The sequence below is a fragment of the Bufo gargarizans genome, chromosome 2 (genome assembly GCF_014858855.1).
Source record: "Bufo gargarizans isolate SCDJY-AF-19 chromosome 2, ASM1485885v1, whole genome shotgun sequence".
In the NCBI taxonomy this organism is placed as follows: domain Eukaryota; kingdom Metazoa; phylum Chordata; class Amphibia; order Anura; family Bufonidae; genus Bufo; species Bufo gargarizans.
The window spans coordinates 119,807,508-120,095,865 of NC_058081.1; the positions used below are offsets into that span (position 1 = coordinate 119,807,508).

At 43.2% G+C, this 288,358-nt stretch overlaps 1 protein-coding gene across 4 annotated transcripts; it reads right to left on the reverse strand.

Annotated features, from left to right (window-relative positions):
* Nucleotides 1–31,282: 31,282 nt before the first annotated feature.
* Nucleotides 31,283–198,369, reverse strand: MCTP2 (multiple C2 and transmembrane domain containing 2). Of its 4 annotated transcripts, none has more exons than XM_044279440.1 (23): nucleotides 198,240–198,369; nucleotides 156,672–157,215; nucleotides 148,561–148,623; nucleotides 137,443–137,548; nucleotides 106,660–106,802; nucleotides 106,504–106,580; nucleotides 102,931–103,042; nucleotides 101,508–101,543; nucleotides 96,564–96,728; nucleotides 95,888–96,018; nucleotides 94,381–94,567; nucleotides 93,877–93,970; nucleotides 86,383–86,485; nucleotides 86,182–86,284; nucleotides 80,650–80,751; nucleotides 80,460–80,534; nucleotides 77,582–77,701; nucleotides 51,260–51,379; nucleotides 50,234–50,275; nucleotides 42,891–43,000; nucleotides 37,538–37,647; nucleotides 35,627–35,724; nucleotides 31,283–32,953 (listed from the first exon to the last, which is right to left on the reverse strand). In XM_044279440.1, exons 2-23 carry the CDS (start codon nucleotides 157,167–157,169, stop codon nucleotides 32,885–32,887), a joined length of 2,664 nt encoding a protein of 887 aa, XP_044135375.1. In that variant the 5' UTR covers nucleotides 157,170–157,215; nucleotides 198,240–198,369; the 3' UTR covers nucleotides 31,283–32,884. The 4 variants fall into 4 exon arrangements, with proteins under 4 accessions (XP_044135375.1, XP_044135378.1, XP_044135377.1 ...); XM_044279443.1 differs by having other exon boundaries at nucleotides 156,672–156,927; nucleotides 198,240–198,367; XM_044279442.1 differs by lacking the exon at nucleotides 198,240–198,369 and adding an exon at nucleotides 191,584–191,606.
* Nucleotides 198,370–288,358: the final 89,989 nt, after the last annotated feature.

Here is a 288,358-nt window from a genome sequence, read left to right on the forward strand (position 1 = left end):
ACTGGGCATGCTCTCAATCAACTTCTGGGCCAATTCCTGATAGCAAACCATTCTTTCATAATCACCTCTTGGAGTTTGTCAGAATTAGTGGGTTTTTGTTTGTCCACCCGCCTCTTGAGGATTGACCAGAAGTTCTCAATGGGATTAAGATCTGGGGAGTTTCCAGGCCATAGATCCAAAATGTCAACGTTTCCGCCTCTTGAGGATTGACCACAAGTTCTCAATGGGATTAAGATCTGGGGAGTTTCCAGGCCATAGATCCAAAATGTCAACATTTTGGTCTCTGAGCCACTTAGTTATCACTTTTGCCTTATGGCACGGTGCTCCATCGTGCTGGAAAATGCATTGTTCTTCACCAAACTGTTGTTGGGTTGTTGGAAGAAGTTTCTGCTGAAGGGTGTTTTGGTACCATTCTTTATTCATGGCTGTGTATTTGGGCAAAATTGTGAGTGAGCCCACTCCCTTGGATGAGAAGCAACCCCACACATGAATGGTCTCAGGATTCTTTTTTGTTGGCATGACACAGGACCTTTTCTTCTCCGGACAAGCCTTTTTCCTGATGCCCCAAATAATCGGAAAGAGGCTTCATCGGAGAATATGACTTTGCCCCAGTCCTCAGCAGTCCATTCACCATATTTTCTGCAGAAGATCAATCTGTCCCTGATGTTTTTTTTTTTAGAGAAGTGGCTTCTTTGCTGCCCTTCTTGACACCAGGCCATCTTCCAAAAGTCTTCGCCTCACTGTGCGTGCAGATGCGCTCACACCTGCCTGCTGCCATTCCTTAGCAAGCTCTGCACTGGTGGCACTCTGATCCCGCAGCTGAATCCTCTTTAGGAGACGATCCGGGCGCTTGCTGGACTTTCTTGGACGCCCTGAAGCCTTCTTAACAAGAATTGAACCTCTTTCCTTGAAGTTCTTGATGATCCTATAAATGATCAATGATGAACAATGATTTCAAGCATCACCCTCCTTTTAACAGGTCAAGTCTGCCATTTTAACCCAATCAGCCTGACATAATGATCTCCAGCCTTGTGCTCGTCAACATTCTCACCTGAGTTAACAAGACGATTACTGAGATGATCTCAGCAGGTCCTTTAATGACAGCAATGAAATGCAGTGGAAAGGTTTTTTTTGGGGATTAAGTTAATTTTCATGGCAAAGAAGGACTATGCAATTCATCTGATCACTCTTCATAACATTCTGGAGTATATGCAAATTGCTATTATAAAAACTTAAGCAGCAACTTTTCCAATTTCCAATATTTATGTAATTCTCAAAACTTTTGGCCACGACTGTACACTAGTTTTTTTTTTTTAGAACAATGCCTTGTTCTGAGTTATGTTCTGCCCTCCTGCTAAATAAACTTTCTCTCTGAAATTTGTATTGTGAGACAAAGACTGGCTGCCTGCTCACTGAAGGATCAGATTATGTCATCTCATAGAAGTCTATGTTGAGGGGGAGGAAGTATAGAGACAGACAAGTCATTTTATCTTATACATATCACTTCATTTGCATTTATACTCTCTATAATGTCCTAACTGGAGATTCTGAGTGAGTAAGACAGTTAAGGAGCAGGATCTGATGTCTCTAGTTGTATTCTATGGGGAACAGTTAGTGTCCACCAATGCATGCAAGCTCTGCTTTCTCTTTATTGCACTGTGCGTAGTTTTCATTGCAGCAGCAGTACAGTGTAATTACAAGTATGCGCTCTATTCAAGTGAGAGATTTCTGAGAGGACGGGCAGTGTGATGAAGAGGAAGCAGCACTCGCATGGAGTGCTGCCTTCTCTTCAAACAGCTAATTGGCAGATAGGTCAGCTGTTTGTAAAGGAGGTGGCACTCCATGCAAGCGCTCCTTCCTCTTCATTAGGCCTCTTTCACACGACCGTATGTATTTTGCGGTCCGCATAAAATACATAAATTACGGATTCCATATTTTGCGGTACGGAACAGCTGGCCCCTAATAGAACAGTACTATCCTTGTCTGTAATGCAGACAATAATAGGACATGTTCTATTTTTTTGCAGAATGGAAATACGGAAACGGAGTGCACACGGCTTACCTACAGTTTTTTTTGCAGACCCATTGAAATGAACGGTTCCGTATACGGTCCGCAAAAAAAAAGGAATGGAAACGAAATGAAAATACGTTTGTGTGCAAGAGGTCTTACACTGCACCTGTCAGTATGGGATCTGCGTCTCCACTGCAGGGTGGCAGATCGCTGTCTACACATTGCAGCACTATAGGTCCCAGTACTGGCTTACCTTGTAGGAGATGCAGGTGCCCGCCAGCATACCGCAGCATCTGTCCTTTTTGCCAGGTGTTATCTTATGCGCTACAGCACGCGCGCGCGCACCTCTCCCTTTCTTATAGGAGTAGGCAGCTGGTTCCTGATTACCATCCCCACCCGGAGGCGGGACTATTTTGTATTTAAGGCAGCTTCACTCATCATAAAGTGCCCAAGCGTGGTTGTTGTACCTCTTGACTCCCGCTGAAGCATTTCACTGTGTCTGTTTATTGGATTTCCTGGATTCTGAGCTCCGCTTCATTTGACTACGCATCTGCATGCTGTCTGTTTATTGGATCACCTGGATTATAGACATCTGCACTGCCTGACTACGCGTATGCCCATTTCCTCCTGTAAGTCTGCCTGGATCCAGACCCTGCACTGCCTGACAACAAGACCGCTTATATCTGCACTGCCTGACTACGCATCTTCCCATCTCCTCCTGTAAGTCTGCCTGGATCCAGACCCTGCGCTGCCTATGAGACTGCTTATATCTGCATGCTATATTGCTCTGAACTTTGTGTTGCCTGTATCTGTCAAGTGATTTTTGAATACTGTCTGCCAGTAAAGACCATCTGTTCCTTTATTCTGCCTTTGTTGGACTCTGTTCACACTACTGCAGGTAGCTGCATTCAAGGTAACAGGTGCAGACACCAGGGTCCTCTCTCTGAGAGTCAGCAGTCAGCAATATTGGACTAATTCCCAGTCCTCTATCAGCTGACACAGAGGATCCACATACTCTGGTCGTAACAGCACCTTTTCTCTGAACTCTTGGAAGTGCAGTGTAATTGAAAGTAGTTTCTCCATTTACTTGAATTGAGTAGCGAATAAGAGTACTTGTAATTACACTACACCACTGCTGCAAGGGAGACAATAAGGTCCTCAATATATGCTGCCTGCACAATTCCTTTAACCTCTTCCGGACACATGACGTACCGGTACGGCATGTTGTCCTGGTACTTAAGGACACATGAAGTACCGGTACGTCATGTATAGTTCCGATCACCGCCGCCCGGCGGGTGGTGATCGGAACCCGGTGCCTGCTAAATGCGCCGGGGGGTCCCGTGACCCCCCCCCATGTTGGCTATCGCAGCAAACCGCAGGTCAATTCAGACCTGTGGTTTGCTGCGTTTCCGGTTTATTCGGGTCTCTGGGAACCCTATAACCCGAAATCAGGATGGTGATCGGTGGTGTGATAATACACCACCAATCGCCATCCTGCGATCCTGAGAGGTGATGGTGACATCACCTCTCAGGATCGCTCTCATTAGTCAGCTGGGCGAGCAGGTCATTCAAATTATTTAAGCGCTCCTCTCCTCCTCTTTTTGTGTCCGGGAGCGCTGCACGTGGATCCAGAGCTGCACCAATCTCCAGCCAGAACCCCACCACCCCCATCTGTGCCCCAGCACCCCCCAGGTATTTAGGGAAAGGTTGGGTTAGGCAGGGATATTCAGGAAAAGTTAGTGAGAAAAAAAAAAAAAAACTAATTTAACCCTAAATCTGGTGTCTGGGGTCCACAGCAGAGCTATGTCACCCTAGACCCCACAGAGGTGCTGCAGCTTGACCCACTGTCCCCCCCCTTCTCCCCCTCAACCTTTTTTTGGGGCGCAAGCATTTTTTTGTTGTTGTGCATACGCTGACTGTGGCCGTCACTCTTAGTGTCCGGCCACTGTTAGCGCATCGCACACCCCACCGCTGATCAACTTCGGACGGTTGATCAGCGATTTAGAATTTTTTATTTTTTCCCCTTTTTTATTTAGTTTTTTTTGTCTGTTAGGTTTAGGGTGAGTTCGCGAACACCCGTGCCCCCCCAAACACGCACACTGAATAAAGATTTACACACACGCACTCCCCTATGTTCTCGGCAGAGGAGGCATACGCCCAGCTTGCCTCCGACTCCGAGAGTCCCAGTGAGGACGAGGATGACCCCACTTTCCTGTTGTCATCCGCGTTCTCCTCATCATCTAGCGTTGATGATGAGCCCCCAAGGCGGCGGAGCAAGGGGACCCCCATGCTAGGGACCCTAGTACAAGGAGGCTGGGGCTCGTACTGGTTTTCCAGCCCACCAGTTAAATACACCAGAACCCCTGCCGGTGAACTTGTCTGGTGTACCCCAGAGAAATTTGAGCCAGTGATTCCTGATTTTGTAGGCCAACCAGGAATCCAGATTTCCACAGTGGGCTTCACTGAATATGACTATTTGTCTTTTTTTCAGTGACCACTTTGTAAATCTGATGGTGGAGCAGACAAACCTGTACGCCCAACAGTTCGTTGCTCAACACTCAGGCTCCTTTTTGGCTAGGCCTGGTGGCTGGACCCCGGTCAGTGCAGCCGAGATGAAGACGTTTTGGGGCCTCGTGCTGCACATGGGCCTAGTCAAGAAACCTAGTGTCAGGCATTACTGGAGTGGGGACGTCCTCTACCAGACCCCACTTTACAGTACGGCCATGACACGCTCCCAGGTTGAGGCCATCCGGAAATGCCTGCATTATTCAGATAATGCAGTATGTTCCCCCCAAGGTGATCCAGCCTATGACCGCCTGTACAAAATCAGGCCGGCGATCGATCACTTTGGGGCCAAATTTGTACAGGCCTATGTACCTGGAAGGGAGGTCGCGGTTGATAATATAAGATAAGATGCCTTCATTGTCACTGTACAATACAATGTAATACAATGTACAATACAATGAAATGTTGTTTGGAGCAATCCTAGATGCCATGGACAGAGGAACAAGAACTGACATTTAACCACTTCAGCCCCGCTAGCTGAAACCCCCTTCATGACCAGAGCACTTTTTACACTTCTGCACTACACTACTTTTACCGTTTATCGCTCGGTCATGCAACTTACCACCCAAATGAATTTTACCTCCTTTTCTTCTCACTAATAGAGCTTTCATTTGGTGGTATTTTATTGCTGCTGACATTTTTACTTTTTTTGTTATTAATCAAAATGTAACGATTTTTTTGCCAAAAAATGACATTTTTCACTTTCAGCTGTAAAATTTTGCAAAAAAAACGACATCCATATATACATTTTTCGCTAAATTTATAGTTCTACATGTCTTTGATAAAAAAAAAATGTTTGGGCAAAAAAAAATGGTTTGGGTAAAAGTTATAGCGTTTACAAACTATGGTACAAAAATGTGAATTTCCGCTTTTTGAAGCAGCTCTGACTTTCTGAGCACCTGTCATGTTTCCTGAGGTTCTACAATGCCCAGACAGTACAAACACCCCACAAATGACCCCATTTCGGAAAGTAGACACCCTAAGGTATTCGCTGATGGGCATAGTGAGTTCATAGAACTTTTTATTTTTTGTCACAAGTTAGCGGAAAATGATGATGATTTTTTATTTTTATTTTTTTCTTACAAAGTCTCATATTCCACTAACTTGCGACAAAAAATAAAAAATTCTAGGAACTCGCCGTGCCCCTCACGGAATACCTTGGAGTGTCTTCTTTCCAAAATGGGGTCACTTGTGGCGTAGTTATACTGCCCTGGCAATTTAGGGGCCCAAATGTGTAAGAAGTACCTTGCAATCAAAATGTGTAAAAAATGGCCTGCGAAATCCGAAAGGTGCACTTTGGAATATGTGCCCCTTTGCCCACCTTGGCTGCAAAAAAGTGTCACACATCTGGTATCGCCGTACTCAGGAGAAGTTGGGGAATGTGTTTTGGGGTGTCATTTTACATATACCCATGCTGGGTGAGAGAAATATCTTGGCAAAAGACAACTTTTCCAATTTTTTTATACAAAGTTGGCATTTGACCAAGATATTTTTCTCACCCAGCATGGGTATATGTAAAATGACACCAGACTTCCCCAACTTCTCCTGAGTACGGCAATACCAGATGTGTGACACTTTTTTGCAGCCAAGGTGGGCAAAGGGGCACATATTCCAAAGTGCACCTTTCGGATTTCGCAGGCCATTTTTTACACATTTTGATTGCAAGGTACTTCTTACACATTTGGGCCCCTAAATTGCCAGGGCAGTATAACTACGCCACAAGTGACCCCATTTTGGAAAGAAGACACTCCAAGGTATTCCGTGAGGGGCACGGCGAGTTCCTAGAATTTTTTATTTTTTGTCGCAAGTTAGTGGAATATGAGACTTTGTAAGGAAAAAAGAAAAAAAATGAAAAATCATCATTTTCCGCTAACTTGTGACAAAAAATAAAAAATTCTAGGAACTCGCCTTGCCCCTCACGGAATACCTTGGGGTGTCTTCTTTCCAAAATGGGGTCACTTGTGGCGTAGTTATACTGCCCTGGCAATTTAGGGGCCCAAATGTGTAAGAAGTACCTTGCAATCAAAATCTGTAAAAAATGGCCTGTGAAATCCGAAAGGTGCTCTTTGGAATATGTGCCCCTTTGCCCACCTTGGCTGCAAAAAAGTGTCTGTCACACATCTGGTATCGCCGTACTCAGGAGAAGTTGGGGAATGTGTTTTGGGGTGTCATTTTACATATAACCATGCTGGGTGAGAAAAATATCTTGGCAAAAGATAACTTTTCCCATTTTTTTATACAAAGTTGGCATTTGACCAAGATATTTCTCTCACCCAGCATGGGTATATGTAAAATGACACCCCAAAACACATTGCCCAACTTCTCCTGAGTACGGCGATACCAGATGTGCGAAAAAAGCCAGGGCAGTATAAATACCCCACATGTGACCCCACTTTGGAAAGAAGACACCCGAGGTATTCAATGAGGGGCCTGGCGAGTTCATAGAAATTTTTTATTTATTTTGCATAAGTTAGCGGATATTGTTTTTTTTTTTCTCACAAAGTCTCACTTTCCGCTAACTTAGGACAAAAATTTCAATCTTTCATGGACTCAATATGCCCCTCATGGAATACCTTGGGGTGTCTTCTTTCCGAAATGGGGTCACATGTGGGGTATTTATACTGCCCTGGCTTTTTAGGGGCCCTAAAGCGTGAGAAGAAGTCTGGAATATAAATGTCTAAAAATGTTTACGCATTTGGATTCCGTGAGGGGTATGGCGAGTTCATGTGAGATTTTATTTTTTGACACAAGTTAGTGGAATATGAGCCTTTGTAAGAAAAAACAAAAACAAAAACAAACAAAAAATTTCCGCTAACTTGGGCCAAAAAAATGTCTGAATGGAGCCTTACAGGGGGTGATCAATGACAGGGGGGTGATCAATGACAGGGGGGTGATCACCCATATAGACTCCCGGATCACCCCCCTGTCATTGATAACCCCCCTGGTAAGGCTCCATTAAGACGTCCGTATGATTTTTACAGATACATGGATACATGGATCGGATCCGCAAAACACATGCGGACGTCTGAATGGAGCCTTACAGGGGGGTGATCAATGACAGGGGGGTGATCAATGACAGGGGGGTGATCACCCATATAGACTCCCTGATCACTCCCCTGTCATTGATCACCCCCCTGTAAGGCTCCATTCAGACGTCCGTATGATTTTTACGGATACATGGATACATGGATCGGATCTGCAAAACACATGCGGACGTCTGAATGGAGCCTTACAGGGGGGTTATCAATGACAGGGGGTGATCAGGGTTATCACCCCCCTGTCACTGATCACCCCCCCTGTAAGGCTCCATTCAGACGTCCGTATGATTTTTACGGATCCATGGATACATGGATCGGATCCGCAAAACACATGCGGACGTCTGAATGGAGCCTTACAGGGGGGTTATCAATGACAGGGGGTGATCAGGGTTATCACCCCCCTGTCACTGATCACCCCCCCCTGTAAGGCTCCATTCAGACGTCCGTATGATTTTTACGGATCCATGGATACATGGATCGGATCTGCAAAACACATGCGGACGTCTGAATGGAGCCTTACAGGGGGGTTATCAATGACAGCGGGTGATCAGGGTTATCACCCCCCTGTCACTGATCACCCCCCCTGTAAGGCTCCATTCAGACATCCGTATGATTTTTACGGATCCATGGATACATGGATCGGATCCGCAAAACACATGCGGACGTCTGAATGGAGCCTTACAGGGGGGTTATCAATGACAGGGGGTGATCAGGGTTATCACCCCCCTGTCACTGATCACCCCCCCTGTAAGGCTCCATTCAGACGTCCGTATGATTTTTACGGATCCATGGATACATGGATCGGATCCGCAAAACACATGCGGACGTCTGAATGGAGACTTACAGGGGGGTTATCAATGACAGGGGGTGATCAGGATGATCACCCCCCTGTCACTGATCACCCCCCCTGTAAGGCTCCATTCAGACGTCTGTATGATTTTTACGGATCCTTGGATACATGGATCGGATCCGCAAAACACATGCGGACGTCTGAATGGAGCCTTACAGGGGGGTGATCAATGACAGGGGGGTGATCAGGGAGTGTATATGGGTGATCACCCGCCTGTCATTGATCACCCCCTTGTAAGGCTCCATTCAGACGTCCGCATGTGTTTTGCGGATCCGATCCATGTATCCATGGATCCGTAAAAATCATGCGGACGTCTGAATGGAGCCTTACAGGGGGGTGATCAATGACAGGGGGTGATCAGGGAGTGTATATGGGTGATCACCCGTCTGTCATTGATCACCCCCCTGTAAGGCTCCATTCAGACGTCCGCATGTGTTTTGCGGATCCGATCAATGTATCCATGGATCCGTAAAAATCATACGGACGTCTGAATGGAGCCTTACAGGGGGGTGATCAATGACAGGGGGGTGATCAATGACAGGGGGGTGATCAGGGAGTTTATATGGGGTGATCATGGGTGATCAGGGGTTCATAAAGGGTTAATAAGTGACGGGGGGGTGTAGTGTGGTGTAGTGTTTGGTGCGACTTTACTGACCTACCTGTGTCCTCTGGTGGTCGATCCTAACAAAAGGGACCACCAGAGGACCAGGTAGCAGGTATATTAGACGCTGTTATCAAAACAGCGTCTAATATACCTGTTAGGGGTTAAAAAAATCAGATCTCCAGCCTGCCAGCGAGCGATCGCCGCTGGCAGGCTGGAGATCCACTCGCTTACCTTCCGTTCCTGTGAGTGCGCGCGCCTGTGTGCGCGCGTTCACAGGAAATCCCGGCCCTCGCGAGATGACGCGTATATGCGTCGTCGTGCGCAGGGCTGCCGCCTCCGGACCGCACATCTGCGTTAGGCGGTCCAGAGGCGGTTAAACTAAAGCACTACACTAGAAAAAAAAAAAACATTGCACTAGAAAGCATTACTATTCACAGTTCACAGCATATATACAGACGTGGACAAAATTGTTGGTACCCTTTGGTCAATGAAAGAAAAAGTCACAATGGTCACAGAAATAACTTTAATCTGACAAAAGTAATAATAAATTAAAATTCTATAAATGTTAACCAATGAAAGTCAGACATTGTTTTTCAACCATGCTTCAACAGAATTATGTAAAAAAATAAACTCATGAAACAGGCATGGACAAAAATGATGGTACCCCTAACTTAATATTTTGTTGCGCAACCTTTTGAGGCAATCACTGCAATCAAACGCTTCCTGTAACTGTCAATGAGACATCTGCACCTCTCAGCAGGTATTTTGGCCCACTCCTCATGAGCAAACTGCTCCAGTTGTGTCCGGTTTGAAGGGTGCCTTTTCCAGACTGCATGTTTCAGCTCCTTCCAAAGATGCTCAATAGGATTGAGGTCAGGGCTCATAGAAGGCCACTTTAGAATAGTCCAATTTTTTCCTCTTAGCCATTCTTGGGTGTTTTTAGCGGTGTGTTTTGGGTCATTGTCCTGTTGCAAGACCCATGACCTGCGACTGAGACCAAGCTTTCTGACACTGGCTAGTACATTTCTCTCTAGAATTCCTTGATAGTCTTGAGATTTCATTGTACCCTGCACAGATTCAAGACACCCTGTGCCAGACGCAGCAAAGCAGCCCCAGAACATAACAGAGCCTCCTCCATGTTTCACAGTAGGGACAGTGTTCTTTTCTTGATATGCTTCATTTTTTCGTCTGTGAACATACAGCTGATGTGCCTTGGCAAAAACTTCGATTTTTGTCTCATCTGTCCACAGGACATTCTCCCAGAAGCTTTGTGGCTTGTCAACATGTAGTTTGGCATATTCCAGTCTTGCTTTTTTATGATTCGTTTTCAACAATGGTGTCCTCCTTGGTCGTCTCCCATGTAGTCCACTTTGGCTCAAACAACGACGGATGGTGCGATCTGACACTGATGTTCCTTGAGCATGAAGTTCACCTTGAATCTCTTTAGAAGTCTTTCTAGGCTCTTTTGTTACCATTCGGATTATCCGTCTCTTAGATTTGTCATCAATTTTCCTCCTGCGGCCACGTCCAGGGAGGTTGGCTACAGTCCCATGGATCTTAAACTTATGAATAATATGTGCAACTGTACTCACAGGAACATCTAGTTGCTTGGAGATGGTCTTATAGCCTTTACCTTTAACATGCTTGTCTATAATTTTCTTTCTGATCTCTTGAGACAGCTCTTTCCTTTGCTTCCTCTGGTCCATGTCGAGTGTGGTACACACCATATCACCAAACAACACAGTGATTACCTGGAGCCATATATATAGGCCCAATGGCTGATTACAAGGTTGTAGACACCTGTGATGCTAATTAGTGGACACACCTTGAATTAACATGTCCCTTTGGTCACATTATGTTCTGTGTTTTCTAGGGGTACCATCATTTTTGTCCATGCCTGTTTCATGAGTTTATTTTTTTACATAATTCTGTTGAAGCATGGTTGAAAAACAATGTCTGACTTTCATTGGTTAACATTTATAGAATTTTAATTTATTATTACTTTTGTCAGATTAAAGTTATTTCTGTGACCATTGTGACTTTTTCTTTCATTGACCAAAGGGTACCAACAATTTTGTCCACGTCTGTATATAGCAAGAGTAAAGTAGGAAGTGCTTGTGAGTATATATACACACTGATTCAGACACCACTGCAGACAAGAGGTCATCATGGGTTCATGAATGCAGTCTCTCATTGCATTCAAGGGGAGACTTATTTTCCGCCAGTATGTTCCCTCTAAGCGGGCGAGGTATGGCGTGAAACTGTACAAACTTTGTGAGAGTACCTCAGGGTACACTTACAAGTTTCGTGTGTATGAGGAGCTAGATTCCCGTATTGAACCCCCAGAATATCCCCCCACTCTGGGTGTTAGCGGGAAACTTGTGTGGGACCTTATGCACACACTGCTAGATAAGGGTTACCACCTGTACGTGGATAACTTTTATACTAGTATCCACTTGTTCCAGTCCCTCGCCACCAGATCCGCGTCCGCTTGTGGGACCGTGCGGAAAAATCAAAGCGGCCTCCCTGCCCACCCCCCTCCAGGTACCTATCCCCACTGGAAACCTGTTGCTGGTCAGATATAAGGACAAGAGGGATGTCCTTGTACATGGTAACAGCATCACTCCTGTCCCTATGCAAGGTACCGCGGCAACGGTCTTCAAGCCCGATTGTATCGTTGACTACAATCGGTATATGGGAGGAGTTGATCTCTCTGATCAAGACCTCAAGCCATATAACGCCATGCGCAAAACCCGGGCATGGTACAAAAAATTTGCGGTCTACTTGGTGCAGGTTGCCTTGTACAACTCTTTTGTACAACACAGGGACATTCCTTCAGTTCTATGAGGCAGTCCTCAAGGACCTGATCTTTTCTGACCGGGAAAGAGCAGGGGAAAAAGGTGCAGAGTGTGTCACAGGAGGGTGATACGGAAGGACACCACTACTCAGTGTGACACGTGCCCCGATCATCCAGGCCTCTGCATTATTGGTTGCTTCAGGGAGTACCACACTTCCATGGAGTACTAAATTGATATCCCAATTTAGCCACTGACAATCAGATAAAAAACTGGTTCTCAGACGAGACACTAAAACTAAAAAAAAAAATTTTCCCAAAATATTTGTAAAACTAAAATAAATGAAAAAAGTTGACATATTAGGTAGCGCCGCGTCCGTAAGAATCTGCTCTATAAAAATACCCCACAACCCCTCAGATGAACAGTCAAAAAAATTAAATAAAAACTGCTAAAAAAAAGTTTGGTCACCTTACATCACAAAAATTGTAATAGCAAGCGATTAAAAAGTCATATGCCCCCCAAAATAGTGCCAATAAAACCGTCCTCTCATCCCACAAAAAATGAGCCGCTACCTAAGATAATCGGCTAAAAACTTTTAAAAAAACGACTCAGACTATGGAGATACTAAAATGATTTTTTTTTTGTTTCTAAAAAGATAATACAGGTCATTCTCAAAAAATTAGCATATTGTGATAAAGTTCATTATTTTCTGTAATGTACTGATAAACATTAGACTTTCATATATTTTAGATTCATTACACACCAACTGAAGTAGTTCAAGCCTTTTATTGTTTTAATATTGATGATTTTGGCATACAGCTCATGAAAACCCAAATTTCCTATCTCTAAAAATTAGCATATTTCATCCGACCAATAAAAAAAAAGTGTTTTTAATACAAAAAAAGTCAACCTTCAAATAATGATGTTCAGTTATGCACTCAATACTTGGTCTGGAATCCTTTTGCAGAAATGACTGCTTCAATGCGGCGTGGCATGGAGGCAATCAGCCTGTGGCACTGCTGAGGTGTTATGGAGGCCCAGGATGCTTCGATAGCGGCCTTAAGCTCATCCAGAGTGTTGGGTCTTGCATCTGTCAACTTTCTCTTCCCAATATCCCACAGATTCTCTATGGGGTTCAGGTCAGGAGAGTTGGCAGGCCAATTGAGCCCAGTAATACCATGGTCAGTAAAGCATTTACCAGTGGTTTTGGCACTGTGAGCAGGTGCCAGGTCGTGCTGAAAAATGAAATCTTCATCTCCATAAAGCTTTTCAGCAGATGGAAGCATGAAGTGCTCCAAAATCTCCTGATAGCTAGCTGCATTGACCCTGCCCTTGATAAAACACAGTGGACCAACACCAGCAGCTGACATGGCACCCCAGACCATCACTGACTGTGGGTACTTGACACTGGACTTCAGGCATTTTGGCATTTCCCTCTCCCCAGTCTTCCTCCAGACTCTGGCACCTTGATTTCCGAATGACATGCAACAGTCCAGTGCTGCTTCTCTGTAGCCCAGGTCAGGCGCTTCTGCCGCTGTTTCTGGTTCAAAAGTGGCTTGACCTGGGGAATGCAGCACCTGTAGCCCATTTCCTGCACACGCCTGTACACGGGGGCTCTGGATGTTTCTACTCCAGACTCAGTCCACTGCTTCCGCAGGTCCCCCAAGGTCTGGAATCGGTCCTTCTCCACAATCTTCCTCAGGGTCCGGTCACCTCTTCTCGTTGTGCAGCGTTTTCTGCCACACTTTTTCCTTCCCACAGACTTCCCACTGAGGTGCCTTGATACAGCACTCTGGGAACAGCCTATTCGTTCAGAAATTTCTTTCTGTGTCTTACCCTCTTGCTTGAGGTGTCAATGATGGCCTTCTGGACAGCAGTCAGGTCGGCAGTCTTACCCATGATTGCGGTTTTGAATAATGAACCAGGCTGGGAGTTTTTAAAAGCCTCAGGAATCTTTTGCAGGTGTTTAGAGTTAATTAGTTGATTCAGATGATTAGGTTAATAGCTCGTTTAGAGAACCTTTTCATGATATGCTAATTTTTTTAGATAGGAATTTTGGGTTTTCATGAGCTGTATGCCAAAATCATCAATATTAAAACAATAAAAGGCTTGAACTACTTCAGTTGGTGTGTAATGAATCTAAAATATATGAAAGTCTAATGTTTATCAGTACATTACAGAAAATAATGAACTTTATCACAATATGCTAATTTTTTTAGAAGGACCTGTATATACTCACCTAAAGAATTATTAGGAACACCATACTAATACGGTGTTGGACCCCCTTTTGCCTTCAGAACTGCCTTAATTCTACGTGGCATTGATTCAACAAGGTGCTGATAGCATTCTTTAGAAATGTTGGCCCATATTGATAAGATAGCATCTTGCAGTTGATGGAGATTTGAGGGATGCACATCCAGGGCACGAAGCTCCCGTTCCACCACATCCCAAAGATGCTCTATTGGGTTGAGATCTGGTGACTGTGGGGGCCCTTTTAGTACAGTGAACTCATTGTCATGTTCAAGAAACCAATTTGAAATGATTCGAGCTTTGTGACATGGTGCATTTTCCTGCTAGAAGTAGCCATGAGAGGATGGGTACATGGTGGTCATGAAGGGATGAACATGGTCAGAAACAATGCTCAGGTAGCCCGTGGCATTTATACGATGGCCAATTGGCATTAAGGGGCCTAAAGTGTGCCCAGAAAACATCCCCCACACCATTACACCACCACCACCAGCCTGCACAGTGGTAACAAGGCATGATGGATACATGTTCTATTTCTGTTTACGCCACATTCGGACTCTACCATTTGAATGTCTCAACAGAAATCGAGACTCATCAGACCAGGCACCATTTTTCCAGTCTTCAACAGTCCAATTTTGGTGAGCTTGTGCAAATTGTAGCCCCTTTTTCCTATTTGTAGTGGAGATGAGTGGTACCTGGTGGGTGTTGTAGCCTACGTTTCTTTCCCATTCTGACATTCAGTTTGGAGTTCAGGAGATTGTCTTGACCAGGACCACAACCCTACATGCATTGAAGCAACTGCCATGTGATTGTTGACTAGATAATCGCATTAATGAGAAATAGAACAGGTGTTCCTAATAATTCTTTAGGTGAGTGTAGTGTAAAACAACAAAAAAAAAAAAAAGTAGACATATTAGGTATTGTCGCGTCTGTAAGAATCTGCTCTATAAAAATAACCCCCCAACCCCTCAGATGAACACGGTAACAAAAAAAAAAAAAAAAAACGATGCCCGGAAATAATTTTGGAGGCAAATTTTCCATGTTAATCCGTTTTTTTCCAAAAACAAAGCAAGGGTTAACAGCCAAAAAAAACATATTTATTATCCTCATACTACAGTTTACAGAAACACCCCATATGTGGTTGTAAACTGCTGTATGATTAAACGGCAGGGTGCAGAAGGAAAGGAATGCCGTATGGTTTCTGGAAGGCAGATTTTGCCGTTTTTTTGGGGACACCATGTCCCATTTGAAGTCCCCCTGATGCACCCCTAGAGTAAAAACTCCATAAAAGCGACCCCATCTAAGAAACGACACCCTCAAGGTATTTAAAACAGATTTTACAAACGTCGTTAACCCTTTAGGTGTTCCACAAGAGTTATTGGCAAATGGAGATGAAATTTCAGATTTTCTATTTCTGGTAACCTTGCCTCACAAAAATGTAATATAGATAAGACAAAAACACAGAAATATAGTAGCAAATCTGGGGGAGCTGCTCAACCCCTAACACTGTAGCGTGTTTTTCATTGGGGGAGCAGCCCCACCGCATGTGGACCGCAGCAAACGACTATCCCCAGCAAAAAATATTTTGCATACGGTGGAGGATGTCGGCGCGGTCCACATGCACCACAAAGGCATTCTACACAAAACGGAGCATTGTGCGGATGAAAATATAATCATAAATCACATATCCGTGTGGTGCATTTTTTCTGTGATTTATGATTATATTTTCATCCGCACAATGCTCCGTTTTGTGTAGGATGCCTTTGTGGTGCATGTGGACCGCGCCCACATCCTCCACCGTATGCAAAATATTTTTTGAGCAGCTCCCCCAGATTTGCCACTATATTTCTGTGTTTTTGTCTTGTTTTATATGTAGTGTATGTGCCTTTACCTGGCATTCAAACACTCTCCTTTGCACCTGGTAGCCTCCATCACATGGTCTGATATGGGTGTGGCTTACAGTCTGGCTTTGTTCACATTGCACTAGTTGTCCTGCTAGGCGGTTGTGTGGAAGCTTGGCTGTGAGCTGGATTACATCACCTTCAGACCTTGTTCACACCATAGGTAGCGTAGTGGTAGGACCCCTTGCCATGCTGAGAACCGTGACGTGGTGCTTGTTGGGCTCCGATATCTTCCTGACAGGAATATATTGGCAAAAGTCTCAGCTTTTAATATCTGCATTTATGACTAGCCAGTATAGTCAGTGGCATATCCGTGTGGTGCATTTTTTTCTGTGATTTATGATTATATTTTCATCTGCACAATGCTCCGTTTTGTGTAGGATGCCTTTGTGGTGCATGTGGACCGCGCCGACATCCTCCACCGTATGCAAAATATTTTTTGCTGGGGATAGTCGTTTGCTGCGGTCCACATGCGGTGGGGCTGCTCCCCCAATGAAAAACACGCTACAGTGTTAGGGGTTGAGCAGCTCCCCCAGATTTGCCACTATATTTCTGTGTTTTTGTCTTGTTTTATATGTAGTGTATGTGCCTTCACCTGGCATTCAAACACTCTCCTTTGCACCTGGTAGCCTCCATCACATGGTCTGATATGGGTGTGGCTTACAGTCTGGCTTTGTTCACATTGCACTAGTTGTCCTGCTAGGCGGTTGTGTGGAAGCTTGGCTGTGAGCTGGATTACATCACCTTCAGACCTTGTTCACACCATAGGTAGCGTAGTGGTAGGACCCCTTGCCATGCTGAGAACCGTGACGTGGTGCTTGTTGGGCTCAGATATCTTCCTGACAGGAATATATTGGCAAAAGTCTCAGCTTTTAATATCTGCATTTATGACTAGCCAGTATAATCAGTGGCATATCCGTGTGGTGCATGTAATATAGATAAAACCAAAATCATATGTACCCTAAAAATAGTCCCAACAAAACTGCCACCTTATCCCATAGTTTCACCTTATCTGCCTTCCAAAAACCACACGGCGCACCTTTCCCTCTACGCCCTAATGTGTGCCCATACAGTAGTTTATGGCCACATATGGGGTGTTTATGCAAACTACAGAATCGGGGCAATAAATATAGCATTCTGTTTTGCTGTTAACCCTTGCTTTGTTACTGGAAAAAATGGATTAAAATGGAAAATTTGCCAAAATTCTTAGATTTCATCACCATTTGCCAATAACTCTTGTGCAACACCTAAAGGGTTAACAAAGTTTGTAAAATCAGTTTTCAATACCTTGAGGGGTGTAGTTTCTTAGATGGGGTCAATGTTATGGAGTTTTGACTCTAGGGGGTGCATCGGGGGGGGGGGGGGGCTTCAAATCGGACATGGTGTAAATAAACCAGTCCAGCAAAATCTGCCTTCTAAAAACCACACCGCACACCTTTCCCTCTATGCCCTACTGGGTACCCCTACAGTAGTTTACTGCCACATATGGGGTGTTTCTGCAAACTACAGAAACGGGGCAATAAATATAGCATTTTGTTTGGATGTTAACCCTTGCTTTGTTACTGGAAAAAATGGATTAAAATTGAAAATTTGCCCAAAAAATAAATACATTTGAAATTCTGAAATGTTATCTACATTTGCCATTAACTCTTGTGCAACACCTAAAGGGTTAATGACGTTTGTAACATCAGTTTGAATACCTTGAGGGGTGTAGTTTCTAGAATGGGGTAATTTTTGGGTGGTTTCTATTATGTAAGCCCAGGGCCGTCTTTACCAAGGGGCAAAAGGGGCAGCTGCCCCGGGCCCAGTTGCTCCTGGGGGGCCCAAGGCAGCTGCCTCTTGAGCCCTGCTAGCTACTGCCCCGGGTGTCAAGCTGTCTGTGTACTTTAACGTTGTGATCTAGGACCTTAGATGACATCATCACCATGTGACCAGTAACCTAGCAATTACTGGTCACATGGCTATGAGGTCATCACAGGTCCTAGCAGGAGTGTTGCAGAAGTTAACTGTGGAGCTTTTTTGTGTGAAGATTACATCAGAAAAAGGTGATAGGTGCTGTTATGTTAATATACTGTAAACTACTGTATAGTGGGGTGCTGTATATTGTGTGGGGGCCTGTATACTGTGGGGGCTGTATACTGTGTGGTGGGCTGTATACTATGTGGTGGGCCTTATACTGTGTGGTGGGCTGTATACTGTGTGGTGGGCTGTATACTGTGGGGGTGCTGTATACTGTGTGGTGGGCTGTATACTGTGGGGGGCCTGTATACTGTGTGGTGGGCTGTATACTGTGGGGGGCCTTATACTATGTGGTGGGCTGTATACTGTGTGGGGGGACCTTATACTGTGGGGGGGCTGTATAGTGTGGGAGGGTCTGTATAGTGTAGGGGGACTGTATAGTGTGGGGGGGACTGTACAGTGTAGGGGGGGACTGTACAATGTAGGGGGCTGTATAGTGTGGGGTGCTGTACTGTATACTGTGGGGGTCTGTATACTGTGGGTGCGGTATAGTGTGGAGTGCTGTACTGTAAAGTGTGGGGGGGCTGTATCGTGTATAGTTTGGGGTGCTGTATACTGTAAGGTGTTGTATACTGTGGGCTGCTATACTGCTCTACTATATACTGTGGGGTACTGTATAGTGTGGGGTGCTATACTGCATACTGTGGGGTGCTGTATACTATAGGGTGCTATACTGCATACTGTGGGGTGCTGGGGTGCACTGTAACACTAGGGTGAGCCGAGCCCTGGTCTCCTTCCTGCAGAGCGGTGCACACTTCCAGCCCAGAGCACTGATCCTGAGCCGCTGGAGTCTTCAGAACTGGAAGTATTTACAGTCATTCACTGTACTCTACAAGATGTGTGTATTTTTTTGTGTGTGTGTTGTGGTGGAGTGTGTGATTGCCTGCTAAGGTGTGGGAAGGCAGGATCCAGGGGGCCCAAGTAAATTTTTGCCCAGGGTCCAATCAATATTAACCACCTCAACCCCCCTAGCTGAAACACCCTTAATGACCAGGCCACTTTTTACACTTCTGCACTACACTACTTTCACCATTAATTGCTCGGTCATGCAACTTACCACCCAAATGAATTTTACCTCCTTTTCTTCTCACTAATAGAGCTTTCATTTGGTGGTATTTCATTCCTGCTGACATTTTTACTTTTTTTGTTATTAATCGAAATGTAATGATTTTTTTGCAAAAAAATGACATTTTTCACTTTCAGTTGTAAATTTTATTTTTTTTAAAACGACATCCATATATAAATTTTTCTCTAAATTTATTGTTCTACATGTTTTTGATAAAAAAAACTGTTTGGGTAAAAGTTATAGCGTTTACAAACTATGGTACAAAAATGTGAATTTCCGCTTTTTGAAGCAGCTCTGACTTTCTGAGCACCTGTCATGTTTCCTGAGGTTCTACAATTGCCAGACAAAGTTGGCATTTGACCAAGATATTTATCTCACCCAGCATGGGTATATGTAAAATGACACCCCAAAACACATTCCCCAACTTCTCCTGAGTACGGTGATACCAGATGTGTGGCACTTTTTTGCAGCCTAGGTGGGCAAAGGGGCCCACATTCCAAAGAGCACCTTTAGGATTTCACCGGACATTTTTTTTTTACAGATTTTGATTTCAAATTACTTCGCACACATTAGGGCCCCTAAATTGCCAGGGCAGTATAACTACCCCACAAGTGACCCCATTTTGGAAAGAAGACACCCTAAGGTATTCCGTGAGGGGCATGGCGAGTTCCTAGAATTTTTTATTTTTGTCCCAAGTTAGCGGAAAATTATGATTTTTTTTTTTCTTACAAAGTCTCATATTCCACTGAGACTTTGTAAGAAAAAAAAAAAATAATCATAATTTTCCGCTAACTTGTGACAAAAAATAAAAAATTCTAGGAACTCACCATGCCCCTCACGGAATACCTTGGGGTGTCTTCTTTCCAAAATGGGGTCACTTGTGGGGTAGTTATACTGCCCTGGCATTCTAGGGGCCCTAATGTGTGGTAAGTAGTTTGAAAAATAAATGTGTAAAAAATGACTTGTGAAATCCTAAAGGTTGCCCACCTAGGCTGCCAAAAAGTGTCGCACATCTGGTATCACCGTACTCAGGAGAAGTTGGGGAATGTGTTTTGGGGTGTCTTTTTACATATACCCATGCTGGGTGCGATAAATATCTCGGCAAAAGACAACTTTTCCCTTTTTTTTTAAACAAAGTTGGCATTTGACCAAGATATTTATCTCACCCAGCATGGGTATATGTAAAATGACACCCCAAAACACATTGCCCAACTTCTCCTGAGTACGGCGATACCACGTGTGACACCTTTTTGCAGCCTAGGTGGGCAAAGGGGCCCAAATTCCTTTTATGAGGGCATTTTTAGACATTTGGATCCCAGACATCTTCTCACGCTTTTGGGCCCCTAAAATGCCCCTATAAATACCCCACATGTGACCCCATTTTGGAAAGAAGACACCCCAAGGTATTCAATGAGGGGCATGGCGAGTTCATAGAAATATATTTTTTTCTAGCACAAGTTAGCGGAAATTGATTTTTTTTTTGTATTTTCTCACAAAGTCTCCCTTTCCGCTAACTTGGGACAAAAATTTTAATCTTTCATTTACTCAATATGCCCCTCACGGAATACCTTGGGGTGTCTTCTTTCCGAAATGGGGTCACATGTGGGGTATTTATACTGCCCTGGCATTTTAGGGGCCCTAAAGCGTGAGAAGAAGTCTGGAATATAAATGTCTAAAAAATTTTACGCATTTGGATTCTGTGAGGGGTATAGTGAGTTCATGTGAGATTTTATTTTTTGACACAAGTTAGTGGAATATGAGACTTTGTAAGAAGGAAAAAAAAAAAAATATATATATATATATATATATATATATATATATATATACAGGTCCTTCTCAAAAAATTAGCATATTGTGATAAAGTTCATTATTTTCTGTAATGTACTAATAAACATTAGACTTTCATATATTTTAGATTCATTACACACCAATTGAAGTAGTTCAAGCCTTTTATTGTTTTAATATTGATGATTTTGGATTACAGCTCATGAAAACCCAAATTTCCTATCTCAAAAAATTAGCATATTTCATCCGACCAATAAAAGAAAAGTGTTTTTAATACAAAAAAAGTCAACGTTCAAATAATTATGTTCAGTTATGCACTCAATACTTGGTCGGGAATCCTTTTGCAGAAATGACTGCTTCAATGCGGTGTGGCATGGAGGCAATCAGCCTGTGGCACTGCTGAGGTGTTATGGAGGCCCAGGATGCTTCGATAGCGGCCTTAAGCTCATCCAGAGTGTTGGGTCTTGCATCTGTCAACTTTCTCTTCCCAATATCCCACAGATTCTCTATGGGGTTCAGGTCAGGAGAGTTGGCAGGCCAATTGAGCACAGTAATACCATGGTCAGTAAACCATTTACCAGTGGTTTTGGCACTGTGAGCAGGTGCCAGGTCGTGCTGAAAAATGAAATCTTCATCTCCATAAAGCTTTTCATCAGATGGAAGCATGAAGTGCTCCAAAATCTCCTGATAGCTAGCTGCATTGACCCTGCTCTTGATAAAACACAGTGGACCAACACCAGCATCTGACATGGCACCCCAGACCATCACTGACTGTGGGTACTTGACACTGGACTTCAGGCATTTTGGCATTTCCCTTTCCCCAGTCTTCCTCCAGACTCTGGCACCTTGATTTCCGAATGACATGCAACAGTCCAGTGCTGCTTCTCTGTAGCCCAGGTTAGGCGCTTCTGCCGCTGTTTCTGGTTTAAAATTGGCTTGACCTGGGGAATGCGGCACCTGTAGCCCATTTCCTGCACACGCCTGTACACGGTGGCTCTGGATGTTTCTACTCCAGACTCAGTCCACTGCTTCCGCAGGTCCCCCAAGGTCTGGAATCGGTCCTTCTCCACAATCTTCCTCAGGGTCCGGTCACCTCTTCTCGTTGTGCAGCGTTTTCTGCCACACTTTTTCCTTCCCACAGACTTCCCACTGAGGTGCCTTGATACAGCACTCTGGGAACAGCCTATTCGTTCAGAAATTTCTTTCTGTGTCTTACCCTCTTGCTTGAGGGTGTCAATGATGGCCTTCTGGACAGCAGTCAGGTCGGCAGTCTTACCCATGATTGCGGTTTTGAGTAATGAACCAGGCTGGGAGTTTTTAAAAGCCTCAGGAATCTTTTGCAGGTGTTTAGAGTTAATTAGTTGATTCAGATGATTAGGTTAATAGCTCGTTTAGAGAACCTTTTCATGATATGTTAATTTTTTGAGATAGGAATTTTGGGTTTTCATGAGCTGTATGCCAAAATCATCAATATTAAAACAATAAAAGGCTTGAACTACTTCAGTTGGTGTGTAATGAATCTAAAATATATGAAAGTCTAATGTTTATCAGTACATTACAGAAAATAATGAACTTTATCACAATATGCTAATTTTTTTAGAAGGACCTGTATATATTTCTGCTAACTTGGGCCCAAAAATGTCTGAATGATCAATGACAGTGGGGTGATCAGGGAGTCTATATGGGGTGATCACCCCCCTGTAAGGCTCCATTCAGACGTCCATATGTTTTTTGCGGATCCGATCCATGTATCCGTGGATCCGTAAAAATCATACGGACATCTGAATGGAGCCTTACAGGGGGGTGATCAATGACAGGGGGGTGATCAGGGAGTCTATATGGGGTGATCACCCCCCTGTAAGGCTCCATTCAGACGCCCGTATGATTTTTATGGATCCACGGATCCGCAAAACACATACGGACGTCTGAATGGAGCCTTACAGGGGGGTGATCAATGACAGGGGGGTGATCAGGGAGTCTATATGGGGTGATCACCCCCCTGTAAGGCTCCATTCAGACGTCCGTATGTGTTTTGCGGATCCGATCCATGTAGCCGTAAAAATCATACGGACGTCTGAATGGAGCCTTACAGTGGGGTGATCAATGACAGGGGGGTGATCAGGGAGTCTATATGGGGTGATCAGGGGTTAATAAGGGGTTAATAAGTGACAGGGGGGGGGGGGGGGTTTAGTGTAGTGGTGTTTGGTGCTACTTATTACTGAGCTGCCTGTGTCCTCTGGTGGTCGATCCAAGCAAAAGGGACCACCAGAGGACCAGGTAGCAGGTATATTAGACGCTGTTATCAAAACAGCGTCTAATATACCTGTTAGGGGTTAAAAAAATCGCATCTCCAGCCTGCCAGCGAACGATCGCCGCTGGCAGGCTGGAGAGCCACTCGCTTACCTTCCGATCCTGTGAACGCGCACGCCTTCTGAAAAATTTCAAGATTTGCTTCTAAACTTCTAAGCCTGGTAACATCCCCAAAATATAAAATATAATTTCAAAAATGATCCAAACATGAGTTAGACATATGGGGAATGAAAAGTTATAACTATTTTTGGAGGTATTACTATGTATTATATTTATATTATTTGCAATTTTTTTAAACATGTTGGGTAATTTTGGTATTTTTTTATAAATAAAAATGCATTTTATTTTACTTCATTTTACCAGTGTTATGAAGTACAATATGTGATGAAAAAACTATCTCAGAATGGCCTGGCTAAGTCAAAGCGTTTTAAAGTTATCACCACTTAAAGTGATACTGGTCAGATTTGCAAAAAATGGCCTGGTCCTTAAGGTGAAATAAGGCTGTGTCCTAAAGGGGTTAAGTACTGTGGCCGAAGAGATATAACTTAATAAGCTCCTGTGCCAAATGCAAAATGGATAATAAAGCAGACCAAATATATACCCCCCAACCGTTCCAGTTCCGGCGAGACAGTTCTGGATTCTGGTGGCTCTCCCGTGGTCTCAGAATGGCTGAGGTATGTCCTGCTCTCAGCAGTCTCTGCATCCACAGGATGCAGAGACAGCTGATTGCAATGGTGAAGCAGGGAGTTGTCCGCTTCCCGCTTCACCGGTCAGCTCAACTAACGCTGTTCCACACTGCTCATCTGTGAAGGAGGAGCTGGGCAGGCTGGGAGTCAGCTGTGCTGTTCCTACACAGCCCAGCAGCGTGATGTGTATGCTGCCTGCTGCTGCTGGGGAGCAGCGATCATCAGAGGAACTTTTTCTGGGCATAACTACAGTGAAGGGGGCACATAGATGGGCATAACTACTGAGAAGGGGGCACCTCTGTGCATAACTACTGTGAAGGGGGCACCTCTGGGCATAACTACTGTGAAGGGGGCACATCTGGGCATAACTACTGTGAAGGGGGCACATCTGATCATAACTACTGTGAAGGTGGCACATGTCTGGGCATAACTACTGTGAAGGGGACATATCTGGACATAACTATTGAGAAGGGGGCACATTTGGGCATAACTACTGTGAAGAGGACACATCTAGGCATAACTAGTGTGAAAAGGACACATCTACTGTAGGAATAACTGTTGTTTAATTTGGGATTCTGGCAGCCATACTAGTTGCCACTCAGCTAACTTAGATACAATTAAACAACACCGTTAGTCATCCCTTTCAAGCAATTCAAACGTTTTAGTTTCATTTTGTTTATTGTGGGAGAGTAGCCCATCCACCTGCAAAACAGGCTCATATCTGCGTTGTCATATAATTACACCAACGGTGCTTGATGGACCCCACAGATTTATAATGGTGTCTGTAATTTTAGCACAAAAATAGCATGAATGGATAGACAGACATGTAAAATATTTTACTTATAGTTAATAGTTTATTGCTTGAGACATGGGCAGTTGATAAAACAAGTATGTCTAACAAGTTGTCATAATAACTAGATTGGCGCTACAAAAAAAGAAAATGTTACAGTGGTCTTCAAATGCTCTAACAAAAAAAATATGAGCAGTGCTCAGTGACAGCATTAAACTGCAGAAAACAGGGATGCAAACAAGCTCTGCCTCTAATGACACCAGATGTAAGGCAGCTATACTAGAAGTCAATGTTCGTCCCTTTAAATAGGCCTTGAGACTCGACTCAGATTTTAAATAAGCCAGCACCTCATCTGCAGACAGCTGTTTCAGAGTGATTGCCTCTCATCAGTGCAGAAGGGAGAGTACTGGCTTAACTGGGTTAAAGCCCTAAGTCAGGATTTGGGGGGTACAAAACTGTAGAAAGAAACCACCTGTTTTCCAATACAAGATATGGTAAATTAAATGGTGCCATTAAAAAATACTACTTATTCAGCAAAAACTAAGCCCTCAATATGGCTATATGAATGGAAAACTAAGAGGCTATTGGAATGTGGAGGGGAAAAAATGAAAATGCAAAAATGAAAATGGGCCCGGTCTTTAAGGTGTTAATATACAGTACATTTGAAATCGTAAATGTATAAACCTTCATATACAATGATGTACTGTTCAACACAACTGGGCTGTGTTGAATCCTAAAAACAAAACAAAAAAAACCCATTAATATTGATGGCTATTGATTAAGAAAACACTTTTATTTTTAGAAAAGTGATGAGCAGTGATTTAATTAGGTGGCAATCCCCATTAAGAAAGCATGGGAAATGTAAAGACTACAAAGAGCTAAACTGGCAGTGATAAATGCTGATGTCTTACATTGACTTGCAAGACATCAGTCCAGAACATGCATTTCATATATTATCTTATATGGTAAATAATGATTCTCTATGTCATGTGAGAAGTCATGGACCACGATATAACACACCTTCATAGCAATCGAAATAATGTGTAGAAACAGGTTGCAAATTGACAGTTTGTGAACAATTAACAAAACCACTGAGAACATTGTGCAAGTAATTTTAATTTTCTGTAAGTATATTTTGATTGAAGCTGAAGTTGTTCACTAAGCTCCTGAACGTTTTACATTATTTACATAGCAATTGATAATTTTTGGGCAGATTTTTTTTATTTTTTATTTCAGAGAAACAAAACAATAGTAAATATCATTTTGTAATAAGGCCAACTTGCATACTGAATAAACATAGGCTGAGGCCCATATTTACTCATTTTGGTGCCTACAATTCATCTAAAAAGTGGCACAATTCTTTGCTACTAGGGTTTGCTCACATTTTTCAGTCTTGCTCTACAAGGGACTGGGATTAGCAGTAAAGGGGTCATGGCCTAAGATTTGCCATTTTGCGCCAAAATTGTGCCACAATTCTGGTGTAAAATTTACAAAAGTATAAAGCTTGACAAACGTGTCTACCCCTGAACCACATATCATCCAGCCTGTGCTCCTGTGATAAATATGGTGCAGGTCTAGACAGACTGAGTTTACGTTGCTTATAGGTTTAGTAAATCTGGGCCTGAGTTTTTTTTTTGTTTTTTTTTTGCGGTACCTGGAATACTAAGCAAAAAGTTATATGTAACTTTATACATACAAAGCTGTTCATAACCTTTCCCCTCCCAACATCTCTGAGCCAATTTCCCGAAACATCCCCACACGCAATCTCCGATCCTCACAAGACCTCCATCTCTCCTCTTATCACCTCTCCCCAAAATCGCCTCCAAGATTTCTCCTGTGCATCCTCCAAACTCTGGAACTCGCTACCCCAACATATCAGACTCTCACCTACAGTGGAATCCTTTAAAAGAAACCTAAAAACCCACCTCTTCAGACAAGCCTACAACCAGTGACCCTGCTGCCTCTATACTGCCATGATCAACTTTACCCTTCTCCCATACCATGTAGATTGTAAGCCCTCACGGGCAAGGCCCTCTCTCCTTCTGTACCAGTTTGTAACTCGTCTTGTTCATGCTTAGTGCAATTGTCTGTATTATGTATGTATACCCCTTTTCATATGTACAGCGCTATGGAATGAATGGCGCTTTAAGAATACACATATTATATATATATACACACACATACACAGTACAGACCAAAAGTTTGGACACATCTTATTAAAAGAGTTTTCTTTATTTTCATGACTATGAAAATTGTAGATTCACACTGAAGGCATCAAAACTATGAATTAACACATGTAGAATTATATACATAACAGAAAAGTGTGAAACAACTGAAAAATGTCATAATGTCATAATCTAGGTTCTTCAAAGTAGCCACCTTTTGCTTTGATTACTACTTTGCACACTCTTGTCATTCTCTTGATGAGCTTCAAGAGGTAGTCACCTGAAATGGTCTTCCAACAGTCTTGAGGAGTTCCCAGAGATGCTTAGCACTTGTTGGCCCTTTTGCCTTCACTCTGCGATTCAGCTCACTCCAAACCATCTCGATTGGGTTCAGGGCCGGTGATTGTGGAGGCCAGGTCATCTGGCGCAGCACCCCATCACTCTCCTTCATGGTCAAATAGCCCTTACACAGCCTGGAGGTGTGTTTGGGGTCATTGTCCTGTTGAAAAATAAATGATGGTCCAACTAAACGCAAACCGGATTGAATAGCATGCCGCTGCAAGATGCTGTGGTAGCCATGCTGGTTCAGTATGCCTTCAATTTTCAATAAATGCCCAACACTGTCACCAGCAAAGCACCCCCACACCATCACACCTCCTCCTCCATGCTTCACGGTGGGAACCAGGCATGTAGAGTCCATCCGTTCACCTTTTCTGCGTCGCACAAAGACACGGTGATTGGAACCAAAGATCTCAAATTTGGACTCATCAGACCAAAGCACAAATTTCCACTGGTCTAATGTCCATTCCTTGTGTTCTTTAGCCCAAACAAGTCTCTCCTGCTTGTTGCCTGTCCTTAGCAGTGGTTTCCTAGCAGATATTCTACCATGAAGGTCTGATTCACACAGTCTCCTCTTAACAGTTGTTCTAGAGATGTGTCTGCTGCTAGAACTCTGTGTGGCATTGACCTGGTCTCTAATCTGAGCTGCTGTTAACCTGTGATTTCTGAGGCTGGTGACTCGGATTAACTTCTCCTCCGCAGCAGAGATGACTCTTGGTCTTCCTTTCCTGGGGCGGTCCGCATGTGAGCCAGTTTCTTTGTAGCGCTTGATGGTTTTTGTGACTGCACTTGGGGACACTTTCAAAGTTTTCCCAATTTTTCGGACTGACTGACCTTCATTGCTTAAAGTAAAGTAATGATGGCCACTCGTTTTTCTTTACTTAGCTGCTTTTTTCTTGCCATAATACAAATTCTAACAGTCTATTCAGTAGGACTATCAGCTGTGTATCCACCTGACTTCTCCACAACGCAACTGAAGGGCCCAACCCCATTTATAAGGCAAGAAATCCCATTTATTAAACCTGACAGGTCACACCTGTGAAGTGGAAACCATTTCAGGTGAATACCTCTTGAAGCTCATCAAGAGAATGCCAAGAGTGTGCAAAGCAGTAATCAAAGCAAAAGGTGGCTACTTTGAAGAACCTAGAATATGACATTTTCAGTTGTTTCACACTTTTTTGTTATGTATATAATTCCACATGTGTTAATTCATAGTTTTGATGCCTTCAGTGTGAATCTACAATTTTCATGGTCATGAAAATAAAGAAAACTCTTTGAATGAGAAGGTGTGTCCAAACTTTTGGTCTGTACTGTGTATATATATCACACACACACACACACACACACAGATACACACATGAATACCATTTGTATGGTGTACATCTTATGTATACATTTTTTAACAATAGTTTGGTTTTACTCTTATACCAAGGTAACCACCTCCTCACACTATAGAGTGTAGTTCGCCACTCACTTTCTTAAGGGGTTACATTCGCCAGCTGAACAATTTATATATATTTTTTTTATTATAAAAAATGTATTTAAGGAACAAAAAAAATTAAGACAAATACATGATTAATCAATACCATCATTAGCTCTTGTCCCCCTTTCTTATCCATTCCCTCCCTAGTCAACCAAACCATACCCTCCATCCCCATGCGATGAGTCTCTAATCCATCCATTTTAAAAACAAAACAAAACAAAAAACATTATATAAAATAACAGATCAATAGAAAAAAAAACTACCACTTCCACCCCCCCCCATACCCTGGACCACTTTTCCCCCGAATTTCTTTGGCTATATAAAACAATTCTCGGATCTCTTAACCTTATTAACCAGATGACGTGCTGTTGTGCCCTCCGTGATCGTGGTGCTGCTCAGATAATGATCCTCTGTTGGAACTCATCTGCTTGGATGCCGAAACTAGTTGCTGGGCCACCGATGTAAAGGGGGCCAGTTACATTCCCCGCTTGCCTCCTCTGCCTATACTCCACTCCGTACCACTAGTGTTTTGCTGTCCTCTCCCCTCCTGCTTCAGCCCACGTAGTGCTTCATGGCTCACGCTGGATACTGTCCTGTTGCCATATGCCCTGGGTCGACCCTGTGTGTTGCTCTCTCCCCTGGGTCGACCCTGTGTGCCAGAGTCAAGTCTTGTTGGGGGTCCCAGTGAAATGTCTGCTTTGTCTGCCCTGCTGCCTCTGGTAGTGCTGCAGTTCTGGCTTTGTGCTGCGGACCGATGGTGCGCTCTTTTTGGTGCCCTCTCCACATCTGTTCCTACAGTCTAGGAAAATTTGTGGACACTCCTGAGCTCTCCTTGTCCTTCTCAAGATTTCTGCAGCCGTGCTAAGAGTTATCCGCTCTGGTCCGAGTAGAGAGGTCTGCTTTTTGATAATGGCAAATCACGGGCTGAGGGGGTGAGGATGGGTTGCGATGTGTTTTCTATGAGGATTTTTTTTTCTCCTTTTGTTTATCTGACTACATGTCTAAGAATTTTAACCTGGAATGTACGGGGACTTGGGGACAAGTTAAAGACGGGCAGTGTTCGACTTAGTCCACACACGGTTGTCGGTTTATTAGAAACCCACTTTACTGATTAGGTTCTGGTGCGGATTAGTAGAGGATGGGTCTCGCAGGCATTTCATTCAACCATCACCAGCCATTCTAGAGGAGTGACAGTGTTTATTGTAAGAAGGTACAAGGAATCATCGTGGATGACAGGCAAGTGTCACTGAGGTTCCTGGCCTCAGTGGAGTAAGAGCCGTTTTTTATGTGTCAGCAGCAGTTGCTGGTTTGACACCTTGATACTTAGTATGGCTGTAATAGCTGATCCGGGACAGGTCTTACTGGGAGTAGTCAAAGTGCTGGGTGGGCGACTACTCCCCATGTTCCAGGCCAGGTTTGGCCAGGCATAAAAACCAGCCAGCGTTGCCAGGTGGGGAGGATTACCCCTGTCTGACAGTGGAGCACAGGAGGTCTGTGTGCTGTGATCTGAGGGCTGTGTTGTGATCCGCGGCTTGAACCGGCCGCCTAACACCTGCCTGTGGACTTGACAAAGCAGAACTTTCAACAGGGTGTGAAGTAACACCCAGGAGAAAAGGTGACTGTTTTGTATATGAACTTTTCATGTGTGTGAACGATTACCAAGCAACTTGCATTTTTGTTTTGCTTTCACATGTGAATAAACACTGATGTTTTTGAACCAAGAACTTGTACTTTGTCTCTGTGCTGCACCCGCTAATCCTAACTACCAGAGCAAATCCCCACATTAAAAATAAAAAGATCGATTTTGTCTGTGAGGCATCCTCTATTGATAAGCAGGGGAGATTTGTTTTCCTTTATGGGAAACTTCTTGGAAGACCATGTATTCTAGCTTTTATTTATATCCATCTTCCCTTTTATGTATTGAATTGTTTATTAATGTTTATGGAGCAACAGCCAGATTGTCTTACTCTAGTAAATGGGGATTTTAACTGTTATTAATCCCAAGACAGACCGGACTCCCATGGGTAGAGACACCCATGTTCCTGTACCTAAATCAGGGATCCCCTCTGGCTAGATTTTGTCAGGAGTTGGGCTTTATAGACGTCTGGGGTTTTTAGGACGGGGGAGAAGAACTTGTTCCTGTGTGTCTAAGTCTGGAAACTGCATGTCCAGGATCAACCTGGCTTTAATAAACTAAAAATATTTGAGATATTAGACAAATTAAATATGAAGCCAGGTCACTCTCGGAGCATGTGCCAGTATCCCTTGAACTCTGTCTGAACGATGATAGGGAAGGGATAGCATAGGAGATGGTGTACATCTGGGATGTTAACTATAAAAAGGTTAAAATCCAACTGGTGTGGGCTGCGCTTAAGGCCTTTATCAGGGGGTTATTAGTTAGCAACATCTCTAACTTGAAAAGGGGGTATCCAATGAAAGAGAGGACCTTGAAAGCAGCTGCACTTCATAGGATTAACCAGTTCTCCAGGAATAAAATAGAAGAGAATAGAAGCGTGATGACCAAGCAGAGGCTCTTTTTTAAGGGCCAGCAGAACAACTTTCATAACCATGCCAACATGTCCAGATAAAAAAGGATCCCATTATATAATAAACTGAGCTGGAATAGAAGTTTATTTTTCCTGTTATTTTATTCTAATTAATCCAAACATACATACAAAGAACGTTTACAACAAAAACATTTTTTTTTTATTTCTTAGAAAAATACAGTTCTAACCAGAAAAATGTATACATTTAAAAGAGCTTTTTTTCAACAAATTATTGAAAGGTTCCCATTTCATGACTGATTAACTGTCACTTAGACAAACTATACAAGCCAATGTCCAGTAAATCAATATGAATGTAATAAGTTTTTCTCAACTTTAATAGAAAATAAAATCTGAAATGTTGTAATTTGCTATATATAAATGTACATAGTAAAACTAGAATATATATATATATACCGGTATATACATTATTAGCACGCAAGATGATATCACAAACATTTGTAGAACATTAACTGATAGAACGTACCTGAATATACCAAAACTCCCCCATAGATGACAAACATAAAAATGATTCTGAAATATGTATGTTAATAGATCCCCAAATACTGGCCAAACTAATGAGACCAATATACCTTATAGACACTAAATACAAAGCGGATAGGAGATTTTTGGACATTTTGGACATACAAAAGAGTACAGAATCTTTTGGCACGCACACCACTACCCTCAATTAATGAATCTCTCTTTGAAAGTATTATAAACCCTTCAAATAAAATTTCATTAAAATATAAACGGCATGAAAGTAAAAATTAAATATATTTCTAAAACAGCGTTGATTGGCTCTGCCTCGGACTCTATGTTTGGGCATCCTTCTAAGAGAAAAGCCAGTAAAAGTTCAACCATGGCAGAACGACGGCCTAGTGATTGAAATCTCTTCATTCGATTTTTGTAGTGTTCAGCAAAGATGTAAAAATAGATTATATAAATTATATATTTCATATTACTATGTACAATTTGGCAGTAAGGTGCAAATTATTTTTGTTTAGGTATTCCACTCGGCAAATAAAGAGCATTTTTTTTGTATATTTTGACAAAAAGTCATACAGTAGATATAGGTGATATTGGCACTGTAACAAGCCATGCACCTGTATGCCCATCCCATGAAAAAAGGCAGATTTTTATCCATTGTAAGTAAACATTAATGATTCCTTATGAATAACTGCAAGCAAGATATTGGTAACTATGAAGAATTGATACATGAAGTATATTTGAAAATTGTACATTTTCATTTTATAAACCTTTATTAGCTAAAACTGTAATTGTGCAGCTAAAGGAGACGTTACATCCCATAAAAAAAAAACACTGGGCAGTTACTCAGGAAAGCATGGATATTTTGGGTAGACATGGAGAAACAAGCACACAGTGTTTTCGGGCCTTTTGTCATGAATTGTCTAACATTATAGTAAACCATTGTTTCCCTTTCTGAGCCAGAAGACGCATAGAAACAGACAAAAAATGTACTTATTTTTCCATCATGGATGAGGTTTAAATGAATCCAGTCAGTAAACCTGCATGTTTTAGGACCAAGTTTTGGAAAGATTATGGGGGAAAACCCGCCCCCCTAGGATCCCATCCTTTGGTATCATTCAAGTCCCAGACTTGTGACATAGACTAGTGCAGAATTTTACCCAGATAAACCAAGAGAAGCTTAAGAATGTATTCCTGGGTTACAAGCCGCTTCTCTTCTTCCTTAGGGCACCTTGGTTGCTGTTCGGTTTGAGCTCGGCATGCTGCACCTGAAAAAAGTAAACAGACATGACGTTTGCTATTAAGTAATTCTAGCTTTCTTCAGAGTGAGTTAATGGCTCCCCAAGGAAATACTCGGTGAATCCACAGAACATTTCGGGGTAATGAATCATTTTCAAAACATAAAAACACTGAGAATTAATTGGTAGCCGGAATGGAGTTACTTCTACATGTGCAAATATTAAGTGCAGATCTTGTTTTAATGAGACAGAGCGGTTTCTAACAGATTTTAGCAGTGGCAAATAGGTGTCTTTTTTACTGACTTATGGCTATTACAATGTGCTACACAAGTGAATTAAAAAGCCCCGAGGGAAACAACAAAAAAATGCACATTAGTGAAATGTAACAAGCGTACTACAAACCGATAAATAAGAATGACAAGCAGAAGAAAATAACACATTCATTGGACAAAGTGCTTGGTATGCTTGGTTTAACAGATTCACAGGTACATTCGGCTCAGAAAGACATAATGTAAGTGGTGGACTACCATCTGGGACTGGACAGGGTCTGCTTTCTAAATGGAAACAGACAGGTAAACTAACTTGTGAACATTTGCCTCTGGCAAAATAGAGCTAAAAAAAAAATGATACTCTTGCGGATCCAACAAGTGAAGCATCACAAAAGTACTGTAAATAGCAAATTACTGTATAATTGGTAGAATAATTAGGCTGAACAAAGCTCAATGTCCGATATCTGTAAGGAGCTCTTTGAGTCACCAATCCGGAAAACATTTTAACTAATCGCCAAGGCAATTAAAACTGCACTACATATACCAGCATGCAATTCAGTGCCGAGACCCTCATCAATGGCTGAGAAAATCGCAAAAAGAACATATTAGGAGCACAGTGGCAAGTGACATTTATTATGCCGAAAAAGTGAATACAAGTCACCTATTAATGTATTGTTATTATCCATATTGCTTCCTTTGTTGGCTAGACTCATTTTTTCATCACATTATACACTTCTTGTTACCACGGTTACGACCACCCTTCAATCCAGCATCAGTGGTGATGCTTGCACACTGTAGAAAAAAAGCACTTTTTTCCTATAGTGTGCAAGCACGGCCACCGATGCTGGATTGCAGGGTGGTCGTATCCATGGAAACAAGAAGTGTATAATGTGATTAAAAAAAGAATCCAGCCAGCAAAGGAAGTACCTGCTGTAGTGAGACAGCCCCTTTAACTCTGCACAATTTTTACGATTTTTTACGATCAATCGAGTAATTTAATAAGAAAAAATGAATTAATAGACTGTTTTACTTTTTAAAAACTCATCGGACCCCCTGCCATCAGTCCCCAAAAGACTTTGTTCCCCCCTGTGCGATCAGCCCAAGTGCATCAGTTCCCCCTAGTGCCATCAGCTCCGTTCCCCCAGTGCCTTCAGTTCTCCCCCACTCCAGTGCCATCAGCTGCCCCCGTGCCATCAACTGCCCCCCAGTGTCACCAGCTGCCACACCAGTGCCATCAACTCCGTTCCCCCAGTGCCTTCAGCTCTCCCCCACTCCAGTGCCATCAGCTTGCCCCCCAGTGAGCATGGAGTGCTGCACTGGGCGACAGCCTCACTGGGAGCCGTGACATCAGTGACACAGGGCTGACACAGGGGGCGCCAGGCGGGGGACATGGACCGGCTGCAGAGTATCCTGCCCCATCAGCCCCCTCATCACTTACTGTCCATGCCCGGGACAGGGAGAGGTTGTGCCCCCAGCTGCTACTCCACAGCCAGCTCCAGGTTCGAAGCGAATGTGATGCACACAAGCGATGAGCTTCTGCATGGTGACCGGAGCGCAGATCTACCGTCACACTGGGAATCAGCATCAGCCCTGCCTGGTACTCCGCAGATATTCGCCATGCAGTGGCTGAACGGGCTATCACAAGGCACTGTGGGAAGAGGGCAGCCGCGGCGGTGCATGCTGGGTAACGTGACCGGTGACTGAGGACACATGGGCGGGCGAGCGGCTGCAGGTACAGGACGGTGCCGGGCGCTGTGCAAACTGGAACCATATGTTCTGCAGTTATCTGTCAGAGTGACTGTGTTCTTCAGCTGTGAAAACCACAGACACGCATGAACACATATGTGTGAATTGTGTTAGCTGCTCATCTATAAAGTGCACTGACCTGACGATGTGTCAGGAAGAAAGTGCAGCGAGGCATCGGCCGGCGGGTGACCATGGAGCAGTGAATAATCGCAAGCGCTTCACTCCCGCTCCGTGGTCACATTACACAAACGAATCCTTGAAGCAAAAAATTTGCAGCGAGGAATTTTGTGTCAAATTACTCGATTTAATCGTTTCAGCCCTACTGGCAACCCCAAGATAAGGCAGCTATTGGAGTTGGCACTTACATAGAAGTCTATAAAAAGAGTAGAGCTTCTGGTCAGTAAGACATAACAGATTGATAAACAGAAGCAATAAAATACTGTGCCATTTCACCTAATGCAGGCATAAAAGTCTAAATACTTTTTAGTAAAAATGTAAACAATGACTTCCAGCAAATATGTGAATTTTGCAACTTCAATTCTGACCAGCAAATCATCAAATCCATTTGAACCATACATTACAGATAAGACTATCATACTTGGGTGTGTTAGTAGGAGAAGTTTAGTAAATTTATAGGTCACAATCATACAGGATCATCAGAACAGAACCAAAAATAAGGAAAACTTGCCTTTTGAACATCAGATGGTACCCTGGAGAGAAAATCTAGAAACTCATTATTTTCGATGGCGTATGGGTTCCGAAGCTTCTTTGTAAATTTATTGACGCCTGCAAAGAAAAATCCATTTGAGCTTATTTCTACTTTAAAAAGAATGAATGCCAGCACATCATCTGCGGCAGTGTGAGCAAATTCACAGGTTACGAATGAGTGTGAAAACCTGGTGTCCGGGTATTATTTGACTTTTTTTTCCTTATTTTCCCTCGGACTTAAAACTAATCACACATTAATTTCTCCAGACTGTGGAAGAAAAAAAAACAAAACCATAAAGGCCATCCAGTCTGTGCGGAAGTTCATGTCATATCTCATAGTATTTAACTTCAAAATTTAAGAACCTCATTACATTAGTGTGAAAATCTCCATGTCACACCGCATGCACATTAGGCAGATGGTATGACTAATGCCAGAGAAGTCTGTGTACTGTTATCACTAGGGCGGTTTAAGATTTGCACTACATAATATCTAGCATGTATAGTTACAGTTTTTTCTTCATTCTATGTACAAAATGCATAGAACACCTCGCACAAGGATATCCCACCCAATTGCTAGAGCATCAGACTTATATTGGTTCCCTGTCTCTTACTAAACACTAGCATATTAGCTGCAAAAATGTGCTGTAGAACGGAACCAAAAGGTAATAGAATACATGCCACACCATTTTACAGTTTAAGTAAATTTACAAGCTCATCAAACCTTTCATGTAACTGGTAAGAAGAGTAAGAGCCCGTCACCAGCTTCTAGCTTTATGCTAAAATCAGACTGAATTCCAGGGTAGCTACCTATATGTGTAATGCACATACAGGGCCTTGAAGCAGGACTGGGGTTTCAGGCAAAACAGAAACACCCATCTGTAGACTAATTTTGACAATTTTGTATACCTTTCCCTCTTAGTACAGCTGCTCTAAGCACTTCCTATCTGTATCTCTGCAAGCACAATCCATACTTTTCGTGGCATAATCAGAATCCAAAAACAACAATTTACATAAAATGGTTTTCCCGCATTTTGATATTGATGGCCTACTCATAAGAGAAGCCATCAGATCTACAGGAGTCCAACACCTTGCACCACTGCCAATCAGCTGTTTGGGAGTAGCTCTGGAACTACTAAGCTCCGTCCATTGTGCAGTGGATGGATCTGGCTGCTGCAGAGCTGCTCTAGTACAAGTAAATGGGAGCAGTGCTAGAGTAACCAGATCAGTCCACAATACAATGGATGGGGCGGTGTAGTTCCAGAGCCTCACCTAAACAGTTTATCAGCGAGTTGCGAGTTGTCCGACCCGGACCAATCTTATATCGACAGCCTATCTTGAGGCTAGACAATCAATATGAAAACTGAAAAATCCAGTTAAAGTGGTCTTCCATGATATGCAACCCTGGCTATCATTAGCACCAAATAAGGGGTCTGCCTCTCACGATCAGCCATCTGAAGGGGGTACAGCACTCATGTGAGTGATGCAGCCTCTTCAATGTTTACCTCAGTCCATCTAACTGCATGTTGTCTACTTGGTATTGACATTACAAAGTTATGACAGCATCATCCTATTGACTTGAACGGAATGAAGCTGCCATACTACAAGGACCACCACTACTATATTTGCAATTCTCATTGGTGAAGGTCCTGATTGTTGTTGATGGCCTAACCTAAGCCCCAACACCTTTACCCACCAGAAATGAACACTGCACCACCACTTTTTGCGATGGTGGTAGGCAGGAATCCTGGATTTTCAAGTAAGGGTCATTGCTTCATTTGGTTAAATTTATGATAACTGGGACCATTGCTGTGTATTGATTCTACCAATGGTACTCCAATATGTTCATGCTCATGCGATATACAGCTTTCTGATTTCATGCTTATGTACTTACCCCAGATGAGAATGATGTACCTTAATGGTATAAAATACAGAATAACAGTTCCAACCAAAAGTATGGAACAGGCGAGTAAAGAGAGAAACGGGACGCTCCAATTAAATGTACTGAAAGAAGAAAACAAAAACATTTTTTTTTTTGTGGAATTTCCTTAGGAACAGGTAACAAAATAAACACATTACTAGAGGTTCACAAGCTGACATAGAAACAATTCGTATTTCTACTACCGTAGACACAAAATAATGTACAGGGTTAAAGAGATGAAAATGTTCTGTAACCCAGGGCATGGGAAATATACAGTCAACTGCCTCTGCCTTGTGTGTCATTGTGCTATATAAATAATCAATGTTAAAAATGAATACATTTTACACACATAACACCAAGTCCATTTTGTGTGTGCCATTTCCTCCATCCGATGCTCTTGCATGAATGCACAGACCCATCCATGAACACCACGCTACGTACACTGACAGCAGGTGTTTGAGAGCTCATGTGGCTGGTCCACCTCCCAGAACCATTTAAGTGTTCTGTACTATACTTGCTGTTTCACAGTGGCTTTCTTATTTTAAGCCCCATGGTACTAGGCTTTACTGAAAATAAACTGCCTGCCTGTGATGCATGCTGAACAGGAGACACACAGTGTAATCAGGAGGGGGTTCAGCCAGGCTCCTGGGGAGTTTAAAAAAGGTCGGAAAGTATTTTTTCCTTCAATGACTTTAAAACCAGTAACAAAAAGATGCACTGACAAAGCAGCAGTAAGTCAAGACAAAGAAACATCACAGAATAAGTGTTTTTTCCAACATGTTCAGCTAATGAAATAACGCAAACCCACTGCACACAAGTCCGGAGAATATCACTTTTTCTGGCCTACTGTGTACTGCAGTAGACACTAGGATAACGGCCTCATGAGAGAATAGGTTCAAGGAAATCCAGAAAAAAAATAATACAACTGTACAACTAGGTCTATACAGGCGATTTACAGCTCTGTATTAGAAAGCCACAACCTAAACTGCTATAGTACTCAAACAGAACAAAACGTATTAAGCTTAGGCTATGTTACCATCACATCTATGATGGCCATTTAGCGTGTTCACCGGGAAAGCCCCCAATACAGGTGCATTTCATTAAATTAGAATATCATTGTGAAATAAATTAACTTTTCAAATTCAATTCAAAAAGTGAAACTCCGCTATTATATGGATTCTTTACACACAGAGTGATCTATTTCAAGCTTTTATATTTTTTTAATGTTGATGATTAGGGATGAGCTTATCGGAGCTAGGGATGAATAGAATAGAAATCATAATAGAAGTCTATGGCCTGCATAATGGAGCTGTCCGGTTTCCGTTATGCTGGAGTCCTCTCCTGCATAACGGAAACCGGACAGATCCTTTATGCAGGCCATAGACTTCTATTATGACGGAATGAATAACGGAATGCCTCTAAAGGCATTCCAGTATGGAATTGCGTTATGGTCCGTAGTAACGGAATCCATAATGCAATTCAGTAAATACCACAAGATGAAACAAAAACGAATTTCAAAATATGAAATTCGCTCATCCCTAATCTGAGCCAATACATTCTAATACTATACGAAGCTCCTTCTCCATACAGTATTGTTACAAAGTTTTATGCGAATCGACTTCGGATGTTTAATCCGTAGTCAATTTGCTCTTCCCTATTGATGATTATGACTTACAGCTAATGAAAACCCAAGAGTCATCATCTCAGAAAACGTGATTGTTCTATAAGACCAATTAATAAAACTATTTTTAACACAGAAATGTTGGCCTACTGAAAACATACACAGTACTGTATATGCACTCAATACTTGGCCGGAGCTCATTTTGTATGAACTACTGCATCAGTGTGGTGTGGCATGGAGGAGATCAGCATGTGGCACTGCTGAGGTGTTTTGCAAGCCCAGGTTGCTTTGATAGCGTATGTTACTTCTGACAATCCCCCATAGATTCTCAATGGGGTTTAGGTCAGGTGAGTTTGTTGGCCAATCAGGTATTGGTACTTTTGGCAGTGTGGGAAGGTGCCAGGTCCAGCATCTCCATAAAGCTTGTCAGCAGAGGGAAGCATGGATTGTTCTAACATTTCTTGGTAGATGGCTGCATTGCTTTTGGACTTGATATAACACAGTGGACCAACACCAGTAGATGACATGGCTTCCCAAAATATCAGTGACTGAAAACTTCACACTGGACCTCAAGCAACTTGGATTGTGTGCTCTCAACTTTTCCGCCAGACTCTGGGTCCTTGATTTCCAAATGAAACACAAAATTTACTTTCATTTGAAAACAGGACTTGGACCCACTGAGCAACAGTCCAGTCCTTTTTCTCCTTAGCCCAGGTAAGACTCTTCTGGTGTTCTCTCTGGGTCATGAGTGACTTAATAGGTCTGTGTGTCGTGGCTCTTGAAGCCACAGTCCAATTCTTTTTGAACTTCCCCCAAATTCTTGAATGGCCTTTTCTTGACATTACATTCAAGGCTGCAGTAAACCCTGTTGCTTGTGCACCTTTTTCTACCACACTTTTTCCTTCCACTCAACTTTCCATTAAAATGATTGGATACAGCCAGCTCCTTTTTGCAATGACCTTTTGTGGCTTACTCTCTTCAGGAGCATACCAACGACTGTCTTCCAGACAACTCTTAAGTCAGCGGTCTTCCCCAATGATTGTATAGCCTGAGGAACCAGTTAAAGGCTTAGGAAACTTATGCATGTGTTTTGTGTTGATTAGCTGATCAGAGTGTGACACCATGAGTCTACAACATTAACTATTTTAAACAATATTCAAATTTTCTGAGATACTGACTTTTGGGTTTTCATTAGCTGTAAGCCATAATCATCAACTTTAAAAAAGAGATAAACACTTCAAATAGATCACTCTGGGTGTAATGAATCTATACATAGTAACATAGGAGTCTCACTTTTTTAATTAAATTACTGAAATCATGTAACTTTTCGATGATATTCTAATTTATTGAGATGCACTTTGTACAGTAGACAAAATATAACAGCTTTCCAATTAACTCAGTTTCTCTCCAGTGGCTGGTTTCTCAGATTTCACTGAGGGTCACATGACCTGTGATGTCAGCTTCTCTCCCTGCTCTGATAAAGGTCGTTTACAAGCCTGTAAACGAGACGTCACTGTGCTGGCCACACCCCCCTTCACTGCCGTCTGCTCTCTCCCCTAGGATTCTTAACCCTTTCAGCTGCACATACTGGCTAGCTGCAGCAGGCAATGGGGAGACAATTCTGGGCACAGGATCTGACAGACTAGAGAGAGCATTGCACAAGGTGGTAGGGGGAAGATCCTGTGTGTATTAGCAGTGTCATTATACAAGTGGGACTTGTAGTTCTACACTTACAAGTTTCTACAAAGAAAAAATATGGGGGATTCAGCCCGCACAACCCCTAGCAGGTGCAGATTGCTATGGCGAAATACAGATACAAACGCAAAAACACAAAAAGTGTGCGATTGCATTTTGTGTTCTTACAAGTTTCTGTTGATTCTCCCAGCACTCATGGCAGCTCTTGTATTCACTCTCTTAGCAGTGTCATTATACAGCTTGGACTTGTAGTCCTACACATACAACATGCTGCTGAGTCTCCCAGCAGACATGTCACTCAGGGCAGCTCTTGTATCCACTCCCTTAGCAGAGCAGGGGGAGGGGCAGACATGTCACTCAGGGCAGCTCTTGTATCCACTCCCTTAGCAGTGTCATTATACAGCTTGGACTTGTAGTCCTACACATACAATATGCTTCAGAGTCTCCCAGCAGGCAGACATGTCACTCAGGGCAGCTCTTGTATCCACTCCCTTAGCAGTGTTATTATACAGCTTGGACTTGTAGTCCTACACATACAACATGCTGCTGAGTCTCCCAGCAGACATGTCACTCAGGGCAGCTCTTGTATCCACTCCCTTAGCAGAGCAGGGGGAGGGGCAGACATGTCACTCAGGGCAGCTCTTGTATCCACTCCCTTAGCAGTGTCATTATACAGCTTGGACTTGTAGTCCTACACATACAATATGCTTCAGAGTCTCCCAGCAGGCAGACATGTCACTCAGGGCAGCTCTTGTATCCACTCCCTTAGCAGTGTTATTATACAGCTTGGACTTGTAGTCCTACACATACAACATGCTTCAGAGTCTCCCAGCAGGCAGACATGTCACTCAGGGCAGGACTTGTATTCACTCCCTTAGCAGTGTCATTATACAGCTGGGACTTGTAGTCCTACACATACAACATGCTTCAGAGTCTCCCAGCAAGCAGAGATGTCACTCAGGGCAGCACTTGTATTCACTCCCTTAGCAGTGTCATTATACAGCTGGGACTTGTAGTCCTACACATACAACATGCTGCTGAGTCTCCCAGCGGGCAGACATGTCACTCAGGGCAGCTCTTTTATTCACTCCCTTAGCAGAGCAGGGGGCGGGGCAGAGATTGTTTTTATTGCATGTAAACAAAGGGCCAAAAAAGAACCAGGGAAATGAGGATATATATATAATTTTTTTTGCATAAAACTTGCTTAGCTCAGTTATATATCAGATTTTCAGTGCTATATTATTTTTTTCATAACTCGGACAACCCCTTTAAGCATTGTGCGAACAGGGCGGTCCTGTGAATGTCTATTCTTAAATACAATTTTTTCGTTAACCTAAATAGTTTTGTTTGACAATCAGGTTGCAGATTACAGAAGGTCTCTAACAAATAACCTGACTCCATTTATGCAAATCTTTCACACTACACTGTCCAGTAAATGTAGCAGATTATAGAGCAGATTATTTGAATATGCATTTGGGATATGTGCTGGGAAGGTCACAGTCTAACAAATTGTTAGCTAAAATACTTGATCATAAACACTCAAATGGGTTGTCTCATGGCAAATGGAAATTTTTCATGTAGAGAAAGTTAATCCAAGGCACTTCATAATGTAATGTGATTGTCCATACTGCACACTTCTCGTTTCCATGGTTATAACCACCCTAAAATCCAGTGGTGTCCATACATGTAAACTAAAGGAAAAAGGGGCATCCTATGTGTACTCCCACAATCCCGGTCATCAGAGAGGGTGGCACTTTTTCCAATAGTGTGCAAGCACGACCACCGTTGCTGGATTTCAGTGTGATCATAACCATGGAAACGAGTAGTGTATAAAGTGATGGAAAAATGTATCTAGCCAGCAAAGGAGCCAATATGGACAATCACAATACATTAGTAAGTGACTTGTATTAATAAATGCCAGTTGCTGAAGTGAGATAACCCCTTTAACACCTATGCATTCTGGAGAAGGATTGTGCACAGAAAAAAAAAAAAAAAAAGTGGAAAACGTACTTTTTTATTCTCTCTCCAAAGCAAGCAATTTCTTCTAAAACATTTTGCACTGTAATAACTATGTCTTGTACCATTTGGATCCGGTCCCTGATACTCTTTTTCTCAGACTCCTGGACAACAGAATAAATAAAAGTACAATTTAAAAAAAGATAAAAAAAGATACTATTCTTATAAAGATTACTGAGCGAGCTCCTTGCATGTAACACACAACAGAAGTCAGCATTTTGCTTAACTTTGTCAGAGGAATAACGTATAAGAGCTGAACAGCCAGGACAAGCCTACTCGTGCTGCCGCAGCGAGACTTCATCTGGCAGTGCCATCGACGTCCTGCTGACTTTATTTACACGTTTCAGATTGAACCAAGAAATGTGGTTATAACACAGTTTAACAAGCACAACATTACTTCTGCTGTAACTATCAAGCTGCTCAGGAAGAGCAGACAGACTCAATCTGAGCAGCACAATAGAAATCGCATGGCATTTTTTATTGTAAAACATACAGAGAAGACACTTTGTTTAGAAAATGCATACAATTTCTAGTGTTTTGTTATTAAATTGTGGCATCCAAAATACATCACTGAGATTGTGATAAATGATTGAGGTATGTAACAGGACATACAAGGTTAAGGTGTATTCACACAGTATGGAAGACACACATACCAACCGCATAAACACTGCATCGAGGTGCCTACCCATCCACCTCAATGGGTCCGTGATCAGCACGGAAGAATAGGATGTGTCCTACCTTTTGTGGTGTGGCTGCACACAGAAAAGCTTCCACATCCGTGCGCCTGCTCCACAAAAGATTTAAAGCAGGCATCTCAAACTGCGGCCCTCCAGCTGTTGTAAAACTACAACTCCCACAATGCCCTGCTGTAGGCTGATACCTGTAGGCTGTCCGGGCATGATGGGAGTTGTAGTTTTGCAACAGCTGGAGGGCCGCCGTTTGAGATGCCCGATTTAAAAGAATAGAAATTTAATTTGTAGGCCTGAAGTACACAGGGAACATTTCCAAATGCATATGCTGAATGTACAACCCTTGCCTAGACTCCAGTGACTCAGTTCTCTATAGGATTTGGACATAGGCTTTAAGTAGATTTATCAGGAACATTTCGAAACATACAGTGGCCATGTATCACCAGTGGTATGAACATGGCCTAAAGACGGTTTGATGGCAACTGATTTCATATTTTGAAACTTATAAAAGGATACAAACTGTGAAAATATAAAATAAAATGTTAAACTGCAGTCAGAAAAACTAGACAAATGTATCCAGAAATGTAAAATTACAACAAAATAATGTGAAATACGGGGCATAAAATAATCAGGGAGAAAGAAAACAGATGTCCTAAATGGAGGGCTCAGAACTCCATATATCTGGCAAATACCAAAAAACTCTGTCAGGACGCAAATTTATTAAAACACATTCTAAAGGGGAATTTAATATGAAGAGGTGAAACTCAATTATGTTTGTTTAAAATTCCAAGGGAAACCTTTGACAAAGGCAGAAAAGCTATAATCTGGAGCACGACTGCTATTCCTCAATATTTTAATCATGGAATATGTGCTGGTATGTTCAATTGCTCCAGTTCTTTCAATCAAAACACATACAAAAAGGTCAAGGCATTCAGGAAGGCAAGAAACTTTCAACATTAAGAACAGTCTTTTCTTAAGAGGGTTCAGAATTAATTAACATCTTGAAGTTACATTTTCTATTTTGTTCTGCAACCAGATGTTCAACAGTGAAGGTTTTATGCAGAACCCTTTCAATGGAAGCAAACTATGATGTAATTGTTCCATCATATCCCAGACTACAGAGAGCTGGCTTTCTGCATGATGCGGTCTGAACTATCCCATCTAACAGAAGAACATGCGGAGAACGGAGCCCAGTGTGGTTCATCCGGGAAAAAGATGCTCAATAAGGGTTGTGTTATCATTTAAAGATCTTCTCTGTCCACTGTGACCTGTGGAAACCTATATGTATGTCTATGTGCTTATAGGAGAAAGGACATCAGATATACATGACTAGCAGTCCTGGCTTCAAACAAATAAGCATCATGTTCTCCAGCAGAACAAGGCATACACTATTATGCAAGTCAGTCTTCTTGCATTACAGAATCTTCAGTTGAAAAAACTTAAAGCAAAATACTTTTAATGCTGACCTGGTCGCCCCACTTTTACGCCTCATGCACACGGCCATTGCCTTATTGCGGCCCGCAAACAGCGGGTCCGCAATATGCTCCCTGCATCACGAATGCGGACCCATTCAATTAAATGGGTCCACAATCCTGAGCTGCGGTGCGAAACGGAGGCACAGAACCACACAGAAGCACTACGTGGTGTTTCTGTCCGTGTCTCCGCACTGCAAAAAAAAAATTTATATAGAACATCTTCTATTTTTTTGCGGTGCGGACGGATCATGGACCCATTCAAGTTGACTGGGTCTCAATCCGTCCTGGCCGCCGCACGGAATGGCCGCACAACAGCCGTGTGCATGAGGCCTTAGTCCCAGTGGACTGGCACTGTCAAGCTCTCGGAGTGACCATTTAATTGCATGGTCTACCATTTCTTTGAAATAGCAAAATGTAATACTGCATTTCTTTTGCAGCTAATGCTCCCAGCATACACAGAGCATTAAAAGGGGTTGTCCGGGCTTTTATTATTGATGGCCTATCCACAGGATAGGTCATCAATATCAGATCGGCGGGGTCCGACTCCCGGTACCCCCACCAATCAGCTGTATGAGGAGAGTGTGCATGCAGTGCGCACGTGGAGTCTTCCTTCTCTCTTCCTGTCCACTGCTGTGGTCTACGGTCTTTGTCATAGACAGTAGCGGTGAACAGGAAGAGAGACGGGAGACAGCACATACAAACTGTGCGCGTCGTCTCCTTATACAGCTGATCGGCAGGGGTGCTGGACCCCCGCCGATCTGATATTGATAACCTACCCCATGGATAGGTCATCAATAGTAAAAGCCCAGACAACCCCTGTAAGGCCCCTTTACATGGCCCAATGCAGCAAGCGACGGTCGAGAAGAAAGCATTCCTTCCTGATATTCACTTGTTCATTGGTGGAGAAATAATCTGCATTTACATGCAGTGATCTCCTCCACAGTATGGGGTGGGGGATCACTAATGCCATTGCTTCTCCCCATACAGAATCATTGCATGAACGAATGAACCTTTACACAGGCAGATTATTGCTAACTAGTACCCATACAAATGCTCATTAGCAATAACCTGTCCAAACAAGTAGTGTAAAATGCCCTTAAAGTGCTGATGGCCTGGGCTCCTGAAGGACCGGCCCGCTTATGGAAAAATATTTTAAAGTGGACCTGTCATCATATGTTTCTCTATTTATTGGCAGCAAATTATGACAGGACCAGTGAGCCATTATACGAAATGGAGCAAAAATAAAAATAAAAATTGCGTATAACACACACCAATGCACCAGTGCATAGCTCTCTCCCACCACTGATTTTGAACCATTGGGAATCTTCCAGTACGAACAGAAGCAGTAAATCACTACTGAGCATTCAGGGACAGCGCTCTCCTCATGAATACAACAGGATCATAATTACGAGGTCCCTGTACTCTTATATAATCATCGTCATAGCACCTATTAACTAGACAGCATTCTGTTTGTACATTCAGTGCAACAGCATGCAGATCTTCAAAGAGATAGATTCTGTGTAATGTAATGGTTCTACTAAAATTGCTCCGGCTACAGGAATGTACGGATCATAATGTATGGCTGCAGTGAACGTTCGACCACTTATGGTTTAACTGCTGACCCATTGACTATCAACCGTTAGACATTATGGCTTGCGCTGATGAGGCTTAAAAGTCCGAGACTGGTCTGTTTCTATTAGTTGTGCTGTTCACGAGCTGAAACATGCCACTGGGAAAAGGGATCTTAGATGAACATGTTTTACATCTAAAGTGCTCGCTTGCACTTCAAGGAGTAATTCTGCCTGGCGATGAGCGTTATGGTTTTGCTGTGACAGCTCTTGCAAGGACTGTGCACTGGACGATGCATTAAGAGCCTATTGGAATTGTCAAACAAGTGGCATAATGATAATCTTTATGGCGACCCATGAAGACAGACAATTCAGTATTAGTCCTTCATTTCTGCAGGATCATCACTAAAGCAGATGCCAAATATTGCAACTAGTGTATGTTGTAAAGTATAATCTCAGGCAATGAGAAAAATAGCATTTATAATATGGGGCAATAACTGCAGTGCATTATTAACAAAAGCAAAAAGAATGGAGATTACTGATAAACCAGCACGGGCCTAACATGCCATTAATGCTACCTATAGTAAGTACTACTTGATTTTCCTGCATCGTTCACAAGGATCTCAGCAGTCTAGAAGATGGACACTTATTTTCAACACGTTGATCCAGTCACTCCACTTATCAGCCCCATTCTTGAGAAACAGATGTGCCCCGCGCTGTTCATCAGAATCGTGAGATTCTGCTTATACCTTATAAAAAAGGTTCACAGACATCTCTATTTCCAGCCGTTGGAAAACATGCTTTTTGCTTTTTCATGGCTGTTGGCTCCACTGTGTGGCTCACTCGTTTGGACTATTTTTATCAATCCATCAATATCATTGTACATGGTGTTTGGTGTCTGACTGAGCACATGCTATTGTAGCCTTCTAGAAGCAAACAAGCAAAATACCTCTGGGAGCCCTAAGTGATTTTAGACCTTCCGATGCACATCTTTACTGTACATTCTCCTGATCTTAAAATTACTGCTAACGTGAACAGTTAAAAAAAGAGAAAAAAAATATATAGGATTTGATCTATTTATACACCACCCTCCTATACTGGACATAGTCTTTTCTTCTTCCCCCATTGTAGAAGGATTAATTAAAAGATATGTTACTGTACTGCAAAACAACAACAACAAAAATCCTGATTTTAAAGGGCCACCCGTATAACATGCAAACCGTCTTATGTCAAATCAAATCAAAAAAAGGCAGATTTATTCTTTTAGACTTGACATTATTAGGCTGGTGTCAAACAGTTTTTTTTATGGTGTTTGAGAACTTTTGTGGATTTTGGTGCATTTTTTTTGCAGTGTTTTTTAGGTAAAAAATGAAAGTTCCAGATGTTGCATGGAAGTCTATGGGAGCTATTAAATGCTGGACAAGTCGCATTTTTCACCCTTAAGGCGGTTTTTCTTAAAAGGGGCTGTCCGGGTTCAGAGTTGAACCCGGACATACCCTTATTTTCACCCAGGCAGCCCCCCTGAGGCTAGCATCGGAGCATTTCATGCTCCAATGTGCTCCCTTGCCCTGCGCTAAACCACTTTCCCCACTGATTTCAACCCCCATTACCTGGCATTCCTCTACAGAATCCAACCTAGCATATACTAGCAATATGCTACCAATGTCTCAGATGAGACAACAACTTTAATGGTGTCTTTGCATGGCTTTTAACAATGCTTCCTATGAATGTCATATCCTCTATACAGGATAAGACATTCATAGGGGGGCACAAAATGATAGGAGGGCACAAAACACTACCAAACCTACATAAAGAGCCTTAAAAAGCCCTTCATCTGTTATGAAAACTGTTCTTCTAATGCATCAATGATATGCACTTAGTATTAACATCCGAGAGAGTTGTGGGCAGAGTTCAAAATGACAAATGCTGCTGTGACAAACAAACAACATTGCTGTATAAAAGGATTTATACACTGTATAAAGTGACTGTGCTCTTTGTTAGGGCAATATATGCATATCATAAGCATTGGCCTGTTCTGTCTAAGAAATGAGAAACGCAAACTAACGTTAATTACTTCTAATCTGTAATTAAAGAGGATCTGTCGCCAACTCCTGACTTTCCCCATGAAGTCATTCTGCACTGTGCTGCTCCTTTGTTACTCCTAAAAATGAACAACTGGGAGTTACCATTGCCTCTGTCTAAGGGGTGTGACACTGTCTGTTCAGAATGGACAGTGTAAGCGTGTGCAGGCGTACCCAACTGGTGACAGTTGTGAATTTACTCATACTTACAAGGTATTAAACTATTAAACAATATAGAGTTGTACTAAAAAGCGAATAAAAGCATATGCTAGCACAAACAGGCCAGGAACCCCGACAGAGGACCTGTCAACATGCCTTTTTTATATATATATATATATATATATATATATATATATATATATATATATTTATTCGCATTCTCTATGAATATAAACCTCACTTTGAGCCCTTTCTCTGTTATTCTTAATGTAAAGGCATGAATAAAATTACCATATGGTTTAACATATAAGACGCCCCAAAAGTGGGGGTGGGGGACGGGAAATTGCAGTGGATCTTACAGGACAAATACTAATGGGCCCTTCCATTATGGAAGTGCTCATTAGTAAAGTAGTATTGGGAAGCGGTGAATCGAGCGCTCCTTGTGCTGGCTGCAATGTTTGCTCCCTGGTTGTTTTCTGCCGATGCCATATGCTGTGCTGTGACTGCCCACAGCGTGCGAACGTAGGAATGCTCTTTGACGACCTGCTGTGCGAAGTCGGGTCAAAGCACAACGCGGCAGGAAGAGGATATCCCAGGTGGTGGGCGTCATCCGGAGCAGGAGAGGCGGGTTGATTTATTTCTCTTGTCTGATCTAAGGTCTGAATAACATTGGGAGTCTGATGAAAAAAATGTTTTTTCTTATCTTCCTCCTCTAAAACATAGGTGCGTCTTATAGGCAGGCATCAGGTGAAAAATATGGTAATTACCATCCCCCTTGTCAATGGAGAATTTCTCTCCATACTCTGGCACTGTCCAATGTCACTGTGTAGATATACACACACACTAGCAGACTGCTTAAAAGGGGTTTTTCAGGCGTAAAATATTGTTTCCTATACTCATTTTTGAAGACTCAACATGCGCTGTACGTGGAGTTTACACATACACATGTATCTGCCATATTTTAGCACTTTTGGCTCCGCAGACTTCATCTCTAACTCTCAGATGTCCCTGAGATAGGTGTTGGGACTAGCTGTTAAGATGTCTCATCATAGCCTACACGGAGACAGGAGATTCTGCTCCCTAACTCACTCACTCAGAAGCACCATATGACATAGTATTAAAAAGTACTGTGAGGTACTGATGTTAATACAGCACTTTGCTTAAGGTACAATACTTTTTATTAGCTGCCTCCATGTCTATGTCTATCTGCTTGTTTCTTACTCTCTCTTCTTCCCCCTTTTCTCTGATAAGATATATTACAATGTTTTTTATATTCATCTGTACTAATGATTTATGCAAAGTTGTGTAAAAGTTAGTAACTGTTTAAAGTTCTTAAATGTGGAAGTAATGTTTGGAAACGCTTACTTTTTCATCATCCTCATCGTCTTCTCCAATATCCATCCCATCCTGTAAGAAAATGTAATTTAAAAACTCAAGCCAGAAATTACAGAGTACATACAAGGCTCATATGAAAGATATACTTTTACCTAATCCAAGCTGTGGTTGTCTACACGTAACTGCGCCATCTAATAAGTGCATTATCTAATTATTTAAGGGGTTGTCTACCTTTGTTAAAGTAATGAGCTCAATTCACTACAAAGTTGATAGAGCCGTCTGCTTCTGGCTCTACTGCCAAACAGCTGATGAGCAGAGGTGCAGGGTGTTAGCTAGTGATCGTCTATCCTCAGGATAGACTATGACTTAATAAAAGATGGACTACCCCTTTGAAGGGATTGTTCCACTACGCAGTTTTATGAATGTAACTACAGCTACACATACATGCACACTCCCTACAACTATATGGAACTGCTGGAGATAGTGGAGCACTTGTACTCTCCATCAGTACAAATAAGTTGAATGAAGCCCAGTGTGCGAGTATTACCACTGCACCATTCAAAGGGGGCAAACACAGGGCTCCCGTTCTGGTGACTGACGAGGGCTCCAGCAGTTGTACCCCCACCAATCAAATAATTTACCCCCTTCCTGTGAATAAGCAAAACATCTTAGTAATGGGACAACCCCTTTAAGGACTGGCAGCATTTTCTGAAAAAACATGAAGCCATATACTGTAAATGTACTCCTACCCATTGAGTGTATTCCATGAAATCCAATGGCCTAAATATATACATTCAGTATGTGAAGTTGTTATTTGTCGAAATGATGTAAAGGAAACCAATGCCCCCTCCAGACATTAAAGGATTAGAGGTGAGCAATCATTTTACTCCCTCAAGGAAGTCTAGTGGCTAGAGACCTTTTTTTTATAAGATAATTAGACTACCGCCACGGGATAAACACAATCACATTTTGTCTTCTGAAGGAAAAGCATATGTATTCTCTTCCTATAACTGAAATGAAAGTATAAGGCAAAAATCAATACTACTCTTTGCTTACCAGGTTGTCCTGAGTGCTGACCTTCCCAGTCGTGATCATGGTGAAGTTGTACACGAAGAGAAGGAGAAGAAACAAAGGTATCATGTAAAGCTCCAGATTCCAGAGGGTCACAACAAATATCTACAACGCAAGACAAAATGAAAGACATAAGGACACATGGGAGTCTCTTCAATAAATCATATAGAATGGTGTAGTAGTGGATCATGTTTGTACAGAAATATCAACCATGAAAACTACAGGGGAGTGTGGTTGATATCATACAAAAAAAAATTACAGTATTTGTAGGCCACTGATGCGAAGAAAAAGTTGGGACTTAATTTCAGGAATCTCTAAGCAGTATTAAAGGGGTAGTCCCACGAAACGTATTCTACAGTTTTCAAACCAGTACCTGGATCTGAATACTTTAAGTGGATGTAATTAAAAATGTTGCATAGCCACTGAGTTATCTAACCCCTTCAGGACCCTGCTATTTTTCACCATAAGGACCAGGCCATTTGTTTTGCAAATCTAACACGAGTCACTTTATGTGGCGATAACTTCAAAACTCTTTTACTTATCCAAGCCATTCTGAGAATGTTTTCTCGTCACATATTGTACTTCATGACAGTGGTAAAATGGAGTCAAAATATTAGATTTTTATTTATAAAAAAATACCAAATTTACCCAAAATTTGGAAAACTTCAATGTTTAAAATTTCAATTTATCTGCCTTTAAAACAGATAGTGATACCTCCTAAAATAGTTATTACTTTACATTTCCCATATCTCTACTTCATGTTTGGATCATTTTGTAAACAACATTTCTCTTTTTTTGGGACCTTAGAAGGCTCAGAAGCAAATCTTAAAATAATTATGAAAATTTCCAAAACCCAATTTTTAAGGACCAGTTTCAGGTCTGAAGTCACTTGGTGGGGTTTATATAATAGAAATTAGAAACCACCCAAAAATGGCACCATTTTAGAAACGACACCCCTCAAGGTATTCAAAACTGGTTTTACAAACTTTGTTAACCCTTTAGGTGTTCCATGTAGATGAAATTTCTGAATTTCACTTTTTTTTTTGCAGATTTTCCATTTTAATAATTTTTTTCCCAGTAACAAAGCAAGGGTTAACAGCCAAACAAAACTCAATCTTTATTACCCCCGATTCTGTAGATCACAGAAACACCCCACAAGTGGTCGTAAACAGCTATACGGGCACACGACAGGGCGCAGAAGGAAAGAAACGCCATATGGTTTTTGGAGGGCATATTTCACTGGGATAATTTTTAAGTTTCCACGTCACAATTGAAGACCCCCTGATGCACCCCTAGAGTAGAAACTCCCAAAAAGTGACCCCATTTTGGAAACTATGAGATAAGGCGGCAGTTTTGTTGATACTATTTTAAAGGTACATATGATTTTTGGTTGCTCTATATTACACTTTTTGTGATGCGAGATAACAAAAAATAGCTGTTTTGGCAGTTTTAACTTTTTGTTTTTTAAAATGTTCATCTGACAGGTTAGATCGTGTGCTATTTTTATAAAGCAGGTTGTTACACATGCGACAATTGTTTCAGTCTTACATAATAAAGCATCTTTGAAAAGATTATTTTTTTTAAGCGTCTCCATATTCTGAAAGCCATAGTTTTTTGGGTTTTTTTTGACTGTCTTATGTAGGGGCCCCTTTTTTCGGTATGAAATGAAGTTTTGATTGGTACTATTTTAGGGTACATATGACATGGTATTACACTTTTTGTGATGTAAGGTGACAAATAAAATGGCTTTTTTGACTTTTTTTTTTAAAGGTGTTCACTTGAGGGGTTAGGTCATGTGATATTTTTATACAGCAGGTTCTTAAGGATGTGGCAATACTCAATATGTCTGGTTTTCTTTTTTTGATAAATTTCTGTGTTTTATTTTGGGGATTTATTTATAAAAAAAAAAATTATTATGAAAAACACTAACTTTTTTTTTCACTTTTTATTTTTGTCCCACTTTGGGACTTCAACTTCTGAGGGCTGGATCTCATAGGCTTCTGAAGAAGGCAAGCCCCGATGTCTATGGAAGGCATCGGGCTTGCCTTCTCTGCCATCGGGTCCCCGCCACTGCAGTGCGGGGACCCGATGGGGAAGCGGAGGGCACCCGTACCCTCTGCATGCAGCGGTCAGCTTTGTCCGCAGCATACAAGGGGTAAACACGTCAGTGACTGTCGGGTCTGTGCAGCTGATCGGGCGTGCGCAGCTCCTGCACCTGACCGAGCTGCCTGCCGTACATGTACAGAGAGGGTCCTTAAGGGGTTAATAAATTGTATCTGTATAGTGCCACAATTTCTTATTTCTTTGACCTGCTAATTGAGAAGGCCGCACATGCTCAGTTTCATCTTTCACCTGCCTCCTAAGCTGTGATAGGTCGAGTATGGACACGCCCCCCCTGAGCTGCAGCAGAAAAGACACTCCCCTTGAGCTGTCAGCTTGATATAAATCTAGCAGAGCAATGAATGGGGAGATCTCTGAATCCATGTGAGGTGCAGGGCTGGTTCTGGCTTGGTTAGAAAAAGGTTGTCATGTACTATATGGTGTCTGATTTTCATTGTTTAAATTATTCATTGGATAACCCCTTAGAGAGAAAATCCTGGGGCTTACTACTGACAGCGGGTTTATGTTTTTTCACACAGCTACATCCATTTACCTAGAGCTCTCATGATGAGCCTTGTTTGGCAATCTCTATGCATGTAGTGTGTTCTTATACATGGATGCAGCAGTGTAAATAAATCGGTCTGAATTAGATTCTGGGAGCAGAGACCCTGCTTATAAGAATTTTAATGAGCCTTAAAAGCAATCTCCCCAAGGATTAGAAAAACATGCATTATTCTTGTGAGAAATACAGCCACTCGCATCCATGGGTTATGCGGTAATGCAGCTCGGCTGTATTAAACTGAAGAGAATGCAATACCACATATAACCTCTGAAAAGGTGTGATACTATTTTTTTTTATCTTTTTCAAACTAAAGCAGAGATATATATATATATATATATATATATATATATATTTTATTTATTTTTTCTTATTCCCCTCTCCTAAAGTGTATGCATATTGCTAGTATATGCCATTACTTAATCAGTGGTCCGACTTCAGGGCTATCTATCCACTGTGCAGGGAATGGGCCGCACAGTTTCATTAAAGGGCACCAGTTACAGCTTTTTGCACAGCTAGGATGGCCGGGAGCACCGCTATACAAGGAAAAGCGGTTGCAGGCCCTTCATTCTCAGAATCGATGGGAGTCCCAAAAGTTGAACCCCAACAATCATAAATTGATGGTATATCCTAGTGATAGGATATTACTTTATAAGATGGGAATAACCTTTGAACTTTGTAGATGGTACACCTTCAGGTATGGAGTCGTGACCACAAACACAACCTCTGCAACCCCTACCGGTATGTCTCAGGCACCTCCACACTTCAAGAATCAGAGAAGCCAATAATCTGTTCCTCATCACAAAAGTGATGGACTGCACTGGGTTTGCTTTCAGCTATTTCTAGCTCTACCTCTGTGCTATTTTTTAGGGACGATGACTTTGCCTGGAAGACCTGCTTATTACACAAGACTGTAAAACATATTCTGCACAAGGAAACTGTTCCAACTCTGCAAGTTGAAAGCAAGGGCAACAGAGAAGATATCCCAAGTGTTTTAGTAATTAAACGAATATGCATAATGAACCATATGCCCAAAGGGCTTGTTCTTCATGAAGGCCAGATTTTTGTTTGAATTTTTAATTTTTATATACAGATGAAACATCCAGACTATTATAATACTGCGCTGTGTAAAGATTTCTCCCCATCTCACAGTTTGAATATGGTTCATTTGTGCACTTCCGACCTATGTTTTATTTATCTGACAATGGTGCAGTGGAAACTATTCAAAAGAAAAGATTTTTGGGAGGAGTGGATTGTCCTGGAATATGAATGCATCCGTCCTAGTCTTCAGATGCAAATCCACATATCTGTAACGCACACAGTAGGCCGAGAACATACAATGCAGTTAAGGCCCCTTTCACACGAACGAGAATTCCGCACGGGTGCAATGCACGATGTGAACGCATTGCACCCACTCGGAATCCAGACCCATTCATTTAAATGGGTCTGTGTACACGAGCGGTTTTTTTCACTCATCACTTTTGTGTTGCGTGAAAATCGCAGCATGTTCTATATTCAGCAATTTTCACGCAACGCTGGCCCCATAGAAGTGAATGGGGCTGCATGAAAATTGCATCGCATCGCATCCGCAAGCAAGTGTGGATGCGATGCAATTTTCATGGATGGTTGCTAAGAGATGTTGTTTGTAAACATTCTGTTTTTTATCACGCGCGTGCAAAACGCAGTACATCGCATTGCACCCACGTGATAAAAACTGAACGCGATTGCAAGCGAAACTGAATGGCTTTGTTTGCGAAATCGCGCAGTTTTCACTGAACGCATGCGCAGCGCATCCGGACATGCTCGTCTGCAAGAGGCCCAAGAGTATTTATCTATACACTGCAGTGTATTATGGCTTTCAGCCATACAAGAGTATGTACATTTACTAAGCAATATGGTAAAACATAACTAATGAAATGTAGCCTGAATTACTGAAAAACAAACAAAAAATGTTTTTACAAAATGACAATATATTCTCTTGGGCTGGCCTCAGCTCGACATTTCTCTGCACTACAATAATGCAGGTTCCAACTGTTCGGCTCTTTTATGTTGGGATTATATATAGTACTGTTGTATCTTTCAAAGACACATTGCAGATCAGCATGGCAAAAAACACAGGAGCATTAAAAAAATAAAAAAACACGTGGCAGCACCATGAGCAGGAATGAACAATTCATTGGCAATAATTGCCTGTTGAGCAGATGAGGTAAAGGCTGTGTTTACATGTAGAAATCCTCTCCTCTGTATGGAGACAAGCAATGGATTCTGCATGATCTGCTACCCAGAAACAATGATGTAGACATCCACGTCAGTGACTCTCACCCCATGAATGAGAGTTTACTTGGGTGATCAGCAGCTCATTTGCACAGAGAAATGACTGAACGAGTGAACGCTCTGCCCCGATGGGGCTATGTAAAGAACACATTTCTTATTTAAAGTTATGCCTGATGCTGGCCAAAACTGCACAGCTTATAAAAATGCATATAATACGGCGCTACATCTTTTTCTTTCCTTTTTTGCCTTGTAAAATATGCCACGAAACTTGAGCAGGTCTTTAACTTCTCTTTTTCCTCCCAAGCGTTTTTTGGTGTTGTCATTTTTTATGTCATACAATTATTGCCTCTTTTCAGACTTTTTTTTCTTCTACAGAGCAGTCTAAGGGAAAACATCTGAAAAAAGTCAAGTGGCTTTTGCTATGGACAAACATTTCAAATTTGGATGCAGCATTTTTCACTGCAAAGTATGCACAGAAAAACCCTGTAAAAAAAAAAAAAAAAAGTTTTCCTAAACACGACATAGCGTTAAAGAATCCTTAAAGCCCATGTTGCTAGAACTGCAGAGAGACTCACACCTACCTGCCCCTTGTTGCTGAGTTCCAGCTCCTTTGGTCCTCGGCTGCCACTTTCAGGTTCCCGCTGGTAAACTTGCTGTTCGATGAGAGTCATGTGCCTGCTGCAGTCAATAACTGGCCGCAGAGGGGACATATCCATGTATCACAAGACCCAGGGACTTGATGCATGAGCAACCTATCACCGATGCAGCCAGTCATTGCCTACAGCAGCCATGTGATCCCATCAAACAGGAAGTTTACCAGTAGGGAACAGAGTGTGGCAACATGAGACCAAAGGAGGCAGAACTAGGCAGGAGGAGCGGGTAAGTTTGCTTCCCTCTGCAGGTCCGGTAGTGTGGTGGGTCACCAAAAGGTGAATAACCCTTTTAGAGAGGTTTTCTGGAACTTTAATGATGATGACCTATTTAACAGTCTGACTCTCAACAGTTGATTGAATGACAATCACTGTGCCCTCTTCATTCAACCTATTGCAGCTCATAATGTACTGCGCCTAAAAACAATGAAGGGGTGCAGTGAACTAGAGGGCACTGTGGATCCTTCAGTGTGCTCAACACTGTTGATGACTGGAATTGTGGACCCCAATATACGATTTTGATGGCGTATCCTGTTCATCCCTTTACGAGAAAACATTTTACAGCCAATAGAGGGTGGTAAATATTAACAGTGACAACGCAGAGAACGACTAATGACTGCATGAAAAAATGCTGACATATGCTTATACAACCCAGAGATGAAAGCGTTGCTGGTATCCCTGTGTTCATTCTTCCATTGGGATCTATGGATCGCCTTTTCTTCCTTACACACATAATTCTAACTACTGACAGCCAGACATTTCTCAGCAGACAGTTTTGAGGAGACATTGACAAGAAGTCTCACCTTTGCCAACTTTTCAAATCAAGGGCTGGAGCAATTAGACAGGGAGTCTAATCTTGGCTGAGTGCATTAACACTCTTTGACCTCCCAAACAATAGATTAGGCCTCAGATTCTCAGTGCCTCCCTTAGGCTTTCAAGTAGGCGGTTATCTTGTTTAAATGAGCTATGCAGCGTGTATCTTTCTTAGGAAATTGCTGAAGTAGACTATATTATACATCTAGTAGAATTCCTTCTCCTGGACAATGCAGTGGATTTATCTCCATTAGCCGGTATAGCAACGTATCTCAGATTTTTCGCTCTTACTGGAGACAAAAAATTAAACATCCCGGCTCAGTGGAACAATAAAGAGGGGTTTTACAGAAGCAGCAAGTTTTACGGCTCTATTCATAATATCTGCATTGCAGTGTGACCAAAGGTCTGCACACACTATTACCACAATTATCATTGATTTGTGCAGTAATTCCTCCCAGATGCATTACCATGAAGAAACAAACCCCAAGGGCCTTGATATTTTTGGGATGTAAAATACATAATCTGCATCACTTAGCAGCAACCTCCTACTCACTACGGCACAACATCATGTAATAGTTACACTGACTGCACTCCTAAGAAAGGCACAACACAGTATAATAAGTAAACTTTGTAGATAGCTTGCTTTATGGATTCAGGTTACATTATTCTGTTTTCTTCTCCAGTCAGGTTTAAAGCTGCAGTCAGAATTTCATAGATTCCTAGTTCCCATAAAGCGGGGAATTATGAGAGCTCATAGATTTAAATGGTAGTCACATCTTATCATCAGCCTTGTAGCTGCAGTATATGGACACCAGCAGTTCTATTGAATCATTACATGATGATCTGAAGGCTCATCTACAGGGACCTATACACAGGGCAACGATCGGTAACAAAATGTTCATTTCCAATCATTGCCCGCTTCAGCATAGGGATGAATGATGGCTACCATGATTGTTTTTCCGCATACAGAGTCATTGTTTGTCAAAAGCACATCCTTGTTTACACAGGGCATTGTGCCAACAAACAATTCTGTATAACACAAACTTACATATGACATACCAGTATTTTGCTTGGGTGTCACTTAATTGGATCATTTAAATTGTGATGACGATCATCTGGAATGAGCTTTTGTAGAAACATCCGTTCCCAATAATTGGCTGATCCTCAGATTTTGAGCAGACATTTCAAGTTCATTTTATTTTTTCTAGATAAATACCTTTCCTTGCTGATGCTGCCACCCTGCCTGTTTTTTTTTTTTTTAAATATGGCTCCTACGCCCCCTTGTAGTTTTCCCGCTCAGTATGTTAATATTGAGCATCGGTACCGCCAGGAGGAGGATACACCAGGGTTTCTCAATGGGCGTCTCCTTCTCCCTGGCTGTGCCATGAACCAATCAAAGCGGAGAGCGTTCCAGCCAGGGAGAAAAAAAAAAAAATCTCTCACCTTCTCGCTGGCTGTGACTCTGAAGAAGACGGCCATTGAGAAACCCTGGAGTCGACTCCTACCTGTACCGATGCTCAGTTTTAACATACTGGGCGGGAAAACTACAGGGGGGCACAGTGGGGCGTAGGAGCCATATATAAAAAAAAAAAACAGGCAAGTACACCACAAGTAAAAGGTAATTATCTAGAATAAAAAAGAAAAAAAAAGTGCTTTAAGTACAAGTGCTTTAAGTTTGGTTCAGTAGTCTGGATGTTGTGGCTGTGACAAGGATGATAAAATGCAGACATAGTACTGAATACAGGGGCGGACTGCCCATAGACATTACAGGGAATTTTTCCAGTGAGACACCCAAGACTACTATCTGATGCAATTATGATTAATTAATGCTAGGAGCATCAGACACTCCTGTTACGTGGCTACAGGTGCCCTTCTGAACTCAACTGCATCACAATCCTCAGATACAGCTGAATACTGTGGCGAGGACGTATTTTGTGCTGCACTATGGCATTTGGCTCTTCTGGGGTAGTACTTTGTGCTGCACTACAGTATTGCAGGGCCTGCCTATGTGTGTTGCTCCTGCCTACAACAGTTTTTTTTTTTTTTTTTTAAACGGGGCCACTTAACCACCTCCCGTCCGAACGTTGACTATAAACGTCCGGAAGGTGGTTCTCCATTTCTGAATGAACGTTCCAAAATGTCCATTCAGAAACTGCAGCTGCACGCTAATCAAGCAGCTGCAGGTGGGGTTGCCCGCTGTCAGTGACAGCAGGGCAACCCTTAGAGAAGACAGGAACAGTGCCCAGGTGTCCCTGCCTTCTGGATCGCTGCATACACAGCGCTCACTGTGTATACAGTGCAGGAAGCGCTATGAGCTTCCTGTTCCAGCCCGGCGGTCATGTGACCGCTGGGACCAGAGAGTGCAGGAGCTGTGTGAGCTGGGGCTACTATGTCAGCCCCAGTTAAAGGGAAAATCAACAGTGAAAAAAAAACAAAGGTGAAGTAAATGTCCCCCAGAGGTCTTGTATGACCTTATGGGGGACGAAAAAAGTGTAAAAAAAAAATATAAATAAATAAAAAAGAAAGTGTCAAAAAAAGAAACCGAAAAAAGTTAAAAAGTAAGGAAAACATTTTTTTATAGAAAAAATAAAATATACATATTTGGTATTGCCGCGTGCGTGACAGTCGGCTCTATAAATATATCACATAATTGACCCAGTCCAATAAACACCATAAAAAAAATATAAATAACTGTCAAAAAAAGCAATTTTTGTCACCTTACATCACAAAAAGTGCAACACCAAGGGATCAAAAAGGCGTATGTCCCACAAAATGGTACCAATAAAACAGTCACCCCACCCCGCAAAAAATGAGCCCCTACATAAGAAAATCTCTCAAAAAAAATAAATAAAAAATCATTTTTTTGTTTCAAAAATGCTATTATTGTGTAAAACTTAAATAAATAAGAAAAAGTATACATATTAGGTATCGCCACATCCGTAACAATCTGCTTTATAAAACCATCACTTGACCAAACCCCTCAGGTGAATGCTGTAAAAATAAATAAATAAAAACTGTGCTAAAACAACCAATTTTTTGGTCACCCTGCCCCATAAAGTGTTATAATGAATAATCAAAAAAATCATATGTACCAATAAAACTGGCACCTTATCCCCTAGTTTCCAAAATGGGATTACTTCTTGGGAGTTTCTACTGTAACTGTGCATTAGGGGGGGCTTCAAATGGGACATGGCATCTAAAAACCATGTGGAGTTCCTTTCCTTCTGCGCCCTGCTGTGTGCCCATATAGCAGTTTATGACCACATGTGGGGTGTTTCTGTAAACCGCAGAATCTGGGTAATAAATATTGAGTTTTGTTTGGCTGTTAACCATCGATGTGTTAAAGAAAAAAAATGGATTAAAATGGAAAATCTGCCAAAAAAAGTGAAATTTAAAAATTTGATCTACATTTTTCTTTAATTCTTGTGGAATGCCTAAAGGGTTAACAAAGTTTGTAAAATCGGTTTTAAGTAACTTGAGGGGTGTAGTTTCTACAATGGGGTCATTTATGGGGGTATCCACTATGTAGGCCCCACAAAGTGACTTCAGACCTGAACTGGTCCTTAAAAAGTGGGTTTGGGCAATTTTCTTAAAAATTTGAAGAATTGCTTCTAAACTTCTAAGCCTTCTAACGTCCTAAACAAATAAAATGACATTTCCAAAATGATGCCAACATAAAGTAGACAAATGGGGAATGTTAAGTAATAAATATTTTATGAGGTATCACTTTCTGTTTTAAAAGCAGAGAAATTGAAATTTAGAAAATTGCGAATTTTTCGTAAATTTGGGATTTTTTCATAAATAAAGGTGAAATATATTGACTCAAATTTATGACTAGCATGAAGTACAATGTGTCACGAGAAAACAATCTCTGAATGACTTGGATAAGCAAAGGCGTTCCAAAGTTATTACCACATAAAGTGAGATATGTTAGATTTGCAAAATTAGGCCTGGTCAGGAAGGGGGCAAATGGCCCAGATGGGAAGTGGTTAAGTTTCTAGTCCGTACCAGCTGACATGATGGACTACGAAGCAAATATGTGAAAACAGCTAGATTATATATTAAATAACTGAAGCTCAATATAAAGGAAACACCAGAAACAAATAGGGACTGATAAATCGATAACATCAGCCTGCTCTTTCAGGATAAGATCACTGCTAAGGAAGTATGTAAAACGTCATGACTTTGATCTGGTACCAGAAGTTATTGCATCACATGTTCTGTTCCCAGCAATTAGCTTTAATATTTGCAATATTCTACCAATTAGTGACCCCAGAGTTGTGATTCAAAAACGCTTGGTTCATGCTTTTAACATCTCTACCTTAAGGCCTCTTGCACACGACCGTATGGCTTTTTCAGTATTTTGCGGTCCATTTTTGCGGAACGGAACAGTTGGCCCCTGATAGAACAGTACTATCCTTGTCCATTATGCGGACAATAATAGGACATGTTCTATCTTTGAATGGAACGGAAAAATGGAAACAGAAGGCATACGGAGTACCTTTTTTTGGGGGGGGGGGGGGGGATCTATTGAAATGAATGGTTTCGTATACGGAACGTAAACTGAAAAAATAAACAAGAGGCCTAACAGATAGGATGTGGGCGCTCAAATTGTCACATTTAACCCCTTCAAGACCGCCACCATATTTGGCTCATCGGCAGCCAAGTTGTTCATATGCTGTAAGCATGTTGTCTACTAATTCCGCATAGTTTGCAGCTCATCTGTTCCCAAGGAAGTTCTGCACTACTAGCACATAATGCATCCTAAGCTACAAGACGCACTCACTTTGTCAGATTCTTGCGCTAATCATAAGTAGTGTATTTGCCACATGTGTAGCAGAAATTGTCTGGATCGTTAACACATTTATGTTTATCCATCTTAAGTTTCAAAACTGATAGCACTATAAACAGACCACCTTATCAAAATCTGTCCAGCTTGCCTTATATACTTACTGCTGACATCAGGCTGAGTGCGTCCGAACAGGTCTGGACATGTCCATTGGAATATCTCCAATATAATGCATTGATATTATAACTGAATAGGCTTTGCATGTACTTAACCCTTTAAGGACCTCCACCATACATGTACGGCGGAAGTTCGGTCCCCAAACAGGGTGCCCACTCGCACGTGCAGAGGGCGCCATAGCCGCCGGGTTCCTGCTTATTTAAATAGAGACTCGTGGCGCATGTATGCGATCGGCCATAAGGCTTATCGCATACATTTTCCCTTTCAGATGCTATGGTCAAATGTGACCACGGCATCTGCGCAGTCCCGAAGCAGAAGTCACGCACTTCCACTCCGGTAACAGTGTTCCCTGGCTGAGATCAGGGAACCTGTTACATTGATCTAAAAGGGTGAAGGCAGGCTTCAGTGACTATTAGGCGACTATACCAATACAGGCCACTAGGTGGCAGCATTGTATTGGTATAGTGCAAATGAAGTGTTCAATGGTGTCTACATAGACCTCAATGAACACAATAGGCAATCTAATGATTGCCAATTATTGTCACCCAAGGGGACTTAAAGGGTTTCTACCACTTCAGTTTGATCAGTTTGATTAGCTTTCAGACACTAGCGATCTGCTAGTGTCTGATCTCCATAACCATGCAATTCTTAGACCTTTGTGTGGAGCCGTTTCATTAAAAAACTAACTTTTATTCCTATGCAAATGAGCCTCTAGGTGCTATGGGGGCGTCTTTTCAGCACTTAGAGGCTCGGTCTACTCACACTGTATGTCCGCCCATCTCGTCTTGAATGCCTGCCTCCATCACAGCAATCGGACGAATTCTCGCGCCTGCGCCGTTCACTTCTGTCATCGGCGCAGGCGCAGTGAGTGAATTCCGCTCTCCTGATGCCAGCTTCCTCACTGTGACGTAGTTGGCGCAGGCGCAGTAAGGAACCCATTCATTCTCTATGGGCCCAGACGTGAAGCGGAGAGCACATTATGTGCTCTCCGCTTCCGCATTTGCGGAGCGCGGCCCCGAACTTCCGGGTTTCGGCCCCGAACTTCCGGTCCGCAGCAGCGGACAAGAATAGGCATTTCTATAGCGAGTGCCGGCTGGGTGTGTTGCGGATACGCAATTTGCGGGTCCGCAACACACCACGGACGTGTGAATGGACCCTAAATTGTTATCACTGAAAAGAACAGATCATCCCGCAAAAAATTTGCCCTCACACAGCCCCATACACAACTACAAAAAAGTTATAGGGGTCAGTATATGGTTATAAAAAAATAAAAAATTCCTCAAAGGTTTTTTTTTTTTTTTTTTTCAGTATTAAAACACAAAATAAATTATACAAGTGTGGTATCGTTGGAACCGTACTGACCTGGAGAAAGGAGATAACAGGTCAATTTTACCGCATAGTGTACAGAATGTACAGAATTGTGTTTTTTCCAATTCTACCCCATTTGGAATTTTTTTTCCCCGTTTCCTACTACATGGTATGCAACCGTAAATGGTTCCATTAGAAGCTTGTACAGCCATCATAAGGCTATGTGAATTGGAAAATAAAGTCAGGACTATGGGAAGGCGGGGAGTGAAAAACGAAAACACAAAAATGGAAAATCCCAGGATCCTTGAGGGGTTAAAACAGGCATTCTCAAACTGCGGCCCTCCAGCTGTTGTAAAACTACAACTCCAACAATGCCCTGCTGTAGGCTGATACCTGTAGGATGTTCAGGCATGCTGGGAGTTGTAGTTTTGCAACAGCTGGAGAGCCGCAGTTTGAGGATGCCTGGGTTAAAATCTAGACGTGTCAGGCAAATTCCGAGTTCATATTTGGAATACGCACGCTCCTTTTGGTATAAATCAAGTTTTTCTCTCAGTAGCAAAATCATTGTTGCATGGTAAATCAGGACATTTATGGACCCTGTGATTGTATATTTACTAGCATGTGGATCACAGATTTTGTAGTGTTTTACTCATTCTTTTGAACATGTGTGTATGTTTACATTGGCAAAAATGACATGCATGACTTCTGCCCATGAGCACTGTATGGCAATTTCACAATGTGCCAGGTGTTCCTTCAGAAAGCATATGTAATACGTGTGTGTAACATGAGCTGTTATGATTTTTGCAACTCATTTTTTAGCGTATGTCAAAAGTGTGAAAATGGAATAAAAAAAGTGTATATCCTAAGGGTACTTTCACACTTGCGGCAGAGGATTCCGGCAGGCAGTTCCACCCTGCTGGATCCGGCAATCCGGGCGCCAACTGATGGCATTTGTAAGATGGATCCGGTTGCGCATCCATCTGACAAATGCATTGTAATACCGGATCCGTCTCTCCGGTGTCATCCGGAAAAACGGATCTGGTATAAATTATTATTTTTTGCAATCTTAAAAGGTCTGCGCATGCGCAGACCGGAAAGCCGGGTCCGTTTTGCCGGAACACTTAATGCCGGATCCGGCACTAATACACTTTAATGTAAATTAATGCCGGATCCAGCAAGTGCCCAGGATTTTTGGCCGGAGAGAAAAATACAGCATGCTGCGGTATTTTCTCCGTCCAAAAAACGTAAGAGGGACTGAACTGATGCATCCTCAACGGAATGCTCTCCATTCAGAATGCATTAGGATAAAACTGATCAGTTTTTTCCGGTATTGAGCCCCTAGGACGGAACTCAATACTGGAAAACAAAAACGCTAGTGTGAAAGTAGCCTAAGGCTCCATTCACACGTCCGCAAAATGGATCCGCATCCGTTTCGCAATTTTGCGGAACGGGTGCAGACCTATTCATTTTCAATGGGGCTGGAATGTGCTGTCCGCATCCACATTTGCGGATCCGCACTTCCGCATCCGTGCTTCCGTTTCCGCAAAAAAATAGAACATGTCCTATTCTTGTCCGCAATTGCGGACAAGAACAGGCATATTCTATTAGTGCCGGCAATGTGCGGTCCGCAAAATGCGGAATGCACATTGCCGCTTTCCGTGTTTTGCGGATCCGTGGCTCCGTGTATCCGCAAAACACATTGCGGACGTGTGAATGGAGCCTTAATAGAAAAGTCAGAAAGATGATGTGATAAACTTTAAATAAACAGTAGAGGGCAGCAACGGCAAGAAGTAGTTTTATTTTTTTTCAGTTAATTTTCTTGTTATTTAAAGTATACAATGTAACTACAAATGCAAAATCTACAAACAAATATCTAATTTGAAATGGATTTTTTTTACGGAGTCAAGCTAGAAATTCTGTACTAGAAAAGTTAATAAAAATGAAAATATTTTACACCAAAGCTCATTTAGATGCATGTCACTGATTAAACTGATACATTTTCATTACGTAGATAACACAAATACCTGTAGTTGCTAAATTCTAGTAAACTGAGCAAATATCATACAACTGAATAATTAGAGCAGTGGGAACTTTCTAAGGCTACTTTCACACTAGCGGTTTTGCTGGATCTGGCAGGGTTCTGCAAAAAAACTTCCATTACTGATAATACAACCATCTGCATCAGCTATAAATGGATCCGGTTATATTATCCTTCATATTGCCAAGATGGATCCATCATGTATTCCATTGAAAGTCAATGGGGGACGGATCCATTTTCTATTGTGGCAGATTAGTCAGAAAACGTATCCATTCCCATTGACTTCCATTGAGGGTCATGCTGGATCTGTCTTGCTCCGCATCCCAGGAAGGAAAGCAAAATACAACATGCTGCAGTTTGCTCTCCGGTATGGGAACGCAACGGAATGCATTTTGGAGCATTCCGTTCTGTTCAGTTCAGTTTTGTCCCGTATGACAATGAATGGGGACAAAACTGAAGCGTTTTTTTTTTCCAGTACATAATCCATTAAAAAGCCAACCGATAAACTGCAAAACTGGCCACATATTATGCAGTAGATATCATGGTCACTGTAGTCCATGGGATGTCCAATTTGTCCTTCAGGATATGTCCGTGTGTACCGAAAATTGTGGCAGAAAACCCTGCAGCAGCATAAAGCGCAACAAAAAACACATGTACTAACTACATGCGTTTTTTTCTTCAGAAAAGCCAGCGGAATTTACCCTCTCCATTGCAATGGTCGAAATCCACTGAGGAGGAGAACTGCAGCATAAATTGACGTTGCCAATTTTACACTGCATTCTTTGTATGCAGTGTGTGGATAAGATTTCTTAAAATCTCTACTTTGCTGCCACTGTACAACCAGATGTACTACAAGAAAACCTGAGTGTGCAAATCCACAGCTATTTGTTCACATGAAAGCAGCCTTGATGGAGCCTCTTAGAATACTATAACATAAGGAGGATAACGATGTGTAGGGTATAAGGGGGTCTTCACATGCTGAAGGCTTTGTTGCAAAAACTTCCACAACTGAAAATACGTTCTATTCACCTGAGGGGGGCTTGCAGAAATCAATGTGCTTGTCACCCCATTCAAATGAATAGAACTGATTTTCAATCAGAGATTTCTGCAACAAAATCTGCAGCATATGAAGGCACCAAGTGCTTACCCCGATGCCCTATAAAGAGGTTCTACTTTTGGGTAGTGTACCTCTTTGTGAGAGATCTAAGAGGCTCTACTTTTGGGTAGTGTACCTCTTTGCGAGAGATCTAAGAGGCTCTACTTTTGGGTAGTGTACCTCTTTGTGAGAGATCTAAGAGGCTGTACTTTTGGGTAGTGTACCTCTTTGTGAGAGATCTAAGAGGCTCTACTTTTGGGTAGTGTACCTCTTTGCGAGAGATCTAAGAGGCTCTACTTTTGGGTAGTGTACCTCTTTGCGAGAGATCTAAGAGGCTCTACTTTTGGGTAGTGTACCTCTTTGCGAGAGATCTAAGAGGCTCTACTTTTGGGTAGTGTACCTCTTTGTGAGAGATCTAAGAGGCTCTACTTTTGGGTAGTGTACCGCTTTGTGAGAGATTGTTGACATCTAGACATCCCTCTGTAATGCAGACAGTTGACAGACTTTGAGAGGGGACTCTTCGGACAGAGAAGCAGAAGGGTCATTTTGACTAACTGCCTGCCATCTAGGCTGATCTGACTTAGCGGTTAGGAGGTGTTGGGAGCAGTGGTTACGTGAAGACACACAGATGGTGAAAACGGATCTGGCACCATTGACTTACACTGTTTTTAGTGTCAGTTTTGCGTCTGGTCATAGAACGCAACAAACTGGAACAGAATTCATTCTGATGCATTCCGTTCCGGTTTGTACAGTTTTGTCCCCATTGTCAATGAATCCTCTGCTGGATCTCAAAACCGGAAAGGAAATCACATACAGTATGTGAAAGTAGCCTTAGCAGAAGAACATTTGGTGTCGTGGCACCCATTACATGTTCTGCCATTGATAACCAGCCTTTGTTTGGTAGTGGTGTTGTGAGCAAGAAACCTGGACTGCTATGGACTGGAACTAGATAGTCTTTGGCGACTAATCCAGGTTCTGTTTGGGATCCGAGAATAATCAGGTTCGAGTATTGAGGCCTCATAGTGAACACTGCAATCCTGACTGCTGTGAAACTACATAGTGCCCCAACTGCTGGTGTGATGATCTGGGGAGCCATCATTCAGTCACCTCTAGTAGTGATACAAGGGACACTAACAGCTCAGCGCTAGGTGCTGCAGCCACATGTGTCGTCTCTCATGGTAGGGCTTCCAACTGGCATTTTTCTGCAGGATAACGCTCGCCCACACACACCAAAGGGTTTCCCAGGAATGTCTCCACCAGATTGCAACACTTCCATGGCCTTGCAAGATTAAGCGATCCGGCACTCTAGCTTTGTCATTAAAATCCACAGGCTTTATTGAAGAGATAAAATGACACGATGTAGCACAACATTGCATGTCTCTCCTACGCATTTCAAACCCTGTGGTTCTTAATGATGGGGCCATCATTAAGAACCAAAGGGTTTGAAACAAGACATGCAGTGTTGTGCTACATGGTGTTATCTCGTCAAAGTCTGAGGATTTTATCAAAAATCTAGAGTGGCGGATCGCTTAATCTTGCATGCTCACCTACTCCACTCCAGGTTTTCCATTCACCTACAAGTCTGGGTGAAGCAACACAGGGGAGCTGAACTTTTCTTTAGAACTTCCTTGGCCTGCCCAGTTACCAGATCTATAGAGTATTTATGGAACGAGCTGGGATGACAACTTCAACAACCTGTAAGTGAGCAGGATCCTATACGTAACCTGCATGCCTCCACGCCCAACCGTATCTCATGTTGTATCTAGGTTAGAGGCTGCCCAACAGGATACTAGAGCCTCCCTTCAAAAGTGCAGTTTCCCCCAATAAACTTATCCTCTCTCTTTAATGTTCTAATCACTTACATTCAAAGTATAATTGGATAGATAGGTTGATCTTGGGGCAACAGTTTTGTTTTGTGCCAGTATAATAATAATCCAGTAGTGTATGGGTTTCCTCACAAAAAGCCACTTATGCTATGTAAGGTACAGAAACTAGTATTCCTATGGAAACTGTGTTCAATCACAAAAATTCCGTAGGTAACATCGCTGTATTTAATTATAAATATGTATTTTTTAACCCTATAAGCATGACCTTCCACTAAAGAAATTTTAATATTGTTCAGTGTAGGTATAGGAACACCTTGCAGGATGCTACAGTTTTGGAACATATTGCTTTAGAATTTATAATACTATCTGTGTGCCCACGCTCATCTAATAAAAACTAACATAGCTGTAGGACAGCAGCACCCCGGTAACCCCGAAACACTGTAAAATCCATGCACATCCTGAAGTGCTTTTAAGATTAGGAACCTGCTAAAAATCATGAAGTATACAGCAAGTAAAAATGAAATGAAAATTAACAAGTTTCAGATGCATGTGTAGAATCTAAAGTCATTTCTGGGAGTTTGCTGCCATCTCCTGGAGGCCTTAAATTATGACAATATTTCATATCTATATGGTTTATTCACAAGTGTACGTTCTTGGGGAGTTTCATTATAAGCAGTTGCACTGAATACATATTTTAAGAATTTCTAGCAATACAGGGCAGCATCCAAGAGGAACTCACATTCTTCCCTATAGTCTAAGGCCTCTTTCACATGAGCAAATTTGCAATCTGTATATGGGCCGGATTTTAAGTACCAGAATCCGCTGCTAATGTTAATAAACAGAGCTATTCACATGGGCATATAATTTTCGTCAGTATTTGAAATCCACAGCTTGTCCAAGTTTTGTGCGTTTTTGTTTCCAAATATGCCCATTACAGTCTATAGGAGTGCATAAAAAATGCTGGGCGAAAGCAATACACATAAATCCTGATGAAATAATGAAGCAATACAGATAACAATACTGATGGTATAAGATCTGGAATCCGTGCCCAATTCAGAGCCAGAATACGCACTGACTTCAATACGCTTGTGTGAAGAGGCCTAAATCAGGGCTGCGGAGTCAGTAAGGCAAAGTTCTGACAGACTCTGGCTCCTTCATAAACTGCTAATAATTTAGTAATAATAGTAGTAAGTAGCAAAATGGTAATAATCAGGCTTTTTCTTACTATCATGTAAGCAATCATGTTACTTAATCCATATTTATTGGAATACAGTTTCTGAAATCCTGGAATTTCAATTCCTGTAAGTAAACATGCAATGCACTACCATTTACTAACTGGAATAAGTAACTTTTCACAGGAGCCTGCCTCCACTGCAATCTGCAGCTCTGGCCCTGAATATTCTGGCTCCTGTGTATCCATCTTCCAGTCCATGGGTATGGTCATCTGCTCCACAGCAACCAATGACTGGCTTCAGCAGTGCAGAGGATCAGATGATCATGCTCGTCTCTGGGACTGGAAGGAGGACACATGGGAGCCAGCACAACAGAGGCAGGCTGTGGGCACCTGTGAAAAGTTACTTATTCCCGGACAACCCCTTTAATACTGTCTTCCTGTGCTGTCCAGCAGTTCTGAGATGACTGCAGGCATGCCCAGTAGTGAGCCTCCACCTCAGGTCTTCACTACTGAGCATGTGCAGCACAGTTTCAGGCATTGTAACTAAGGGCTTTGTAGCAGAATGAAGATACTGAGTATAAGGGACAGGGAAAACAAAGGAGAGGTGAGAACTCATTATCATCACCACTAGAACACCCTGCTTATCACCGTTAATGGTATAAGGACAGGGAAAACACAGGAGAGGTGACAACTGATTATCACCACTAGAACACCCTGCCTAACACTATATTTTATATGGACAGGAGAGAACACAGGAGAGGTGAGAACTGGATTATCTATCACCACTACAACACCCTGCTTATCACTGTTTGAGTCCGTTCAGATGTCCGTAATGTTTTGCGGTCCGCAAAATCCTGACGCTGCACATCGCCGGCACTTATAGAGTATTCCTATTCTAATTCTAAAGACAAGAATAGGACATGCTCTATTTTTTGGCGGAGACGCGGACCGGAAATGCTATTGCGGACATCACACTGTGTGCTGTCCGCATCTTTTCCGGCCCCATTGAAAATGAATAGGTCCGCACCCGTTCCGCATGATTGCGGAATGGATCTGGACCCATTCTACGGACGTGTGAGTGGACCCTTAATGGTATAAGGATAGGACAGAACACAGGAGAGGTGAGAACTGATTATCTAGCACCACTACAACACCCTGCTTATCACAGTGTTTGATAAATAAGAGCCTCCAATTAATAGAATATAAAATATATTAACTTTTCTAAATTTAAATGAAAGTTAAAAATTACACACTTAAGGTTACTTTTAACTCTGCGCTTTCCGCTATTGAGACCAGTTATAGGATCTCAATAGCGGAAGAAAACGCTTCAGTTTTGTCCCCATTGTCAATGGGGATAAAACTGAACTGAAGGTACCGGAGATAAGCAGAATGCTTTCCGTTCCTTTGGCTGCATTCCCGTCCGGACAGAATAACGCTGCAAACAGCGTTATTCTCTGGCACAAAACAAAACGGATCCGTCCCCCATTGAAAATACAACCGTATCCGTTCATAATAGATGCAGACGGTTGTATTATCATGACGGAAGCGTTTTTGCTGATCCATGGATGTGAAAGTAGCCTAATAACAATATTTTTTTTGTATTAGTTTTGAGGTATGTGAATCATGGATCTGCAAAATACAGATATTGTCCATGTGCAGGAATGAGAATGCGGAAGGCACCTAGATGATCCGTGTGCTTTCCGTATCTGTATGTCCGTTTCGCAAAGGATAGAACATATCAACAGGTGTGGCACACAAAACGAGTGTGAAAGATGTTCAAAAAAGTATTTGCTGGTACCTTGGAAAGAAGTAAAATGGCCACCTTTAGGCCAATGTTCAGCCTAGTTCAGTTACCAATGTCAGAAGCCCAAAGGCATGTAACAAGCTGCAGTCACACTGTGTAAAACCTGGACAATAGGCCAGACACGCGGCAGGAGCCCTCCCCAAACCACAACAAGGGTTTCATTTCATGAACAGATCAGATCAGGCAGCTAAAATTATTACAGAGCTGCACTTGTAAATGTCACCTGTGGTGGGTACAATTACAGGCTTCTGCTCAGAAAACGCCCACGTCAAACGGCCATAAAAAGGGACCTGCGGTTTGCCAAGTTCAGGCAGACAATAGAGTAAGCACGCCGCCCGAAGAGACCCCACAAGGATCAGGCAGGGAGAGGAATAGAAATGATGGCTTAGAAACAAAGCCTAGAACAGCACAAACTGCGACAATGTTTAATTAGCCAGAAATGATAAATGGTAGTCCTTTTTCTTCAGATCACCAAAACAGGAAGGGGTTAAATGAAAAAATTCCATAAAACTATTCAGAAATAAAACTATGATACAATACAGGACATGTCCCCATGGCAAAAGACACACACACACTACCACTACAGCCCACAGGATGGCAGCTCACTGACACGAGGTCACATGTTGTCTGACTGCATCACCTTGCCCTACACATAAACATTAGAATACAGTATACATACTCTCTCTACATACACTGATTTTGCATGTACACGCACCAATCACTGGCTTTACAAGACCTCAGAAGGTGTTGTAGGCTATCTGGCACCAAAAGGTTAGCAGCAGATCCTTTAAAACCCCTTAGTGACCACTAATATGCCTTTTTACTGACGTAAACATAGGGGGTTTTAGCTGAACAGCTGGCATTAATCAATCATTATATGTACCCAAAATGGTGCATTCAAAACTAGAACTTGTCCTGCAAAAAATAAGACCTCATACAAGTACATTGATGAAAAAACAAAAAGGTTATAGCTCTTGAAATGTGATTTAAAAAAATAATAATGTGTGTGGTCACTAAGGGGTTAATTTGACTTAGTTGTGAGGTGCAGCCTCCATGGTTCAGACTTGTAGCTCCTGCACATCCCATAGATGTTCAAATAGATTGATACAGGGGGAATTTGGAAGACATGCAATACCTTGACCGTTTTATCTTGTTCCTCAAACCAGAGAACATTTTTTGCAGTGTGGCAGGGCACATTACCCGGCTGAAAGTCCAATGCTATTTTCAGTGCATCTTCTCAAAGTCAACCAAGAGGCACACTACCTAAAAGTAGCCTCTGAGAACCTTTTTATAGGACAGATGTAGGAAGCACTTTCACCCTCTTGTGGTAAGACCCAGTATCTGCATGGCAATGCCACAATCTGACATTTCTATCTGGGTGCATTATTTTTTTTCAATGAGTGTAATATATTCTATATGGATATCTATAGGTGTGTGTGTGTGTGTGTGTGTGTGTGTGTGTATGTGTATATATATATATATATATATATATATATATATATACATACACACACACACACACACACACATACATACATACTGTACATATACACACACATATACACAAACACACCCTTTTCTGCTTGCAATGCATGTTCTTTGATACAGAACATTAAATTGTTCCAAGCTGTTCCAGGTCTTTAGATGACAGCACAGCCACAAACATCACAAATCTCAGTATGAAAATAGTTCTGACAGCCAAAGCCAGCCACATACTGTGCAACCACAGAAGCTGCCGAGTGCAATTCTAGTAAGTACAAGTCTCCCATGAAATAATAGGTTTTAAAAAAAAACTGAAATATTGGATTATGGTATACTTTATCCTCTATAGTGACTACACATATATACACTGGTGGTTTCAGACAATGATTCCATATCTAATGCCGTTTTCCACAAAACAAAAGGGAAAAAAGTGTGAGAACGATGAAATGCATTGGTGTGATGTCCCTCTGAGTGGCACACCTACTGGATCTATACCTCAGAGTACTGATCTGTACATTCCATCATTACATGAAGCGTGAATTTGAAGGGCGAGAAATTATAAAGAACTTAAGCTTTAAAGGGTTTCTGTCACCAGATTTAGCCCTATTAAGCTAGCTGACATTCGTGATGTGCTAATGTCAGCTAAACCTAACTAGTCTATTCCTACTTTTATCTATGTCCCCGTTACACCAGAAATCTAACTTTTTATAATATGCTAATTAGCCTTGTTCCCGCTCCTAGAGGCTCCGTTCTCCCACCTTTGTCTCCTCCCTCAAAGTCCTGATTGACAGGGCCAGGCAGCGCTCGCAGCTCCTAGAGGCTAATTAGCATATTCTAAAAGTTAGATTTCTGCCGTAACAGGGGCAAAGATAAAAGTAGGAATAGACTAGTTAGGTTTAGCTGACATTAGCACATCGCTAATGTCAGCTAGCTTAATAGGGTTAAATCTGGTGACAGAATCCCTTTAAGTGCTATGCCAAGGTCTGAGCTTTATCAAAGTATTTTCTGTTGGGACTAATCAAATAATTTTTAGATATCTAAATGGAGGTGCTGCATGGAGAGCCATAATTATATAAAAGCAATTTAAAAGGATGTGTGCAGTATAAGCCTTGGTCCAACACACACACACTTTAAGGGTTTTATTTCTTTATAATAGTCTCATAAACAACTTGCTTACCACCTCATGACTTTATAAGTTATGGTGGTAGGCTGTTAACGGTAACCCGATTGTCTTACATTACAATATGCCAAAGCCCCATGGCACTGCAGATCGCCATGACCACACTTTAATTAGAGCGCTGCACTCACAGTGAAGGTTTCGGAGACCAGCCAAAGTGGTCTCTAGATATGTGATCGCTGTGACTGGCTGTCACAGAGATCCACAGTGAAGAAAAGTAAGAAGCCAGCAAAGCCTCTCTCTGCTAATATAGTCTTTTTGCAAGAACGACCCCTGCTGGCTATAAAGTTAACTGTGATCCTGCGGTCACTGTTAATTAACCTCTTCCTGCTTTGACTGGGACATGAAAGGGTTAAATCAACTTTTATTCTTCAAAAAGAGAAATAAAAAATTCAAAAAAGGTTATAGCTATAGTTATTGGTTTTAGTAATAGTATAACCAACTACATACAGACACATACATACACACATTTTCTCTCTTTTTCTTCCATAAAAAAATTAAATATAGGTATTAGTTTTACCAATTGTATAGCGGACTACGTGCAAAATATACCAACTTACGGATTTGTTGTCTGTGTGTATATGTATATATATTAATTATATATACTAAAAATATGAATTCTGCGGCACTTCCATAAAGTGACATGTGCTTTATTCACATACATATACACACACTTTAGACCTTAATGGGGTTGCTCATCCCGATCATCTCCTAGCATCCATGTGTGAAAAATCGCACCGCATCCGCACTTGCTCGCGATTTTCACGCAGACCCATTCATTTCTATGGGGCTGCGTTGCGTGAAAAACGCAGAACATAGAACATGCTGCAATTTTCAATCAACGCACAAGTGATGCGTGAATATCACTGCTCATCTGAACAGCCCCATTGAAGTGAATGAATCTGGATTCAGTGCTGGTGCAATGCGTTCACCTCTCGCATTGCACCCGCGCGGAATTGTCACCCGTGTGAAAGGGGCCTAAGGGGTCAACAATATAAAAAAAATATCCACTTTGGGGGGAGTTTCTAATGTTTTGTTTCACAAAGGAAAGGTCTAATGTGTCCTGGGAAAAATAATACTTGTGGGATGAAATAATTTGCAGCTAGATAAGCCCATTGGTAAAAGTGAAAAATTGGCCTGGTAAGGAAAGGGGTGGGGGAACACACTGGTAATGACGTGGTTAAACAAGCATTATTCATGGGATAATCTTTTCAACTATTTTGTTGTGTCCTGTCTTCTTACTGAGTAATTCCCTAGGCCAAGACTGTATTCTATATGAACAGTTTAGGCTACTTTCACACTAGCGTTTTTTGCAAATCAGTCATGGATCTGCAAAAATGCTTCTGTTACAATAATACAACCGCCTGCATCCGTCATTAACGGATACGGTTGTATTATCTTCAACATAACTAAGACTGATCCATCATGAACACTATTGAAAGTCAACGGGGGACAGATTCTTTTTCTATTGTGTCAGAGAAAACGGATCCGTCCCCATTGACTTACATTGTGTTAGGACAGATCCTTCTTGCTCTGCACCACATTGCAGACAAAAAAAAGCTGCTTGCAGTGTTATTCAGTCCGCGATGGGGACACAACCAAACGGAACGGAATGCATTTTGGGACAAAACTGAAGTGTTTTCTTCCGCTATTGAGACCCTATGATGGATCTCAATAGCGGAATTGAAAATGCTAATGTGACAGTAGCCATGCACTAGGGTTGTTTCGATACCAACATTTTGATTCGGTTTCGATACCATAAAGAAGTATTACGATACTCGATACCATGCGGAAAAAAAAACATTTTTTCTATTACGGCGTTTACCGCAGGACATTTTTTTTAATATTTTAATAGTTTGGACTTTTCAGACGTGACAATATGTAATATGTTTATTTATTGTTTATATATAAAATTGGGAAAGGTGGCGATTTATACTTGATATTTATTTATGTTTTTCCATTTTATTTAATACCTATTTCCCCGCTTAGGGGCTAGAACCTGGGATCTTTCAATCTCTTGCCCTATGTACCCCGATAGAGCTCTATTAGGGTGACTAGAACCTCACACTCTTCCTGCTGCCCTGTGCTTTGTGCACACGGGAGCAGGGAGCTTACCATGGAAGCCTGGGCTTCAGTAGCATCCTGGCTGCCACGGTAACCGATTGGAGCGCCAGGATTACATTGCTGGGGCTCCGATCAGAAGCTGCCACTGCACCATTAATGAGGAGGAGGTGACCCTTTGGCCACTGCCACCAATGACTTTGATAATGGGGGGTGGGGGGAAAGGGGCGCACTGCGCCAATGATTTTAATACTGGGGGGGTTGAGGGGAGAGAGCGCACTGCGCCACCAATGATAATTGACATTTAATACAGAAGGCAGGTGCGGCACCTGAAGGGTTAACTGCAGCTGATCGCAGCTCCCCGCCAGCACCAGCCTCCTGGATTTGTATTAAACGTTTACTTTCATTGGTGCCGCAGTGCACCCGCCCCTCTCTCCTCATTGGTGTCAGCAGTGGCACAGGGGGGAGAGACTGCTTCCTTCTCCCTTGTGCCGTTGAGAACATGTAGCACGCGGAGAGCAGCGCATTCCATTTTCTCTGATACTAGACTGCGCAATAGCGAAGCCTGGTATCAAAAAAAGGCAAATCCCGGTATCGAAGGTCGATATCAGAGAAAAGTATAGATTAGGTATCGAAAATTCAATATCACGATATAACCCTAGCATGCACAGTACATGTTTATAATCGGGAGACAAATTGTTATTTTTTTTTAACATTATTCCACAATTTTCTTTGGTGAGACAACCCCTTTAAGAAAGGGTGATGCAAGTCAAATTGTGTCTCCCGGTATTGGATGAATAAAGGTTTGGCTCTCACACAATAAGTGAGTGCCATGGTATTCAGAAGGCCCAGTATACATGCATGAATATTTTAGAACGTAAAAAAGTTAGTGTTTGAGAACACAGGCAAAATAAAAACATGTTGACCAGAAGAATGCCAAGAAAACTGTATAAACTAGAATAGTAAAAACTGAGCTTACCAAAAATGCTATTAAACTTCGTTTCGTAGACTCCCACTGAAAGCAGCTCTTAATGAAACGCATTGTGTTCCAGATTGCCATAGTGATTTTTTTGACACGGTAAACATTCCTTGATAAGATCTAGTAGAAAGGATAAATGGATGAGAAAGCTAGAAATGTGTTGCTCCTTTTAAGACACCAGGGGAAATAATAATACAAAATGTTCTTAGGGTAAGTGATTGGCAACAGAAAGCGGTCATAAAACACATCAGACTAGCAGCATGTTCGTAAAGATTACATCTGCTGTCCACAGACCGGATTGCTTCGTCCTCCGTAAAGCCTGGTTCAAGGCCAAAGTCACTGGTCATAGGCTGAATATGTTGTATGTATGGATATCAAAACACATGACGGTCATTCTAAGGCATGTTTGTCCAACTGATATTTCTTAAAGGGGTTGTCCCATTACCACAACTTATCCCTTATCCACTGGATAGGTAAGAAGTGTGTGATCGGCAAGGGTCCGATTACTGGGGCCCCCTCCACTCATGAGAATGGGGGCCGTGCTACTCACTGTTTGAATAGAGTGGTGGTCCCACATGCTCGCTGCCAGAGATATCAGCCTTCATGTACTCGGCCATCTCCGGAAGTCTCATTCAGTTGAATGGAGTGACGGACACACATCCGTGTCTAACGCTCCATTCAAGCAGGGAGTACAGGCCCGTGATCTTGTGATGAGAGATCCCCAGCAGTATGACCCCCACCTATCAGTTACTTATTCCCTATTCTGTAGATAGGGGATCAGTTGTCTCAATGGGACAACAATTTTAAATACATAGTAATCAACTATGACATAAAGGGGTTTTCCTGTAAAAATTATATTTAAACAAGTTTCTGCAGCATGGCCCCTGAAACAGAAGATGCATGCTTGTCTGCTCCACACCACTCCAGTGGTCTGCACTGCCTCTGCTCTCTCCATGGCTGGCTATGGACATGGTCCCAATGAATGGCTTCAGTGGTGGTGGCCATAAGCAGATCATCACTGAAGCCAGTCATTGGCTGCAGTGGTGCATGTGACCATGCCCATATAACCAGCCGGAAGATGGAGAGAGAAGAGGCAGCGCAGAGGACTGGAGTGCTGTGGAACAGGCAAGTATGAATCTTCTGTTTCAGGGGCCATGCTGCAGGAAATTGTTAAAAAAAAAATATTTTTTTTTACTGGAAAACCCCTTAAAAAGTCTATCTATCTTTAAAGAATTCCTTGCACCATTAAAAAGAAATTAGCGTTTTTATTCATAAGCCATTAAAAGTCTAAGTCTGGTATAGATATGCTACGCCAGGCTTTAGCACAGTGGGCACAGGAAGAGGAGCGATGTGCTATGCGGAGGTGCTGCCCTGTGCCTTCAGCTCTGCTAAAGCATGGCGCAGGGTTTCGCAAAGCAGAATGGGTGGTCACAGGACAGGAGCTGAGCCCAACACATCACTCCTCTGCTAAAGCCTGGTGTGGCACATCTATATCTATTCCAGACTTTAGGAGAGCAGCGCTGGTACAGGCAGGAGAGCATGATGCTATAAGCCCCTGTCTATAAAGCATTCAGTGCGGCAGAAGGGGAATGCGTACTCCCATAACAGCACAGTAAGGAAGTACGGATTGCAAAGTGCATAGACCATGCAAAATAATAATAATTAGGGAAAAAAATAATACGCAAATCCACCACCGTTTTACATTCTGTTTGCGGCAAAACTGACCCATGCCCTTCATTATCTGGGTCAGTACAATTACAACGATATCACATATGTTTAGTTTTTTTTATGTCTAAATAGTGTAAATATAAATTTTCAAACTTTAAAAAAACATTATTTTTTTTTACATCACCATATTCTGACCCCATAACTTTTTCTTTTTTTTTCTGTTATATCTACTGAGCTCTGTGGGGGATAATTTTTTCAGCGGCGATCTGTAGTTTTTAGTCGATACCATTTTGGAGTGTGTAATTTTTTGATCACATTTTTTGGGGTAAGAGAATCAAAGAAAAAAAATGGCAAATGGGCCATTTTGACCCTATTTTCCGTTACACCATTCGCTGTATTGGAAAAAATATTTTGTTATTTTACTAGTACGGGCATTTTCGGTCATGGTAATACCCATAAGGTTTATATATTTTGTTATTTAGGTATTTTATTTTTTATCTGAAAAGGGTGATTTACACTTATATTTTTTTTTAACTAATAAATTTAAGTTATTTTTTGTCATGATTTTGAAGCTCGTATTTTAGCCTACAAAATAATCTTTTAAATTTTTTTTTTCATTTTGTACAATTATATATTTCTAAACTGGACTTCCATCTAGTAGCCAAAATAAGAATTGCAGTTTGAAGGTTCTCAGCCTCTTCAGCAAGGCTGAGCGCATTCAAACCAATTACCGGCAACCCGCAGGGGATGTCTGTAACACTCCCGGAAGAGTGAGATTCCGAGGTTTTGCGCATTTAGATGCCGCTATCTCACGGTATCTAAAGCCTTTAATTACGGCGATCGGCATTGTTGCCAGTCGGGTTAATTAGCTGCAGGTCTCTGCTGTTTGAAACAGCAGAGACCTGCCAGCCATGACTCCTGCTGCATATGTGAGCAGGCACCATGTTTGTGCTGGTAGCAAAAGGGTTAATAAACTTTATTTAGAAATTTAGGTACACGTTAATTGTTACTAAAACTGCACTATTTGCCCTATTAGTTGTCAAAAGAACTTCAGTCTGGGTCTGTGTGCCCCCATGACAAGCCCATCAATGCAGAATAAAGTGGTAGCTTGCTGGTTATACACAGCTGAACATTTTGATTCTACTTTGCTCATTTAAACAAATTATGGTATATATTAGATGGAATTGAAGAGTATCCCCGGAAAACAAACCTTTTTTGAAAACTTTGGGTTATCTTCCACAAAGCGTTTTTCTTTGGGATTAAATGTTCTTATACTTGCTCTAACCTGGAAACAGATAACAAAAAAATAAAATAACATGTGAGCCTACTAGATCAGTGAGCTTGCTTGTTTTACTTGCAGTTTACACAAACAAGCAGCCAATATAGAGCGCACAACTTACTGGATTAAAAATGAAATCGATTTCTAGATGAATAATTCCTTTTGAGGCACTGGATAAGTCTTTGTTCTTCAACAAATAAGCCACTTGATGTCCATTTCTTACCTTTAGATAACAGAAATGATAAAAGAAATAAACGCTGTGTAGGACTACATACTGTATTCAAATTCATTTGTTTTGCATTACATGTTACAAGTCTATGATTTCAGGATTTATTTATAGGCTTGGAATGCACTAAACCATGTGTTGTATATGTATATCTAAAAAAACAAGCAAATCCTTCATCAAGCTTTAAGCAGGGCCACATCTGCCATAAGGCAAGATGAGCATCTCACCTCAGGAGGTGGTCAACCTGCCTCTATGGGTGCGACGGTTCTCAGTGGTTCCTATTATCATAGTTCAGCATCATGGGCCACAGTCTGCTAAGCCTGAAGCCTATGAGGCAGTAGAACAGTACAACGGGTCATGATGACCTGATGCGATTGCGACTGCCTGCACCGAGTCAAGTCAGGCTACAGGCCGTAAAAGGCTTGTGGTCTGCATCGCGGACCAAGGCGGAGAACAGAAGTCAGATGATTATTTTTATATTTTTATATATGGTGGCACTACAGGACGGGGCATTACAGGCTACTGGAGCACTACAAGGCGGGGGCATTACAGGCTGCAGGATCACTACAGGGCGGGGGCATTACAGGCTGCTGGAGCACTACAGGGCGGGGGCATTACAGGCTGCTGGAGCACTACAAGGCGGGGGCATTACAGGCTGCTGGAGCACTACAGGGCGGGGGCATTACAGGCTGCTGGAGCACTACAGGGCGGGGGCATTACAGGCTGCTGGAGCACTACAGGGCGGGGGCATTACAGGCTGCTGGAGCACTACAGGGCGGGGGCATTACAGGCTGCTGGAGCACTACAGGGCGGGGGCATTACAGGCTGCTGGAGCACTACAGGGCGGGGGCATTACAGGCTGCTGGAGCACTACAGGGCGGGGGCATTACAGGCTGCTGGAGCACTACAGGGCGGGGGCATTACAGGCTGCTGGAGCACTACAGGCTGCTGGAGCACTACAGGGCGGGGGCATTACAGGCTGCTGGAGCACTACAGGGCGGGGGCATTACAGGCTGCTGGAGAACTACAGGGCGGGGGCATTACAGGCTGCTGGAGAACTACAAGACAGGGGCATTACAGGCTGCTGGAGCAACAAGCCCAGACTAATGGGACGGTACTAGAAAAGTCACTTTTAAGTGTACTGAAGCTTCAGGAAGGCGACCCCCAAATGACATACAGTAAATAATTCTGTCACAATTTTTTAACTAATCAGAGGAATTTTCTAATACTACAAGTTTTCGCAGCTTCTGATCTTTTAAATCTCATTATACTTAAAATCTATGTTGGAAATGTGCCCTATAAAGAACAATTGCCATTTTATAAAGAAGGAGCAGAAGAACTCAGCTCAACACTGTGCTTCTGATCGGCTCTGCTTGACTCTCTTTGGACAGCAAGGTCAGTGGTACACAAAGTCCTGGACCTTCTAGGGGCCTGAGCAATGCTGGTCTCTGAAAGTTTCTGACAGGTCACCCGAACATATCAAACATTTCTCTGAATTGAAATGTACTCTTTAATACATATTTAAGATTACTGAATGTCAGATTAGAGGAATTTCACTGAAGGAGGAAGATTATTTTTTCATAAAATACAAGGCTTAGTTAGGTTTAAAAATTATTTCTATTTGCCAAGGGTGACTTTTTTTTTATATAAAAAATTGTTAAAAAAGGAAAAAAAATAAAAAATGTAATACATCTGGAGTCAGTAAGGATCCTTTCTAATTCAATTCAATAAAATTCTTGGCAGAGCTGAGTGGCTAGAGGCTCTCGTGGGGTTAATAATCTACAACTTCCACCTTCCAATGAACGGGACATGTTCTCTGGGTATACAAGCTGCCCTTCTGGCATATTCATAAATTTGCTGTAATGTAGGCGCCGATGAAGAATGTTGTATCACTTTTAGCCAAATGTTCTTTATAGCCACTTTCCTGACACATTCCCTTTATACAGGTGTAGTTAAAGAGCCATCCAGAAGTCCATAAAGATTGCTGAAAGACTGGGCAGCTCTTAAAAAACGAGTGTGAACAGTCTGCGTGAGGATCCCACAGAACATTTGGCACAGAGTGGTGCTGTACCATAGCATCTGCTCAAGGCTCTCTCTTCCAATAACATCAGAGATATGGGGACCGGGGGACATGTTAACTCATCAAAAACTGCACAGAAGTACTGCGAGTAAAACAGTTCCACTGCAAACATCGGTATGTTCACAGACAAGTCCGCATTACTATGTGCATTGATGAAAAAAAATGTAGAAGATACCCAATTGCTAGGGTTTAATTTGAAATAGACAACATAAAAAGTGTATTACAGCTGAACACATGTACTAATAAAGTGTGTGCAACTTCATACAAGACAGTAATATAGAATTAGAAATGGATATATTTCCCTTATATCTAATCTAAAGCAAAGAGAAAGCTGTGTATCCCTGACAAAGGAAGAAGACTCTTCTGGCACGCGTTGGAGAGGTTTTTGTCTGTAACATGTGGAGACATCACACACGACCACCGCTTTACTTTCAGTTTGGGATTTTATCACCAGCAGGAGCATCGCTACTGGGATCACAACTCTTTTGGGATCACATATCCAGCAGCATTGAATATGTAGCCAATGCCATACTATGAGCCAGTGCAACACAGGGTTAAATGGGCATTCTGGTTATGTAAAGTTATCCCCTATCCACAAGGGAGAACCTTCTTTCCTCTAGACATAGTGAATGGGAGAGATCTCTGTACTGCCCCTGATATATTTATACACTGTTATTAAATCTCCCCATAGTCTTTTTTCCAAACTAAATCAATTTTATTTTGATAATCTTTCAGGATACTGGTTATTACTTTAGTTGCCCTCCTCTGGACCCTCTCCAGCTCTGCTATGTCTGCCTTGCTTACAGGAGCCCAGAACTGTACACAGTACTCCATGTGTGGTCTGACTAGTGATTTTTAAAGTGGCAGGACTATGTTCTCATTACGGGCATCTATGCCCCTTTTGATGCAACCCATTATCTTATTGGCCTTGGCAGCAGCTGCCTGACACTGGTTTCTACAGTTATGTTTACGGTCAGCTAAAATTCCTAAATCCTTTTCTATGTCAGCTTTACCCAGTGTTTCAACATTTAGTATGTATGGGTAAGGGCTCATGCACACAAATGTATTATTTTTTTCTGTTTCCGTGCAGTTTTTCTTACAGGTCTGTATGCGAAACGATTCTATTTCCGTATGTCCGTTCCTCAAAAAAATAGAAAGTGTCCAATTTTTGTCCATTTTGCAGACCGGGACAGGCATCATTACAATGGATCCGCACAAAAAATAAATAAATAAACGGATCCAATACGGATGTCATGCATTTTTTTTTGCTGATCTGTGATTTTCAGACCACAAAATACATATGGTCGTGTGCATGAGCTCCAAATTGCATTATTCCTTCCCATGTGCATAGCCTTACATTTGTCAGTGTTAAACCTCATCTGCCACTTATCTGCCCAAGCCTCCAATCTATCCAGATCCATCTGTAGCTGTATAGTGTCCTCTAATGTGTTAATTACTTTATACAGTTTAGTGTCATCTGCAAAAATTAATATTTTATAGGGCAAGCCTTCTACAAGATCATTAATAAATATATTGGCGCCCAATAATGACCCCGGTGGTACCCCCTTAGGCTACTTTCACACTAGCGTTCGTCGGTCCGCTCGTGAGCTCCGTTTAAAGGAGCTCACGAGCGGACCCGAACGCCTCCGTCCAGCCCTGATGCAGTCTGAATGGAGCGGATCCGCTCAGACTGCATCAGTCTGGCGGCGTTCAGCCTCCGCTCCGCTCGCCTCCGCACGGCCAGGCGGACAGCTGAACGCTGCTTGCAGCGTTCAGCTGTCCGCCTGGCCGTGCGGAGGCGAGCGGATCCGTTCAGACTTACAATGTAAGTCAATGGGAACGGATCCGCTTGAAGATGACACCATATGGCTCAATCTTCAAGCGGATCTGTCCCCCATTGACTTTACATTGAAAGTCTGAACGGATCCGCTCAGGCATCTTGCGCACTTAGAAATTTTTCTAAGTTATTAATGCAGACGAATCCGTACTGAACGGAGCCTCAGTCTGCATTAATATGATCGGATCCGTTCAGAACGGATCCGATCAAGCGCTAGTGTGAAAGTAGCCTTAGTGACAGTGACCCAAACTGAGTGTGTAGCGTTAATAACCCCCTCTGTCTTCTATCACCGAGCCAGTTACTTACCCACATACAGACCTTTTTGCTCAGTCCAAGCATTCACATCTTATGTACTAAACTTTTATGTGGAACAATATCAAATGCTTTGGAGAAGTCAAGATATAGGACATCCATTGACTTGCCCAGGTCATAGTCTACCTTATAGAAATGCCCCGTCCTTCTTCCTGTCTGCGGCCAGAAAACTTGCGCAGGCGCAGTACCGTCTGTGGACTGCGCGATCATCAACCTCCTGAGGGCAACAGCGCTCAGGTTACATCACTGGGCTCGGTGCATGCCCAGTGAGACTTTTGAGGCTGTTGCCCTCAGGAGGTTGATGATCGCGCAGGCGCAGGCAGTACTGCGCCTTCGCAAGTTTTCTGGCCGCAGACAGGAAGAAGGACGGGGGATTTCTATAAGGTAGACTATGACGTGGGGAGGGGGTGGAACAGTTTGCCGGGGCTGTGGGAGGTAATTTCAGGATCAGGAGGCGTTCTTGGGCACTGCAGGGGGGTGTCACTGGGCACCGAAGAGTGAAAAAAAACGCCCCTCTGGGCACCTTGGAGCCTCATTAGCATAACATAAAAAGCGCTTTTATATCAAAACTACAAAACTAAATAAAGTAAGAAGACTGCTGGAAATAAGGTACTTTAGTGAACATAGCCATGGTGACAGCTTAAAATGGTAAAAGCAGGTGACAGATTCCCTTTAAGTATCAGAAATAGGGGTCTGTATTACATAACTTAATTCTCTCAGAATCCAGGGGTGTATTCCACCTGGACCCGGTGATTTGTAGTATTATATTTAAATTGAACATGCTGTGTCTTTTTCCCATCCAACAACTACTGTTAAAGGAAAAGCAGTAGGCCACCATACACAGGAGAATGTTAGCCTATCCAGCGGGTTTGGCCAACTTTTATTTCAAGTATATGGCCAGCTTCAGCAAACATAGGTTTCTACTGCAAGTTTTCTGGCTTAGAAACTGAAAATATTGGAGAATCACAAGTATGCCCCTGTCAGAAAGAGTAACCTAGAGTTAATTTCACGGGAGCCCGAGAAGCTGTTGTAGGACTAAGAAGTTGATTTTTTTTTTTAACTTAGTATCATGCCAGACTTATCATTTGTTGCTGTACTCCAATTGTGTCAGTTTTACAATATTTATTTGCCATTAATGGAAATTTTTACACAAATATTCAACTTTACAGATTATCACAACTAATGAATATTCACTTACAGAGAGCAAAGGGATTGCAACTTTTCCAAGGAAGTCAGGAGGCTTATCTCCATCTTCATCAAATACTGTTACCTCCAAAGAATCATGAAGATCTTTAATTGGGCTGAAACATAAAAGAAAGAACAAAACAATCATAATTTTACCAAGTAATACAATATTACCAAAGTACCAATTTGATGCCACAGCATACACTGCACTTACAAAGTGAAGACTTTATTCCATTCTGGGTTGAGGTTTTTATATACGGTATGGGTCTGCAAGTGATCGTTCCCCACTTCCAGAACACAGAAAGGGTCACTTTTTCCTAGATTAAAAATTGCACTGCATTAATTTAATTTAAAAAAAAAAAGCAAGTGGAATATCACACACTTCTAGAGTACATTACATATAGTAGACTTGGAAGCACAACCAGTCTTATCTCGTAGAAGAGTAACCATTTCAAGTAGAAATTTTGTAGTTTTCTTTTAGAAATGCACAGTGGTTGGCTGAAAGAAATGTAAAATGCTGGGGTTCAAGTAGAAACCCACAACTGTCTTGAGTGTGGGACTGGCTGCCAACAGGACACACGGAAGACTTGCACCATATGACGTTCTCCTTAGAAGCTGTGGGAGGGTATGCGCGCCTTCTCTTTATACGGCTGATCGGCAAGGGGTACCGGACCCCCGCTGATCTGATATTTATATATTTATCCAGAGGATAGTCAGATGATGATCAGTCGGCACTCTGTTAGAAAGAGTGTGGTGCACGCGTCCGAGATAGCAATCTCACGTAAATAGTAGAAAGAGACCGGCACTCACTGTGAGTGCCGGTCTCTTTCTACTACTATCCAGAGGATAGGTCATCAATATCAAAAGCCCGGAGAACCCTTTTAAAGGAGTTGTGTCACTTCAGAAAATGGTATCATGTAGATAAAGTTAATACAGTTACTAATGTACTGTAATTGTCTATACTGCCTCCTGTGCTGGCTTAATTCATTTTTCCATCACCTTATACACTGGTTGTATCCAGAGGTTATGACCACCCGGTAACCCACCAGTGGTGGCTGTGCTTGCACACTATAGGAAAAAGTGCCGGTCTATGTACATTCCCATGGTCCCGGCCACCAGAGAGGCCGGTGCCTTTTCCTATGGCGTGCAAGTACGGCCATCATTGCTGTATTGTATTCACTTTGTCTACACGATAAATGTCATTTTCTGAAATGAGACAACCTCTTTAAGAAGCAGAGTGTATGCCTCTCTCACTGCAACTCTTCCTTCCTCCACTTTCTATAGACTTCTATGGCAACATGTAACCTCATCCCTTTGTGAAATGATAATCTATCTAGTATTTTATTACATGTTTTATCAATGAATTGAGAACGAATGATCAATTCAGGCTGCAAGGGGAGGAGAAGTGGTAAATAGAGAACAAGGCATTTTTGTCCAATAAGAAATATTACAAAAGCTTCTTGTATTTGCTTGTACTACTGATTAATGCAATGGCCAATTAAGGCATTCTTCCTCTCTGCTTCCTCCAGTTCAAGAAACATTACAATGGATGCCATAACTCTGCTTGCAATCATCTATATAAAGAACATGGGTCTATAAAATGGAGCATTTACTTATATTGATGGTCAGTAATACATGACCCAAGTGCAGAGAAAGAATATCATTCTATTAAACCAATGAGATCACCGTGTAGAGCTACAGGTAAACAATTTTTTTTGGAAGGGGGGTTAGTGACTTATTTTCTGGTAACATACTTTACATAAAATATAAGCACAACTCAAATCATTCATTGTTCTACTAAAATTAATGATTTCCTAAAATAAATGCAGTTTTCTAGAGGGCGGTAATATTTCCTGCTTATTGTTTGCTGGACATAATATAATCTGTTGGAAAGCTATATACAGTATAGAAGTACGGTATACTGAGTGAATATTTTAAGGCCTACAAATCTTAACATTTCTCAAATTGACCTAGTGCAGGTTTCATGCATCAGTTATGGATTCATTCAGTTAAACTGCCAAGCACCAGTCTCGGCAGTTTAACCCTTCAGATGACGTGGTCAGTAGCCATCCGTGGCATCCATGGGGTTATCCCCCATCGGGCCACCACACTGGGGGAGACAGGGAGCTCTCTCAACAAAAAATAAAATAAAATAAAAATGATGACAGCATAAAGTAGACAAATGGTGAATGTTAATTAAAAACAATTTTTATGAGGTATCACCATCTGTCTTTAATGCATAGAAATAAAAATTTTGAAAACTGCTATTTTTCCATGTTTTCTGTACCTTTTGGATTTTTTTTAGGAAATAAAAAGGTGAAAAATATTGACTTAAATTCACCCTTAACATCAAGTATTATGTGTCACAATATAACAATCTCAGAATCGCTTGGATAAGTAAAACCATTCCAAAGTTACCTCATAAAGTGACACGTCAGATTTTCAAAATAAAGCCTGGTCACGTAGGTGAAACATGGCTCAGTCCTGAAGGGGTTAATATTGATGACCTATCCTCATGACAGGTCATCAATATCAGACGTGGGTCTGACATCCAGTACCCCTGCCGATCAGCTGTTTGAGGAGCCCGTGGTACTACGATGAGTGCTGCAGCCTCCTTGCAGCTAACCTAGTACAGTGCCGTCCATTGGATAGCCGCTGTGCTCGTTCACTTGAAAAGGACAGAGCTTCAGGTAGGCAATGGGACTGATGAACATGACATCACAGGCCTAGGAAAAGGCCGCAGAACTCGCCAGAGCACTATGTCCTCTAACAGCTGATTAGTGGGGGTGTCGAGTGTCAGACCCCCACCAATCTAATATTGATGGCCTATCCTGAAGATAGGTCATTAATATCAAAATCTTAGCCAACTCCTTTAAAAATACAATAATATCACATACAAAAATATTGCATGTTATGAATAGAGCTAGCATGTGGAAATTAGACATAACTCATACATAAAATGTGAACTAGATACAACAGTTAAAAAAAAATACATTAATTGTGCCCTTCTATTCTACTAGGGGTAATATGAACTGGATCTTGCCACGCTTAATATGCTTTCTCTGACCCTCTAAATAAAGCGCAACACCCTGACTCAACAGGCATACAATGAAAAACTAGCTTGGCTTGTGAGGGCAACATCCATTTTCTAGCGCTTATAACCTTAGCTCTGAAAAGTCATCCACCAAGATGCTGAAGCAGTTAAACATACAAGAAGGAGCACTCTAGGTCTGGGCACAGTTTGTCCTTAAGTGCCATGTATTAGTAGCGTTATTTCCTCAGTGAACGTTACACTGGTAATCCATAAACTTTAGCAATCATGAAAAAAACTTTATCAGCAAAAACCTATTATTTTGACAGGATAACAGTCTTTTAGGTTTATGGCTCTGGCGTACAACACCTGCATTGATTTTTTTTATTTCTACATATGTTGCACCAGTGGCTTTCTCCAAATTGCTGAACTATGGTTAATGATGAAAAGTTATGGAAACTGGTCGTTTCAGCTCTCCGTTTCTGGGTTAAAAATCTTTTTACTGTCATTTGTTTGGAAGGCAGAGTTTGAAGATACGGTATGCACTTTATTGATCCCATCAACACACACTCAAAGATGACTCTGGTTCCTTCGTCTTCATACACTTTACTTCAAACCTGGATATTTCCAACCTTCTTGGCAGCTTAAAACCTTTGTATTGAACTACAGCGCTACTGATATAAACACTCGCTTGTATAAAACAGTTATTATAGACTTTCCTCTAAGAGGCATTAAAGGGACTCATTTTTAGAGTGCAACTAAAAGATAAAAAATATTTTCATATGTTGTAAGGAGTGTACTGTGCTGAATTACTTCTCGTGTCTCTTTTACCAGACACAAGAGTACCGTAGGTGGAATTTATAATGTCCTGCACTTCTGGATTCTGGTTTTAAAAAGTTGCAAAAGATGGCTTTATCTTTTGGGGTCACTTGTGAAAAAATATTTTGGGACTTTTGAAACACTCCAGTTTTACTCAGATTTAGCACTTGGATTGAAAAAAGTAGTCAAAAAAGGTCTTAAATTCTCTCCTATGGGTAGTGGTGTACAAAAACTGGAGTAGCATTTCTAGACAAAAGTGTTACGAACATTTAACCAACATTCGATAAATTTGGTGCACAGTTCACAAACACAAAGGTTAGTTTCACACTAGTGTTAAAACTAGGGATGACCTAATAGACGTCGGATTAAATATCCGAAGTCGATTCGCATAAAACTTTGTTAGAATACTCCAGTAGTAGAATGTTTCGGCTCCGATGAGCCGAAGTTATTACTTTGCGAAGTCTCGCGAGACTTCAGGTAATAACTTGATAAATTAAATTACTACTGTTAAAAACCTTTTACTGAACTCTGAATACTGAACAGTGAAATTTTATGCGAATCAACTTCGGAGTTTCATCCGAAGTAGATTCACTCATCCCTAGTTAAAACCATCCGGAATGCTGTTCCGCCAGAGGAACACTGTGTCAGAGTTAATTGTATCCGACGTAGCCGAAGAGTGCCTTTCCCTACTAGAGTTCATTGACTGTAATGGAACCTGTCAGGGATTCAGCTGGACAAAAAGCAGTTTTTGTTCTGCAAAATTCCGGCACCAACGCTGGAAACAGGACTGATCCCCGCTAGATCCCATTCTAGTCAATGGGCCCCTGCAGGGCTCTGGCCCGTTCGGGCTATGCCGGAGACAGCCTGCCGGATAGATGTAAGGCTAATGTGAGATACTAGCTAAACTGTCAACACTGACTTCAAATATTACCCTCATGATAAATTCCGCTCAATGGCTTGTAGGGCTAGCTCATCTGAACGTAATGACACCATTCACCTATGATCCACTGCTTCATTCTGGAGAAAAAAATAAAAGCTCTAGCAAGTGAGTTAACGCGTTAACCCGATCGTACATCTGTACTTTTAATCAATGTGCAAATGAGAAATGTATCGAGGGTGAGCCTGAGCCACTCAGTGCACCCTTGATGCTCCTGCATCTTTAGGACCATACTATAACAATGTGTGTTTAAAGCACACAGTGCATTCAAAGACCTTCTGCACACATATGTCTACAGACTAACTACAGAGATGTACAATAAAGGTTTAAATAAGTCCCCAAGATTCTCACTGAAGGCCTAAACAAACACGGAAGGTGTAGTTCTAGATGTATAGGGAAATCGGTGAACACCCCGTTCCCAAAACCATTATAGTGACTGTACAGGTGTCAAGACAATGATTTCAAATGAGTACCGGAAACTGTTCATCCTGCTCTGCATTCAGGAGTACTGTCCATTATATTAATGAGCGGAGTCCAGCGATATAATGGAGAGGACACCTTGAGGGCAGACTTGCGGGAATGAAGGTAATTACCAGTATAAAAATATCCAAAATTGGCATCTTTTCACCTATCCAGCGTCACAAACCAGTGGGTGTGTACCCACTTTTCCACCTCCTCTAAGGCCGTTGTCAAAGTGAACACCTCGTTCTTTACCGTACCCCATGATGGTGAGGATAGACTTTCGAGGGGAACACCAGGTCGCTACCTCTTGAGGAGGATTGGTACACAAGGCGGCTGGTCCAGCCAATCAGCTAGTGTTGGCCAATCCTGACGATAGGCCATCACTTGGTAAAGCCGGGACAACCCCTTTAAGCCAAAGAGACATAACATGGACACTGTAATTAACTGCCAGTGGGCTGTATTTCGTAAAGAAAGAAGAGTTTACATATACATCAGTCAAGGATACTGGGAACTGGAGTTTTGGTGTTCAAGCCATCAGCAGGAAAACAGCCTCTTCAACCACAACAATGTCCAGATTGCAGTGGAATATAGATTTATGCATAAGGCTACAGATAGATGACAAATATTGTAAGGGTTCCGTTCACACATTACAGATTCTGCTACAGAAATTTCCGCGACTGAAAATCAGTTCCATTTACGTGAATGAGGCTTGTAGAAACCTACGGTATGTGCTTGCTGCCGTATTCAAATGATTGGAACTGATTTTCAGTCACAGAAATTTCTGCAAGAAAATCAGCAGCATGTGAAGGCACCCTCGTGGAGCCAGGTATTGTGGAAAACAAATTTGGGAAATCCAAATCTGACGACAAATCTGACGACAAATCACATCCATAGAGTGTACTTAAATTGCTAGAAAGAGCTATTGATCACGGGTAATTTGGGCAATACAATTTGCTGCACTAGCACAAATCATCCTATCAGTTTAGGCCTTATTGCCAGTACCAGGGATACCCAGAAAATGCAGAAAGATAGATACGAAAAAAATTTCTCTTTTTATGGTGGTGAAGAGTTAACCATCAACATTCAAAAAGGGGATTATGTCAATAACTGAAAAAAATATAATGAAACACAAAAGAAAGACTATTTCACCCAGCAATTTTGTTTTCTGAGCACTGTTTTTGGTCAGTGAACAAATGCAATCTGTGCAAATAACATGCACATGTATAAAAACTAGTCAATGAGGCAGAAAAGCCATTTCACATTGACAAAACAATTATCTCCAGCATCAGAATCTCTATGCTGTGGTTCAAATCCAACCTGCTCATGTTCTGCTGGTGGAAGGACGAGTGTCCAATGTAAATTCTACAAATGAAATAAGGATGCTCTTACAGCTTCTCACAAAACGCTCCTTAAAAGAATTCCAATTAATCCGCAGAGTCACAGACAGCAAAGACGTCAAATAAAATTAACCCATGCCTTGTAATTAGACAAAGGAAAAAAAAAAAATGGTCTAAAACACGAACCTGCAGTCTTTTCCATATTCATCACACCATGAAATTCATAATCTGCACCCAGATTTACTGTCATAATACAACATCAGGGACAAACTGGAAGTAATGCTGTAGTAATTGGAAGTATTCCAATACTTTGTAGGCCAAACTAGCTGCAATTACTTGTAATATTCAAAATATACTGTGCGTTTAGTGGCACAAATCCTACTATAAAGATGTAGCACAGCTACTGTAATTGAACTTTTTGGGGGGACTTTTTTTATGCATTGTTACAACACATTAACCTGTACAAAATCATGGTATACAAGCACATGCTACCAAAAAAGGATGATTTAAGGGTAGCAATAAGGGCATATTCACATGCAGAGTTTCTGAATGGGGCTTGCAGAAACACCCGTGCTTCCTGTCAAATCAATCCCATTCAGAGGAACAGAAATTATTTTCAGGTGCAGAAATTGTTTCAACAAATGCGTGTTAACCCCTTTAAAAGAATAAAGGTATATTATCTGGCATTGATAAGAAACGGACCAATGCTGGGGAATAGCCAGCAATCTAGAACAGAGCAGTCCTTCCCTTGCAGATCCAGCACCGCTCCTCTGGCTCTTAAGAACCAGAGCAGTAGCACTGGCCCTGCAGGCTAAGTGACTGCGCATTTCTGTATTGCAGTTTATTCACCAGCGCAGTCTGGTCTCTTCCTGAAACTGGACAACCCCTTTCAAACATCTGTTTCCCTTTAAATTGTAAGTAAAGGTTGCTTGGGTCATCTGGTTTAGGGAAACATTTTTATATACATTCTGAGCTAATTAACAGCAATCCCTTATTGAGGACGTCCATGCTTAAAAGACTCCCACTTAAAAAAAAAAAAAAACACACTATAAAAGAATTATAGAATACTGCCATTGCGTCAACACTATGCTCTTCAGTAGATTAGGTAGATTGTTGACCAACCTGAGAAATCTGCTGCAAGGAGGTCTTCTGCTTTTAAAACCTTGACTTGAAGGAACCCAATGTCTTTCAGGTTTTTTAATGAGTTTTTCAAACACTATGGAAGCAAAAAAATAAAAAATAAAAATAAAAAAACAGGTACTAAGGAAGTCCATTTAGAGCTCATAGACAGACATACTGATATTGATGTCCTATCCTCTGCTAGTAAACATAAGGTAGGAGATAGAGGAACCTTTGTCTGAAAAGCATCACTAAGTATTGTATGATATAATCTATGGGCATTGTGCCAATGTGAACAAATCTAAGAGGCATAAGAAACCTTATTAGTATTATAAAGAATTTTTTCCCAATTCAGATGTAAAGTGTAACCCAAATCAGTTTCCCATTTTTGACAACAAAGAAAATGGAAATCCTGGCAGCTCCTGTGTTCAGCGTTGTATTCCCTATTTCGCTTGCTACTGGAAACAAGTTTTCTCAGTGGACACGTGCACATATCCATATACTTACATATCTTTCTCGCATTTGCCCCCGTTCCCCTGGGTCTGACAGCGGACATACACAAAGGTCCGAGATGGAAACACCTGAGCATGGTGTCAGTACAATGATCAGGTGTATGGAGCCTTGGTTACTCTCCAGAGGCACTTCCAGACGATTGATGTGCTCAGAGGGCAGCCCAGCAATATCCACTTTACACCTAAACAAAGAGACATTGCCAGATTTACCATCCAGTTCACAACACACTCCATTATGTATGTAATGGATCCTCATTAATTACCATCCATTTCGGTATACTATGGTAAAGAATATGCAAGCACTGACATAAATGGGAGAAGGCATGATCTATGAACGATCCAGCATGGCAGCAAGCTTTTACCATCTTCTGTACAACTCTGCAGAATATGCCTCAAAACGTTATAACCTTTAAATTGCCTCATATTATAACATAACTTACATAGAGAACAAAATCTTCACTGCTCTTTCCAAATCAGTGCAATGCATTTCGGAGCAGTCCGCAACCATCGGATTGGCACTAATGCTGGCAATGACATAGGGGGAAACGTGTGCATGGACAATGTCCATTTTAGGCAACTTAAAGTACAAAATGGTTACTGTTTTATGTCATGTTTGTACCATGACTGGTATTCTTTCAAAGAATACTTATCCCTATGTCATCCACCGCCCTATCAGGCCTTACACTAAGCATAGCCATAAGCATCTCCTAGTTTCTGCACTCCAAAGAGGAGCAGACAGGGTGGCAGGGGTGGGTTAGGAACTTAAAGTGATCCTGGGAAAAAAAAAAAAAAAAAAGTGGCCCCAAATTGTAGAGGAGTCCAAATTGACACAAGGCAGGGCAACACAAGTAGACAGGGAGAGCAGAAGGAGACGGGGACAGAAATACCATAGTGCAACACAAAATACCACCCCAACAGAACCATACACCACAGCGCAGTATAAAATACTGTCCTATCACCATACTGAGGATGGTGATAGAGTCTCATATTGCCTCCTTTGCTAGCTTGATTCATTTTTCCACTGCATTATACGCTGGTAATTTCCAGGGTTGACGACCACTGCCGCAGCACAGATACAAGGTTGTAGTGCTTGCACACTATAGGGAAAAAATGCTGACCTCTCTGATGTCGCATAGGTGCAACTTCTGTCTCATAACCCCTGGATACAATCAATCTCACTCTCAATAGTGAATTGTCACAAGGGTGGTGCGCCGAACTCCGTGTCAATCAAACATCATCACTGACACTGATCGCCCATCTGACACCTCTACTGGACAACTAAACTAACGGCACAAATAATGGCTCGAAGAAAAACAAACGCCAACGACTGCCGAATTTGGTTAAAGTGGTATCAACTTAACTGGACGTCAAAAGTGATCGCATTGTGTTGAGGTGTACTTGAACTGATTGTTACATGCAAGGTTTCTGTACAATGCTTCACACTTTTTATAGAATCATATTCAATACAAAGCGACTAATAAAACATGCAACTACATACTTACATTCCCAACAGGTCATCATGTTTGCGGCTATCTTTCCCCCATACTTCAATATCCAATATACCCATCTTGTCAGAGAAGTAATGAAATTCAAAGCGTTCCCTCCACTGAGGATTTGTACTTTTGCATGATGTCTACAAAAGAGGGTATTATTATTTAGGAAGAACCAGAATACAGCTGACAATAAAAAGTACATGCTTTTACTCATAGCCATACAGACAGGTAAGATTAGCCACAGCATAACCATACGGTTAGGCCAAGGTAAAACCACATTCCAGCTTTCTTCTTCTTGAGTAGATATAATGAGAAATGCTGTGGGTAAAGTCGGCAATGTTGCCGCTTTGTCTTAGACCAGTTTTATGCTTGTTATAATGCTTTGTTCCCTACATGTGGCACCCAAAACACTAGATTGCTGTTCATGCCAAACAAATGGCATGAAGTTTAAAAAAACAAAAACAAAAAACAGGACCAGTTTGAACATGGTCACCACAGTACAAGGGTGATGTTACACACAGCTTTTTGAGGCATTTGAAGCAGTTTGAGCCATAGCCAGAAGTAAATCCAGCAGGAAGAAGCAGCCGTTCCTTTTTATTTCTCATCACCTTCCGACCCATTTCTGGCTCAAACTGTCAAAAAAGGTTGTGGCACCACATCATCCTCAAGATGGACAACACCTCACCTTACTTCTGTACTTCTGATCTCCAAGCTTAAACCGTACAAAGGTATCAAAAGCACAGCCATCAGGAAGCTTAATGCCCTCCAGTAGCGTGATGCTGACCGTTCCATTCCAGAGCTGGTTCTTTCTCAGGGACTCCGACAGCTGCAGGGATTGCATGGATGTGGCCTAATGCAAGAAATAATAATAATAATAATAATAATAATAATAATAATAATAATAATACACAACCAAATTAGAAGAAGCATGTATGAAGGGCTAGCCTTCTGGTTCAGGATGTACTTTAGCATATAGAGAACACAACAGCACAGCAAGCATTGCCAAGAGAACTCAGTCGGTGTCAGAACTGGTTATGTCTGAGCTGCTTCCAGGCTTAGGTTACATTTATTCCACAGTCCACCAGTCCATCCACAGCTCTCAAGTTGACTGGGATGCCCAAACTTCAGTTATAACTAACACAGACACATGGTTACATTAGACATATAATGATTTTAACACTTTTCTGGACGCACTCTCCGTTCAGGGAACCCAAAATATCATAACCCATCAAACTCTTAGTCTACACCATAACCAACTATACAGAAGAAAATTATTTCCGGTAGAATGAAACAGCTTGTTTTTTTTTGAAATTCAGCTTTTAGTAGAAATGATTCCGAATGCAATATTTGGTAGAACCAGTTAACCCAGTGGTAAACGCACATTTTGAAAGTTATTATTTTTGACACATCTGGTACAAATTTGTTTGAATACAGAATCTCTCTCCATCCAAGCAGATTGTGTGGGGTTCAGTAACACAAAGACATAACCGATCTATGGACACTAGAATAAGTTGATGAAGCTTAATTTGCAATTAAATCATTTGAAAAAACGTGTCCCATTTTTCTACACTGTCCATTCTAGGGATCAAAGCTGCATCCTCCAGTCTGGCAGCTGCTGCAGGGAAATGGCAACTCGTCTATGAAATATGTCCTAAAATAATTCTGCAGCTTGGTATGTCCTCATTTCAAGCTCAGTGTTTATCTTGGAAGTGCTTCTATCTAACTTGTCCATAACGCAGCTTCACTTAGCTGTGCGAGCTTTGTGAAAATGGAATCCAGTACTGGCTATTAAAAGGGACTGGAGATTACTTCCATATGGCAGAACAGCATGGGAGTGAAGGGATAGGGCCTACAGCAGGCTGCACTTGGCCGAGCTCAGCATCTATCCATGGACACTCATTGCATTACACTAGAACATCTGGATTACTGCTTCTAATGTCCCTGGGAAACATCCACTTCCCATCAAAGGCTTTATCTTTCTCTGTCGTACTTTGAACATTTCAGCGTTTAATTCAGTCATGTTTGAAGTGATGCTTTCCATGTAAATTTTTTTTCTTTCCCCTTCTGCTGCGCTCGTCCACTTTCCCGAAAGACAGTCATATCTGACCTATTTTGCAGAGATAAATTTACAACATTGCTAACATTACCCTTTACTGCTGGCAGGACATGCACAGAAGTTTTTATCACTGCATTCTCTGGATAAAATAAAAGGCTTTGTTTATTTATGTTCTTCAGAGCAAGGAATAAAACAGAAGCGCTGATTCGGCACATAAATGACAGGAACAGAGCGAAACAGATCCCACCGACTATAATGGAATCTGTTTGGGAGAACGCTTTTTTAGCAGAGAAAATAGTCCTGTATACAAGACTTTACTCTGCTATTTCTGACCACATCTGTGAAGAAGGCCTCCAACATACAGTAGATGTGAACATGCCCTTAGATACAGAAAGGACTCTGTGTTTTAGAAGAAGTAACACATTGGTTCACAAGTTCTAGTCCAGCTGCATGGTCTACAGTATATCAAACACCTGTAACAAACAGAAACCCATGACTTCTATAGTTCACATTTCAGGCATGTCATATTATATCCATGCTGACCCCTTAGGTCACTTTTACATAATCCCTTCTAATGCATGTACGGCTTTTTGGTTCAAATGATGGATTAGAGCATGCCCCACGGTACAGGGCCACAATCCTCAGTATTTAGTCAGAGCTTCTGTATGCGATGTAACAGGCTGGGGCGGACTGGGAACTTAAAGTGGCCCTGGAAAAGACCTGAAAGCAGCCCCATGTAGTAGGTGAAGTCAAATTGACTGAAGGAGACAAGTAGGTGGGGCCAGCAATACCGTAGTGCAGAACAAAATACTGCCATATTGCCATCCCGAGGACAGCGATGCAGTGGAATTCAGGAGGCAATCTGCGGCTGTCTGCCAGGTGAATAAGTACCTGATGCTCCTACATTAATTAATGCTGAGTGCAACAAATCGTCATATTCCTGGCCAGCGAGTGTTAGGAGGCCTCAGGTGGCCCCCTGGGATCGGCCCACCGGGAAATTTCACAGTAAGGTCTATGGCCAGTCTGCCCCTGGTAACAGAGGCCTTAAATAAAGAATACCATCAAAGCATGTATCACCTATCCATAAGTTAGGTGACAACTATATCACTGCTGGGTTCCTGATCACTACAAAATAGGTCTCAAGAGTCCCCTTTTTTATGTCACTGCATGGCAATGGTGAGAAGAAGCTTGAATGGAATGGTGGTCAAGTATAAGGGCTCCTCTCCTTTATCTGTCCTTTGATACAGGTTTTATATTATTAGGTTTTTGCACAATGAATCTGTATAGGAATAAAATAAAATCTGAATTCCCAATGCACAGATAATTTAAGAACATGCAATACGCAACTCCCTAATAAATACTATTTATAAGCATTTATCTTACAAATGTGCCTAGAAGTAACCACAGAGGAGCTCTTTAGCAATGTCCTTACAGTGAAGAGCTGGTGGTCTCCAGTGATATCTCTTTCGCTGCTAGCAAAGAAAAACAGCATTAGGTGAGGTTAGTTTTCCCCTGTGGAGCCAGCTTTTGTTAGCTGGGGAAAGATAATGATTCAGAGGGAGAATATGGTCGTAAAAGTCCATGTGGGGGCAAATAGAGCAAGAAATGGGGGCTAATATCAATCATATTTATTTTATGCATCAATGCAGCAAAACAGGATGCTATATTTCCCATTCAGGTCTATGGAGAAGGACAGCACTTAGATAGCCACCTCTCCACCAGACCACTGTGCTCGGACCCACCCCACTCACACCAAGCTACATTTTGATGCCATGTTGAATTAGCATGCCATAATTAATTGAAAAGAAAAAAGAAAAAAAATGAAAAGATTCATCATATGAGATTGGGAATGCTAAAAGCCCATGATGTGCAAGCTGTAATGGTGAATACCATGACTATTATCTAAGTTTTTTCATGCATTAAACAGAATTTAACCTTTCGAGAGAGTGTGACAACTCGGAGCAAAACATAAATGGTCTTTTAAAAAATATACATCATCCTATTTATGCAAAAAGGATAAGGAGAAAAAGGTCCACTTGTAACACATTGATTTTTCAAAGATTGTTCACACATAAATCTGCAGTTTTCTCTCTATGTGCCCGATGCATTAAAGCCTTGTAAAGTATATAATTCCTCTAGCTGTATATTTTCGCAGCCTCTCATCTCTCCCGTGAAACCAGAATTCCCCATGCTCAAATTTTTTCTGCTCTTGAGTCAGGGCTGTTTTGCTAACTGCCAGTACTCCTCTACAGCCCAGGGTTTCCTAACTAAAGATGGTTATTGATGTACTGCTGTTTTAGTGCACTAGGAGAATCAATAAACTACGGCATACAACTGTTTGTCAGGTTTGCCAAGGCACTGTGGGAAATTCTATCCACATTCGTACAGGAAGGAGGCCTGTGTCCCAGTGTGGGGACTGGTTATGTTCTGCCTCCCTCTGCTGGCGATCCAACATTACTGCATCACCTGCTAAAGAACCACAGTACTTCTTAATGTACAGTGTACTACACAGACATTACAGTAAAACATCCCAAGGCTATAATCTTTTACTGCTGCATTGTGTACCATAGTGTAAGTGTGAGTATCCCCCACAGACACTGAAGAGGTTCCCAATCCTAGCCCTGAAGTACACCGTTTACAGATTTACATGCAAAGTATTTACAGATCACATTTAGATGCAGCAATAATTGTTCTTGCTTTTTTTTTTTGTCGGTAGCACAACCCTATTTACATGGGGCAATGTGATTCTTGTGCTCCATAAAAGACGGGATCACCGATGACTGGCAGTACTTTCACATAAAGCAATTATTGAGAACAAGCATTTGTATGAAGAGCTGTTCTCAATAATGGACCTCGTAAGTGGACCCTTAAAATCTGGGGGTAGAGTACTGAAAAACCCATAAAACAGAACACTACAAACATCCAGCACTTTTTACAATGCATTATGTTTCATGTGATAGGTGAACTAAAGTTCTGAAGTTAATATCTTCTGATGCTAGAAGATGCATGAAATAGGCTGCTGGAATCCTCGAAGAAAATTACATTCATTTTAGGCCTTAATCAGTTATCACTGCTGCACTTGCATTTTATTAGTGTGATGTGAAGTTGATAGTCGATGCCTTGGGAGCTGGATGACCTGCAGGGAGATGCTCAGTCTTATCTGCCTCTGTACTCATAATACACAAGACATGCTGGGATAAGAAGAGGCAAACTACTGGCTGATATGGGCTCAAAAGAAAAAAAAAATACTTATTAAATACTTATTACTGCCTCAAAGTCACACTTCAGATCGGAGATGCGGTAAGAAGGGCGCCTTCACAGAATATAGGAAATCTTACTAAGGTCCAATGAATCCAGAGATCGTATGCCCTGATTGGCCCCACTACCTGCACAGGTGACAGATTCCTACATAAAGTCGCTCTAAAGTGACAAATCGGTCATTTAGTTGACTAAATCCTTTTGTGAACTATCAATAGGTGAGAACCCTGCTCTATCCCATAGAGTGGCTGCCTGTACCAGGGGGAGGTCATACCTGGAATGAGTAACACGTGACAGAAATCCAACATAACTTACCTTGGAAACATTAAGCCTTTTCCGTGATGCCCATCTCTGTAACAAGGGGAATAAAACACAAGATCAGATTGAGGTGAGGAAACCAATAAACGTACCTTTTATTTAACGTTATTTTAAACTATTCTAAATGACATACAATTCATTTTTATAATGTACTTCATTTCTTTACGGACTGTTTTATTGACAGAATAGGCACCTGAAGTTCAGGACGTAGACTTGTACACTGCTGACTAGGGTTTTTGATTTGATTTCGATACCATAAAAAATTATTGCAACGCTCAATGCCATGCGAAACAAACCACCAAAAAAAGACATGCGCGATCCGCATTTTATGGAATGTCTGGCCCAAAATAGAACAGTCCTATCCTATTTTTGGGGGGGGACAAGGTGACAAAAAAATGGCGAACCGCGAGTTTATTATTTTATTTTTTTCTGTTACGACGTTCACTGCATGGGAGATTTTTTTTATATTTTAATAGTTCGCACTTTTTCGGGCGTGGTGATATGTAATGTTTATTTTTTATTGTTTATATATTTTATATGTACAATTGGGAAAGGGGGCATTTTAAACTTTTAGTATTTTAGTGTCTCTCCCCCCCCCCCACACCCCCCACATTTTTGTAATACTTTTTACTTACTATTAGCCCCCTTAGGGGCTAGAACCTGGGATTTTTTAATCCCTTGTCCTATTCACCCTAATGGAGATCTATTAGGGTGAATAGGACTTTACACTGCCCCTGTGCTTTGTGCACACAGCAGCAGGGAGCTTTCCATGGCAGCCAGGGCTTCAGTAGCGTCCTGACCGCCATGGTAACCGATCAGAGACCCGCAATTACACTGCTGGGGCTCTGATCAGAACTGCCACTACCACCAATAAAGAGGGGGGGGGGGACCCTGTGGCCACTGCTAGTTGTTTCAAGTTATCCCCTATGCCCAGGCTAGGGGATAACTTGTAAATCGGTGGGGGTCCCAGCAGTCTGTTATCACTGGATTTCCAATAGAAATTAATGGAGCAGCTGCTCGCATGCGCAAACCGGCTGCTCCGTTCATTTCAAGGGGGCTGTAGGGGGTACAGGGCCCCCATTCTCATGAATGGTGGAGGTCCAAGCGGTAGGACCCCCACCAATCTAATAGTTAGCCCCTATCCTGGGCATGGGGGATAACTTGAAACAACTGGAATACCCCTTTAACCCACTTGTTCTCTACAGGATTAGTATCAGGCTGAAGCAGAAAGTGCCGCAGACTGAGAAACATTGGGGCAGTTGTATTTCTTGTTTTACTTTGAGCATTTCTGTATGGGTTGTGTTCCTTTAATAAACAGGTCTGGGTATAATCCAGTACTGCAACGCTAGTTTAGGTGGGAAAAAAATTGGTGAAGATATTTTATTTTGCAAGAGTGTCAATGAAGGGGAAAACTACTTACATTATTCTTCGAGTCCCTCAACCTGATGGACAGACTGATATCTGCCACAATCACACCCATGTCTTGCTCTAAGCTATTAGGATCTTCCAACCGAAACACTTTTTCTGTAGTCCTACAAGGAAAAATAAATACACGGTATATATAAAAAGGACAAGTAATCAGCAAATACCAGTATTTCACATGGAAAGATGTCTGATCATCTGAACAGCGAGCAGTTTCTGCATCAGTTACATTGGAATACCAGAATGCTTCACGCTTCATCGCTCAAAAAACAACTTTCACATTATTCTGACATATTGCAGCTCGGTAAACTGTATTGACAATGATAATGAAATACCAATAGTGTGTCATTATTCAGATCCAAGACGCAGCACAAGCTGCCTGCGTGGAGGAGCCAAAAAGGGATTTACAAGAGTCACTGCCAGCACTTCAATGGATGTGAAAAAGAAAATGTCATGCAAGTTAAAAACTCCTCCTATGAGGCCTCATGCATATGACTATTTTTGCAGTCTGCAAATTGCGGATCCGCAAAATAGAGATACCGTCAGCGTTGCATCCACATTTTTGTGCGGACCCATTGAGTTCAATGGGTCTGTGGTCCACATTTCACGGCCGAGTATAGGACATTTGCTATCTTTTTGGGAACAGACATGGATGCAGAAAGCACACAGGATATTCATGTGTTTTCTAAATGTGTAAGTCCATCCATATGTCCATGACGTATCCATCACCATAGAGTTCGATTGTAAAAAAAAATTAATAAAAAATAAAATAAAAATAGAAATAACGTTAACAGTGTACCAAGCTTGCAGAGTACTGCAAAACAAAAACAAAAACAAAAAAAAGTATACTTTGACATATATGTTGGTGAGGCTGATTAGTCAGCCTGCATTTGTGGGAGGGGTGGAGGCTCTTCCTATACGAGCCACAGCCTCACTCACAGGCGTGTGTTTTCAGGTGCATACATACCTGCTTCCCTAATTTCCTAATAATCCATGTTGATTGCTCACTCTGTTTTGACAGCAAACTGGTCTGGTTCGCCCTACAGCATCATTGTCATGTCTTACACAGATATTTTGTCTTTCTTTAAAGGGAATCTGTCACCTGCTTTTACCATTTTAAACTGGCACCATTGCCATGTTCACTAAAGTACCTTATTTCCAGCCGTCTTCTTTTTACTTTATTTCGTTTTGTCCTTTTGATATAAAAGCGCTTTTTATGATATGCTAATGAGGCTCAAAGGTGCCCAGAGGGGCGTTTTTTTTCCTTCTCCGGTGCCCAGTGACGCCCCCCTGCAGTGCCCAAGAACGCCTCCTGATCCTCAAATAGCCTCCCACAGCCCCGGCAAACTGTTCCGCCCCCTCCCCACGTCATAGTCTACCTTCTAGAAATGCCCCGTCCTTCTTCCTGTCTGCTGCCTGCACGATCATCAAGACTGCCGACAGGAAGAAGGACGGGGCATTTCTAGAAGGTAGACTATGACGTGGCGTGGGGGCGGAACAGTTTGCCGGGGCTGTGGGAGGTTATTTGAGGATCAGGAGGCGTTCTTGGGCACACTGCAGGGATGCGTCACTGGGCAGCAGCGGAGAAGGAAAAAAACGCCCCTCCGGGCACCTTGGAGCCTCATTAGCATCTCAAAAGGACCAAATGAAATAAAGTAAAAAGAAGACTGCTGGAAATAAGGTACTTTAGTGAACATAGCGATGGTGACAGCTTAAAATGGTAAAAGAAGGTGACAGATTCCCTTTAATTGTTTATGCTTTTGTTCAGGTCCTGCCAGAGGAAGAACAAGTAGGGCAATTCCCTCTAGCATTTCAGTCTCGGATCGTAGTCGATCATATCTTGTCAACCAGGTCCCCGTGCAAAGTCTTTGCCTCTTTACCACGACCAGGAATTAATTTTCGCCGGTAGCTTCATTGCATTGCATTCCCTCACTCATGGGAGGGCATAGACAGAATCTTGTATATTATGGCTTCGTAGCTTCTTGCCGCACTAACCTCAGACTCCCTACAACCACGTTGAATCGGATTTTGCACAAGGTCCAGTATTTCCTCACGGCAGAAGATTCAGATAGTAGGTCGGTCTTCACGTCTCAAGCATAAAAACAATTCTCAAGGGTACACAGTAGAACAACGCGCGGACCACGGCTAGCAGATAGCTGTTTGGGGAACTATTCAAGGATTCTCTTCCTATCTACATGGTTCTTTTTGGCCCTCATTCCTGCATAGTCTAGGCAGTTAGGTTTCGGTCCCACGATCTCCTGAGGCTAGAGCATTGCCAGTACTCGCACTAGACGCAAACGTTACAAGTTTCAGTTGGTTTTTATGATCCATTTCACAACGTATTCCCGGTCCTCCATTCTGCTTTGGGGCAGTATCCGCAATATTAAGCTTCATGTCTCTGGCCTTGTCATCCACAAGATGGGTTGTAGGTCTCCTACTGGTCTTGCCTCATATACCCTGAAATTTTCGCTCTAGATCCCTGACGCCTTGCAGTTGGCTTGGGGATTAGTTTGCACATGCCATTTAAATTCCCTTTCTACCCTACTTGGCTTGGTTTTTGCCCACTTATAGGCCTACCCAAGATCATGGCTTAGGGCACGCCTAGCTGGGTTAGGTTATTCCCGTTGTTTCTCTCCCTAGGGTTCTTCGGATATCTTTTGGCCATAGCCATGACCACAAGTTGGTAAGGCTGATTAGTTAGCCTGCATTTGTGGGAGGGGCAGAGGCTCTTCATATACGAGCCACACCCTCACTCATAGGCGTGTGTTTTCAGGTGCCCCTCCCTTATCTTCTCATTTCCACAGGGTATGCCCACTTATAGGCCTACCCACGATCATGGCTTAGGGCACACAACAAGCCATTTAGTCAGGTCAGCTAAGACATGCCTAGCTGGGTTAGGGTGTTCCCGTTATTTCTCTCCCTAGGGTTCTTCGGATATCTCTTGGCCGTAGCCATGACCACAAATATAAAAAAAAAAAAATATATATATATATATATATATATATATATATATATATTCCCTCAATGGAACACTATGGGGATAAATGTCACTGTATGTAATCTGTCTGAGGCATCCATTAACAAATACATTATGTATGACAAAAAAAGTGAACCCAGCCTAACCAGCTCTGCTCATTATACAACAGATTGAGCTGTGTAGTTCTGTTGCCTATTTCTAGCACCAGAGCTACTCCCGAACAGCTGATCAGCAAGGGTGCAGAGCATCAGACACCTGACCATCTGATACTGAGGATAGACCATTAAAGTCGCAATATGCTGCCCTCAATGTGCATAAGAAAGAAATCTGTCAGTCATCATCCAGAGGCGATGGAGGAGCGGTGACAGCAGTGACCGACCGCTGACATCAGCAGGTCTGAAACTACACTATGTTGTCCTCAGTGATGGCAGCCTAGTGCAGATGACCGGTTCCCTTTAATACAAAAATCTTGAAAAACAGACAAATCACAGTGTGCATATACAGATTATCCAACAAGTAAAAGAAGGGTGAACTATAACAAAAAATAAAAAAATACTGGAGGTTTTAAAGATAAAAAAATAAATAAATACATACTTGTTGAGTTCAAGCTCTTGCAGATCCAGAAACGCAGATCCCATAAAGTCATCAGTTGTTAAGTCGCGATCATAAACCTATATATGTAATGAAATTCGTTTAAAATCAGAGTTACCTAAAAGTTGGGTTAAAATTCATCGCTGAACTAATAATCACCTTGATTTGCAGCTTCTGCTCTAGATTTTGGATTGGCAACACAAATGTCTCATCCCACACTGGATTCAGGTTTTTATAAATGACTTTGCTTTTGTATAAGGTCTTCTTATTCAGTTTGAACTTTACATAAGGATCACTGGTACCTAAACAAGCGGAGAATGATTAAGTATTAGAAGAACATCCTAAATGGGACATGAACATTGCTACTAAATCATCAGTCTCTGATAAAGGGGTCTTTGTTGCCCACTGCAACCAAAGAGGTTATTCCCCCCCCCCCCTCTCAGTGCAGTTAAGAAAGGTAACGCTTAAACGCTTAAACTCTGGTTACACTGGCATATGACTGATCCAAATGGCGAGAGACCACACCGACCTTTAGTAAGGTCTATCATGGTTCCGTTCTGATAGCAAGAACAGCAATGAATTCTGCTGGGTCCATGTCAAAGTGATGGAAACCATAGAGGAGGCAAATGTGGAAAGAGCCTAAACTCAGCACAGCATTACCATACCTGTGACTACATGTTTTTGCCACAATACCACAGCTACATGCATTTGATTTTTTTTTCTCAAGCACTCTACACAAAATGTGTACAGGATGGTGTCCAGGTAGGTTCTCAAGAAGCTGCTATTATACATTTAGGTACCGAAGACTTTGTTCACATTGGGTTTGGAGCCAGGATTTATACAAAGAGTTTTTCTTTATGCCTCTATAAGAAATAGAGTATTCTATTCAACTATTCATTACCACAAAAAACAAGGAGCCTACAAAAGTAATGTGTAGTCAGAAAACGACCTAAATCAAGTTTTTGGGATTTTTTTTTTTCCCATGTCACTATCCAAAAATAAAAATCCTAAAATATATAAAATATAAAAAGACCCTTCTAGTAGTGTTGGACGAGCATGCTCTGCCGAACACAAATTTTACTCGAGCAGCGCGTTTCTCGAGTCTCCTCCCCACATGTTTATTGGCTGCTATGCAGCCAATAATTGTGCGCTGAGGTACTGGCACTCACTGTAATGTCGTAGCCATGTTGGCTACTGGCATTACAGTGATTGGCTGTCCGGAACGTGTCATCAGGTGCTATATAGCGCCCGACGATACGTGTTCGGCTTAGTCTTAAACCTCATGCACACGGCCGTTGTTTGGGTCCGCATCAGAGCCGCCATTTTAGCTGCTCGGATGCGGACCCATTCACTTCAATGGGACCGCAAAAGATGCAGACAGCACTCCGTGTGCTGTTCGCATTCGTTGCTCCGTTCCACGGCCCCGCAAAAAGAAATATAACATGTCCTATTCTTGTCCGCAAAACGGACAAGAATAGGCAGTTATATCAATGGCCGCCCGTTCCGTTCCACAAATTATGGAAGGCACACGGGCGGCTTCCGTTTTTTGGGGTGGACCGCAAAAAACAACACGGTCGTGTGCATGTAGCCTTAGTCAGGGAGAGCTGTGCTGAAGAAGGGACAGAAAGTGTAGGGAGTGAAATAGTAATATTTTAGTAAAAAAACTTGTTAGAGACCCAAAAATCCTTTAAAGGATTATTGATTATTGAAATATATATTATTAGCGCAACCTGCGCTAAATTGCATGCAATTGTTAGTGCTGCTTCTGATAGTGACACAACCTACATATTTTATTTTACATTTGCGCAGCCTAAAATATCTGACATTCAGCGCAATTGTCTGGCCGCTGGTGACAGCAACATTACCTGCGCTACATCTCCTGTATAACGTTTGCGCATCCTAAATATCAGTGACGTTCAGTGTACTTTTTTCATAGACGCTGCGGACAGCAACATTATCTGTGCTACATCTTCTGTTTAACGTGTGTGCATCCTAAAAATATATCTGTGTCATCCAGTGTACTTTATTTGTGCATACACTTACAAAACCTGTGCTACTATATATGTGTGACATACTTGCAAGCATATATACCATTTAATATGCGCAAGGCGAGCAGTAAGGGATGGGGAAGTGGCCGTCATGCTGATGGTGCAGGTGCATGCAGAGGCCATGGCTCTGGGCACGGTGAAACTGTGCCTGCTGCCAGAGCACAAGAAACACTCATCCACGATACCTAGCTTCATGTCCCAGTTTGCAGGGTAGCGCAGGACACCACTCTCTAAGTCATACCAGTGCGACCAGGTGGTTGATTGGATTGCACGATCAGTGTGGGGGAAAAACTCCACATTAAACACAGGAGGGAAGGGGAACAGTAATTGGAAAACTAGGGAAGGAAACTAGGGAAGGAACAGGTCACCTCCTAAACATCCCTAATCCGGGTTCTAACTACCTATAAATATAAAACTAATATAAATAGACCTTGAAGGTAGGAATATTCATATGCTGTATACCTAGGACCTTATATCCCTATAAGTCCCTGGACATAGACAACCCATTCCTCCCCAGATGGACAAATGGAAGTCTTTGTCTCAGGCCCAGATACAAACAACAGGGAATATAACAAACACAAAACAATTAGCAAAGACAAGACTTATCTGAAAGTAGAAAACTGGCAACTCCAGAAGCACCACAGAGTACAACAGACCAGCTAGTTAGAAGGCAGGAAGAAAATCTATAAAACGCACAACCAAGAGTAAGAAGTGGCTACTTATGGGAAAAGTAAATTACCAACAAGCAACACCTGAAGCAAGGGGTGTGGAATTCACCAAAACACAGACGCAATAAAATCCACAGTAAACTTGTCAATTTAACCCACAAATTGACAGTCTCTCCGATCTCCTGGTACCTGACACGGGAACGTCCGTGAGTCGGTTAAGCACCACCCTGTCTTCCACAAAGTGCTGTCTCAGTAGCTAAGAGTCTGGTCAACAGAATCTTCACCCAGATACTCCTTCCTCCCACCATAGAGAGTCTTGGCAAACAAGTGATCCCACACTAGGATATTCCGAGGAGCTCTTTTCATTGCCATTCCTTAATTTGGGCCTCTCGTCAAGCACGCTTAAAGAGGGACATAGAGAAGATATTGTGCCCTGATTCCCAAACTATTGAGCATCCACAGTCACAAGAAGATGACGGTGGGGAACCGCAATTAGCGTTTCACGAGGTGGATGATGATGATGGAAACACAGTTGCCAATAAGTCAACCGCAATTAGTGTCTCAAGAAGTTCATGATTAGCATGACACACAGTTGTCAATAACTGAGGTTGTTATTAGGTCAGGAGGATAACCAGAGTGAGGAAGTGGAATAGGAGGTGGTGGACGATGTAGTCACTGACCCAACCTCGGAAGGTGGCAAGCCGAGCGAGGACAGCAGTAAAGAAGGAAGGGATCTGCAGCACCGCAACAGGCTGGAAGAGGCAGTAGAGTGGCAAAAGGGAGAAGGCGGTCCACACCAAACAAGCCCGCAACTGTTCCCGGAGCACCCGGTGTTCTGCAGTCTGGCAATTCTTTTTAGGAAAGTGCGGACGATAAAAGAATAGTCATTTGCAACCTGTGCCGTACCAAAATGAGCAGGGGCGTGAACACTATAGCCACCTCACCACCATCAGCATGATCCACAACATGGCATCAAAGCACACTAATACAGTCAGGTCCATAAATATTGGGACATCGACACAATTCTAACATTTTTGGCTCTATACACCACGACAACGGATTTGAAATGAAACGAACAAGATGTGCTTTAACTGCAGCTTTAATTTGAGGGTATTTACATCCAAATCAGGTGAACGGTGTAGGAATTACAACAGTTTGCATATGTGCTTCCCACTTGTTACGGGACCAAAAGTAATGGGACAATTGACTTCTCACCTGTTCCATGGCCAGGTGTGTGTTATTCCCTCATTATCCCAATTAGAATGAGCAGATAAAAGGTCCAGAGTTCATTTCAAATGTGTTATTTGCATTTGGAATCTGTTGCCGTCAACTCTCAAGATGAGATCCAAAGAGCTGTCACTATCAGTGAAGCAAGCCATCATTAGGCTAAAAAACAAAACAAAAAAAACAATCAGAGATAGCAAAAACATTAGGCGTGGCCAAAACAACTGTTTGGAACCTTTTCAAAAAGAAGGAACGCACTGGTGAGCTCAGCAACACCAAAAGTACCGGAAGACCACGGAAAACAACTGTGGTGAATGACCAAAGAATTCTTTCCCTGGTGAAGAAAAACACCCTTCAAAACAGTTGGCCAGATCAAGAACATTCTCCAGGAGCTAAGTGTATGTGTGTCAATGTCAACAATTAAGAGAAGAGAAGACTTCACCAGAGTGAATACAGAGGGTTCACCACAAGATGTAAACCATTGGTGAGCCTCAAAAACAGGAAGGACAGATTAGAGTTTGCCAAACGACATCTAAAAGAGCCTTCACAGTTCTGGAACAACATCCTATGGACAGCTAAGACCAAGATCAACTTGTACCAGAGTGATGGGAAGGGAAGAGAAGAGTATGGAGAAAGAAAGGAACTGCTCATGATCCTAAGCATACCACGTCATCAGTGAAGCATGGTGGTGGTAGTGTCATGGCGTGGGCATGTATGGCTGCCAATAGAACTGGTTCTCTTGTATTTATTGATGATGTGACTTCTGACAAAAGCAGCAGGATGAATTCTGAAGTGTTTCGGGCAATATTATCTGCTCATATTCAGCCAAATTCTTCAGAACTCATTGGACGGCGCTTCACAGTGCAGATGGACCGACCCAGAGCATACTGCAAAAGCAACCAAAGAGTTTTTTAAGGGAAAGAAGTGGAATGTTATGCAATGGTCAAGTCAATCACCTGACCTGAATCCGATTGAGCATGCATTTCACTTGCTGAAGACAAAACTGAAGGGAAAATGCTCCAAGAACAAGCAGGAACTGAAGACCGTTGCAGTAGAGGCCTGGCAGAGCATCACCAGGGACGAAACCCAGCGTCTGGTGATGTCTATGCGTTCCAGACTTCAGGCTGTAATTGACTGAAAAGGATTTGCAACCAAGTATTAAAAAGTGAAAGTTTGATTTATGATTATTATTATTATTGTCCCATTACTTTTGGTCCCTTAACAAGTGGGAGGCACATATGCAAACTGTTGTAATTCCTACAACGTTCACCTGATTTGGATGTAAAAACCCTCAAATTAAAGCCGACAGTCTGCAGTTAAAGCACATCTTGTTTGTTTCATTTAAAATCCATTGTGGTGTTCTCTAAGGTCACCCGTGCCCTGACCAACGCAGTTATTGGGAAGGTCCACTTAAAGGGTTTCTACACCAGATTTGGTCCTATTTAGCGGACTGACACTAGCGATGTGCTAGTGTCAGCAGTCCATAACAGTGTTCTAACTTATCATCTGTCTGCTGCCGTTCACCTTAAAAACGTACTTTTATAGATATGCTAATGAGCCTCTAGGTGCTATGTGGGCGTCATTAGTACCTAGAGGGCTCCGTCCACTAACCATTTCAGCCGCCCATCGCCCATAGCACATCGCTAGTGTCAGTCAGCTAAATGGGACCAAATCTGGTGGTAGAAACCCTTTAACGACTGACACACGGACAAGTGCTTTTGGCCAGGGACACTACATTTCCCTGACGGCACACTGGGTGAACGTTGTGGAGGACAGGAGCGAGTCGTACCCTGGGATGGCACAGGTGCTACCAACACCAAGGATTGCGGGCCATACTTCCTACGTTGGTGGCTACAACCCCCCCCCCTTCTCCGCCACCTCTGAATTATCATAATGCAGCACCAGTCTGACATCATTAAGTAGCTGGAAGCAGTGTAGCACTGCAGTGGGGAAGCGGCAACAGGCTGGGCTTAAACTGATCTGCTTAGGTGACAAACAGCACATCACCACAGAGCTGTGGCAGGGGATAAGGTATCAGACTGAGCTGTGGCTCTGGCCACTCAACCTAGAACCAGGCATGGTTGTGTCCGATAATGGCCATAACTTGGTGGCGTATTTGCAGCTTGGCAAGCTCACACACATACCATGCCTAGTCCACGCATTCAACCTAGTGGTTCAACATTTTCTCAAAACCTACCCCAATTTGCCTGAGCTACTGGTGAAGGTGCACCGCATGTGTACCCATTTCTGCAAGTCACCAACAGCTTCTGCCAGTCTGGCAACGCTGCAGCAGCGCTTGCAATTGCCAGCTCACCGACTGTTGTATGACGTCAGCACCCGCTGGAATTCGACGTTCCACATGTTGGCCAGGCTTTGTGAGCAGCAGAGGGCAGTAGTGAAATACCAGCTGCAACATGGTCGTCGCCTTTCCAGTCAGCTTCCGCTCTTCACAAGCGACGAGTGGGTCTGACCTCTGAGGTTTTTACGCAACTTTGAGGAATCAACACAGATGGCGAGCGGCGATAACACTATTAGTAGCCTAACCATCCCACTTCTGTGTCTACTCAAATGCTCGCTGCTCACAATTAAGGCTTTTCATGTGGAAGAGGTGGAAAAGGGGGAAGACAGTTCACGGTGTGATAGCCAGAGCACCCTAAGTTTGTCTTCTCATCGCGAATTGGATGATGAGAAGGAAGAGCAGGAGACAGTTTCCTCCTCTGCAGAGGGCAGTACCCATGGAAGTTATATTCCGTCTGTTCAGTGTGGATGGGTAGAAGAAGAGGAGGAGGAAATTGAGAGTCATCCTCCTGATGAGGACAGCAAAGTCTTGTCTGTAACGGAGTCTGGCACACATGACCAACTTTATGTTATGCTGCCTTTCCCGTGACCCTCACGTTGTACCCATTTAGGCCAACACTGATTACTGGTTGTTCACCCTTATCGACCCCTGCTACAAAGAGAACTTCTCATCTCTCATTCCTGTGGTGGAGAGGATGAGCAAAATGGTGCAATACCAGAAGGTCCTCATGGAAAAATTGCTCCAAAAATTTCCATCTGACAACGCTGGCTGCAGAGTTCGTTGCTCCTTAGCAAACCGAGGAGGCTATACGAGGGAACACACAGCAGTTCCAACAAAGGCAAAGCAAAATTCTCCAAGTCCTAGGAAAGCACCCCTCAACCTGATGTGCTGCCTAGTGTCAGAAGGAGGGAAAATTTTGGGAAGATTGTGAAGGAGTATGTAGCAGACCGTGTCAGCGTCCTCAGTGATCCCTCTGTGCCTTACAACTACTGGGTGTCCAAGCTAGAACGTGGCAGGAACTGGCGCTCTATGCCTTAGAGGTGCTGGCCTGCCCCGCCGCCAGCGTTTTGTATTTAGTGCTGCTGGGGGCATAACAACTGATAAGCGCATACTGAAAATGCTGACTGGTTGACTCTTATAACAATGAACAAGGCCTGGATTGCCCCTGACTTCTCTACTCCACCAGAGGAAAGCGGATGAGCATAAAGGCACTCTAAATCTGGCTTTTATGGTGTATTGAATACACTGTATTCCCATGCACCCCATCCACCACTAAAAAGGGTATATGGTTCAATCTCCCTTTTCTCGTTCTCCTCCATCATATGAACACACTTATTAGGCTGCCCTCACCCTTAATGTTTTAGATGGTCCGATCAGCAGGCCCTTGCTCCAATAGTTTTTGAGGGTCACCAGCAGGCGATCAATCATAATTTTTCAGGGTGTGTACGAAGTACCCCTTTATGTGTAAAAGTGTGTATTGGAGTGCCGGACCCTTGTAATTTTTGGCAGCCCTTTCACTTAGTGCATAGGCTTTATGAGTGTAGGAGTCCCACTACCTGAACAATTGTACCACAATGTGAGTGATGCCCTCCTTTATTTGATATTCAGGTTGTATTGGAGTGCCTCTTCCTTGTAAGTTTTGCCAGCACTTGCACTTTATATACAATATACAGAAAAAAAAAAAGTTTCCTAACCATTTTTCCTCTAAAATAGATTTTATCTTCGGTTTTGGACAGATTATTGTCAGTCTATAAAAGTGGCGAACTACGGTACTCCTCATCGTTCCCAGCAGCGACCTGGACTGACCTTCATTTCTTAAAGTAATGATGGCCACTCGTTTTTCTTTACTTAGAATTTGTATTATGGCAAGAAAAAGCAGCTAACAGTCTATTCAGTAGGACTATCAGCTGTGTATCCACCTGACTTCTCCACAACGCAACTGATGGTCCCAACCCCATTTATAAGGCAATAAATCCCACTTATTAAACCTGCCAGGGCACACCTGTGAAGTGAAAACCATTTCAGGTGACTACCTCTTAAAGCTCATCAAGAGAATGCCAAGAGTGTGCAAAGCAGTAATCAAAGCAAAAGGCGGCTACTTTAAAGAACCTAGAATATGACATATTTTCAGTTGTTTCACACTTTTTTGTTATGTATATAATTCCACATGTGCTAATTCATAGTTTTGATGCCTTCAGTGTGAATCTACTATTTTCATCAGGGTGGATAAAAATCAATGATTTATCGGAAAAAAAAAATCTGATTTTTTTTATTTAAATCAGATTTTTTTAATATAAAATGCTTTTTGAGGAAAATATTACCATCCAAAGGTTATTTCATTATGAAATAAAGATTACTTTTTTAATTATATAGAATAAGGCTGTATAATGTTTAATTTTTTGTTAAATTCCATTAATCCATTCACAATGTCATGCTCTTCCAGAGGTTTTTGTAAGATTACTGGGTAGTTTCTCTGCCTACAAGATATTATCACAGATGCTTGGTTTAATTTTGGAGTTCTCAAAACTGAATTTATAACATGAAAAGAGTTGAGAAAAAGATCTTAATCCTAACTTCTACAAACCTATAAATACAGAATCGACCCCTTCAGTGCTAAGTTTAAAGTTCAGTGAATAGAATATAAACAATATTTTTCTGATTGTTTGGAGTGGAATAGATCTGCACAAGAATAAAGTGAAACTAAGTGTAAGGAGGAAAAGGCAAGCAGACAAGGAGTACTACAAAATGAAAGTGAAACTTTCTGAGCACAGTTCTGCACAGCCACAGACAGACAAGTCTTTGGATCTTTTTGTGTGTATGACCTGAGGTTTATCACATTCTTTCCTTGGAGGAAAAAAACTATAATGGCAGCAGGCCGTAAAAGAGACCCAGTTTGGCAATATTTTAATGAAGTTCCTTTACCTATCGGTAAGGCAGGCATGCGTGCAAAATGCAAACACTGCAACAAACATGGATGTTTAAGTAAATAACATGCTGTAATGTTATTGTTTCAGTTGAATAAATCCTATTTAAATTGTTTTTATTAAGGTAATGAGAGAGAGAGAGAGAGAGAGAGAGAGAGAGAGAGAGACACAGACACACAGAGAGAGACCTGAGAGAGACAGACAGAGACAGAGAGAATAGAAAAAAGGCAAATAAACCGAGAAAGGCGAATGGGTGAATAAACTGTCCACTTTTTCTTCATCACAATTTGGAGTGCTGCCTTTTTTCTCTTCTCTATACACTTGGGACCTTGGTCTCAGGCCCTCAAGAGGAATTGCACCCGCGCCTAATGTGTGCTGCTTTTTTACTATATATATATATATATATATAAAAAATTGAAAAAAAAAACAACCTCAAAAAGATTTTCTTACCATAAAAACATGACTAAACCGATAGGTTACTTTGCTATAAACACATTCCCTTTAATGATACGTTAGGCATATATACTGGGACTTTGTTTATGCCAAAACTAAATTAATCGGATCATCTAATAAATACAAAAAAAAAAAATAACAGGGAAAACAATAATTGCTTGCAATTATGCAGCAAATCGCGAAAACAAAAAAGAATGAGGGGGGAAAAAAAATATACATTTACAAAGACAGCTTCACTTTACAGGAAACTAATTACATTATCTCAAGTGCTTCCCAGTGCAGGGTCCTAAGATGCAGACTTACAAGTGCTTGAAAATATATATGAAATACAAAGGAGGACGAAAGGAAGGAAACAGTGGGAAAATCTCTAATAAAAAGAGGGCTTTAATTAAATGAGATTGCTACTCTGGGATCAGGACTTCATGCCTGTCAGCTTACTCTCAAAATAAACATCTCAAAAGTAGGCCTCCATGGTGTCACTTTCTCACAGGCATTGCATGCTGGGTAATCCCCAGGCATCTTGACAGCTACATAATGTTCACACTGCTTGAAGGGTGAATGGCGGCGAAACAAAATATTAATGTCTGGATTTAATAGAAGAAGGGGCAATGATTTACAAAGCCAGAACGAGGAAATGTGTCAGGTTAGCATGGTGTTAATTGTTGGAGAGAATAATTGGGGAGGAACACACGGAGCTGCTGCATCTCACCATCATTGTCTTACTGTCGGGCACAGTAACATCTCAACTAGCGGCTTATGGGAGGCAGCTCTACAGCAGACCGCTCACAGATTAGATCAATGACAGCTCGTTACCGAGTGCCAGGAGAGGGACATCAAGAAGGGCACCAGGAAGACCCGCACCTTCAAATATTAACAGTCTAATCAAAAATATTTAAGAAGCAACAGATTGGAAATGTAAAATGCCTGTGCTTCCTTTATGACGAGCATACAGTGCAACTAAAGGGCTTTTCACACTGTAGTGTAGTGTTCAGTGGCATCCGTCGCCCACAGGCTTCCATTGTGTATATACTGGAGGCCTCTGCACGAAATAGCGCACAGGCAGCCAGAAAAAAATAAAATAAAAGTATACAGATATACAAGATATAGAAATGAGAGGGGATCATTTATCACTCTAAAAGAAGCGTAAAGGTGTTGCAAGTCTTGGCGAATGGCTTATGTGCGGCAAAACCTGAGACTTTTCCCTGCTCACTCCACTTTAGAAAAGGGCGAGCCAGCATGTTCAGCTCATTTATCATTTTCCAAGGAGGTTTTTCGTGTGGAAAAGGACTTAAATCTAGAGGGATGGCATAGAGTTAAGTCTGTCACATGGCTTGCTGGCGTAAGCGCCAAATTTATACATTTTTTTCAAAAAAGCTATATATCAAACCTGCTCCGCTACTGCTCTTGCTCTGTAATATGAGGCTTACAGATCAGACTCATTGTTCAACATAAAAGGTTTCTTTAAGTTTAGCCCAGTGCGATGGACCATCCTTTTTTTCACCTGAACAGCGAAACGTTGGCAATACATGCCAACGCCACAAATCAGTGGCATGGTATGGGGTTACCATATATAAAATCAGTACATAACAGAACAGTTGCACGGGGTTGGTAAGTTCTGAAGGTGGCCTATGACCATTTTTCAAAAAATCTTTAGCTACCAGGAAAGCTTAAAAACAACATTAAGCAACCTTATAGCGAGACAAAATCACTGAGACAATAGCTTGCAGTAATTTAAAAATGTGCCCCTTGAGATACTGAGCTCATCTACATTTGAGGGTATTTTTTATATTCTACACGCCAAATAAAATGTAATATACAGCACCTATCTACACAATAGGGGGTCATTTACAAAAGCTTTAATTTCAGGTTGTGCAAGAAAAAAAAAAAAAATGCCCCAAATTTGGCACCCAGGGCATTTTGTGACTTTTCTGCAGTGTGCCACTTTTTGAAAAGTTGGTGGGGCTTAGAAAAGGTGGCAAAGTCACAGTGGCCTGACACATTTGCAATAATTTCCGCCAGAAAAACGGAGCGACAATTTTGTTTAAGAAGCATGTGCCTCTTAATAAATTGATCGGATCTTCCTCCAGCGGGTGTTTTACTCTGATGTGTGAAATGCTGGGGTTTGGTGCATGAGCCCCAATATATTTCTTTTGAATAGAGGGCAGAATACAGCAGACACATAACATAAAAGAGCCTTCAATGTACTTGCTATAGAGGGGGGAAAAAAAAGGTCAGTATTAAAAATACTGCAGCTAACAGTGGGAAAACATTGAGCTCAACTTTCTGGTCTTTTCCAGTAGTAATGGATTAGAATTAAAGCACGGCACAATGCTGAACATCAAAGTCTCCCTGCAGAGATAAGCCCAATTCATTTAGTTCCACTATGAAATGGATGTCTCAATTCTTCATCACTTCATTACCCCCTACAGTCACCACTTTTACACAGCGTAGAATCAGATGGGTGGATAAGGCTAAATTAATGTTGATGGTGCTTTTTGATCTGTGAAGAATCTATAAAGATGCAGTACCACACGTGTGCGCACAACACAAGAGGAAGAAAAATACATGAGGACTAACAATGCCGCCTTTACCAAATTTCACAGCAGAAGAACTGCCGAGTGTCGTATACGATATCAGGATTGTCAATTATATGCTTACTACCAGAATTACCCCGCTTTGCACCGGCCTATTCCGTTTGTTCTCTGTGTGTATACGGTAGTTAAAATATATCCACAGCTCCCCCATAACAAGTGCCATCCACAGCGCCTCCATAAACAAGTGCCATCCACAGCGCCTCCATAAACAAGTGCCATCCACAGCGCCTCCATAAACAAGTGCCATCCACAGCGCCTCCATAAACAAGTGCCATCCACAGCGCCTCCATTAACAGTAAAGAAAGGTAGCTGGGTTGTTATGGAAACCTGGTGTAAAACTGTGTGCATGTCAGTCAGGCGAAGACTGAAGGACCTGCGAGCATCTATTGGTCAATACGGGTAAATGTGATTGTGTCAAGTTTTTTTTGTAAGAGCTGAAAGCAGATTTAAAACCTAAGCAGCTGATATAGCTATACCCCAAATTTGGAGCAGATTGGTCCAGTCATTTATTCACAAAGGACAGACAAAATATATATGATACATCAGAGGCATAAAATATATGCTCGTATATTATTGCCAATGTAAAAGGAATCACGTGGTGGCGCAGCACAGTTATAGCCAAAACAAAATGGTTGAGCTTAAAAAAAGCTGAAATCCAGTCCATTGAACTAAAGAGCAATATCAAATGAGTGAAGCAGCCCTCCAAATTAGTTCAAACTAGGGCTGCACGATATGGGAATTCTGTGCGATTGCGAATAGGGCCCTAGGGAATTGTGCTAGAGGTCTATTTGCTGTGGATGGCACTGTTACGGAGGGGATCTGTGGATGGCACTGTTATGAGGGGGAGGGGGGGGGGGAATCTGTGGATGGCACAGTTATGGGGGGGGGGGGGGGAAATCTGTGGATGACACCGTTATGGTGGGAAAAATCTGAATGACCCCCAATACAGGGGCTGGGGGCGGGCATCTGGATTAGGCATGACAGCGGGGACCGGTGCAGTCCCTGTATTCTAATTCACCGGCCTCGCTCACTGTTGTATAATCTTATCTAACCTGTAGGCATTATTAAAATATAATAATCATGTGTAATCCAGCTGTATTACTTACAACTAAGTTCCGTAACAGAGAGGAGGCAGGCCGGGAGGACGGCGCATCACTCTGTCACGCGCCACCTGCTCCATTCATAAAGTGGGCGGCGCAGGTGCATGACGTAGTGAGTGACGCGCCACCCGCCCTCCTGGCCTGCCTCCTCGCTGCTACGGAACTTGTTGTAAGTAATACAGCTGGATTACACATGATTATTATATTTAACAATGCCTACAGGTTAGATGAGATTATACAACAGTGAGTGGGGCCGGTGCATTAGAATACAGGGACTGCATCAGTCCCCGCTGTCATTTCTAATCCAGATGCCAGCCCCCAGCCCCTTCTCCCTCTGTTGATACACCCGCCGACCATGCTGTGCGGTGGCCGTGTATCATTGTAGGTAATGACAGCATTTTTTGGTCGGCCAAATCGCCAACTACTTCAAACCATGGCTTTTTTCACCTAATGCAAAAGAAACGTCTCACATCCTCATCAGAAGCATTGTTTCGCTCATTTAGTATTGCTGCCCGTACATCTTACGTCATGTTAAAGGGGTTATCAGGGAAATGATAACAACGATGACCTAGCCTCAGTATTGATACGGTGAGTGCTGCAGACTTCCAGCAGCTCACCAAGCACATCGCGAACATTGTATAGCAGCTGTGCTTGGTGTCGCGCTCAGCCCCATACAACTAGGCCATGTTACAGATGGACAGAAGAGAAGATTACGGCACACAGGGATTCTTTACAATTATATATCATTGATTGATTTAGCATCATAATTTGATTATGATGCTAAATCAATAAATGATATATAACTGTAAAGAATCCCTGTGTGCCGCAATCTTCTCTTCTATAATTACGACTACCAAGTCCTTGCTGGCACTAGCTAATCCAGTGTGCAGAGCTCCACCACTACAAAACGTTACAGATATAAGTGACATCACTGAAGGCTGCGGCGCTCAGACAGGATTACAGTGACAAGTTACACTTCTGTATAGTGTAAGCAGTGGCGCACCTACAGGGGGGGTCCAGCGGGTCTGGACCCCCCCTAGGCTATATGTCCATTTACATTTTTTATTAATTTTTGACTATTATATAAATATACGTTATATAAGTTCCCGTTTTGCTGCTTAGCCTGATTTCCATCCTGGCAGGCGGCAGCATTATACTCATTTCCCCTCCTCCCCCAGGCTCGTCTCAGCTCAGCCTGGCACCGCCTACCGGCTTTCTCCTGCTGCTTGCTGGCTCCTCCCCGCCTCCTCCTTCCCGCCTCCATCTTCCCGCCTCCTCCTTCCCGCCGTCTCCGAGTCCTACCCACCGCCGGAAGCTCTGTTACCGGCACCATCTTCCAGTCAGTGCAGGCAGGCTGAGGCACCGCGGCCGCCCTCACGATTTCTCGCCGTCGCCGTAACCGTTCCGCCGTAAGATTCAATTAATATTCATTAAGAGCGACTCAGGGAGGTGGTGGATCATTCATGGGGGCCATGGCTAGAGCCTAGACTTCAGACCCCACTCCAGTATCTGCTCTCTGCACCTTAGTTTATGAGGAGTATAGTGCTACTGCTGTCTGACACGTGACACCTGCTCCTGCAGAGCAGATACTGGAGTTTGGAGGTGTCTATAGGGGTGCAGGGCAGATACTATCATGTGTCACATGTTAACATGATTCACATCATATAATGTAAGGATGCAGGAGGAGCAGATACTGTCTGGGGGTGTCTATAGGATAGGGGACGGTGAAGAGGTGCAGAGCAGATATCATACTGGAGTCTGGAGGTGTCTATAGGGGTGCAGAGAAGATACTGGAGGTGTCACATCATTATGTAAGGGTGCAGGAGCAGATACTGGTGTCTATAGGGGTGCAGGAGCAGATACTGGGGTTTGGAGGTGTCCTTAGGGGTGCAGAGCAGATAATGGCGTCTGGAGGTATCATATACTGTAGGGGTGCAGAGCCTCTGCACCCCTACAGTATATGATGTGACTGTGACACCTCCAGACCCCAGTATCTGCTCTGCATCCCTATAGGATATGATGTGACACCTCCATCTGCTCTGCACCCCTATAGTATATGATGTGACGACTGCAGTATCTTCTCTGCACCCCTATAGTATATGATGTGACTCCTCCTGACTCCGGTATCTGCTCTGCACCCCTATAGGATATGATGTGATACCTCCAGACCCCAGTATCTGCTCTGCACCCCTATAGTATATGATGTGACTCCTCCTGACTCCAGTATCTGCTCTGCACCCCTATAGTATATGATGTGACGACTGCAGTATCTTCTCTGCACCCCTATAGTATATGATGTGACGACTGCAGTATCTTCTCTGCACCCCTATAGTATATGATGTGACGACTGCAGTATCTGCTCTGCACCCCTATAGTATATGATGTGACGACTGCAGTATCTTCTCTGCACCCCTATAGTATATGATGTGACGACTGCAGTATCTGCTCTGCACCCTTATAGTATATGAAGTGACGACTGCAGTATCTGCTCTGCACCCCTATAGTATATGATGTGACGACTCCTGACTCCGGTATCTGCTCTGCACCCTTATAGTATATGATGTGACGACTCCAGTATCTGCTCTGCACCCCTATAGTATATGATGTGACGACTGCAGTATCTGCTCTGCACCCCTATAGTATATGATGTGACGACTCCAGTATCTGCTCTGCACCCCTATAGTATATGATGTGACGACTGCAGTATCTGCTCTGCACCCCTATAGTATATGATGTGACGACTCCAGTATCTGCTCTGCACCCCTATAGTATATGATGTGACGACTCCAGTATCTGCTCTGCACCCCTATAGTATATGATGTGACGACTCCAGTATCTGCTCTGCACCCCTATAGTATATGATGTGACGACTCCAGTATCTGCTCTGCACCCCTATAGTATATGATGTGACGACTGCAGTATCTGCTCTGCACCCCTATAGTATATGATGTGACTCCTCCTGACTCCGGTATCTGCTCTGCACCCCTATAGTATATGATGTAACGACTCCAGTATCTGCTCTGCACCCCTATAGTATATGATGTGACGACTCCAGTATCTGCTCTGCACCCCTATAGTATATGATGTGACGACTGCAGTATCTGCTCTGCACCCTTATAGTATATGAAGTGACGACTGCAGTATCTGCTCTGCACCCCTATAGTATATGATGTGACGACTCCTGACTCCGGTATCTGCTCTGCACCCTTATAGTATATGATGTGACGACTCCAGTATCTGCTCTGCACCCCTATAGTATATGATGTGACGACTGCAGTATCTGCTCTGCACCCCTATAGTATATGATGTGACGACTCCAGTATCTGCTCTGCACCCCTATAGTATATGATGTGACGACTCCAGTATCTGCTCTGCACCCCTATAGTATATGATGTGACGACTCCAGTATCTGCTCTGCACCCCTATAGTATATGATGTGACGACTCCAGTATCTGCTCTGCACCCCTATAGTATATGATGTGACGACTCCGGTATCTGCTCTGCACCCCTATAGTATATGATGTGACGACTCCAGTATCTGCTCTGCACCCCTATAGTATATGATGTGACGACTCCAGTATCTGCTCTGCACCCCTATAGTATATGATGTGACGACTGCAGTATCTGCTCTGCACCCCTATAGGATATGATGTGATACCTCCAGACCCCAGTATCTGCTCTGCACCCCTATAGTATATGATGTGACTCCTCCTGACTCCGGTATCTGCTCTGCACCCCTATAGTATATGATGTAATGACTCCAGTATCTGCTCTGCACCCCTATAGTATATGATGTGACGACTCCAGTATCTGCTCTGCACCCCTATAGTATATGATGTGACGACTGCAGTATCTGCTCTGCACCCCTATAGGATATGATACCTCCAGACCCCAGTATCTGCTCTGCACCCCTATAGTATATGATGTGACTCCTCCTGACTCCGGTATCTGCTCTGCACCCCTATAGGATATGATGTGATACCTCCAGACCCCAGTATCTGCTCTGCACCCCTATAGTATATGATGTGACTCCTCCTGACTCCGGTATCTGCTCTGCACCCCTATAGTATATGATGTGACGACTGCAGTATCTGCTCTGCACCCCTATAGGATATGATGTGATACCTCCAGACCCCAGTATCTGCTCTGCACCCCTATAGTATATGATGTGACACCTCCAGACCCCCGTATCTGCTCTGCACCCATATAGTAGCCTGGATGCGGCACCATCTTCTGGCAGCGACTAGTCAAGTAAATCTACTCTCTGTCCTCTGATGTATTACATAAAGGAGATGCCCTGGTAAGTAAAAGAAGCAGAGTACTGAGTGACTGACTACATGACCTTCCAGGTTACCTCACTTTGTATTGTTAAAGCTCTAAAGGGGTCCCCTCCAAGAAAAAATTATTACAGCAAGAATAATACACAAAGAGGAGATGCCCAGCCAAGAACATGACAGTGTCTAGCCATAAAATACGTAACATGTTGTTCTGTTAATCCTGCTGTAAGAACAATTTCTAATTTCAGCTGTATGGCCATGTGGGAGTGGCCTAGTAAATATGGGAGTGGCTTATAATAATGGGCGTGTCCATTTTTTTTTGCGGCAGCATTTTTCCCACCAGGACCCCCCCTAGACAAAATTCCTGGGTGCTCCCCTGAGTGTAAGGAACCGTACTCACTTGACCCGTGTACAGAGGCAGGGACAACACAAAGTTCATCAAAGTCTTCTTTATTTAGGCTTCTCTAAATACGTACAGCCGATAAATCCAGATCACAGCCGGGTCCAACAAACACAGCACACACTGACAGTGTTACCTCACACTGTCTACCTTCTTCCCCAGACTGAGAAGCACCTAAGTCCAGCAGCAGGATTAAATAGAATCCCTGGACATGAGCATGCCCCAAGTCCCGGACTGGAGTATGGGGAACAGGCACCCACACAGCACATTGCCTGTTCCCAGTAAAAGCCTGACCCAGACTAGCGCGAACCAGCTATGCTATCTATCATGGTGTCCACCAATTACCTTAGTGGACACCTAATCTAGGTGCCTTTACCCCACCAAGCCACCTTGGTGACACATTCCCGGTGCAAACAAAACCTCTTATAGAATGCTTCCTGCAGCATAAATATCTCATATAATAAATTACTCCTGTCACTGCCTCACAATAGAGGACAGGCTCCACCATTCACAACTACAGATATTCAGCTCCTTCCTGACCTCTGCCCAGGTCCCCTCTGTCCATTGTGTCTATGGCCCATGAAGCTGCTTTAAAAAGACAGAAAGTCTTAACATATTTTAGACCTAGTGGCCAGTGAGAAAACGGCAGGATTTTATTCATTTTTTTCTTTTTCTAATATAAAATAAATAAATAAAAGTGCTTAAAGTGAACCTGTCACCATGAAAATGCAAAATAATCAGCAGGCAGCTTGTTATAGAGCGGGAGGAGCCGAGCAGATTGATTGACAGCTATCTCTATATATGGTCATATAGGGAAGGCTGTCAACCACTGATAGGACCGCCTGCTTGACTTCAAAGCTCAGAATGAGCAGGAATTTATTTAAGGAATTTAATGTATAAAACACAGTTTTTCCTATAAAACCATATATCAATCTTTGCTAATTCAGTAGGATTTCGATAACCAGGTCTCTGGAATCTTTGACAACCATGAGAGTTTAGATCAGGCATCTCAAACTCCGGCCCTCCAGCTGTTGCAAAACTACAACTCCCAGCATGCCCGGACAGCCTACAGCAGGGCATTGTGGGAGTTGTAGTTTTACAACAGCTGGAGGGCCGCAGTTTGAGATGCCTGGTTTAGATGGACAGTACTGCTGGCGTCTATGGCTACAGTTTGTGGACAATCATCTGAATATCTATCAATGCTTCCAGAAGAAATTGACATATACAGAAGGTCCAGCAGAATACAAAATCTAAATGAAAAGAATGCATAAGACAACTTGCCAAACACTAGTAATACACCCTAACTGCAGCATAACATAGGTGTACCCCCGTTAGTTTATGCACGACCACAGTTAACATTAGGATACATCACCGCCTCCATTACATCTGTATCATGCAATGAAGTGCCATAAAACTCTGCACTCAAAAGCAAAGGTCTCTATGCGCCATCTTGTGGTCATCGCTGGTAGTCCAGTTTTTAATATTCCAAGTTACTTAGTTAAACTGTGGCAGACACTGTGTATGACTCATAATGGCAAGCAGTGTTTCTCAGGGCAGTCAATTATGGGGTACTACAGTCTGCGTGCCCCATAAATAGGAGTCCCGTGTTAGGAATAATTAATGGGAACATGTCACCACCTTTTTGTCTCCCTTTTGATTTCAGCATAGCCCTTTGAAAAAAAAAAATGTAAAAAAAAATTATTATTTGCACAATCATTTTCTGGCAACCGGCAGGCAGTTGAGCAGAGTGGAAGGCCTGTGATTTGGAGCTACGTTGTCTGCCTTAAACACACTTAAAAATTCACTGTTCGGATTAAAGGGAATCAGTCATCAGTTCTCTGCTGCTAGGCTCTACAAGCTCCAGCACAGCCAATGAGTCCTGATATTCATAATCTTACAGCTCTCCCCGCCACCTGCCTCTAATTCACAGTTTTTTTCATATGAAACGGCAGCAGGAAGGTGGAGGGAGACGCGAGCTCATGATTATTGGAATGTGCTGGAGCTGTTCAATACAAGATTTTGGCAAAACGGCAACTAAAAATAGTGACCCAGCATTTTGCTAAGGAGACCTGTCACTAGTCTATATTGCCCTCAGTTAGGACTAAATTATTTCTCAAACGGTAACAGCCCGATTGAACATCACACTGAGCACTATCTGCTTGGCTCCTTTTTAGATACCCCGACACCAGTTTGGTATCTAAAGGTTTAGCCCCTAAACCAGGGACCCATAACCTGTGGTCCCAGCACTTGCTGCATTACTTTGAGTTCTTACACCGTTATTTCCTCTGATCAGCATAACAGTTCGCAAAGCATGCATGTAGGGAAATACATAAGCACATTTTTAGGGCAATCTATTTGAGGGATAGGTTCCGGATGGGTTCGCCCTTATCAGGGTGAGTGTGCCAAATATAGGCTCCTTTAGGGCCAGAATAGAACCTCCTTAGGGCTAAAACAGGGACCATTTAGGGCACCCCCTTAGGGATAAAACAGGCACCATTAAACATTTTAAAAAGGTACCAATACCACACGTTCCCCTCCTTTTACTTCAATTTCTACCAGATGAAAGACCGGACCCACTACTGGAACAACAACCTGAATAACCCGGATGGGGGTCAGGTGCCGCCGTACACCCAGGTGGCTTTCTGTATCTTATTTAGTTTTTTGACCATTAATTTGGGAACTTAACCTACATTTTTCATTTTCTCCTTATCTTATATTAAAAGTTACATATTAATTGACTAACTATTCAATTGGGCCATTACCTTTTGAGAAATAGATTTAAATCTATCCCGGTGACATTCACACACTTAATTTTGACCTTACTTAGGACTCCATAAAACTAGTGACAGATTCCTTTTAAGCGCCATATTGCTTAAACATGTGCCCCACATTTCCACCTGCACTTTTCATGTACTTATTACAAGTTAAGTATTATCTGTAAACGTAAAGCTCGGCCTGTGGTATATGTCCAGTGTGTATGCCAGATATACAGCTCCCATGTTGGCATACACTGGCCTTTAAAGGGTTGGAGTGCTGTATCGGACGCCATTAACCATATTTGTTCCTCTACAGTTTTTCTCTCTCCCTCCGACGCGCCTTTGCCAAGTCTTCTCTAACTGCTCTCCTATTACAGGCAGCTGGGTTGCTTCACCCTCGACATTGGCCATCTGAACATACGCCATCGGTTGAGGAGTGGATTAGAAAGGTGCAGGAGCTCTGCAAGGTGTAAGTTATCAGGTCTGTCCCACGATAAGTTTCATACTCTGTGGTCTCCATGGATTACATGAGATCTACCCACCATGGCTCGACACCATGTCCCTCTTCCTGACTTGTGTTTTTTGTGTAATTGTACTGCTGCGGCACTGTTGCCTTCAAGTTTAGCTTTCCACTTACCCATAGATTGTTTTTAATAAATCACAGGCTGTTTATCATTTAGGAGCTTTCCATACATATAGCTCTTTCCATGATGCTTCATATGTATCCACAACCCCTTGGCATTGTCGCCATTTTTGTACTTCAATTTATGTTTTTATTGTATTTTGAGTCTCTGATTTCACTATGTACCATGGCTGATATTGTGAAAAATTAAATAAAAAAGATTTGAGGGGAAAAAAGGGGGTTGTGTCACGTCAGCAAATGGCATTTATCATGCAGAGAAAGTTAATACAAGGCATTTTTTTATGCTAAGAACTTGAAAAAAGCAAAAGCAGCACTCACCTGCAGCCAACAACTTGAGAAGCGCGGACACAGCCTGGACTCAGCAGTTTGAACTATAGAAGAAAAGGTTGTAGTCCAGCTTCTAAAAATGTTGTCCTTTATTTCATGTGGTAAAAACTTCCAAACACAAGACTGGTATGCGGTCTACGCGTTGTTGTTTAGATTCGCTCTCCTTCAGCTTGCATCACGATACGCGGTCCATCTTTTTTCTGGATTTAAGGTTAGAGGGAGACATGCTAGCTTCTAAAGTGTGTACCTCTACACACAGGAAAGAAACAGCAGGGAACACCATACTATTGGCAACTTCATGCCATCCGTCACATGTTATTCAGAATGTACCCAAAGGGGAACTAGTGAGAGCCAGACGCAACTGCTCCAGCATGGAAGCTTTCATGCAGGAATCGGAACAAATTAGCAGCAGATTGCGCCAGAGATCTTATGCTGCACAGTGTGCACAGGGAGCCAAGAAAGGGGCTTGCTCCCTAGACAGGAATTCCTTAGTATTCCTCAATAAGTTTTGTTTAAAAAACAAGAAAGCCATAGCGGTCAGACCTAAAAGCAGGCAAGTTACCTTTACTACCTACAAGATATAGTGAAGAATATCAAGAGATTTGTAAAATAGTAAAGCATCATTTGCCGATACTTAAATTTGAGAATGGAGTGGCATAGTGACCACTGGAATGCGATGTGCGGCTCGCAAAGCACCTACTCTGGGTCAAACAAACAATTAGTCCTAGTTGATTTTATGAACATCCGAAAATCAGACCCACATGGCTTACATGTAAAGGCAGATATAAATGTGGCCATACGAAGTGTATCTGCAGTAAATCACATGGTAGTCAGTAAAACCTTCCATTCTTTTGCAAATTACAGAGACTATGATATTAACCACCTGACATCCACCAATAGGATATAAACTTCCTATAGGTGGATGTTTAACTCTCAATGGACGTTTCTGAACGCTAACAGTTCCCAGGTGTCTCTGCCTTCTAGATCGCTGTATACACAGCCGGAAGCGCTATGCGAAAAAAAAAAAAAGTTTCACATGAAAAAAATAAAAATTTAAAATCCAAAATTAATTTTAAAATAAATATTAAAAATAGGAAATAAATAAATATAGACATATTTGGTATTGCCGCTTCTGTGACGGCCGCCTCTATAAATATTACATGATCCACATTGTCTGAAAAAAACACCATAAAAAATATGGCGCATGTCCCACAAAATGGTATCAATAAAGCATTCACCTCATTCCGCAAAAAATGAGCCCCTACATAAGAAAATCGCTAAAAAAAATAAAAATAAAATATAAAAAATAAAAAACTATTTATTTCAAAAATGCTATTGTGTTAAAGTGAAATAAAAAAAAAAAAGTAGACTTTAAGTATCGCCGCGTCAGTAACAACCATCTCTATAAAAATATCACATAAAAAGTATAAATACCACTGATCTGTTTAGAAGGTTTCAGATATGTGCTTCATGTCTTTATAGTTTACTGTTTTTACAATGTTTTGTATTTTTTGGCACATGAGGATCAGGAGAAATCCCCTAAAATTAACACCTCCTGAGTCACGTGATTCCGTATTCCAGTTGCATTGGCGGAACGGGGACTCATAAGGTCCACGAGTCTATGGTAGCATTGTCATGAGCAAGGACAGTGATTTATAGGAACGAAACACGTAGACCGCATACCAGTCTTGTGTTTGGAAGTTTTTACCGCATGAAATAAAGGACAACTTTTTTAGAAGCTGGACTACAATCTTTTCTTCTATAAGGCACTTTCGAATATATTGCGATTGTCCATATTGCTTCCTTTGCTGGCTGGATTCATTTTTCCATCACATTATACATGGCTCTTTTCCATGGTTATGACCACCCTGCAATCCATCAGTGGTGCTCGTGCTTCCAGACTATAGGAAATAGCATCAGTCTCTGCTAGCTGGGACCATGCAAGTGCTCAGAGGATGGTGCTTTTTCCTATAGTGTGCAAGCACGACCACCACTGATGGGTTAAACAAGCAGTGTATAATAATGGACAAGGAATCAAGTCATCAAAGGAAGCAATAGGGACAATCACAATACATTAATAGTAAGTGCCTTGTATTAACTTTATATAAAAAATGCTATTTGCTGAAGTGAGACAACCCCTTTAACTCAATTAGTACAAAAGTGCCTTAGGCCTCTTTCACACTACAGTATGTTGAATTCAGTGTTTTGCGTTCCGTTTTTCACGGATCCGTTGTTCCGTTTTTTGCTTCCGTTGTGGTTCCGTTTCCGTTCCGTTTTTCCGTATGGCATATACAGTATACAGTAATTACATAGAAAAAATTGGGCTGGGCATAACATTTTCAATTGATGGTTCCGCAAAAAACGGAACGGATACGGAAGACATACGGATGCATTTCCGTATGTGTTCCGTTTTTTTTGCGGACCCATTGACTTGAATGGAGCCACGGACTGTGATTTGCGGCCAAATATAGGACATGTTCTATCTTTTCAACGGAACGGAAAAACGGAAATACGGAAACGGAATGCATACGGAACACATTCCGTTTTTTTGCGGAACCATTGAAATGAATGGTTCCGTATACGGACCGTATACGGACCGCAAAACGGAAAAAAAAAACGGTAGTGTGAAAGAGGCCTTATGCTGATGTATACCAACAGGACACTATTTGGTATATGTGTGGTCCATAGAAGTGTATGGCTGTGTACAGCATATACGCTGGGTGCATTTCCAGATGTGAATAGAGCCTGATAGTAGCAAGTAGCAATCTGCTTAAAAGAGCAAATTTATGTTTATTGTAGCAGCTCTACAGAAGTTCACAAGATGGCGCCATTTTATTTTCTACCAATCCTAACCATCAAAAGAATATTCTCAGCAATGATGCACTGTAGTTTACAAAACCAATGGGGGGGAAAAAAAAAACTTGCTTTACACCTACTGTACTAGGAAGTTGAAAAAGCTTCTGATAACCACATGTGTATACAAGGATTACACGTTCTCAGGAAGAAGCTATATAAAAAAGACACAAAATGCAGTCAAATGTAGAAGGGTAGAAGGTCAGGCACATAATAGGTGTGCAGGTTTAACCAGTCTTTCTACCACGGTATACAGAATTTCTGAAAAACAAGTATGCACAGGTGAAACTCAAAAAATTTGAAGAATCGTGCAAAAGTTCATTTATTTCAGTAATGCAACTTAAGATTAGAATTTTGTGAAAAAGGTTCAACATTCTAGGCTCAAAGTGTCACACTCTAGTCAGCTAATTAATCCATATCCCCTGAGCAAAGGGGACCTCAAAATTATGACTTGTGGGTTTTCATAAGCTATAAGCCATATTCATCCAAATTATACAAATAAAGGTTTGAAATATCTCGCTTTGCCTGTAATGAGTCTATCTCATATGTTAGGTTCACCTTTTAAGTTGCATTACTGAAATAAATGAACTTTTGCACGATATTCTAATTTTTCAAGTGTAGATTGTAAGCCCTCACGGGCAGGGCTCTCTCCTTCGTTACCAGTTTGTAACTAGTCTTGTTCATGCTTAGTACAATTGTCTGTATTATGTACGCATATGCCTTATCATATGTACAGCGCTATGTAATGAATGGCGCTTTAAAGGGATTCTGTCACCTTGTTTTAGCCTATAGAGCTGCGGACATGCATGGCTAGATCGCCGCAATATACAGTTGTGTTCAAAATTATTCAACCCCCAATGCTGTAAAGGGTTTTAGGGAATTTATTGAACATTTGTAATTGTGTTCAGAATGAAATCTTACAAGGACTTTTTAAAGAACCAAATGCAACTAAAATGACATCAATTGTTTTTATAATACAGTATTAAATAGTTTTTTTTTGTGATTTCTTCATTGACAATTATTCAACCACGTAAAGACTACCACTCTTAAGAACAGAGGTTCATTCAAGTGTTTTCGATCAGGTATTGAAAACACCTGTGGATGTCAAGGAGCAGCAATCAAGCATAATAAGCACCAATTAGGCAGATTTAAAAGGACTGTGATACTCAGCTCCTTCTAGACATTTACTGGTGTGTTTACAAACAGGGTGAAGTCAAGAGAATGGTCCAGGAAGACAAGAGAAGAGGTGATTTCTCTTCACAGGAAGGGCAATGGCTATAAGAAGATTGCAAAGATGTTAAACATACCAAGAGACACCATAGGAAGCATCATTCGCAAATTCAAGGCAAAGGGCACTGTTGAAACGCTGCCTGGTCGTGGCAGAAAGAAGATGCTGACTTCAACTGCTGTGCGCAACCTGAAGCGCAAAGTGGAGAAAAGTCCCCGTGTGACGGCTGAGGAACTGAAAAAAGATTTGTCAGATGTGGGTACTGAAGTTTCAGCTCAGACAATGTAATGAAGGCCTCCATGCCAGAACTCCCAGGCGCACCCCCTTGCTGTCTCCAAAGAATAAGAAGAGTCGACTGCAGTATGCCAAAAGTCATGTGAACAAACCACAAAAGTTTTGGGATAGTGTTCTGTCGACTGATGAAACAAAATTAGAACTGTTTGGGCCCATGGATCAACGCTATGTTTGAAGGAGGAAGAACAAGGCCTATGAAGAAAAGAAAACCTTGCCTACTGTGAAGCATGGCAGGGGGTCAATCATGCTTTGGGGCTGTTTTGCTTCTACAGGTACAGGGAAGCTTCAGCGTGTGCAAGGTACCATGAATTCTCTTCAGTACCAGGAGATATTGGATGAAAATGTGATGCAGTCCATCACAAACCTGAGGCTTGGGAGACGTTGGACCTTTCAACAGGACAATGATCCCAAGCATACCTCCAAGTCCACTAGAGCATGGTTGCAGATTAAAGGCTGGAACATTTTGAAGTGGCCATCGCAGTCACCAGACTTAAATCCGATTGAGAACCTCTGGTGGGACTTAAAGAAAGCAGTTGCAGCGCGCAAGCCTAAGAATGTGACTGAACTGGAGGCTTTTGCTCATGAAGAATGGGCGAAGATACCCGTAGATCGCTGCAAGACACTTGTGTCAAGCTATGCTTCACGTTTAAAGCTGTTATAACTGGAAAAGGATGTTGTACTAAGTACTAAGATTGAATGTCACTTGGGGGTTGAATAAAACTAATGATGATGTGAGCACAGAAAAGACATTTGTGGTTATTTCATTATAAAGGTTATGTTATATTTGTCTGACATACAAGTGCCTCTTTGATTTAATTGTAAACAAGATGACTGAAATGATCAAAATCAATGTCAAACTGGCCAAACCACTCAATTTCAGTGGGGGTTGAATAATTTTGAACACAACTGTACCTATTCCATAGCGCTGTGTCCTTTTATTGTGTTCAAAAAAATGATTTTAGAGATATGTAAATGAGCCTGGTAAGGAGCCCAAGGGGCTGCACTAACCTTTTTGGTGCCCAGCCACGCCCCCCTGTGAAGGAGCCCAGCACCGCCTGTGTCCTCCGAATCTCCTCCTTACTCACAGTTCGATCGCTGTAATCTTGCGATACGTGAGCTCGCGCATGCGCAGTGACTGTATAGTGTTCCTTCCCTGCGCTGGCATCAGCCTCAGGGAAGGAACTGCACATCGCGAGATTACGGCAATCTAACTGTGAGCAAGGAGGAGATTCAGAGGACGCAGGCGGTGCTGGGCTCCTTCACAGGGGGGCGTGGTTGGGCTCCAAGAAGGTTAGTGCAGCCCCTTGGGCTCCTTACCAGGCTCATTTATACATCTCTAAAAATCTTTTTTTTAAATACAATAAAAGGACACGAACAGGTATATTGCGGACATGCTAGCGGGCGATCTAGCCGTGCATGTCAGCAGCTCTATAAGCTAAAATGAGGTGACAAAAGCCCTTTAATAAAATAGTTTTTTGGGCCATTTTCGTGGCCAAGTGGACACCTCCTTGGGACGGTTTTTAATGGCCATTTAGACAGGAGTACACCCGTATAGCAGCCATTAAAAATGGCACACTAGGGCCTTTCAGTTGTTAAAATACAAAACAAAATACCTGATCCACGTCCCTCATCCAACAACCGGCACCCCCGCTGATCAGCTGTATGAGGAGACTGGGCGCGCAGTGGGGTCTCATTTCTCGCCTCCTGTTCACCGCTGAGGTCTGTGGTCTTTGCCATAGACCGCAGCAGCGGACATGAAGAATAAAAGGAGACAGCACGTTAGCACGCGATAGGTGATGGTCAGAGCTTACCTATTCTTCTCTGCACAGGTCACGGAGCATGCCTAGAAAATTCCCATACAAGTCCCTCCTGACCATTGTGTCTGTGGCCCATACGGCTGCTGTAAAGAAAGTTTCTTAATGCTCCCTAAGAGCTATTTAGAAAATCTCAGGCAAGATGGTCGCCCCCATAACCATGCTCAGGAAACAGAATAAATAAATCTGCAACCTGAATATACAAACGGATCAGAAAAAAGGAGATGCGTCACTCTCTGGTTTTAATTGCCAAGAATAGTAGATGTACCAGCAGTGCTATTGCAGCTGCCAAATCAATGAAGAGCTTGCCGCAATTCATGCCATTTTTAATGGGATCTGTGACACGACCCCATTGGCGCCAATGTATGATGGATTTTTTCACAGCTTGGTGGTTTCCATTCTAAGCAGAAGTAATAACAGTTACAAGTCCCCTCTTTTGTATCCACTCCTGCATAGGGTTAAAACTAAAATAATGCAGCAAATGCATGTGTAAGTCCAGCCTAATGTCTCATTCACACGTGCGGCTCTAAACAAAGGACAGGTGAAGACCTTTCCCCGATACCGTATCTGTGTAGCCTCCGCTCCTGGTTTTGGCTCCCAATCACTGATGGAAATCACTGACCAAACACTGATGTGTGAATGAGGTTTAATACCTAAACAGTAGAACACACTGACTGAATCATCAGATTCTGGCATGTCCTGCAATAGACTTCAATTATTTATATGTATATACCACATTTGATTTCAGTTTTTTTGTGATTATTCTTCAGTCTTTAAACTAAAAGGAGGTCCTGCCTTTAACAATGAGGATGATCACTCTCCGGTAACCCTGACACTTCTTATCAGTGACGGAAACTCCACATCTGACACTTCTATCAAAAGAAGAGACATTTCGAAACAAGTGATTCAAGGATACAGCGTGACCGGCCACCAACGACGAGGGAGATGTGGGGTGTATGTGACTGATGGGACAACCTTCATGTGCCATCTCAAAAGTCACAAACATGGCGGCATAACAGAAATGACCACATGCCTTAAACTCACATACTGCTCACACCATGAACATACAGTCAGAGGAGCAGGGCAAGGGAAGTACTAATGGGGGCATTGAAGCTAATGTCATTAGCAAAGCCCCTACGGCTGGCACCAACCGGTGGCACTACAGCTTGTAGCACTAACTGGGGGCTCATCATGTAGTACTGCAGATAGCAGTATACTAGTTCAAGACTGTGGAGACAGATTCCCTTTAAGGCCATGTTTAGACTACCATATATCCATGCAGATGCTGTGGAAACAGCATCATTCAGATGAGTCAACTTATGAGAATATACTCTAAGGCAGTGTTTCCCAACCAGTGTGCCTCCAGCTGTTGCAAAACTACAACTCCCAACATGCCTTGACAGCCTTTGGCTGTGCGGGCATGCTGGGAGTTATAGTTTTGCAACAGCTGGAGGCACACTGGTTGGGGAAACACTGCTCTAAGGGTCCAGTCACACGTCCGTAGAATGGGTCCGCATCCGTTCCGTAATTCTGGAGAATGGGTGCGGACCCATTCATTCTCATTGGGGACGGAAAGGATGCGGACAGCACACAGTGTGCTGTCCGCATCCGCATTTCCAGTCCGGGGCTCCGTACTTCCGGTCCTGGCTGCACACGGTGTAGATTTATTGTATGCGCAGAAAATCTGCTTGAAACCCGCACCAAAAAAAAACAAAAAAAAAAAAAAAAAAAAAAAAAAAACATAAATCAGCACGATTTATTTCTGACCGTTTTTGTTGCAGAAGTCTGTGGAGAAAACCCCTCCACAGAAGGTGCGGCATCGCACAAACAATTAACATGCTGTGGATTTGAAAATCTACATAAATGGGTCAATTTCGGCACCTAAATAAAAAAACTAAGTGTAACGAGAATCGTGAAATCTCATTCACTTTCCTGGTACTCTATTACGCGGTGGTTTTTCTGCATGAAATTCACGTAGAAAAACCACAGGTAATCCGCATCATGTGCAGGTGGTCTAAAGAGTCAGACTTTGAATTAGCGGGAATTCACCTACGAGCAGCACAGGAGTGTTTCGCATTCCCTTACTAACAGAGAGATCTCCGCAGGGAGAATCACACCTTTGTTAGGTAACTATGGTCATTTTACAGGTGATGCATGCAAACAAGTTCTGTTCTGCATAAGTATTTTCACGTAATAAGCCAGCCCACGGTCTGGAGATAGAGTCTGTCCTTGCACGCCCATACATGTATGATCAGTCTCAAAGGAAACCTTGAACTTTGGGAACCACTCTGCGTGCGTCTGACATCAGCGATCACCTATTGTGATCCCTCGCCCTCATACAGCTGCATTGTTTCTGGGCAGTATAGACAGCACAATCTGCTGCCCATTGAAACAATAATTTATGCACCTGCATGAACGATCACTTCACCTGACGAACGAGTGTTTTGCGTTACCCGGGCAGATTGCTGGAAACTAGTGTTCGCAGGAACATTCGGACCCGATAATCTAATCTGGGACGTGCAAATTGCCTATACATAAAACATACTAATCCTACTGGCCAATAAGGCAAGATAAGACATGTATTACAAGATTGCAATCTTCTTTTAGAAGATTTTAGATCAATAAATAAAATCAAGTTACTGGATAAATATTATCTGACAGATTCTCCAACCAAACTTCTATCCCTGTGGACACAGACGTCTGCATCCTGTAAAATCCCAGAAAACTTGTTTTGTACAGTCCTCTAAATGTCAAGCAAATGAGGCCCAGTTCCTCGCTACTGTCTAGACAAGCTGGACTGCCTTCTCACATCACATTATGGCCCTAGGCTTTACACACACACACACACCATACATCTGACATGACAAATGTGATCTGAAAGGCAATAAACCGTGTAGAAGTTACAGGGATCGTTGGGAACTCTACAGCCCTGCAATGCCCCCAAGTAATGTTATCAGAGCCCGTATGGGCTGGGTGTATATAGGGCTGAACTTACTGTAAGTGTGATGATGCAGTACAAAGATCACAAGCTCATAATTACCTGAGCGATCCCTGATGACCAGATTGCGGCCCTCTCTTAAGTGGATGTTCAGGAGGTAAGACATAAGATTTGGAAGATTGCTCACACTGTCATAGTTTTCAAGGCCCTGAAAAATACAGAATAAAAATGCATGTTGAGCGTTATACCACTTCAAAATGTGAATACTGGTATACTGAACATTGCTAGGGTCCACTAGCAGCACTAGAAGATCTCCTCTCTCTAAACTCATCCGAACAACAACATAAAGATCTGCCTTTGGGTGGGATCTTCGTGTAAAGTGATCGAGCATCTGGTTTTAGGAAAGATCAGTGTGTGACAGTGCAGACTGAAGTGTCAAGTGTCCGATATAAGATCCTGATCACCGAGCCAAGTTACAGCAATGTATTTTCCTCTGTGTTTTTGCCAACTTCTGGGTAAACAAATGCAAGGAGTCCAGGATCTTTCTGTGCCTACCAGGGTGCTGGTTGAGAAGGAACACGGCTCAATATGGAGCTCAAACCCCTTTGGTACCATCATAGGTTTGATTGAAGATCTGAAGAATTGAAGTTTGGAGTGGTATTCCCTTCAGACTACCAAGAGGAAAGATGAAGCAGTTTTCCACCATCACACAGGGGTCAAATATATTTTTGACATCTTGAGTAACAAGCTATTTTTAACCCCCATCCATCGTTAAAGTCCATTTCCATTCAGGATGCCCTGTGTGACGTGTCACGTTTGGGAAAATATCTGTGTGTAGTGACTACTTCCTGCAAACCAAGAAACACAGACTAATCACAACATAATGACTGCATTGTGTAGTGCCTAGGAAACCCACAGGAAAAGTAAGACTTAAGTTCTGCTGAATATTGCCGGGGAAAACACGCAAAACACCTACAGAAAAGGAGTAGACACACACAGTTCTATTAAACGGTAAACCTTCTACTGCATGGTATAGAAGACACTTTTTCTGGACTCTCCAGTAGTCCGTTATATAATATCCACTCCCTATATTTCCAGTTTATTAGAGGTTTTATAGCGGTAGAAACATCTAGGAGCAAAAACAAGCCTGCCAGGCATTGGAGGGCTAGAGTCCCCCGCGTGTCTGTCCTCAGCTTCATGGATTGGGTTTCCATGGCTGAGTAGCCTACCCCAGGCCTATTGTAATATAAAGCATGCTGCAAAAGAGAAAAAGAGAGAGAGAGAAAAAGAGAAAGAGAGAAAAAGAGAGAGAGAAAAAGAGATTTTTACCATTCGGCTGGATGTGTGGAGAACATAGTACAGACTAAATGTTTATTGGAGGTGGACCATTTTTGATGGTCTGCGCCGAGTCCAGCAAAAGGACATCTTAAGGCCTGTTTCATACTTGGGTTGTTAGGATCCAGCGTGCACTTCCGTTGCCGGAAGTGCCCGTCGGATCCGTAACACCGCAAGTGAACTGAAAGCATTTGAAGACTGATCCGTCTTCAAAATGCGTTCAGTGTTACTATGGCAGCCAGGACGCTATTAAAGTCCTGGTTGCCATAGTAGTAGTGGGGAGCGGGGGAGCGGTATACTTACAGTCCGTGCGGATCCCGGGGCGCTCCAGAATGACGTCAGAGTGCCCCATGCGCATAATCTCTTGCACTCTCGCCTATCTGCCGATGATTGGCAGTTCTCTTTTTGGGAGAAAACTAGGTAGAAGACTGTCAGTCATCAGCAGGTGGGCAGGGAGCGCAGGACTTTATGAATACCCAGGACTCTTCTCAAGTGGCAGTGACTCTTTTCTAAGCCCAGTCTGGAAAGATTGTGATGTTGGTTCTTGGCAACCTCTTAGTTTTAACTTATAAATGACAGACCGCTGAAATCAACTCACCTGTCTCTACTTTATTCTGCCGTTAGTATGGGCAACATAAAGTGATGACAGGTTCCCTTTAATGCCACAGCAGAAAATTGCATTTCACAGCACTCCAGCCTTCTGTAAACACAGCGGGAAGGGAGTGTTTCCTGATTCCGTTTTACAATGTCGCGGTGCACAGAGCAAGAGCCAAGAAATGGCATGTTGAGCTTGGTGTGGAAGAATGTGAAGAGCCGGTAAACAGCACCAGACAACACCTATGGGATTTATAATCCAAACTCTATGCCAGACTTCATTCCCTAAACTGAATCCTGGCCTGTTCTGGCTAAGTGGTCTAGTGAGCGTGTGGACACAAGGCGCATATCAAGACCGGATGTTTAGGTACAATCAGATTTATTGTAGGACAACGCGTTCAAAAGGGTTCAAAAGGACCCCTTTTTCAAGTCTGAAGCGCTGCAGCAGGATAATAAGCTGGGAATAAGCTGGAGCGCTGCCGCCTGGTCCCTGCACGTGGTGCGTACGATCGGCGGTGTACCACACTGCTTGTCCGTCTGACGAAATTGAGCTAAACTGATCCTTTCTGACACACAATGTAAGGACGGATCAGTTGCTCATGTTCCCTGTTGACACCAATGAACGGAGAGAGGGGCGGAGGAGGGGAGGGCGCACTGCGCCACCAATGATGGTACTTTTCCTGGGTGCGGACTTTAAGCAGCAGGCTACACAGAACGGCGCCCAGAGATGTCCCAGCTCTTATTATTCCTGGACACCGCTCCGTTCCACCCGCTGTGCACCTGTGCCCCATTACCGTCTCCTGCTCCATATGCTAATTACTATCGGAGCAATAGGGAGGAGACAGCAGCTTCTCTAGTGGGCGTTCCTTCCCCCTGGCTGTAGCGCTGTCCAATCGCAGCGGAGGGAGAAGGAACGCCCACTAGAGAAGCTGCTGTTTCCTCCCCATTGCTCCGATAGTAATTAGCATATGGAGCAGGAGACAGCAATGGGGTACAGGCGCACAGCGGGGGAACGGAGCAGCGCCCAGGAATAATAGTAAGTGCTGGGACATCTCTGGGTGCCGCTCTCTGTAGCCTGCTGCTTACAGGAGGCAGGTGCCGGCAGCAGAATCGCATAGCCGACATCCTGCCTCTGACAGGGAGCTGCGACCAGCGGCAGTTAACCCCTCAGATGCGGCACCTGAGGTGTTAACTGCAGCGGATCGCAGCTCCCCGTCATAGAGGTCGGGTGCCGGCTATTTGATTCCGGCACCCGCCTCCTGTATTTGTATTAACAGGTCAGTTATCTTCATTGGTGGCTCAGTGCACCCCCCAGTAAAATAAACATTGGTGGCACAGTGCCAATGAGGGGTAAAAATAAAAAAATAACTCACCTCCTCCAATTGATCGCGTAGCTGCCGGTCTCCTGTTCTTTCTTCATGACCTGTCAAAAGGACCTGTGGTGATGTCACTGAGGTCATCACATGGTCCATTACCATGGTGATGGATCATGTGATGAGCACAGTGACGTCACCACAGGTCCTTTTCCTCACAGATGAAGACAGAAGAGAAGCCGGGCTGCGCGAACAAGTGGATTAACCACTTCAACCCCGCTAGCTGAAACCCCCTTCATGACCAGGCCACTTTTTACACTTACACTACACTACTTTCACAGTTTATCGCTCGGTCATGCAACTTACCACCCAAATGAATTTTACCTCCTTTGCTTCTCACTAATAGAGCTTTCATTTGGTGGCATTTCATTGCTGCTGACATTTTTACTTTTTTTGTTATTAATCAAAATGTAACGATTTTTTTGCAAAAAAATGACATTTTTCACTTTCAGCTGTAAAATTTTGCAAAAAAAAACGACATCCATATATAAATTTTTCGCTAAATTTATTGTTCTAAATGTCTTTGATAAAAAAAAATGTTTGGGCAAAAAAAAAAAAATGGTTTGAGTAAAAGTTATAGCGTTTACAAACTATGGTACAAAAATGTGAATTTCCGCTTTTTGAATTTCCTGAGGTTCTACAATGCCCAGACAGTACAAACACCCCACAAATGACCCCATTTCGGAAAGTAGACACCCTAAGGTATTCGCTGATGGGCATAGTGAGTTCATAGAACTTTTTATTTTTTGTCACAAGTTAGCGGAAAATTATGATTTATTTTTTTTATTTTATTTTTTCTTTGGGGTGTCATTTTACATATACCCATGCTGGGTGAGAAAAATATCTTGGTCAAATGCCAACTTTGTATAAAAAAAAATTGGAAAAGTTGTCTTTTGCCAAGATATTTCTCTCACCCAGCATGGGTATAGGTAAAATGACACCCCAAAACACATTCCCCAACTTCTCCTGAGTACGGCGATATCAGATGTGTGACACTTTTCTGCAGCCAAGGTGGGCAAAGGGGCACATATTCCAAAGTGCACCTTTCGGATTTCACCGGTCATTTGACCAAGATATTTCTCTGTTTCGGATCCGCAAAACACATGCGGACGTCTGAATGGAGCCTTACAGGGGGGTGATCAATGACAGGGGGTGATCAGGGAGTGTATATGGGTGATCACGCCCCTGTCATTGATCACCCCCCTGTAAGGCTCCATTCAGACGTCCGAATGATTTTTACGGATCCATGGATCGGATCCGCAAAACACATGCGGACGTCTGAATGGAGCCTTACAGGGGGGTGATCAATGACAGGGGGGTGATCAATGACAGGGGGTGATCAGGGAATCTATATGGGTGATCACCCGCCTGTCATTGATCACCCCCCTGTAAGGCTCCATTCAGACGTCCGTATGTGTTTTGCGGATCCGATCCATGTATCCGTGGATCCGTAAAAATCATACGGACGTCTGAACGGAGCCTGACAGGGGGGTGATCAGGGAGTCTATATGGGGTGATCATGGGTTCATAAGGGGTTAATAAGTGACGAGGGGGGGGGGGGGTGTAGTGTAGTGTTTGGTGCTACTTTACACATCTACCTGTGTCCTCTGGTGGTCGATCCAAACAAAAGGGACCACCAGAGGACCAGGTATCAGGTATATTAGACGCTGTTATCAAAACAGCGTCTAATATACCTGTTAGGGGTTAAAAAAATCAGATCTCCAGCCTGCCAGCGAGCGATCGCCGCTGGCAGGCTGGAGATCCACTCTCTTACCTTCCGTTCCTGTGAGCGCGCGTGCCTGCGTGCGTTCACAGGAAATCTCGGGTATCGCGGGAGGACGCGTATATGCGTCCACCCAGAAGAGCAGGGCCGCCGGCAGGACGCAATCCTGCGTATGGCGGTCCTGTACCAGTTAAGGCAAGTTAAATTATTTTATTTATTTTTTTAACCCCTCCAGCCCTATTGTACTAAGCATTCTGTTTTAAGAATGCTATTATTTTCCCTTATAACCATGTTATAAAGGGAAAATAATTACATCTACACAACCTTTGAACCCAAACCTGAACTTCAGTGAAGAAGTTCGGGTCTGTGTACCACGAACAAAACACATTGCACCCGCGCGATAAAAACTGAATGCAATCACAGTCAAAACTGACTGCAATTGCGTACCTACCCACGCGGGTTTGCCGCAATGCACCCAGGAGGCATCTGGAGCCAAAACGTGACGCCCATCTGAAAGAGGCCTAAGGCTACTTTCACACTTGCGGCAGTGTGATCCGGCAAGCAGTTCCGCCTGCCTGCCGGATCCGCGCCGGTCTGGATGTGACTGAAAGCATTTGCGAGACGTATCCGGATGCATCTCACAAATGCATTGCAAGAACGAATCAGTCTCTTCGCTTGTCATGCGGACAGACAGATCAGTCTTGTATCTTTTTACACGCGCATGCGCAGACCGGAAGGATGGATCCGGCACTAATACATTTCTATGGGAAAAAATGCCGGATCTTTCAGGCAAGTCTTCAGTTTTTTTTGCTGAAGATAAAACCGTACTTTTTTATGGCATCGAAACCGAATCAAAATTTTGGTATCGCAACAACTCTACCTGGCACAATAGGAAAAAAAAGGATCCGTCCTCCATGGACTTTCAATGGTGTTCAAGACGGATACGTCTTGACTATGTTAAAGATAAATCAAATGGATCCGTTCTGAATGGATGCAGACGGTTATATTATCTGAGCGGAACAGTCTGTGCAGATCCATGACGGATCCGCACCAAACGCGTGTGAAAGTAAAGATGCAACCAATAGATGCGATTCGGTAAATAACCCCCTTTGTACTTTAGGCTAGGTGCACACTTACACCTAAATTCGGGTATTCTGTTCCGGCATTGGCTGGATCCCATTCCCTATAATAAGGGACATCTGGTTCTGGAGCGAGACACCAGACAGAATACCGCCACAGGAGTACACATAGCCTAAGGGCAACAAATTTGATTGTGGAGAATCATGAACAAAACAGCATATGCAATGCTCACACTTCATAATGTAAAATGCCCCCCATCTGCTACACAGGGACATGACTACTCCATTTAACCCTCAGTCATTGAAACGGAGACAAACTAACAAGACAAACAGCAGTTTTGTACCCGTTTATTAGAGACCGGAGTCTGGTGATCCTCGTGGGCAGCATACCAAAGTCATTCCCAGATTTCTTTTATATTTCAGCAAGATACAACAACTTAATATTTGATTTGGCAAAGCAGGGGGGTATCACAGTAAACAAGGTAAAGAACAGGCCTCGGCCTGCAATATGATTATAGGCTAAATTAAATTGATCACTGCGAGATTGTTTTCTGTCTGACTGCCAAAACACCTTTTCCTAACACCACAGGGGTGAATTCAATAATTAACCCCTTCAGTGCAATTTTCCACTTTCATTCATCACTCTGTCTTTCCAGAGCCATAACTTTTATTGCGGGACAAGCTGAACTATTTAAAGGCACCATTTTCTGTCGCATACAATGTTTTGGGAAGCTGAAAATAAAAATAAAAATAAAATTCCATATGGGGTGGAATTGGGGGGGGGGGGGGGGGGAAACACCACAATTTAATAAATTTTGCTTTCCCCTGTGTGGTAAAAAGGACTTTAAAACCTTAAAGTAGTTTCCTGAGATTTTACTACTGAAGAGCTATCCTCAAGATAGGTCATCAGTATCTGATCGGTGGGGGTCCAACACCCAGGACCCCTCCAATCAGCTGTTCGAGAAGACACTGACACACACAGTAGCACCGTGGCATTCTAGCTCCTTTTCCTAGGCCTGCGACATCACATTCAATCCATCACGTGGCCTAGGTGCAAACAGCTTCTATTTCTTTATACAGCAAGTATAGCAGCTATGCAGTTTACACTTTCATGTATTCACCGTTTACCTGTGTCCTTGTGCATGAAGAAGTGTGCTGCTACTAGTTCTACACATTATGCTGCAGCCAAGGTGGAGTGTACCTGCCTTATATTTATATACATTAGGGTCCATTCACATGTCCGTAGTTTATTGCATACATTGTATACACCCGGCCGACACCCCCATAGAACTGCCTATTACTGTCCGCTATTGCGGACAAGAAAAGGACATATTCTATTTTTTTTGCGGAGCCGCGGCCCGGAACTTCGGGGCCACGTTCCGGAAATGCGGATGCGGAGAGCACAGTGTGCTCTCCGCATCCTTTCCTGCCCCATTGAGAATGAATGCAGACTCATTTGCGGAAGCGTGAATGGACCCTTATGGAGGTGTTGGTTTAATATAATATATTTTTACATTTTTTTTAAAAGCACCCGAGGTGACTATAACATGCAATCATTAGATTGCATCTTGTATTTTATATTTATAGATTCCTAGCAGAATGAACTGGCTTTGCAGGGGTAATGTTTGTGTGTGGTTAAAAGATATCGACAGTGTCCCCCACAGCAGCCCGTCCCCTTTACAGTAACATCCACAGCATCGCGAACCCTTAAAGGGGTTATTCCATCTTAGACAATGGGGGCATATCGCTAGGATATAACCCCATTGTCTGATAGGTGCGGGTCCCAGAGGTGGGACCTGCACCTACAATGAGAACGGAGCCGGAGAGAGTTGTGGCTGGGGGACCCTGGATTTCCCACGGTCCATTCACCACCAGGGCCAGCACCCCGCCTGGCCCATTGAAGTGAATAGGAGCGCACCGCGCATGCGAGGCCACCACTCCCATTCATTTCTATGGGGCCGACGGAAATAGCTGAGCCAGCGCTCCGTTCTCCTTGTAGGTGCGGGTCACAGAGGTGGGACCCGCACCTATCAGACAATGGGGGCATATCCGAGCGATATGCCCCCATTGTCTAAAGATGAGATCGCCCCTTTAACAGTGACTGATAACAGAGAAGAAAAATGGCTGGGTTGTTATGGAAACCTGGTGTAAAACTGTGTGTATGTCAGTAAGGTAAGAATGAAGGACCTGCAAGCTTCTACTGGCGAATATGGGTCATATGACCGCGTGTATGTCAGTTAGGATATGACTGAAGGACCTGGGAACTCCTATTGGATCATAGGGGTCATGTGATGCCATATTTGCATTTTTCGAGAATGATACATCCTGGAGAGCTGGCCTAAAATCTTTCTAAGCCACTGATGAACCTATATGCCAAATGAGGTACAGATTATTCCAGCAGTTTGGCTGAGCATAAAGAACAGACAATAGACAGACAGAATTAAGCTTCATTCACACGTCTGTGCTCAAATCCGTGAAGTATCCGTGTGGCAGGTTTTTTGCTGTCTGTGCGCCATCCGTGTTTCACTGACTATGAACAGCTGAAGAATAATTTTCAAAGCATCTCTTCGTAAAAAGACGGTCCGTCTTTTTACGAAGGACCGTGCTAAAAACACTGATGTGTGAATAAACACATTAAAATGAATGGGGATGTTTGCTGTCTGTGGAGAAAATGTACAGCACAAGTCCGTGGAACACTGATGTGTGAATGAGGCTTTAGGTATATTAAGCTTTATTCATATGTCAGTGCTTTGGTCAGTGTAAACGAGGCTTCCCTGTGTGAATAAGGCCTTACTAGCACAGACGCCTTGCCCGATCTCAGTCAGGGGAAGTGCATGGCTCCCGGTTTTAGCTCCCCCAGATTTTGACCATGACATCTGTGGGGTTAAATGTCCACGACTGGCATTAACGCTGATCACAGACATTAACCCTGGGCATCTGCACCACAATTTTGGCACATTTTTGGAGTAAAACTAGGCCAACTTATAGGTGGCGTAAACTTAGACTAGACTAAAGATGCATTTATCATCCAGCATCAGCCACTATGATAAATCTGGCATTGTCCAAGACGGTCTTAGGTAGAGATTTATCAAGACTCGAGCTCTCTGTGTCTGTCTTGATATCCCCTACACTGCCAGGGGATGCATCTAGTTTACGACAAGGCATATGCCTAGTCTTAAATTGGGTGCCTAACCAGAAACCTATGACGCTCAGAGCCGCCGTAGACTTCGGTCTTCATTTACGCCAGAAAACTTACATACCGTATTTTTCACTTTATAAGATGCACTTTTTCCCCAAAAAAGTGAGGGGGAAATGGCAGTGCGTCTTATAAAGCGAACACTTCCATCTTTACTTTGCCGACGCCGATACATTGCGGCCTGCGATGTATCAGAGGGGTGGGAGGAGGGGACGGAGGCTGGCAACACCCGCGGCGGGGCCCCAATGCAGTCACTGTACTGTAATACATCAGGCCCCGCTCACAACAATTTTCATATGTACAGTCTATAATCTTCAAGCAGTATCTCTGCTTTAACATAGGGCAATTCTCTGTAGTAGTACAACTCGCTATGAAAGCGGCAGGCAGGACGGCAGCGTAACCTCGCGATTCTCACTCATTCACGCTCCTCCCACTTCATATATGAAGGAGGAGCAGGAGCGTGAATGAGTGAGCATCGCAAGGTTATGCTGCTGCCCTGCCTGCCGCTTTCATAGTGAGCTGTACTACTACAGAGAATTGCCCTAGTTTAAAGCAGAGATACTGCTTGAAGATTATAGACTTTACATATGAAAACTGCTTAATTACACTCTGCTTTCTTCTATAACAGTACTCACTATGAAAGCAGCGGTCCAGCCGGCGCGTGACGTCACTCACTTGGTCATGCTCCTCCCACTTCATTAATGAAGCTGGCAGGAGTGTGACTGACTGAGTGAGTGACATCCTATTCTTGTCCACAAATCATCTTATGCTGGTCACAGTATCACATGTGTCAAAGTATATTGTCCCTGTGTGAATAGTGACCCCCATTACATAAAATGCTATATGTGTATCATCCACAGGTCCGCCCCATAACAGTGCGTCATCCACAGGTCCGCCCCATAACAGTGCGTCATCCACAGGTCCGCTCCATAACAGTGCGTCATCCACAGGTCCGCCCCATAACAGTGCGTCATCCACAGGTCCGCCCCATAACAGTGCGTCATCCACAGGTCCGCCCCATAACAGTGCGTCATCCACAGGTCCGCCCCATAACAGTGCGTCATCCACAGGTCCGCCCCATAACAGTGCGTCATCCACAGACCACCATTAGTTCAAAACCCACCAAAAGCACACCTTTTGGTTCAAAATATTTTTTTCTTATTTTCCCTCCTCAAAAATCTAGGTGCGTCTTATCAGGTGCATCTTATAAAGCGAAAAATACGGTAAATCAAGATAAACTTGCCACTGAAGCCAGCCACGCTCTGGCCACACACCCTTTCAGAAAATTGGCAAGGACGGTGAAAAAGGGGAGATGCAACAATTTAAGAAGTTGCACCTGTGACTGACTCTTCAGGCGTAAAAGGGAATAATAAATCTCCCCCTTAATTTATACGGTCTTATTTTTAGACAGTGCTAGTTAATCATTCAGTGTCAAAAATACCACAGTTCTGAAACAGGGACAAAATTTTGGTGGAACGGCATTTACGGTACACCAAATTTATATAGGTCAGTGGCCTAAATTGTGCAAAAACAGCACAAACTTCGACATGATTAGTAAATCTAGCCCAACATCCCTAACAAGATAACTGGACTAGGTAAGGATACTTTCACACTAGCGCTTCTCTTTTTCCAGCATTGAGATCAGTCATAGGATCTCAATGCTGGAGAAAAAAAAAAAAAAAGTTTCTATTTTATCCCCATTTATTGTCAATAGGGACAAAACGTAACTCAACAGAATAGAACAGAACGGATGCAGACAGTTGTATTATCAGTAACGGAAGAGTTTTTGCTCAGCCCTGCCGAATCCAGCATAAATACTAGTGTGAAAGTAGCCCAAGACCAAAAACGCAAAAAATTAATAAAACAGCACAGTTTGTAAATAACTCCAATGAAATGTAAGCAAAATATTCTACTACTTACTCCAAATTCTTCTGACATCTGTGAGGACATTGAAGAGTTCAAACTAATACTTCCTGTTCCATCCTAAAGTGAAAAAAAAAAAAGAAAAAAAAAAAGATACGTTGGTATAGATAAAGCAGAGGAACATGCATTTCAAACGTAAATGAACTGAAACTAAACGTTCAAATAATCCACTCAGAGAACTATATCGTTCACCCAGAAGGTTGATTATCCTGTGACATTGGCACCTGTAAAGAGGTGGGATATACTGTATTAGGCAGAGAGCAGAGTCAGTCAGTTGACGTGTTGGAAGCCTGAAACATGGGCAAGAGTAAGGATCAGAGTGATGGGTAGATACTGGGTCAGAGCATCTACAGCACAGCAAGTCTTGTAGGGTGTTCCTGGTATGCAGTGGTCAGTACCTACCAACAGTGGTCCTGGAAGGACTACTGGCGACAGGATTAAGGGCTCCCAAGGAGCCATGGAAGGATATGATCTTGTCTGATGAATCACGTTTTCTTTTCCATCATGTGGACAGCCAGATGTACATATAATGCTTACCTGGGGAGGAGAAGGAACCAGGATGCACTGTGTGAAAAAGGCAAGCCGGTAGAAGCAGTTTAATTCTCTAGGTAATGTACTGCCTGATAGCTTTTGGTCCTGGTTTTCATGTGGATTTTACCTGGACATGTACTACCTAGCTAAACATTGCTGCAGGCCAAGCGCATTCCTTTGTTAATGGCAGCGGCCTGCCACACTGCACAGCCAGTCTCTCTGCAGCAATGACATCCCCAACTACCTTATGTCACTGCTAAGAGCAGTCATGCACATTAAAGCGGGAGAAACAGACCACCGATGCTGGGGTGGCAGGGGAATAAGTAGGGGAGTAAAGTTTCTTTTTTATTTAAAGGGGTTCTCTGGGCCTTTAATATTGATGGCCTATCATCATCCAATGCTATGTCTATGGCAAAGCAGCAGCGATCAGGAAGAGAGACGGGATACGGCATGTGCACATTGTGCATGCCTTCCCTTCATACAGCTTATAGGTGGGGGTGCCAGGTGTCAGACCCCCGCTGATCTGAAATTGATGACCTATCCTCAGGATAGGTCATCCATATTAAAAGCCCGGAGAACCCCTTTAATAATGTTCCTGGAACTTCCCATAATTTTTGGGGACCTAGAAAACCCCTTTACAGGATCAGCTGCTAACATCTTCAGGGATTCTTTAGAGTCCATGCCTCACCGATTTGTCTACAAAAAGGAGTGCGAGCCCCATTAGGGACAGCCTGATGCTAATGTCTGTAAAGCTCTACGGAATATGTCAGCGCTATACAAATGCATAAAATGAATAAAAATAAATAAGGCGGCGACCTACACAATATTAGGCAGGTGGATTTAATGTTCTTGTATATGGAGCATTTGTTCTGAAGGGAAGCAGGTTTAAAAAAAAAAAAAAAAAAACTCAAACTCACAAGGTGAAAGCATAATATAACATAGGAGCTTTTCTAAAGTTTGGTTTGGCTGAGCATTATACACAAGCCACAAAACAGAGAAATTATAGGACGCTTGTATTTCCTGAATCCCTGCCAAGGTAGGAGGCTCGAGTAGTGTAAATGATTTCCAGACTATCACCGGCTAGATCAGTTGTTTAGACGGTTATTACTGCTGCTCTGCATACATCTACATGGGGCATCCTTCAAGTCGTAACAGCTGGAAGAGTTTTCTCAATGCCTCAAGTGCTGGGTACTGCAATTAGGAGGCCAACAAAACTGTAACCTGATCCTGTCAGCCATTCTGGCAGAAGAAAGTGCCAGCAGCGAGAACAAGTTCTGGATTTTAGAGGGAAGCTGTCTGCCAACACCAGACCCAGGAGAACTGCATCATCAACAATTGAAAAGCTCCATCCCCGCCACAGATTAGTGTCCATCATGGAATGCCAGGTGAAATGCGATTTTGTGCAGCTTTCTTCGAAAAGACAGGAACACCATCCCCACCGGCTGTATTGTCCTGTCATGCAGAGTCCTCTGTGCAAATAAAATTCTCCATCATCATTTCACAGAACCTTCACAGAAAGTGGACTTTATAAGGGTCCCCTTTCCATATACCCTATTAAGGCTGATGGAAACAATATAGCCCCCTCTGCCTAGGACTACCCCGCATAGATTGGAGAGCCATTAATAAACAAATTTCCCTATAGTCTCAGGCCTTATTCATAGTCCGTGTCTGTAATAACATCAGTGGTTCATCCCTGAAGGATCTGTGTTTGGTCCCTGTGTCTGTATTTTGCTCTCCATATGTCATCCGTATTCCATGGACACTGCCTAGCTGAAGTCATTTCCAGAGCATCTCCTACCAATAGTCCATGAAAACCACTGACCCCTAGACTTCTAGGGCATGTTTGGTCTTTATCACGGACCAAAATAGTGGATGTCTTCGCGATTTTTCCACTGACTGTGTGAATAAACACATTAAAATGTCAATGGGTATGTGTGCTGGCAGAGGGACAACAAGGACATAGTCTTTACTGCAGTTCCGGCATTCTGTTCATGAAGGCACACTATCTCAGGTTCAGTCACAATCCGACTGTGATGAGGACTTCACCCCTGAGCACTGATTTATGGGGGGGGGGGGGGGGGGTCCCTATAGTAGTATCCATTCCTATTATTGCCGAGTCTGCAGCTCACACCCCAGTGTTTATTACATGCGCCCCCTCCATGCTGACTGTGCACTTCTCCAGACTCTTCAGCTTCTTGCTAATCGTCCCATTGACTGCGGAGTCTTAGTGCCGCTCATTCGCAATCCCACCGCCCAGTCAGGATGCTTTTCATAGATTGTCTGTCCAGGCTCTGGAAGCCCTGAGCTCAGCAGTAATGAAGCTCGCAAGTGTGCATCGCCTGCAGTCCCTGGCAGCCCGGATCCTCCTTGCCCACACCATGTCACCCCAGATCTCTGTAGTGTGCTCATGGCAGCATCCTCACTCCTACTTTGCAGTTTCTTGCAGTGAGGTTGCAGACATGGAGTGGCCAGTATTTACCTTTTCTGTAGGGGCTCCGCTCCACAGCTCCTCAGTCTTCTTCTCCGCGCGCTGCACTGCCGTCCTGACGTCACACAGTATCGGGTCATAGTGCACGTATGCATGCATGCGCTATGTCCTGACGATGTGTCAGGGCTGAAAGTACAGCGCGGTACGGGCCAGCGGGTGACCACAGAGCGGTAAGTAATAGCAAGCGCTTCACTCCCACTCCATGGTCACATAACACAAACGAATACTCGATGTAAAAAATTTGCATTGAGGATTTTTGGTGTCAAATTACTCGATTCAATCGAGTAATTGTTTCAGCCCTTACTGGTTGCCACCACTTGCAGAGCTGCTTGGGGAGTGAATGGGCAGGCCCTCACTACACTGCTCTACAATAGATAGTAAGAAGGTGATCCTGACTACGATATGCCATTGTGGCTGAACAGCCTGACAGAAACGCTCAACAATATGTAGAATATGCAAGAGTGTAGTGAAGCTCAACCACTCACCCCCTAAGAAGCTCTGCTAGTGAAGACAACTAGTCATGCTCACACTCTAGGACAGGTTGCTGGCAACCATTTTTAATCTTCTTTAAAAAGGGGTTCTCCGGGAATTAAGAAAATAAAATTACTTAAAATATTACTTTATTATAAATAAATTCCCAAATAACTTCCATTAGTTATAATGGCTTGTTTTGTCTGGGGAGCAATTATCAGGGGAAATAAAATGACCGCCGTCCTATTAGTACATACAAAACCTGTGCTGATCACACAGGAAGACAAATTACATCACAATACTGAGGCAAATAGGTGCCTCATCCTCCTCTGCTACTTGTCAGGGATTATGATCCGGAATATAGCTGATAAGCTCTTTAGCGGAATCTCTGCAGGAATGAGGTACAGAAAGGACGGGCAGGACAGACTGTGGTAATGTGAGGCTGTGGTAATGGAGACTGCATACAAGTGCTGCTGCTCATCAGCCAAATCCCCACCTCTTCTCTGTAGGAATGGAGATCATGGGGAGACATGAAGTACAGAGATTCGGCTGAAGATCTTACCTGTATTCAGGATTATAATCCCTGACAAGCAGAGCAGACAGAAGGATGAAGCAGCTCTTTACCTCAGTGTTGTGAAGTAACTTGTCCTCCTGTGTGATCAGGACAGGTTTTGTGTGTACTAATAGGACGGCGGACATTTTATGTCTCCTAACGATTGCTCCCCAGACAAAACAAGCCATTATAACTAATGAGAGGTATGTGAGAAAATATTTAAAGTAATACTAACCGTATTTTTCACCCTATAATAATTATAGGTGGAAGAGGGACAGGGGGAGGGAATAAACTGCTGCGCCGTCTGAGCTTATGAGTGTGACAAACGGCAGCAGCAGCCTTCCCTCCTGACTGTCCTGTCCTCCTCAGTATCAGCCCAGGCCCCATCCAGCAACTGCTTAGTCTACCTGAAAATAAAGTCAGGCAAAAACATATGTACCAGGCAGCCAGCAAGATTTGGGTTAATGTGATTCATTAACCCGACCTTTTTGTTCAAAATATTTTTTTTCCCTATTTTCACCCTCTAAAACCTAGGTGTGTCTTATGGGCAGGGCATAAAGGAAGGTGATTGACAGATGATTATAAAGTTGTTTTTACATGGTTTAAAATGCGGACAGGGGGTACTCTTATGTGATTGGAATACACTTTAATAGACCTATGACTGCATAGGAATAACTAAATATGTTTATCGGGCCTGTCAGTGTCCCTTTAGGGCAACTGATGTATGATGTGGCTAACAGTCTTGTTACAATGGCACCTGTTAAGTGATGATATATATCGCATTAGGCATCAAGTGAAAGTCTGAGCTGGAAGCAAGAAAACGGTCCAGCCTCTGATCAACTCTGAAAAGGCCTAAAATCTGAAGGGTAGACAAAAGGGTGAGAAAATCTCTAAACCTGCAGGGCATGTGGGGTGTTCCCAGTATGCAGTGGTTAGTACCTGCCAAAAGTCAAACAACGGGCAACCAGTGAAAGGCAACAGAGTCATGGCCACACAAGGCTGATGCACATGGGAGAGTTCTTGGCAGACTTCAAAAATACACATATGCAAATGTGACCTGTATAGCCTAATAATGCTAAAGTAATTGCTCATAAAAAATAATAGTTATAATAAATTACTATAAAAAAAAATAATAAGAGTCGATTCTGGCAGCAATAACTTACCGGTGCAATCAGAACCAGTGTCTGAAATAAGTGGCAGTGAGACTGAGCATCTGTATGAGAGGGGAGTTGCAGCACTTTTACACACTTCATTTGACCGGATCCTTTTCTGTCGGACCCAAGATTCTTTCTAACAGTTTGCCCAGAACCTTTTAAACAGTTTGCAGCCAAACCCAAAAGGCTTGAGGCATGTGATTTCAGAACAATACACATCCTGCTCAATGAACTGCTCACCTAACAACTTTCTGGCCTGCTCCTTGAGCCTCGCCCATTGAGCGCATACACATACACTGCTGGGTATGCCAGTTCTCAAATACACACACAAAACTATTTAGCCATGGACAAATTAGTTAACCACTGAAATCATATGAGCAATTACCAGACAAACCTGTGCCACAGGCCAATGATTGTGGCACTGCCCCTTACACAGACAGTGGTAGTGGGGGCATAGAGTAATTTCTCTTCTTTGAGCCAGTGTCTTACACACTAGGATCCATGCCACCGGGAGAGAATTATTAAGGGCGATTCACACAACTATGATTTGTCCGGGAAACATTGTCCATGTGTCGGCTGCATCTCCCGGGCCAATCACAGCTCCCCTGTGGTCGGCCCGAACTGACTGCATCATAGTGTTTTGTGATAAAATCAGTTCATGTGCAAGAAAGAAGTATAGTTTGTATGGCTAAAAATAAATAAATAAAAAATAAAATAAAAATCTGTCCATCCAGTTCAGCCTGTTATCTTGCAAGTTGATCCAGAGGAAGGCAAAAAAAAAAGGTAGAAGCAAACTTTCTTCATTTTAGGGGGAAAACAAATTCCTTCCCGACTCCAATCAGGCAATCAGAATATCTAATACGATATTAAATCTAAAGTTAACAATAAAGAAAATACATAAAAATAATTAATTGATAGTCACGGTCCCTCCTTTATACTAAGCTGCGGAGCTCTCGCCGCTTGCTCTATAATGTGCGGACTGCAGCCCTACGTTGTTTCCTTTTAGATTTTCTCAATTGGTGTATTTTCCATAGGATGGTAGAATGTTCTATGGTGTGTGTGAGTATCCAGTGTCTCAATTCACACTGATGGGTGAGTTAGATATTAACAGTAGTGGTGCACAAGTCCACTTACGTGTCTGGTCGCAACATTTATACATAGTTATTTGATCTCCCTTGAGTCATTTTGTGCTCTTCCCTTGCTGCCATGCAGACTAGACCCTACAACGTGTCGCTGTTGGCTGCTAGACCTGGCAAAGATATATCCACTCTTATAAAGTCAGAGTAGATTCTGTACACCATTAGTCGGCAGAGCTCATTGCAAAATATTAACCCATTAAAATACATGAACACTGTTACTTGCAGCTGTTAAAAAAAAAAAAACGCACACATGGTAAACCAAGTTTTTCTAAGAATGTTGATGCCATTTGCTAACATTACTACTTTAGCTCTGGCGGTAGGATACCGGTTAGCAATGAAGAGAGCTAGCGGGTGCATGGGGACATATTTTTTAGGTAATGCTTGTCTGCAACGTCTAAACTGATTTACATACATCTTTCCCATGGAGCAAGTATTTAGCGCGGGTGCAATGCGTGATGCGAATGCATTGCGCCCACACTAAATCCAGACTCATTTATTTCAATGGGTCTGCGTACATAAGCGTTTTTTCACGCATCACTTCTGCGTTGCGTGAAAAATCGCAGCATGTTCTATATTCCGCGATTTTCACACAATGCTGGCCCCTTGGATGTGAATGGTGCGGCGAGAAAATTGCATCCACAAGCAAGTGCGGATGTGATGCGTTTTTCACCGATGATTGCTAAGAGATGTTGTTTGTAAACCTTCAGTTTTTTTTTTTTTATCACGCGCGTGAAAAACGGATTAAATCGCATTGCACCAGCATGAACATTTTTTACTGCACGCGATTGCATACAACACTGAATGAACTTGCTTGTGAAATTGCGTATTTTTCACTGAACGCATCCGGACCTATTCCGCTCACGCTCGTCTGCAAGGGGGTCAGTAGTTCGGTCACTCTTCCTTTTGGAGGAGCTAATTACTACTTTAGAAACTCTTTACCAAGAAACCACAATAACAATGCGCTCCTGTTAGCTCTGCGGCCTTCTCTTTGCTTTCCCTGTGCCAGTGATGACACGTTCATCGATCACGTGTCCTAGGAGCAGCTCAGACCCATTCAAGTGAAAGGGGCTTAGCTGCAATACCAAGCACAGCCATTATACAATGTAAGGTAAGCTGCTTGATGTTGGACCCCCACCGATCAGATACTGAAGATGGGTAACCAGTATAAAACTCCTGGAAAACCCTTTTAAGCTTCTTAAGCCCGACACTGATCCTGTGGTAGAATATGGACTTAAAGGGGTATTTTAGTTTTGCGATAGTTAAGACCTACCCTCGGGATAGATCATAAATATCAGTTTGGAGGGGATCAGACTCTCTGATCAGCTGTTTGACTAGAGCGCTAGTGCAAGAGCTGCATTCTCTTCAGTGTTTACCTGCACATGGTCTACATTGTAGTAGTGGTACAGGGCAATTACAGGCTGCTCTTCCATTCACTTCAATGAGATGAACAGCTGAAATTACAATGTCCTACCACTACAATGTAGACAGTACGCAGGTATACACTGAAGAGAACGCAGCTCCTTCAAACAGTCGATTGGTGGGTATGCCGAGAGTAGGACCATCACCAATGTGAAACTGATGACCTATCCTAAGTATAGGTCATCAATTTCATGAAACCGGACCACCTCTTTAAGCATCATGAAGGGCTGATACAAGGAATATTACTTTATGTGTCAGGCAACCCACACAATATACTGCATCAATGATCACCATCAGACCACTACCCCACAGGAGCTACATGGATGCGGTGAACATGGCCGACTCAGACGCACCTCGTTGATTTCCTGTCTGCTATCAGACAAGCCTTCTGTCATGCATTCTTTTTGCAGCAAATCTAGTAAACTTCTGTCCTCATCATATTTATCCTGCTCTTCTTCCTTGGTTTCTGAAGCAGAGGTCTCCACAACTTCTGTCTCTGTAACGGTGATTTCCATGTGGACCCCATCGTCGTGCATCCAGCTACTGCTCTCTTGCAGATGTCTAACATACTCCCTCTGCTTCCTGTGCGACACCATGGAAGATGAATGGCTATTGGAAAGAGAGGAAGAATCAATGGCACAGTCTGTGTAGTCACATTCTTCGTGAATAGTATATCCAATATCCATCATATCAGGCACAGAAACACTCATCCGATGAGAGAGATGGTGCCTTTTCCTGATATCTAAGAATTTCTGTGAACTTTTCTTTGACTTCTTAATTGCAAAGTTCTGAAATAAAGGACGGGTCTTGTCCTTCAAAGAACCCCAAACAGATGGCTTGTCCAATTCCATTGCTGCCGAAACGGATGGTGCTCCGCAACTTGCAACTGATTGTTACCTGTAAAAAGCAGAAACAGACATTTAGAGGTGAATAGATTGTGACAAGCATAAGATTTCCTTACATCAGTCTTCATCTCCTAATGTATTGCCAATCTGGCTGCACCATTTTATGCAAAAAAGCTACTTTCACATCAGCGTTTTCCTGTCCGGTTTTGAGATACGGCACAGGGTGTCAATACCGGAGGAAAACGCATCCATTTTGTCCCCGTTCATTGTCAATGGCGACAAAACTGAACAAACCAGAACAGAGTCACCAGAATGCATTCCATTCTGGCTTGTTGCGTTTCCATGCCAGACACAAAACCACTGCAAGCGGCGTTTTTGTGTGCGGCACGGGAAACTGAAGATGCCGGACCTGGCACTAAAAATCATGACACTGAAAAAAAAAGGATCCAGCGCCCATTGACTTACAATGATTTTAGTACCAGTTCCGGTTTCTTTATTTTCAATATAATACAACCAAATTCGTTCTGAACGTATTATTCAAACGGATGCAGCCGGTTGTATTATTCAAACGGATACGTTTTGCTGTGGATTTGAGATCAAAACCCATGTGAAAGGAGCCATAAGAGAGAAAATGTGGTGAATTCTTTAGGCGTGACAGTAGTGTGATAAGTAGTGAGAACAGATAGAAAGCACTAGAAACGCTGTAAGGCAGATTCCCTCAATGATCAGGGTCACACCAGTCAGATATGTTTGCACGTGACACCCATGGGGTCCACACCATGAAAATTATTTCTAGTGTCTGAAATTGAAGCATTCCTGACTTTTTCATGCTGCTGAGTTCCATTTACATATTTTAGAACTTGAATAAAGGTCTTCATTGATAAGCAATGTGTGATCTAGCAGGCAATAAGATGTACTGGATTAAACGTGGAGGTCAGACAGAAGTACAGCAAAAAGTAAAAAAAAAAATATTATTAATAATACTACTACAACAAAATAGTAGAAATCACCCTCTTTAAAAATTTTACATATAAAATATATAAATAAAATATATTACATATCGCCACATCCGAAAAGTCCAAAATATTAAATCTCTTCAGACGTTCCATAAAACTTTTTTTGCCATTTAATTTTTTTTATGGTATCAAAACCGAATCAATTTGCTCTGAGCTGGGGGTCTTTACTGAGGTCTGGGGGGGTGAATGGGAATAAGATTGGAGGTCTGATCTGAGGTGTTATAGGGGTCTTATTAACATTGGGATTCTGACTGGGGCTCTCAGCTAAGGGCTAAGTAAAAATATTTTGCTTATTCTCTTCCTCTAAAACCTAGGTGCGTCTTATGGGCAGGTGGTCTTATAGTGCAAAAATACTGTACATTCCATGTACTCTCCCTCCAACCTCCAAGAAGCAATCATCTATTGTCCATCAGGCTCCATTACTGCCTTTTTGATGTCTTCAATACCTGGCTCCTACACTTCCTCTCAACCAAAATCCCCACCATAATCATGGTTGATGTAAAACCTCTCAATTGACACATGCAACTCAACTGCCTCCAAACTCATATTTCTTACTTCCTCCTTTGGCCTCACAAAATAGTTTTTCACAGCCACCAACAGAGACGGACATCTGCTAGACCTTGCTTCCATCACACGTCTTATCCCCGTCTAATCTCTCAAACTCTCCTCTCTCTGACCACAATTTTCTTGCATTCTCAACCATTCTCTTTTTAACTGTCCTGGTAGTCCATAAACTAGCACACCCTCATAGGAACCTCAAACCACTCTCTAGTCACAGTCTCTGAATCTCTCACCACTGTCCACCATATCTTACCTTCATAACAGTGACCCAGACCCCGTTTTCTACAATAGCGGTCCTCCTCACACACACCAGAACCTGTCAACTCCATCGTCAACCCTGGCACACACTTCAGACTAAAAAAACCAGACAAGAGTTGCAGAACGACACGGGAAGAAAACCCACTCCAGGGAGGACTTCACCACACACAAACAAGCTTCAAGTTTGCACTACTTTGCTACTCTCATATCTAGGGATGAGCAAAGAGTTTTGTATACTAGATCTGGTCGCTTTGCTCATAACTTCGTCTTAATGTTGTAGAGATTCGTCTCCATACAGCATTAGGGCTTGTTCACACGACCGTGCCGTGTCTTTGCAGTCCGCAAATTGCGGATCTGCAAAACACAGATGCCACAAAACGGACAAGAATAGGACATGATTTATAATTTTTGCGGGGCCGCAGAACGGAACAACGGATGCGGACAGCACACGGAGTGCTATGCGCATCTTTTGCGGCCCCATTGAAGTGAATGGGTCCGCACCTGAGCTGCAAAAAATGTGGCTCGGATGAGGAACCAAACCATGGTAGTGTGAATGAGCCCTTAAAATGTATGAGCTCTGGACAGAGAAATTTGTTATAATAACTTAAGGATTTGATTTTTTCAACTGAAAAACCATTTTAAAAACTTGGTTCCGAAGTTGGCTTCAGTACCGAGGTACCAGTCGTTACCGTAGCCGACTTCAGATGGATCTCCGTACAGCATTAAAACGAAGTTTTGAGCGAAGAGACTTCAGATCTAGGATACGAAGCTCACTTCACGCATCCCTACTCATATAATCCCTTTAACTCTTCTGTCCCCCGATGCCTCCCCCATACCCTCATCAGTCTGCCTAGACTGAAACCTTTTAGTTGTAACACACCTGGATACCTATGTAAATGGTAATGAATGTGTCAGGACCAATGGCCTCTCCCACACACCCATCTTACCACTGCCCATTTTGAGAACATGGCGAGGGAGGTGTGCAAAGAGCGCATGCACCTAAATTTGGGTGCAGTGGCTTTCAAAAAGTGGCAAACCAGTTTCTGGCCTGAGGGTCATAATAAAATGACTCCCACCGTCTTGTGAAATTGTTCTGATAATACACATGCAAATAAGTGTATAGTGAATTAAAGAAATCATCACTGCCAGCTAATTTGACTACAGACAAGAGTTACTGGTTATAAACCACTTCCTATGTTATACAGGCAGCGGCTTGTCACCGGCAGTCCTCGTCTTAATTCTGCAGATCAGCTTGCACAGGAATTTCTGGGAAGTTCGTTAACCCTTCTGCACTGCATCTCATGCGAAATGTCCCCACTGTTATGCTTATTTTACATGAGCCATATGGATTGTGTCAGGATCTGTCCAGGAAATAATTAACAGTTTTTCACGCAATTTCAAATCAGTTTTGTCTGCGACTGCGTTCAGCGCTGCTGTTTTTTCTGTGCGGATGCAATCGGTTTTTGATGCGTTTTTCATGTGCATGAAGAAATTTGTAGTATAACAATCTACATCTCCCAGGAACACTGCTTCCGGATGCCTTGCGTTTTTCATGCAACCCCATTCATTTCTATGGGGGTAGAGCTACTTTAAAAACCACATAGAACAATATAGAATATATTGCGATTTTTCCTGAACGCAGAGATAATGCATGAACAATGATGCTCATGTGCACAGAGCCAATGAAATGAATGGGTTAGCGTTCAGTCCGGATGTTACGAGTTCTCTATATGCATCAGGATGGAAAACTCGCTTGTGTTAAAGAAGCCTTAAGTGAGGGATTTGGTCCGTAGTAGATTTGGAACGTAGCAACATTTTTATTACTGTCTTTTACTTATCTTACGGGAAAAAAATCATAATTCCATTTTTTATTTTTATTTTTTTATGAAAAACTTTCGAAAATGTGTCTTCCACAGTCTTCAGGTTTCACCGGTTTCTGCAGAAAGTTCTTTCTGCTTCTCCCTGAAATCCATCAGAGAGCCGCTTTGAAAGCGCAATCTGCAGCCCTTATCTCTGATCTCCTAACAGCTCATAAACACTCATTAAGCTAAACTCTTAACAGTTTGATCGTAATTTGGCTTAAACAAACGATTATTAGTTTTTAGGAAACTATAGATAAGGGCTACAGAGTCAACAGAGCAGTTCTCTGATGGATTTCAGTGAAAAGCAGAAAGAACAGTCTGCAGAGTCAGAAAAACTTGAACAGTTGAAAACTTTTAATAAAGACCAAATTTATTTTATTGCACAAGATAAGGGTACTTTCATATTAGCGGCAGTTGACTCCTGCAGGCTGTTCCGGCGGGTGAAAAGCCTGTCAGATCCGTCCTGCCGCTAGTTCACGTGTGCCCCAGGACTGCCGCTCTGTCCCCGTTGACTATAATAGGGGCAGGGGCGGAGTTCCGGTGGCAGCACATGGCGAGAGGCAGCCGGACTAAAAGTACGACACGTGAACTAGCGGCAGGACGGATCCAACAGGCTATTCACCCGCCGGAACAGGCTGCCAGACTCCCCTGCCGCTAGTGTGAAACTAGCCCAAGTACAACACAATAAAAATATGCCCGGAGGGGTCCATAGCCTTTAAATAATTGCCATTTCTTCAATTTCCTAATATATTATGCAACATTAAATTAGTTAGTATTGCATTAATTACACATCAAAACTGAAAACTATGAATGGGAAGAAAGTGGTCATTTCACAAAGGTGATGGATTTTCGAGTGGTTAATAATAAGCAAACAGACATCCTTGGGTAAAGACTACTTTATGTCATGTGTTCCAGATCACACCTGGTATCCATGCAAACTGCATTACAGTGACGGCAAGCTGTCGAACAATGCTCATAAAAGGGATCACCAGGAGATGGTCTTAATCTGATTCTCTGGAAAAGCATGCCAATTATGCCACGTAGGAACAAACACATTAAATACTGTATGACTCTCAAACAAACTTACATTAGCAGAGAGTAGGTGTGATGCATAAAACGTACGTGGTAACAGCGGGTGGCTGCTTTGTTGTAAAACAGCCATATAAAAATAAGATAGAATTCTGTGGAAAGTGAATATAGCTAAATGTAGGCAGACAAAAGAAGCACCTCTAGCAAATCAACTGTAAACTGAGACATTTTTTAGAATAGCATTTTTCTATTGCTCACATGTTGTAAAAAAATAAAAAAAATGCACGAGGGACTTCAATGCACATCACAATAGCTTTAGTACTAGCAACATCACTAAAACAGAAGCTATATAGAGCCAATATGGGTAGGGCAACACAGTGACCCTACCAATAATCCCAATGCAGCACTTTAGATAAATTGCCTTGATCGTATCACTGTGCCCAAATACAGGCACATCAATAATCTGCAGCAAAGCCTATTCCCAAATACATAGCTTAAGGGCTATCTACACCTTTATGGGCAATATTTTATCATTGTATTGGACTTATTTTGAGCTTAAAATAATTTTTTCAGTTGGTCTATTAAAATATAGAATCCTTTTTTGTGTACCTGCCTGAGATGCTCAAGTAGTAACCTGTGGATTTTCTGTCTTTTCCATCATCTGGGGAGCAGACGGACTCCTTATCTCTGCCCTCTGACATTCTAGCTCAATCCTTCTCTTACTAAGGCCGCATGCACACGACCGTGGTGTGTTTTGCAGTCCGCAAATCGGGGATCCGCAAAACATGGATGGTGTTCTTGCACGTTCCGCCTTTACATATAACTGCCTATTCTTGTCCGCAAAGCGCGGACAAGAATAGGACAGGTTATATTTTTTTTGCAAGGCCATGGAACGGAGCAACAGATGCAGACAGCATCCCTATTGACTATAATAGGGATGGGCGGAGCTCCGGCGCAGCACGACAGTGCACGGTGAGAGGCCGCCGGACTAAAAAGTCAGACATGCAGTACTTTTAGTCCAGGAGCCTTTCGCTGTGCACTGCCGTGCTGCGCCAGAGCTCCGCCCCCGCGGCAGTCCAGCGGCACGGCGAAATAGCGGCAGGACGGATCCGACAGGGTAAACAGCCTGTCGGATGCGTCCTGCCGCTAGTGTGAAAGTAGCCTTAGGGTACTATAGGATACATTTATCAGATGTTGTATGCTTGATAAATTTGATTCATCCTTTAAACTAACATTTTTGTCTACAAAAGCTATTCTAGTTTTCCTACTCCACCCTCCTGAGAAAAGTCTCAGACTCATCAATCACAACTAACTACTCCCACTTTCCCACCATTAAACTGGAGTGGTGTAAAAATGCAAAAAGTTAAAAAATGTTTGCGACTTTTGAAGCTCGAATCCTGGATTGAGGGCATGATAAATTAGGGCCAAATTGTATATACTGTATTTTTCATCCTATAAGATGCAAAGTAATAGGGGCCCAATACTAATTAGCACTTCGATTATGGAAGCACTCATTAGTACAGAAGGACCAGGAAGTGGTGAATACAGTGCTCTCAGGGCTCTGTACTCTCACTTCCTGGTCCTCAACCACTCTGTGTGCTGTGACAGTGTGAGGACATTGGAGGCAAACAGTTTTTTTTGTTATTATTTATTTTTTATTTTATTTATCTGAGGTCTGATCTGAGGTTTGACTGGGGGACTTTGAGGTTTGAATAGGGGTCATTAACATGGGAGGTCTGATTGGCGGTCATTCAGATGGAGGTCTGATCGGGGGACTTGTTAACATTGCGGCTCCGGGCTGAGGTCTGAAAAATATTTCTTATTTTCCTCCTCTAACACCTAAGTGCATCTTATGGGCAGATGCGTCTTATAGGGCGAAAAATATGGTATGTTGTAGTCTTTGTAATTATATTATTTCTATTAAATCGGAACCTAAAAAAAAAGTATTACATTTTGAAGAAAAGTAGTATGATTACAATAATACAGTTTAGTGAACTGAAATTGTCCAGGCATCAGGCCTAACAGGTTTTAAATAACTAACGTGCCATTTATACCATTCAGAGGTTATGGAGCACGTGACAAGCTGTGAGTGTCCTTAATATATATGCAGGCTTTCCACATTTGCAAAATGACTCAAGTAACATCACATCAATGGCTACAACAAATTATGCAAACAGTAAAAAGCTGAACGCACATGGGACGCTTTACAAGCTTAATGAAAACAGGTACTCCAAAATACCCAATTCCTGCCACTACAGACAAGAAAATAGTATAGTAGAATAGATTTCTCTGAAATCCTGTAACAACACTCCTCAAAAGTGTATTAAATATGAACCTGAAGCTTAATTCGAACCATCACAGACGGCTTCTTCTCAAAAAGTTGAGCTTCAGTGTTTAAAGGAGGCTGAGGTAGTCTAAGCCACACCTCCAGAGTGTCGCACTGTCTTTTTGGATTGGCCGATGTGTATAACACAAGTCTATCAGAGGTTCCGTGAAGTCAGGGCATGGAGAGAGGAGTTCTATTACAGCAGGGGGGAAACTATTGAACCATCAGTATGAAAACATTGATTATGAGTGAAGAGCCACACAACCATGGAATGACCCTGGTAAGGGGAGCCAGGAGGCTCACTATAAGTTGTTGTCCTAATGAAATAAATTATTTCTCACCTGTTGTCTTGAATGCCATCTGATCTGACAAGCCACCATGATCTCTCTGTCAGATTAGTAATGCTCGCCTCAAATTCTGCAAAGTTGTTGAAACAGGAGAACACCTCCATAGCCCATATTGGCAAGAGCCAGGGGAAAATCCCAGGACTGTCGCAAAGCACTGTTATGAAATATATCCAATCAGTGCGAGTAGAGGGATTGATGCTCACTTCCACGTTAAAGATTATGTTATGGAAACTGCATACATATCTTAGACTTTAGGAACCAAATCAGCAAGACAATAAATCCACCCATATACAGCAGATTCAGAAAGTCTTCAGACCATTAGCCTCCTGAGATCGACTGCACATGCGCCAATGAAGTGTTGCCAGTGCAAGTGCTAAATTTCTGGGCCAGGCATCCTCCCTATCAGGATATGTAGGGGATTAGTTAAGGGGTAGATGAGAAGGTGAAGCAGTGCTCCGAGGAACTAGGCAAGCCTCTTAGTGCTCTGATCACCTCACTGGCATAACTATGAAAGTAATAATTATACTGCCACGGTACATCTGTTTGCAGCATAGAACTCATTTTATTTGCCATGATCAACGATGTCCGGCAGTATGCCTGGTATAATAGGGCTGATCATGGTGACTGATGCTCTTTAAATGTTCCTTTAAATTGTCATTTATAAGGGTGGCGTCATACACAATTTTCTGTGGCAGTTGTTTTTTAAAGCCAAACCCAGAAGTGGGTTGGAGGGGAATGAGGAATATAAATGAATGACTTGGGCCTCTTTCACACATCAGTTAATCAGACAGCAAATGTATCCATTGATGCAAGCATTCACATATCAGTGGTTTGTAAGTGCGTGGTGACACCACAGATGCATGGCCTATTTTTCACAATTACAGATCCCTCAAAACACATTTCATGAATCCATGAAAACCATGAACACAACATGGTCTGTGATTTTCATGGATCATTTCTAGAAATATATTTTCAGCCTAGCAGTGTCCATAGAATATGGGTGACATACAGATCAAAAAAAATTAAAAATTATTATTATTAATAATAAAACAGACATAATAAACATGTATCTTTCATGGACATCTTGGCAGATGACGCACTGACCATCTTGTCACAGATGTCATCATGGACGTGTGACAGAGGCTTTATACTGGATCCACGTCTGACATGGTACCACCATAACAGTGGTGCATCAAGTTAGCGTCACAGTGAAGCTTCACTTTTCTTCACTGTAAGAATAAATGCCAACTGAATATACCGGAGGTAGCCCATGTACAAGCTGGTTTGCTCACGCATTTGATTAGTAAACCACTAGTTTCCTTCTTCTGGTCTGTAAAAATCTATCAACTGCTTAGATCATAAAGGGGTGGCCCTGCCTTAAACCTTCTTTCTGATATTACAAAACTACAGTTAAAATAAAAACCAATTTCCTTTTCAGAAGGAACAGCCGAAGGCGTAATTGAGCTTTGCCGTCATAACTCCTCGCAAGACAACTTTCAGAGAAATGAAAATAAGGATATTGCATCAGATACCACAGCAGTTGTTCCAATAAAACAACCTGGTCGCTGATCAAAGCGCATAAAACAGTGGATGATGCGTCTCTAGCCACAGCCTACTGTGAGCTAGCCTAGAAAATACTAGGTGCTCTATTGTTTCAGATTAAATTTACTAAATATAAAAGACTCCGTTCAATCATCCTCGCGTCACTTTCTCAGGCCTGTGCAGCCAAGTAACTAGGTATCACACCCTCATTCCTTCCCGTTCTACACACTGGAGAGGAAATACACAATCAACCTGGGACGGACTCACTGGAACACAGGATGTCTGTGGAGAAGAGTCAGCTCAGCGCTCACAGGTCGGACGGGGAGGCCCCAGGACAAGATATTATTAGCCGATAGAAATAAAATATCTCTTTATAGTATTGTCCTCCAGGAACTCCGGATAGAGGAAGAGTGGGGCACCAACTTAATTAAATGAGCCCACATCTCTATACCCTTCCACTAGGTTGAAATCCATTTGTCCCTTTTTCGTGCAAAAGAGAAGAGGCTAAAGACTGTTTGAATGAAGCCTTAAAATGGACAGGATTCAGGGGCATGTCTTATGACAGCATTTTACTCATTTTGGGATCAAAAATCACTTTTTCAGCTTGTCTTTATCAAAAATGTTCAGCTGTTTCTCAGATCCAAGGGTAAAAAAATGCAGTCTGTTTGCAAACTATAATAACATAGTAACATAGTACATAAGGCCGAAAAAAGACATTTGTCCATCCAGTTCGGCCTGTCATCCTGCAAGTTGATCCAGAGGAAGGCAAAAAACCCCTGTGAGGTAGAAGCCAATTTTCCTCACTTTAGGGGAATAAAAATTCCTTCCCGACTCCAATCAGGCAATCAGAATAAATCCCTGGATCAACGACCCCTCTCTAGAAGCTATAGCCTGTAATATTATTACACTCCAGAAATACATCCAGGTCCCTCTTGAATTCCTTTATTGTACTCACCATCACCACCTCCTCAGACAGAGAGTTCCATAGTCTCACTGCTCTTACCGTAAAGAATCCTCTTCTATGTTTGTGTACAAACCTTCTTTCCTCCAGACGCAGAGGATGTCCCCTCGTCACAGTCACCGTCCTGGGAATGAATAGATGATGGGATAGATCTCTGTACTGACCCCTGATATATTTATACATATTAATTAGATCTCCTCTCAGTCGCCTTTTTTCTAAAGTGAATAACCCTAATTTTGATAATCTTTCAGGGTACTGTAGTTGCCCCATTCCAGTTATTACTTTAGTTGCCCTCCTCTGGACCCTCTCCAGCTCTGCTATGTCTGCTTTGTTCACTGGAGCCCAGAACTGTACACAGTACTCCATGTGTGGTCTGACTAATGATTTGTAAACTGTCACAGTAGGTTTTCTTTAAATCCTGTTGGCTCTCCTAACCTCACGAACACTTATTTAAAGGGAATGTGTCATCAGAAAATGACCTGCTGTTTAAATCACTTTTTTAGGTTTAACATTTTTTAATAATGTGATTATACATTTTCCATGTCACTTTTTATATTTAAACTAAAACCAAAAATCCTGCAGTTCTCGCACTGGCCACTATGTCCATGCACCACTTCCTGATCTGACCAGATCACTTTACTGCAGTTAACTCATTCTAATCCTGCCTGTAATTATATCACCTCTGTACAGACAAGACAGGATCCACTATTCACAATAGGCGTCACAGCTCATCTTTTCTTTCCTCGTACAGTGACCTCTGCACAGGGCACCGAGCATGCCTAGAAGACTCTCCCATAGACATCAATGAGGTCCCCTCCTGACTGTCTATGGACCATGGGGCTGCCATAAAGCATGTTTTTAATGCTTTCTAGAAGCTGTTAAGAACATCCCAGGTAACATGGCCACCCCCATAATTATGTTCAGGTAATTAAATAAACAAAAAAATAAACAAAAACACACACACACACACACACACACACACACACACACAAACAAACATGAATAGCGCAGTTTTTACGGTATTTTTTTTCTTCTGTTACGGCGTTCACCGCATAGGACTTTTTTTTATATTTCAATAGGTTTGGAGTTTTCTGACGTGGCAATATGTAATGTTTATTTATTTATTGTTTATATATTTTATATGTAAAATTGGGAATTGGGGGTGATTTATACTTAATAGTGTGGTGTTCTTTTTATATTTTATTTTAACTTTTTATTTAATAACCATTTCCCCCCTTAGGGGCTAGAACCTGGGATCTTTTCATCCATTGTCCTATTCACCCTAATAGAGCTCTATTAGGTTGAATAGAACCTCACACTCTCCCAGCTGATCTGTGCACACAGCAGCAGGGAGCTTACCATGGCAGCCTGGGCTTCTGCAGTGTCCTGGATGCCATGGTAATCGATCGGAGCCCCAGGATTACATTGCTGGGGCTCCGATCAGAAGCTGCCACTGCACCACAAATGAGGAGGAGGGGACCTTGTGGCCACTGCCACCAATGATTTTAATGCTGAGGGTAGGGGGCGCACTGCGCCACCAGTGATAATTAACATTTAATACAGGAGGCGGTAGCGGCACCTGAGGGGTTTACTGCTGCTGATCGCAGCTCCCCGCCAGCACCCGCTTCCTGGATTTGTATTAAACGTTTACTTTAATTGGTGGCGCAGTGCACCCGCCCCTCTCTCCTCATTGGTGGCAGCAGTGGCACAGGGGGAAGGGAGAGACTGCTTCCTTCTCCCCTGTGCTGCTGAGGAGAACACAGACCTGTGCTCAATGTTTTAATAGCAAAGCCTAGTAGCGAAAAAAGGCAAATCCCAGTATCGAGGTCTATACCAGACAAAAGTATTGATTGGGTATTGAAAAATCGATACCCAAAACAACACTACTGGCAAATAATTTTGGTGACATGTCTTTTAAGTCATATTCTTGTCAGTTTGATAAGAAGTGAGCTATAACGAGTCTTTAGGAGTTCAGGAGATAAGAGATAAAGAGCTACACATGAGCAGCCAGATGATAGGATTCAAAGAAAAATGACAGCTTGCAGATTTATTTTTAATCCTTGCATCTCAAACAGCTGAACTTTTTTTTTTTTTTTTTTATAACAATGTCCATAGCCTTTTTTGAGCAGAATCATCTCCTTAATTAAAGTGAACTACTCATGAGGTGGGAGTACTCTATGATTTTTTATTATTAAAATGGGGGGGGCAACTTATTAATGGATTTATGCCAGTTATACTTGTAAAACAAAGCCAGAATTAAAAAAGAAAGCAGCTTCTTCTCAAGTCTGTATGAAAGTATCTTTAGGTGTTGGCACACCAATACAGAAAGTAAATTCTAGCAGTGCACTTGAAGAGAACGCTGAGAACCGGCTTTAAGAATTTGCCCACAAAATAAAATGTGGTTTTTTGTAAGAGGAACTAAAAGGGTAATTGAGTAACTGTAGTAGAATCGTAACAATAAGTGGATGGTCATTAAACAGTTTTAGCTCCTTCAGAATTTAGGAGTAAAAATCAGAAAGAAAATGATTATGAGCAAATTACAAGTATAAGAAAAATAAAAGGAGCAGAATAGAAGCTATAGAGTAGTTACAACCACTGCGGACTGGTTACCTGCCATTGCACAGATCTCAGACTTCTGAAAAGAAGTAAATAAATGTTAAAATAAAAAAAATATGTAGAGTCCAGGTTCTTCCAGTGGCAGCCAGCAAGGGAGCTAGTAAATGAATGGTAGGTGTCTAGCAAACAAAAGCTCCACGCAAGACATCCACATCATCACTTCCTTTCCAGGATCCATTGGAAAAAAAGAAGCCTTGCTAACGTACAGACTTCAGTATTCATGAACAAAGAAAGGCAAAGCGTATTTATGTGAAGTGACCTCAATACACAAGCTGTGCGCAGCTCTATAACCACCGTCACAGTACGTGTAGGCTCATAAGGCCTAGAAATCTGCAGCACCAAGACATTCATAGAAGGGAGAAACAAAAAAAAAAATATCTCACATTCATGGTTGCCACCATGCACTGGTAAACAGTCTACATAGAGACCTCCTGAAGACCATAAATACCACATTTCAGACACTCTGTATTGCCATAAAGGTGTTCTGAATATAACAACGTTTTCATATATAACATTTAAAACAAAGCCCTCCATGAAGCCCTCCTCTTCTGTAATAACTATATACCGGTAAACACAGACTCAAGGAGGCCGAGCTCGTGGTGGGAACACGGACAGGTTAGCACATTACTCAAGTGTAAAAAACTAAATAAAATAAATGCAAATGTTTCCTAATTATTTTATTTGATAGCACAATGTACTATTAACAATGTAATTTTTTTTATGTCCCCTTTTCATAATGGTTATTTTGATATATGGATGTATGTTTTATGGCAGGCATGCTCAACCTGTGTCCCTCCAGCTGTTGTAAAACTACAACTCCCACAATGCCCTGCTGTAGGCTGTTCAGGCATGCTGGGAGTTGTAGTTTTGCAACAGCTGGAGAGCCGCAGGATGAGCATGCCTGGGTTATGGTCACTTGGGGCAGGGTTAGAAGCTGTGGTGGCTTTTGTTGTTTTAGTTTTTTACAAGACCTTTGGGGGGACATGTAGTATTACATTTATTGCTTTTTTATTCCTGTTACAGTGGGAATACAGTCCTCCCGGTGATCACTGGGACTGGGGCAGGAAGCAGCAGCCAGGTGTTGGACACCCATGATATAGACGAGATGTCCTTTGAATAGGTTGTCAGTATCCATAACCTGTAAAACCCCTTAGCACTTCTTTCAGACAAGCGTGTCTTGTGCAGAAATCACTATAATGCTGTGCACTCTTGAAAAACGAGCAGTGTCCATAACGTGGAGTCACACTCTCACACGGAGCACAATTTCCGCAGAGGACACGCTCGTCTGAAAGAGGCCTTAACCACTTACAGACTATATATAGTCGTCACATATCTCTGCATGGATGTTTTAAACAGTCTGTGCAGAGACCATAGACGAGCACTCATTGTGCAGATTCGGGAGCGGTCACTATGGGGGTCCGACACCCGACTCCTGCACTCATCCGCTGTTACTGTAACTGCAACATAGGTTCAAGGAATATCCCAGCTCTGTACACTGCAATGGCTGTTCACAGGTACTGGAGCTCAGCTTCACTTTTTAAGGTAATCTTTAAGCCATAGTAAATTATGGCAAATGGCTAGGATATGTATTACTTGCTGATTTGGGGGGAAGGGGGGAGTACACTGCCCGTGCTTAAATACCGCCACCCCCTTCAGAGAAGCAAGGAACTGAAACTCAGCCAAATACAGATGAATGGAGCGGCGTTGCAGCTCTCTCCACAGCATGCGAATATGAGTATTGTTCTGTAGGAGAAAGGGTTCTATAGTTCAGATCCCCCACCAATCCTAATGTCATGGTATGTCCTAATGGTGGCAATACCACTATAAAGAGGACCTGTTACTTCTCCTGGCAAGCCTGTTTTAGTAAATAATTATATTCCACATGAAATGACAATGGGGGAACATTTCTGCTTCTGACTATGTTTTGCCATTCTTCTTCTATTCTTACTAGAAGTTTAAAGATAAAGGTAGGAATGGGAGTTACCACTTGGGAGCGTGTCCCTGCAGTCTAGCAGTGACCAACCAGTGCTGCCAGTAACACCCATCTGTACCTTTTTCTATAATCTGCTAGCAGGAATATAAAAAAAAAAAGCATAAGAATCTATTCTCCAGAAATTGTATTACATGGAGGCTACACAGTTAGGCCTCATGCACACGACAGTGTTTTTTCACTGTCAGTGATTTGGCTTCAGTGGTCCATGTCCGATTTTGCTTCAGTTGTGTTTCCTTGCGTCTTCCTTTTTTTTTTGTCTGACAGGGAAAAAAAAAAAAGGAAGGTTAATGAAAAAAAGTGTAATTTTATTGCACCAAGGTCTTGTAGAAAAAAAAAACTGACACGGATGACATACCAGTTGTGCATCCGTTTTTTTTTTGTTTTTTTTTTGACTAACCCATTGACTTGAATGGGGCCTTGCTCCGTTTTCCACTGACCAGAATAGGACAGGTTATATTTTTTTGACAGACTGGAATCACGAATGCAGAGAAAAAAAACTGAGGACTATCTTTTTTTTTTTCACAGCTCCATAGAAAATCAATGGGACCTCCGCTAAACTGTGAAAAATGACAGAACGGACGTGGAGGCACACAACGGTCGTGTGCATGAGGCCTTACTAAGAGACAAATCAGGAGAGGCGACAGGTCCTCTTGAACTTCTGTTTTAGCGCATAAGGCTTTGTTCACATCACCGTTCAGCCTTTCCGTTCTCTTGCTCAGTTTAGGAGCAGGAGAACGGAAAGGACGGAGAAGGCACATAACTGAGCCGAACAGAGCCCTTAGGACCCCATAGACTATAATGGGGTCCGTTATGTTTCCGCTCAGATGATTTTGGAGCGGAGACAAAAGTTGTGCATGCAGGACTTTTGTCTCTGCTTCAAAATCATCTTCTGAGCATAAACATAACGGACCCCATCATAGTCTATGGGGTCCTAAGGGCTCCGTTTGGCTCAGTTATGTGCCTTCTCCGTCCTTTCCGTTCTCCTGCTCCTAAACTGAGCAAGAGAACGGAAAGGCTGAACGGTGATGTGAACGAAGCCTAAAGCAGCACATAACAGCTCTATCCACTATATAATAAACTACCTCCAGTTAGGAACCTCCGACTGATCAGGAACCATGAGAAGACTCTACATTTTGGAATCAAATCACAGACGCAATATTCCTTGTTAATGCACATCAGTTCTGTATTCTACGCAGAGGAAGTCGGGGGCGGTGTATGACCATCATAACGCAGTATTATGACTTACATTGAAGTGATATACGGTCGCCTGAGGTAGATGTGACTTTTTATTTTACAATTAGGGTCACAGTCACCTAGCAGCCACACTGGCCATGGTTAATCATTAGAAAGAAGCCTCCCTTATGTCCCATGAAAATCTTTTTAATCTTTTTCACTTCAGCAAGGTTTGTTTGAGTATCCTCAGCAGTAGATAAAATGCATCCATCTAGTACACAGCATAAGAGTTTAAAAAAGGAAAAAATAAAATAAAAAAATCTTTATCGTTATTTTTTTTTACTACTAAAAAACACCAACACTGCCTTCACTTTTCCATGAAGATACGCAATTTCAGCTAGCCTGGTCAGAAAAAATAAATAAAATAAAAAATGCATTCATTTCTCGTCAGTTCTGCGACACTAGATCTGAATAAGCGCTAACAGAGGCTGCAGTTCGTAAAAAGAACATCGCTATTACCCGACCTATAAAGGCCCACACGCATTAAACACAACTCCTACAACAAAAGTGTGTATACCTAAAATCATTCAGAATCCAAAATAAATTTTGGATTATGAATGATTTTTGGCTATATACAAACTTTTGTTGTAGGAGTCGAATTTGAAAAAGCCCAAGTACAGTTCAGTGATGCACCCAAGGATTGCCTAAACTGGATACGATTGTGGCAAACACTGCTCTGGGTTCACACTCTGGAGGGTTTTATTTCTTTATTTTTTCAAATACCTACCAAAACGCTTGCATTTTTCTACCGCAGCTTTTTAAGCATTTATTCATTTAAAAGACATCTTAAAAGACTACTGAAATCAACATGACAAATGTACCAATTTGATTGTGCCTAGAATTTGTTGCAAAATACCTCAAAATCTGGCACAGATTAATGAAGCACCAGAAAGTATAATCCACTGCATAGACTGTAGCTTGCCAGTTTAGATTTCTCAGCTCGAAACCTGGCATGGCCAAAGCTTTGTGCCAAAATAAGCCAACCAGTAGTTGGAGTAAAGCCACACAAAAGTGCCAAGCATGAAACTTATCACACAATGTGAGTCACACAGTTGCCCTCAGCATACCCCTGGTATATTTATATTATGTGTACACATATATACATACACTCATGTGCTGCCAACAAAAGATCATTTTTAATCCAGCATTAGAGATCCAAGCAGCCCACCAATGAACATTTGCTCATCGGTGGCCCTTTTACACGAGTTAGGCCTCATGCACACGACCGTTGTGTGCATCCGTGGCCGTTGTGCCGTTTTCCGTGGACCCATTCACTTTCAATGGGTCCGTGGAAAAAAAAGAAATAAATAAATATTGGAAAATGCACCGTTTTGCAGCCAAGGCCGTGATCCGTGTATCCTGTCCGTCAAAAAAATATGACCTGTCCTATTTTTTTGACGGACAACGGTTCACGGACCCATTCAAGTCAATGGGTCCGTGAAAGAACACGGATGCACACAAGATTGGCATCCGTGTCCGTGATCCGTGGCCGTAGGTTGCTTTCATACAGACGGATCCGAAGATCCGTCTGCATAAAAGCTTTTTCAGATCTAAGTTTTCACTTTGTGAAAACTCATATCCGACAGTATATTCTAACACAGAAGCGTTCCCATGGTGATGGGGACGCTTCTTGTTAGAATACACTACAAACTGTGTACAAGACTGCCCCCTGCTGCCTGGCAGCACCCGATCTCTTACAGGGGGCCGTGATCAGCACAATTAACCCCTTCAGGTGCGGCACCTGAAGGGGTTAATTGTAAGAGCTCCCCAGTTTGAATATCATTGGTGGCCAGTGTGGCCCCCCCCCTCCCTCCCTCTATTGTAATAAATCGTTGGTGGCACAGTGTGAGCCCCCCATCGCCCCCCCCGCCCTCTATAGCAGTAACAACATTGGTGGCCAGTGTGCGGCCTCCCATCCCCCCCCCCCCATCATTGGTGGCAGCGGAGTTCCGATCGGAGTCCCAGTTTAATCGCTGGGGCTCCGATCGGTAACCATGGCAACCAGGACGCTACTGCAGTCCTGGTTGCCATGGTTACTTAGCAATAGTACAATAGTAGAAGATTCATAGTTACCTGCTTGCTGCTGCGATGTTCGTGTCCGGCCAGGAGCTCCACCTACTGGTAAGTGACAGGTCTGTGCGGCGCATTGCTAAAGAACTGTCACTTACCAGTAGGAGGAGCTCCCGGCCGGTCACAGACATCGCAGCAGCAAGCAGGTTAGTATGAATCTTCTACTATTGTACTATTGCTAAGTAACCATGGCAACCAGGGCTGCAGTAGCTTCCTGGTTGCCATGGTTACCGATCGGAGCCCCAGCGATTAAACTGGGACTCCGATCGGAACTACGCTGCCACCAATGATCGGGGGGGGGGGGGGAGATGGGAGGCCGCACACTGCCACCAATGTTGTTACTGCTATAGAGGGAGGGGGGGGGCGATGGTGGGCGCACACTGTGCCATCAACGATTTATTACAATAGAGGGGGGGCGATGGTGGGCGCACACTGTGCCACCAACGATTTATTACAATAGAGGGAGGGAGGGGGGGCCGCACTGGCCAACAATGATATTCAAACTGGGGGGGGGGGGGGGGGGTCTGCCCCCTGCTGCCTGGCAGCCCTGATCTCTTACAGGGGGATATGATAGTACAATTAACCCCTTCAGGTGCGGCACCTGAGGAGTTAATTGTGCTGATCACGGCACCCTGTAAGAGATCGGGTGCTGCCAAGCAGCAGGGGGCAGTCATGTACACAGTTTTTCAGTATATTCTAACCTGAAGCGTCCCCATCACCATGGGAACGCCTCTGTGTTAGAATATACTGTCGGATCTGAGTTTCATGATGTAGCTCATATCCGACAGTATATTCTAACATAGAGGCGTTCCCATGGTGATGGGGACGCTTCACGTTATGTTCGGGTGTCCGCCTGGCCATGCGGAGGCAAGCGGATCCGTCCAGACTTACAATGTAAGTCAATGGGGACGGATCCGTTTGAAGATGACACACTGTGGCTCAATTTTCAAACGGATCCGTCCCCCATTGACTTTCAATGTAAAGTCTGGACGGATCCGTCTGAGGCTACTTTCACAGTTAGAAATGTTTTAACAATATAATGCAGACGGATCCGCTCTGAACGGAGCCACCGTCTGCATTATATGAACGCAAGTGTGAAAGTAAAGGGACTCCTGACTTTACATTGAAAGTCAATGGGGACGGATCCGTTTGCAATTGCACCATATTGTGTCAACGTCAAACGGATCCATCCCCATTGACTTGCATTGTAATTCAGGACGGATCCGTTTGGCTCCGCACGGCCAGGCGGACACCAAAACGACTTTTTTTTTCATGTCCGTGGATCCTCCAAAAATCAAGGAAGACCCACGGACGAAAAAACGGTCACGGATCACGGACCCACGGAACCCGTTTTTGCGGACCGTGAAAATAAACTGTCGTGTGCATGAGGCCTTACTGGGAGTGAACGACTCTTGGGGCCAATAATCAGCCTAGGTAAAAGGTCCTTAAAGATTACATGGTCTACAATTTAAACAAACACCAAACCTATATCCCCAGCTATAATCAACCCATATACACCATAGAATAGAAAACCGATAGAAGTATATGTGAGTCAACAGTAAAAAAGATAGTAACACATCCATCATGAAGATAGTATCACATTTTTATTAAACATGTATTACAGACATGATTGGCATACTAAAATAAATACAAATAAAAATAAAAAAAAACCTGTTAAAAACACCAACACAATGGTGGTGACCAAACGGCAGGATAAACATAATAAAAAAGTGCAAAAAGTGTTTTTTAGGGAGGTACTATAAAGTGCAAATTCAAGAGCTCAAACACGAGTATTATACACACAGCCTAAAAGTATGGCTATGAAGAGTACAGATCAAATAACATATGAAAGAAAAAAAACAAAAAAAAAGCGATCCAGTATAATACAAAGCATTATAGCAACTATCTATATAATACCAACCAAATTATTGTGGTCCCACCCCCTCAGGTCAGACCACCACCACGCCCCGACGCAAGTTTCATTGTCAGCTTTCTCAAGGGGCCCCACATATACGTCTATTGGTGTTCTCCACAATTTAAACAGAATCTGTAAATCTGTCGCATTTTCTGTAACTGAAATCAGTTCCATTCATCTGCCCCTAGAGAAGGAGTAAAGAGACTGGCTGTCTAGACCTGCCCCAGGTGATAAATTCTGGTGTGGGGCTAGACACTTGTCTATATAAAAAACTATTGGTTGGTTTAGTTGGAGACAGAATTTTACCAGAAAATTATTGCATCTGTCACACGGACCACACACAACTGTCTAAAACTGGCCTTGGAGGACCCAGCCTTAAACAGGACCCAAGTGTCTCTTGTACATGACCAATCTAGGTGCCTTAGCAAACCGCCATGGCAACCCAGTGGCACACCGTAAAGGTGTCATAACGGGCTGATGAGCACAAAGAAGAAACCCATTCCCATGGTGAAGCCATTTAGATGCCACAGTCACTATGGCTCATGGCATCTAAAAGAATAAATAGCTGGATCATTAGAGCAGGTTGTCGACCAGCCCATACTGGCAAACTCCCCACTCAATACAATATACTATGAAGGGACAGCCACTTGTGTTAGATACTGTTTTCCGCAGAGGAATTCATGCAGAAACAAAACCTTGTATAATACAGTAGCAAAGTGGATGAGATTTTTTATTTTATTTTTTAATTTCACACAGATACAGTGTGTATTCACAAAAGTTCACACATTGTGAAAATGCTGCAGATTTTCCACAGTGTTTTACTGAGCAGAAATTTCTACGCATTTTACAGTAGAAGTGGAAGAGACTGAGGTCGCACTAAACAGCGTGATGGATGCAGACTTTAAAAGCCCCGCAATCTGAAGAAGGTCCTAGACAGAAACATCATGTAGAGTGACGAGTGCTTTGTCTTCTGTCTATTTAGGCCTTATTCACACATCAGTGTTTGATCAGTGATAGAGACCAGAAATTAGAAGTGCATCCTACACAGAGATAAAGGTACAGTCACACAACCGTATTTTTGGTCCTCATCTGATCCACATTTCTATGGGACCACAAAAAATGTGGACAGCACACAGATAGTATCATGCGGCGAACAGCAAACTAGAGAATATCTCCTATTCTTTATGGTTTTGACCGTCTTCTACATTTTTGGCTCACAATCATTGAGGGAAATCACTGACCAAAACAGAAATATGTGAATCAGGCCCCCCCCTTGTGGGAACTACCTGGGAGCGGCGATTAAGTCCACATTTTTGGTTTCAGATTTCACTCTTTGTAATACAATGGGTGAATGCCATGCCATATGTAACCACGTTCTGCAATCAACAGGAGGGAAGAAAAAGTTATTCACATGACGTGACCTGAACGTGCACCCACCAACCCGCTCTCCCTGAGATCCATGTTCATCCTTGGACACTAATCAGTTCAATGCGTCTTAGCACAGTTAAACCGCTGTGACAGCTGCACAACAGATAAAGGCTACTACAATGTATCCCTAATATCAGACTCCACAACGTGGCCCTTTCCCATGGTGCACTGGGACTTCCTCCAGCAGTGAGGGTCTATCACAGCTAAATTAGTCTTACAACGAGAGGTTACAAGGGAATAAAACATGGCCCTAATCCTGCTGTCAGCTTTCCTGAGCTCCTTATCTGCTCGGCACTACATAAAAAGCAATCACTGGATCTGGTAATACAACCACTGCAATCTGACCAGCGCACTTCAATGAGGAGCAAAAAGAAAACCCAAAACGAAAGTCACAATGACCATGTTACATCACTAGGGACAGTTTTAGAAAACTATAGATTATAAGGTTTAAATTACTGATAAGATCTCATTTTGCAGCCTCCAAGTCCTATGCAAATCACTGGAAAATGTACTTGAAAAACCAGAGGTGTAACAAGAAAACAGAAAGGAATGAGCCATTTGCTGGGGCAATGCAGACCTGTGCACCCATACCGAACACCCGGGGTTCTTTGGATGCTACTCACGAGTTTCCAAGAACAAGCATTTTTACAGTAGGAATGGCAAACTGTTTCCAACCCAAGACCTTTGGCACGTATGAGACAAAGCAGACGGAAGGCAGAGCGCACTCCTGATTTCCAAGTGAAAAGAAACGTTAACCTGGAGGTGATGATTCTGCTAAATCAAAGCTATTTTCAAGATGCACACACAGGGAGATGTCAAATGTGTGGCAATTATTGTGTCGGTTAGTGCACGTTTTCGAGGTGTATAATTGTGACTTTTGGCCTCCAGCACCACCCTACGCCACTTAAGCCCAAGCTTGTCATGTAGATCACCAACGTCATTTATCTTTTTCAACGTCGGAAAAATGTTGCAACTCCACGCCAGGCATCCCCCAGGCGTACCTTTACTGATATATGTGTAAACCACATCGCACTTGCACCAAATTTATTACTACAGTGCATCAATTTAATGGGGTTACCCAAGTTCACAAACATGCGAACATGAGATCGGGCAGAAGAAGGCCCCAATCCTCCCCATCTTTGGACACTACCCTTTTTAACATGTTTTTTTTAGTGTTTTGTTAAACCTTTCAACCAGTCCATCCATTTTCTTGGATGACACACGGACGTCCGTAACCGTTTAATACGCAGCAACATCCAGCTACAAGCCTCACACAGAGACACAGCCTCAGATCCCAATACAGAGATTCCACAGCTCCACTATCACCTGGAGGATCATTCCACACCCAGCTGAGCTGCTGGCTGGGTTTTTAAACACCAGCCCCAAACCTGGCCTGGACGTGTGGAACAGCCACCCACCCTGCTCTTTGGCTGCTCCCAATAAGAACCGGCCCGGATAGGCTTTTCAGCCACACTAAAAAAACTGTCAGGGAGAACTAGCTGCCGCGACACACAAAATAGCCGGTTCCCATCTCACGAGGGCAGGAACCTCAGATAAAAATATATTTTATATATATATATATATATATATATATATATATATATATATATATATATATTTTTTTTTTTTTTTTTTTATATCTCATACAGTTGCATAGTACATTAGTACATATGTACAATTATGCTCAGCACTGTAACTGTACATACAAATTATAATTATACTCAGTCTCAAATAATACCTTTGACTGTCTGTACCTAACCTGGGGCATGGGCTAGTGCCACTTCCTGACTGCTGGTGGAGGATAAGAGGCTGACTCTGACCCTGGATTCTGTGCCAGTGAGTGAGCAGAGAGAGACTAAGAAAATGGCACCTGCCGCACTCTTCTGCTCCGCCTAAAGTAACAGACGCACGCAGCAGCGCTGCGACATCACCTCGCACAGCGCACTGGGCGTTACTGACAAGCTTCTGCCAGGCCCTGCCCCTCACAGCTTGTTAACAGGGCAGCCTGAGCCAGAGATAAGCGCGATCCGCCGTAGCAGAGCGCAGTGGCACTTTTAGCTTAGCCTGTAAATAGATGTCGACAGCGCCCCCCCTCTTCTTGCTTGAGACATACGCCCCGTGCGGACGCACCCCTCGCCCTGCTATAGAAACGGCCTTGCCAGCATGTTGCATTTTGACAAAACGGCACAACTCAAAATGCATTGTGTATAGATTTGCTATTAAAAACATCTGGCTACAGCATTTAAGCCCCAAAAACATGGTGTGCAAAACATCACTAAATGAAAATGCCCCCTTCATGTGGATTAGGGTAGGGTCACAACTAGCAGACTTTTTGCAGAAATTTTTCATTTCCAGAGAACACTGTAGATGTCACACGTGGCTCATTTTATCACGGTGAACACTGTGTGTCATTTTAATATTTGTAGCTTCACATCTGTGGCAGAGGCTCTATTTTGGAGACTTACAAATTTTGTCACATTTCCACAGTTTTTTCTGTCGGACCAGGACACGTCTGAAGACTCTACAGACTCCATTAGGGCTGAGCAAGTGTAATTACAGCAAGCCTGTCCCAATCTCCTAACAAGGAATGTGTCATCTAGAACCCCAGATAGCGGCATCTTTTTTAAATGCGGTTTTTCATTTCTGATTTTTTAATCCCACTTCCTGAACATGGAGACGGCCATCTTAACGGAGCTGTTAACAGCATTTTGAGATATGCTTTGCGGCGGCCATAATGGTCAGGAGTGGACATTATTGACTTCTATGGGAGAGTTAGGCTCCTTTCACATCAGCGTTTTCAATTCCGCTATTCAGATCAGTCATCGGATCTCAATATATGAAGAAAACGCTTCAGTTTTGTCCCTATTCATTGTCAATGGGGATAACACTGAACGGAACGGAATGCACCAAAATGCATTCCGTTCCGTTTGGTTGCAAGCAGCATTTTTCTGTATGCGATGTGGTGCGGACCGTCCTGGCACACAATGTAAGTCAATGAAAACGGATCCGTCCCGGCTATAGAAGACATAATACAACCGGATCAGTTCATGACAGATGCATGCGGTTGCATTATTGTAACGGAAGCGTTTTTTGCAGCCACAAAATACACTAATGTGAAAGTAGCCTTATCTAGGCATGTGACCTGTGCAGAGGTCATTGTACAAGCAAGGAGTGGATGTAATGACCGGCGTCACACACAGGGAGGAAAACAGGGAAAGCCCTGCCCAAGGGAGAGGGAAAGGTGGTGACCCCTAACTCACCTTGCGGCTGGCACCTGACTGCCCTGACGTCCCTAGACGGGTTCCTCACCCGTGCGGCGATCACGTGCCTAAACCCTGGCTTTCCCTGAAATGAGCCCTAGATAGTGAACGGGCCGGTGGGATCGCTAGTCCGCACCACTGCACTAAGAGGGAAACACCAGGGAGAGGACAGACAAATACAAACACCCAGGTGGGTGACCACAGCAGTCCACAAAGGTCCAACAGGGATCCGGAGGGTAGCCTTCTGAAACAACCATCCGAGAACACAGCAACACAGCTTCCAGTGGGTCAGAATAGATGTCCAGGCAGGAAGCTCTATCTCTGGCAACCAGAGAAGTGTGAGAGAGGAATATAAGGAGGTTTGGGAGTGCTGGACAAGGAACAGCTGAGGAGAAGGAGCTACGGATCCCTGAGTGAGCCAAAAGGGTTTGCAAAGCAAACCCAGAAAGCTACCATAAGGAAAACAGCCCTATCTTAAATAGAGCGTGCAGCCAACCGTTGCGACTTCCTGACCCCGGGTATAACGGAGTCAGGCGTGGTTCTCGATACCCTCGTGACAGTGGATGAGGTTTGACAATCACCTGTGGACCCAGTTTTTTGGGGTTAGTCTGGCCCAGTGCCAGAGTGCCTAGTCCGACAGCAGGGTTGCGGTTGGCCTGCTGGGTCATGCCGCCTGCTGGCACGGTGCTGTAGCTGTCGCCAAGGGGTATCAGTACAGTAGGTATCCACTCAGAGGCAAACTTAAAAATGGTAAGTGGGCTTATGCATTTTGATCAAAATGTACACAGTATGTAGATTTTGGTGCCGTTTACTATGAACGATGCTGAGAAGCAATGTGAATTGTACCGTGTAGCATCTGCCATTTTAATCCTGCCTGTAATAAGAGGACTGCTGAAAAGTGATCTGAACCGACCAAGAAACATCTCCTACTTTTAGGTTTTATTTTTACCATTCACATATGGGGGTTTGTTTTTTGCAGGACAAGTTGTACTTTCTAATGGCACCATTTAATATTGCATACGATGTAGCTGGAAATAATATTGCAAATGGGGTGGGGTGGGGGTGGGGAACGCAATTCCATAGTTTTACGGATTTAATTTTTAGAGCATTCCCTTTGCAGTAAAACCGACCTGTTCTCTTCCTTTTTGTGGTTCAGTACAATTACACCAATACCACATTTAGTTATGTTTATGGAGAAGTTTGAGGGCTCATTTTTTGTGGCACAATCTGTAGTTTTTTAATTGATATTTCGGAGTGTGCAAATCAGCCATTTTTTCCCCCTACTACAGTGCTCACCACACAGCCACCGTGCTGCCCTGCATTTGCCCCATATTTGCCACAAGCAGGGCTCCATATGAATATCACTCTGGCCGGTTCAACACTACCACGACCACAAATGAACGGCTCCCCTCATCTTCCCTACGCAGCGCTCTGGCGAAAAGCTGCTCAGATGCCATGGTCACCATTGACCACAGCATCTGAGGGTTTAAACGTCTGATCAAAGACATTAGCGCCAGGTGTCAGCAGACACCAGCGGATATGGCGCCTGCTCAGCTTGTGATCGGGTGCCATGTTTAAGGACCAGATTTCCGCCATACACATTTTTTATAAAAATTAAAATTAAAAAATAAAAACAACACACTTTCCAGGTGCATCTCAATAAATTAGAATATCATCGAAAAAGTTAATTTACTTCAGCGATTCAATTCAAAAAGTGAAACTTTCAAATTACATGGATTCATTACACACAGTGATCTGTTTCAAGAGTTTATTTCTTTTAATGATGATTATGGATTACAGGGAATGAGAACCAAAAAGTCAGCATCTCAGAAAATTTGGTTATATAAGGCTAATTAAAAAAAGAATACAGAAATCCTGGACTACTGAAAAGTATGTCCAGTATATTCACTCAATACTTGGTCTGGCCTCCTTTCGCAGGAATTACTGCATCAATGCAGCGTGGCATGGAGGAGATCGGCCTGTGGCACTGCTGAGGTGTTATGGAAGCCCAGGTTGCTTTGATAGCGACCTTCAGCTTATCTGGATGGTTGGGTCTGGTGTCGTATTGTCCTCTTGACAATCCCCCACAGATTCTCTATGGTTTTAGGTCAGGCAAGTTTGCCGGACATCAAGCACAGTCATAACCGTGGTTATTAAATGAACGGGGCTTAATCAAGACGCTCATTCGTATTCACCCCATAAGACGCAGGGATATTTTCCCCCCACTTTTGGGGGGTAAATGCGTCTTATGGGTCGAAAAATACAGATACATCCTACTGAACCAGACTGAGGCACCACTTAAAGGCTTAGGAAACCTTTGCGAGTGTTTTGTGTTGATTGGCTGAGAGAGTGTGACACCATGAGTCTACAATATTGAATTTTTTCACAATATTCTAATTTTCTGAGATACAGAGTTTTAAAAGTTGGAAATAGATCACTCTGTGTGTAATAAATCTATATAATATTGGAATTTAACGTTTTTAATTGAATGAAATAATTAAGAAGAAACTAAACTTTTATAATCATTTTTAATATGTTGTCGCTAATCCCCTAAATAAAAAAAATTTCTAATACAGGGCTCCAGACAAAAAAAAAAAAAAAAAACACACACACACAACACACACGTCACGAGATATTTTTAAATATTTTAATCGTTCACACTTTTTCGGGCGTGGCGACATGTAATTTTTTTATTGTTCATATATTTTATATGAAAAATTGGGCAAGGGGGTAATTTAAACTTAATATTAATATAATTTTTTATTTTATTTTTTTACACCTTTTTATTTAATACCTATTTATCCCTTAGGGGGCTAGAACCTGGGGTCTTTTCATCCCTTGTCCTATTCACCCTGACAGATCTCCATCAGGGTGAATAGGACATCACACTGTCCCTGCTGCCCTGTGTTTTGTGCACACAGCAGCATAGATCTGACTATGGCAGCCAGGGCTTCAATAGCGTCCTGGCTGCCATGGTAACCGATCGGAGCCCTAGGCTTACACTGCTGGGGCTCCAATCGGAACTGCCACCAATGATAATATAGGCTCCGGTATCTTCAGATTTTCGGCTCAACCGGGAGGAGCCTGCTCTTGTTCTCCTGGGAGTCTCCTTCTCCCAGGCTGGAGTGCTGGCCAACCGCAGTGCTCAGCTCATAGCCTGAGAGTTCTTTTTCTCCCAGCCTGGGAAAAGGAGACGCCCAGGAGAACAAGAGCAAGCTCCTCCCAGTTGAGCCAAAAATCTGAAGATACCGAAGCCTATACCAGAAGAACAGAGCGGCGCCCAGGGATAATAGTAAGTGCAGGGAGATCCCTGGGCGCCGCTCTCCATGTAAGCATACTTAGTTTAGATTTTTTTTATTGTAATGAAAAGATCCTCTTTAATACAAACGCAGGCTGCGGGTGTCGGACATATCCCATACCCGGCACCCAGCCTCTGACTGCACGCTGCAATCCGCCGCTGTTAACCCCTCAGATGCCGCAACTGAGGGGTTAACAGCGGCGGATCGCAGCGTGCAGACATAGAGGCTGGGTGCCGGGTATGGGATATATCCGGCACCCGCAGCCTGCGTTTGTATTAAGCATAAACGATATTCATTGGTGGCGCAGTGGTCATAGCCCCTCCCCTCCTCCTTCCTGCTCTCAGCCCATTGGTGGCGGCAGCAGCAGTACAGGGGGGGGGGGGGGACTGCCTCCTTCTCCCCTGTGCTGTTGAGAACATGGCACGTGCTGACAGGCAGCTCTTGCCATGTCAGTAATGTGAAAGCGATAGAGGTTTAGGCGCAAATGGCGACAAGACTACAAAGTCTTGTCGCCATTTAGCAATTCTAGGTCACATTTGCAACCATTTTGGTCGCTATCTGGAGCCCTGTAATATACTTTATTAATTTAGTTTTTTTTACATCCCTAAAGCGCACCATTCAGTGTGTGCTTAAAACTCGGTTCTCCCTATACCGCTGACAGCTTAGCGGTGTACTAATTTTATGAACAGGCAGCGGCAGTGCAGGGAGTACGGGCAGGAACGCACACTGCTGCTCCTGCCCGTGCTCCCCGGACAATTACTAACTCCTGGCATAGTACATGAGTACCCTGTATCCATGTGATATGCCAGGATTAGCTGAGCGGAGTGGGCTCCTGCCTGTGCCTGCTCCGCTAAGCTAAGAGAACTGAAATTTTATTTAGGGGATTAGGGACAACATATTAAAAAGGATTATAAAAGTTTAGTTACTCTTTAACTTTTCAATGATATTCTAATTTATTGAGATGTGCCTGTATATAGCGAGCTATATTTAATCATAAATATTTTTGTGGGATGACCCCTTTAGACGTACGTGAACTATATTCAAATGATTTAAAAGACCATGTGCATGTAAATGGCAGGAATCAACACATCTACAAACCATGACAATTTTCCTCATTCACCACAATTTAGTGTGCAGGTCTTTAAACTTTCTCACAGCTGCAGTCCCAGAAACAAGAGTAGGCCCGCACTCCTATAAGATTCAACTAAAAACGCATAGGTATGGGTCCGCGCTAATTGTTTTTCCCCTAGAGGAATGTTCACAAGCAGTCACTCTCCTGGAGCCGTCTCTCCTTATTCCTGGCTTTCGATTTCCTCGATCCCTGAACTGACCGGCAACAGAAACCTTTTCTTCCTTCAAAAGGACATAAATATAGTACAGACCCACAAACAGACAGGTTCACCGTGCTTTTATTGTACTTACAAGACCATTTCTTGTCACATCACATATAAAAAGTTTTTCTGTGCATCTCTGCCCGACCCGGGTTTCGCTACCAGCTACCAATTTTGTTAGCACAGTCTGGAAGGATAAGGAGGGGACTGCTGAAAGACTAAGAATCCACAGTTCTGAATGGTTTTCCCAGAAATTACGTCTGTGAACAGGCTGACTTTTCCAGAAAGAAGGAATTCCAGGATTTGACAGCTCTTAAAGGAAGGTCAATGGGGCATTTCCTCATTTACTAAAAACGAAATATTATCCTCAATGTATTTTTTGCTCTTACAGCCATTATTCTAACAAGGGGCGTGACTAGTCACCATATACTGGGACAGCTGGTTACCAACAAAATGTACAGCCATACAGAAATTTATAGATAACATTGTAGAATCAAATATCTCAAAATGTGTCACAGAAAGATAATACAGGATCCTGGATCCATCATATAGTAAACATCACATGTAATAGACACTTCAGAACAACTGCCCTAATAATTCCAACAATGATCGCCCCGGTAGTTCTGCTAACAATATTCACATTTACGTTCACTAGCATTTAGTCAAACTCTTTACTTTTCACAGCACATCGGTTTCCATCAAAATGAGTAAAACCTTGAAGGAACCCCTTAATAAGGCTAGTTTCACAGTAGTGTTCAGGCAGAATAACCGCTTATCAGAGTTCTCTGGATCCAGCATAGCCAGATGGTGCGATCTGCCCGCTGGACCCTACAGACTATAATGGGATCCGCAGGAGATCCGGACACTCCAGGGCAGAAATGCCGGGATTTGGCAGGACTAAAATTGCTGCATGCAACTGGATGGGCTATTTTGTGCACCTGGCTTCCCCTGCATAATCACTACCAGTGACCATCAACCAACAAGAAGGGAAAGAGCGATGGTGCACCCAATTTGCATATTATCTAATATATAAAGCTGAGTGTGTGTGTGTCCTCTAAAAGGAATCTGCACCGTCACTGTGACGAATGCCACACCTCGTGCCCGCTTGACGTTGCCTACGTCAAGCTCACGAGACTCAGTATGGTCACGGGTTACCAAAGCGCGACGTTACGCCCTCCAGAGGAGCAGTTAAGGTCAGCTTGGTACAGTTTACACCAGGGCTTGACAAATTTCCTTGGAATCTAGGAGCCAGCTAAAAGAAGTTAGGTGCCAGGCAGAGCCGCGTCATAAAGACCCCAGTAGATGCCCCCATAGTGCTCCCCCCCCCCCCACAATGCTGTATACCATGTTACATATACCACCGCTTCGTCCCCGGACCCTATTGACTATAATGGGGACAGGGGTGGAGCTCCGGCGCAGCACGGCAGTTCGCGGTGAGAGGCCGCCGGACTCTGGCGGACGGAGCTCCGTCGGCCTTTCACCATGCACTGCCGTGCTGCGCCGGAGCTCCGCCCCCATTATAGTCAATGGGGACGGAGCGGTGGTCCGGCGAAACAGCAGAAGGACGGATCCGACAGGGTGAACAGCCTGCCGGATCCGTCCTGCCGCAAGTGTGAAAAAGTACCCTTAGTTATATAGCTACTGAATGAGACTAGGGATGCCTTTAACATATATATCTCCTTGAGAAGCCAATTTGATCCTAAAGGGTCAATTCAAACTGTAATCTGAACTCTGTCCTGTCACTTCTCTTATCTCTCTGCTCCTGTCCCTTAATCTTATCACTGCTGCAACAAAAGCATCAGCCTCAGTGTAAACTGTTCTAGTGTCTGACTCACGGCTCTTTTAACTCAAAGAATCGAATGAGTCTCTAACCAAGTCAGATCTTTAGATTCTTTTACCCTGAGACTCAATCGATTCTTTCTTAGACTCCCTGTACTTGTGTCAGTGACTCAGAGCTGCTAGTGCTTGCCTTGCCCCAGCTCTGATTGGTTGGTGGGCGGGGAGGGTTGGGGCTGGCAGAAGCAGCTTCCACTCTAGGATCAGATTACACTCCTCCCGAGTCCCTCCCCTCCCTGCTGCCAGCGGCTCTGCTATTGTCTGTGTGCTGTGACGGAGCTGTTTCAAACAGTGCTGCCTCCGGACAGAACGGCAGCTCCGCACCCATCGCCCGGGCACCTTTGAAAACGGGCTGACAAATACCCAAGCGCCAAGACTAAATTCCTGGTCGCCATGGCGACCTGGGATTTGTCGAGCCCTGGTTTACACGGACAACTCCTCTCCACAAGGGCACAGAGAGGCAACAAGCTGAGAGAGCCTTTTCACTGCCACTGTCTCAGCCCGGGTATCTGCCACCAGCTTCTTGTTTGATATAAGCCCGGTTCGCTAACGGGCTTATATAGGGTGAGAAACCAACCCGCGGTAGCTTATAACTAGGCCAAAACACTGTCGTGGAGATTCGTGATCGAGATACAAGACAGCACAAGATTAAATTATATGTTTAATCACCTTAAGGGCTCACTAGATATAAACACAATATACACCGAGAATATATACAGTGGTCTAAGGTTACAGATACAGGCGATATAGGTACAACAGGGTTAAGCAGAGCAAAATTCAGTTACCGGGTAGTTGAAAGTTCTATGATGGTGGAAAAGTCCTTAGCTGCAGTCACGTGGGGGGGCGGTGAGGTCAGTGGTTTCCAGGTCTCTCCAAACACATTTGCAAGATGTGACCCCCTTTCAGAGAAAGACTGCTTGCCTGGGCTTATGACCTGTAGCCGGCCGCTCCCCTTCCCGCTTATGGGTGGGGTCCACCCCTCCTACTCTGGTGCTGGCAGCAAATGACCCATAAAACCCTTAGGCCCCATGCACACGGCCGTGTTTCACAGCCGTGTGCGGGCCGTGGAACCGCGGCCTGGATCCCTCCTGAGAGCAGGAGCGCACGGCGTCACTGGTTGCTATGACGCCGTGCGCTCCCTGCTGCCGCCGCAATACAGTAGTACACTGGTATGATCTATACCAGTGTATTACTGTACTGTGCCGGCAGCAGGGAGCGCACGGCGTCATAGCAACCAGTGACGCCATGCGCTCCTGCTCTCAGGAGGGATCCAGGCCGCGGTTCCACGGCCCGCACACGGCTGTGAAACACGGCCGTGTGCATGGGGCCTTAGGGCTCAAAACCCCAGACCAGAATGTCGCAGGAAGATGGTTCCAGGCCCAATTGATCCGCCTGGGTCCCGGCTACAACTAGAGTCCAAACATGGTACAGTTGGTTTCTGTGGGGAGATACGGATATCTCCCTGTGGAGCTTGATTTCCTCTGCCATCTTTCAGCAAATGGTGGGTGTGAGGACATGGCTGACAGTAAATATTAATCCATATTCCTGACAGTCACATTTACAACCACGAAATTTGGCACATGCGCAATGCGATGCCCGCTCCTGGCAGGGCATCGCAATACCTACTGCGCATGCGCCCGCTACGATTTGGACTGCACAGCCGCAGTGGAAAAGGACAGGGGAGGGGAGTAAACGGGCGGGCAGAGGCGCACGGAGGGCGGGGTTATGAGCCGTTTAGTAGGTGCCTGCCTGGGGCTCCGAGGATTGAGAGACCGCCCTGGGCACTTAAGAGGGCTCAGAACATAATCTTATAAGTTCATTTTCGGCAAAAAGAAAAGTCCATTTTCTACAACAAAGGTACCGTTTTTATGTTCTGGGTGGATCACATAACCCTATTTTAACGGTCTAACATGCTAAAATGTGGTGACAGACTCCCTTTAAGGGGGCAGGCCCCTGTGGAGGTCACTGTCAAGGGGGTGGTATGCTCTGAAAGTCACTGTTAAAGGGGAAGGCTGCTGTAAAGGTCAAAGTTAAGGGGGTGGGCTGCTGTGGAGGTCCAATTTTAAAGGGACGGGGGGGGGGGGGCTGTGGAGGTCACTGTTATAGTGGATAGTGTTGATATCCTTTAACGACACACAAACATTAAATGAAATAGATTAAATATACCCGAGCGAAGACGGGGCCTTCAGCTAGTATACAAATAAAATTAAGCATTTCTCAGGATTAGACAACCGGATTTAAGAAAGTTAAGGTTATGCTTCAGGGTCCCTCTACATGGCAGTATGCTTACCTTAAAATCCACCCAGTGGAGAAAAAGGGACACAAGACGCCTATAATGGCCAATATGGACAAACATGTGCATGACTGCTTCAGCAAAATCATTGTCAACCTACTATTATCTAATGTGAGAGACCACCTTATGAACAACATATCATGAAACATCAAAAGTTTTTTGAAAAACTTAGTGGCCCTTTATGCCATTGTTTTTGTCGCTCTAAAAGTCAGACAATATGCTATGCTTCAATCTTAAAGAGGTTATCCAAGCCTGGAAATGCCCCCCATATGCCTGGGCCCCTCACACTGATTCTACTTACCTGGCTCCCGGTGTGCGCTCCTGGTCCCCGCACAGCTAGGGAGGCTAGACCCAATCACCGGATGTTTTCATCCACGTACGAGGAGAAGCAGCGGCGGCCGTGCGGGGATCAGGAGCGGTGAGCCAGGCAAGTAGAATCAGTGTGAGGGGCATTTACAGGCTCGGATAACCCCTTTAAGACTGTAAGATTGTCCGGGAATTATTTAAAATGACCAAAAGCAACCTGTCCTAGAATGTGAGGAGGACTAAAGCACAGTATATTGTCTGTCTTTTAGAAGAGAGGCAGAGACAATGGCTTAAAGAATCACTCATTTTTAGACCCTCACCGATCTCTAGAATGAGGGGAGAGAAGCGAGCACATATCACACCCTCTCTCCTTGCCGCCGAGGACGGAATCAAGATGGAGCACATCTCATGCAGCGAGGAGAGAAGGCACGATATGTACACACTTTTCTCCCCTCGTTCTAGGCATTGGTGGGAAGTCTTGTTGCTCAGAACAGATTCAAACATTTGATAAGTTTCTATGACATATCAAACATTTTTTTTTTGAATGTTAGCGACCCTTTATCACACAAGAGCCAAGAACATTTAGGTTCAGGACTTACAAGCAGGTCTACATATTACTACGGGGCAATACCTATCCTGTGAGCAGCAGAGTATAGTGTCAAGTGTACTACTCCACCAAAGCCTGAATTTACATTACTTCCATACCTTGTTAGAGAAGAGAAATGCTAGATAGAACCTAGATACAGATGCTGCCAGCTAGCCAAGTGCTGTACATGCCCACATACTGGAAATTGGATTTCTTGCCGCACGGAGGGAGGCTCGGCCACGCAAACACTCACGGCATGTGTTTATCAAACCCATCTTCTAAAAGGTTTACAAAACCAATGCACAATCAAATATTTATACAGCAGAACAAGTCATCACATCGTCATATTTACTTAAAGTCTTTGCACACGTTTCCAGGAGGACGATAGTGATGGAAAGTAGCACTTCATAAGATCTGCAGAGCCAGCTGTGACACAAATCCCAGGCTGGAGCACAGTACATGCCGCGGCCTCGGTCAGGGCAGGTGGGACAGAAGCTAACTATAGAACATAGTGACTCAGACATCCAGAGACCGGGAAGTAAATCCTCGCCGGCACCGGAGGCCGCGCAGAATCGGGGAAATCCTTCTTTCTACAAAGCATTAAATATTCATCATCTGCCAGATGGAGGTGGGAATTCCCCGCACACAGCTTCAGCCTCACCAATACTCCATATGTTATAAAAGGATGTAGAAAGATGGATTTTACATAAAGATGCTGCAGTCGATACTGGTTACAAATCCAGACGAAGCACAGATTATTGCAGGGAATGGTTTCTTAGGCTAGCGGGTGATCTTAGAGATTTCTCATCCAACAGATCGGATATTAGTCCCGTGGTTATCCATGCTGCAATAAATGACACCCTATCTGGGTAAAAGACACTTGCCCACATTTGAGTGCACCTAGATTTTAGTATACATTATACAAAGATGTGGTGTGATTTAGCAGATTTGAATTTGCAGGAATTATCTGTGCCTAGTCCAAAAAACAGGCAAGGAAAAAAAAAAAAAAAAAAAAAAAAAAAACCTACAGTAGTCGTCCCTTTGCTTTCTTTACATATAGTAACAGAGTAACCATTTGTACGGCTGAAAAAAATAAATAAAATAATCCATCCAGTTCGGCCTGTTATCCTTCAAGTTAATCCAGAGGAAGGCAAAAAACCCTGAGAGGTACAAGCGAATTTCCTTCATTTTAGAGGGAGGGAATGTCTTCCCGACTCCAATCAGGCAATCAGAATTAACTCTCTGGATTATCAACCAATCTCTAGTAGCTATAGCCTATAATATTATTACACTCCAGAAATACATCCAGGCCCCTCTTGAATTCCTTTATTGTACTCCCCATCACCACCTCCTCAGGCAGAGAGTTCCATAGTCTCACTGCTCTTACCGTAAAGAATCCTCTTCTATGTTTGTGTACAAACCTTCTTTCCTCCAGACGCAGAGGATGTCCCCTCGTCACAGTTCTGGGAATGTATAGATGATGGGAGAGATATCTGTATTGACCCCTGATATTGTTATACATAGTTATTAGATCTCCCCTCAGTCGTCTTTTTTATAAAGTGAATAACCCTAATACATTCCAGTTATTACTTTAGTTGCCCTCCTCTGGACCCTCTCCAGCTCTGCTATGTCTGCCTTGTTTACAGGAGCCCAGAACTGTACACAGTACTCCATGTGTGGTCTGACTAGTGATTTGTAAAGTGGCAGGACCATGTTCTCATCACAGGCATCTATGCCCCTTTTGATGCAACCCATTATCTTATTGGCCTTGGCAGCAGCTGCCTGACACTGGTTTTTACTGCTTAGTTTGCTGTTCACCGAAATTCCTAAGTCCTTTTCCATGTCAGTGTTACCCAGTGTTTTACCATTTAGTATGTACGGGTGACTTGCATTATTCCTTCGCATGTGCATAACCTTACATTTGTCAGTGTTAAAACCTCATCTGCCACTTATCTGCCCAAGCCTCCAATCTATCCAGATACCTCTGTAGCCGTATACTATTTTACACAGTTTAGTGTAATCTGCAAAAATTTATATTTTACTGTGCAAGCCTTCCACAAGATCATTAATAAATATATTGAAGAGAATAGGGCCCAATACTGACCCCTGAGGTACTCCACTAGTGACAGTGACCCAATCTGAGTGTGTACCATTAAAGAGGACCTGCCACCGCTCCTGACATGTCTGTTTTAATAGCTTCATACGTTCCACATGTAATAACAATTCTGGAGCATCTATTCTTATGATTCTATGTTATGCCATTTCTTTATTATTTCAGCTAGAAGTTATGAATTAATTGCTAGTAGCCTTCAGTAAGGGTAAATAGGGTTAGTAACCAGTTGGGGGAGGGGGGGGGGGGGTGTACCTGCAGAGTCTGAAAATGGCAGGACTGATTGGATAGCGAGTCTATCACCCCAACTGGTTACAACCCCCCTGTATGCTTACTGCAGACTGCTAGTAATTCATTGATAACTTCTGCTTTGGACCACCCACTGGGCACTTGTTGAGTCATTTGCATATCACATTGAACTACGTTTTCTCTACATATGAACCTCCGTCCATGGAAGAAAGGTATACACGCCTCACTATTTAAAGAGGACCTTTCACTACAATAAAAAAAAATAAATCTAAACTAAGCATACAGACATGGAGAGCAGCGCCCAGGGATCTAAGATGTGACCCTTCTTCAGAGAAAGACACGGCCGCATGCTGGCACCAGCCTTTTAACCTATAGCCGGCCTCTCGCCTCCCGGCCTCAGGGAGGGGTCCCCCCCCCCTCTACTGGGCTGGCAGCAAATGACCCACAAAACCCTTTAGGGTTCATAGCTCCAGACCAAAGGGTCACAGGGAGATGGTTCTGGGACCAACGGACCTGCCTGGGTTCCGGCTACAAGTAGAGTCCAAACCTGGTACCATTATGTGGTTTCTATGGGGAGATATGGATATCTCCCTTCCCTGACCTCGTCCCATTAAGCAAAGACCATGGGCACGTACATCGTGGCCACAGGACACAAATAGGTATCTGGTTTGCGCCTACGATTCATAATTCCTTATTGGGTATCAGTATCGGGACCCGATCTTTATTATTTTCCCTTATAACATGGTTATAAGGGAAAATAATAGCATTCTGAATACAGAATGCATAGTACAATAGCGCTGGAGGGGTTAAAAAAATAAAAAATTTAACTCACCTTAATCCACTTGCTCGCGCAGCCCGGCTTCTCTTCTTTGCTGTGTATAGGAAAAGGACCTGTGGTGACGTCACTCCGGGCATCACATGATCCATCACCATGGTAAAAGATCATGTGATGGACCATGTGATGACCGGAGTGACGTCACCACAGGGTCCTTTTCCTGTACATAGCAAAGAAGAGAAGCCAGGCTGCGCGAGCAAGTGGATTAAGGTAAATTCAAAAAAAAAAAAAAAAAAAAAAAAAAAAAAAATTAACCCCTCCAGCGCTATTGTACTGCATTCTGTATTCAGAATACTATTATTTTCCCTTATAATCATTTTATAAGGGAAAATAATACAATCTACAGAACACAGATCCCAAGCCCGAACTTCTGTGAAAAAGTTCGGGTACCAAACATGCTGATTTTTCTCACACGCGTGCCAAACGCATTACAATGTTTTGCACTCGCGCTGAAAAATCGTGCATGTTCCCGTAACGCACCCGCACTTTTTCCTGCAACACCTGTGTGAAAGAGGCCTAAGGGACACCGTGGGGCAATGTGTATGGCTCCTGCGGCAGCTCACTATCCAACCATGTCAGGAGACGCCTGAACATCCTCGTAGACCACCGTCAGATGAGCCAGCATCTGCGTCTCCTTGTGTGCTAAAGCCTAAAGCATTGACTCCCCCAGCCTCAGCTGGGAAAGCAGCATCAATTTTAGTGGGCTGGAGCTCGCTTCTGTAATGACCCTTCAGAAAAGGGAGTACCGTCCAGAGCTTTCCTCTGAGGAAACAGATTCTGGGAGTCCCCTGGAGATGGATGTCCCGTCAGAGGAAGATCCATACCTGTGAGTAGGCCGGCTGGCCACTACTGTACAACCCTAATTTTAGGGAAAATACTGTATGGAGTTGGGGAGGGGAACCCCTTAATTAAGTAGGACTCTTCCTCGTTCTTTCTGGCATTTCAGTGGCAGTTCCGCAGGCCACCTCAGAGCCCACTGTACTTCAAGTGGATCCCCCTGCTGGACTCCAACCATACAAAAAAATAATAATAATATCCTATTTACACAATTTTTATCCCTTTTTACCCTCTTCTCAGGTTTCCCGGGACTCTAAACCAAAGGTTTACTGCAATGTTTTTAAGTCTAGTGCCCAGAAGGACATTCTTCTGTGTTTTATCCTATGCAATGCACAGGTTTTCATAAGTCAGAGACTTTGCACTTTAACCAGTTATTGATAAGTATTTATACCCCAAATCGGGGATGGACTTTGTCTCAGAGGACACTATCATGGACTGTATTGCCCTATTATAAGAGCAACGCCCATTTTTGTCATGAGAACCAAGAAAATGTGTATAAGCGATATTTTAATAATGTGTAGTGCCATGCTAACTCTTTTGCTTATCTGAACCTACTGAAGTGCCTTAATATTATTATGCAATGTTGAATTAGGAGATGTATAGGTGTGCAGCGCATGTCTTATATTTTCAGGTGACGGTGTAGAGATCAACAGTGTCCAGCAAGTCAAACGCTGAGGACGGCTTATCTTAAAGCAGGGGGGAATGCAGTATTGGTAGTGGGCCCCTGTATAACTTTGGGCATATGTATAGCAAATGTATTTCTGTATATAGCTGTAATTCCTCATAACAGGCTGTTAGTGTGTCATTACATCCATTCACCCCTAGGTGGTGCTGGCACCACATTTATAAATCCGAGGGTGTGCGTGTGTAGAACAGGAGGAAGAAAGGATGTTATGGGTGAGGAGTTGAACAGGAAAAGTCCAATATGTAGCTGCCCCTTTAACCCCTTGGCCCTGATCAGCCTGAGGGAGTATGGACAAATTTCTTACAGCTACCTAGCACAGACCAGCGAGTCAATGTATGGATATAGAGCAAGTCTAGTGGAGGTAGAAGCAGCATTAGCTTATGGACTCCACAGCACCAGTTGACCGGGAGAAGCTTAAAAGCACCTGGACACAGACGGACGTCTAGGCGCAAAGTTGTCTATTACCACATGCCTCTATGGACATTGTGGACCTGAGTTTATGGAAGCATCCTGTACAAATAATGGAGCAGAGGGTTTTGCTGCCGTTAGGGAGACCGCCCTGTGGATTGCTAATTACAAGTAAAAAGAAGTTATTATAACCAGTACCGGTGTGGTAGAGTGTGGACAAAGTCTAGACAGATATAAAGAGGAGAACTCCTCAAGTTACAATTGCCAAGCCTGTTATACGGATTACAGCTGAACTAATAATTGAATTATTACTTTTGCTATCTAAATGAACTGTACTGACTATCCTGAGACAAATGATCAAGTAACAGTTCCATTGTTACCATTGACTCCTCATCGTTTCTACCACCTTCTTTTGCACCTAACGGTGCTGGCGTCACGAACTCCAGGGACCCTGCCTCCAAGGCACATAAAACCCCATTCCCACCAAGGACACCTCAACCACCATCAGGCAGGAATCCCTGGATACCAGAGTGTGCCACAAAGGAACTGGCGCTGTCCTTCCCTTCACTGCACGCCGGCCCTGTGAGCTCTGTTAACCGTGAGTAAAACTACTACTACCCCCATCAGCACAGCAACACTCACATATTGCCCCTGCGGCCCGGTCGCTGCACACCCGGTTGTCAAAGCTTTCTCTGTACTCTGCTCAGGTGTCCTCCTTCACAGCGGTGCATTTGTGACATAACCCTTGTGTTTTTCGACCCGGTGGGGGCTTTGCTCCTTGCAGGGAACTAGACGAGTCCTGGACCTGCTATGACCGCTGGTGATCTGGTACATACATGAAGAGCGCGGACTCATCAGGAGGACGATAAGGCAGATCTGTTCTTTATGAGCAGTGATCAGCACGACAGGTACGACAACCCTGGCAGATGATGAATGCGGCCGTATCACATTATCCTCCGAGCAGATTACCGTCCTGTGACACATAATAACTACTGTACGCAGAAGGAGCGCGTCTTCTCCATGTGTCACACCGGCACGCACATTACATACTATGCCGTCAGGCTGACTCGGGAATCTAAATGGACAAAACATCCTGGAATATCTCCAAACAGACTTTCAGAACCTGTGGACTGACTTTTTTTTTTGCCATAGTGACCCAGGACCAGGTGCAATGAACAAAAACAATCCGAAAACTACTCCATACAGCACATTGGGACCCCATAGTCATTATGGGGGGCTTCATACATGGATGCTTTTCAACATGCCGATAGGACTCCTGGTAATCCTCAAAAGGAACACGTTAAATCCACACTGAACGGCGGAGAGATCGCCCCAGACACCTCGCCACCTACCTGCTGGGAAAGCCTCGTAGGGGCTGCTGCACCTGGCAGAGCATGCTGGGAGTTGTAGTTTCGCAAGAGAGCCACAGCTTGAAGATCATTGATATGACATATGGAGCAACCATCACATCAATTCTCATGAGGAGGATTTAATCAAAGTTAACAATTCATCATGTGGCTGTCCTTACAGCGAACCCAGAAAGGGACATCGCCCGCCCCCCAAAAAAAATAAATAAATAAATAAAAACTCCACAGGACTTAGTTCATAAAACAAATTCAGAGATGAACTAAAGAAATATAAAACATAGTGTGTGTAACATATACATACACATACACATACAGTATAGTGTTTCTACTATATGCACAAGCACATAATAAACTACACACAAACCTATAATAGTGTCCATACACAGACATTACTATGCATAGAAGATACACATCATACACTACATATATCACACACACATATCACACATTGGGATGACTGCAGAAAGTTTCCAGTCAGCACGCTCCCCCCTCAGTCTCGCGCCCGCCGCCCTCTCACCTGTGCCGGTGGCCGGTGCTCATCTCCCGGGGCCGGCTCCTCACTGTTATTATCGCTGCTGCCGTCTATGAGCGGGGACCGTGTGTTCGCAGACGGGACACTCCACCTCCTGCCCTGACTTCCTCCTCAGCCATAACCAGCCCCTTATGGGGAGGCGGCCAACCTGTCAGGCAGGGCGGGGTGCGGGACATGGCCGCCCGCCCAGGTGCTCTTCCTGGCAAGAGAGAGGAGGAGTGGCCGGAGTGCGGGCGGCTCAGCTCCTACCGGAACCGCCTGGCCAGGCCCCATGCACGGGTTTATCCGCTCCCGAGCATTACCCTACATGACCCTGTATAATCGCCATGGACCGTTCGGCTCCCATTACACCCGCTAGAGCTCCTGACTGGTGACATGTCATTGCTGCCACAGGGCCAACAGAAAGATGGCACAAGTTTATTAGGAGCCATGCACCCCTGAAATGCCAGTCTCTAGTAATATAAAGATTCATGGTGGTCCCATGGGCAGCGCCTCTTCTAGAGGGCAACCCACTGGGGGTCAGTTACTAAGATGGCTTTTTACGTCGGTCTCAGGTGCCCCCCCTGTGTTGCAGTAGTATGCAGCGTCTGCCTCGTCAGAAATTAGGTGCATATCTGGCAGTCTGTGCACCTGTCTGGCTGGTGTCGTTTTTTTGTTTCAACGCCACCCCTATCCCGTCCATCTGCCATATTTGACGTAAAAACGCCCATGGGACAATACTTTGCTACTATTTTACGCCACACGACTTTTAATTAATGAGCGTTATCATCCTCCTACAACAGGAAACTGGCATAAAAAAGGTGCTAATCTCAGTTTTGTAACTGGCATAAATGGCATCATCCCCCCCCCCCCCCCCACCCCATATTCAGAAAGGGGAGCGTAGCATGGGTGGGGTCATCGGCCCTGTCAGATTTATCATCGTTTACTCCACAAGCTGGCATAGACTTCATACTGGACTCACAGATGGTGGATGATGCTTTTAGTTTATGGCGTATACTTCATCGTAAATTGAGCCCATCATCTAGTGGTCATCTAGTGGCGCGAGGGATATTTAGGTGTAGAAGTGGGGGTCATGATAAATCTCTCCCTTTGGGCTACCTGCACACCATGCGGATAAGGGCTCGGTCCACAATTTGCAGATCCGCAAAAACCGGATGCCGCCCATGTGCCTTTCGCAATTTGCGGAACGGAACAGGAGGCCCATTGTAGAAATGCCTATTCTTGTCAGCAAAACGGACAAGAATAGGACAGGACTCATAATTTTTGCGGGGCCACGAAACGGAGTAACGGATGCGGACAGCATATGAATGGTTCCGTATACAGACCGTATGCAGAATGCAGAAAACGGCCCGTATACGGAACGCAAAATAAGTTTGTGTGAAAGAGCCCTTATGCACGGTTTTCCTCTATGGCAGAGTAGTACAGTACCAGCAAAGTCAGTGAAATCTGCCAAATCTCATGTACACTTTGTTTTTTACACATGGAAATTGACCCGTTGTGGGAATTTTAAAATCCGCAAAGCCCCAATCTGTAACTTAGGTATCGTGGTTTTCTCCATAGACTTCCGTGGGTTGTTAACATAAACTTGCATTTTTTTAAATGTGATTTTGGTGCAGGTTTTCTACATGCAAAGCCGCACCGCAGGTAGCCTTGTGAACGCATCTCTGTCTAAGCCTTTGATTGGCTGGAGGGGAGCAGGTGACTATGCCTACCCTGGACCGGAAGATGGCGACACAGGAACCAGTGCGGAGCAGGTATGATCCTTTCAGTGAGGGAGACTAGTGTTGAGTGAACTTGTGTTTTCAAGTTCGACGTACAAGGTTTGGGTTATCTAACAATTCTGTTATGGATTCCGCTACCACGGACCATTAGTTATGGTCCGTGGTAGCGGAATCCATAACAGAATTCTTAGATAACCCAAACCTTGTACGCCGAACTTGAAAACACAAGTTCACTAAACACTAAGGCCCCTTTCACACGGGGGAGAATTTTGCACGGGTGCAATACGTGAGGTGAACGCATTGCACCCGCACTGAATCTGGACCCATTCACTTTAATGGGGCTGTGTACATGAGCGTTGCATGAAAATCGCAGCAAGCTCTATATTGTGCGTTTTTCACGCAACGCAGGCCACATAGAAGTGAATGGGGCTGCGTGAAAATTGCAAGCATTCAGCAAGCAAGTGCAGATGCGGTGCGATTTTCACTCATAGTTGCTAGGAGACGATCGGGATGGGGACCCGATCTTTATAATTTTCCCTTATAACATGGTTATAGGGGAAGATAATAGCATTCTTAATACAGAATGCTAAGTAAATTAGGGATGGAGGGGTTAAAAAAATTAAACTCACTTCATCCACTTGTTCGCGCAGCCCGGCTCGTCTTCTTTCTTCTTCTTTGAGGACCTGGGAGAAAAGGACCTTTGGTGATGTCACTGCGCTCATCACATGGTCCATCACCATGGTCATGGATCATGTAATGAGCTCAGTGACGTCACCAAAGGTCCTTTTCTCCCAGGTCCTCAAAGAAGAAAGAAGACGAGCCGGGCTGCGCGAACAAGTGGATGAAGTGAGTTTAATTTTTTTAACCCCTTCATCCCTAATTTACTTAGCATTCTGTATTAAGAATGATATTATTTTCCCTTATAACCATGTTATAAGGGAAAATATTAAAATCTACAGAATACCTAACCCAAACCTGAACTTCAGTGAAGAAGTCCGGGTTTGGGTCTGGGAACCCCATAAATTTTTTTCTCACGTGTGTGCAAAATGCATTGCACTCGCGCGGAAAAAAATGAAGAACGCAACGCAGTCGCATACAAAACTCACCCTACTCGCAGGCAAAATCGCACGATTTTCCCACGATGCGCTCGCATCCTAACCGGCCCTCACATGCGACGCCCGTGTAAATGAGGCCTAAGGGAGACCTGTTAGAAATCATGTATTCCCAGATTACCCCTTTAGGCCTCTTTCACGCAAACGATACGGATTGACTCAGGATGCAAGTTCAGTCAGTTTGGTCTGCATTTGCATTCAGTGTTTCCCCGTCGGTGTAATCAGTTTTGATGTGTTTTTCACGCGTGTGCAAAAAAAATGAAGGTTTACAAACATCTCATAGCAACCATCAGTAAAAAATGCATTGCATCCGCACTTGCTTGCGGATGCAATGCATTTTTTACTGAAGCCCCATTCACTTCTATGGGGCTCAGGGCTGCGTGAAAAACGCAGTATATGGCCTCATGCACACGGACGTTGTTTTGGTTCGCATCCTAGCCACAGTTTTTGCAGCTCGGATGCGGACCCATTCACTTTAATGGGGCTGCAAAAGATGCGGACAGCACACCGTGTGCTGTCCGCATCTGTTGCTCCGTTCCGTGGCCCAGCAAAAAAATCTAACCTTTCCTATTCTTGTCCGCGCTTTGCGAACAGGAATATGGAGTTATATTAAAGGCTGTCTGTGCCATTCCGCAAATTGCGGAACGCACACGGACGCCATCCGCAAAAAAAACATAACGGTCATGTGCATGTAGCCTATAGAACATGCTGCAATTCTCACTTAACACAGAAATGATGTGTGAAAAAACGCTCATGTGCACAGAGCCATTGAAATGAACAGGCCAGGATTCAGTGTGAGTGCTATGCGTTCACTCCAAGCATCGCATCCGCACGGAAAACTCGCTCCTGTGAAAGGGGCCTTAAGATCATTTTTGAAAAAGATAGTTAACTTGTAAGAAATATGAAAACAATAAATGTTGTATTTTACTAACTTTTAATCTTCTGCTCCATCCCCCAGGCTCCACTGCAGGTAGATTTTCACTTTATTGGAGAGTAAGTTCAGGTATAAAATTACATTATTATTATTTTTTTCATTTTTTTTAACCCTATTGTCTACATGGTTTACCTGCAGCACAACAAAGTCTACCAACTAACAAACTCAGCACTGCTGCATCTCTCCAACAGCCTAACCAGTCCATATAAACTGCTCCGTAATAGTGACCCAGTTGGCTGCTATGGTCAACACCTACAATTTTCTTTGCTTAATTTTTCTAAATAAATCCCATTGTGCTGTGGAATATAGCGGTGCTAGTCCTTGTAAACCGTTAACCCCCTTGGTGTCCCTGTGAACAGGAAACTCTACAGCTTCTTAGTGTCTTTTCTATGTTTGCTTTAGGTTCCTTCAGGAAATAATGGCCCAGATTTACTAATGCGCCTGTGCCACAAATCTGTGTAAAAAAGTGGCCGAAAAATATTCCCCAAAGTAAGCTGACCAATGGCCGCTATAGAGTCAGAAAAGTGTTTCTCCCTGCATCACATTTATCATCCAGCCTGAGCCCTTGTAATAAATCTGGTGTATGTCTGGACAGCCTGTCTAAACATATGCCATCTTTAGGATTCTAAAATCTGGACTAATGTTTTTAAAGGCAGTTGATAAAACCACAATATTTAAGCCATGTCCCCTCGCTTTCTGTTAGGGACAGTGGTCGTGGAACCACCATGCCAGCCAATGGATTTGGCTTAGGAAAAAACCTAAGGACGTTATCCTAGCTGCTCCCTGGTTTTCATCTTTTCACTCCTATACATGTAACGGGCAGTGGGTGTGATCCAATTGTGCCCCACTAACTAGTTTGACTTTGGGATAAACTTAAAGGGACACTGACAGGCCCAATAACCATAATTAGCTGTACATATCCATGCACAGGTCTTCTAATGTGCATTCAAAACATATAAGTATCCCCCCTGTCCACATTATGAATACAGTTAACTCACGTTTTATTACCTGAAGTAATCGCTGTTCTTTCTGCCCAAGGGGCGGGGTTTCAGCTTCTCTTGCGCCCAGCCAGCATCAGCCCAACGTAGAAAGCGCTTGGCACCCATAGATTTCTATTGGGCATGCGCCGGATCTCGGAAGGTCGGGGACTGCAGAAGCCGCCCAGCTAAGTGAATATTGATGAGCTGGGCGGCGCTTGAAAAACGGAGGTTGGGCTGATGCTGGCTGGGCGCAAGAGAAGCTGAAACCCCGCCCCTTGGGCAGAAAGAACAGCGATTAGTTCAGGTTATAAAACGTGAGTTAACTGTATTCATAATGTGGACAGGGGGGATACTTATATGTTTTGAATGCACATTAGAAGACCTGTGGATATGTACAGCTAATTATGGTTATTGGGCCTGTCAGTGTCCCTTTAAGCTCATTCTCCTAGCAGTTCCTTGGTATTCACCCTTTAACCCCTGTACAGGGATCTGGACTTCGCGGCAGAGAACCAACCAAGCCACTACCTCCTGGAGTAGTCCTGGTGTAGTTGACAGCTGACCCACAGGGTCCAGAGACACTGTTTCAAAGCACCAAGGACTGATGAAAAAGGCCTAGTCTGAACAAAGTCCAAGGGTGAAAATACAGAGATCAGGACTTAACTGCATGGGAAGCCACCAGGCAGCCTCCTCTCAGAGTCGTCTCTGTATTATTGTCAGCTGACCCATGAGAGTCACGTACACTGATGCAGAGCATCAAGAGGAAGACTGAATCGTATTTAAGGGCCAAGGTCAGGACAGGCGAGGTACTTGCTTAAATGGTAAAACAGTCCGAGGTGAAGACAGGCAGCGAAGGGTAAATATGGAGGTCAGGTAGAGGGGGGTCAGAATCCTGTAAACAGGCAGACAAGGTAAAGCACGCTATTACCCTACCTAGCAGACTAAAAACCTTATTGCTCAGGCACTATTACACAGGGGAAGGGTCCTTAAAGGGACACTGACAGGCCCAATTAGCATATTTAGGTATATATATGTCAGTACAGGTCTTCTAAAGTCTATTAAAATCATCTAAGTAGCCCACCTGTCCACCTTATAAATACCGAAATATAAAGTTTTATAACCTGCTTGTCCGGTAACCAATCTGCCCAAGGGGCGGCGTTTCATGTCAAAATGCGCCCAGCCAGCCGCTCCCAACTTCTGTTCTGAAGCCCCGCCCAGCTCATCAATATTCACTTTGCTGGGCGGCGGCTACAACTCTCCCGACTCACGATCCTGCGCATGGCCCATTCAATCCTCTGGGCACGTCCTCCGTCCAATCTTCAGCGCATGCGCCCGGCCGGGGTCACATCGCGTCTGCGTACAGAGCGCTGCAGCCTCTGCTTTAGGCCTCATGCACACGACCGTTGTGTGCATCCGTGGCCGTTGTGCCATTTTCCGTTTTTTTTCACTGACCCATTGACTTTCAATGGGTCAGTGGAAAAATCGGAAAATGCACCGTTTGGCAGCCGCATCCGTGATCCGTGTTTCCTGGCCTGTGAAAAAAATATGACCTGTCCTATTTTTTTCACAGCCAACGGTTCACGGACCCATTCAAGTCAATGGGTCCGTGAAAAATCACAGATGCACACAAGATTGTCATCCGTGTCCGTGATCCGTGTCCGTTTTTTACTATCATTTCAATGGCAAACTTGACTTAGATTTTTTTTTCATTTTTCATGTCCGTGGATCCTCTAAAAAACAAGGAAGACCCACGGACTAAAAAACGGTCACGGATCACGGACCTACGGACCCCGTTTTTGCGGACCTTAAAAAAAAAACGGTCGTGTGCATGAGGCCTTATGCGCATGCGCCGGGCACTTGAGTCAGGAGAGTTGTAGCCGCCACCCAGCTAAGTGAATATTGATGAGCTGGGCGGGGCTTCAGAACGGCAGTTGGGAGCGGCTGGCTGGGCGCATTTTGACATGAAACGCCGCCCCTTGGGCAGATTGGTGAGGAGACAGGCAGGTTATAAAACTTTATATTTCGGTATTTATAAGGTGGACAGGGGGGCTACTTAGATGATTTTAATAGACTTTAGAAGACCTGTACTGACATATATATACCTAAATATGCTAATTGGGCCTGTCAGTGTCCCTTTAAGTATCCCAGGGTTGCCAATCATTGGCTGGTGAAGAATTGTGTGCATGTACGCTGGCCCTTTAAGAGCTGGAGAGGCAGAGGTCGCAGCCTGCAGAGACAGCAAGCCTGGCAGCTGGACCCACTAGGACAGTGATGGCTAACCTCCGGCACTTCAGAGATTTATTGATCCATCTGTAAGTGCACGAGATGTGTAAAGTGCAATGTGGCAAGCTACGCAGTCAAATACTGTACTTACCTTACCCGTATACAGGCCCTCCATGTCTAAAGACAGAAGTATACAATGCCACTCACTTTAATGGGAGGTGAGCTGCAGTAGACCGGCATGGCCTCTACACAGTGAACAGAGCCTTCTGCTTCTGACTCCATGCCTCACGTTTTATTCTGTCGTCTGTGACTGATGCAAACAGCTGTTCAGTGGAGGTGCTGGGCATCAGATTCTCCACCAATCTGATTTTGACAACATATCCCGAAGGTAGGTCATCAAGTATCTAGAACAGGCATCCTCAAACTGCGGCCCTCCAGCTGTTGCAAAACTACAACTCCCAGCATGCCCGAACAGACTTCCTATGTCCGAACAGCCCCCCCATGAAAAATCATGGGAGCTGTTTGGTTGCTGTGGCACCCAGGAGCCATAGTAAAGCTCCTGTTAAGCCCTACAGATTCTATTTTGCCATAAACTTCAGTAGTAAACTATTACAGTCTTTAGTATATGCGATCTAATGATTGCATGTTCAAATCCCCTAAGAAACTAAAAAATAAAGTTTCAAAAAATATAATCATAAAACAAAAAGAATGGAAATTCTAATCACCATATTTTTCCTATTTTACATATAAAAGTAAATAAGCAAAACAATTAAATAAAAATGAACATCATATTAACCTTGTAAGGACTTTGCTAAAATTTTTTCTTCTTCCCTGCCCTGACTTTTTAAATTTTCAGTTCACATAGCCATATGAGGGTTTATATTTTTTTGTGCAACAAGTTGTATCTTTAATGGCACAATTTTATTTACTGTATCTTTATGGGGTGTACTGTATGTACTGTATTTTTTATGTGGTAAAATTGAAATAAAAATTCACAATTATACCATGGATTTTTGGGTTTTGGTACTATGGCTCATTCAGATGACCATATGGCTGTGGTACGGTCTGCAATACACGGGCACCGGCCATGTAAACTCTCTGCTGCGGATTGAATGGGTCCACAATTGGCAAAATACAGCAAAAGATTGGATATGTAGCGGAGGCACGGATCAGAAATATCCTGAATCGCTTCCACGGGCTTTGCGGTCCTTGCTTTTGCACTGCAAAAGATAAGACATGTCCTATCGTTTGCCATGTTTTGCGGATTGTTAAGTCAATGGGTCTGCACCACAATACAGGAGTCACACGGTCTTAATAAGGCCCTGCGCTGGCGGTGGAGTTATGTAGAGGTTCCGGTCTCTACATAACTTTGGCGGATCCGCCGCTGCTACCTTAATGTATGACAGCTTCCTAGCTGCCTTACATTTAGACCATTTTCTACGCTTAAACCATTACCAAACCACGCCCCCTTTTTAGACCTGGCAGTGAGCAGGGAAAAGTCGAGATTGCGGCGCAAACCAGTTTTGCATTGCAATCTGCACCAGAAATAAACTTAAAATAGGCGTATTTTTTTTGTACTTATTCATTTTTGTATGTAAAATGTTTATGATCCTCTGATAGAATGCTAAGGGATGTTTACTGGCTGCATGTCAAGCCCTGCCAGAGGCATGGCTTAGTAGGCAACTTACTATGATAGATCTGGGAATAACAACTTTGGGAGTGGCCTCATCTCCTGAGCCTGCTCAATATATTCCATATATGCAAATCTTGTACATGTACAACATTTTGTGTTATGGGATTTTAAATGGGTTGTCCACCTTTTAGACACTGATAACCTATCCTCCAGATAAGTCATCAATATCAGATTGTGTGGTGTCCAACACCCTCATCAATCAACTGTATTTGCCATTCGCCACTGATGGAAACAAGACAGTGGACAGAAGAAGGATCTGACCACTGTGTATTGACCTTGCTGACGTACTGCTGGACACCGGCACAGCAACTACACTGAAGAACACCGGCACAGCAACTGCACAGTGGATGGATCCTGCAGCTACCGGGTCCATCTACTGTGTTTTTATCTGGCAGCTTCCGCGAAAAAACTGATGTGAGGAGTGGCAGGTGTTAGGTCATCAGTAACTAAAAGGTGGACAACCCCTTTAAGGCTTCAGCGGAGAATGGAGGCGGAAGCCACAAACCGAGACATACTGTAGCAGAGAAGAATATTTCCACAGCAGCAGAAGTAGTGATGCAAGGATCCTGTCAAACCGATTTCACAGACACTAACCTCAAAATGCAGTTTTATTCTTTGACTGTATATCCATGTTTACAGCTTCCTTATGTGAAGCCGATGCAGTGTGTTGTAAATTCCTGTATTGCCATATTAAAATAACTTGCAACATGCTAATTTCATACCTCCCAATCCATTCACAAGATGTTTTTGGTGTCATTTTTCATGCAGAATCTGCGACGAAAAAAGGCCTCTAAAAAACTCCCATTCATTTCAATGGAAAACAGCATGGAGAAAAGAAGCAGCGTGCTATATTTTGGCAGTGAATCCGCACTAATTCTCCCATTGAAATTAATAGGAAGCTGAAAAATATTCACCAAAAACTGCACCCAAAACCCATATTCCGCACACCCTAAGTCCACTTTCACATAAGCGTATTTGCAATCTGTATATGTCTGTAAAGAATAATTCAAGGCAACTGGACGTACTGTAGATTTCTTGAAAACGTTTCACTCGTTCTTCCAACAAGCTTTCTCAATTCTGAGTGATGTACAAGAATTCTGGGAATAAATATGTAACTGAATCCATAATATTCCCAGAATTTTTGTACAATCACTCAGAATTGAGAAAGCTCTTTGGAAGAACGAGTGAAACGTTTTCAAGAAATCTACAGTACGTCACGTTGCCTTGAATTATTATTTACAGATATACCATGACCTGGATAAATGAGAACCTTCACAGACAATCTGTATATGGGCTGTTTTTTATGTACTGCAATCAGCTGCTAATGTTATGAATAGAGCTGTTTACATGGTCGTATCATTCAGTATTTGAAATCCACAGCTACCCTTCCATACCACACCCAGTCCCCACCCAAGCACAATAAATCATACCCCTCATAGGATGGTATGGCAATGGGTTCATTTTAGCACCCCATAATACTGTGGATATTAGGCTGGGGAGACCTATCCCGTTGTAAGGGGACAAAATGAGACAGTTCTCTACACTATTTGTATTGTAGGGGGACCCATGGACATACCTCTACCACCCTGTTTGTGAAGAAATGTCTCCATCGAATTACAGATTACTCATGTCCTTACCTTCTAGAAATATATTCTGTCCTTAGTCATACCACCGGTCCCAAAAGATTGCAATGACAATTTAATGTTCCTTTATTAAAAAAAATTTGTAATGCAACTTCTCAGGTGTGGCAAAACTACAAATCCCAGCCTGAGACTGTCATGGCATGCTGTGAGATGTAGTTTTGCAACAGATTGGGTGAGATTGGACCCTCTGGTGGGCCTAGTTTCTTAAGCCATAGTGGGCCTCACACATCCAGGAGACAAATCCCACATGGAGCTAATCACTTCCCACTAGGATCTATTTCTTAGATTCAAAACATATTACATTGTATTGATGATATGGGGGTTGGGCTCCAAGAATTATTTTCTCTTCAACACTGGCAACAGATATTGAAAAACTCCTAGCATGAGGTTGTCATGGTATGCAGCAATTTGTGGTTTTGCAACAGTTGGAGACTTTCAGGTTGAAGATAACTGCAAGGAAACCTAGCAAATAATTTGTTCGCCAGAAGAGACTAAACTTGCCAAACAAGATAATCTGGAATTAGTTTAGTTATGGCCCTTAGCCTGCCACATGGTTGTGTATGTAAGGCACAAGTGGATGTGACGGGCTCCTGGATGGTTGTGCAGATCAAGGGTGCAGTGGGCGTGATCCAGCTGACAGTGATCATCTCCTCCCCTGTCATCCTGGTCCCTACCACTGTGCATTGATAACAGAGGACTGCGTTGTCTGTGGAGCCTGGTGATGGACAAGATTTAGATTCTGTGCAAACCCAGCATCCTTGGGTTTGCTTTTGCCTCCAGGAATCAGCTGTAATCTGTGAAGGAACACAGGAGCAAGCCTTCGATTCTAGTACCACCGTCACAGTGAAATTAGGCATTGCCTAGTACTCTGAAAATAAATGAGTCTTTCATGGATTATATATTTGTTTTGCGTCCTCCAAAGCCAGATACTGTGTCTAAATCTGCTAACCTTTGTTCATCCATGACAGTTACAGATATAGACAGTGTCGGACTGGAGTACCCTGGGCCCTCCAGAGGAATTATATTAATTAATTGGAGGCCCAACCCCCCATGTCATTAATAAAGTCTAATAGCTTTTAATTTAAAGAAACATACCCTAGTGGCAATTGATTGACTCTGAAGGCAGCTCCATAATGTTTTATTTTCCCTGGCCCTTTGGGGCTCACTATGCGGGCGTCAGAGGACCCATTGGTACTCTGCTGGGCCTGGCTGAGGCTGGATGTAGAAGAACTAATTACATCAACTCCTCGGAAATAATGGGTACATTTAGTGAATAACAAAGTTTCCCATTGTAATGATTCTTTGGGAAGTCATTTTTTGCCTAAGCAGAAGTCCAATTATTTATTTAATTTATTTCCATTTGCTATTATAGTGCTAACATTTCACAGTTCTACAGTTGTTTTTTTATCACACATTGTTCCTATTGGGACATGTGATAAAAGGTCATCTGTCAGCATGATTAACAACCATTTCCCAACCACCCATTGACGATAAACGCGTCAGGCGGTCGGGTTTATCTCTAATCGGACATTTTAGAACGTCTTTTCAGAGATGGCAGCTGGGCGCTAATCGTGAAGCTGCCGAGTGGGGGGCCAGCTGTCAGTGACAACAGGGCAACCCAGGGAGAAGGCAGGGACTTGTGCCTGGGTGTCCCTGCCTTCTAGATCACGCTGAACAAGCGCTGTGTATACAGATCATGAAGTAATGTGCTGCTTCCTGTCCTGTCCCGGCATGGTGGTCATGTGACCGCCAAGGTCAGAGGAGTGCAGGAGCTGTCGAATCTTCCATAGACCACGATCAGCCCTGCACTGAGGCTGTACAGTGCTGTATTCTGCTGTACAGCCTCTCTGGGGGGTGTATTTCCCCTGTAACGGGCTACTATGTCAGCCCCAGTTACAGGAAAAATCAATAGTGAAAAAAGAAAAAGTGAAGTTAAATGTCCCCCCAGAGGTCTTGTATGAACTTATGGGGGACACAAAGTGTAAAATAAAATATAAAAATAATAGTGTTTCACATGTAAACATTTTTTTTTAACCCAAATAGGCCATTTAAAAAATGTTATAAATAGAAGATAAAATAGACCTATTTCGTATCATCGCGTCCGTAACGACAGGCTCTATAAAAATATCACATCATTTACCCCATCAGGTGAACACCGTAAAAAAATAATAATAATTCTTATGTCAAAAAATATTTTTTGTTACCTCACCTGCCAAAAAACATTGTTAATCGATCATAAAGACATATGTACCCCAAAAGTAAAAGATATGGCTCTAAGAACATTGCAGCACAAAAACATGATTTTTTTTCTAAAAATGCTCTTATTGTGTAAAATGTAAAAAAAAAAAAAAAATAGATCTATTTGATATTGCCACATCTGTAAAAACTGGTTCTACAAAAATATCACATGATCCACCCCATCAAGTGAAGAGCGTAAAAAAAAAAAAAAATTACGCCAAAACTGCTTTTTTTAGTCACCTCACCTCCCAAAAAACATAATATCAATCAAAAAGTCGTATGTACCCCGAAATGGTAGCAATAAAAAAGTCACCTCATTCCGCAAAAAAAACAAGCCTCCACACAACACCATACCCATAAAAATAAAATGTCTCTAAGGCCTCATGCACATGACCGTTGTTTTGGTCCGCATCCTAGCCGCAGTTTTTGCGGCTTGGATGCGGACCCATTCACTTCAATGGGGCCGCAAAAGATGCCTACAGCACTCGGTGTGCTGTCCGCATCCGTTGCTCCGTTCCGTGGTCCGCAAAAAATATATATCATGTCTTATTCTTGTCTGTTTTGCGGACAAGAATAGGCAGTTATTTCAATGCTGTCCGTGCTGTTCCGCAGATTGCGGATCCACAATTTGAGGACTGCAAAACACACAACGGTCGTGTGCATGAGGCTTAACCCCTTAGGGACCCATGACGTATCGGTACGGCATGATTCCCGAATCCTTAAGGACCCATGACGTACCGGTACGTCATGGCTTTAATTCGCGATTCCGGCGCCGCGGGGGTTAATCGGAACGGGATGCCGGCTGAAATCATTCAGCCGGCATCCCGTAACAACGCAAGGGGGGGTCATTTGACCCCCCCCCCCCCCCCCGTATAGACGATCGCAGAAAACCGCAGGTCCATTCAGACCTGCGGTTTTCTGCGTTTCCGGTCCATTCGGGTGTCCTGTGACCCGATGAACCGGAAAAAGACTGCGATCGGTGGCGTAATTTTACACCACCAATCGCAGTCCGAGGATTTGAGGAGGCGGTGCTGGCCCTGGTGCTGAACACTGCTGTCCAGGGTGCTGATTGGTGCAGGGGAGAGAGGCGCGAGATTCAAACTTCCTGCGCTCCTCTCTCCCCTCCTCTTCCTGTCCAGCACCCTGACCGTGCAGCATCGTCCAGCACCAGCTCCTGTGTCCCCCTAATCGGCATCCATCACCCTCCTGCACCCATCGTCACCCAGGTAGGTTAGGGTCAGTGAGGGAGAGGCACCATTAGGAAGGGAAAGAAGGGAAAAGTTAGTTAGGAAAAAAAAAAAAGAACTTTTACACAAAACTTTTTTGATCCATCTATCAGACCCCAGACCCCCCCCCCCCCCCCTGCCACTTGCCCCCCCCCCCCTACCAGCCAGTAACCCACTGGTGAATTTGATGGTGGAGCAGACGAATCTGTACGCCCAACAGTTCGTCGCTCAAAACCCAGGCTCATTTTTGGCTAGACCCTGTGGCTGGACGCCGGTCAGTGCAGCTGAAATGAGGACATTTTGGGGCCTCGTGCTGCATATGGGTCTAGTCCAAAAACCCAGTGTCAGGCAATACTGGAGTGGGGACGTCCTATACCAGACCCCACTGTACAGTATGGCCATGACACGTCCCCGGTTTGAGGCCATCCGGAAATGTCAGCATTATTCCGATAATGCAGCATGTCCACCCCGAGGTGATCCTGCCTATGACCGGCTGTATAAGATACGGCCGGTCATCGATCACTTTGGGGCCAAATTTGAACAGGCCTACGTACCTGGAAGGGAGGTCGCGGTTGATGAGTCTCTCGTTGCGTTCAAGGGGAGACTCAGTTTCCGCCAATACATTCCCACAAAGCGGGCGAGTTATGGCGTGAAGCTATACAAAATTTGTGAGAGTACCACAGGGTACACTTACAAATTTCGTGTATACGAGGGGTGAGATTCTCGTATTCAACCCCCAGAATGTCCCCCCACTCTGGGTGTTAGCGGGAAACTCGTGTGGGACCTTATGCACCCACTGCTGGATAAGGGTTACCACTTGTACGTGGATAACTTTTATACCAGCATTCCCTTGTTCAGGTCCCTTGCCGCCAGATCCACGTTCGCTTGTGGGACCGTGCGGAAAAATCAGCGCGGCCTCCCTGCCCACCCCCTCCAGGTACCTATCCCCAGGGGTGAGACCCGTGCACTTACCAGTGGAAACCTGTTGCTGGTCAGGTATAAGGACAAGAGGGATGTCCTTATGCTGTCCACAATCCACGGTAACAGCACCACCCCAGTCTCTGTGCGAGGTACCACGGCAACGGTCCTCAAGCCCGATTGTATCGTCGACTACAATCGGTATATGGGAGGAGTTGATCTCTCTGATCAAGTCCTCACGCCATATAATGCCATGCGCAAAACCCGGGCATGGATACAAAAAAGTTGCGGTCTACTTGGTGCAGGTTGCCATGTACAACTCTTTTGTACTATCCCGAAGCGCTGGCAGCACAGGGACATTCCTCCAATTCTATGAGGCAGTCCTCAAAGACCTGATCTTTTCGGACCGGGAAAGAGCAGGCCGGAGTACCTCGGGAACTGGAGGCGCCCGGATCGTCCCTGGCCAACACTTTCCAGGTGTGGTCCCCCATACTGGAAAGAAGGGACGAACCCAAAAAAGATGCAGAGTGTGTCACAAGAGGGGGATACGGAAGGACACCACCACTCAATGTGACACGTGCCCCGATCATCCGGGCCTCTGCGTTATCGATTGCTTCAGGGAGTATCACACTTCCATGGAGTACAAATTTTTATAATCCCCAACAGTCCACTAGAGAACATAAAACACTATGGCTCTTAGACTTTGGAGACACAGAAACAATTTTTTTTTTCCCCAAAAAAATATTAGTTTTAGAGCAGGCATCCTCAAACTGCGGCCCTCCAGATGTTGTAAAACTATAACTCCCAGCATGCCCAGACAACCTACAGCCATCAGCAGGGCATGGTGGGAATTGTAGTTTTACAACATCTGGAGGGCCGCAGTTTTTAGGATGCCTGCTTAGTGTCTCCAAAGTCTGAGAGCCATACATATTGGGCATCGTCGCGTGCGTAAAAGTCGTCGCTATAAAAATAACATTTGACCAAACGCCTCGAATGAACGGTGTTAAAAATATAAAACAAAAACGGTGCCAAAACACCCATTTTTGGGCAAAATTTCAATTTGAATCCCTTTTGCCGGTAATAAAGCAAGGGTTAACAGCCAAACAAAACTCAATATTTATGGCCCTGATTCTGTAGTTTGCAGAAACACCCCATATGTGGTCGTAAATGGCTATATAGCCGCACGGCAGGGCATAGAACGAAGGGAACTCCATACGGTTTCTGGAAGGCAGATTTTGATGGACAGTTTTTTTTTTGACACCATGTCCCATTAGAAGCCCCCCTGATGTAGCCTAGACTAGAAACTCCAAAAAAGTGACCCCCATCTAAGAAACTACACCCCTCAAGGTATTCAAAAGTTACTTTACAAACTATGTTAACCCTTTAGGTGTTCCACAAAACTTAATAGCGAATGTAGAAACATTTTTAGAATTAAATTTTTTTGTTACATTGCCTCAAAAAAGAGCAATATAGAGCAACCAAAAATCATATTTACCCCTAAAATAGTCCCAAAACAACAACCACCTTATCCCGTAGTTTCCTAGATGGGGTCACTTTTATGGAGTTTCTACTCTAGGGGTGCATCAGGGGGGCTTGAAAGGGTACATGGTGTAAATAAACCAGTCCAGCAAAATCTGCCTTCCAAAAACCATATGACGTTCCCCTCCTTCTATGTCCTGCCGTTTGGCCAAACAGTAGTTTACAACCACATATGGGGTGTTTCTGCAAACTACAGAATCAGGGCAACCCATTTTGAGTTTTGTTTGGCAGTTAACCCTTGTTTTACTCCTGGAAAAAATTGATTATATTGGAAAATTTTCCAAAAAATAGAAATTTCTAAATTGTTTCTCCATCTGCCATTAACTCTTGTGGAACACCTAAAGGGTTAACAAAGTTTGTAAACCCAGTTTTGAATACCTTGAGGGGTGTACTTTCTTAGATGGAGTCACTTTTTTGAAATTTCTATTCTAGGGGTGCAACAGGGGGCTTCAAATGGGACATGGTATAAACAAAACCAGTCCTGCAAAATCTGCCTTCCAAAACCCATATGGTGTTCCCCTCCTTCTATGTCCTGCCGTTTGGCCAAACAGTAGTTTACGACCACATATGGGGTGTTTCTGCAAACAACAGAATCAGGGCAACCCATTTTGAGTTTTGTTTGGTAGTTAACCCTTGTTTTACTCCTGGAAAAAATTGATTATATTGGAAAATTTTCCAAAAAATAGAAATTTCTAAATTGTTTCTCCATCTGCCATTAACTCTTGTGGAACACCTAAAGGGTTAACAAAGTTTGTAAACCCAGTTTTGAATACCTTGAGGGGTGTACATTCTTTTTTTTTTTTTTTTTTTTTTTTCTTTTAATAAACTTTATTTTATTTATAATACAAAGAATAAATATCAATATAGCCTTAATAGTGTTATAAATCCTAAAGTCCGTAAATTTCTAATTTGTAAGCATAATTAGTACCGATTGCATACAAATAACCATACTTATGGAAATAAAACAAATCAAATGGAGATCTCGCTTGCTAAGAGGGGAGCGGGACTCGCAGCCACACAAAGCATCTAACTTAGCATGTTAATATCCAGAAAAAGGCAAAGGTCGGGGACCCACGGTCCGGGCAGCCACCGGGGAGCGAGCACGCGCCCCGCGCGTCCTTTCCCGAATATGGGTAGAGAGAGCGGCGGGATTAACGATCTTAAATCCATTCACCTGATACTCACATTGACCATACATAGCGGGCTTATAGCGATCTTTAATCGCAGACATTTCTTAAAGCAACCTGGGGGGGTCCAGCAGTCTTCTGTCACAGTGGAGAAAAAAAGAAACAGAAAGCCACAGCATATTTTACTGCCTCTTCCCCATATATAGTTAAGATTGAAAATTTGTGCCCAGCTCATCCATACCTCACATACAGTCACACCGGTATCTCAGGTGCGAGGGGGCTCAAACAAGTATCACTCACCGGCATTTAGAGAAAATGTGGGCAGAAACACCACCAAAAACCGGCTCTGTCCCCTAATTGCACCCATACCACATATATCGTATCGCTGCCTACAGTCCAACCATATATCGAAAAGAAAGAGCCGCATTTCAGGGCGCACCCGGTCGGAATAAAAACCCGATAGTCCCAAACCCCGGGTCCCCGCCCATAAACGCGGAGTGCCTTGTTTTAACGAGAACTTTATCCCTTATACAGTGCCTGAGAGTCCCGCCGTCCTCCAGCGTTCTAGAGATGCTCCAATATTCAGATGCGATTTCACATCCTTTCCCAATTGCACTACATAAAGAAAAACCGGACTAATAAGATCATTCCCACCCACCCCCCCCCCCCACCCCCCCAACTTGCAGGAAAGGGAAAAAAAAAAAAAAAAAAAACAAACAATTCCAAATTAATTATTTACCCGTGCCCCAATCTTCCCACAATTTACACCACTTTAGATAGGATCCTCTTTGTTTATACAAAATCCTCTCATAAATCTTCACTTTCTCGACCAGGGCCAACCAGTTGCTGCAATCTGGAGCAGAGGAGCAAAACCATAGTCTAGAGACCAAAAGCCTGGCCAAGAATATAACCTTAATCAGTAGTTGGCGTTTTATGGGCTGGTAATCAACCTCCGATAGGTCTCCCAGGACCCATATCCTGGGGGACAAAGGAACAACAATGTTAAGTTTACGAGCCAAGGTATTTTGGACCGATCTCCAATAGCTACCCACTATCGGGCAGTCCCAAAACAGATGTAGATGGTCTGCCTCGGAGTCGCCACAGCGTGGGCAGTCAGAGGAGACTCTGAGTCCTCTCCTATATAACCACATGGGTGTCACGTATATTTTGTGCAGAATGTTAAATTGTACAACTGTGTGATTGAAATTCTGTGAAACAAGTTTAAGCTTTCCCCTATGTTTTCCCAATCTACGGGACCCACCTCTGAAAGTGTCAGTGACCAGGATTTCTGTCCTGGAGAGAGAAGACCCTCAAAAAATTTTTCATTAAGTGTCTATAACAGTGTGATATTTTACTTTTCATGACAGTTTTCTTAATAATTAAATCATGTAAAAATTCAGGAGTATCTATAAACAGAAGGTGACTATTCAAAGTGCTGGAAAGTGCTGACCTCAATTGAAAATATGCAAACCAAACCACCTCGGCCAAATTTACCCTTTGCCCTAACTCCATCGGGGGCAAAATTTGTCCGCCACTAACCACCTGATGTAGGTACTGAACATTCTTAGTCCTCCAGTACTGGCAGCAATTCAAATCCCTTAAATTCAAAAGCTTTGAGTTATGCCATAATGGAGTGCAAATAAGTGATGCCTTAATTCCACACCAACTCCTAATAGTCCGCCAGGTCTTTATAGCCATTCTGCAAAAAGGTGTATACTCAGTCTGTATATTTAATAAATAGTCGGACTCCAATACAGTAAAGAAGTCCGTAAAACCTGAGTCTTTCACTACCCTGTTGCAGAACTGGCTATTTTCCCAGTCGTTAAAAAAGCAAAGTTGAGAGGCCACAAAGTAACCCCTAAAGTAGGGCAGATTGAGGCCTCCCTGATTATAAGGCATGGAGAAATAGAGTGTCTTCAATCTCACACGCTTCCTCCCCCATAATAGATCATTAAGCATCCGCTCTATCAATCTAAAATATTTGTCTGCGATCCATACAGGCGAGTTGCGCAGGACATAGAGGACCTGGGGCAGTACTACCATTTTTATTAAAGAGATTCTGTCTGCTCTTGCCTTTACAATTTTTTCCCATATCTTAATTTTAGCCCTCAGTTTTACCAACAGAGGAATCAGATTGAGTTGTAAATATTCCTGAGGTTTGGCAGAAACTGAAATCCCCAGGTACTTTATTGAATCAGAGACTGTTAGTTGGTTATCCCAGTCACCTCGCAGCTCGTCTATAGGGAGGAGGACCGTCTTCTCCCAATTAATTTCCAAACCAGACGGTGCAGAGAAAGAGCCAACCAGATCCATTATCCGAGGGAGAGTGGTTTCTGTTTGATGAGCAAAAACCAAGATATCATCTGCGTAGAGAGATACACGGTCGTGTTTCCCCATTATACCAAAACCGGCCACTTGCGGATCCTGCCTTATACTGGCTGCTAAGGGTTCGATATAAATATTGAACAAAAGAGGGGAAAGAGGGCAACCTTGGCGGGTACCTCTTCCTAGGGTAAAGCTCTGGGTGAACGTATCATTAATCCTAATCCTAGCAACTGGGGAGCGATATAATAGCTGAACCATCGCCATAAATCTAGGGCCAAAGCCCATTTTTTTCATTACCTCCCAGAGAAAGGTCCACTCCACCCTGTCGAATGCTTTAATGGCATCCAACGACAGGATGGAGCGGGTACCACCTCCCGGGGACTGAATATTCATAAATAGTCTATGCAGATTATAATGGGTACCCCTTTTTGGCATAAAGCCGTTTTGGTCTGGATGGATAATAGAGGATATCACCCGTGAAAGCCTCCTTGCCAAGACTTTTGATAATAACTTAGCGTCTGTATTTAATAGTGAAATTGGCCTGTAGGAGCTCATTTCTATCGGGTCTTTATCCTTTTTGGGAATTAGAACAATAAGAGCCTCCATCATAGAGCCTGGTAGGCTCCCTCCCCGCACCGCCTGGGAGAAAACCTCTAGCAACTGAGGAAGAATCACATCACTATACTTACGGTAGACCTCATATGGAAGGCCATCCGTCCCTGGCGACGAATTCCCAGAGACCGATCCCAAAGCCTCCTGGAGCTCCGAAAGAGATAACTCCTCTTCAAGATATTCTATTTGAGCTTCATTTAAAGTAGAAAGTGGAATCCCCTCCAGGAACTGCGTCGCCAGCCCGGGTGTCATGCCAAAAGAGGAGCTGTATATCTGAGTGAAGTATTGTAAAAAGGTGTCCCTAATTCCTTCTACGTCCGTGATAATTTCCCCCGCTGTATTGCGAATAGAGATAATAGATTGATTTTTCTTATCTTGTTGTGTGATTATCCTAGCTAGCAGCCTACCAGGACGTCCAGACTCCGTGAAATATTTTAACCCCTTAAAAAATACTCTATGATTTGCTTTCTCTATTAGGTATTTTTCCAAGGAGCAACTGGCCTCCTGCATCTCTTCCCTATTATACTCAGTAGGTTGGCTAGTAAATCGCTCAGTTGTGTCCGCAGCAGCCTTGGCCAGTTCCTCCTCTTTTTTTTTAAATGTTCTCTTTGCTGCAACAATCTCGCTTATGAAGACCCCCCTCAGATATGCTTTCATGGAATCCCATACTACATTGATGTTCGCAGAGGGAAGGTTAACCTCCCAAAAGGAGGACATCAGAGATTTAATGGACTGGAGATTATCCATAATAGTAAGCCAGTATGGATTCAGCCTAAATCCTAACCCCCGATTATCCTTATTCCTCCCCGTGCAGACTTCAACCAGTACGGGTGAGTGGTCAGAAACTGTTCTTACCCCATATCGTATCTTCCGAATATTACTCAGATTGCTCTCATTAGTAAATGCTAAATCAATCCTGGACATTGCTCTGCCACCCCTGCTGACACAAGAGTATACTCTCTTTCCCCCACCAAGATGTTCCCATATATCCACCAGTCCCACCTCCAAGCAGAACTGTGGCAACGGTGAATTGCATACATTCCTCATCTGTTCTGCATCTAGAGAGAATCTATCTTTATTGGGGTCCATAACTGCATTAAAGTCCCCCATCAGAACTAACCGGCATTCTGATCTCCCTTCAGAAAAACGTGTAAACTGGATCAGTGGGTACATAGAGAAGGGCGGGGGTATGTAAAAAAAAGCAAGAATATAGCTGCAACCATACAGCTTACCATACAGAAAGATAAACCTGCCTTGGTCATCAATATGAGATTCTATAAGGGTGAAATCCACAGAATTATGAATTAGAACTGATACGCCCCTGGAGGAACTACTAAAAGTGGAATGATAAGATTGAGAATACCATCACCAGGGGTGTACATTCTTAGATGGAGTCACTTTTTTGAAATTTCTATTCTAGGGGTGCAACAGGGGGCTTCAAATGGGACATGGTATAAACAAAACCAGTCCTGCAAAATCTGCCTTCCAAAACCCATATGGTGTTCCCCTCCTTCTATGTCCTGCCGTTTGGCCAAACAGTAGTTTACGACCACATATGGGGTGTTTCTGCAAACTACAGAATCAGGGCAACCCATTTTGAGTTTTGTTTGGCAGTTAACCCTTGTTTTACTCCTGGAAAAAATTGATTATATTGGAAAATTTTCCCAAAAATAGAAATTTCAAAATTGTTTCTCCATCTGCCATTAACTCTTATGGAAGACCTAAAGGGTTAATAAAGTTTGAAGGTTTGGGAGGTTTCTATTATCTAAGCCTCACAATATGACTGCAAACCTGAACTGGTCCATAAAAAGTGGGATTTTGAAGATTTCTGAAAAATTTCAAAATTTGCTTCTAAACTTCTAAGCCTTGTAACATCCCCAAAAAATTAAATATCATTCCCAAAATGCTACACACATGAAGTAGACATATGGGGAATGTAAAGCCATCACAATTTTTGGGGGTATTACTATGTATTACAGAAGTAGAGAAACTGAAACTTAGAAATTTGCTAATTTTTCAAAAAATTTGGTAAAAATTTTATTTTTTTGTGCAAAAAAATTAACTTTTTTGACCCAATTTTAGCAGTGTCATGAAGTACAATATGTGACGCAAAAACAATCTCAGAACGGCCTGGGTAAGTCAAAGCGTTTTAAAGTTATGAGCACTTAAAGGGACACTGGTCAGATTTGCAAAAAATGGCCAAGTCCTTAAGGTGAAATAGGGCTGAGTCCTTAAGGGGTTAAAGGGCTTCTGTCACCCCACTAAAGTGTTTTTTTTTTTTTTGGCTAGTTACATTCGTTATAGTGCGATATATGAGAATATAATGTTGTTACTTACTTTCATGCAGCCGTTTCTTGAGAAAACAAAGTTTTATAATATGCAAATCCGGTCTCTACCAGCAAGTAGGGCGTCTACTTGCTGGTAGCCGCCGCAAAAAACCGCCCCCTCGTCGTGTTGATTGACAGGGCCAGCCGTGATCTCCTCCTCCGGCCGGCCCTGTCAGTATTTCAAAAATCGTGCGCCTCTGTTCATTCGGCGCAGGAGCTCTGAGATGAGGAGACTCGTCTCCTCAGAACTCCCTCAGTGCGCCTGCGCCGATGACGTCTTCTCTTTCGGTGATGTCATCGGCGCAGGCGCACTGAGGGAGTTCTGAGGAGACGAGCCTCCTCATCTCAGAGCGCCTGCGCCGAATGAACAGAGGCACGTGATTTTTGAAATACTGACAGGGCCGGCCGGAGGAGGAGATCACGGCTGGCCCTGTCAATCAACACGACGAGGGGGCGGTTTTTTGCGGCGGCTACCAGCAAGTAGACGCCCTACTTGCTGGTAGAGACCTGATTTGCATATAATAAAACTTCGTTTTCTTAAGAAACGGCCGCATGAAAGTAACACCATTATATTCTCATATATCGCACTATAACGAATGTAACTAGCCCCAAAAAAAAAAATCACTTTAGTGGGGTGACATAAGCCCTTTAAGAAAATGGCAACGCAAAAACATGATTATATATTTTTTTTAAGTTCTTATTGTGTAAAACATAAAAATAGACATATTTGGTATTGTTGCATCCGTAATTGCTGGATCTATAAAAATATCACATGATCTACCCTATTGAGTAAACGGTGTAAAAAAAAAATATATAGAAAAATGACACCAAACAGCTTTTTTTGCGACTTTACCTCCCATAAAATGAGATAAAAAGCGACCAGAAAGCCAAATGTACCCCAAAATGGTGCTAATACACAAAAATAAAATAAGTCCTCACTAAGCTCTTAAAAACATGACAGAAAATTCCATGTTAAAGAATCCAGATGCTGCTCTCTCCCTTCTGAGCCCTGGCGTATCCCCAAATAACAGTTTACCACTTCAACTGGGGTGTTAGTGTATTCAGGAGAAAATGGGTAGCAAATTGTGGGGTATATTCTCTGGCTATCTTTTGTGAAAAAGAAAGTTTGGGGCTAAAGCACCATTTTCTTGTAAAAAAATAAATATATAATTATTTTTAGAGCCAAGTATTATAAATTCTATGAAACGCCTGTTGGGTCAAGTGCTCACTACACCCCTTAAAATTCCTTGGGTGGTGTAGTTTACAAAATGTGGTTACTTTTTGGGGGTTTTCACTGTGGGGATACCTCAGGGTCTCTTCAAATGCAACATAGCGCCCTAAGACCATTATAGCAAAATCTGCCCACCAAAAACCATATGGCGTTCCTTTCCTTCTGCGCCCTGCCATGTGCCCATACAGCGGTTTACAACCATATATGGGGTGTTTCTGTGAACTGCAGAATCATGGTAATAAATATTGAGGTTTGTTTTGTTGTTAACCCTTGATGTGTTAAAGTAAAAAATTGATTAAAATGGAAAATCTGCAAAAAAAATGAAATTACATTACCAAAATGATGCCAACATAAAGTAGACATATGGTGAATGTTAATTAATGAGTATTTTATGAGGTATCACTATATGTTTTAAAAGCAGAGATTCAATTTTAGAAGACAGTGAATTTTTTTTAATTTTTTTTAACTTTTGGATTTTTTTTTATAAATAAAGGTAAAAAAATTGACTCAAATTTACCATCACCATGATGTACAATGTGTCACGAGAAAACCGTCTTTGAATGGCTTGGATAAGTAAAAGGGTTACAATTTATTTTTTTCACATAAAGTGACACATGTCAGATTTCTAAAATTAGGCCTGGTCAGGAAGGGGACAAATGGCCTGGTCTGGTAATGATTAACCACCTCAGCCCCCCTAGCTTAAACACCCTTAATGACCAGACCACTTTTTACAATTCTGCACTGCACTAATTTCACAGTTTATTGCTCGGTCATGCAACTTACCACCCAAATGAATTTTACCTCCTTTTCTTCTCACTAATAGAGCTTTCATTTGGTGGTATTTCATTGCTGCTGACATTTTAACTTTTTTGTTATTAATCAAAATTTACTGAAATTTTTGCTAAAAAATGAAATTTTTCACTTTCAGTTGTATTTTTTTTTTTTTTTAAACGACATCTATATATAATTTTTTCTCTAAATTTATTGTTCTACATGTCTTTGATTAAAAAAAATGTTTGGGTAAAAAAAAAATAATGGTTTGGGTAAAAGTACCATAGTTTACAAACTATGGTACAAAAATGTGAATTTCCGCTTTTTGAAGCAGCTCTAACTTTCTGAGCACCTATCATGTTTCCTGAGGTTCTACAATGCCCATACATTAGAAACACCCCACAAATGACCCCATTTCGGAAAGTAGACACCCTAAGGTATTCGCTGATGGGCATAGTGAGTTCATAGAACTTTATTTTTTGTCACAAGTTAGCGGAAAATTATATCTTGTTTTTTTTTCCCTTACAAAGTCTCATATTCCACTAACTTGTGACAAAAAAAATTAAACTTCCATGAACTCACTATGCCCATCACAAAATACCTTGGGGTGTCTTCTTTCCAAAATGGGCTCACTTGTGGGGTAGTTATACTGCCCTGGCATTTTAGGGGCCCTAATGTGTGAGAAGTAGTTTGAAATCAAAATGTGTAAAAAATGCCCTGTGAAATCCTAAAGGTGCTCTTTGGAATGTGGGCCCCTTTGCCCACCTAGGCTGCAAAAAAGTGTCACACATGTGGTATCGCCGTACTCAGGAGAAGTTGGGCAATGTGCTTTGGGGTGTCATTTTACATATACCCATGCTGGGTGAGAGAAATATCTCGGCAAAAGACAACTTTTCCCTTTTTTTTTTTATACAAAGTTGGCATTTGACCAAGATATTGTCACGGAAGGTGTACAGGAAACAAGACAACACAAAATGAATATACAACTAACTGGATCCAAAACTAAGGAACAAAAAGGGAGACCCCTGCATCAGACCTGGCACTCTCCCTGACTGCTCAGCCTATGCGAAAATCCCAATGGTAGATGATCGCATATCCTCGTACCTCGACTGTATAACACCTGAACACCCTATAATAGTCAGGGGACACGACCACCGGCTCCCTACACTAGATACAGAGGGAGTCAGGGTCACCTGGGATCCAGCAAACAGAAAAACACAAATGAATGCACAACACTTATCTTGTAGAAGCCTGGGAAGTAGGATCAGCATGCACACACACTCCAGGAAGTAATATAAACCGCAAACTGATGCACTATGGGGAGGAATTTAAAGGGATGCAATCAGTACAACTACATGACAGCTGAGAGAGGCTAACGAGATGAGGAACTGAAAGCAAAACAAAGGAAGCTCAAGGAGGAGGTTCTGAAAGGCATCTGTCAGAGCTTCTCAGATGTCTGGTGGTGACAGTACCCCTCCTTCTACGAGTGGACTCCGGACACTCAGAGCCCACCTTCTCAGGATGGGACCTACGGAAAGCCCTGATGAGACGAGTGGCCTTAATGTCCGTCACTGGGACCCACATCCTCTCCTCAGGACCATAACGCTCCCAATGAACGAGGTACTGGAGAGAACCGCGGACAACACGAGAATCCACAATCCTAGAGACCTGAAATTCAAGATTACCATAAACCATAATCGGAGGAGGAGGCAAAGACGAGGGTACAATGGGTTGGACATAAGGTTTTAATAAGGACTTTTGAAAAACATTATGGATCTTCCAAGTCTGAGGAAGATCAAGACGGTAGGCAACAGGATTGATGACAGACAAGATTTTGTAAGGCCCAATAAACTTAGGACCCAACTTCCAGGAGGGAACCTTCAATTTGATATTCTTAGTAGACAACCACACCAGATCACCAACATTCAGGTCCGGACCAGGCACACGTCTCTTATCTGCCACACGCTTATATCTCTCACTCATGCTCTTTAGATTATCCTGAATCTTTTGCCAAATAGATGACAAAGACGAGGAGAATCTGTCCTCATCAGGTAAACCAGAAGACCCCTCTCCCGAGAATGTCCCAAACTGCGGATGAAACCCATATGCACGAAAAAATGGTGACTTATCAGAGGACTCCTGACGACGGTTATTTAAAGCAAACTCAGCAAGGGACAAAAAAGAACACCAATCCTCCTGATTCTCCGCCACAATACAGCGCAGATATGTCTCCAGATTCTGATTGACGCGCTCTGTCTGGCCATTCGACTGCGGGTGGAAAGCAGAAGAGAATGACAACCGAACCCCCAAGCGAGAACAGAAAGCCTTCCAGAATCTGGAAACAAACTGCGTGCCCCTATCAGAGATTATGTCTGAAGGAATACCATGCAATTTGACAATGTGATCAATAAATGCCTGCGCCAGCGTCTTAGCATTGGGCAAGCCAGAAAAAGGGATGAAATGCACCATTTTGCTAAAACGGTCCACCACCACCAGAATCACAGTCTTCCCCGAGGAACGAGGCAGGTCCGTAATGAAGTCCATGGACAGATGGGTCCAAGGACGGGAAGGAATGGGTAAGGGAAGGAGAGGACCTGATGGCCGTGAATGAGGGACTTTGGCACGAGCGCAGGTCTCGCAGGCTGCCACAAAACCCTCAACCGACTTACGAAGCGCCGGCCACCTAGAATCTACGAGCGATGAGATCCACTGTGGCTCTTGCCCCCGGGTGCCCAGCAAGGACCGTATCGTGGTGTTCCTTAAAAATCTTGTGTCTTAAAGTGAGAGGCACAAACAACCTCCCAGGAGGACAAAGATCAGGAGCCTCTGACTGGGCTGCCTGCACCTCTGCCTCCAATTCAGGAAAAAGAGCAGAGACCACCACACCTTCAGCCAAAATGGGACCCGGGTCTTCAAAATTCCCACCTCCCGGAAAACAACGTGACAGGGCATCTGCCTTCACATTCTTAACCCCAGGGCGGAACGTGACAACAAAATTAAACCTTGAAAAGAACAAAGACCATGTGGCCTGTCTCGGGTTCAGACGCTTGGCTGACTCCAAGTAGGCTAGATTTTTATGGTCAGTAAACACGGTAATAGGGTGTCTGGCTCCCTCTAGCCAATGGCGCCATTCCTCAAAAGCCAACTTGATGGCCAACAACTCCCTATCTCCCACATCGTAATTTCTCTCTGCGGAGGAGCGTTTCTTCGAGAAAAAGGCACACGGTCGCCATTTGGCAGGAGAGGAACCTTGAGACAAGACCGCACCCACACCCACCTCAGAAGCATCAACCTCAACTATGAAGGGTAGAGAAATATCAGGTTGTACCAAGATGGGAGCGGAAGCAAAACTCTCCTTGATATCAGAAAAGGCCTTACGCGCCTCTACCGACCAGGAAGAAAAATCTACCCCCTTTCTAGTCATATCAGTGAGTGGTTTAACAATAGAGGAATAATTCAAAATAAACTTCCTGTAATAATTGGCAAAGCCCAAAAAACGCATCAGCGCCTTCTAAATTTTCAGGAAGCTCCCACTCAAGCGCAGCGCGGACCTTCTCGGGGTCTATGCGAAAACCAGAAGCGGAGAGAAGAAACCCCAGAAATTGAATTTCTGGAACCGCAAACACACATTTTTCCAGTTTCGCGTACTATTTATTCTCCCGCAGGATGAGCAAGACCTGACGTAAGTGTTCCTTATGAGTTTTGAAATCAGGAGAAAAAATCAAAATGTCATCCAAATACACTAATACAAATTTCCCCATTAAATGATAAAAAATGCTGTTCACAAAATGCTGAAAAACGGCTGGAGCATTGATCAAACCAAAAGGCATAACCAAATTCTCAAAATGGCCCTCAGGGGTATTAAAGGCCGTCTTCCATTCGTCTCCTTCTCTGACCCTGACCAGGTTTTATGCCCCTCTTAGATCTAATTTGGAAAAAACTTTAGCCCCAACAATCTGGTTAAACAGGTCCGGGATCAGAGGAAGCGGATAAGGGTCACGAATTGTGATACTGTTCAGCTCCCTGAAATCCAGACAAGGTCTTAAAGAACCATCTTTTTTCTTAACAAAGAAAAAAACAGCGGCAACAGGTGACTTTGAGGGTCGTATGTGTCCTTTTCTCAGACTCTCAGAGATATAAGCACGCATAGCGACCCTTTCAGGTTGGGAGAGATTGTATAAACGAGATTTAGGCAGCTTGGCGCCTGGGATGAGATTAATAGGGCAATCGTACTCCCTGTGCGGGGGCAAATCCTGAACTCCGCTCTCAGAGAAGACATCCGAAAATTCAGAGAGAAAAGATGGTACAGTCTTAGTAGAAACCTCAGAACCAGATGTTGTGAGGCAATTCTCAGAAACAGATGTCGTGAGCCAGGGTAGCCCCAACACTAGAGGAGTAGGCAATCCGCTAAGGACGAAACATGACACATCCTCAACATGAGCATCACTCACAATAAAACGGATATTGTGAACTATGCCCTTTAATTATTTCTGAGAAAGTGGAGCGGAATCAATAGCAAAAACAGGAATATCCTTTCCCAAAGTGCATACCTGGAAACCATGAGTTATCGCAAATTGATTATCAATGAGATTGACAGCTGCTCCACTATCTACAAAAATCTCACAAAAAATGTTCTTGCTCTCTAGCGCCACCCTGGCAGGCAGGACAAAACGGGAACTACAAGCAAACAGAAAACCTTCAATTTCTGCCTCAACCCTGCCAATGTTAACAGATGGAATATTTTTAAAGGATTTTTTCCTTTTTGTTTCTTTATTATTCTCAAAAGACTGTCTGCATCTCCTAGAGGGACAAACATTTGCCAAATTATTTATACCTCCACAACAAAAACAAACCTTCCCATGCGGGCTGAATCTTCTATTTTCAGAGGCAATCAACCCCAGCTGCATGGGCTCCTGCTCAGAAGGGGTTGACAGCGACTGAGACCCCTGCGCACTGAATGAGACCACTGCACTGTCCTGGGATTGAGTATGACAGGAAGGAGTGATCTCTCCTCTCTCTCTAAGACGCCTGTCAATACGAACGGCCCGAGACATGGCAGAGTCCAAGGAGGTAGGCCTTGTCATGAAAGGCAAATGCATCTTTCAATCCCTCTGAAAGACCATGGCAAAATTGACCTCGGAGTGCAGCATCATTCCAACCAATATCAGCTGCCCATCTCCGAAATTCTGAGCAGTATATCTCTGCGGATTGTTTACCCTGGCATAACAGACGTAGTCTAGACTCAGCCAAAGCAATACGATCCGGATCATCATATATCTGACCCAGGGCTAAAAAGAATTCATCCACTGAACGGAGGGGCCGTGCCCCCACCGGCAGCAAAAAAGGCCCACGACTGAGCGTTGCCCCTGAGCAGCGATATAATGATCCCCACCCTCTGTTCCTCATCACCAGAGGAATGGGGAAGAAGGCGAAAATGGAGTTTGCAAGCCTCTCTAAAACGCACAAAATTCTCACTACCCCCGGAGAACGTATCTGGGAGCGAGATCTTAGGCTCAGAACAAACTCCATGAACGCAAGCTGAACCGGTCACTTGAAACTGAGAAAGAGTCTTACGGAGATCTGCTACCTCCAATGAAAGACCCTGGAAGCGTTCAGTCAAAAGTGAAACCGGATCCATGCTTGAGACGGTTTTGGCGGTTTATAATGTCACGGAAGGTGTACAGGAAACAAGACAACACAAAATGAATATACGACTCACTGGATCCAAAACTAAGGAACAAAAAGGGAGACCCCTGCATCAGACCTGGCACTCTCCCTGACTGCTCAGCCTATGCGAAAATCCCAATGGTAGATGATCGCATATCGACTGTATAACACCTGAACACCCTATAATAGTGAGGGGACACGACCACCGGCTCCCTACACTAGATACGGAGGGTGTCAGGGTCACCTGGGATCCAGCAAACAGAAAAACACAAATGAATGCACAACACTTATCTTGTAGAAGACTGGGAAGTAGGATCAGCATGCACACACACTCCAGGAAGTAATATAAACCGCAAACTGATGCACTATGGGGAGGAATTTAAAGGGATGCAATCAGTACAACTACATGACAGCTGAGAGAGGCTAACGAGATGAGGAACTGAAAGCAAAACAAAGGAAGCTCAAGGAGGAGGTTCTGAAAGGCATCTGTCAGAGCTTCTCAGATGTCTGGTGGTGACAGATATTTATCTCACCCAGTATGGGTATATGTAAAAAGACACCCCAAAACACATTGCCCTACTTCTCCTGAGTATGGCGATACCACATGTGTGACACTTTTTTTGCAGCCTACGCAAAGGGGCCCAAATTCCTTTTAGGAGGGCATTTTTAGACATTTGGATTCCAGACTTCTTCTCACGCTTTTGGGTCCCTAAAATGCCAGGGCAGTATAAATACTCCACATGTGACCCCATTTTGGAAAGAAGACACCCCAAGGTATTCAATGAGGGGCATGGCGAGTTCATAGAAGATTTTTTTTTTGGGCACAAGTTAGCGGAAATTGATTCTCACAAAGTCTCTCTTTCCGCTAACTTGGGACAAAAAGTTAAATCTTTCATGGACTCAATATGCCCCTCAGCGAATACCTTGGGGTGTCTTCTTTCCGAAATGGGGTCACATGTGGGGTATTTATACTGCCCTGGCATTTTAGGGGCCCTAAAGCATGAGAAGAAGTCTGGAATATAAATGTCTAAAAATTTTATTTTTTGACATAAGTTAGTGGAATATGAGACTTTGTAAGAAAAAAAAAAACAATTTCCACTAAAAATGTCTAAATGGAGCCTTACAGTGGGGTGATCAATGACAGGGGGGTTATCAGGGAGTCTATATGGGATGATCACCACCCTGTCATTGATCACCCCCCTGTAAGGCTCCATTCAGACATCCGTATGTGTTTTTGCGGATCCGCGGTGTCCGTATTTTGCGGATCCACGGATCCGCAAAACACATACAGACGTCTGAATGGAGCCTTACAGGGGGGTGATCAATGACAGGGGGGTGATCACCCCATATACAATCCCTGACCACCCCCCTGTCATTGATCATCCCCCTGTAAGGCTCCATTCAGAGGTCTGTATGTGTTTTGCGGATCCATGGATTGGATCCGCAAAACACATACAGACGTCTGAATGGAGCCTTACAAGGGGGTGATCAATGACAGGGGGGTGATCAGGGAGTGTATATGGGGTGATCACCCCCCTGTCATTGATCACCCCCCTATACGGCTCCATTCAGACGTCCGTATGTGTTTTGCGGATCCGATCCGTAAAACACATACGGACGTCTGAATGGAGCCTTACAAGGGGGTGATCAATGACAGGGGGGTGATCAGGGAGTGTATATGGGGTGATCACCCCCCTGTCATTGATCACCCCCCTGTAAGGCTCCATTCAGACGTCCGTATGTGTTTTGCGGATCCGATCCATGGATCCGTAAAACACATACGGATGTCTGAATGGGGTTAATAAGTGACAGGGGGGGGATGTAGTGTGGTGTTTAGTGCTACTTTACAGAGCTGCCTGTGTCCTCAGGTGGTCGATCCAAGCAAAAGGGACCACCAGAGGACCAGGTAGCAGGTATATTAGACGCTGTTATAAAAACAGCGTCTAATATACCTGTTAGGGGTTAAAAAAATCGCATCTACAGCCTGCCAGCGAACGATCGCCGCTGGCAGGCTGTAGATCCACTCGCTTACCTGCTGTTCCTGTGAACGCGCGCGCCTGTGTGCGCGCGTTCACAGGAAGTCTCGCAAGATGTCGCACCGATGCGTCACTCTGCCTGAGACAGCTGCCTCCGGACCGCTATCCTGCGTTAGGCGGTCCGGAGGCGGTTAAAGGGGTTTTCCAGGCTATGCCATAGACATAGCAGCAACATGCAGGAAGAGAGACAGAAGACGGCACGAGCATGCGCATGCCTTCTCTTCATACAGCTGATCCGTGGGGTTGCCGGGTGTGGGACACCCGCCGATCTAATATTGATGACCTACCCTGAGGATAAGTCATTAAGCCTGGAAAACCCCTTTAATCTTACTTAACCAGAGTTAAACAATGCCTCTGTATTTGAAATTGGTTGCCCAGTTGTAGAGAAATCTGCACTTTATAGCATACTAGAAGAAGGACCTGGCTTCGCTTGGGTATATTTTATCTATTTCATTTAATGTTTGTGTGTGTCGTTAAAAGATATCGACAGTATCCACTATAACAGTGACATCTACAGTACCCCGCCCCCTTAACAATGACCTCCACAGCCCCCCACCCCTTAACGCTGACCCCCCTGACAGTGCCCCATCTCCTTAAAATGGGACCTCCACAGCAGCCCACCCCCTTACCTTTGACCTTCACAGCAGCCTGCCCCTTTAACAATGAGTTCCACAGCACCCCACCCCCTTGACATTGACCTCCACAGGGGCCCGCCCCTTAACATTGACCTCTACAGCACCTGCCCCTTAACACTGACCATAGGTTACAGTCCCCTTAACTGACCATTCCCGGCCCTCTTAACAGAGACCTCCGCAGCGACTGCCCCTTTAACAGTAACTGCCACAGTACCCCGCTCCCTTAACACTGACCTCCACTGTACCCCACTCCCTTAACAGTGACCTCACAGTACCCCACTACCCCTTTAATAATGGCATCCACAGTCCCTTCCTCCCTTAACATTGACCTCCACAGTTCCCGCCCCTTTAACAGTGACCTCCACAGCAGTCTGCCTACTTAACAATAACATCCACAGCGCCCTCTGCTTTAACAGTGACCTTCACAACACACCGCCCCCTTAACACTGACCTCCATAGCAGATCGTGCCCTTAGCTGTGACCTCCACCTTCCCTGCTCCTTTAACAGAGACCTCCACAGCGCCCACCCCTTAAACAGTGACCTTCACAGGATCCCGTCCCCTTAACAGTGACCTCCACAGCAGCCACAGGGCCTGGATAGACAGAGGGATGTCCTTTTGAACAGCTCACTCTCAGACAGCAGCACTATGCTGTCCTACTGTACCCTACCTGCCCCTTAACTGTGACCTCCACAGAACTCCGCTCCCTTGACAATGTCATCCACAGCACCCTCCCCCTTTAAAGCTGACCTAGAGCAGTGAAGAAAAATGGCTGGGTTGTTATGGAAACCTGGTGTAAAACTGTGTGTATGTGGAGAAGGGCCTGTGAGCTTCTATTGGCTGATAAGGGTCATGTGACCAAGCTTCTATTTGCTTCTTTGCATTTTTGGGGAATATCTCCTAGAGAGCTGAGACCCGGTCTAAAACCTTCCCGGACACCTGATGTACCTGTGTGCCAAATTTCGTGATTGTAAATGCGGCGGTGAGGATTCCTTTAGCGGACATACACACACACATACACTCAGCTTTATATATTAGATGTTTTAGAGGTGTTTGAGGCACCAAGGGATGGGTCTAGCACAGTGATGGGAAATCTGCGGGCCGTATACGGCCCAGCGGACCTCTTTATCCGGCCTGCAGAGCTGTTCATGCGACTGCGATGGGAAGTGACGGAGTCGGGGTGGAGTTCAGGCAGCGATCGAGGATTGCGGCTTCCGGATTCCATGCTTCCTCCTCCCTGACAGGTATTTAGGTATTTTGAGGCCTTCTGACTAGTGCCTGTGATGGCGTCTGCTTATTTGATTGCACGCTATTATTTGCACTTGCTTATTTTAATTTTTTAATTCTTCTGTTACGTTTAGTATTTTTATTTCTTTTTTTGCTCCTATTTTTATTTGTAGATCTTTATTCTCACTGCGCAGTCTCACTTGATGACTGGTGGTGATTGTGCGGCCTGCATCTTTTCCCCTGCTACACAGTAAGTAGTGAAGCAGTGGTTGTTAAAGTAAGTTAACTCAAGATGTGAATGTGAGCTTATCCTCCATCTGCAGCCCTTCCTCTGACTGTCAGTGTGACCAAGAATATTTCAACTTCTTTGCAGAATCCCGAAATCAGTGAATGCAGAGTGTTTAAGAAGGAGTGGATAGCAAAATATTTTTTCACCGAAGTCCGATCAATGGCTGTATGTCTGATATGCCAGGAAACTGTTGCGGTTTTCAAAGAATATAATGTCAGCCGTCACTTTGCCACAAAGCATGCTAACTATGCTAGCAAGCAATTGCCCCAAGAACGGGGGGCTACAGCTTAGAGGTTGATGGCAAAATTACAGGCTCAGCAAAATTTATTTCACAGATAAATTGCAATTCAAGAGTCAAGTACCAAAGCAAGTTTTATGCTGTCATTCAAATTAGCAAAAGCTTGCAAACCCCTCTCTGAAAGCAAGTTTTTGAAAGAATGCATGACAGATGTCTCCAAAGAGCAAAGACAAGTTTGAAAAACTCAGTTTATCACGCAGGACAATGACTCGCCGTGTGCAACTGATTGATGAAGACATAACCAGCAAGTTAAATAATATGGCAGAGTCCTGTAAATTACATTCACTAGCACTGGACGAAAGTACAGACATAGAAGACACAGCTCATCTCTTATTTTTATCCAAGGGAGATTGGCGACAGTTTTGAAATAACGGAGGAGTTTTTGGCCATGGAGCCACTTAAAGGAAAAACACGGGGAGAGGACTTGTATGACCGGGTGTCTGCTGTCATCAAGAGTATGAAGCTACCTTGGAGTAAACTTGCTAATGTCACTACAGATGGATCTCCGAATTTAACTGGAAAAAAATGTGGGACTGCTGAACAGAATTCAGGATAAAGTGAAAGAGGAAAACCCTGACCAAGATGTTATTTTCCTCCACTGCATCATATACCAAGAATCTTTATGTAAATCTGTATTACAGCTTAGTCATGTTGTGAATCCAGTTGTAAAACTTGTTAACTGCATACGAGCAAAGGGACTTCAGCACCGTCAGTTCATTGCATTTTTGGAGGAAACCGATGCAGACCACCAAGACTTGCTTTACCACTCTCGTGTCCGCTGGTTGAGTTTGGGCAAAGTGTTTAAACAATGCGGGATCTCAAAGAAGCGATTGATACATTTTTGGAGTTAAAGGGGAAGTCTGATGATTTTTCCAGAGCTGAGTGACAAGAATTGGCTGTGTGACTTTGCGTTTTCTGTTGAAAATGTTTCTCACATGAATGAGCTTAACTTCAAACTACAGGGAAAAGACCTGTATGTGCACGACATGAATACTAATGTGAATGCTTTAAATCCAAGCTGACTTTTGTTTCCAGGCGAATTTCAAAGAAAAACTTTTCTCATCTTCTCACACTAGCCACACAGGAAAAGGCCATCCAAAATCTGAATAAATATAGCAAATCACTGAACGACCTGCATGAAGAATTCTGCCGTCGGTTTTCAGATTTTGAAAAAATTGAAAAGTCACTTCAGCTGATGGCCTGTCCCTTGTCACAAGACCCAGAAACAGCACCACAAGAAGTGCAATTGGAACTAATCAATCTTCAATCTGATGCCGTCTTAAAGGAGAACTTCCGCTCTCTTGCACTAAAATAGTTCTATGCCTCAATTAAAGAAGTCACTTTTCCAAACCTCTGGGGTATGGCACAGAAGATGCTGGCCTTGTTTGGCTCGACCTACATGTGTGAGCAGACATTCAGCGTCATGAACATCAATAAATCCCGTCACAGATCCCAGTTAACAGACCAACACCTCAGATCTATTCTGCGAATTGCAACAACAAAGCTTTCTCCAGACTTTGATTCCTTAGCAAAAAAGGGAGATCAACAACACTGTTCCCACTAAAATGGAAGGTGAGTTATACATACTATGTTATGAAAAAAATACATTACATAAAAGTTTTGTACAAAAACTCTTTTTCTGCTTTTCTACCTTGAATTAAACTAAACCTTTAATGTTACGAAATTTAATTTATATTAATTCACACAAACGCCCCATCCATCTACTCTTGGTCTGACCCCCGGGTCCAATATATGAACCCATTGTGGTCCACGAGTCAAAAAGTTTTCCCACCTCTGGTCTAGCACCCCTGAGCACTGCTTAACCACTACCTTTTTGCATAGTTGCTCCCACTCAACCTTTGAATGACAAGGCCAGGCATCCTCACTGTCTCCCTGCCTGGCCCTGTAATCCAGGGTTTGCGCCAGTCAATGTTGTATCGGCACGTGCTCAGTTCGGATCTCAGCATCTGGGAAAGCCTTCTGAGACCTGAACTATGCCTAGCCCTGTTACTCAAGGGGAGAAAGAGTGGCTAAGGTGGCTGTAAAGTGGTCTTCCGAGGGGCTGGGTCCGCCCTCTTGGTGCCCTGAACATATTTCTCTATAACAGGGCCACTGATTTCAAATACAGAGGGATCGTTTATCTCAGCATGATCAATCCTAACAGGCAGTATGTCTGGTTTGATATGGTTGATCATGCTGACAGACGCCGGTCAAACTGTACAAAATGAAAAAAGAGTAATTGTAGGAAATCAATAAAGGGTAGTAGGGCGCACAGGGTTGCCGGTCCACCAACCAGGGTGCTTACAGTCCAGTAGTATCACCCCACTACTAAAACAATGCCTTAGAAGAATATATAAAAACTGGGCACACCTGAGAATTTTGGGTAACTACGTTTTAATAGAATTAGATGCAATAACATATAATATATCTAAAATATATCCGATACTCCTATATAACAATCAATAAATTGTGCAATTAAAAAAGGTACCACCTGTACAAAAAAAGCATAAGATCAATACATCAATGAATATAAAAAACTAAATTATTATCAATAATAGTTCCCAGTTCATAAATAGGGAAAATATATGTAACGGCGTTTGGCTATGAGGTAGCGCTAAACAAGTATGACAGCACTGCTGGCAGCAATAGTAGCAAGAATAGCAGGAAGATTCCTATGTTCATTCCAATTAGTAGCAGCAAACAAAAGCAAGGTCTTCCATATCCATATACCGTACAATTACAGTCTTAGACATTAGGCCATTGAAAAAGAGTCACTGTATCAAATTGTGTCTAGCGCGATGATGCCCAGACCATATACAGCGGCGTCCCGCTGTGTTACTAGCTTAGCGGCGTCCCGCTAAAGGTAAGCATTGTACTTTGTAATGATTGAGCCGGCTTCAATATCGGAAAGGTCTTACCAGGAATTTCGACCTCTGCCATCCTGCATGGAGTATTGTCCTTATGTCCTGCAAGCTGTTTTTTTGGGTTAGGGTTAGAGGACAATACTCCATTGAGGTCCGCAGGATGGCAGAGGTCGAAATTCCCGGTAAGACTGTTCCGATATTGAAGCCGGCTCAATCATTACAAAGTACAATACTTACCTTTAGCGGGACACCGCTAAGCTAGTAACACAGCGGGACGCCGCTGTATATGGTCTGGGCAACATCGCGCTAGACACAATTTGATACAGTGACTCTTTTTCAATGGCCTAAGGTCTAAGACTGTAATTGTACGGTATATGGATATGGAAGACCTTGCTTTTGTTTGCTGCTACTAATTGGAATGAACATAGGAATCTTCCCGCTATTCTTGCTACTATTGCTGCCAGCATAGCCAAACGCCGTTACATATATTTTCCCTATTTATGAACTGGGAACTATTATTGATAATAATAAGTTTTTTATATTATTCATTGATATATTGATCTAATGCTTTTTTTCACAGGTGGTACCTTTTTTAATTGCACAATTTATTGATTGTTATATACAGGGAGTGCAGAATTATTAGGCAAATGAGTATTTTGACCACATCATCCTCTTTATGCATGTTGTCTTACTCCAAGCTGTATAGGCTCGAAAGCCTACTACCAATTAAGCATATTAGGTGATGTGCATCTCTGTAATGAGAAGGGGTGTGGTCTAATGACATCAACACCCTATATCAGGTGTTCATAATTATTAGGCAACTTCCTTTCCTTTGGCAAAATGGGTCAAAAGAAGGACTTGACAGGCTCTGAAAAGTCAAAAATAGTGAGATATCTTGCAGAGGGATGCAGCACTCTTAAAATTGCAAAGCTTCTGAAGCGTGATCATCGAACAATCAAGCGTTTCATTCAAAATAGTCAACAGGGTCGCAAGAAGCGTGTGGAAAAACCAAGGCGCAAAATAACTGCCCATGAACTGAGAAAAGTCAAGCGTGCAGCTGCCAAGATGCCACTTGCCACCAGTTTGGCCATATTTCAGAGCTGCAACATCACTGGAGTGCCCAAAAGCACAAGGTGTGCAATACTCAGAGACATGGCCAAGGTAAGAAAGGCTGAAAGACAACCACCACTGAACAAGACACACAAGCTGAAACGTCAAGACTGGGCCAAGAAATATCTCAAGACTGATTTTTCTAAGGTTTTATGGACTGATGAAATGAGAGTGAGTCTTGATGGGCCAGATGGATGGGCCCGTGGCTGGATTGGTAAAGCGCAGAGAGCTCCAGTCCGACTCAGACGCCAGCAAGGTGGAGGTGGAGTACTGGTTTGGGCTGGTATCATCAAAGATGAGCTTGTGGGGCCTTTTCGGGTTGAGGATGGAGTCAAGCTCAACTCCCAGTCCTACTGCCAGTTTCTGGAAGACACCTTCTTCAAGCAGTGGTAGAGGAAGAAGTCTGCATCCTTCAAGAAAAACATGATTTTCATGCAGGACAATGCTCCATCACACGCGTTCAAGTACTCCACAGCGTGGCTGGCAAGAAAGGGTATAAAAGAAGAAAATCTAATGACATGGCCTCCTTGTTCACCTGATCTGAACCCCATTGAGAACCTGTGGTCCATAATCAAATGTGAGATTTACAAGGAGGGAAAACAGTACACCACTCTGAACAGTGTCTGGGAGGCTGTGGTTGCTGCTGCACGCAATGTTGATGGTGAAAAGATCAAAACACTGACAGAATCCATGGATGGCAGGCTTTTGAGTGTCCTTGCAAAGAAAGGTGGCTATATTGGTCACTGATTTGTTTTTGTTTTGTTTTTGAATGTCAGAAATGTATATTTGTGAATGTTGAGATGTTATATTGGTTTCACTGGTAAAAATAAATAATTAAAATGGGTATATATTTGTTTTTTGTTAAGTTGCCTAATAATTATGCACAGTAATAGTCACCTGCACACACAGATATCCCCCTAAAATAGCTAAAACTAAAAACAAACTAAAAACTACTTCCAAAAATATTCAGCTTTGAAATTAATGAGTTTTTTGGGTTCATTGAGAACATGGTTGTTGTTCAATAATAAAATTAATCCTCAAAAATACAACTTGCCTAATAATTCTGCACTCCCTGTAGGAGTATCGGATATATTTTAGCCGCACGTGATTTTAGATATATCATATGTTATTGCATCTAATTCTATTAAAACGTAGTTACCCAAAATTCTCAGGTGTGCCCAGTTTTTATATATTCTTCTAAGTAATTGTAGGAAGCCTACAAAGGCATGGGGATAACATATAAACTCTATACCTGTGTTGCCCTAGGTCAGATTTAAGTCATGGATCCCCGGGCAACAGCTCTGACTACTGGGCCATTGTGCAACCTAAGTATGTTCAGGTCAACATCATTCGCACTGACTAAAAGTAATGATTGCATATATTGCTGTATGCAGCAAGCACTACCTCACCAGCCACATGATCATGTGACTGACCATGTGGTGAGCGTAGTGACGTCATTAAAGGTCCTATTCCTCACAGAACAAGACAGAAGAGATGCCGGCTGCGCGAACAAGTGGATTAAGGTGAGTTAAATAATTTTTTTATTTTTTTTTAACCCCTCCGGCCCTATTTTACTATGCATTCTGTATTCAGAATGCTATCATTTTCCCTTATAACCATGTTATAAGGGAAAATAATACAATAATACAATCTACACAACCTTGAACCCAAACCTGAAACTTCTGTGAAGAAGTTCGGGTCTGGGTACCACACTCAGTTTTTTATCACGCGCGTGCAAAACGCATTGCACAGGCGCGATAAAAACTGAGCAACGGAACGCAATCGCAGTCAAAACTGACTGCAATTGCGTACCTACTCGCGTGGGTTTGCCGCAATGCACCGGGACGCATCTGGACCTAATTCGGACACGCTTGTCTAAGGGTTACATAGCTTCATAAATCAATATAATGCTATGCACCCCGGTAGTGCTCCGGAGTTCAGAATGGGTGCTCTCGCTGACACGCTGCGAGTCCGATGCGTGGAACTCGCTCGTGTGAAAGGGGCCTTAGAGTCACTTTTATAGCTGCTCTCAGTTCAGAGGGCTGGTGTATCCCTGTCTGCCGCTTCTTGCACACTGCACACCCTGAATACAGCTCCTTTCTCATCAGCTGCCTCTCACAGACTCCATACTGCTCCCAGATCACAGAGTCTTGGGACCAGCCCACACATAGCAACTGAATTTAGGGTCGAAAATTTAACAGTTCCTCCCATATGCAGCTCTTGGGATCACAGAACTCATAGAAAAATCACATTAACCCCTTTAGCAGTGAACCAAAAGGGTCACTGCATGTTTATTTAATTTGACTTGTCTGGCTCTTCTTGTATTTCCATCGTTCTGTAGTGGAACAGAACACTACAAATATTAGCGCAGATGGATACGTAGCCTAACACCTCTTTCTCACGTCAGTGTTTTGATCAATGATTTTCATCAGTTAGGCCTCTTTCACACAGGCGTGTGCGCCCCGTTGCTGTATTGCGGACCGCATTTGTGGATCTGCAATACACGGGTGCCGTTCCGTGGGCATTCTGCATCACGGATGCGGACCCATTTACTTTAATGGGTCCGCAAATCCGGAGATGCGGAATGGTGCGGAACGGAACCCTATGGAAGCACTACGGAGTGCTTCTGTGGGGTTTCGTTCCGTACTTCCATTCTGCAAAAAGATAAAACATGTCCTATCTTTTTGCGGAAGGGCCGGCCCGCATTTTGCGGGCCGCAGCACGACCACTGTGAAAGAGGCCTTATTGTGAGCCAAAACTAGAAGTGCAACCTACTCAGAAATAAGGTATAACAGAAATATCTGCACCTGTTCTGTGTTTCTGGTCCACACCTGGTTTTGGTTCACAATCACTGATCACGGACTGTATAATATAGGCCTTTTAATTTTTAAAACTGCATTTAGAGGGAGGAAGTAGGTTTTAAGTGGATGGTGCACATTCCTCTGGTAGGGTTTCTACCTAAGTAAACTCTCATGATATCTTCTGCTGGGTATACTTAGGTTACAAGTTGTTCCTGCCCCCTGTGTTATGTAATGCTCTGTCTGCATGGCAGGAACTATCTAGTCTGGAGCTGTGAGTGGTATGGCATTGGTTCTAGTCATCCACACTGGTACAATGCACTTACTTTGCATATGATATGTGACAAACCCTCATTCACAATTCATATGGGACAAAACTACTCCAAAGACTTCAGGGTGGCACTGTTATTCATGCGTATATTTCTTTTCCTAAGGCCTCATGTACACCGTGGAAACCCGGCCGGGATTCCTCCTGACAGTATGAGCGCACGGCGTCATTGGTTGCTATGACGCCGTGCGCTCCCTGCTGCCGCCACAATACAGTAATACACTGGTATGATCTATACCAGTGTATTACTGTACTGTGGAGGCAGCAGGGAGCGCACGGCGTCATAGCAACCAATGACGCCGTGCGCTCATACTTTCAGGAGGAATCCCGGCCGGGTCTCCACGGTCCGCTCTCGGCCGCGGAACACGGCCTTGTACATGAGGCTAAGAGAAATAGGGAGTAATTGTCAAGTAATTATCTAACAGGGTTTGGCTTATGTCTGTAATAGCTATAGTAGTATTACTTTACGTGGCAAAAATACTATTTGGCCAGCTAGAGCTTTTCTTAATCTCTAGTAATCTTCCATAATCTGAAGGGACTACAAGTGCAAATTAGTTAAATCCTTTACTACTAGAGGAGACTGCCTAGGATTTCACATGCATTTTAGCAGAATGCCTGTTGTCATACCAAAGCAATAAGCAGTGTTCCACTATAATTTAACCTCTTCTGAACCGGCCATAGACTATAAAACGTCGGGCCCTCCATAGAGAAGGCGAGGCAGTTTTTCTACTGTCACTGCCTTCTGTATGTCTGTATACATAGCAGTCAATGAGTACTGTGTATAAAGATCAGGAAGGTACAATGCCACTTCCTGCTCCGGTCCTACAGATCATGTGATCGCTGTGGGGACTGGTATCTGCACAAGCTGCTGGGTCTTAGCAGACATATTCAGTTGCAAGAAAAAGTATGTGAACCCTTTGGAATGATATGGATTTCTGCACAAATTGGTCATAAAATGTGATCTGATCTTCATCTAAGTCACAACAATAGACAATCACAGTCTGCTTAAACTAATAACACACAAATAATTAAATGTTACCATGTTTTTATTGAACACACCATGTAAACATTCACAGTGCTGGTGGAAAAAGTATGTAAACCTCTGGATTTAATAACTGGTTGAACCTCTTTTGGCAGCAATAACTTCATAACTTTTTCCTTCGATGATAGCAATCCGTCCAGGCCCTGACGCAGCAAAGCACCCCTAAACCATGATGCCCCCACCACCATACTTCACAGATGGGATTAGGTTTTGATGTTGGTGTGCTGTGCCTTTTTTTTCCACACATAGTGTTGTGTGTTTCTTCCAAACAACTCAACTTTGGTTTCATCTGTCCACAGAATATTTTGCCAGTACTGCTGTGGAACATCCAGGTGCTCTTGTGCAAACTGTCAATGTGCAGCAATGTTTTTTTTTGGACAGCAGTGGCTTCCTCTGTGGTATCCTCCCATGAAATCAATTCTTGTTTAGTGTTTTACGTATCGTAGATTCGCTAACAGGGATGTTATCATATGCCAGAGACTTTTGTAAGTCATTAGCTGACACTCTAGGATTCTTCTTCGCCTCATTGAGCAGTCTGCTCTGTGCTCTTGCAGTCATCTTTACAGTACGGCCACTCCTAGGGAGAGTAGCAGCAGTGCTGAACTTTCTTCATTTATAGACAATTTGTCTTACCGTGGACTGATGAACAGCAAGGCTTTTGGAGATACTTTTATAACCCTTTCCAGCTTTATGCAAGTCAACAATTCTTAATCGTAGGTCTTCTGAGAGCTCTTTTGTGCGAGGCATCATTCATATCAGGCAATGCTTTTTGTGAAAAGCAAACCCAGAACTGGTGTGTGTTTTTTATAGGGCAGGGCAGCTGTAACCAACACCTCCAATCTCATCTCATTGATTGGACTCCAGTTGGCTGACACCTCACTCCAATTAGCTCTTGGAGATGTCATTAGTTTAGGGGTTCACATACTTTTTCCACCTGCACTGTGAATGTTTACATGGTGTGTTCAATAAAAACATGGTAACATTTAATTCTTTGTGTGTTATTAGTTTAAGCAGACTGTGATTGTCTATTGCTGTGACTTAGATGAAGATCAGATCACATTTTATGACCAATTTGTGCAGAAATTCATATAATTCCAAAGGGTTCACATACTTTTTTTTGCAACTGTATCAGCTCTGCAGGTTGGTTTTACAACATTGTAAAGCTTCTGGAACTGTATAAGTCCTGTAACTGGGGCTAAGCCTTTAAATAACTTTGGTGGATCCACAGCTGCGTCTAAATGTAAGACAGCTTCCTAGCCATCTTACATTTAGGCCCTTTTTTAAACAGGTGTAGAAAATGGTAAATGAGATGGGCCTGCCAGCCCATCCCCACCCACTTCTTTAGACTTGGCGTGAGCGAGGAAAAGTCGAAGGTTCTTTGCGCCGCAATCTGCGCCAGAAATACCCCTAATATAGGTGTATTTCTGTTTAAGAAATGGCCCCCTAAATGCCCCCTAAAATTCTCATGATTCTACAGGGAAGGGACATTGTGTAAAATAAATGAATAAAAAAGGTAAAATAGGAAAACAAATGTACCACACAGCATCTCCTAGCCCTGCCCCCAGTGATCATGACAAATAGATCCCTTGCATTAATATGATCGATCTGGAAATGGGACATCAATTAAAAAAATATATATATATTTTAGTTGCACTTTGTACTATTAACCTTCTGCCGTCACACTAACGCCGAAAGGCGTCAATGCTGCGGCGCTGCCAGGTCACACTAACGCCGATTGGCGTCATCTCGCGTGAGCCGAGATTTCCTGTGAACGCGCGCACACAGGCGCGCGCGCTCACAGGAACGGAAGGTAAGCGAGTGGATCTCCAGCATGCCAGCGGCGATCGTTCGCTGGCAGGCTGGAGATCCGAATTTTTTAACCCCTAACAGGTATATTAGACGCTGTTTTCATAACAGCGTCTAATATACCTCCTACCTGGTCCTCTGGTGGTCCCTTTTGTTAGGATCGACCACCAGAGGACTCAGGTAGGTCAGTACAGTCGCACCAAACACTACACTACACCCCCCCCCCCGTCACTTATTAACCCCTTATAAACCCCTGATCACCCCATATAAACTCCCTGATCACCCCCCTGTCATTGATCACCGCCCTGTCATTGATCACCCCCCCTGTCAGGCTCCGTTCAGACGTCCGTATGATTTTTACGGATCCACGGATACATGGATCGGATCCGCAAAAAGCATACGGACGTCTGAATGGAGCCTTACAGGGGGGTGATCAATGACAGGCGGGTGATCACCCATATACACTCCCTGATCACCCCCTGTCATTGATCACTTCCCTGTAAGGCTCCATTCAGACGTCCGCATGATTTTTACGGATCCATGGATACATGGATCGGATCCGCAAAACACATGCGGACGTCTGAATGGAGCCTTACAGGGGGTGATCAATGACAGGCGGGTGATCACCCATATACACTCCCTGATCACCCCCCTGTCATTGATAACCCCCCTGTAAGGCTCCATTCAGACGTCCGCATGCGTTTTGTGGATCCGATCCATGGATCCGTAAAAAATCATGCGGATGTCTGAATGGAGCCTTACAGGGGGGGTGATCAGTGACAGGGGGGTGATTACCCTGATCACCCCCTGTCATTGATAACCCCCCTGTAAGGCTCCATTCAGACGTCAGCATGCGTTTTGTGGATCCGATCCATGTATCCATGGATCCGTAAAAAATCATGCGGATGTCTGAATGGAGCCTTACAGGGGGGGTGATCAGTGACAGGGGGGTGATCACCCTGATTACCCTGATCACCCCCTGTCATTGATAACCCCCCTGTAAGGCTCCATTCAGACGTCCGCATGCGTTTTGTGGATCCGATCCATGGATCCGTAAAAAATCATGCGGATGTCTGAATGGAGCCTTACAGGGGGGGTGATCAGTGACAGGGGGGTGATTACCCTGATCACCCCCTGTCATTGATAACCCCCCTGTAAGGCTCCATTCAGACGTCAGCATGCGTTTTGTGCATCCGATCCATGGATCCGTAAAAAATCATGCGGATGTCTGAATGGAGCCTTACAGGGGGGTGATCAATGACAGGGGGGTGATCAATGACAGGCGGGTGATCACCCATATACACTCCCTGATCACCCCCTGTCATTGATCACCCCCCCTGTAAGGCTCCATTCAGACATCCGCATGATTTTTTACGGATCCATGGATACATGGATCGGATCCACAAAACACATGCGGATGTCTGAATGGAGCCTTACAGGGGGGGTGATCAGTGACAGGGGGGTGATCACCCATATACACTCCCTGATCACCCCCTGTCATTGATAACCCCCCTGTAAGGCTCCATTCAGACGTCCGCATGCGTTCTGTGGATCCGATACATGTATCCATGGATCCGTAAAAAATCATGCGGATGTCTGAATGGAGCTTTACAGGGGGGGTGATCAGTGACAGGGGGGTGATCACCCTGATTACCCTGATCACCCCCTGTCATTGATAACCCCCCTGTAAGGCTCCATTCAGACGTCCGCATGCGTTTTGTGGATCCGATACATGTATCCATGGATCCGTAAAAAATCATGCGGATGTCTGAATGGAGCCTTACAGGGGGGGTGATCAGTGACAGGGGGGTGATCACCCTGATTACCCTGATCACCCCCTGTCATTGATAACCCCCCTGTAAGGCTCCATTCAGACGTCCGCATGCGTTCTGTGGATCCGATCCATGTATCCATGGATCCGTAAAAAATCATGCGGATGTCTGAATGGAGCTTTACAGGGGGGGTGATCAGTGACAGGGGGGTGATCACCCTGATTACCCTGATCACCCCCTGTCATTGATAACCCCCCTGTAAGGCTCCATTCAGACGTCCGCATGCGTTCTGTGGATCCGATACATGTATCCATGGATCCGTAAAAAATCATGCGGATGTCTGAATGGAGCCTTACAGGGGGGGTGATCAGTGACAGGGGGGTGATCAGGGAGTCTATATGGGTGATCACCCCCCTGTCATTGATCACCCCCCTGTCATTGATCACCCCCCTGTCATTGATCACCCCCCTGTCATTGATCACCCCCCCCCCCCCCCCCCCCTGGTAAGGCTCCATTCAGACATTTTTTTTGGCACAAGTTAGCGGAAATTTTTTGTTTGTTTTTGTTTTTTCTTACAAAGTCTCATATTCCACTAACTTGTGTCAAAAAATAAAATCTCACATGAACTCACCATACCCCTCACGGAATCCAAATGCGTAAACATTTTTAGACATTTATATTCCAGACTTCTTCTCACGCTTTAGGGCCCCTAAAAAGCCAGGGCAGTATAAATACCCCACATGTGACCCCATTTCGGAAAGAAGACACCCCAAGGTATTCCGTGAGGGGCATATTGAGTCCATGAAAGATTGAAATTTTTGTCCTAAGTTAGCGGAAAGTGAGACTTTGTGAGGAAAAAAACAAAAAAAAATCAATATCCGCTAACTTATGCAAAAAAAAAAAAATTCTAGGAACTCGCCAGGCCCCTCATTGAATACCTTGGGGTGTCTTCTTTCCAAAGTGGGGTCACATGTGGGGTATTTATACTGCCCTGGCTTTTTAGGGGCCCGAAAGTGTGAGAAGAAGTCTGGGATCCAAATGTCTAAAAATGCCCTCCTAAAAGGAATTTGGGCCCCTTTGCGCATCTAGGCTGCAAAAAAAGTGTCACACATGTGGTATCGCCGTACTCAGGAGAAGTTGGGGAATGTGTTTTGGGGTGTCATTTTACATATACCCATGCTGGGTGAGAAAAATATCTTGGTCAAATGCCAACTTTGTATAAAAAAATGGGAAAAGTTGTCTTTTGCCAAGATATTTCTCTCACCCAGCATGGGTATATGTAAAATGACACCCCAAAACACATTCCCCAACTTCTCCTGAGTACGGCGATACCACATGTGTGACACTTTTTTGCTGCCAAGGTGGGCAAAGGGGCACATATTGCAAAGTGCACCTTTCGGATTTCACCGGCCATTTTTTACAGATTTTGATTGCAAGGTACTTCTTACACATTTGGGCCCCTAAATTGCCAGGGCAGTATAACTACGCCACAAGTGACCCCATTTTGGAAAGAAGACACCCCAAGGTATTCCGTGAGGGGCACGGCGAGTTCCTAGAATTTTTATTTTTTGTCACAAGTTAGCGGAAAATGATGATTTTTCTTTTTTTTTCTTTTTTCCTTACAAAGTCTCATATTCCACTAACTTGCGACAAAAAATAAAAAATTCTAGGAACTCACCATGCCCCTCACGGAATACCTTGGGGTGTCTTCTTTCCAAAATGGGGTCACTTGTGGCGTAGTTATACTGCCCTGGCAATTTAGGGGCCCAAATGTGTGAGAAGAACTTTGCAATCAAAATGTGTAAAAAATGACCGGTGAAATCCAAAAGGTGCACTTTGGAATATGTGCCCCTTTGCCCACCTTGGCTGCAAAAAAGTGTCACACATCTGGTATCGCCGTACTCAGGAGAAGTTGGGGAATGTGTTTTGGGGTGTCATTTTACATATACCCATGCTGGGTGACAAAAATATCTTGGTCAAATGCCAACTTTGTATAAAAAAATGGGAAAAGTTGTCTTTTGCCAAGATATTTCTCTCACCCAGCATGGGTATATGTAAAATGACACCCCAAAACACATTCCCCAACTTCTCCTGAGTACGGCGATACCAGATGTGTGACACTTTTTTGCAGCCAAGGTGGGCAAAGGGGCACATATTCCAAAGTGCACCTTTTGGATTTCACCGGTCATTTTTTACACATTTTGATTGCAAAGTTCTTCTCACACATTTGGGCCCCTAAATTGCCAGGGCAGTATAACTACGCCACAAGTGACCCCATTTTGGAAAGAAGACACCCCAAGGTATTCCGTGAGGGGCATGGTGAGTTCCTAGAATTTTTTATTTTTTGTCGCAAGTTAGTGGAATATGAGACTTTGTAAGGAAAAAAGATAAAAAATAAAAAATCATCATTTTCCGCTAACTTGTGACAAAAAATAAAAAATTCTAGGAACTCGCCATGCCCCTCACGGAATACCTTGGGGTGTCTTCTTTCCAAAATTGGGTCACTTGTGGCGTAGTTATACTGCCCTGGCAATTTAGGGGCCCAAATGTGTGAGAAGTACCTTGCAATCAAAATGTGTAAAAAATGGCCTGCAAAATCTGAAAGGTGCACTTTGGAATATGTGCCCCTTTGCCCACCTTGGCAGCAAAAAAGTGTCACACATGTGGTATCGCCGTACTCAGGAGAAGTTGGGGAATGTGTTTTGGGGTGTCATTTTACATATACCCATGCTGGGTGAGAGAAATATCTTGGCAAAAGACAACTTTTCCCATTTTTTTATACAAAGTTGGCATTTGACCAAGATATTTTTCTCACCCAGCATGGGTATATGTAAAATGACACCCCAAAACACATTCCCCAACTTCTCCTGAGTACGGCGATACCAGATGTGTGACACTTTTTTGCAGCCAAGGTGGGCAAAGGGGCACATATTCCAAAGTGCACCTTTTGGATTTCACCGGTCATTTTTTACACATTTTGATTGCAAAGTTCTTCTCACACATTTGGGCCCCTAAATTGCCAGGGCAGTATAACTACCCCACAAGTGACCCCATTTTGGAAAGAAGACACCCCAAGGTATTCCGTGAGGGGCATGGCAAGTTTTTAGAATTTTTTATTTTTTGTCGCAAGTTAGTGGAATATGAGACTTTGTAAGAAAAAAAAAAAAAAAAAAAATCATCATCATTTTCCGCTAACTTGTGACAAAAAATAAAAAGTTCTATGAACTCACTATGCCCATCAGCGAATACCTTAGGGTGTCTACTTTCCGAAATGGGGTCATTTGTGGGGGTTTTCTACTGTCTGGGCATTGTAGAACCTCAGGAAACATGACAGGTGCTCAGAAAGTCAGAGCTGTTTCAAAAAGCGGAAATTCACATTTTTGTACCATAGTTTGCAAATGCTATAACTTTTACCCAAACCATTTTTTTTTTGCCCAAACATTTTTTTTTTATCAAAGACATGTAGAACAATAAATTTGGCGAAAAATGTATATATGGATGTCGTTTTTTTTGCAAAATTTTACAGCTGAAAGTGAAAAATGTCATTTTTTTGCAAAAAAATCGTTAAATTTCGATTAATAACAAAAAAAGTAAAAATGTCAGCGGCAATAAAATACCACCAAATGAAAGCTCCATTAGTGAGAAGAAAAGGAGGTAAAATTCATTTGGGTGGTAAGTTGCATGACCGAGCAATAAACCGCTAAAGTTGTGGAGTGCCGATTTGTAAAAAAGGGCCTGGTCACTAGGGGGGTATAAACCTGTGGTCCTTAAGTGGTTAAAAGAAATATGTAAAAAAAAAAGGCTATTTTCCCTGGTATAAAAACAACATAAAAAAAAATAAATCCTCATATATCACTGAATAAAAGGTGCAAATGATATTTACCTAACAAAACGGAAAGAAAAGTTATAGGTTTCAAAGAGCCACAAAAAAAAAGGAAAAAACACATCTGGTCAGGAAAGAGGTAAATAGCTCAGTCTTGAACCAGTTAAAGAATTGTCACCTATGAACTTAATAAACCAACCTTACCTTATAGATGCACTATTTCCATGCAGTTCTTCTGCTCAGTTGATTGTTCTCTGTGAAATGACCCTACCCTATATTGTTTGGTTAATAGCAATGAATGGATGTGTCAGGTTCTTCAGAGAAGCACTTTTTGCAGGTAGCATGAAATCCATTGATGATGGATTGGTGTGGAAGGAGGGGTTTGGTTTCTTGAATAACTAGTCTGACTACAGAATTCTCTATTGGCTTATAGGCTCTATGGTGGGACAGCTGTGTTTGAGGAGAAATGGCTAGAAAGTTGGAGAAGTGATTAAAGGGAGTCTTTGACCTAATCTGAGCGTTTTAGACCGCTCAGATCAGGTTATAGACTCTTTGACCCTCATTACAATCGTACCTTTCTCTTCTGTGTCCCTCGTCCAGATAATGAAAATAACACTTTATAAACTTATGCAAATGATCTTCTGAAGGTGCCCAGGGGCGGCGTTACTGGGCAATGTGCCCAGAAAAACACACCTCCAGCCGGCGGACGCATGCGCAATATGAAAGGATGTTCCTCTGCCCATAATGGGCAGAGCAGTGCGCAGGTGCGGGCCAGTTCCCAGCCAGCCGTCCTCTGGTGCCGCTCGTGACATCCGCCGGCTGGAAGTGTGTTTTTCTGGGCACATCGCCCAGTAACGCCGCCCCTGGGCACCTTCAGAAGATCATTTGCATAAGTTTAAAAAGTGTTATTTTCATTATCTGGACGAGGGACACAGAAGAGAAATGTACGATTGTAATGAGGGTCAAAGAGTCTATAACCTGATCTGAGTAGGTGAAAGACTCCCTTTAAAGAGGACCTGTCACCACAAAATGCAATGCAATCTGCAGGCATGTTGTAGAGCAGGAGAAGCTGGTTATAAGGGAAACATGGTTATAAGGGAAAATATGAGCATTCTTAATACAGAATGCTTAGTAAAATGTAGATTGGGGTGTTAAAAAACTAAAAACTAAAATTACTTACCTTATCCACTTGATCGCGCAGCCGGCATCCTCTTCTTTCTTCTTCTTTCAGGACCTGCAAAAGGACCTTTGGTGACGTAATCACGCTCACCACGTGCTGAGCGCGGTGACGTCAGCGCAGGTCCTGCTGAATCAAGATAGAAATCTTCTATCTTCATTAATTAATTCATTTTTTTAACACCTCAATCTACATTTTACTATGCATTCTGTATTAAGAATGCTATCATCGCTCATGTGCACAGCCCCATTGAAGTGAATAGGTCCGGATTCAGTGCGGGTGCAATGCGTTCACCTCACGCATTGCACCCGCGCGGAATTCTCGCCCGTGTGAAAGGGGCCTTACTCTCTACCCAGTGTTTCAGTCCCTCAGGTCTACTCACAGATATGTGCCCCCTGTAGGGATTTCGCAAATTGTAGCCTTTGCATAAATACACAGTAGCCTTTTAGTGGTAGAAATCAAAGTAATAAATGTTGGCACACCACAATTCCACAGGCGGCAGTGATCAGCTTACTTCAGCCGACACTGAAAGAAAAAACTATTCAGTCTCGAATCTGAACAAATAACATAGGAAGGATTAGGGGACAGTACCGTACTCCCCACGGAGTGGATGGGGACCTTGCTTTGTCCTTTGTCTCTCGGCAGAGACCCTCCGGGTTTCACTCGGCTCCAAAAACACACAGCTACACAGAGGTCCACCATCAGCCAGGAAATCACACACCCCCTCTGATTCTGCTGGCTGACTTTTTGTAAGCCCGTCAAAACCCGGCCTGGACCGTGGGGAGTAGCCCCCCGCCCAGCACTATGGCTACTCCCAGTAAAGAGCCCCCCCCCGGATTAGCTTTTCACAGCTATGCTAACTACCAAAGTGTCCATCAGCAACTGCTGCGGACATATGCACTACTGGCTCATACTTCACCGAGGCCAGAAACCTCGGTGACACATATCTTCCGTCTATGATGGTCCCTTGTGCCTTTCTACACCCCTCACAGTAGATATTCCAAGATATGTGCCCCCTCACATTAGATATGCCAAGATATGTGGTGCCCCCTTCACAGTAGATATCCCCAAATATGTGCCCCCTCACAGTTGATATGCCAAGATGTGTGCCCCCTTTAGGCCTCATGCACACAACCGTGCTGTGAAGGGCGGGTCTTTTTTCTCTGCCCCCCCCCCCCCGATACTTAAAAAAAAATCATACCCCCTCACAGTAGTATTGCCCTCATTGTACAACCTTCACAGTAGTTTTGTACAGAAGTGTGCCCCCTCACAGTAGCTGTGCCCACATTGTGCCCTCTCACAGTAGTTTTGCCCTTTCTGTGCCCTTTTCACTGTTGTAATGCCCTATCTGTGCCCCCTTCACAGTAATGATCCTCATTGTGCCCTCTTCACAGTAATAATCCCCATTGTGCCCCCTTCATAGTAATAATCCCCATTATGCCCCCTTCGTAGTAGAAATCCCCACTATGCCCCCTTGACAGTAATAATGTGCCCCCTTCACAGTAATAATGCCAAATGTGCCCCCTTCACAGTAATAATGCCAAATGTGCCCCCTTCATTGTAGTAATGCCCTTTTTCTCTGCGCCCCCTCCATAGTAGAAATGCTCATTGTGCCCCCTTCACATTAGTAATGCCCTCTGTGCACCTCTAAAGTAGTAATGCCCTTTGTGCCCCCTCCATAAAAATGAAGCCCTTTGTGCCCCTTCCATAGTAATGAAGCCCTTTGTGCCCCCTCCATAGTAAAAAAAAAGTCCTCTGTGCCCCCTCCATAGTAATAAACTCCTCTGTGCCCCCTTCATCCCTTCATAGTAATAAAGCCATGTGTGCCCCCTCTATAGTAATAAAGTCCTCTGTACCCCCTCCATAGTAATAAAGTCCTCTGTGCCCCCTCCATAGTAATTAAGACCTCTGTGTCCCCCCATAGGGAACATGCTGGCCAGTGATGGCCAGTTCGCAGTGTTCGCCAACGAACACATGCGATCTGCCATCTTCACTCCCAAGTCCGGCGATGCAGAGGTAAGTCCTTACCTGTGACTGCGACGCGAGCCGCTCTGAAACACATGCAGTCACCGGGAGCAGGCAGTTCCGAGAACAGTCCGATGAAGGCTCTGTGCCCCCTCCATAGTAGAAATGCCCATTGTGCCCCCTTCACATTAGTAATGCCCTCTGTGCCCCCTCGAAAGGAGTAATGCCCTTTGTGCCCCCTCCATAGTAATAAAGTCCTCTGTGCCCCCTCCATAATAATAAAGCCCTCTGTGCCCCCTCCATAGTAATGAAGCCCTCTGTGCCCCCTCCATAGTAATGAAGCCCTCTGTGCCCCCTCAATAGTAATAAAGTCCTCTGTGCCCCCTCCATAGTAATAAACTCCTCTGTGCCCCCTCCATAGTAATAAAGCCCTCTGTGCCCCCTCCATAGTAATAAAGCCCTCTGTGCCCCCTCCATAGTAATAAAGCCCTCTGTGCCCCCTTCATAGTAATAAAGCCCTCTGTGCCCCCTCCATAGTAATAAATTCCTCTGTGCCCTCTCCATAGTAATAAAGCCCGCTGTGCCACCTCCATAGTGATAAAGCCCTCTGTGGCACCTCCATAGTAATAAAGCCCTCTGTTCCCCCTCCATAGTAATAAAGCCCTCTGTGCCCCCCTCCATAGTAATACAGTTCTCTGTGCCCCCTCCATAGTAATGAAGCACTCTGTGCCCCCTCCATAGTAATAAAGTCCTCTGTGCCCCCTCCATAGTAATAAAGCCCTCTGTGCCCCCTCCATAGTAATAAAGTCCTCTGTGCCCCCTCCATAGTAATAAAGCCCTCTGTGCTAGGGATCGACCGATATTGATTTTTCAGGGCCGATACCGATACCGATAATTTGTGAACTTTCAGGCTGATAGCCGATAATTTATACCGATATTCTGGGAATTTTCATTTTTGAAAAAAATAAAATAAATTCCCACAAATCTGCTGAAAATTAATGTTTATTGTTAATGTGTATTTTTTTTTTGTAAATCTTTCTTTTTCATTTATACTTAATATTTTGGTGTTTTATTTTTATAATTTTTACTAACTTTTAGCCCCCTTAGGGACTAGAACCCTTGTCCTATTCACCCTGATAGAGATCTATCAGGGTGAATAGGAGCTCACACTGTCCCTGCTGCTCTGTGCTTTGTGCACACAGCAGCATGGAGCTTACCATGGCAGCCAGGGCTTCAATAGCGTCCTGTCTGCCATGGTAACCGATCGGAGCCCCAGCATTACACTGCTGGGGCTCCGATCGGAGGAGCAGGGGAGAGGGGATCCTGTGGAGGGGCGCACTGCGCCACCAATGTTTTTAATACTGGGGGGGGGGGGCGCACTGCGCCACCAATGCTTAATACTGCGGGGGCTTGGGGGGGGGGGCACTGCGCCACCAATGCTTAATACTGGGGGGAGGGGGGGCGCACTGCGCCACCAATGTCTAATACTGGGGTTGGGGGGGCTCACTGCGCCACCAATGAAGATTAATCTATCATTTATTCATATACAGGAGGCGGGAGCTGGCTGCAGAATCACATAGCCGACTCCCGACCTCTATGAGCTGTAGCTGCGATCTGTGGCACCTGAGGGGTTAACTACCGCAGATCGCAGCTACAGCTCATAGAGGTCGGGAGCCGGCTATGTGATTCTGCAGCTCCCGCCTCCTGTATATGAATGAATGAGAGATTAAGCTTCATTGGTGGAGCAGTGGCCATAGCTCCTCCCCTCCTCTTGTCCCCTGTCCTTACATTGGCGGCAGCGGCAGCAGCAGCAGCAGCAGCACAGGGGGAGGAGACACTGCTTCCTTCTCCCCTGTGCTGCTAAGGGGAACAAGGAGAGCGCTGTCAGCAGCGCGATCTGTGTTCCCCATACGCTATCGGAATATCGGCAAAATAAATGCCAATACCGATAGCGTTCAAAATCCTGAATATCGGCCGATAATATCGGTAAATCCGATAATCGGTCGATCCCTACTCTGTGCTCCCTCCATAGTAATAAACTCCTCTGTGCCCCCTCCATAGTAATAAAGCCCTCTGTGCCACCTCCATAGTAATAAACTCCTCTGTGCCCCCTCCATAGTAATAAAGCCCTCTGTGCCACCTCCATAGTAATAAACTCCTCTGTGCCCCCTTCATAGTAATAAACTCCTCTGTGCCCCCTCCATAGTAATAAAATCCTCTGTGCCCCCTCCATAGTAATAAAGCCCTCTGTGCCCCCTCCATAGTGTTAAACTCCTCTGTGTCCCCTCCATAGTAATAAAGCCCTTTGTGCCCCCTCCATAGTAATAAAGTCCTCTGTGCCCCCTCTATAGTAATAAAGACCTCTGTGTCCCCTCCATAGGGAACATGCTGGCCAGTTCGCAGTGTTCGCCGCCGAACACATGCGATCTGCCATCTTCACTCCCAAGTCCGACGATGCAAAGGTAAGTCCTTACCTGAGCCTGCGACGCGAGCCGCTCTGAAACACATGCGGTCATCGGGAGCAGGCAGTTCCGAGACAGTCGATGAAGGCTCCGTGCCCCCTCCATAATAGAAATGCCCATTGTGCCCCCTTCACATTAGTAATGCCCTCTGTGCCCCCTCCAAAGTAGTAATGCCCTTTGTGACCCCTCCATAGTAATAAAGTCCTCTGTGCCCCCTCCATAGTAATAAAGCCCTCTGTGCCCCCTCCATAGTAATAAAGCCCTCTGCGCCCCCTCCATAGTAATGAAGCCCTTTGTGCCCCCTCCATAGTAATAAAGCCCTCTGTGCCCCCTCCAAAGTAGTAATGCCCTTTGTGCCCCCTTCATAGTAATAAACTCCTCTGTGCCACCTCCATAGTAATAAAGACCTCTGTGCCCCATCCATAGTAATAAAGCCCTCTGTGCCCCTTTCATAGTAATAAACTCCTCTGTGCCCCTTTCATAGTAATAAACTCCTCTGTGCCCCCTCCATAGTAATAAAGCCCTCTGTGCCTCCTCCATAGTAATAAACTCATCTGTGCCCCCTCCATAGTAATAAAGCCCTCTGTGCCCCCTCCATAGTAATAAACTCCTATGCGCCCCTTCATAGTAATAAACTCCTCTGTGCCCCCTCCATAGTAATAAAGCCCTCTGTGCCACCCCCATAGTAATAAAGCCCTCTGTGCCCCAATCCATAGCAATAAAGTCCTCTGTGCCCCCTCCATAGTAATAAAGCCCTCTGTGCCCTAATCCATAGTAATAAAGCCCTCTGTGCCCCAATCCATAGTAATAAAGCCCTCTGTGCCCCCTCCATAGTAATAAAGCCCTCTGTGCCCCCTCCATAGTAATAAAGCCCTCTGTGCCACCTCCATACTAATAAAGCCCTCTGTGCCCCCTCTCCATAGTAATGAAGTCCTCTGTGCCCCCTCCATAGTAATAAAGACCTCTGTGTCCCCTCCATAGGGAACATGCTGGCCAGTGATGGCCAGTTCGCAGTGTTCGCCAACGAACACATGCGATCTGCCATCTTCACTCCCAAGTCCAGCGATGCAGAGGTAAGTCCTTACCTGAACCTGCGACGCGAGCCGCTCTGAAAAACATGCGGTCACCGGGAGCAGGCAGTTCCGAGAACAGCCGATGAAGGCTCTGTGCTCCCTCCATAATAGAAATGCCCATTGTGCCCCCTTCACATTAGTAATGCCCTCTGTGCCCCCTCCATAGTAATAAAGCCCTCTGTGCCCCCTTCATAGTAATAAAGCTCTCTGTGCCCTCTCCATAGTAATGAAGCCCTTTGTGCCGCCTCCATAGTAATAAAGTCCTCTGGTGCCCCCTCCATAGTAATACAGCCCTCTGTGCTCCCTCCATAATAATAAAGTCCTCTGTGCCCCCTCCATAGAAGTAAACTCCTCTGTGCCCCCTTCATATTAATAAACTTCGCTGTGCCACCTCCATAGTAATGAAGACCTCTGTGCCCCCTCCATAGTAATAAAGCCCTCTGTGCCCCTTTCATAGTAATAAACTCCTCTGTGCCCCTTTCATAGTAATAAACTCCTCTGTGCCCCTTTCATAATAATAAACTCCTCTGTGCCCCCTCCATAGTAATAAAGTCCTCTCTGCCCCCTCCATAGTAATAAAGCCCTCTGTGCCCCCTCCATAGTAATAAAGTCCTCTGTGCCCCCTCCATAGTAATAAAGTCCTCTGTGCCCCCTCCATAGTAATAAACTCCTCTGTGCCCCCTCCATAGTAATAAAGCCCTCTGTGCCCCCTCCATAGTAATAAACTGCTCTGTGCCCCCTTCATACTAATACACTCCTCTGTTCCCCCTCCATAGTAATAAAGCCCTCTGTGCCCCCTCCATAGTAATAAAGCCCTCTGTGCCCCCTCCATAGTAATAAACTCCTATGCGCCCCTTCATAGTAATAAACTCCTCTGTGCCCCCTCCATAGTAATAAAGCCCTTTGTGCCCCCTCCATAGTAATAAAGCCCTCTGTGCCCCCTCCATAGTAATAAACTCCTCTGTGCCCCCTCCATAGTAATAAACTCCTCTGTGTCACTGATGCTGGCAGCGCGATCCGTGCCTGCAGGCTGAATGGTGGAGCGGGGAGAAGTCTTCCTGCTTCACCATTCAGAGCGCTGCCGGCCTGAAGGAGGGGAGGAGTGCAGGGAGCCGAGCGGTGAGTGACAGGACCGCAGCTCCCATCGCTCCAGCAATGATCGCTTCCATCTGTATTGATGGAAACGCTCATTGCTTCTGGCCTCTGGCAGCTGTGCTGTGGTCCCCTGCAGGAGCTGTGCGCCCTGGCACTTGCCTGGGTATGCCCGGTGCTGACGCCGACCTTGAACACATTTCTCCTATTTTTCTTTCTGCACAGAAAAATCTCTGTGTGAGACTTAGACCTCTTTCACACAAACAAGTTTTCTGTCTGGATGTGATGTGATGGGTGTAGTGTATTCTTAATATCGGGACTGAATCCTGACCCATTCATTTCATTGGCTCTGTGTACATGAACATCATTTTTCATGCATCATCTCTGGATTAAGGAAAAAATCACTGCATGTTCTATATTTTGCGTTTCTCTCACAGCTCTGATGGTTGCTTGGAGATGTAGATTGTTATTCTTCAGTTTTTCTACACACATGTGAAAACGGATCAAAAACTGATTGCATCCACGCAGAAAAAACACAACACTGAACGCAATCACAGACAAAACTGATTAAACTTCAGTGCAAAACAATAATTTTTTTTTTACCTGAATAGATCCTGACTCATTCCATATTGCTCCTGTGAAAAAGGCCTTAAACTGAAGATATAAGTCCTTGTGATACCAAATAAGACCATACAATAACTTGCTGAATTTGGGAACATGCATCTTCTACTTAGTAACTATTGACTTTTTTATTATACAGTCGCCATTCTGGTAGATTTGTGATAAAATTGCAGTTAAAGAGGACCTTTCACTACTCTACAAACGAAAAACTAACTATACCTGTGGGCAGAGCGGCGCCCAGGGGTCCCCCTGCACTTACTAGTAAGTCTGGGCGCCGCTCCGTTCGCCCGGTATAGGCCAGGCTATGAGCTGTGTGCTGCGATTGGCCAGCAGTGCAGCAAGGGACACGCCTCCTACAAGAAAACAGTCAGAGGGAGCGCAGACACCGGAGCCTATACCGGGCGAACGGAGCGGCGCCCAGACTTACTAGTAAGTGCAGGGGGACCCCTGGGCGCCGCTCTGCCCACAGGTATAGTTAGTTTTTCGTTTGTAGAGTAGTGAAAGGTCCTCTTTAACGCTTACTTTAATTGGAAGAATGCAGCAAACAAACGGAACAGTGTAAGGCCTCATTCACACATCCGTGATGGCATCAGTGACAAGATAGTGGTTCGTCTGTGAAGGATCCATGCTTGATCATGCGTTATACTTATTCCATGGACGCTGCTCAAGAATATTTCCTAGCAACGATCCGTGAAATACAGATGCCATTCATGTTGGGTCCATGTTTCTCATGGACCTATAGACTATAATGGGCGTGATGGATACGTAAACACAGACAAAAGTAAGACATTCTTCTGTGGTGTAACCCCAGACTGTGGCAAATCCCAGATGTGTGAATCTCCATGATTCACTGACGTCTGAATAAGGCCTAACAGCAATGGCATGCATATAGGTAAAATCGTGGCTTATACTGGCTTTACATCAGCACCATGTTATAGCCCAGTTTACTAGAACAGTCCAACTTTATGGCAAAGCTTCCCTGTACAAATACTGTAATGGCTGATGTCTATATTTTCCTCTATATTAATGGTTCTGTTCACACGGTGCCCTTTCTTTTTCTGCTGCATCCTAGCTTGGAGTTCTGCCTCCATTTTCCCTGGGTACTCACGCTGAATGTGATCCCTGCTGGACTGGTGCGTTTATTATCAGGACCTTTGTGATTCAGATTCAGTGATAAGCTGTTTCCCCCCTGCAGAGCCATGTTTATGGCAGGCTGTCTCCCTCACTGCAAAGCAGCTCTTGGAGCATCCTCTCTCGGCTTCAGAGACTGGACTGCTCCAAGAAAAACCACATGCATGAGTATCCCCACAGATTTCTCTGCATACACATGACTGAACAGTAACAGTCTCTGACTTAAGGACCTGCACAGAAGATTGATGTGATCATGGGCCCTTCAATAAGTTCTGGTTACAGTGTGTTGGGATTTATCGTCATACCACAGAAAGAAGTTGTGATTGGATCTTTATTCATTCCATCCTAATTATTATCTCTATTTACACAAATGTAGCCTGCAGCTTAAAGGGTCTGTCCCACAAAGGACATGTATGACCTATACACAGGATAGATGTCTGATTGCTGGGGCCCACTGCTACGACCTCCACCGATCACTTGAATGGGGGTTTCTGTCAACTGCACAGACATTGAATGGAGTGCCAGTGTGATCACAGCCACTCCATCCAAGCTCTTCCTCAGTGCTATAATACGTTGAAAAGGCACGTTAATCAGGGACTTGATGCTTGACACAGCGGTCACATGACCCACAGCAAAATAGATGGGGAGACCCTGGACCTGCAGAGCTGGCAGGGCAGGGATGTAGCAGGAACCCAGAAGCAGGGATCAGGTAAGTATTATTACCCCCGCAGGTCCAGCCACGCAGGGCGGTAAAAAACATCTCTAGGGGTGAATAGAGCCCTTTAAGGACCTGCCATTCGAGCGATCATGGATGTTCTAGTGGTGGGGCCCTCTAGTGATCATTTTTCACCTATCCTGTGGCCAGAACTATTACATTCCGTATTTTTCGCCCTATAATACGCACTTTGTCAGGGGTGGATGTCAAAGAGAGGGGAAGTAAACAGCAAAGATTCTACATTTTCTCTTTTTTCTCTCCATTCCCTCAACCAACGTGGACTTATCCGGAGAAGATGGTTCAGTGGAACCAAAGTAGAACCAGTGCATAGAAAAAACACCAAGGAATATTTCTGTTTATCGAGAGACTGCATAACTACGGTAACTCTTTTCAGTTTATCCTATGCTGCAATCAATAAGCTGTTATTTTTCATTAGCTTTTCTATGCTATATAATGGCCAGAATATCATAAAAGAAACCTTTGGGGACAAATACATACGTACGTGCGGGCTCTAATTAAACTAATGAAGACCATACTGTTTAGTAGGTCTGCATTGTAAATATATTCACGCACGGTACCTTCAATGTCCTGTAGTTGTTCCCTTACAAACCCATTACAAGTCAAATCAATTAGGATCAGCTACAAGATAGATCAGGAAGTACCATATCTAATATTTGTTGTGACTCCTGTAAAAGGGCAGCACAGAGGCTGAGTGGTTAGCACTGGTGCCTTGCAGTGCTGGGGTCCTGGGTTTGAATCCGACCAAGGACAACATCTGCATGGAGTTTGTATGTTCTCCCTCTGTTTGCATGGGATTCCTCTGGGTACTCTGGTTTCCTCCCACACTCCAAAGACATACTGATAGGGACCCTAGATTGTAGGCCCAATTGGGGACAGTTTGAAGCTAATGTCTGTAAGGCGCTGTGGAATATAGTAGTGCTATATAAGTGAGTATAATAAATAATTCATTAAAATGTAAAAAAAAAAAACTAGTCAAAGCCAGTAATACTAACATACTGCAGCGTGATATTGATGATATACCATTAGGGTACATTCACCCTAGGCACATTTTGTTGCAGACAATTTCTTAGGCTGAAAATCAGTTACATTCATCTGAATGGGACTTGCAGAAATCACTGCACTTCCCACCAAAACAACCTTATTCAGATGAATGGAACAGAATTTGAGCTGCAGAAATTTTCTGCAACACAATCTGCTGTGTTTGAAGGCACCCATAAAGTACTGAGTCTGTCTACTATATCTGTGAGAAGTGACATATTGTAAGTTACAACATAAACTAAATGGCATTGTTCTTTCACAGTAGTATTACTGTCAATGCGCGCATTGTATACAGGTCTGACAGCAGCTAAGCTGTTTTCCCTGCATTCATGTGATCACAAGGTGCCAGGTAACTGCATAAACTGCTGGCTGTTAGCAGAGACAGATCTATATGTCAACCCAAGTTTCAGGAGAAATTAGCAATAAAAAAAGGTAAAAAAAAATATAAGAAAAGCAATAAAAAGGATGCCACCACCAGCCCACACTGCAGCTTATAGATCGGATCCCATCAACCGTAAATTATATATCAACTATAGAGAAATAACCATAATGGAAAGGGGACAGAAACGTATTTTAGTTGCACTTTGTGCAATAAATATAGAAATAGAACTATTTTATTTCCTTTTTTAAAAACATTTTCATAAGTATAACGGATAAAGACCAGAATTACTATAATAAAAATGGCATACAAATTTAGCCCCACTGAATAAAGATGCAATAACTATTGAAACAACTTTTGAAGCTGCATTGACTAAAAAAGAGAAAACATGTCTGGTCAGTAGGAGGGTAAATGGCCCGATCTTAAACTGGTTAACAAGCGTTGGTCAACATGCAGTATTGTTAGGAATCTGCTCATGTAAAAGAAAGGTTGTTCGTATTTTGACAATTCTTACTGGTTTTATAAGCAGTTCACTAAATTTATCTATCTAATATATAAACATCGGATCGTACATCGAGGTCTAAGAATGCTAGCACCCTTTTGCATTCATTTTTCCACTGGATCTGTGCTGTTTGGATTTGATTTGCTATCTATCTATTTATCTATCTATCTATCTACCTGTCTGTCTCTATCACAAAAAATAGGCAACACACACTAAAGAAATGGAATGTACCAAAGTTTGCACTTTCACCCCTTTCACATTTTTTTAAGCCTGTTGTAAGGGCTGAAGCAGCGTACCTATGGATGATTAAATCTATTTTAAATACTTGTAGTGGAATGACACCAGTCTAATAACCATATTAAAATTCCAGACTAATCTGTAGGCTTCCCACGTGTATAATATAACTCTTATGCAACATAAAGTTTAGTTCAATTCATGTGACAACTTTTTTCTATCTTGACTCATACTTCGGAAATTCAATTTGATCACCTACTGCTTACGGGGGTGAATAATGCTGGAATATGCATGGGGAAAATAGAGATACCTAAGTATGAATGCAGGAAATAGTGCTTCAAGAATGTGGACCAATATGACAATAACATTTATGTGGGAGTTCCTTTTTCAAAATATGTAACAAAATGAATAAGGAAAAGCAATTTAGATGTAAATACAGTGTCAGCATCAGATTCCTTACAATTCTTCAGAGTTAATTACTACATTCAAAGGGCTGTGTCTACAAAAGGATAGAGAAAATTACACTTTAAAGAAGAACAGCTTTTTTGTGACTTGTGGAGTCGTGTTTACATCAGTCTGAATGTAGAACAGGTTTTTACGTAAGACAGGGATACCATGTCGACAAAAGCCTTATTGCAAAACTTTTCATTTTATTGAGCGTGAATCAAAAATACAGGGTTCTGCTGTGCGGGTTTTGTTTTATGGTGTTCACCCCACAGTAGGAATAAAATGCTAACTTTATTTTGTGGATCAGTACAATTACAGTGACACCAAATTTATATAGTCTTTTTATTTTACCACGTTTGCACAATAAAAACACGTGTTCCCAGACTGAGGTAAATTTTTCCATCACTGAGAACAATTTTTCCATCGACAGGGATACGGTATATGATGACTTTTTACATAATAAAGCATATTTTATTAGGAAGAAAAAATATATATGTATTATTTTGCAATATTTTTAACCCCTTAAGGACTTTTAACCCCTGTCACTTTAAGTGCTGATAACTTTAAAACGGTTTGACTTATCCAGGCCATTCTGAGATTGTTTTTTCCGTCACATATTGTACTTCATGACACTGGTAAAATGAAGTAAAAAAAAATAAAAATTATTTATAAAAAAATATCAAATTTACCAACAATTTCCAAGTTTCAATTTCTCTACTTCTTTAATACATAGTAATACCTCCAAAAATAGTTATTACTTTACATTCCCCATATGTCTACTTCATGTTTGGATCATTTTGGGAATGATATTTTATTTTTTTGGGATGTTACAAGGCTTAGAAGTTTAGAAGCAAATCTTGAAATTTTTCAGAAATTTTGAAAAACCCAATTTTTAGGGACCAGTTCAGGTCTGAAGTCACTTTGCGAGGCTTACATAATAGAAACCACCCAAAAATGACCCCATTCTATAAACTACACTAAAAACTGATTTTACAAACTTTGTTAACCCTTTAGGTGTTCCACAAGAATTAATGGAAAATAGATATACAATTTCAAAATTTCACTTTTTTGGCAGATTTTCCATTTTAATAATTTTTTTCCAGTTACAAAGCAAGGGTTACCAGCCAAACCAAACTCAATATTTATGGCCCTGATTCTGTAGTTTACAGAAATACCCCATATGTGATCGTAAACCGCTGTACGGGCACACGGCAGGGCGCAGAAGGAAAGGAATGCCATACGGTTTTTGGAAGACAGGTTTTGCTGGACTGTTTTTTTTTACACCCATGTCCCATTTGAAGCACCCTGATGCACCCCTAGAGTAGAAACTCCATAAAAGTGACCCCATCTAAGAAACTACACCCCTCAAGGTATTCAAAACTGATTTTACAAACGTTGTTAACCTTTTAGTTGTTCCACAAAAATTAATGGAAAATAGAGATACAATTTCAAAATTTCACTTTTTTGGCAGAGTTTCCATTTTAATAATTTTTTTCCAGTTACAAAGCAAGGGTTAACAGCCAAACCAAACTCATTATTTATGGCCCTGATTCTGTAGTTTACAGAAACACCCCATATGTGGTCGTAAACCACTGTACGGCCACACGGCAGGGCGCATAAGGAAAGGAATGCCATACGGTTTTTGGAAGGCAGGTTTTGCTGGACTGTTTTGTTTGACACCCATGTCCCATTTAAAGCCCCCCTGATGCAACCCTAGAGTAGAAACGCTATAAAAATTACCCCATCTAAGAAACTACACCCCTCAAGGTATTCAAAACAGATTTTACAAATGTCGTTAACCCTTTAGGTGTTCCACAAGAGTTATTGGCAAATGAAGATGTATTTTCAGAATTTAAATTTTTGGGCAAATTTTCCATTTTAATAAATTTTTCCCAGTAACAAAGCAAGGGTTACCAGCCAAACAAAACTCAATATTTATCGCCCTGATTCTGTAGTTTACAGAAACACCCCATATGTGGTTGTAAACAGCTGTACGGGCACATGGCAGGGCGCAGAAGGAAAGGAATGCCATACGGTTTTTGGAAAGCAGATTTTGCTGGACTGTTTTTTTTTACACCATGTCCCATTTGAAGCCTCCCTGATGCACCCCTAGAGTAGAAACTCCCAAAAAGTGGGTACATATGTACATATGATTTTTGGTTGCTCTATATTACACTTTTTGTGAGGCAAGATAACAAGAAATAGCTGTTTTGGCACCGTTTTTATTTTTTGTTATTTACAACATTCATCTGACAGGTTAGATCATGTGATATTTTTATAGACCAGGTTGTCACGGATGCGGCAATACCTAATATGTATACTTTTTATTTATTTATGTAAGTTTTACACAATTATTTCATTTTTGAAGAAAAAAAATCATGTTTTAGTGTTTCCATAGTCTGAGTGACATAAATTTTTTTCAGTTTTTGGGCAATTACCTTGGGTAGGGTATGATTTTTGTGGGATGAGATGACGGTTTTATTGGCACTCTTTTGGGGTGCGTGTGACTTTTTGATCGCTTGCTATTACACTTTTTGTGATGTAAGGTGACAAAAAATGGTTTATTTAGCACAGTTTTTATTTACATTTCTTTACGGTGTTCATCTGAGAGGTTAGGTCATGTCATATTTTTATAGAGCTGGTCGATACGGATGTGGCGATACCCAATATGTATACTTTTTTTTTATTTATGTAAGTTTTACACAATAATATAATTTTTGAAACAAAAAAAAATCATGTTTTAGTGTCTCCATATTCTGAGAGCCATCGTTTTTTCAGTTTTTGAGCGATTATCTTAGTTAGGGTCTCATTTTATGCAAGATGAGATGACGGTTTGAGTGGCACTATTTTGGGGTGCATATAACTTTTTGATCGCTTGCTATTACACTTTTTGTGATGTAAGGTGACAAAAAATGGTTTATTTAGCACAGTTTTTATTTTCATTTTTTTACGTTGTTCATCTGAGAGGTTAGGTCATGTGATATTTTTATAGAGCACTCGCGTGAGAAAAATCGCGCATGTTTGGTACCCAAACCCGAACTTCTTCACAGAAGTTCGGGCTTGGGATTGATGTTCTGAAGATTGTATTATTTTCCCTTATAACATGGTTATAAGGGAAAATAATAGCATTCTGAATACAGAATGCATAGTAAAACAGTGCTAGAGGGGTTAAAAAAAAATAAAAAAAAATAATTTTTTTTTTAACTCACCTTAGTCCATTTGATCGCGAAGCCGGCATCTCCTTGTGTCTCCTCTGCGCTGAACAGGACCTGGGGACTGGGGAGAGCATTAAATAGAGGTTAAGGACCTTTGATGACGTCACTCCGGTCATCACATGGTACGTCACATGATCTTTTACCATGGTGATTCACCATGGTAAAAGACCATGTGATGACCGGAGTGACGTCATACGTTCACCGCACGCATCGCACCCGCACGGAAAACTCGCCCGCGTGAAAGGGGCCTTACTCATACAGCTTCCGGGGCCTGTGAGATCCAGGGGGCTGGATCTTACAGGCTCTTCACCAGAAGGCAGCGCGATGCCTTCCTTAGACATCGCGCTGCTTTCCATGCCATCGGGTCCCCCCCACAGTCACATGGGGACCCGATCGCACAGCCGCCGCAAACGCAGGTCTGAATTGACATCACATGACCCCCCCCCCGACGTTGTGACAGGATGCCCGCTGAATGATTTCAGCAGGCATCCTGTTCCGATTAACCCCTGCCGCGCCGCAATCGTGGTTTAAACCCATGACGTACCGGTCCTTAAGGACTCGGGAAACATGCCGTACGGTACGTCATGCGTCTCTAAGGGGTTAAATATTTCGCCTTTTTTTATCCCACTCAAAGACTTTGTAATGTATGAGCCCAATCACTCATATAACACATTGTAATATTTATTGGAGTCTGTTGAAGGGGCTGCTCTGTGACACGTTTGCCGTGCTTGCTGGTTGCCAGGGATGTGTGGTTTATGCAGCATGTGTGTGCACTGCTCCTTATATCCTGGTTCCTTCCCTGTCTTGTGCTGGAGGAGATAACTACCTGGCTGGGTGTGGCCACTTGGTTGATATTGCCTGTAGCCTGTAGGCTGGAGTCAGTTGTCCTCCATCCTTTGTTGGTGCTGGAGCTTTGCTCATGTCCGCCTTATTCCATCTGCCCAGTGCTTGAGGGCCACCTTGAGGAACATCAAGGTCTCACCAATGTCATCCCGGTGTCACCGTCCCAACGTCCCAACGTATTTTAGTTGCACTTTGTGCAATAAATATAGAAATAGAACTATTTTATTTCCTTTTTTAAAAACATTTTCATAAGTATAACGGATAAAGACCAGAATTACTATAATAAAAATGGCATACAAATTTAGCCCCACTGAATAAAGATGCAATAACTATTGAAACAACTTTTGAAGCTGCATTGACTAAAAAAGAGAAAACATGTCTGGTCAGTAGGAGGGTAAATGGCCCGATCTTAAACTGGTTAACAAGCGTTGGTCAACATGCAGTATTGTTAGGAATCTGCTCATGTAAAAGAAAGGTTGTTCGTATTTTGACAATTCTTACTGGTTTTATAAGCAGTTCACTAAATTTATCTATCTAATATATAAACATCGGATCGTACATCGAGGTCTAAGAATGCTAGCACCCTTTTGCATTCATTTTTCCACTGGATCTGTGCTGTTTGGATTTGATTTGCTATCTATCTATTTATCTATCTATCTATCTACCTGTCTGTCTCTATCACAAAAAATAGGCAACACACACTAAAGAAATGGAATGTACCAAAGTTTGCACTTTCACCCCTTTCACATTTTTTTAAGCCTGTTGTAAGGGCTGAAGCAGCGTACCTATGGATGATTAAATCTATTTTAAATACTTGTAGTGGAATGACACCAGTCTAATAACCATATTAAAATTCCAGACTAATCTGTAGGCTTCCCACGTGTATAATATAACTCTTATGCAACATAAAGTTTAGTTCAATTCATGTGACAACTTTTTTCTATCTTGACTCATACTTCGGAAATTCAATTTGATCACCTACTGCTTACGGGGGTGAATAATGCTGGAATATGCATGGGGAAAATAGAGATACCTAAGTATGAATGCAGGAAATAGTGCTTCAAGAATGTGGACCAATATGACAATAACATTTATGTGGGAGTTCCTTTTTCAAAATATGTAACAAAATGAATAAGGAAAAGCAATTTAGATGTAAATACAGTGTCAGCATCAGATTCCTTACAATTCTTCAGAGTTAATTACTACATTCAAAGGGCTGTGTCTACAAAAGGATAGAGAAAATTACACTTTAAAGAAGAACAGCTTTTTTGTGACTTGTGGAGTCGTGTTTACATCAGTCTGAATGTAGAACAGGTTTTTACGTAAGACAGGGATACCATGTCGACAAAAGCCTTATTGCAAAACTTTTCATTTTATTGAGCGTGAATCAAAAATACAGGGTTCTGCTGTGTGGGTTTTGTTTTATGGTGTTCACCCCACAGTAGGAATAAAATGCTAACTTTATTTTGTGGATCAGTACAATTACAGTGACACCAAATTTATATAGTCTTTTTATTTTACCACGTTTGCACAATAAAAACACGTGTTCCCAGACTGAGGTAAATTTTTCCATCACTGAGAACAATTTTTCCATCGACAGGGATACGGTATATGATGACTTTTTACATAATAAAGCATATTTTATTAGGAAGAAAAAATATATATGTATTATTTTGCAATATTTTTAACCCCTTAAGGACTTTTAACCCCTGTCACTTTAAGTGCTGATAACTTTAAAACGGTTTGACTTATCCAGGCCATTCTGAGATTGTTTTTTCCGTCACATATTGTACTTCATGACACTGGTAAAATGAAGTAAAAAAAAATAAAAATTATTTATAAAAAAATATCAAATTTACCAACAATTTCCAAGTTTCAATTTCTCTACTTCTTTAATACATAGTAATACCTCCAAAAATAGTTATTACTTTACATTCCCCATATGTCTACTTCATGTTTGGATCATTTTGGGAATGATATTTTATTTTTTTGGGATGTTACAAGGCTTAGAAGTTTAGAAGCAAATCTTGAAATTTTTCAGAAATTTTGAAAAACCCAATTTTTAGGGACCAGTTCAGGTCTGAAGTCACTTTGCGAGGCTTACATAATAGAAACCACCCAAAAATGACCCCATTCTATAAACTACACTAAAAACTGATTTTACAAACTTTGTTAACCCTTTAGGTGTTCCACAAGAATTAATGGAAAATAGATATACAATTTCAAAATTTCACTTTTTTGGCAGATTTTCCATTTTAATAATTTTTTTCCAGTTACAAAGCAAGGGTTACCAGCCAAACCAAACTCAATATTTATGGCCCTGATTCTGTAGTTTACAGAAATACCCCATATGTGATCGTAAACCGCTGTACGGGCACACGGCAGGGCGCAGAAGGAAAGGAATGCCATACGGTTTTTGGAAGACAGGTTTTGCTGGACTGTTTTTTTTTACACCCATGTCCCATTTGAAGCACCCTGATGCACCCCTAGAGTAGAAACTCCATAAAAGTGACCCCATCTAAGAAACTACACCCCTCAAGGTATTCAAAACTGATTTTACAAACGTTGTTAACCTTTTAGTTGTTCCACAAAAATTAATGGAAAATAGAGATACAATTTCAAAATTTCACTTTTTTGGCAGAGTTTCCATTTTAATAATTTTTTTCCAGTTACAAAGCAAGGGTTAACAGCCAAACCAAACTCATTATTTATGGCCCTGATTCTGTAGTTTACAGAAACACCCCATATGTGGTCGTAAACCACTGTACGGCCACACGGCAGGGCGCATAAGGAAAGGAATGCCATACGGTTTTTGGAAGGCAGGTTTTGCTGGACTGTTTTGTTTGACACCCATGTCCCATTTAAAGCCCCCCTGATGCAACCCTAGAGTAGAAACGCTATAAAAATTACCCCATCTAAGAAACTACACCCCTCAAGGTATTCAAAACAGATTTTACAAATGTCGTTAACCCTTTAGGTGTTCCACAAGAGTTATTGGCAAATGAAGATGTATTTTCAGAATTTAAATTTTTGGGCAAATTTTCCATTTTAATAAATTTTTCCCAGTAACAAAGCAAGGGTTACCAGCCAAACAAAACTCAATATTTATCGCCCTGATTCTGTAGTTTACAGAAACACCCCATATGTGGTTGTAAACAGCTGTACGGGCACATGGCAGGGCGCAGAAGGAAAGGAATGCCATACGGTTTTTGGAAAGCAGATTTTGCTGGACTGTTTTTTTTTACACCATGTCCCATTTGAAGCCTCCCTGATGCACCCCTAGAGTAGAAACTCCCAAAAAGTGGGTACATATGTACATATGATTTTTGGTTGCTCTATATTACACTTTTTGTGAGGCAAGATAACAAGAAATAGCTGTTTTGGCACCGTTTTTATTTTTTGTTATTTACAACATTCATCTGACAGGTTAGATCATGTGATATTTTTATAGACCAGGTTGTCACGGATGCGGCAATACCTAATATGTATACTTTTTATTTATTTATGTAAGTTTTACACAATTATTTCATTTTTGAAGAAAAAAAATCATGTTTTAGTGTTTCCATAGTCTGAGTGACATAAATTTTTTTCAGTTTTTGGGCAATTACCTTGGGTAGGGTATGATTTTTGTGGGATGAGATGACGGTTTTATTGGCACTCTTTTGGGGTGCGTGTGACTTTTTGATCGCTTGCTATTACACTTTTTGTGATGTAAGGTGACAAAAAATGGTTTATTTAGCACAGTTTTTATTTACATTTCTTTACGGTGTTCATCTGAGAGGTTAGGTCATGTCATATTTTTATAGAGCTGGTCGATACGGATGTGGCGATACCCAATATGTATACTTTTTTTTTATTTATGTAAGTTTTACACAATAATATAATTTTTGAAACAAAAAAAAATCATGTTTTAGTGTCTCCATATTCTGAGAGCCATCGTTTTTTCAGTTTTTGAGCGATTATCTTAGTTAGGGTCTCATTTTATGCAAGATGAGATGACGGTTTGAGTGGCACTATTTTGGGGTGCATATAACTTTTTGATCGCTTGCTATTACACTTTTTGTGATGTAAGGTGACAAAAAATGGTTTATTTAGCACAGTTTTTATTTTCATTTTTTTACGTTGTTCATCTGAGAGGTTAGGTCATGTGATATTTTTATAGAGCACTCGCGTGAGAAAAATCGCGCATGTTTGGTACCCAAACCCGAACTTCTTCACAGAAGTTCGGGCTTGGGATTGATGTTCTGAAGATTGTATTATTTTCCCTTATAACATGGTTATAAGGGAAAATAATAGCATTCTGAATACAGAATGCATAGTAAAACAGTGCTAGAGGGGTTAAAAAAAAATAAAAAAAAATAATTTTTTTTTTAACTCACCTTAGTCCATTTGATCGCGAAGCCGGCATCTCCTTGTGTCTCCTCTGCGCTGAACAGGACCTGGGGACTGGGGAGAGCATTAAATAGAGGTTAAGGACCTTTGATGACGTCACTCCGGTCATCACATGGTACGTCACATGATCTTTTACCATGGTGATTCACCATGGTAAAAGACCATGTGATGACCGGAGTGACGTCATACGTTCACCGCACGCATCGCACCCGCACGGAAAACTCGCCCGCGTGAAAGGGGCCTTACTCATACAGCTTCCGGGGCCTGTGAGATCCAGGGGGCTGGATCTTACAGGCTCTTCACCAGAAGGCAGCGCGATGCCTTCCTTAGACATCGCGCTGCTTTCCATGCCATCGGGTCCCCCCCACAGTCACATGGGGACCCGATCGCACAGCCGCCGCAAACGCAGGTCTGAATTGACATCACATGACCCCCCCCCCCGACGTTGTGACAGGATGCCCGCTGAATGATTTCAGCAGGCATCCTGTTCCGATTAACCCCTGCCGCGCCGCAATCGTGGTTTAAACCCATGACGTACCGGTCCTTAAGGACTCGGGAAACATGCCGTACGGTACGTCATGCGTCTCTAAGGGGTTAAATATTTCGCCTTTTTTTATCCCACTCAAAGACTTTGTAATGTATGAGCCCAATCACTCATATAACACATTGTAATATTTATTGGAGTCTGTTGAAGGGGCTGCTCTGTGACACGTTTGCCGTGCTTGCTGGTTGCCAGGGATGTGTGGTTTATGCAGCATGTGTGTGCACTGCTCCTTATATCCTGGTTCCTTCCCTGTCTTGTGCTGGAGGAGATAACTACCTGGCTGGGTGTGGCCACTTGGTTGATATTGCCTGTAGCCTGTAGGCTGGAGTCAGTTGTCCTCCATCCTTTGTTGGTGCTGGAGCTTTGCTCATGTCCGCCTTATTCCATCTGCCCAGTGCTTGAGGGCCACCTTGAGGAACATCAAGGTCTCACCAATGTCATCCCGGTGTCACCGTCCCTTCACTACCCTATTTTATGTGTGGTGTTTGTATGGGTTGGTGTTTTATGTTTGGTCGTTGTTACATGTCTGTTGGTGTTTGTTGTACAGCATGTTTGCTAGACATTCCCCTGTCTATCGGTGTCCCCCAGAGGGGGAATTACAAGTCAGTGTAAAGCTCTGCCACCATGCATCCTGTCCGCGGGTAAGTGCATGTTGTTTCTTGGCTCTTACCTGCCGATTCAGTAGCTGTTCACTGCCTGTCCCTTTCCTTGCAGCTAGGCCGGTGGAGACTCCTGTTCATCTGTGTCTGGGATGAACAGGTCGTCTCAGCCCTTTCTCTGTTTGAGGTATTATCAGGGTGACTCAGGGTCCTAGGTTACTGGGTATGAGCCGTCCTACCATCCAGGTCCACTCATACGGTTAGGAGTCAGGGCGAGGATTAGGGAAGCATAGGAGGTGACCTGCTCTCTTATCCCGGTTCCTGGCCTAGTTGCTCCCTCTTTTCCCCATGGTGTACAGTGGGGAGTTTCCCCTACTCCCCACTGTGACAGGCTGTCCCACAAAAAATATTCTACATATTCTACATTTTTCAAACAAGCACATGGATCTGAATACTTTTGTAAGGCTACTTTACAGCAAAAACTGGATCCAGGAAATAATATAACCATCTGCATCCGTTGTGAATGGATCCGGTTGTATTATCTTTATCTGCCAATGAACTCCATTGAAAGTCAATGGAGGACGGATCCAGTTTCGATTGTGGCAGAGAAAATTGATCTGTCCCCATTGACTTGTATTGGGGGTCATGCCGTATCCGTCTTGCTCCGCATCCCAGGACAGAAAGCAAACTACAACATGTTGCGGTTTGCTCTTTGGTATGTGAAGGCAACTAAATGGAACAGAATGCATTTTGGAGCACTCTGTTCTGTTCATTTCAGTTTTGTCCCTATTGAAAATGAATGGGGACAAAACTGAAGCATTTTTTTCAAGTATTGAGCCCCTAAGACGGATCTCAATACCGGAAAACTAATACGCTAGTGCTAGCCACTGAGTTATTAACTGAAATCTATTTGTATAGCGCCACCTGCTGTTTGCCTGTTTTTAATTCTCTGTCCAGCTCAGTTCCATTCTTTTAACTGCCATCAGCTGCACCAGAAAGGATATGCACCCTGAGAAAGCGCACATCCCCTGATCTGCCAGATTGAAATAAATCTAGCAGAGTAATTGCAGCTCTGGGCAGAGCTCTGGATGCATGAAAAGTACAGGGCTGGTTCTAAGTTTGTTACAAAGAGGCTGCTGTGGGATGAACCCTTTAAACCTGTTGGTATAACGCTGACAGGTCTCTGGCAGGGTCTAGTATGTGTACTAAGACGGCAGACATGGGTCCTTCTTTAGATCCCTATTTGCCATGACAAGCTCTCAGCTTCCTACATCGTGGGAATAGGCAATGAGGTGGCAGAAGTAGCCCCCTCCTTCTGCCTAACCACTTAGATGCCACAGTCAGTATTAACCATGACAGCTAATGGTTAATATAACAAATCAAAGTTATCTTTAATTGCGGCCATTGGAGCAGAGTGACCACTGGATAATACAACCAGCAACTGCAATTGATGATGCAGGAACAGCTCTGTGATCTATTATTATGTCAGTTCTCAGTAACTGCATAGTTCCTATATCATGGGGAAGGGAAGCGAATTCAAGGGAATTTGTCACTAGGCAAATCCCCTTTAATAAATATCATCTGTATGATGATTGTATTGTGCTTCAGCAAGAGCTATTGCTGTTCAGAGCCGTAAGCAAGTTACAGTGTCTTCCAGCTTAATTTGGTCAGGGGACATCAGTTTAAGTTCCTGATATTCTGTATAAACCTGTAGAACTAGATTTAGCCTTCAACAATTGTGCATCCGTCTTGTTGTGGCGCCTGCTCAGGGAGGTGTAGAGAATATCATAAACACAATCAGAAGAACATTCTGTCTGATCTCTAAGGTGCCTGGGGTTCCTGGCAGGGCATAACATTTATTCTTCAAATGTACTTTTATAAATTGCCTTAATAACAGTCTTAGCAAATAAGGGGGAGGAATGACAAGAAACAGAAAGTGAAGTCAATGCTTGAACAAGACAACTCAATTTACTGTGCACTTTATAGAAAATAAAAGTAACAGTTAATTTTTCTGTCCTAACCACAGGCAACATGACATGCTGGCAGGCTCTCATAAACTTAAAATAGAATTATAGAGTGTTAATTGCCCAGAAATTACATATGTACACAAATTCTATATATACATACATACTTCATATGTACAGTGTATATACTATATATATACTATATATATATATATATATATATATATATATATACACAGTACAGACCAAAAGTTTGGACACACCTTCTCATTTAAAGAGTTTTCTTTATTTTCATGACCATGAAAATTGTAGATTCACACTTGAAGGCATCAAAACTATGAATTAACACATGTGGAATTATATACATAACAAAAAAGTGTGAAACAACTGAAAATATGTCATATTCTAGGTTCTTCAAAGTAGCCACCTTTTGCTTTGATTACTGCTTTGCACACTCTTGGCATTCTCTTGATGAGCTTCAAGAGGTAGTCACCTGAAATGGTTTTCACTTCACAGGTGTGCCCTGTCAGGTTTAATAAGTGGGATTTCTTGCCTTATAAATGGGGTTGGGACCATCAGTTGCGTTGTGGAGAAGTCAGGTGGATACACAGCTGATAGTCCTACTGAATAGACTGTTCAAATTTGTATTATGGCAAGAAAAAAGCAGCTAAGTAAAGAAAAACGAGTGGCCATCATTACTTTAAGAAATGAAGGTCAGTCAGTTTACGAAACATTGGGAAAACTTTGAAAGTGACCCCAAGTGCAGTCACAAAAACCATCAAGCGCTACAAAGAAACTGGCTCACATGCGGACCACACCAGGAAAGGAAGACCAAGAGTCACTTCTGCTGCAGAGGATAAGTTCCTCCGAGTCACCAGCCTCATAAATCGCAGGTTAAAGGGAGTCTGTCACCAGATTGTGACCTTATAGACCGCTTACATAGCGCTCTAGCATAGCAGTCTATGATTCTAATGGTACCTTTGATGTGTGCTTCTGAAGTTCCCCCAAGGCAAAAACGGACTTTTATTCAAGGGATCGCAAGTGCCCAGGGCGGGGTTCACCTTGTTGGAGCCCAGGCTGTTATGCCTCTTTTTGCCATATCCCCGCCCCAGCCTCTTCCTCTGCCCGCCCCGCTCTTCCTTTGCGTCCTCCTTCTCTGCAGCCGAATCCCGCGCCTGCGCTATCCATTGCTTGGCCGGGGCATGCGCACTGCGATGCCCATTGTGGGTGTATCTGGTCCGCCTCCTCGCCGCTGTTTCTCGCCGTTGGCCGGCGCATGCGTAGTAGCTACTGCGATGCCGTGCCCACAATGGGCATCGCAGTGCGCATGCCCCTGTCAAGCAATGGATAGCGCAGGCGCGGGATCCGGCTGCAGAGAAAGAGGATGCAAAGGAAAAGCGGGGCGGGCAGAGGAAGAGGCTGGGGCGGGGATATGGCGAAAAGAGGCATAACAGCCTGGGCTCCAACAAGGTGAACCCCGCCCTGGGCACTTGCGATCCCTTGAATAAAAGTCAGTTTTTGCCTTGGGGGAACTTCAGAAGCACACATCAAAGGTACCATTAGAATCATAGACTGCTATGCTAGAGCGCTATGTAAGCGGTCTATAAGGTCACAATCTGGTGACAGACTCCCTTTAACAGCAGCTCAGATTAGAGACCAGGTCAATGCCACACAGAGTTCTAGCAGCAGACACATCTCTAGAACAACTGTTAAGAGGAGACTGTGTAAATCAGGCCTTCATGGTAGAATAGAAAACCACTGCTAAGGACAGGCAACAAGCAGAAGAGACTTGTTTGGGCTAAAGAACACAAGGAATGGACATTAGACCAGTGGAAATATGTGCTTTGGTCTGATGAGTCCAAATTTGAGATCTTTGGTTCCAACCACCGTGTCTTTGTGCGACGCAGAAAAGGTGAACGGATGGACTCTACATGCCTGGTTCCCACCGTGAAGCATGGAGGAGGAGGTGTGATGGTGTGGGGGTGCTTTGCTGGTGACACTGTTGGGGATTTATTCAAAATTGAAGGCATACTGAACCATCATGGCTACCACAGCATCTTGCAGCGGCATGCTATTTCATCCGGTTAGCGTTTAGTTGGACCATCATTTATTTTTCAACAGGACAATGACCCCAAACACACCTCCAGGCTGTGTAAGCGCTATTTGACCATGAAGGAGAGTGATGGGGTGCTGCGCCAGATCACCTGGCCTCCACAGTCACCGGACCTGAACCCAATCGAGATGGTTTGGGGTGAGCTGGACCGCAGAGTGAAGGCAAAAGGGCCAACAAGTGCTAAGCATCTCTGGGAGCTCCTTCAAGACTGTTGGAAGACCATTTCAGGTGACGACCTCTTGAAGCTCATCAAGAGAATGCCAAGAGTGTGCAAAGCAGTAATCAAAGCAAAAGGTGGCTACTTTGAAGAACCTAGAATATGACATGTTTTCAGTTGTTTCACACTTTTTTGTTATGTATATAATTCCACATGTGTTAATTCATAGTTTTGATGCCTTCAGTGTGAATCTACAATTTTCATAGTCATGAAAATAAAGAAAACTCTTTGAATGAGAAGGTGTGTCCAAACTTTTGGTCTGTACTGTATATATATATATATATATATATATTATACGCATATGCAATAATTCATTAACATATACAAAATATAAGAGTATTTGTCAAAAGCCTATACACCTACACTTATTGATTCATAGCAGGGTTGGACTGGCCCACCATAGTATCAGAGGATCCTTCGGTGGGCCCAGCCTCTGAAGCTATAGTGAGCCTCAAAGATCCAGGAGAAATAATACATTTGGAGCTGCCTTTGGATCCCATCACTTGCCACTAGGGTCTATTTCACCTATTAGACTTTATTGATGGGCCCCAGGAATAATTTCCTCTGGTGGGCTAAAGAAACCCGAGTCTAACAATGATTTATAGATATTAGATAGATAGATAGATAGTAGCAAGTGATTGGCTCAGAAGTCATCTGATGGACCTCTTAGGCCTATTATTATGTTAGTCTCTGGGCCTACCAGAGGTTCTTGTGGTGTATTGTCTGCATCATGTCCATGTCATACTGTGTGTTCTGATATGCTTGTTACAATATTTTATTACTGTTTTAATTCTCTTACTGTATGATCTGATGCATGAGTCGAAAGCAAATATAAATTAACACTCCATTTTAACATAAACTGTGTTACATTAGTACATGATCTCACTTCCTCTGGATACTGTTTCCTGCATCTATGAAGTCGATTTTCTCAGTGAGGATATTCTTGCCAAGTCATTACTTTTACCATACAGATGTAGCCGAGTTAACAGTCACACTTGGTGAGTTCTCACATCTAGTTAGTGTGTTATGACTGTGACTGTTAACTCTGTGACATCTGCATGGGGATACTGCTAAATTTGTTTTACCACTGCAGGAACGCGTCCCTGCATTGTCTTTACATTGTATGGGGTACGTGGCATCGTACTAATTACTTGCAGTGATAAAGTAGTTTTGTGGAGCACAGGAACAAAAGTTATTTCCCAGAGCACGCAACCAGGATGTTGTCTGTCTGCTTAGTTTTGTTCCTGGCTCAGCAGTAGAAGTGTAATTAATCTTTGAAGTGCACACTGTTCCTTGCTTAAAACACAATTCTCACCAACACTTTGTGGACAAGAAAGGCTAAAATTGTTTTGTCAGGCACAGTCCCCTAATGTGAAGGACTTACAAATAAACACTGCCCTTTTCTTGAATAGCTCTTTATTTTACCCAATTTCTTGCTCTTACATGTATGATGTAAAATGAGAGGAATTCTAAACATAGTTACCTATTTAATTTACATGTTTCCCAATACTCCCACCCCTCAAGCTCACAGAGCAGCCCCTGCAAGAAAGCCATTTTCATATGCCAGTCTTGGCCATCCACAACAAGTGAGACAGACCCCTATAAAATAATCTCATCTTTTTCAATTTAATTATGTGAAATAACTATTTAAAGCAAATCCCTATTAAAAATGCATTGCAAACTGCAGCTTAGTATACAGCCGAAGCAGCTGAGCACACTGAGATATAGTGTTGTGCGAAAAGGCAACTTTGGATAATGGCTGTGCTTCTTTGTATATTTATTACTGTGAAAGAACAGGTCTTTTTTGGGCTTCCCTAATGTCTCTTTCAGCCATATTATTCCCTGTTTCAGTTGCACAGCTAGATGCATTTCTCTCACAAGCAGGGGACTCTACCTTCTGTGAAATCTGCCAGCACTCCCTGCTACTGTATGACATCCTTTCCCTTACTTCCCACTATGTTTGTTTTCAGCTCTGGAACTCACAGGACAGATAAGGAGGGGGAAATCACACCTACAGGAGGCTCCTATAATCTTCTGAAGCTGGAGCAGCAGTTCTTTCCTTAGGCTCAGGATCTCAGCTAGCTCTGATTACCACCCCCCCCCCCCCCCAAGGCCATATTTGGGATAGTCCTAGTATAGTTAGCAGCTGACTAACTTGGGTCAGGAACTCTCGTGCTAGCGCCAGAATCTCAGGATACAGAAACCACACCAAAACTGTTGGGAACCTGTAGGAGCAGTCTGAACAGTCACTAGCACACTAGTATCATAGATGAAGGTAGACACAGGATGGACTTGCAGACAAGATTATAGGGCATAGACAGAGCAGGCAGGCTGGATACTTGGCAGCAACACAGATGAGGCAGATGGACAGGGTTAAAGGGGTTGTCCAGGTTCAGAGCTGAACCCGGACAGAACCACATCTTCACTCATTTAGCATGTATGAGTGGAGTATCAGGGCATTTCTTGCCTTGCTGCGTACCCTTACCATGTGTTGCACCATGCAGAGCAAAGTCTGTTTTGTTTTGTTCCTCACTATTCTAGGCAGAGACTTCCACCTAGCAGTGATCCCAAGAATGTAATTGAAACAAATGCTCATTTGTGCCGATGACATCACCGGGATCACTGCTAGACAGAGGTCTCCGCCTAGCATACTCATGTGAAGGCCGGTAGTAAAGAAAAAGCCCTTGCTCAGCACGATGCAGCACAAGACAAGGGGGAGCATCAGAGCAAGAAATGCAAGCTTTAAACTACAGAGGATGGGGCTGGGCAGCATTGTGAGGGGCACAGACCCCTGACCTTAAACTAAAGTTTTGTCTAGAATGCCAACCCCCCCCCCCCCCCCCCCACTGGAATGACATGGCAACTCTTTTTAAAAGTCACAGTGATAAATCTGGAGTAAGAATCATTAGCATAGCTAATAGGGATGAGCGAATCGACTTCAGATGAAACATCCAAAGTCGATTTGCATAAAACTTTGTTAGGTACCACTTGGAACCAAACCCGAGTTTGGTGAAAGTTTTTTTACAGTAGAAATCGGAGCCAATACATTCTAATACTCCTGCTCCGTACAGTATTCTAATAAAATATTATGCGAAACGACTTCGGATTAAACATTCACTCATCCCTAATAGCTAACCATACCCACTTTCCCATCCGCTTTTCAAAACTAGAGTTAGTACTGTAAAAGTGCAAAACTGTCACTATTCTTTGCACAAATAAGTCCAAAAAGTCCCCAAATCCCTATTTTTAATTTATCAAGCCCTGGAGAGCATTTCACGATGTGCTGCCCGGATCCGGAAATGCGGACAAGATTAGGCATTTTCTATTAAGTGCGGGCGATGTGCGAAACGCACATTGCCGGTGTCCGTGTTTTGCGGATCTGTGGATCCGCAAAACACACACGGATGTGTCAATGTACCCTAATTAGAATGCGTATGTATGATTACTCGATTACTCGTCCTCATACAGCTCCATTGTTTCTCGGCAGCAGATCGCTGTTTATACTGCACGATCTGCTGCCCAGAAATGTTAATTTACGTGCCTGCATGAACAACAGGATGACCTGATGAATAAGCGTTTTGCTAGTTCATTGGGTGGTTAGTGACACTTTTACATGGGCAGATTGTTGGGAATAAGCGTCCACAGAAAAGTTTGTTCCTGATCCACCTTATGTAAATCCACATTAAGTTACACTGTGTTAAGGTTCTTTTACATGGGCCAATTATCTGTAAGATACGTTCATACCTATTATAAAGATAGTTTTACTCACTAATCCCAAACACTGTATAGAAGAGCACAAAAACTGTTGATACCCAACCCAACCAAAAAACTGAGTAATATGATACACTAGCTGAAGGAGCCGGCTTTGCTCGGGTATATTTAATCTATTTCATTTAATGTTTGTGTTAGTCGTTAAAATATATCAATACTATCCACTATGACAATGACATCTACAGTGCCCCGTCCCTTAAAATTGGATCTCCACAGCAGTCCACCCCCTTAACTTTGACCTTTACAGCAGCCTTCCCCTATAAGGCTGGTTTCACACGGGCGTTGCGGAAAAATGTGCGGGTGCGTTGCGGAAACACCCGCGATTTTTCCGCGCGAGTGCAAAACATTGTCATGCGTTTTGCACTCGCGTGAGAAAAATCGCGCATGTTTGGTACCCAAACCCGAACTTCTTCACAGCAGTTCGGGCTTGGGATTGATGTTCTGAAGATTCTATTATTTTCCCTTATAACATGGTTATAAGGGAAAATAATAGCATTCTGAATACAGAATGCTTAGTATAATAGTGCTGGAAGGGTTAAAAAAAAATAAAAACGTTAACTCACCTTATCCCTAAGATCGTGTAGTTCCCGGTCGGTCTCTTCTCTAGCTGTGGGCTTGGGCTGAATGACCTTTGGTGATGTCAGATCACATGCTCCAATCACATGGTCCATCACCATGGTGATGGAGCATGTGATTGACATCACCAAAGGTCCTTTAGCCACAGCTAAAGAAGAGACCGACCGGGAACTAGGCGATCATGGGGATAAGGTGAGTTAACTTTTTTATTTTTTTTAACCCTCCCAGCACCATTATACTAAGCATTCTGTAGTCGGAATGCTATTATTTTCCCTTATAACCATGTTATAAGGGAAAATAATACAGTGAATAGACTGTCACCTAGAACCCATGCGTGAAAATCGCACCGCATCCGCACTTGCTTGCGGATGCTTGCGATTTTCACGCAACCCCATTCATTTCTATGGGGCCTGCGTTACGTGAAAAACGCAGAATATAGAACATGCTGCGATTTTCACGCAACGCATAAGTGATGCGTGAAAATCACCGCTCATGTGAACAGCCCCATAGAAATGAATGGGTCAGGATTCAGTGCGGGTGTAGTGCGTTCAACTCACGCATCGCACCCGCACGGAAATCTCGCCCGTGTGAAAGGGGCCTAACAGTGAGTTTCACAACACACCACTCCCTTGACAGTAACCTCTCTTAACAGTGGCCTTTACAGCAATCTGCCCCTTAACACTGACCTCCATAACGGACCATCCCCTTAACTGTGACCTCCACAGCAGCCTGCCCCTAGAGTGGCCAGAGGTCCAGTTTTAAGCCGGACAGTCCGGCTTTCAGACTCCCTGTCCTCCGTCTGGAGCAGGGCCTGGACGGACACAAGGATGTCCTTTTGAACAGCTCACTCTCAGACAGCAGCACTGTGCTGTCTGAGTCCGAGCTACAGGAAGAAATTCACCGTCCCTTCCACCCCTGCAGCTGACAGAAGTTCATTTTTAACTTCATTTTTTCAATCCCTGTTGGCTGAGGAGTAGTAGGGGGAGTGGCCTAGCCAGATCAGGGCATGGCTTAGCGGGACCTAGAAGTTGATTTTTTAACTTCATTTTTTCAATCCCTGAGGAGTGGGAGGGTGTGTGGCCTAACCGGATGAGGGCGTGTCCTTTTGAACAGTTCACTGTAAGACAGCAGCACTATGCTGTTTGAGTGTGAGCTGCAGGGAGAAAGTCACTGTCCCTCCCACACCTGCAGCTGACAGAAGTGGATTTATACCTTCATTTTTTTTCAATCCCCGTCGGCTGAGGAGAGGAGGGGCATGGCCTAACGGGATAGGGGAGTGGCTTATTGGGATGTGGGGGAGGGGCTTTAAGTTTGTCTTTTGAGGGTGGACACATTGTTGCAGGTGCTGTGCCTTGGCTCCTTCCTGCAAGAGTGACGCCCCTCTGGGCACCTTACTGGCTTATTTGCATACCAAATAAACTGGATTTTCAGAGGATAAAACATCTATTGCTAGAACAAAGGCACATCTGGAAATAAGGTACTAAGTGCTATTAGGCCATGGCTTTACTTCAATAGCGATTATCCTGGTGGCAGATTTCCTTTAAAGCTCACCTACAGCAGTGAAGAAAAATGTCTGGGTTGTTATGGAAACCTGGTGTAAAGCTGTGTGTGTGTGGAGACTGGCCTGCGAGCTTTAATTGGGTATGGGTCATGTGACCAAGCTTCTATTGGCTAATGCATTTTTTGAGAATATCTCAGGAACGGTACGTCCTAGAGAGCTGAGACCTGTTCTAAAACCTTCCCGGACACCTGATGTACCTGTGTGCCAAGTTCCGTGATTGTAAATGCGACGGTGCGGATTCCTTTAGCGGACATACACACACACATACACTCAGCTTTATATATTAGATTTGTAGTTATGGCTTTCAAGTATACAGAAAAGTATACCATAATCAATAACTCCTACAGAATGTATTGTATAATATAAAATGAATGCAATTCAAACTATCACAAAAACTGAAGAAACCTAAGGCTAGGTTCACACCTGAGCGTTTTACAGCACGTTCTTACACGCTGTAAAACGCTCAACAGGCAAAAACCAATGTTTCCCTATGGGCATGGTTCTCACCTGAGCATTTTTTTTTTTCCTTTATAAACTTTTATTTTTTAGTTATCATACAAAAAGATACATAACAATATACCATTTACAATGCTATAAAATCCAAAAGTCCGTCAGTTCTAGTCCTTAAAGCATAATTAAATATGATTTCATGCAAATACCCATAATTATATAGATATTGACTAAAATCAAATCAAATATCAAATAGAGGTCTCACTGCCTGGGGGGGGAAGCAGGACCAACCCGGCATCAAAGGGTTTAGCATTACAGATAGAAAACGAGATCTTATTTAATATTATTATCTCCATACTGGGAGGGAGCATAGGCCCGAGGCCCGGGCGGCTCACCGAGCAGCGAACACGCACCCCCCACGGCCTCCCTCAGACGCAAGTAAGCACCACGGGCAGGACCAACACCCGTGGGTCGAATCTCTGGTGCTCACCTATCCCGTATGGGGCAAGCTCACAGCGATCTTTGATCGCACCCTTCCGTAGAGCCGAAAGAGAGGGGAGGGGGGTCCAGCAGTCTTCTATCCCAGTGGTATAAAACCCACTCCCAGGATTTCCTGCCTCATCCCCATATAGTTGGATTAAATGTTAATAGCTTGTTTAAACATAACTCGCATGGGTTCACCATGGTGTCTCATGGAGAGGGGACACAAATCGCAGTGTCGCTCAACAATCTCCAGCACTTGGGGAGAGGGAAGAAAAAAAAAGAAACGTAGCCAGCCAGCACTGTCTCATTAAGAGAGCAGAGCCCGGCATCAACTCCAGTTCATTTAAGAAGGGACAATTACGGGACCCAGACCACACCCATGTCAAATCGCTGCCCGTAGTAAAAACTCACGTCCAAGAGGAAGGGCCGCATCCCGGGTCGCACCCGATGCCCGGACCACCCAAGATTCCGAGCCCCGAACCCTCACCAGAATATTAGTCAATATTTTAGATTAATCAAAAATTAACCAATATCTAATACCGGTGAGTCCTGCCAGCCCCCGGCATTTCTAAAGATGCTCCAATGCTCTATTATGGCTTCACATTCTGCATTAATACATTGCATACAAAAAGAAGCCGGACAAATTGGATCTTCCCCAAAGAATCCCCCACCTTACCCCCCCCACCCCCCACCTTGCAGACAAAAAAAAAAAAAAAAAGGTAAAATATTTAAATTAGTTGGTCATATCCCAGTCTTTCCACAATTTATCCCACTTTAAGTATGATCCTCGTTGTTTATACAAGATCTTCTCGTAGCTTTTCACCTTCTCAACCAAACCCAGCCAATTATTACAATCTGGAGCGGAGGAGCAAAACCATACTCTAGAAATGAGAAGCCTAGCCAGAAACATCACCTTAATGAACAATCGACCATTTGCGGGTTGGTAATTGACCTCCGATAGGTCTCCCAGAACCCATATCCTGGGAGTGAAGGGAACAGCAATGTTGAGTTTACGAGCCAGATTGGTTTGAACCGATCTCCAGTACCTGCTCACCATTGGGCAGTCCCAGAACAAATGTAAATGATCTGCCTCGGATTTACCACAGCGTGGGCAGTCAGAGGAGGTTCTAAATCCTCTCCTATATAACCATGTGGGTGTCACATATATTTTGTGCAAAATATTAAATTGTACCACAATGTGATTAAAGTTATGCGAAACCAATTTTAAACTTTCCCCTATATTCTCCCAGTTTGGAGAGCCCGTCGCTGAAAGCGAAGATGACCAGGCTCTCTGTCCTGGTGAAAGAACATCAGAACAAAACTTTTTCATTAAGTGTCTATAACAGTGAGATACTTTAATTCTCGTGCCAATTTTCTTGGAAATTAAATCATGTAAAAATTCAGGAGTTTCTATAATAAGAAGCTAGCGATTCGCAGTGCTAGAAAGTGCTGACCTTAATTGAAAATATGCATACCAAGCCACCTCACCTAGATTTGCCCCTTGCTTTAAATCCGCAAGGGGCAAAATGTGTCCACCACTGACAACTTGATGCAGGTACTGAATATTCTTGGTCCTCCAATACTGGCTGCAACTAAGGTCATTTAAATTCAAGAGCTTTGGGTTATGCCACAGTGGAGTACAAATAAGTGATGCCCCAGCTCCACACCAGTTCCTTATATTTCGCCAAGACTTTATAGCCATTCTGCAGAAGAGTGTATACCCATTTAATGCATTTAGTAAATAGTCAGACTCAAGTACTGTAAAAAAATCTGCAAAGCCTGAGTCTTTCACCACCCTGCTGCAGAACTGGCTATTTTCCCATTCATTAAACAAGCAGAGTTGAGAGGCCACAAAGTACCCCCTAAAGTAGGGGAGGTTAAGGCCTCCCCGACTATAGGGCATAGAAAAATAGAGTACCTTCAATCTCACACGCTTCCTCCCCCATATTAAATCATTAAGCGCCCTCCCCCTCACCTGAGCATTTTACAGCGCGTACGAACACGCTGTAAAACGCCCTATGCCCCAATAAGTACAGGAGCTTCTTTGGGGCGTATTGTCGCGCGTATTGTGGCAGTTTTTCATTGGATGCCTCTGTGGTTAATCACACAAACGCCCGATAAAAACGCCTGTAAAAAGCGCTTATCGAATACGCTCAGGTGTGAACCCAGCCTAATTGTGGCACAACTCCGGCTCTAAATAAGTTGTTCTTAACGTTCACAACAGTTACCGTAATCCAGCCCGTTTTTCCTATATTCAGTGTCAGTACAGGAGTATCCAAACAGTTATAAAATATAGTGGTATATACACACACAGATCTCTGTAATGCCGTAATAGATATATACTTTTTGTATAGCTCTCCACTCCACATGTAGCTGCCTGCTGCCAGCCATGAATGCTGCAATCTCCGAATCTCACTCCCCCAGGCTGATAGCTATATGAGAGACGGGCTCCTTCCTTTTCAGCGTTCCTTACTGTTGACTGCTCTCAGCATAAATACCAGATACTCATTTTAAATGTAGAAAGGAAGATGGCTTCGGCAGCATGTAGCAGTATCAAAATTTCTTTATTCGTACCTCCAGACACAAATGGCAACGTTTCGACTGTTCACCAGTCTTTATCAAGCCTAATGACATCAATGCTGGTAGGCATATATATACCCCCCCACATTAAAAAACACACCCCATATTACATCAACATGGCCAATCAATACATAATGGAAAGAATCTGTGCAAGTTGCTACTTACTGCAGCTGACATGGCCACCATCTCCGTCATGTGCGCCACGGCGTGCTGTCACCTCCAATGCGCAGTCGCGGCTTGCCGGCTTTGCATACCGGAAGTGTCATCCGTCGCCATGACTCCGGCCGGCACTGACGCCTTCAGCCAATGAGCTGCTAGAGGCAATCATTGTCGTCATCGCTTGCGCGACTCTCACGTGACATCCAGTACGGTGCGCACAGCCGTGCGTCAATCTCGTGGGTCACATGGATAGCACAACCAATGGAAACACAGTGCAAACACCGGAGTCATGGTAACGGCGACGCCGTGACCAGCGCAACCTATCATAGAGAAATGTGCATAATCCATATGACAAAATGGATAACCAGTACATGGTCCATATACAAGGATGGATAGATCGATATTATCGGATCACAGACCACAATAGTGATCGCCACACCATCAATAGACAATCAAAGTATGTACATGCACATATCTATGGAGGTGGAGACAATGTACAGCGCAGCATCAAGCAATCATGCAAGATCGTCATATACAGAATACATTCTCCAAAATTTCACCCATCGGATGCTATGAAAGGCATTTTATCATATAAATCTAAAAATCCCTATGTTAGGGATGTGTATCACATATAAAAAATTATGATGTCCCTATACTGAAGAGGACCATCCAGCGACCAATGTCAATCGATGGATGTGACGTTAAACTCCAAATTTAACCCGTAAGGTTGAAGGGATCTAAGGGTGTGGATCCACTTAGTTCCTTTTTCCTAAGTATAACCTTCCTGTCCCCACCCCTTCTCAGATACCCAACGCTGTCGATTGCTCGAAATCTTAATTGATTAATAGCATGTTTACAATCAATAAAGTGTTTTGCAACCGGTTTGTCAATAGCTCCTGTTCTTATAGTGCTTTTATGCTTATTAATTCTTTCCCTCAGTTCCATTGTGGTTTCACCCACATATATTAGGCTACATGGACACTGTATCATGTAAACCACATCTGTGGATTTACATGTGTAGTGTCCCTTAATCTTAAACCGTTTACCACTATAAGGATGAGTAAAACCATCACCTCTCATGATGCAACTGCAGTTGCAGCAGGAGAGGCAAGGGAAATTACCATTCTTAAGTGGTGCTAATCTTTTCTGTTTGTCTATATCCTTACCCCCTATGTCCGCTTTGACCAATCTATCGCGTAAGTCGCGGGTCCGTTTGTATGCCATCATTGGGGGGACAGAGAATTCCTTAACCGTTGGCAATCCTTTCTGAAGGATCTGCCAATCCTGACGTAGGATGGTGGCAATATTACTACTGTCACCCCCAAAGATGGACACAAATGGGATACGGGCAATCTCTTGTTTCTGTGGTTTCCTCACCAATGTAGACCCACGTTTCATGGATACAATCCTATGTTTGGTACGGTTAATTAATTTATTGGGGTAGCCTCTCTTTGAAAATTTCATACACATCTCATCCATTCTATAATCAAATTGGGTGTCATCAGATACGATGCGACGTACCCTGAGTAGTTGGCTCCACGGGAGAGAGTTCACCATGGTCTGAGGGTGATTGCTATCGTACATTAGTAGGGTATTCCTGTCTGTAGGTTTCTGGAACAGATCAGTGCTGATCCTTCCATTGTGCACCTGAACTCGGACATCAAGGAACTGCAGCTCACGGGCAGAATGCATCACGGTGAACTGCAGGTCCTGGACCCCAGAGTTCAGGTGCACATGGAAATCATCCAGTTCAGGTATAGTGCCTGTCCATATCAGGAAAATGTCGTCGATGTAGCGCCACCAGCACAGAACTCTCTCAAAAAATATGGAGCGATACACCAGCCGATCCTCGACCTCCGCCATGAAGATGTTTGCGTAGGTGGGGGCCACGTTGGACCCCATCGCCACACCACGCTTTTGTTGGTAGAAGGTGTCCCCGAAGAGAAAGTAATTTCTCCTCAGGACCACCTCCAGGAGGGCGAGGATCAGCCGGCGCGCCCCAGGAGAGAGCTCCGTGCTGGCCAGGGCCACATCGACGACATTTAAGCCATAGGAGTGATCGATGGATGTATACAACGATACAACATCGAAGCTTACAAGTAAAAATTCTGCCGGCAAAACAAGTGAATTCAACTTAGTCAAGAAATGGCCAGTATCTCTGACATAGGAGGGGGCCGTGGTCGCATGGATCCGCAATACCCTATCCAAAAAGATGGATATGGGATTGAAGATGGAACCCCTGCCCGACACAATGGGTCGGCCAGGGGGATCCACCAGACTCTTATGGATCTTTGGTAGAACATATATTACAGGGGTAATCGGATGGCTCACATGTAAAAAATTATATAGCTCATCATCGATGACTCCTTGACTGAGGGCCTCATCCAATAATACCCCTATAACACATGCTATATCAAACTTAGGATCTTTGCTCAATATCTCGTAGACATTAGCATCCCCTACCTGTCGTATGATCTCATTGATATATTTACAGGTGTCCATAACGACCACGGCACCCCCCTTGTCAGCTGGCTTGATCGTCAATTGTTTATTATGTTCCAGTTCAGACAAAGCCCGCCTCTCATCTTGGGACAGATTATGTCTGAACTGGTCAGTGCTAACCTCCCTCAACTGATCTATTCGTTTCCTGACAAAGCTGATATATGTTTCAACCACATGATTGTTTTGCGGCGGCGAAAAATGACTTTTGTTACGTAAATCTAAATTTTTACACATCAGCATATCAGTAGATACAATTGGTTGACAACTAAATGTATCCATGTCTCTCGTAGAGAAAAAGGCTTTCAATCTAAGGCGTCTAAAGAACTTTTGTAAGTCCAGCTCAAGTTCGAACCAGTCCCGTGGGGTTGTGGGGCAAAATGTCAGGCCCCGGCTCAATACACTGGTTTGTATATTATCAAGTTGAGAAGATGAAATGTTCACAACTAAGTTCATTTCCGCAGCCCGCGTCTCGTTATTCTCCCCTGTACATGGGAAGAGGCCTCCATTGGTATTGGGGGAAGGGCCCTTGCTGGATCGATGGTGTCTCCTACCGCCCCTTCTGTATTGCCCTCGCCTCTTTTTCGGCCATGGCCTAAAAAATTATTGGACGCACCTGACTCATCAGCGGAATCAGACTCACCAGTGCTGAATCCAAATTTGCCTTGATCGAAGCGTTTTCCACGTCTACGCCTGTTGAATCTTTGTGGTTGAGATGTCTGCCAATTGTATACTTTACCGGATTGGTAATCGTCTAAGTCTCTATGCCACTTATCCCTTTTAATGTGTTCGACTTCCGATTTATGCCGTGAAACGTGTTGAGTCGTCTTTTCTTTGTAAGTTGTAAACTCCTCGACACTCACAAGGTCCCGAATCTGGATTTCCAAATCGGTTGTGATTTTCTTCAGGTTATCCACCTCCTTCTGTAGAAAATCTATATTAAGTAGCATCAACTCGAAAGAGTATTGGT

Coding starts and splice junctions, on each gene's coding strand:
- MCTP2 (XM_044279440.1), bottom strand. CDS start 157,169: ATGGAATTGGACAAGCCATCTGTTTGGGGTTCTTTGAAGGACAAGACC. Junction 86,285..86,382: donor TGGAATAAAGTCTTCACTTT/GTAAGTGCAGTG, acceptor TTTATGTTTCAG/CCCAATTAAAGATCTTCATG. Junction 43,001..50,233: donor ACGATGAGGATGATGAAAAA/GTAAGCGTTTCC, acceptor TCTGTTGTCCAG/GAGTCTGAGAAAAAGAGTAT.